This window comes from Procambarus clarkii, chromosome 68 (assembly GCF_040958095.1).
Source record: "Procambarus clarkii isolate CNS0578487 chromosome 68, FALCON_Pclarkii_2.0, whole genome shotgun sequence".
NCBI classification, from domain to species: Eukaryota; Metazoa; Arthropoda; class Malacostraca; order Decapoda; family Cambaridae; genus Procambarus; species Procambarus clarkii.
The window spans coordinates 9,671,344-9,942,318 of NC_091217.1; the positions used below are offsets into that span (position 1 = coordinate 9,671,344).

The following is a 270,975-nucleotide window of genomic DNA, read 5'->3' on the forward strand; positions in this document are numbered from 1 at the left end:
ATATTTAGAAAGGGCAGCTTCCCATCACTCTCCATCTCGTTAGTGAGACTTGACACCGAATTTTGCAGGAATACCTCAACTGCTGCAAACGTCCGACATCAGGTATCTGCATAAATATGTCGTCAACATACCTGCAGTATATGGCAGGTTTTAAGTCCATGTCAACTAAGGCCCTCTGCTCAATGGTACCCATGTAAAAATTCGCGAACAGGACACCTAAGGGAGAACCCATGGCGACCCCATCCACTTGTATATACATGTTCCCATCGGCACATGTATAACTTTGGAGAGTTAATTTTCAACTTCCCTCGACAGTGAAAAAGAATATAAGAAATATAGAAAAAAGTTATGTTCTTAAGGTGAAGTACTTAACGGTAAGAGAGGCATTAGGTGAAAGGAAACGTGCCCAATTATATTCTACCCACAAAACTGATAACCCCGTTAGGACACATGCAGTCTGTGAATTCTAGCCTATGTATAAAATTCATATTATCACGCACATAATAACTGTCCAGTAGCTCTAACACAGTTACAGCCCCGCTCCTGTGCCATGTAAGTCCACTACGGGCTCACCATAGCCCGTGCTACTTGCAACGTTTGGTTCCAAGTAGCTGAATCTAAATAACAAAAGCATCTTGCATCTACTCTGAGAAGCTACATATCAGACGCGTTTGTTTCCTAAATTATTAAATTACTATGGAATATATAATATTAAAGACACCCGCAAGACAGCTACCGTCCAGTAGGGAGAGATCCCTTGCTGGATGATTATTAACCTGAATTTACATGAGGGCCGCAATCTTCCTAGTGGCCTCGACGCAGACAGGAAGCCGGTGGCTACTCAAAGGTTTCTTTCTGTTCCCTAGGATTGTTTCTATCTGAATTTTATTCTGAGATAATGTCTTGGCATTTATAGCTTCGGCGGGAATGTTGTTCCATAGTTATATAACCCTACGGGTGAAAAATTATCTCCCCTGTTTTCTGTCCTACATTGTGGCTTGTTGAGGGTGACGCTGTTGCCACTTGCATGCGTTGCATTGTACATTTTAAAGATGAGGTCTGGATTAATATTCTCTACCTTGTACATCATGCTTACATACAGTGAGTTTAATAACTTCTCCTTCACTTGTATAAATTATGTATTAAAAACAAAACCAAACCATATATGACTTTCCACTCCGATAATTAATAGTCAACATGCAACAAAAAGTTTTGTTGGTTTTATTTTTCGTAGTAGAAAAATCCGTTTAGCACATGAGCCTGGGATAGGTTACTTGGTTTGCTAGGTTTTGTATATATTTTGGCCTAGATTGGGTTAGTTTCAGTATGTACAGAGCGGGATTGTAAGTGAATCACGTCGTCATAGATTGAAACCAATCGGAAATCAAGTTGAAAATAAAATAATGTACCTTTTATTACTAACATGTCAATATGTAACTTACCCATAGTGACGCCAACTAGGATAATGGGGTGAGACTTGCAGGCCTTCCCGGAGGAGCTTGTTTTGGTGTTTTGATCGTTAGCACCACCGGAAGATATCCGTAAATGTTATCCTTGGCCGAGCCTGTTGTTTTTCAAAGCCTATAAATTTGATAGGACACGTATATCCTCCGCGTACTCTAGTTTCTTTCTTTTAACACACTCTTGCCTCCTGGGATAAATCACAAAGGCAATGAAACCGATTTGAGCGAGGCGCCGCGGACGGGCCGGCAAGGTCCGCCATCTTGGTGCTGGTGCCCACCTGCGCGCGCACCTCACTGCTCAGTTCACAACCGGCCAAGACGTCACTCCAAGACGTGTTGCGCTGCTCCCATTCTCAAGTGTATTCTGTTGACCAGACCACACACTAGAAAGTGAGGGGACGACGACGTTTCGGTCCGTCCTAGGACCATTCTCAAGTCGATTGACAATCGACTTGAGAATGGCCCAGGACGGACCGAAACGTCGTCGTCCCTTCACCTTCTAGTGTGTAGTCTGGTCAACATAATTTAGCCACGTTATTGTGACTCATCGCCTGCAAGTGTATGCTGCCCAGTGAAACACCAAGTAGGTTCATATGTTTTGTATTACGGCAAAGATTGAAACTTGACAGCGTGTTCAATCTTATATTGTAATCGTCAATAGCCTAATAGCCTGGAATTAAGGACCGTCTAAGCTTCAAGGTTGTTTAGTTCTGCCTTAAATGAAAAGTAATAAACAGGTGTTCAAGGAAAGAAATCTAAGTCTTATTATCAGCCTCATTTCGACCTGTATTTACAATTCTGAATGTTACCAGACCCCTTTTAACTTACACATTGGCTTCACTTCTCTCATACTTCCAGTGAAAGTCTTGGAGGTTAAATTAAACACAAATATTAAATAGCTATTCTCTTTTTATTTGTAAAACTATCGTTAGGACAGACTGGATTAGGTTAGATTAGGCTACTCTATGTGTGGTTAGGTTATGTTTGATTACAATAAGTATGTTAATTTATTACTACATATTCTGTATATGCAAGAGTACACTATAACCTTTGGGTTTACTGTGTATGTTATCAGATGATATAACAATATTTCATAGGAAATTATATTAATTATGAATAACGTAATGCTTCCCTTGTATACATAAGGCATGCATTCTAATATAATACACAATTCATTAAATAAAATTTTATTTGTATTAATACAAATAAAAGCAACAATTTTATTTATAACAGTAACAATAATAAATGCAATTATAATTATAGTCACTACAATTAATCTAATTACTAACCTAATTTAATCGACACCAATCAAACCTTAGTTTCTACTACTGCCGCCAGGACATGGTAGTTGTGAACCCCTACAACAGTGAAGCACCGGTGGACGTCAGCCTCCTGGCATAGATTTGATTCCGTCAACTTAGGACAACATCAAGGCATTATTGTTAGTAGCAGAGAAGTGTGTATGTGTGTGCATGTGGACAACAGCTCAGCACTTAGGCTGGTGAAGTAAGGAATGTTATTATCTCGTTTATTTCTCCCCCTCTCTCCCTCCCCTACTTGTTTTATTCTTAATATACATTATTCTCGTGGTCAGGCTTACGGTTTACTAAATGTTGCTAAGATATTGGATTTGCATGGCAGCTTGAAATAGACATTTCTTACAGATGACTGTTGCAAAATAGTGATTGTGATCTTGTTTTGAAAGTAAGACGCGGTTACTTAAAAGTTATTTCATAATGTAAAGAATTCTAGTTTTTCTAGTTTCACTCACTCAACAGGTTGGGCGAACCAAATCATAATAATCATGATAATTTTAATAATTGTAATACCAACTTAACTGTAGCATATTCTAGTTTATTTTTCTGATTTTTTTTAATCGTTGATAATAGGCTGCTGGTACAAGCGGTTAATAAATAACTCAAATATACATATTTACAAACGTATTTCAGAAAATAATAAGGTACTTAAGTGAAAGCTTATAATAATTCGTCTTACACTTGATAAAATTTGGGTTTATTTGTATTAGAATCTTTGACAAAAATAATTAAAAATAATAATAATAATAATAGGTAATATTTTGAATATATGTACAGTATTGTCATAATAAGAGAATGGGTTGTAATAATGCTAATAATAATAATAATGTGGTAATAGTGGAGTTAAATAAGGATAACGGTTATACTAGCTAACCTTAATTTTAACAGACGTAAGAGTAAACCACTATACTACATGACACAGGCGTAGTTATCCAACCCGTCATGACCGGTCTGCTGGTGTCAGCTGGGCTCCTAACAATGTTATCGGTGGTAGCTATTGTGAGTTGCACTCCTGTGGTTGCTAGTATCTGCATGCCGGTGACGCCCCCTTCTGTGCCAGCCAGATATCAACCTTCCGGCCACTCTTGCTTATCATCCACCCCCATCATACCCCATGTAGGTATGTATTATACTTTCCCTTTCCATCAACACCATTTCCCCCACGCGATAATGTATCATCTCTCCCCTCACCATCACAATCATACCACACGCGAATATATGTATTATACTTCTATGCCTCAACCATGCTTCACGAGTGTTATCTCCTCCCTTCACCATCCCAACCATGTCTCACGCCAGTATATATCATCCCTCCCTTCTCCACCCACACCGATATATTGATGAAGATTAAGCCACCCAAGAGATGACATGGTCATGAATGTCCCGTAACCTCGTACACCATACCCCCACGCCTTTCTGCCTGAAACGCTTTGCGTAATAGTGGCTTTAGGCATTGTATGTACTAGCTCTATCTATAAATTCATCAATGTTTGTATCACACCTTGTATGTATGTACTTTACCTGAATAAACATTTGAATTTGAGTTTTGAATATATTATCGTTCCATTCAACTCATCACGACCTAAGATCACATTTACTCCAAAAAAATCTACCACTTACGGGCTATTCATGCCTATTTCCACCTCATGAGTGGCTTAATCTTCATCAATCAATCAATCTCCAATTCTCATACTTCACGCTAGTATGTTTCATACCTCCATCCCCTCACCCTCACCATACCCATCGCCATGATGTATCATCCATACCTTCTCCACCCGATCGTGGTTCCTAAACCTTAACCATTTATAATCTTATTACTATCCCTTTTTCTTGTCATTCTTGTCTAGAGTACTGATCTCATACTTCGGGTTTCTCCAGCTCTTCCAACATTTTTTATGCACTTCGGTCGAAAACTATTCGTCTAAAACATTTCACTTGGCCTGATCCAAGTTTGTCTTGAGCCGTCTACCGCAAATTTATAACCGAAGTTCTTTTTATTTGTTGGTTTTTATATACTATCCACCTTGTACATTGTGTTGTAAGTTATAATAAAATGTTTCAAAGTAGGAGAGTGAATATCTTTTTGTAAACGGAGCTATGAACTTAATTAATAAAACATCATATGGATAGAGTCACAGCGATGCTATGTGCCAATAAACATTATTGAAGGTTCGGAGCTTCCGTTTCGATATAATCTAACCTGCAGGTTCCCGAAGCACATTGAGATCAAAACAATTAAAAAAAAGTACATCTGGTGAGTAGAATTTTGTTTTACACAAATGTGGATGCTGATATCCTTATTACACTTAACAAAACACCCGTCAGAGCTCATCCGAAGTATGCAAACAGAATTTTGATTTGCCCAGGGAAACAATTTATGACGTCACTGAATTTTAAGTATTTTTTTAAATTAAATATTTTGCAGGTGTTTTCGAGGAGAATGTACAGGTTAGGTTAGGTTTTATCGTTATGTTACCCTTTATCCAAATAGCACCTAGTTACAGTCGGATTACAGCTTATGAATATCATTACTGCTTTTTATATTACTCTGTGTACTCTATGCAACCCATCCTCCTGATGTGATAGTACTTATAGTAACTATTTGGTCGAAAGTACTGATATGTAATAATATACCACCAGTAAACCACTTTTCGTAATATTAATTTAATTAGGTTCGGAAAAATAAAGGTAAAATACAAACTTAAATATTCCTAGGCCTAGCATAGCATATATATGTACTATATTAGGCCTAAGATATCGTGTATTAGGCCTGGGATTGCTAGGCGAGAGGTTAGTTTTGGTTAGGTTAAGTCTTATATTTATTTATGTTGCGGTTAAAGTGTTTCTGGTTTGACCAAATTCAATAATACAAAAGTCAACTTTCTCGTAGTCTATCGCTACATATTGATACTTTAACAAACTAGTTACTATAAATTTCTAATTTTAGGAGGATGGGCTGACTTTATGTCCATACTGTTTGCAGGCGCCATATATATTCACACTCCATGTCAGTTATTTCATCAAAGTTTCTACTGGTAAACGAAATTAGGCAATAAGCTACGGGTAAGTGTCACCTTGATTGATTGATTGATGAAGATTAAGCCATCTAAGAGGTGGTTCGGGAGTGTCACTTTGCCCTCAATGTATTTATTGTACTGTACACAAACCAAATACAAATTCCAATTTATATAACCCTTTATTTTATAATTACTGGATCTCCAAAGACCACTACCCATATAGCCCAACGTATTATATGGTTTAATCTAAATAGGCTGTGATTCGTACGTCAGGCTGAGAGCAGCCGCGTCCAACAGCCTGGTTGATCAGTCCAGCAACCAGGAGGCCTGGCCGACGACCGGGCCGCGGGGACGCTAAGCCCCGGAAGCACCTCAAGGTAATCTCAAGGTAACACATGTACGCTGCCAGGACATTACATAAACAATTGTGATTCTCCTACTGTGGCAGGTGAGCCTGCCTCTTCTGGTTTGGCTGAAGACCATTGTCAAGCTTGTGAAATGTATTGCAAGTTGACAAGGTTATATGAAATGACATAGTATAGATAACCTTAATATTAATCGATGATAAACATAAAGCTATAATATGTATGATGCCGTAGACCTGGATTGGCGTTTATGGTATAATAATATTCCCGTAGATATGGGGGTCATATATCTATGTTGTCTATTAAAAATGCGGTTTAACAAGACATGGTTGTCATGGTAACCGAATTTACAAGAATGAAATTCCTCGTCACATCCTCGAAAAACTAATAAATCAATATTTCGCGATATAGATTTTATTTGGTTTAAGCATAACATTTTTGTACGTAGAGATATTTGTCCCAGCTGAACAATGGCGTGTTACCCGAGTCGTGAGAGATGCATCCTTTTCAGTGATGCGTAGGGTCATCCAAGGGCAAGAGCAGCAATGTTGGCTCACAGTTTCAAGAAACCATTGGTCTGTGACCTAAGCTGTAAGCCAAAACGTCTGGCTCGTCGTGGTTGGGGGCTAATTATTGGTATTTTACTGTAAGTCGTTTAAATCCAATATATGTGCAGGATGTCTTTTCTCTCATACTTCTAATGATGAGAATAATATACCAGTATTAGCCTAGTTTCTTAAAAATTACAGTTCATATGTGTGATAATTTTCGCATTTAGTGTTATCTTGATCACAGTTGAAATTGCCTATCTGAAGTTAACAATATAGCTGACAAACGGATGCTTATTATTTTGTATTTAATTGAAAACTCAATAAATACGATATGCTGTATAGGATTATTTGGCTGACTGAAGATATTCCTTTGTTGTGCGTCCCAATTAGGTTGCAGACACGCAACTGCTAGATGGACATTAAAATAAAAATTGCCCTGTGTAATAAAATTTCATAGATTGCTTTTACTATTTTATTTTGAAGGACGACCTGCGTCCTCAATACCTCCTGCTTTGAAGGATGGTATTGTTGGTATTGAGCATTATGTCTTCCGAGGTCCTTGGAGTAAGAATTGTGTTCGACTTTGAAATACAACTAAACAAAATACTGTATCGACAACAAAAAGTGACACAAGATGCTTACAACAGGGGCTGCCATGTGACTGCTCAATGAGTAATAATAATATAATCGTCATCCTTATCATTTTCCATATGTTTGAAACTTATTGAAAATTGAAGGTGAAACTGTTTCACGTCAATTTAAGGTCAAGCCTCGGTTTTTTGGTTATCATAACAAACGTGTTTGGCTTAAGAAACATCTCAAAAATTAGATTAGAATTTGATAGGCGGTAAGGAATACTCAATTATAGCAGATTATATTTCCTGACGATATACAAAATTGTAAGAGTGAATGGAATGCTAGGATTTGTACTATTGAACATTAGTAGGGGGGAGAAGTTTGTCGTTTGTAATATGCCAATCGTACATAATTGCGAAGTCCTTTCTTGATTTGCCACACTGTAAAAATCAACAAAAATCACACTGTAAATCAAATCAACAACGATGTATAATGTCTGTTTCATTTGGGCACTTAGTTACGACCTATGACCCCTTGCGAATTTTGTATGTGGTATTCATATCCCATCTAATCTCTTTTTGTCTTTCAGTTACGAGGCTCCTTTAATAAGACATTTCCTAATACTCATACCTTTCATCTCTGATACTATTCTAGTGGCATATAAAGCTTCGTTTTGAGTTTAACGAGATAAGGACTTTGTGCTTCATATTCCTGAGATGATCTATCTGACTTATGTGGTATACAAGATTCAAATTTCTAAAAGCACTTCTTATATTGATCACTCTTGCATATTCAGCTGATGATATCCGTTTGATGTGGGATCTTTTTTAGAATTTTTGCTCTACCTGCCAACATTGAAAGGAAGAGATTTATTCCTTCTGGGAGATCATTTACATAGAGCAGGAATAAAATGGTTCCTAGTTCTGTTTTGTATTGAACCCCACTGGTAATATCTCGCCACCCTGAACTCTCATCTCCCTGTCATTCTGGATTTGGTTTCTTAGCTGTTCCATTAGCCACTGAAGTACCTTCGCTGTCACTCCTGCCGTTTCTCCAACTTGTGCACTAACCTCATGTGGGGTCTTATGCTGAAGGCTTTCTGACAGTCCAAAAATTGAAGACGGCTCACCCTTTTATGTGTTGTTTGATCTCTGCATTGCCTGGTCAACAAATTTTAGCTAGTAAGGAAATATTCCTTATTTTCGTAAGGTGATGTAGTGTGGGAGATCCTGTCCCAGTACCTGCTCACAGAGTTTGCACCTGGAATGCTCAGGATTGAGAAATCCGTCACCTACCTTGAGGTGTTTTCGGGGCTGAGGGTCCCCGCGGCCCGGTCGTCGACCAGGCCTCCTGGTTGCTGGACTGGTTGACCAGGCTGTTGGACGAGGCTGTCGCAGCTTGACGTATGAGTCACAGCCTGGTTGATCAGGTATCCTTTGAAGGTGCTTGTCAAGTTCTCTCTTAAACACTGTGAGGGGTCGGCCAGTTATGCCCCTTATGTGTAGTGGAAGCTTGTTGAACAGTCTCGGGCCTTTGATGTTGATAGAGTTTTCTCTCAGAGTACCTATTGCCCCTTTGCTTTTCAACAGGGGTATTCTGCACATCCTGCCATGCCTCCTGGTCTCATGTGGTGTTATTTCTATGTGCAGATTTGGGACCAGCCCTTCTACCATTTTCCACGTGCAAATTATTATGTATCTCTCCCGCCTGCGCTCAAGAGAATACAGCTTTAGGCATTTCAGTCGGTCCCAATAGTTTAGATGTTATACCGAGTGGATTCTAGCAGTAAAGGATCTCTGCACGCTCTCCAGATCAGCAATTTATCCAGTTTTGAAAGGGACTGGCATTGTGCAGCAGTATTCCACTCTAGAGAGCACTAGCGTCTTGAAGAGTATCATCATTGGTATAGCATCTCTAGTTTGAAAAGTTTTTGTTATCCAACCTGTCATTTTTCTTGCCATTTCTTGTCACTACAATGACATTGTCACTACAAATGACAATCTAGTCATTTTTCTTCACCTGTAGCCACCTGCCACAGGTAACGGTAACCCAACCTGATCCTGGCAACCACTGTGTCGCACAGTCTGGTGGACGTTTTGTGCTGCCCATAAACATGGGTTTCAGACCTGAACAAATCATAGCTTTTCATACTGGTGTTTACAGATAGTTGGAAGTCAGTAATTTCGTTCCTATCAGACCTGAGTGTTTGGAACAAAATAGTTTTCACAGCAGAGATGGGGATACCTAGGTCTAATTCAACTTTATCTTTGTTACATGCTAATTTGGCTGCAATGTCTGTGTCATTATGATACATTGTATGTGTGATGGTATCCATACAAATGAGATTCGAAACCCTTTACTCTGTGCAGCAATTAGGTTATTTATAATTGGTAGTATGAGGTTCTTGCTGTCGATTTTCCAGGAGATGTTTTCGATTGCTTGAAGAGCAGACTTTGAATCACAAAATATTATGCCTCCTCCTATGGCTTTTAATGTACTGGTAACTAGTTGTAGTGTTGTTGGGCGCCTCCAGCGCTAGCAGATGCCTCCATACTTCATCTCTGGTAATCTTAAAACTCCCCAGTGTTGTTTTGCTTAACACCATCTCTCTAATTTTGTTGGTGATATGAGTGTTTAAAGGTGTTGGAGGTGTCATTGGTATTGATAATATCGGAATGTAAGTGGTGTTGGTAGTATCAGTATAGTAGTGGTGGTATTAGTATACTAGTGGTGGTATCAGTTATACTGGTTGTGGTGTCAGTAATACTAGTGGTGGTATCGGCATATTAGTGCTGTTGACAGTCAGTGGTATTGATGATAACAGTGTAATAATAGCGTGTCATTGCCGTTAGTGGTGTCAGTATGTCAGTGGCGTTGGTAGTGTCAGTCACCACCAACAGACAATGCTTTCCTGTCTCTGATTACCTATCGTGTGAGATAGGTGCGGAAGGGTGAATGAAATCTAGCTCTTCGAGCTCTGCCTTCTACCTACTTGCGCCCGGCTGCGTTAAATTCTCTTGGCATTTGAGTTCCGTGTTGTATTTGCTCTTGAAGCTGTGGATTGAGGTGGCCTCCACGACTTCTTTCAAAGCATTCCCCTTGTAGGCCACCCGTGCCGCGTACGAGTACTGCATTACGTTTCTCATTTCACTGATGCGTTTCCAGCTTTCCAGACTTTTCAGATTCATTTGCGTTTCCAGCTTTCACTGATGGCGTTTTGTTTCTGTTTTTGATTGAAAGTGGGTTTCCTTGTCCACTTTGTCTATCCCGTCAGTATTTGGTACGTTGTGATTATATCACCTCTGGTCCTTCTTTGCAATTGAGTTGTTAGATTGACCTTACCTGTCACTGTAGCTTAGACTCTTAATTCCAGCATTAGCTGCGTTGAAAATATCTGAACTTGGGCTTCACACCAACCACCAACAACCAATTTTTTTTCATCCATCGCCACATGTTTTTACCAACCCTGGTTGAGGTTCTCTTTAGTAACTTTGCTTTCATTATTTGGACTGTTTCTTCCACTCCCTGTAGAAATAATCTAGTACAGCTTCATGTATTGTGGGTACTGGCAAGTACGTAGCCACTAGCCAGTAAAGTGTACAGGAGCCCTAAGTCCAGGGATTCTCCTTCTTGGGTCATATGATGATCTGCAGTAGTTGTATGTAACAACCTACACTAAGTTTCCACCTTCTCGTGAAATTATTCTTCAGACATGATCAGTGCAATTTTATTTTGTTCAAAGTTAACCTACAGTGACACTACTTCGCCACTCCTCTTGGTTCTTTCTCTAACTATTGCTTTAATCCACAAATTAGGTGTTAAGTATTAGCTAGTTAAATCAGGCACTACAACACTTTAGAAATTAAATTTTAAAAAGTATGGAAGAAAGTACATGAGTGAAGATCATTCAGGTGTTCGCCCCTTTATCAAGGTAGATGGAGAAACAAGACACGCCCAAATGCTGAAGTGCTGAGTGCATGAAGAGGGTCACCTAAACGTGAGTCAACACACCACTTACTTCCGTGTAAAGTTGCCATGGTCGCAGGCTGGGTGACTGGCCCACACACAGACTCTACTGGTTTATCTGAAGTGACCCATGGATCTATGGAGAGTGGCCTCGGGCGCTTACTAGAGTCAATTACCTAGGCTTTGAGCGGAGAAGGAGGCATTCAGCTCCCAGCAGTAAATGTACCATGACCTCCTGCTGGGAGTGAACAGCAGGGTTAGCCATGGTAGGTGTGACTTGTTGACACAAAGTAGCGATGCTAAACCAAATCAGTCCTAGAGAATGTGAGTAGTTAGAGTGAGACTAATCAGGTGGAATTGTTGTAGTGATGGTTGTATTGTAGATTTCAGGTATGGACTTGACAAGTTAGATCATGGTGTTGTCTAGCCATAACTGTATGGCTAGACAACATCACGGGTTTCTTTGATGTGACGTCAAAGCCATGAAATACCCATTTGTAAGCCATGGGTCTCTTTGATGTGATGTTATCAAGGTCAATTGTGGGTACTGGCAAGTACGTAGCCACTAGCCAGTAAAGTGTGCAGGAGCCTCAGGTCCAGGGATTTGGTGGGTATGTAGAGTTACAAAAGTGAATCTTAGATGTAACGATATTTTTCTAAAGCAGGAAAGGATATTTGATCTTTTCTTGTACCATCCTTGTATTTCTTTGTGGTGTGTCCCAGTCGAATATCATGTCTCGGAGATGACTCAGCTAGGTGAATATAATGACAGTAGGTCTAGAGGCCATTTGGAATACAAAAATTCGTGAAGCATATAAACGAAGAAGTGACCATATGTGTGCAATGTTTACCATTATAAGAGTACAAGTGTGTTGCAACTTAGTTACAGCTCATTAATATACAACACTCATTGTGACACTTTTTGGTACTCCTTTTGAAATATTAAATTTTATATAATTCTATTCTTACTCAATTATAAATGTACAACCATTTTTTGAACAACGTTTTAGATTTGATTATATTTCAGTTAATTATCTGCACGTGAAATTATATCAGGGTCAATTCCTCGAACCTTTTCACTTATTTCATGTCTTGGGGACTTTCGTTAATATTGATACAGTATCAGATTTTAGACTCTTCACATTCACTCTGCCTCACCACTTCCCTCCATCGGCACCTCTGGACTACAGCGATCCCAGTTGGTCTCAGTAGATTCAGGATTGGTTTGGGCTGGATGTTGGTGGGATCGTTGGTTAATCGGGTTTACATAAAGGCTCATATTCTGGGTGGATTGTGAGAGGGGAGCGCTGCTGAGAGCGCTGCTGGGGATCTGGGTGGAGGGCTAGGCTTGGGTTAATGGGTGGAGAAAACGTTGAGAGTTAGAATATGGGAAGGGAGAGAATCAGAAAGCTGTGAAGAATAAACGTCTGGTGGTGGTAGAGGGGTCTTGAGATGGGGGAAAAGTAATTTGACGAATGGTCGGAGACGGAACTGAGGAGTGAATTAAGTTGTAGACCGAGCATGTGTGCGTTGGAGCTGTCCGGGTTATTGTTGGGGAAGATTGGGGTGCTTAAGCGATAGAGATCAAAAGTGGATGAGGAGTAGGAGGGAGATGAACAAATCCACAAGGGCCGTGACGAGGATTCGAATCTACGTCCGGGAGCATCCCAGACGCTGCCTTAATCGACTGAGCTACGACATGGTCAATCAATCAATTAGGGAGATCCATCTTTACTGTGAGCATCAATGGTCATAAACAGGGACAGGCAGCCTGTTTATACATACAGTACATGTTAGCTTTTATGAAGGATCCCCCCCCCCCAAGGGGTCGAATTACTGACCCCGACCAGGATGCAACCCCACAACAAGCTGACTAACTCCTGGGTAACTATTTACTGCTAGGTAGACAGAGGCATGAGGTGATAGGTAACGCGCCCAATCATTTCTGCGCCGCCTGGGATTCGAACCCGGAATTTTTTTTATTGTGAGTCCAAAACGAACCTGACTGTGCTCCCAGGACCCTCTCAAATTTATTTAGTTTCCCATTTTTAAAGGTAATGTTTTCAATTTGTCTTGTAATTGATTTTTGTGTTAATTATTTTTCTTGCGGTTGTTGATTATGAAAACTGGTTTTAAATCATTTATTTTTAGTATTTGAAATTGAACTATTAAATTTTAGTTTAAAGTTTTTATATATTTACATTGAATGATTTTTTGTATATATTCCTACAATCGTTGTAATTTGTATTTGTACTTTTGAGTAATTGATTTTAATTTCTGAATATTTATATTATATTCATTATTAATTAAAGACAACGTAAGAAGAGTTCGGTTGAACGTTTTATAGGTTGGTATTAGTTCGTTATTCTTTAAATTTGTAATATATATTTAAGTGTGTATGTAATCAATTTGTATGTGCTTGATTAATTGTATATGTAATTGTGTACTTTTAATTTATTGTTTAGGAAATTTTAATTTGTTTTGCTGTATGACAAATCCACAATCCACACCCACTATGCAAGGCCCGATTAGCCTAATAGGCCGTGTGATTTTCTTTATTTTCAATAAATTGTTTCCATTTGGATTATTTTCAATATTTTTATTATATTATATTAAGAACATAAATTATTGATTTAGTTATGTTAGTTTAGGTTAGGTTAAGATAGGTTAGGTTAGGTTAGGTAGGGTAGGTTGGGCTCAGTCATATATCTCCGTTAGTTGTAACTAAAATTTAAACAAAAAACTCATACATAATGAAATGAATAGCTTTATCATTTCATAAGAAAAAAATAGGAAAATTTTGAAATCTAGGAAAACTTGGCCTATTAGGCAAATCGGACCCTGCATAGTAGGCCAAGAACTGCGTTCTGGCTACTAGGCACAACACATATATATATTTATATATATTTATATTCTCCCACTTATTACCAAAGGGCAAACTTGCTATTAACTGTATGGGTATGGCTTCGGATATGTCAGGATATCTCTGACGATGATCTGATTGTGTGTAGTAATGATGTGATCTTTAATAGAGCCTTGTTGTTTGTGCACTGTCAGACACCTTGCAAAATAAATGCTGCCGTCGTGCCTATATATTGACACCGTTTGGGTTTGGTAGTCTCAAGTGGGCGAGTCAAATTATAGACGACGCTCTGTTTGGAGATGGGAGAGTTCATGATCAAGTTGTCGGTCGTATTACACTTGTAGCATATGGTGACCTGTATCTTCTCTTCACAAACAGTGAAGAGAAGTTTATGTCGATCTATACATGTTCAGAAAAGCTTTTTAATACTTTTATATTAGTGTTTCAATAAAAGTCTGCCCCATTGTTGCCATAGAGCGTATGAGCTGCCACCAGGACCAGCAGGGAGTGTGGATGAGGCAGCAGAGGTCTGTGTTTAACGTGAAAGGCATCGTCGTTTTTCATGACTTTATATTCGAAGCGGTCGTGTTTCAGCCCTCACCACTCTATTTTCTCACCTGTCTGCACACGAGGCCACTTCTGACAACTCCTCCTTCCTCCCACACACCCACAACATCCACTCGCTCTTTAAGAAAAATTCGTGCAGGCAGTGCTCCTTTTTTCGACTTTATCTTAGGATCAGCGTGTTATTCTGGGTGTGTGGTGGGGGGGGGGGGGGGCGAAGCGGAGAGGCGCCCACTCCACTACTACAGTCTTGGATGTGTAATAGGAGTGGAGTAAGGGGATGAGAGGCGCCCACTCCAGATCAGGGTATGTGAAAAGGGAGAAGGTGGGGGGTGGAGCGGGGTGAAACGTCCACTCCAATCCTCGGTGTATGAGACGGGGTGTGGAAGAGGTGGCCACTCCACTACTCTCCAGTCCTGGGTATATAATAGGGGTAGGATAGATGAGAGAGGCGCACACTCCAGTTCAAGGTGTGTGACAGGGTGGAGAGGGTGAAACAAACGGCCATTCCACCACTCCAGTCCTGGGTGTTTGATAGAAGTGTGGGAGGGGAGAGAGACGCCCACCCCAGTCCAGGGTGTGGGAGGGGAGAGAGAGACGCCCACCCCAGACCAGGGTGTGGGAGGGGAGAGAGACGCCCACCCCAGTCCAGGGTGTAGGAGGGGAGAGAGAGATGCCCACCCCAGTCCAGGGTGTGGGAGGGGAGAGAGACGCTCACCCCAGTCCGGGGTGTAGGAGGGGAGAGAGATGCCCACCCCAGTCCAGGGTGTAGGAGGGGAGAGAGAGATGCCCACCGCTCTCCTCAAGTGTTGTTACTGGCAATTTTTAATCGAAGGTGCAATATAAAAAGGTGAGGAACTCGCCTTGCTTGACTTGACGTAGCTTACTCTGCAGATAAAGGCACTTTTATCACCGATAACATACTGATAATTCTTTTTCTGTTTAACTGGCAGGAGCCCGATTTATGCTTAATAAGATGTCTGTTAGTATTGATATTATTACTCTTATTACTATTGTTTTTTTATTAGTAGTAGTATTACCGTAATTATCAGACTATTCAATTACGGTTTCGATGTGTTTCTTGAATGTAACAAATTTGATTTCGAAACTTTATAGGCTATCATGGAATTTCAACTCTCGTTTGGGAAGGCAGCAATGTGTGGTGCACTGAGCCGGAAAAGCCAGCTGTGGTATTTAACAGTGAGAGAGGAGATAGTCACTGTGCCAGAGGTACTCACTCAACACTCAGGTACTCCGTCCCACAACACAAGAGAGACCACAACTGTTTATTCTAGTGTTCAGAAATAGTCGGTGGTGGCGCAGTGGTAACACCCGTCTCGTGATAGATTTGTTTAAGTTCAAGTCCAGGCCGGGGAGGATTGTCTGAACGTCAATCCTTATCAGTCTGCTTCTGTTCACCCAGCAGCAATTGAGTACCTGGCTGCTAACCGATTGGCGGGTCGTATTCCAGGGAAAGACTACCATGAGGGGGAAAGCTCTCAGTCTGCTAACAGGAGTCAAGAGCCGTCTGCTCTTCTACTGACCTGTGTGAAAAAAGGACCGTTTTTATTCTAGTGTTCAGGGAATCACATTATTTTGTTCTAGTTCTCAGAACAAGTTCTCAGAGTTGTAGAGCTGGAAAAAAAGTCTGAGCACACACTGATATATAATATTCTTCAGCGTGATCTTCCTTATGTTAAGGCCCATTTAGTATACCCAGTTCATTTTTGGCCAATATATCATAGAATGGATGCAAATTCATAAGTATATAGAGATGGATGAAAACTTTCCCTTACGAATTAGGAACTTCTTATTTGAAGAGATTAAAAAGCGTAATTTGTACCTGAAAGGCGACGATTAAGGATGAACAAGAGTGATGCATACTCGTGGATGAAAGAGTATGACAAGGATGAGATTAACGAAGTGCTAAATATAGCACCACATAATAGAACACGAAATAATGGATACAAGTTGGAGAAGTTTAGATTTAGAAAAATATAAGGTAAATATTGGCTTAGAAATAAGGCTGTTGATTTATTGATCACGGCGCCAGGGAACACAATGGACGTGGAGGTCACTGGAGTGTTCCAGGAGTAGGTTCGACAAATATACGAGTGGTTGAGGCCGGACCTGTCGGCGCATTCTTAGCGGTGTCAACCCCCCCGCCCCCCCTCAGGTAACTGTCACGCCTATCTTTGAAGCTATATACCCTGTGCCTCTATGATGTTGGTCGGTAACCAATTCCACTCCTCTACCACCATATTGCCAGACCAAAACGTTCAGATATCGGTCCTGAATCTGAACTTCAGAGTTCAGATTCAGGGAATTCAGGGATTCAGGGATTCACTTCTTCAGGGAATGTAGGCCGAGCTCCCTACCTCCTCGCAAGGGAGGTCCCAAATACAAGGAATCAGTCTGTTCATCTTACGTTGGATTTTCTCAAGAGAATGTAAGTGGGGCGTCATCAGGGCCAAATATATATCTGTAATATAGAATGTGTGTCTGTCCAAGGTTGAACGCCAGACGCTTGGGGGTAGCCTCACGTAACTTTGCATGATGGCGCGTGAGTGTACGGTTAGTGGCATAGGTGGGTTGGGGTCGGACCCCTTGCCCAAAGTGGAAGGGGGTCGGCCTCTATGCTACCCCCACCCTCACGGAATCGGTGGATATGAAATGTTCAGCCCCGAGTCAGTAGATTTTAGCGTTTGTTCAAATATTAATCTATTCAGATACTGATATGCAAAATGTATGTTTAGATGATAGACATGCATTCTGGATGGAACCTTTTCGTTTCAGTAATGGAGATTGTGGGTAGTGGAAATTTCAGCGTTGTTCATTACTATTAATTTTGCCCTGGCAACTAGAAAATAGATTGATTTGTCGTAACTTATTGAAAACACCACTGATTCTATCTTAACATCTAGAAAATACCACTATTTTTGTCCTAGCAGCTAGAACATAACACTATTTTTGTCCTAACAGCTAAAAAATACCACTGCTTTTATTGTAACACGTACATACAAAAAAAAACTTTATTTTGTCCTAATATCCAAAGATCACTATTGTTTGTGTTCTACCTCTTAGAGAACACCAATATTGTAGCATTCAGAAAACGTCAATTATTTGGTTCTTGCAATCAGTAGAATATGACTGTTCTAATGTTCAAAGAGAACAAATTTGTTCCTAAGGGAGAACACGAGCGCGCTCAACAGGCATGACGGGGATGGGGGAATGAGGCTTGCATAGTACACACTGCCACAACGGTCAGTTTGATCCTCACACATGCATTATCTCTCTCTCTCTCTCTCTCTCTCTCTCTCTCTCTCTCTCTCTCTCTCTCTCTCTCTCTCTCTCTCTCTCTCTCTCTCTCTTGTGCAAATGAATGCACATTGAGCTGTATTTGAGACCAAAGAACCCAAAATTCACATTAATGAAACCTTTTACTGCAAGCTGTTGACCATTTTGCCAAGTTATTTTTGTTCGAGAACAAATTCAGATGTTTCATATATAAATAGCAGATATTTATGGAAATGTGTGTATAGGGTCACACATACATTTCGAGGCTTGTGTCACCGAAATACACAAAATCATAAAACTTGTTTTAGCATGAGGCTGGCGACGAATGTATAAGATCACTTTAGCCATTCAAACACCTTGTAATTAATGACTAATGCCATTAGATGGTATTTATAAAGTATAAAGTATTGTAACTTCACCTCGTCATAGCAAGTTATGTAAGGTGAAGGCAAGATCCGCATAGCTCCAGGCAGCTATATGGGAAAAGAAACAATTGACGAGTAAACAATGTTATAATGACGCTGATATTATTACTAACAGTAATGACAACCGGGATGGTGTTTTGCCACATATTAGCAGTCAGACTGAACATTGTACATGTTAGTACATAAACCCCAGAATGCACGTATTGTCAAAGGGGTTTACCAGTACAAGGCAGCTGACCCGTCCTGTTGTGGGTCTCAGTGTGTAAATGCTGCCGATGACAAATTTAGGACCTAAAATCGTTGCCCCATACAATTATTATTTCCTCAGATAAAACTCAAATGATGACTCTCTCAAGAAGGCGCTGTGTCTCGTCCTGTCGTAAGATGAGACCGGAAAACACTTGTATACAACCCATAACCCATAAATTACCTTCACAAGACATTTAAAATGTTTCACCCAAATGCTCTAAAAAACTAACTTGTTTAAGGAGCGCTGCGCATCACCTAGACGCTAGAGGATGCATTACCTGAGTTTACCCGAGGACCGCATTAGTGGTGTCGATGGGGGTTAGGAAGCCAGCGGCTTGTCGAAGTCCCCCTCGTTATTCTTGAGGATTTTTCAAATATGTTTTTTAACTAAAGTATTAAACTTGGCATTTACGGCTTCGATGGGTAGGGTAGTCGATTCTATGGCTTTAAAACGCTCTACAACTCCCGAATCATATCTACGATGGAGTACTCACTACTAGTAAGTTAATGTACCTGAGCCAATACCGTCCATGCAGACTCCGACCCAGAAGAGACGGGGCTGGGTGGTATTCTACATGGTTCACAAAATACAGTCTCGACCATTTAGCTTTTCTACAAGTCCCTCCCTCAAGAACCGGACAGGAACTAACGAGACAGAAGGCGTTGTCCCTCTGGATCAGCACACTAAGGCGCTGAAACAGGAAACTGGTAGTGTCAATAGTACCGAATTCCTTGAGAAAGCTCATGGCACCCTTGTCCCAGGAGGCAAGATTCTGGTTAGATTCTGAATGTTATTTTGCCTAAGTTGTAAGGGGGTGGGAGGAGGGGGGGGGGGTTATTGATGTATTGTATTGTTGGAACACTGCAACGTTTTGTGTGAGAGAACTGTATCCACCCACCGTCACTACCACCATTTCACCGCATAGCCAGCGCAACGATGACCACTACCACCGCTACAGTCACTGCCACCTTCTCCACGACCTCCACTATTGCACTCACCTCCACCTTCCTTACCACCACCGTTACAGTCACCGCTGCCTTCCCCACTATCACCACCATTACAGTCACCACCATCACCACCGCTGTATTCCCCACCCTCACCACCGCTACAGTCACTGCTGTATTCCCCCACCATCACCACCGCTGCCTTCCCCACCATCACCACAGCTAGTCACTACCGCCCTTTGTCTTAACGGTGGGCTGGTATATCGCTGCCAGCAAAGCGCTACGTGGAAACTTCTGAGGAACAACTAGTTTAGAATACTCAACATAAACCTCTAGAATCACCCAGCACTTGCCCCAGCCCGTCCCTTAGCCCGCCCTTCCAACCCACTGAACCCTCTGTGGGTTGGAAGGCGCACCAAACACACACAGTCCACCGCACGAGGTTCCTCTGTTGCAACATGGTATTAAACAGATCAACAGAGGAGCCTAGGAAGGACATATAACACTACTAATCTCGACATGGCGACGGGGGAGGGGGAGGGGTGGGTGCTCGCTCTGTAAGTCTGACAAACAAAAGAGGAGAAATCAAAGTCTGGACCCTGTCGGAGTGTGTACCCGTCGAAACAAATGAACTGAAAACTGTCCACAATCCTTGTTGGTTTTCCCGCCAGCGAGACACCGAGACAAAGAAGGCTAATTGCTCTAAAAACACCGCAAAATTCATTACATCTTGGCGCGTATGTTGTTAGACGGAGGTTAGTCCTAGGAGTGTTGTGATGTGATGGTTGTGATGGTGATAGTGGTAGTGGTGGTGATAGTGGCAGTGGTGGTGATGACTGCAGTAATGGTCGTAGAGGTGGTGTTGATGCTGGTAGCTGTAATGATGACGATTGTCGTAGTGTTGGTGGCAGTAATGGTTGTAGTGGTGGTGATAATGATGGTGATAGTGACAAAAGATGATGACAACGGACTGTGTTGATGGTGTAGATGGCTGTGGTAGACGATGTTGACTTTACACGGTGATGTTAATGGCGCGGCTCTCGTGAAATATTGATGTGGTTGAGGTGTCATTACTGTGATGGTTCTTACCTAAGAACGATTTCAGGAACGAGCTTTAGCTCCTGGGCACCGCCTACGGTCATCTCATGCAATGACTCCCGGCCTGTTGCCTTCTTGTCATGCCAGCTCTTATAATTACCCCAGTACTTCACATCCCTGTGGCTCACCCCAGTACCTTACATCCCAGTACCTCACATCCCTGTGGCTCACCCCAGTACCTTACATCCCAGTACCTCACATCCCTGTGGCTCACCCCAGTACCTGACATCCCAGTACCTCACATCCCTGTGGCTCACCCCAGTACCTGACATCCCAGTACCTCACATCCCTGTGGCTCACCCCAGTACCTGACATCCCAGTATCTAACATCCCTGTGGCTCACCCCAGTACCTGACATCCCAGTACCTCACATCCCTGTGGCTCACCCCAGTACCTGACATCCCAGTATCTCACATCCCTGTGGCTCACCCCAGTACCTGACATCCCTGTGGCTCACCGCAGTACCTCACGTCCCTGTGGCTCACCCCAGTACCTCACATCACAGTGTCTGAGATTCAACGTTTCTCCTCTTGTTACTTTGCTACGCACCTTAAACAGTATGTCTTTATATATTGTATCTCCTCCCTCCATTTCTCTTTATCTTAAGGTGTTATTAAGTTCGCCTCGCTCGCTTTATTTCCGTAGCTCGGGTCCCTCTATTCTGGGTCTAGTCGTCTAGTAAAATTATATACTTTATCGATCTTAGATTCGTGCATTTTGAGGTTGGGACTCCACGCTGGTCCTGCATACTCTAACGCTGGTCAGACATTTAGTGTATATAGATATTCTGAAAGTGTCCCAGTTAAGGTTCCTGGAGATTGTTCAGATGTTCACCACTTTTGTGTATGACGCTGATGTGATTACATTTATGTGTTCTTCCAGAGATAGGTTGGGTATTGTGTAAAGCCCCCGATCTTTGTATCTCACTGATTTTGTTAAGTTCGGTCCTGTGCTCCTTTCTTCATCCTTATCGCCTTGTATTTATTGAGTGAAGTGGAGAGATGGTAAGTGGTGAGCTGGTGGTGTTGTGAATGATGTGGTGTGTTTGGTGGTGTGTGGTGTTGAAGGTGGTGTGTTTGGTGGTGTGTGGTGTTGAAGGTGGTGTGTTTGGTGGTGTTAATGGGTACAATTTTGACGTAAGACATTAGAAGGAAAATCGTGAGAGTGAGAGCCGAATGATATAAAAAAAACATAATAATATCAACACAAAGATGATAACGAGTGATGGAAGCTGTAATAAGAACGGTAATAATAGAGGTCAAGAAGTCGACGAAGAAGACTACAGAGTTGGAAGAGGGAAGGACGAGAAATGATGATGAAAGGAAAGAAGAAAATCCAGGAGTGTTGACACAAGCTGGTCAGACCCTAAATATAAACCAGCAACCGAGCCTAAAACTATTTTATCCCGAACGCTCTACCAATCCATTCTCACCAGATATAAAAAAAGACGAGAATCACCACCGCTGAGCCGCACGCACACGCAAAATAAGAATAACAAAGACAAATACTTTATCTTCCGTGGGAGGATTTTTTGAGAGGGTTTTTGTAACATGTTGGTGCGGGTGGCTGTCTCCGGCCCGTCACTAGGCTTTGTCCGCGCTGCCCGAGTCAACAGGCTTGCGGTATAAATATGGAGACAACGTTACATGGGTCCAGCACAAGAGCAGGACGAGTGCCTCATCCATCACCGGGGGGTTAATTTGGTGCCCCGATATTTTTCTCTCTCCCTAGACAATGTTGGCGGTCAAAACATATTCCCGTGGGCTGAAGGCTTTATAGTTTCGTTTGTTGGAGCGCTCCAGAGTCTTGCTGCCGTCTAGTGATACACTCACCTTACTTTTTCCTTCCAGGAATTGTCACGACAAGACTGTCTAAATAGCCTTTCTGGAATTCATTTCGCGAGGAAAAACCCCATTGGAAGTTTAAGTTTAATATATATAGTTAAATCGTTAAAAGTAAACTGGTATACTATTGCCGGAGACAGTACTGGCCAGACCTGGGGTTAAATGTCCAGGATATACTCACACAATGTTTAATTGTTGATATTATTGTCAGTAGCAAGCTTTTCCTTCATATAGCAACTTGGGCAAATATATATTATAGCAGAGTCTCCAAGATTGACCAGTGTAGTTGCCGGGTGTGTGATCAGCAGGAGATGGTTGTCAGGTGGTGGTGGTGGTCAGCAGGTAGGGATGGTAGTCAGCAGGTGGTGGTGGTAGTCAGCAGGTAGGGATGGTAGTCAGCAGGTAGTGGTGGTAGTGGTCAGCAGGTGATAGTAGAGTGTATAGAGAGTGATCAGCAGGTCCGCACCAAGTGGCTGAACGGATGAATGTGTGTTCGCTGGCGTTCTGCTGCTACCTTATGATCAGTTGTTCCCTGGTGTTTCACTGTTCCCTGGCGTTCCGCTGTTCCCTGAGGTTCCACGGTTACCTGGTGTTGTGTGTTGTTCCCTGGTACAGTTTGTGACCATTATGCTATTGTTAAGCAGACGATGAGGCACAATAACGTGGCTGAAGAAATGATGACCAAACCACAACTCAGACGATGGAGAAGCTACGACGTATCGGTCCGTCCTGGACCAGTATGAAGGCGTGTGATAATGGTCATATAACACACGACTTGCTAATGGTCCACGACGGACCGAAACGTCGTCGTCGTCTCCTCATCTTCTGGTGTTTGGTTTAGTTCTCATATCTTCAAGCCACGTTATTGTCTGACTTATCGCCTGCATTAAACTAATAATATTTCCCTTGCTGCACATTACAGCGGACTTGTAATGCATAGCATAATACGACAGTTGCAAGGCCGTTGAGCAATACCATTTTATCTTACAATACTCCCGACAATTGTAGCTAAACTACCTGTAGGATACAGCCTGCAACAAGTGACCTATGAGTATCGCAACCTGTCATCCGCAAATAACTGTATCTATTGTTACAATGGATGACAGTACAAAATCTGGCCTGGTTCACCCATATCAAAGTTTACATAGTGCATTATTGGTTGTCTAGAGTCACACTAGAAGGCTACACCCAAGTCTAGCTCTTCCTGAACTTAGTACAGTATACATGTGTACTATTTGAGGCATAGGCTGTTTTTTTGCCTTAAGCCAGTGACGCCAAACATCATTCAGCGTCTAACCAACGACGCCAAACATCATACAGCGTCTAACCAACGACGCCAAACATCATACAGCGTCTAACCAACGACGCCAAACATCATACAGCGTCTAACCAACGACGCCAAACATCATTCAGCGTCTAACCAACGACGCCAAACATCATACAGCGTCTAACCAACGACGCCAAACATCATACAGCGTCTAACCAACGACGCCAAACATCATTCAGCGTCTAACCAACGACGCCAAACATCATACAGCGTCTAACCAACGACGCCAAACATCATACAGCGTCTAACCAACGACGCCAAACATCATTCAGCGTCTAACCAACCACGCCAAACATCATACAGCGTCTAACCAACGACGCCAAACATCATACAGCGTCTAACCAACGACGCCAAACATCATACAGCGTCTAACCAACGACGCCAAACATCATACAGCGTCTAACCAACGACACCAAACATCACACAGCGTCTAACCAACGACGCCAAACATCACACAGCGTCTAACCAACGACGCCAAACATCATACAGCGTCTAACCAACGACGCCAAACATCATACAGCGTCTAACCAACGACGCCAAACATCATACAGCGTCTAACCAACGACGCCAAACATCATACAGCGTCTAACCAACGACGCCAAACATCATACAGCGTCTAACCAACGACGCCAAACATCATACAGCGTCTAACCAACGACGCCAAACATCATACAGCGTCTAACCAACGACGCCAAACATCATACAGCGTCTAACCAACGACGCCAAACATCATACAGCGTCTAACCAACGACGCCAAACATCATACAGCGTCTAACCAACCACGCCAAACATCATACAGCGTCTAACCAACGACGCCAAACATCATACAGCGTCTAACCAACGACGCCAAACATCATACAGCGTCTAACCAACGACGCCAAACATCATACAGCGTCTAACCAACGACGCCAAACATCATACAGCGTCTAACCAACGACGCCAAACATCATACAGCGTCTAACCAACGACGCCAAACATCATACAGCGTCTAACCAACCACGCCAAACATCATACAGCGTCTAACCAACGACGCCAAACATCATACAGCGTCTAACCAACCACGCCAAACATCATACAGCGTCTAACCCACCACGCCAAACAAAGTATTTATGTTTTAAAAGATCTGCACATTTATATGAAGAAAAATACATCGACAAATAAACCGTCTAACTGAAACAACTGCCAGAAAGGCAGAGATGGAGATAGACAGGAAGACATGCAAATAGATAGACAAGTTGCAGACAGGGAGACCTCCGCGCCTCCCGGTCGGTTTGGTCTGGGTTCGAGTCTCAATCGGGGAGGATTGACTGGGCACCAATTCTTATCTTTCGCCTCTGTCCACCGAACCAAACAGTTTAATTAGGTACATTAAAATTAGGTACATGATATTTAACAGAATGTTGGGCCGCGTTCCCGGGAAACTAGTGTGTGTAAGGCTTACCATGAGCTATGGGAAGGGAACACTCTCAGCGTGCTAACAGGAGTCAGCAGTCGTCTGTTCCTGTACCCGCCTGTGTGAAAAATACAAAATAAAAAAGACGCACATATAACAAATCTGCTTTACTTCGTGAATAAACTTTTACTGTATAAATATTCGCACATTTTTTTTCTTTCATTAACATTTGTTTAAAAGTCTGTGAATCGTGAGAGTTTCTTGCCGGTAGTTATGATATGCCTGAGGGGTGGAGTGGAGGAGCCACGGGTGGAGGAGCCACGGGTGGAGGAGCCACGGGTGGAGGAGCCACGGGTGGAGGAGCCACGAGTGGAGGGTCCACGGGTGGAGGAGCCACGAGTGGAGGGTCCACGGGTGGAGGGGCCAAGAGTGGAGTAGATTGGCTGGTGTCATAATTAGTGGTGGGCATTAGACAAGTGTGCGGTGAAGCGTAAAAGAGTCAACTTAGGCAGGCCGCCATTGGGGTCCTGCGGGCCGTCCTCCACCCTACCCCCTCCCCGGAGAGACCCATCCCCTCCCATGACCCCAGGCCCGTTCCGCAGTACCCCTTGCCCTGTTCCGCAGTACCTCCCCCCCCCCCTCTCTCTCCCGTTCCGCAGTACCCGGGTAGGCTTGCGGCAGGCCGGGGTACAAATGTGTGTCATGGGGTGTTGAAGAGGTCGGAACTTGTCTCTCTTTGTGAGGCAAAACGGATTTCGACAACTCACTCCACTTTTATTTGCCGATGTTTGCTTAATTCAGGCTCTTGATATGAGATCACATCCCGCCCTGGTTACCTTGCACAAATACCACATTCAGAATAATATTGCAAAACTTCGGAGTAAAATAATAGTTCGCGCCATATCTTCACACGACGGACGGCTGTGTTCTGTATAAATATGTGCTTTTCATTCTCTATGGCTCAGGCCTCTGGCTAGCTAATGTGTATATATATATATATATATATATGCCAAAATTTCAATTACTGTACGTACAATTCTACTCTATAGTTCAGCCTGACTGTGATCAATATTCATACTCACGTCAATAATACGGTAGAGTTGTGTGGTTATGTATGGATGTGTATGGCTGCGTGTGGTTGACACAGCCTGGGGAGCTGTGGGGGTTGACACAGCCTGGGGAGCTGTGGGGGTTGACACAGCCTGGGGAGCTGTGGGGGTTGACACAGCCTGGGGAGCTGTGGGGGTTGTCACAGCCTGGGGCCGGAGCTGTGGGGGTGACGGGCTGGTACTGCAGAAGTCGGGTAACACAAAGACTTGTGTCCACGACCCGTTCACGATAAATACAGCACTAGCTAAAGCTCTTGTCATTCTGGCAATGGCCGCTACGGCTTCTTCTGCGATAGAAGCAATGGGAATAACAGTGAGATATATTTGGGCCAGACCAGCGGTTTGTGTCCGTGAGTGTACATCTATCAGCGGGTGTGTCATTTAGAAAATCAATGTTAACGAATCTATTAAAGATTTATTTTTATTCTTTAGTAAGATGAAGGTTATCAGGTTCTTGAAGGGGTCAAGTGGGTGAGTGTTGCTGGTGTGGGGAAGACTACAGCAGGTGTGTCAGTCTTGCTGGTGTAGGGAAGACTACAGCAGGTGTGTCAGTGTTGCTGGTGTAGGTACAGAGTCAGCTTCAGCAGGAGTGTCAGTGTTATCCATCAGGTAACTTGTAGTATCACCAACAAAGGAAGCTTGTCTTTGCAGCTGGAGTCAGAGAACTCACCAAATAACATTTCATTACTAACTAGACGGTCCTTTCATATAAAAAAGGAGATAAATCTGTCATAATTTAATTAAAAACAGCACCAGTAATTCTTTCATTGTATTATTATTATCATTTTGATTTGCAATTGAGCTTCCCCTAAACTTTACTGAAGGAATTCTCTACAATTTATATTTTTTACAATGAACAAATAAGTGACATCATTACCACAAGCAGACTTATTTTATAACTAAGTCACTGCTTCTTCAGCTGGATATCTGGCCATTGCTTTTTAATTTTAATAACAGTCAGTTGTTATCGAAGGTCCCTCACTATCTTCATAAAGCTCCTTCACCTTATACAAGGAAGCGCCTATCATCTCTCTTCTATAAAACTCATTTAAACACTAATAATATAATTCAGACTTCTGATCTACCTCACCATTCTCCGTCGTCTCTGTACTCTGAACCAAACTGCAAACGTTCCGCTGATCATAATTTTAGTCCAGTCAATGTTTCGCAGGAGTTTGACTTTGTACATCTTCCTTGCTTCGTGTTTTTGCCTTTACAAATTACTGTTTAGCCGCCTCTCTAAGACGCCTCAGGAAGAGATTCCTCTCCCTCTCAAATGAATCTAGTTCAGTACATCTGCATCCGACGCCAGATGTGTGTCGTGTGTTTCACCGACACGTCCGAGGTCATGGTTGTCGGGTGTGCCCGAGGGCGGGTGTCCCAGTGATCTTCTCTCAAATACTCTCATAATATAGAATGATTTTTGATTTGCAATCAGAATTTAAGAACTTAACAAAAACCCGCTTTCGCATATGTATTCCTTCCGTCTCTGTTTCTGTCTTTTATACAATCTCTATCCCTTCAATCTCTCTCTCCCTATAATCTCTATACCTTTCTTCTTTCTCTCTTCCTTCCCTCTCTCTCTCTTCTTTCTCTCTTCCTTCCCTCTCTCTTCCTTCTTTCTCTCTTCCTTCCCTCTCCCTTCCTCCTTCACAATATGCCAATGTCGTCTAAACTCAGACTAGTTCATAATTCTGGTACCAAAAGAGCATTACTTTTGTATTTTGTATTTAACTAAGAGCGTCGCTCCTGGTTGACCAGGAGGCAGAGTCGCCCGGGGGGGGGGGGGGGGGAGGAAGAAGAAAGGAAGGAACTATGAGAAGAAAGCGCCAAGCCATTACGTCTATATAGCACTTGGAAGAGGCCAGGATATTGATTTGGAATGGGACGGGAGGGAAGGAATGGTCCACCCGGCTCCCAGACGTTACCATCACTCACCACTAGTTCCCATTCTGATCACATATCATTATATTTACAAACAATCAAATACAAAAATAACGTGATGTAATTTAGGACAAAAAATATTATGTCAGTATGTGATATGTGGCCATCATGGTACAGTCGGTAATGCGTATGTTGGGGGAGTTCACCCATTATATATTTTCTCATTATATATATGTATACCACCTCAGAGGTGCTTATTTAAGGAGCTGGTGCCCCGCCACTATGGCCAGCGTGATGCCAAGACGTCCCACAGTCTCCAGGGGGCACAGAGCCTCCCCTGGAAGAGCGTGAGTTGGGTTGAGACAGCGGAGTGTGTGAAGGGCCGCGCCTCTAGTGTTTGGTGAGTGGCCCCCTGGAGCCTCGTGATGTAACCGACTGACAGCCATGGTCACGCCGCCTCCCTCCCATACTATATATATATATATATATATATATATATATATATATATATATATATATATATATATATATATATATATATATATATATATATATATATATATATATATATATATATATATATATATATATATATATATATATATATATATATATATATAATTACATGTAGGCTCTTAACATTAGGTCAGCAACAGCAAAGGTGAGAAAACCTATGGGAAAAGTGGCTGATATGGCTACTTATATTTATAGTTAATGTCTAGGATATGGTTCAAATAACCAAGAAGGTTCGCTGGTGTTTGCCCAAGAAATCTGTGATGTTGGTCTTATTCAACAGACGACGTGTGTTTTAGCGTCGGCCGTAACAATACACTATATTTCTCTCGCAGCAAGGTCAATATTTTGTCTATTCACGTTAACAAACCTCATATATTATTAGCATGCCACAGTAAACACCCACTTTGACAGCTGAAACCATTGTAAATAGATTTTATCCTGTTCGCCATCTCAGACGATGAATATGTATTTTTGTCAGTAGTAGACTATGGCAATGTGACCAAGGTGCATACCTTCTTGTCTCTTGCTTCTCTCCTCACTTGTTTCCCTTGATTATAACCAACTTAATTGTTTCTTAGCCATTTTGCTGCACTAAATACACGCTAGCTTACATGTCTCCGTTTATACCTTTTTGAAAGGTTTAAAAATGTACTTTATATATATATATATATATATTAAAATGTAGCCTGAGTACTATTCTGGTTGATCATTTAGATATACACACACACATAATGTACTTTTGCTGTACTAAAACAATTATTGTAAAGTTCTTTCACCCCAGAAACTCCAGAATTTTTAACCTTTTCACCACCTAACAGTAAATGTATTTCACGCGCTCAGTACTTGAACCCTGAAGGCTTCCAGCTGAGTCATTTTCAATTAAGATATGGAAAGTTTTCTCTGTCTCTCTCTCCTTCTTCTTCTCTTCGTCTGCCTCCTCCTCCTCTTCCTCCTCCTTTTCCTGGAATATGTTGGAGGAAATATTGGCAACATATTTTCCTTTAATTTTAAACATTTGAAGTTACATCTGACTTTATGAAGTATCCAGGAAATCATGTATGGTTGACTAAAGTAACCTTAATTCACTATAAGAAAATGATCTTACGTGGTAACATAACATGAAATTCGCATTTAAATGCAAGTTCGTGTCATACCGAATAATTCTATCATAGAACTGAGAAAATATCAGTGTTAGCTATATACTACTTTACTTCTAAAGATCCTTTATTACCCGGTAACGCGCGCCCTCTCCGCTATCACACGCATATATATGATTAGAACTAAATACAAAACCGTAATTTGTAATATTATAATTAAGTTTTGAGTTTGGCATAAGGACTGGTTATTGTTACAGGCTGTCTTCCTACAAAATTTCTGACAACTAATTACCCCTCGAAGGTCTTGCGATACGCGTGTCAGTTGCTTACAACGACGGATGCGCGCCTCGCAATATGGTTCACCAGCGCATTTTAAATTTAAATATCAAACGACTGCTAGCCATCAAAATAATGCATTGTTCTTCATTTATATATGAAAACATTATTTCTGTACATGAGGTGTTTAGGGAGAGCAACAGCATGCCAAGCTAGGCTTACTATAGGTCGAAGATTATTCACAGTGAATACTGCACATAACAGTCATGAACAGTCATGAATAAATAGTCTCATACCTGCTATGCCACATCACACTTACACACAGACTCGTGTGTGTGTGTGTGTGTGTATATATATATATATATATATATATATATATATATATATATATATATATATATATATATATATATATATATATGTATATATATACATATATATATATATATATATATATATATATATATATATATATGTATATATATATATATATATATATATATATATATATATATATATATATATATATATATATATATATATATATATATATATATATAGCGTACCAGCAACACTTGTCAAAAAGTGTTCTCTGTGCCCAGTTCTACCGACTCATTATTTTATCTGTGCCAGTTATATTTACAGTCAATGTATTTTGTCAGTGTAGTAACAAAGAGTGAGCATATTTTATATATCCAACACAAAATAAATATACTTTCTCCCACCACCAATACCATTCCGTATAAGTTTGTAGTGCAGTAATGTATGTGACACGCACCGTGATATTCAGTATTTTCTGCAGGGTTCAGTTTGGCCGCAGCCTCACTACCTTCCGTCTTGCAGGCGTCCAACACACTCTAGTGCCGCAGCAGTCCTTATTATGGACCAGACTAACACACTCTTATGCTCTTATGCTACATATATCGTCATGGACGAATATGGTGAAATAGAGCGTGTGGTGCCGCAAGTTTATATGGTGAGGACATTGGCACTCTGAATCTTCCTCATCCTGAGCACTCAAGGTGTGAACTCTGTGAGCAGGAACTGGGTCATGATCTCACACGCTACATTACTGAATGTCCAGTCATTATAGGCCCCCCCCCCCTTCTCCTCACACTTGCCGGCGTGAGCTACCTTGAGTTTTGCAATCACTTTATTCCCTCGTGTTCTTGAGGATATCTTCATAATGTATCGACAATTTGTCAGTGCAGACTACTGATCACATGGCCCTGTATGACCAACCATCCTGCCATATGGGGATTTGTTAGCACCACACACCTAGCTCTTGGCATGCACTACGCAACCCTTCATATAGCCTAGGGTAGCTGCAGAAATACAGATGTACCTGAATATGTTAATAAAAAAAAAACACGGCCTACATCTTTGTATCTAGGGGCCATCAAGACGTCTCCTCACAGGCGAAATGGGTGGTATATAATTCCTTGACGCTGACTCTCCTCTCCCCATGGCACAAACTCATTTAAAGAGTTCCTCGTCACATCATATCACCATTTGGTCACCACTTGGTCCGGGAGACATCTCCCGTCACGCAGGGTGCAGTTGCGCCTCCACAGATCTCCAGTATCATCTTTTGATACTGGTAATGGCTCGAAAGGGCCACCACTTACGGGCTATTCATGCCCGTGCCACCTCTTGGGTGGCTTAATCTTCATTAATCAATCAATCACATCATATCTCCGTGATTTGACTGCTTATGCAGCGGAAGTACCTACTGTCAACAGCGCATAACGGCCGAACACAATCCACTAAACACGATTGTTATCACCTGGAAAGATGACACACCGCTCCAAAGTTCCTATTAATTCTTTGCACCCTACCTACCGGCATGGTGCAAAGAATTGCACCCTGCCAGTAACTGTCTTGGAATTCTTGCCTACAATGTGGTATAGATGCCAAGGATTCGGCCATGTTGCTAAATATTGTAACCATGAAACTACTTGTTCCATCTGGCCCAAAACGCACACAGAGAACACCCTTTCTACCAATGTAGTTGAAACAGTACCTATACATTCTTAGAATACGAGTTGAAGATGCCTTACAAAGGGGGTGACAGTTTGGCACAAAGATTGCGCCTGCGGCCTCCTCCACACCGCACTGTGGAGGAATATTATGAACCTGTCAGTCTTAAACTCCAACATATAATGAAACAAAACTATCCGGTGACGCGCTCTTCATATGCTGCAAGACTCAGTATACTCAGTATACTTCCTTGTCAGTGTCAGTCTTTGTACTGGATTCATTAATAATATTTTATGTGTGCATAAGTATGCGTATTATTATACATGAATACATATTGATTTATGCATGCACTGAGGCCCACAGGCATAGTCAGGCGACACTGACGCGAACACGAACACACACACGAACACTGCACACAGATACGAACGCACATGTTTAAACACCATTATACACGCAGAGCAAAGTGTAAATAGATTTTTCTGGATTCCTTACACCGTAAAAACAAGATTCTGCCTCTAGTGAAAATTTGCATTTTTAATTACTTCTTTCTTAACTCTTGTGGTAAGTTGATCATTGATAAACACCTCTGCAAGTTCTACACCAACTCAAGATTTAATGTATAAACACAGTTCGAGTATATCTCAATACTGGTATTTGTTTACACTAAACTCCATGTTTATCCCCAGGCTCAAGAATTACGCCAGTACTCGGATTGAAATGTGTTAAGTAATAACAATAAACTCTTACCGGACCAGTGTATATTCATAATTGTAATAAATTTGTCGTCGAACTTAATATACCATATATGTAGACATGTTCAAATTATCACACCTGTGACCACGGACTCACGTGATATCCATAGTTCCTGCAACCTGTCGTCAGGCTAGGCTCGTTAAAGGGGCTGGCGACCCTCAAAGACGCATTCAGAAGTGTTCAGCTACTGCGTATTAAAAATGTTTATTTTCTCAAAAATATGGGAATATTATTATAAACCAAATGTGTTGAATAATTAGGTCTAACTTACGTTCGGTTAGATAGATTCTATTGGTAGTAATTGTATTTGCAATAGATGGATGAAGCATTTTAGAGGTGTGATTCGAAAAATACATACACGATAGGTTGTGAGTCATGTGAATAAGATACTTTCACACGACTCACAATAAAGAAGGGTTTCGGTGGTTGGCTTAATGAGCATTTGGAGCTTGTTGATGATGCAGCCCGTCCTCTCGATTTGCTACAATGGACAGAAAAATGGTGTACTAAAACGCTCGAACTTATCGACCACATAAACGTGAATATTTGTGAGCCGCAATGGTTTGTAGTGCCCTTCTATTTGTCCGTTGGGAATTTTGACGTCATAAAGCGGTGTATTAAAGCACAAATCCACAAACGCTGTGATGAGGGTTCGAACCTATTCGCTGGGTCTTTGTGGCGCAGTCGACTAGAGCGTGCTTGGGAACACCTGGCACACAGGTTCGAATCCTCATCACGGCTCCTGTAGATTTATTAATTGATATATCACCATAATGTGATTTCTCTGTGTGGTGTATTATTGTAGAGGACGGCCTGGATGAGGACGGCCTGGATGAGGACGGGCTGGATGAGGACGGGCTGGATGAGGACGGGCTGGATGAGGACGGGTTGGGTGAGGACGGGCTGGGTGAGGACGGGCTGGGTGAGGAGGGGCTGGGTGAGGACGGGCTGTGTGAGGAAGGGCTGGATGAGGACGGGCTGGATGAGGACGGGTTGGGTGAGGACGGGCTGGGTGAGGACGGGCTGGGTGAGGACGGGCTGGGTGAGGACGGGCTGGGTGAGGACGGGCTGGATGAGGACGGGCTGGGTGAGGACGGGCTGGGTGAGGACGGGCTGGATGAGGACGGGCTGGGTGAGGACGGGCTGGATGAGGACGGGCTGGATGAGGACGGGGTGGGGGAGGACGGGCTGGATGAGGACGGGCTGGATGAGGACGGGCTGGGTGAGGACGGGCTGGATGAGGACGGGGTGGGGTGAGGACGGGCTAGGTGAGGACGGGCTGGATGAGGACGGGCTGGATGAGGACGGGTTGGGTGAGGACGGGCTGGGTGAGGACGGGCTGGATGAGGACGGGCTGGATGAGGACGGGCTGGGTGAGGACGGGCTGGGTGAGGACGGGCTGGGTGAGGACGGGCTGGGTGAGGACGGGCTGGATGAGGACGGGCTGGATGAGAACGGGTTGGGTGAGGACGGGCTGGATGAGGACGGGCTGGGTGAGGACGGGCTAGGTGAGGACGGGCTGGGTGAGGACGGGCTGGGTGAGGACGGGCTGGATGAGGACGGGCTGGATGAGGACGGGCTGGATGAGGACGGGCTGGGTGAGGACGGGCTGGATGAGGACGGGCTGGATGAGGACGGGCTGGATGAGGACGGGCTGGATGAGGACGGGCTGGATGAGGACGGGCTGGATGAGGACGGGCTGGGTGAGGACGTGCTGTGTGAGGACGGGCTGGATGAGGACGGGCTGGATGAGAACGGGTTGGGTGAGGACGGGCTGGATGAGGACGGGCTGGATGAGGACGGGCTGGGATGAGGACAGGGCTGGATGAGGACGGGTTGGTGATAATTGTTTATTTTTGATCGGGTGTATTACTAGGCTTCGACTACATGTAACAGAGAATGAATGATGCTTCAGCAGTCTCATTCGTACACTCTACACCACACACCAGTGTACACAACTAATTATCTACACCACATACCTGTGTATAGCCTGTACATTTATACTACATACCTGTGCATACAGCTCTACCTGTACACCACACTAGTGTACACCCCTGCACATTTATACCACACACACAAGTATGTAGATCTTGTACATGTACACCACTCACCTATGTGCACTCTGTACACCTACACCACACACACATGTGTACACCCTGCACACCAACACCATACATACGAGTACACCCTGCACACCTACACCACACACATCTGTAGACCCTCACTGGTCCTCTACATCACGCCTCCTGTAGCCGTACTCTGCTCAGACATACACCGGTCCACAGAGGTGTCCCAGGTGGAGCAGTGGAGGGTGAGAGTAGTGGAGGGTGAGAGCAGTGGAGGGTGAGAGCAGTGGAGGGTGAGAGCAGTGGAGGGTGAGAGCAGTGGAGGGTGAGAGCAGTGGAGGGTGAGGGCAGTGGAGGGTGAGAGCAGTGAAGGGTGAGAGCAGTGGAGGGTGAGGGCAGTGGAGGGTGAGAGCAGTGGAGGGTGAGGGCAGTGGAGGGTGAGAGCAGTGGAGGGTGAGAGCAGTGGAGGGTGAGAGCAGTGGAGGGTGAGGGCAGTGGAGGGTGAGAGCAGTGGAGGGTGAGAGCAGTGGAGGGTGAGAGCAGTGGAGGGTGAGAGCAGTGGAGGGTGAGGGCAGTGGAGGGTGAGAGCAGTGGAGGGTGAGGGCAGTGGAGGGTGAGGGCAGTGGAGGGTGAGAGCAGTGGAGGGTGAGAGCAGTGGAGGGTGAGAGCAGTGGAGGGTGAGAGCAGTGGAGGGTGAGGGCAGTGGAGGGTGAGAGCAGTGGAGGGTGAGGGCAGTGGAGGGTGAGGGCAGTGGAGGGTGAGGGCAGTGGAGGGTGAGGGCAGTGGAGGGTGAGAGCAGTGGAGGGTGAGAGCAGTGGAGGGTGAGGGCAGTGGAGGGTGAGAGCAGTGGAGGGTGAGAGCAGTGGAGGGTGAGGGCAGTGGAGGGTGAGAGCAGTGGAGGGTGAGGGCAGTGGAGGGTGAGGGCAGTGGAGGGTGAGAGCAGTGGAGGGTGAGAGCAGTGGAGGGTGAGGGCAGTGGAGGGTGAGAGCAGTGGAGGGTGAGGGCAGTGGAGGGTGAGAGCAGTGGAGGGTGAGAGCAGTGGAGGGTGAGGGCAGTGGAGGGTGAGAGCAGTGGAGGGTGAGGGCAGTGGAGGGTGAGGGCAGGTTACCAGGCAGGTTCTCCATACCACACAGTCCTCCCGCCATCTTTGGTCTGAGTGCGGCCCCACGTTCTCTTTCAACCTTATTTTGACTCCAGATATTTCTTGATCCTCCGCCAGCTGGCACAGGCTCCTGCGGGGCGCAGGTTGTACTAGTATTACTATTATTACCTATTACCAGTAGTGCCACTACTAGGAGTAGCCTACTAGCACGAGGGCTAGGACAGTCGACGACGCAAGGTATAGTTTAGCTACGTGTTTTATTTGTGTTAAAACATGAGACTTAGTTATCTGGGGGTGTGTTAATGCAGTCCATTAACAGCAACATTTTGGGACTCTTTGTGTGTGTGTGTGTGTGTGTGTGTGTGTGTGTGTGTGTGTGTGTGTGTGTGTGTGTGTGTGTGTGCGTGCGTGCGTGCGTGCGTGTGTGTGTGTATGCGAAGCTTGTCAGCGGCGACTTGGAGGGCCCTTGGTGTCAGCACGGGGCCCCTGACGACCTCTCCACCCCGACCGCCTGACGCCGGGTACACACATTGACAGCCGCTAACTGGCCAGCCAACCCCGCCACGCTGGACCCTCCCGGCGAACCCCCTCTACCCCCCCCCCCTCCCCCATCCCCCCACACACAGGTGGGGGGGGGGAGGGCTGTGTGTGTGTCAGGGGGGGCCGGTGGCTGAGTGGACAGCACGCTGGACACGTAATCCTGTGGTCCGGGGTTCGATTCCCGGACTCACATGTTTCATGTGAGAAACAATGGGCAGAGTTTCTGTTACCCTGATGCCCCAGTTACCTAGCAGTAAATAGATACCTGCTACGGGCTGCTTCCTGGGTGTGTGTGTGTGTGTTGTGTGTGTGTGTGTGTGTGTGTGTATTTGCTATTTGCACCCCCATGTCACACACACACACACACACACACACACACACACACACACACACACACACACACACACACACACACACACACACACACACACACACCCATACACACACACCCATACACACACACACACACACACACACACACACACACACACACACACACACACACACACACACACACACACACACACACACACTCACACACACACACTACCTGTTGATTGACGGTCGAGAGGCGGGACCAAAGAGCCAGAGCTCAACCCCTGCAAGCACAATTAGGTGAGTACAATTAGGTGAGTACACACACACACACACACACACACACACACACACACACACACACACACACACACACACACACACACACACACACACACACACACACACACAGTTGCTAGCAGGAATGTATCTGAACTACTAATCATGGGAGACTCTCTCAATCAGAGAGAGAGTGTTCACAGTGTATTGATCTTTGAGTACCTGGTAGAACTAGGAAACAAAAGCTGGCATATCGAAAGGGGAATTATGAGATGAGAAGTTTCCTAAGGGAAATACCATGGGACACGGAACTCAGAGCTAAGTCTGCACAAGATATGATGGACTATGTCATCCAAAAGGGCCAGGAGGCAGTAAATAGGTGTATCCCGGCCCAAAAGGAAAAATCCGAGAAGCAAAAGAAGAATCCATGGTTTAATAGAGCATGTATGGAAGCAAAGGAACTGAACAAAAGGGCCACTATTACGCTTTGCGTAATAGTGGCTTTATGTATTGTATGTACTAGCTCTATCTATAAATTCATCAATAGTTGTATCACCCCTTGTATGTATGTACTTTACCTAAATAAACATTTGAATTTGATTTTTTTTTTTGAAAAGGGTGTGGAGGAACTTCTGGAATAACAGAACACCAGAAAGCAGAGAGAGAGATACCAGAGAACCAGGAATGAGTATGTTAGTGTGAGAAGAGAAGTAGAGAAAAATTATGATAATGATATAGGCAAACAAAGCCAAGACTGAACCAAAGCTACTCCACAGTCACATCAGGAGGAAAACAACAGTGAAAGAACAGGTAATGAAACTTCAGAATAGGCGAGGACAGGTATACAGAGAATGACAAAGAGGTGTGTGAAGAACTCAACAAGTGGGTCCAGATGGTCTTCACAATAGAACAAGGTGAGGTCACTGTGCTAGGAGAGGGGGAAGTTAACCAGGCGGCCTTGGAAGGGTTCGAAATTACGAGAGATGAGGTCAAGAGACACCTGTTGGATCTGGATGTGAGAAAGGCTGTTGATCCAGACGGGATATCACCATGGGTATTGAAAGAGTGTGCAGAGGCACTTTGCTTGCCACTCTCCATAGTGTATAGTAGGTCACTGGAGACGGGAGACCTACCAGAAATATGAAAGACGGCGAATGTGTTCCCAATATACAAAAAGAGGTGAGAGACAAGAGGCACTGAACTACAGGCCAGTGTCCTTGACTTGTATACCATGCAAGGTGATGGAGAAGATCATGAGAAAAAAACTAGCAACACATAGTTTACACAACTCAAGATAACCTCAAGATAACATCTGGAGAGAAGGGACTTCGTGACAAATCGCCAACATGCGTTCAGGGAGGGTAAATTTTACCTGACTGGCTTAATAGAATTCTACGACCAGGTGACAAAGAATAAGCAAGAAAGAGAAGGCTGGGCGGACTGCATTTTCTTGGATTGTCGGAAAGCCTTTGACATAGTACCCCATAAGAGGCTGGTACATAAGCTGGAGAGACAGGCAGGTGTAGCTGGTAAGGTACTCCAGTGGATAAGGGAGTACAGTCAGAGTTGTTTAGAAAGAATCTCAATTTAATTTGAATAGAGCGGAGGAAGGGGGTTCATTATTTTTCAAAATGTTGGCACAAAACATAGTATTAAATAGAACTATTCTGTCATAAATTGAAGGTAGTCTTACTTTCTTTCTCATGTTAACAAATCTGTCATTTTTGGGACAACCCAGGATTATGCGCATGGCATCATTGTGCACCACATCTAGGCCTTGTAGTTGTTTAGGAAAATAATTAACAAGGTTTAAGGCATAATAATCAATAACAGATCATATAAAGTCAATACAAAAGCTACGAGCATATTTAAGTTAATGCCAGATCCTTTGTTCATCAGAGTTTTGTGAGGCCAACAAGTTTTTTGTGAAGCTTGCTGATAACATTTGTATCACTGACCTCAACTCCAAGATATTTATAAGACTCGTACGTTTTACGAAGAATTACTTAGCTCAGGCAGACAAGAAAGGGAAAGGTGGCAGACTGTATATTAATTGATTGTAAGGAGGTATTTGACACTGCCCTGTACAAGAAGGTATACAACCAGGCTAAGGTATATAACACAAGCTATACAACCAGGCTAGAGTAACTGGCAGAGTACACAAATGAGTGATAAATTAAAGAAGAGCATAAGAATAGTAAACAGAGTAAGAGAGGAAATATCAGTTTGAGGGAACGCCATAAATGGAGTACCACAAAGTTCAGCGACGAGAAACAGTTCTTGTATCCGTAAATGACACAACTGATGCACTAAACTCTGTGCTGATAATGCAGATCTGATAAGGAAATCCAGGACAAGCATCGATGACTGCAAGAGACTCCAGGAAACATTTGATAAGCAGCAGACGATTTAACAAATGGCTACTGGACCTAAATCCAAATTTAAACAAAGTAATGATAATAGGCAGAATACCAAGTCTATCTCCGAAGACACACATCGGTAGAATCACTCCAGCAGCAAGTGGTAAGCTGGTGGTCATCAGGAGAGCCTTCAGAAACCTAAACATTTATGTGTAAAAATGTTTGGCATAGCATATGTCCGACCAGTGCTTGAATATGCAGCGCCAGCGTGGAACCCACACGTCATAAACCATAATGGAAGATTGAGAACAGAAGCTCGCTACACGACTAGTCCCATAATTGAGGGAATTGAGCTACCATGATAGACTAGGGGAGCTAAGCTTCACAAGCCTGGAAGAAAGAAGAAATAGAGGAGACTTGATCCAGACATTAAATACTCAGGGGAATAGATTAAAGGGAGACAATATGTTGAGTAGTGACGTAACAAGAGGGCGTGCATGAAAACTGGCCGCGGGGTTGCAAGAGCACACTTTCTTCATCCATAGTTTAACAAGCCAGTGTAACGAGACACAAAGCGATCGGGAGTCACTGAATTAGACAACCGGCAGATGTTAAGGTGGGACCCATTAAATACACACACATACACAGCACAGCCCCACAGTGACCAGGGTGTGTGGTGCACGTCCCTCCCCCACAGTGACCAGGGTGTAGTGCACGCCCCTCCCCACAGTGACCAGGGTGTGTAGTGCACGCCCCTCCCCACAGTGACCAGGGTGTAGTGCACGTCCCTCCCCACAGTGACCAGGGTGTGTAGTGCACGCCCCTCCCCACAGTGACCAGGGTGTAGTGCACGTCCCTCCCCACAGTGACCAGGGTGTAGTGCACGTCCCTCCCCACAGTGACCAGGGTGTAGTGCACGCCCCTTCCCACAGTGACCAGGGTGTAGTGCACGCCCCTCCCCACAGTGACCAGGGTGTGTGGTGCACGTCCCTCCCCACAGCGACCTCGGTGACCCAGGCAGGTCATAAGTGACCCATCAGATCATTCAGGGACCCAGGAGGAGTGCAAGTGACCCAACACGATCTTGAGTGAACAAGTGTGTGAGTGACCCATCAGAGATGTGAGTAGCTCACATAGAGCATGAATTACCGTGAATAACACAGTAAAGGTGATCCAGCAGGGTCGTAAGAGACCTTGTAGGACCCTGAGTGACTCAGCAATGGCTTGAGTGGTCCAACATGACCATGACCAACATACCAGGGTCACCAGAGATCCAGTTGGATCTTAAGTAATCCAACAGAGTCTATACTGAGCCAGTAAGGTCCACGATGAGCCATTAACTCTGGTGATCCAGTAATGCTCTTGTTAGACCCGTACGTTTCTGTGTGGTCCAGTGTTTTTCTGAGTGAGTATAGAACCCAGAGTGGTCTCGTGGCGTCATGTTGTCTACAGGGGCCTGAGCGGTCTACCAGGGAATTGGGGATCCACAAAGGCTCTCTGTGATCCACAAAGGCTCTCTGTGATCCACATGGGGTTTAGGTTATGCAATAGGATATCAAGTGCTCTGATAACCATTTGAGTGGTCCAGTAGAGCACTTCTACTACTCTATCTATCCTGTAGGTCTAGGATAAAATAGATCCCTAATAAATCCAGTAATGACTGGATATATATAGTCATATGACTGTTCAGTAGAGTCATACTTGTGTCCAGAGTGGTTCAATTTAGTCCTGAGTGAGGGAATATGTCCATGGTGATCCAGTAAGCCTGTAAGGGTTCCAGTTAAGGCACTTGATAATCATTAGTCTTCTGTTGGGTCCTGAGCGGTCCAGTGATGCTATGAGTGATGTGGTACAGTCCTGTAGGTTATTATACTTCTGGATGATCCAGTAGGTTGTTGCTTGATTCAGAGGAGTCGAGATATATCCAATAGCACTAGAACAACCAGCATTGTCCTGATTGATCCAGTAGAATCACGAGTATTCTAATGAAGTTCCCTAGTGACTTAGTCCCAAATAATTCAGTTTTGTGTGACCCCGTGGAATCTTTAGTAATCCGGTACAGTTGTTAGGGATCCGGTATATTTCCCTGTGATCCAGTCAGACCTTGAGTGAAGCAGTACAGGCGTGAGGGAGTTCTGCCAGCCGCCGTCATCATGCAAATGTTGTTTTGTCTCAGTGTCTTATTGGCTACATTATGGAGGTGGGAGGAGGCTTCAACTTCCACCTCTCCCGCGGCCACTGTCCTCCCCTCCCTTCTCAACCCCTCTATCAACCCCTCCCTTATTCCTGCTCTGTCACTACTTGATATCTCACTACCTGATCTGTCACTACCAGCCCTGTCACTACCAGCCCTGTCACTACCAGTCCTGTCACTACCAGCCCTGTCACTACCAGCCCTGTCACTACCAGCCCTGTCACTACCAGCCCTGTCACTACCAGTCCTGTCACTACCAGCCCTGTCACTACCAGTCCTGTCACTACCAGCCCTGTCACTACCAGTCCTGTCACTACCAGCCCTGTCACTACCAGTCCTGTCACTACCAGCCCTGTCACTACCAGTCCTGTCACTACCAGCCCTGTCACTACCAGTCCTGTCACTACCAGCCCTGTCACTACCAGTCCTGTCACTACCAGTCCTGTCACTACCAGTCCTGTCACTACCAGTCCTGTCACTACCTGCCCTGTCACTGTTCATGACAGGGCTGGTAGTGGCAGTGTTTGCATTCATAAAGATTATTTTATATGAAAAGTTTACGACTGTTTTAATTATTAAAATGGTATTGATAGTTGGTGCGAGAGAGACGTAGAGAACCAAGAAGACCCCGACTAGGACGAGAAGGTACTGAGAGTGAGTGAAGCCCGAGGCGGTGGTTGAGTGAAGCTCGAGGCGGTGCTTGAGTGAAGCCCGAGGCGGTGGATGAGTGAAGCCCGAGGCGGTGCTTGAGTGAAGCCCGAGGCGGTGGATGAGTGAAGCCCGAGGCGGTGCTTGAGTGAAGCCCGAGGCGGTGGATGAGTGAAGCCCAAGGCGGTGCTTGAGCGAAGCCTCCCGACACCAGGCTTCACACCTCAAGTGATGGGTTTGGCTGGCTCTGCCAAGCTGCCACCTTTACCGCACTCACGAATTAAAAGTATTTTCGAGAGGCTCCAGAATTTATAATGGAATAAAGAAGAAGGATTGAGAATGTTTTGGTTAGGAGAGTGGAGCGCGGGTGCCGTGACAGGCAGAGGCCGGGGCGGGGGGGTACCGAACCCTGCCCCCACCACACCTCTCTACCCCACCACCAAACTCTCAATACCCTCTTCATGTATATGTGAGCAAACTCTGCAGCTTGCTTACCTCTACGAATATTGAGGAAGGGGGAGGGTTGGGGTCTCGTATAGCTATTATAATTAGTATTAATTTGGAACCCATTTTATATAGTTCGTTTATAATGAGTTCCTGAGCCCATTATATTCCCCCCCTAAACTTTTTTACTGCCACTCACAGCGATAGGTAAGGGGTCCGCTACTAATATGATGGGTGTGTGGTGCAAAATAAACGAGCTAAAAACACCACTCTATCCCAGGTATGAACCCATTCAATATCTCGACGTGTTCAAGGTAAACTTAACAATAAATACACCAGTGAGAACAATCCCGGCTCGTTATTAAATATATATCACTTAGTGCTTATTAACACCCATAATAAAGCTGCATGAATAAGTAATAAAGAACAACGCAGGGGGTTGTTAATGTGGCCTGGTCCTGTAGGTACACGAACGCGGGTTATAACTTCAGGCATCAAGTGCGTACATTGCAATGATTGGTGCTGGAAGTGCTACTGCTCATTAGTTAGCGCCATGGGCATCGTGTTATAAATTAGCAGTGATGCAAGCTTTGGCTGGGAGCGTGGCAGTTGCCCGCCTCCCTGTGGGTGGGAGCGAGGCAGCCGCCTACAGCGCTGTGGGTGGGAGGAGTCAGCCGGCCAGCGCGCTGTGGGTGGGAGCGAGGCAGCCGCCTGCAGCGCTGTGGGTGGGAGGAGTCAGCCAGCCAACGCACTGTGGGTGGGAGCGAGGCAGCCGCCTGCAGCGCTGTGGGTGGGAGCGAGGCAACCGCCAGCTGCGCTGTGGGTGGGAGGAGTCAGCCGGCCGGAGCGCTGTGGGTGGGAGGAGTCAGCCGCCTGCAGCTCTGTGGGTGGGAGCGAGGCAGCCGCCTGCAGCGCTGTGGGTGGGAGGAGTCAGCCAGCCAACGCACTGTGGGTGGGAGCGAGGCAGCCGCCTGCAGCGCTGTGGGTGGGAGCGAGGCAACCGCCAGCTGCGCTGTGGGTGGGAGGAGTCAGCCGGCCGGAGCGCTGTGGGTGGGAGGAGTCAGCCGCCTGCAGCGCTGTGGGTGGGAGCGAGGCAGCCGCCCGCAGCGCTGTGGGTGTGGGAGAATCACTCACCGACTCTGTGGGTAGGAGCGAGGCGCCGCGCTGTGATATATCAGTAATCAGCCGATGACAAACATTGGCCTCACGAGGACCTGTTGAAGGAACTTGAGGACGACATGAAACAACCCAACAAGACATACAAGACAGGAGAGGGAAGTCATTGACAAAGTAGCACTCGAGACCTGAGAGGAGCAGTCCAGCCGAAGCCAGGGCGTCCAGAAGGCCGGTTTCCAGACTCCTGGACCTAGGGTTGCCGTCTTTATTAACCCCCTGGAAGTCGGACCGACGCCATTGACGGCCCTGCGCTCGAGTGCCCATGGAGACTCATCACTTTCAATTACTTCACCAGGGCTTTTATCCAGGAATGAAAACAAATGGAAGAATTTAAGCCCCTAGCGAAATATCCAATGAATCACGTCGCCTGGGTTGGCGGTGATGGACAGATCTAGCAGCAAGAGCCCAACAAACAAACGGACGGTGGCCAGGGAGCGGAACACCGCCGAGTGACAGCTTAACGGACAGGTAAGCTCAAACTCTCAGAGAAAAAGAACATCGAGATTATTGACACACTAAACACACCCGTTGCGAGTTGTGGAACGCGGCGAGGAAACTGGCAGGGGAAACATTACCAGCCCTCCAGAGCCCACACAGGTAACACAGACCCAAGGAGACCATGGCGGTAACGGAGACCAAAGGAGACCACGGCGGTAACGGAGACCCAAGGAGTCCACGGCGGTAACGGAGACCAAAGGAGACCACGGCGGTAACGGTGACCCAAGGAGACCACTCCGGTAACGGAGACCAAAGGAGACCACTCCGGTAACGGTGACCCAAGGAGACCACGGCGGTAACGGAGGCCCAAGGAGACCACAGGCGGTAACGGAGACCTAAGATGACCATGGAAGTAACGATCATAAGAAGACCAAGCTAAACCCAAAGCTCTCATGGCTATTGTGGAGACCAGTGGTATGAGGAGAACATGACATTGCTCACAAGGAAGGTATATTAGCTTTGATGCAGTTTAGCATCAACGACAAGTCAGCAGGACGGAAAGACTGGTACACCCGAGTAGATGAAGACCCGGGAAATGCAGATCGCAGCACCGCCTAGTGCTGGCCCAGAGTAAAGGGAAATGTCAGTATGTTTGTGTCTGTTATTACGACTTTAGCTTTTCCTACTGTTGGTACTACTTCAACTACTATTACCACGGCTACTAACACTAACAGTACTACTTCCATCACTACCTCTACTGATATTGCTGCTGTTAGTAATAATAATATAGGTTTTTACTGGGTAATGCACACAGCAACCTTATAAGGGTATGTATTGACGCACAAAATGCTCCCGTGGAGGAATGCGAGTTGGTAAATATTCCTCAAGTTTGATGTGTAAAATGTACTGGCTGTGTGCGAAACCAAAATCTCATAATAAAACTCACTCTTCCTGTAGAAACTGGCCCAGTCTAAAATTCATACTTATAGGCGAGGGATTTTGTTTGTCTTAATCTGCATCAGGGATAGTTCAGTAGTTGTGTATGTGTGTACGCACCTAATTGTGCCGGCGGGGGTTGAGCGTCGACTCTTTGGTCCGGCTTTGCAACTATCAATCAAGTGGTGTATAGGTCCCTGAGCCTATTGGGCCCTATTATAGCTACATTTAAAACTATGCATGGCGTCTGTCTCCACCACCTTAAGTCCTATTATTCAAATTCCATTTGTTCACTACTGAGCAAATTGCTTCTAATCACTATTTGGCTCATCTGGGTACTCAGTCTCCACCTGTATCCTCTTTTACAAGTACTACCTGTGTTAGTCTGTCATTCTCTACCCCTATCAATTCCCATTAGAATTTTGTAAGTGCAAATCATGTCTCCCCTAACTCTTCTGTCTTTCTACGATGTGAAATTTAATTCCAGTAGCAGTTCCTCCTAACTCATACCTCTCAATTCTGGGACCAGTCTGGTGGCATACCTTTGAATTTTCTCCAACTTCGTCTTGTGTTTTACTAGATGTGGACTCCCCGCTAGAGCCGCATACTATAGGATTGGTCTGACATATGTGATATACAATATTCTGAATAATTTTATACATAGGTTTCTAAAAGCAACTCTTATGTTGGCCAGCATCGCATATTCCGCAGAGGATATCCTTTTGATATTGAGGGCTTGAGGAGACAAGTTTGGTGTGATATCAACCCCAAGATCTCTGTCCGATTCTTGAAGGATTTAATATCCCATTTGGTACCGTTCTGGTTATGGTCAAGTTGAACTCGTAATCTACTATAAGACCAAAACGACAGCAGACTTAATTTTTATTTATTTATATTTATAAGAGTTCTTACATTCTTGCAAAGCCACTAACACGCATAGCGTTTCGGCCAAGTCCTAAATCCTAATTTTCCCTGGAATACGACCCGCCAAACCGTTTAACAACCAGATACACATTCACTCCTGGGTGAACAGTGGTTACAGTTAAGGATTGGATAATACATCATATACATTCTTGTTGTGTTTTATTCTCCTAAAACCCAGACTGACCATAAATTTCGGTAACCTAATCACCCAACTTGGCGCTCATGCTAAGAAGATTGTTAGACGCATCGAATGCTTGAATAGCAAATTCATCAGCGCCAGCACTGTAGTCTCTTCCAAACAAATATATATGCAAAGATAGATCAATAATCGCAGATCTATTAAATGCGGAATAACCACTAATTAAATAATTAATTTGCAAGAGAGTTTTCAACTTTCTTGGATCATTGTCAAAAACTTGACCTGAGAAGGTCGAAAGTGCTTCAGCAATTATTCTTATTTCATACATTATTTCATTACATATATATATATATATATATATATATATATATATATATATATATATATATATATATATATATATATATATATATATATATATATATATATATGTCGTACCTAATAGCCAGAACGCACTTCTCAGCCTACTATTCAACGCCCGATTTGCCTAATAAGCCAAGTTTTCATGAATTAATGTTTTTTCGTCTACCTAACCTACCTAACCTAACCTAACCTAGCTTTTTTTGGCTACCTAACCTAACCTTACCTATAAATATAGGTTAGGTTAGGTTAGGTAGGGTTGGTTAGGTTCGGTCATATATCTACGTTAATTTTAACTCCAATAAAAAAAAATTGACCTCATACATAGAGAAAAGGGTTGCTTTATCATTTCATAAGAAAAAAATTATAGTAAATATATTAATTCAGGAAAACTTGGCTTATTAGGCAAATCGGGCCTTGAATAGTAGGCTGAGAAGTGAGTTCTGGCTACTAGGTACGACATATATATATATATACTGTATATATATATATATATATATATATATATATATATATATATATATATATATACTGTATATATATATATATATATATATATATAACGTATATATATTATTTAATTATAATATGTATATTCTTATTAAAATAAAGGTATAATTATTACAATAATTTCATTATCATCAGCACGCACTAGCTTGCCTCAATAATATCAGGAAATCACTTCCGCCTTTTACATGGAAAAAGCTTTTCTTTTTCCCATTACTATTGTGTATTATGATTGTCTTTCATAGTATACATTGTTTACTTTTCTCCCGATATGGATTTAGTATTTATTCAATCAAATTATATCAAATTAACATCATATTTTTATTAATAACCAGCATATTGAATTAAATCTCCAGATTCTCCAGATAGTGAATTAAATACCTTGTTTTATTATATAACAGTTACGATAATAAATAAAGCAGAATTATAACTTATTCTGGAATGTATTAATTGGGTAAAATAAACGTAGATGCGTGGAGAGTGACGGCACATGATGGGAGGTGTGTGGATATCAGTACACCGTGCTGGGCCCCATTGTTTCCTTATCATTCACACCTCTCGTCCTCATTACCATACCGCTTCTGTTATCTCACCCACTAACTGTTAACTAAAATGTAAACAATATATGAACATGTTCACAACAACAACAATAACCAGAGATAAGACGAGTACCTGGATGGGTCCGTCCCCTGGGAGAGCCATTGTTCACCCGCCGATGACTGGGACATCAACGCTCTCAGCAGCTCAGTCGTCGCTAACTCATTTACTTCTGAACAGTGATTGTATTTTTCAAGTTCTAGTGAATACTGACCAAGAGGAAGTCAAGTTTTTCTGTGATATATAGAGATATTATGAGGTTATTTAGGCCTCTCTTCGTCACCATGAGTTCGAAGCGAAAAAAGACGACATTTGGGCTGATTATCGTGCTGCTGGTAGCCGCCTTGAAAGGTATGAAAGGCCTTCACTTGCTTTATGTGAAATGTAAAATGTATATTCTTCCACATTTTTTTTCTGTCAATGTAACCTTTATACTCTATATTTGAGGAATAATTTTTGCTTTTAAGGCTAAAGTAATACGCATTTATTTTGAGTCTTGGTAACCATCTTCTGTTTTCAAAACTGAAACTCGATTCCAAAGACTCAGCGATTCTTTGGGAACCTACCAACGGTAATCTTAATATCCCAAGAAATTCGGGTTCTTGGGTTACCTCGGGAGTGTTGACAATAATAATGAGTGTTACAATGACATGTGTATGTAACGAAGATAAAATCTGACTGGAAAAAATGTGATAATGAGGTTGCTTACTGTCCATGGTGTATTTACTATTTGTGTGTACTATTGTATCTGTATAATCGAGCTATTAGCTCTTGGTCCCCGCCTTTCTAGCCAATTTATTTTTCCTCTATTATGTCTACTACATATATTTCTCTTACACACGCGCACATACACACATGCCCAGGAAGCAACCCGTAGCATCTGTCTAATTCCCAGGTACCTATTTACTGCTAGGTGAACAGGGGCACCAGCGTGAAATAAATTCTGTCCATTTGCTTCTGCCTATGCCGGGGATCGAACCCGGGCCCTTAGGACTACGACCCCAGAGCGCTGTCCACTCAGCCGCGAGGCCCCTAGTACTCACCTAGTTGTGCTTGCAGGGAGTTGAGCTTCGGCTCTTTGGTCCCGTCTCTCAACCGTCAATCTACTGGTGTACAGATTCCTGAGCTTCTCGAGCTCTATTGTATTTGGGTACTGAGCCTCCACCTGTGTCCCCTTGTGCGTGTACCACCCGTGTTAAATAATCCATCCTTGTCTACCCTTTTCAATTCCCCTGAGAATTTTGTATGTGGTGATCATGATTCTCCAGCTCTTCTGGTCTTCCAGCGACGTGAGGTCTTTCACGCAGCCTTTCCTTATAACTCATGTCTCTTAGTTCTGGGACTAGCCTAGTGGCCTCTGAACTTTTTTCCAGCTTCCTCTTGTGCTTGACAAGGTACGGGGTCCATGCTGGGGCCGCATACTCCAGGGTGGGTCCAGGGGTGTGTGTGTGGGTGTGTTCTGGGGAAGCACAAGTTAGCAGTGAAGATGTTGCAAGGATAGAGATGGTGTGACTGACTGTGACGCCTGTGCTACACACGGACACCTCACTGGTCTGAGAAATAAATTATCATTATGTTTCTCGATGAATTCATACATCATTAATGTATAAATAGATCTATGCATAGTAAACACATACAAGTTTTATACAAAAAATCTGTTTGCACTGATTGAAATTTACATTATACGGAATACATAAAAAATTTTTTTTTAGTATTAGTTTTACCTGTTAGAATTAAAGAAAAATAAGAAAATTTATGTCAGGTCAGGTTTCTAGTTTTTTTGTAGATTATATAAAAGTCTGTTTATCATGTTAATTATAACGAATATACTTTTAATACATAACATACGGCTTTCGAGAAGCTATAACTTTTTACAGAGACTCAGCTTATTTGCCATCTACGGCTTAATTAGCTTCTTTACAATTATGTAATTAATTTTTAATTATTTGACTACAAACATCGCAGTTTACATGAGGGTAACATAATATTGGAATACAATTCTTTATTCTTAACAGCGCGGGAGGTCGAAAGTCTCCAGGAGCCATCCACTGATGACTTGGCTTCCAGGCGACTAAGGCAGGTGAAGAGTGGGCCCGCTGCTTCCAGGTCCACGGCGTCCCCCGTCCTCTGGCACTGCTACTTCGACAGTGACATGTGTGGCCTGGTGCTGACGGGACGAGCCACGTGGTTGCTCACCACCTGGGCTAACACCACGCAACATAACCATGGTATTCAATACCCTCGTGTTGTGTACTTTAGTCAACACATGTTAGAGTTTAAGTATGAAAGAAATCCTGTGTTCGTGGTGGATTTAAAATTAATTGTCTTAGTGACTGGGGGATATTGAAAGACCATATTATCAAAATCATTCATTTGAGTATTTGACGTGTCCACAAGTGAAGAGAAAAGTAAACGAAAATGTGCTAGAGAACAGAGCCAAATGAACAAACATGCAATTAGTAACTATTTGAACAGTTCTTGTTGATTTGGCTCTGTACCTCGGTACATTAGATTTGTAATGTAACTATATCCACGAGGTTAAAGTACAAACCTTTAGTTTTAATTTTAGGAAATTTACACTAATTTCAGGTGAACCGTGATGAAATTACTGACCCTTTATGTAATATGTCCCGCCATTTTAGAGGATTACAAGTAATTAAACATTCGGCTGCTCAGCTGTTTCTTGGCCAATTGTGTGTCACTGCATCGTTAGTTCATGCACAGGAGTTATCTTGAGTTATCTTCAGATGATTTCGTGGCTTAGCGTCCCCGCGGCCCGGTCCTCGACCAGGCCTCCTTTTTGTCACACCCCCACCCCAGGAAGCAGCCCGTAGCAGCTGTCTAACTCCCAGGTACCTATTTACTACTAGATGAACAGGTGCTAGGCGTCAGGGTGAAAGAAACTCTGTCCAATTATTTCCGCCTCCACAGGGGATCGAACCCGAACCTCAGGACTACGAATCCCGAGCGCTGTCCACTCAGCTGTCAGGCCCCTTAGGAGGGGTAACACAAGGTCTTGCGTTGATTTTTGGTGTGGTATTTGTATATGGAGTCTTTTGCTGTCGTCTCTCAACAGGAGGAACAAAGAAGTGTCAATACCAGTAAGCAGGCCATCGTGAAACTGAAAAGTCAGAATATGTCGATCAGAAATATTACCTAAACATAAAGTGTACCAAAATCACCTGTTTGGTAAAGTGTCATGAGGCAAGAGCATAGTGGTGAGCGCGGCATTAACAAGCGACCTGGCAGACTACGAAGACCGAAGACCGAAGACCGTATATGCTATACGACATATATAACATAAGAATAGTGAAAATTAGAGAAGGCCTATTGGCTCTTGCGAGGCAGCTCCTATTTATTCCCAGCTAAATTCATTCATATACATGTCCAGCCTACGGATGAAAACATCCAGCGATACAAGGCCTATTTTGATTACCAGGTAATTTATTCGTAGGCTTCTCACAGGTGACAACACTGATGGAAACAATGTCTAGGTGGATGAGTACAAGTGTACCGTGGACTAACTCTGCGTACTCCTGTTTATACTCAAAACCTTTAATTATCTTCACATTTATACGTTAAACATCCAAAAACGGAAGTTAATTAATTGGTTAAATTTTTACGATGAACTTTGTAGATACCACTAAATTATTGGTTCTGTTTGTTTGCTGTCTGTTTGCTTCTGAGCGACTGGCTGGCTGGCTGGCTGGCTGACTGGCTGGTTGGTTGGCTGGCTGGCTGGCTGGTTGGCAGGCTGTCTGGCTGGCTCTCTCTCTTTCTTTCAAAGCATAGTATGCAGTATTATGAACAGCTGAAGAACTATAGAAAAACCTCATGGAAAACAAAACCAACATTTAATACTTCCAAACACACATACAGACAAACACACTGACATATTTTATTTTATATATATATAGATAAGAACATGACGATTCATAATTTTTGGCCATAGGTAGTAAATAAAAAAATCGATTCTATGTGGTGTTTGAGCAGTCTTCTCAAGAATTGTGTTTCAGTAAATTCCATATATATTTATTTAAATCTAAAGAGATGGGATGCCCATCACCATTCAGAATCATTGACTACAGCATTCGTTATTATAATTTTGTTTTAACCATTATCACACAATTGGTAAGTTCAGTTCCAGTAGACACAAAATGGTTAATCATATTTCGTTTAATATATAAATTTTAGTATATGAATAATATCTAATTTCTGTTTTGTATATGTGACCAGACTTGTCGTGCCTGTCGATACAAGGACTAAGTGGGTGGAGCGGGAGGGCGGCGCTGCCCCAGCTGCCCGCCCGCGGCGCCCTCTGCTGCCTCTCCTTCTGGTACATGATAGAGTCCGCAGGCCGGGGCGACCTCTCCGTCCTCGTCACGTGAGTGCTCACCACAGTCGTTCTCTCTTACCACCTCCATCCATGTGTCATGTTTTTAAGATTCTATACCACGAGCAACAAGCAGCATTCATAACAGTATTATGATTGCACTTTCAGATTTGCCTTTTGATCTCATACTTTATAATATCAATATTTTGACGATTATTTTCAGGGATATGTATTTTTTACACTAGTTTACCTCTTTATATAGCTAACATAATCTCCGCCCCTAACATAATTACTGAGTAATTATAATATTCAGCTGAAACACTTGCTTGAATCACTAATGTTATATACGACTTTGTTATTACCTCAGAAATTTTACCGATGCCTTTTATTATAAATGGCTTATTACTGCATTTAGTTTTGAGTTTATTTTTGTAATTTTGTTACTTAATTCTTGTTTAAATGTAACGGAAATATTTTTCCATTAAATAATCATTTACCTTATTGCTTAGCATATATTTTAAGATTTTAAACTGATGTGATTTTGTATCGCATTAATATATTTATATTACTATATATTGAGTATTTGATTGCGAAATAGATTTCCTATTTTGTTATATTATCATCATGAATCATGTAAAATCCCCATCACACAGGATGGTTAGTCATACAGAGGCATGTGATAAGTAGTCTGCACTGGCAGACTTTGGGTGCACTATGAGGATATCATCAACACAAGAGGGAATAAGGTAGCAGTGGTAATAAAAGTCCCCATCTCGCAGGATGGTTAGTCATTCAGGGTCATATGTTTAGTAGCCTGCACTGGTAAATTTTGGGTGCAATATGAGGATATCTTCAAGAACACGAGAGTGAATAAAGTAATAGCAAAGCTCCAGGTACCCCATGCCAACTGGTCTGAATGGTCTAATAACTGGACATTCGGTGATGTAGTGTGGGAGATCATGCCACAGTAATCAAGTAATCACCAAAAATCAGTGATCAATAAATACCAAAACTCTACGGTAAACTCAACCCCAGATTTTATATCGGATCATGAAAATCGCCTGGGTTGGTATAGAGGCCAATATTTATTAAAACATGAGACTGAGGCCGACACCGACTGACCTATAACACTTACGTAGCTCCCACCCATGTTTCATGTGAAAATAAGCTTCGCTAAATAGTCCATACCAAATAAATATTGGTATATTATCCTTTATATTGTGTTCAGGAGGAGTGACGGAGGGGAGGAAAGCGTGTGGACTCGCAGCCAGCCCGGAGGCCTCACTTGGATCTTTGCCACTGTCAACGTCCCCGTCGACGGCTCCACAATGGTAAGATCTGTCATGGATGATGCACTCCTCGTAGACTCCTCGTAGCTGCAAGAAATGGGATTCATAAATTAGCATTTAAAAGCCTTATTTTCCATCCACTCAGTCTTTTTCCGTATCACTGCTGCCCCTTTGTTAAATTTTATCATTACTCTCCACCAGTGTGCATGACGTTTGATTTCAACACGATAACCACCAAACTATTAGCGTAAATGAATACTTTAAAATCAAGTATGGAAGATTTATTTTTATATATGATAACTTATGTTCTGGGGGTGTACTTGGTGATAATTATGAGGGTGCTGCTAGGTGGAGTTCGTGGGTGTACTTGGTGATAACAGCGAGGGCGTCATGGCTGTGGACGATGTCTTTATGCTGGCTGAGTCGTGCGACAGCGTCTTGCCAACCCTCGACCCCAACAGTAATGGTAAGTGTAGAGTTCTAGTCTCATAGTAACTTCTCCATAGCTGTTAACCAAAAATCAGTTATTCAGCACCATGAAAAAATAATTAGTATCTGGATATACTGGGTCAAAGATTTACTGCTCAATTAATTTTGTCATTTCTTGGTAAGGTTGCGACTTTGAGGAGAGTGAGGCTTGCGGGTTCACCACCACAGGGAGCTGGGCTCGGGTCTTCCCTCGCCATGACAACAACACGCACCACGTCCCCGTAGACCACACTTACAACACTGGTTATGGTTCGTACTTCTCCACTTATAAGCATTCGCAAATTAAATAACACTCTTAAATTGTATGTAGCTTCTTGAAATTTGGAGTAATACAAACCTGCCATTTCCTGCAGGTCACTACATGGAGGCGGCACTGGACCCGTCTAACACAGAAGGCGTCGTGGGCCACCTCATCTCCCCAAATATCTATCATTCCGAAGGTGTGCAGCAGTGCGCTTCCTTCTGGTACGTCCACAATGGCGCCACCAACATGGACTTGCTCTCTGTGTTAGTTAACATATCCGGAAGCCTAGACAACACGCTCTGGTATGAAAGAGGTGAGAATTAGGCTCAGTTTCCTGCTTGCAGTATTGCATTGTATGCCATCTATACATTTTGCTATAAACTGTGGTAATTCGGAGGACTTTCGCGCGAGTCACTGGCTTGTGTCTTAATTAGGTGATAACAACATCTTTCAGTGGCTTACTAGATGCTCAGAAAATATATATCAATCAGCCGACAGCATTTTTATAGCTCGGCTATCAGTCACACAAGAAATACTGAGTGGGATAGTATAGGTATATCTTATTATGGATCGACAAGATAGTAGTTTGTTGGGTTTTATGACGACAAACATCTTGTGCCATGAACGTTCACCCATATTTTCCCTATTACTTATGGTCGTCAGTCTTTTAGGAACCATCTTTGGAGCTTTATTTTGATCTTAGATTTACATATTTCTTTCTCTAACGTTATTATCCTGCGACTCTGATGGTGCTACATAGTCTCCCTGGCTTGGTGCCTTCTTTTAATAATTGCTTACTTTCTCTAACGTTATACTCGGTTGCGGGCCAAACTATAATTTGCCTACGGCCTATTATAACAAAAACAATGAATGACTTTTATGCATCTTTGATTAATACTACTACAAAGAACAGCAATAAAACTGAGTTTGATAACGGTAACAAGTGTTATATAGAGAAGCGTAAAGCAGAGGCACCACCTTACACCCGCAGCCAGCTACGTTGACACATGGTTGAGTGCCTGGGTGCCTGTTCCTGCTGCTGCTGCTACGAAGGAGCTCCATCTGGTGTGGGAGGCGTGGCAGAGCGCCAGGGAGGATCATGCCACTTTTGCAGTAGACGACATCACTATCGTTCCTCAGCCCTGTGATGGTATTGGTGAGTACCGCACACCATATAGTACCATTCTTACATTTACTATATCACTTAAATTTCAAGTTATTACATCACCATAACATTTCCATTTATACTCTCACCTTAACTATATTACTAATCTTCATTGATCATTAAATTGTCAACATATTTTAGTGAAAATACAATATTAGTCACCTGTCCTCGCCTTCCCAGGAACTTGCGACTTCTCGAGAGGTTCGTGCGGGTGGCAGAACGTGGTGGGTGTCGGCAACAGGTCGGACGACGCCGACTGGATCATCGGGTGCGGCGTCGACGGCCAGGACCTCGCCACTCCCGACGCCGACCACACCGGAGACGCTGAAGGTAAAGACGACCACAGAGGAAAGACCCGCTCTTTCTTTATGCTTTTGCTCTTTCCTCCTTGTTTTCTTCTTTATTACCCGTTTCCTTAATGTTTTTTGTTCGCCCGTTTGCTTAGTAACTCTTCATTTTTTAACACTATAATCGCATATGCAACCCGTATTCCCATATTTTTTCTAAGCATATATCATACTTATCATTCATAATCATATTTCGCGAGAAAGTATATATTTACCGTATTCCGAGCGCCATTGCTGCTTCGTGGAGTAAACTGTGCGTCCCTCCCTACAGGGAAGTTCCTCTATGCGGACACTGCCTTCACCCAGAAGGGCCTGGCCATCCTCCAGAGCCAGATGTTAATCCCTGAACAGCACGACAACTTCTGCTTCCACTTCTGGTACTTCCTCCAGGTGAGTCAGAGTTTGTAGAGTACTTCCTCCAGATGAGTCCGAGCTTGTAGAGTACTTCCTCCAGGTGAGTCAGAGTTTGTAGAGTACTTCCTCCAGGTGAGTCCGAGCTTGTAGAGTACTTCCTCCAGATGAGTCCGAGCTTGTAGAGTACTTCCTCCAGGTGAGTCAGAGTTTGTAGAGTACTTCCTCCAGGTGAGTCAGAGTTTGTAGAGTACTTCCTCCAGGTGAGTCAGAGTTTGTAGAGTACTTCCTCCAGGTGAGTCAGAGTTTGTAGAGTACTTCCTCCAGGTGAGTCCGAGCTTGTAGAGTACTTCCTCCAGGTGAGTCAGAGTTTGTAGAGTACTTCCTCCAGATGAGTCCGAGCTTGTAGAGTACTTCCTCCAGGTGAGTCCGAGCTTGTAGAGTACTTCCTCCAGGTGAGTCAGAGTTTGTAGAGTACTTCCTCCAGGTGAGTCCGAGCTTGTAGAGTACTTCCTCCAGGTGAGTCCGAGCTTGTAGAGTACTTCCTCCAGGTGAGTCCGAGCTTGTAGAGTACTTCCTCCAGATGAGTCAGAACCTACTGCAGTGTACTTCCTCCTAGAGAGTACAGCATTTATGTTACTTCCTACTGTTGAATTTATATCACATGGTATTTAATTCAGAAGAATCCCGCATTGTCAGTACTTCCAGATGGGTCGAGAACCCCTGGTACTTCCTCCAGGTTCGCCCCTTGTTCGTGGTACTTCCTCCAGAATAGTTCAGCGAGATGTGGAGCAGAGAAATAAGAATAGTATTTACATCATTTAGATAGGAGACGTTATAATTTAAGAAGACTGAAAAAATGGTTGCATAGCTCATGTATATTTATATAATTGTTGTACTATAAAATATTATAAAGGTATCGACTAAGTTTATTTAGAAGAGTCACTGACAGTGGGAGGTACAGTTCCAAAAATAAGACTGAATTCTCTTGTGATTACTTATGACTTGTATGTAAATAAGCCCTCGTCATATATTTCAAAATAGAGTATAAAATTGCAGTATGGAAATATAATAATGTTGACACTAAATGCCCTTTTGTAATGTGCAGGGAACGGTGGATGACGCCCTGTGGATAAAGGTGGGAGACGGTAGCCAGGAGAGTGAGGTGTGGCTGGACACCGCCTCCGAGGGTCAGTGGATGGAGGGACAGGTTCACATCAATACTGACCAAGCTCTTCATTTCAACATCCTATCAGGTAATATAGCCGAGCCCAAAGCTCATAAATAACGGCAACTCTTTAAATAAATTATTTAAACATAAATTTTGTTCAAGAATATAAGTGCACTAAGGGAATCAAGGATCAGGGGGCAGCCTGTCCTCCTACTAAGAACATCGCATTTCGCGCGTATGCAGTTACCCAAGGCCAAAATTAGTCGTATTTGAAAATGGAAGCGGCTCGCGAAAGTGACGTACTGTCCCGTTTTCTGTTTTGGGTCCTCTGGTAGGTTAGAAGAGGACACTTTACATTGATCGTTTTCTTGGTGTTGGAACCCCTTAAGAGGACGGGCTGCAAGGGACGTAACTCCTGTTTTTATGTCAGTTATTGTATTGGTAACACGATGACCATCCCTTTGCCTGCCTACTTACTCAGACTTTCGCTGTCACAACCATGCAATTTCATATATGGATTTTTTTTTCTAATCTGCACACAGATCTTACTAGGCGCGATGCGAAACTCGGATTATGCCAAAATATCTGTGGACGACTTCACCTTCACTCGCTTCTCAGGGGAGTGCCCGCACCTGCCCACAGCCGCCACCGCAGCCCCCTCATCCTCCACCCTCACTCCACCTGGGGTAGGTCTATGCACTTTATTATGGGCCTACACACTTTATTGCTATGTTATCTTCAGTTTTCATCACAAGTGTCAGTATAGAGCTGTGTATTGTTGCTTTTCCGAACGCCAAAGTAATCATTTTAGTCTTGTAAACATTGTTATCTTCACATTAGTGTTTACTTACACAGCTACAGTTATCCATCCTCGCGTGGTGAACAGGTAGAGAGTAGATATATTATTATGAGTATCTAAAATAAAGTTTCTGTAGCTTAAATATGTATGACAAATTGTTTTTGATACACACTTCATATTACGTTAGTTTTGAGTTGTTTGATGTTTTGATATCTTACTACAAATAACAAGATCTTTAAATTCGTGGTTGACTATATGTGTACATGAAGCTGTGAGTAGGTTCCTTGACTAAGTGTACATGTGTGTGTCCGGCAGAGTGTGACGTGCGACTTCAGCGAGGACGAGTGCGGGTGGGTGAACGTGGACGCCCGAGGCATTCACTGGCAACACAACAGTGAGTTGACCATCCTCTTATAACCAAGTCATCTGAAGGATACTATACACACACACACGTTAAATTAACATATTCCTTGTTTTGCGTTAAGTAGCGTCCTGCCGCACCAGCGCCTCGCTCAGTGTTTACCTATCTCTGACACAGATGAAGCAGGCGACATGGAGCTGGTGCTGGAGGGGACAGAGTCGAATCAGTACTACCTGGGAGTGATGAGAAGTCCGGTCTTCACCATAGCAGAGAGCACGAGCAGCTGCCTCTCACTCATCTGGTTCATGGTCACCCAATACGAAGCTCATTTCTCAGTCGTTATCCAAGAGTTAGTTCTGCTGCCTCTTGTCCCGCATCATATTCTGCAGTCATTATTATTATTTAATTATTATTAATCGTTAGTGTGATTAATTTCTGTGTATTATTATTATTATGAGCAGTAGTAGTAGTTGTTGTAGCCAAGCCACAAGAATATAAACTTCAAACTGTATTGACGGCTCTTGATAATACTTCCAGTTTGCCTTTAATGTTATTTTCTGGCTTTGTTGGTACTAGCGGGCTATTAATGGAGTACTCGGCTTTTCATATAATTCGTAAAATATTAATTACCAAGTTATTCATGTCAGTTTCGCTGCTACTTATTAAGACAAATAATGTTGCTATTATTTACCACTGAACCGTTTTTATAAACTTTTCGGGACACTTTCAGTGAGTTTGGGCAAGATCTTGACTTTCTCATGAACGTCAACGATGGCTCAAATGACCAGTGGAAGTCGACCAACATGGACCTCTCTAAGGCTGGCTCCTTCAGGATAGCCATCAAGGGCACGGTCACCAGCCAGTGGCAGGGCTCCATGGCCTTCACCAGTGTGGAGCTGCTCGACAAGCCTTGCTCCGAAGGTACGCTGTACACACACACACGCACGCACACACGCACACACACACACACACACACACACACACACACACACACACACACACACACACACACACACACACACACACACACACACACACACACACACACACACACACAATATATATATATAACTGGGTACCTATTTGCTGCTAGGTGAACAGGTATATTAGGTGACAGGAAACTCGCCCAACCATTTCTATGAAAGTTATTATCTAAGACGCCAACATCTTGATGATTAACTGTTTTAATATTTACAACTATTTTTAGTAATATTATTATTATTATTATGTTTTAGAGGTGAAGGGTGGCGGGCTGTGGTGTGACTTCGAGACCCCGGAGGAGTGTGGCTTCCGCAACTCCCTGCCAGGGGACACCACCGTCTGGACGTGGGGCTCCAGCTCTCCTAACCTCGACCACACTCTCGACAGCCACTTGGGTGAGCCCACAGCAGGAGGCGCACATTACATGCGGTACAGTGCGTGCATATACGTATACACTCATTTCAGGCAATACTTAATTATTACCCGCTGTAGGGACACACGCGCGTGTGTGTGTGTACAGTTGTAGAGCCAGTAGTAGCAGTGGTTCCCATCCAGGTATCTTTAGTCTCAGTCTCCCTTTTCCAACAACTTTCTCACCTGTGGACACTTGTAGCCAGGTTCTCACCTGTGGACACTTGTAGCCAGGTTCTCACCTATGGACACTTGTAGCCAGGTTCTCACCTGTGGGCACTTGTAGCCAGGTTCTCACCTGTGGACACTTGTAGCCAGGTTCTTACCTGTGGACACTTGTAGCCAGGTTCTCACCTGTGGGCACTTGTAGCCAGGTTCTCACCTGTGGACACTTGTAGCCAGGTTCTCACCTGTGGGCACTTGTAGCCAGGTTCTCACCTGTGGACACTTGTAGCCAGGTTCTTACCTGTGGACACTTGTAGCCAGGTTCTCACCTATGGACACTTGTAGCCAGGTTCTCACCTGTGGGCACTTGTAGCCAGGTTCTCACCTGTGGACACTTGTAGCCAGGTTCTCACCTGTGGACACTTGTAGCCAGGTTCTTACCTGTGGACACTTTTTTTTTTTGAGATATATACAAGAGTTGTTACATTCTTGTACAGCCACTAGTACGCGTAGCGTTTCGGGCAGGTCCTTAATCCTAAGGTCCCTGGAATACGATCCCCTGCCGCAAAGAATCGTTTTTTCATCCAAGTACACATTTTACTGTTGCGTTAAACAGAGGCTACAGTTAAGGAATTGCGCCCAGTAAATCCTCCCCGGCCAGGATACGAACCCATGACATAGCGCTGTAGCCACATGACACTTGTAGCCAGGTTCTCACCTGTGGACACATGTAGCCAGGTTCTCACCTGTGAACCTCTACAGCAAACTAAATCGAGCAAGTAAAACTGACAGTAGCCATTGTTGCAACAAATACATACATTCGTGTCACAGGTCCTGCATTGCTATTCTCAGTTAAAACTGCACGTAAATAATAACAAGAGAAATTCAGTTCAACACCCCACCAATAAATGCTTCTTATTTTGTTGGAAAACAGTACGTAGTATTAGTCCTATGGACCCTTTGAAATTGTTCCATAGGCCGGTTGAGAACTACTGGCCTATAGTCACACACTCGCTTGCACAATTATATAGCTTATAGAGACACTTGCATACATCTTATTTGCTCAGTTATAGCCTACAGTATAGGAACACACCTGTTACACACAGATAGGGAACACAGAATTGACAGAATCAGTAAGACACACAGCTATAATCAACATCCACTGCTGACAGAGACCAATAAACTGTGTTTCCATTTCCATATTATCCCCCTCCATTCCAAACCTAGCATGCACTCCAAAATTATCTACACTATCAAACATTAACATCCCTACATCCTTCCTCCGATACAGCAGGTCCTGACCCTGCAAATACTTCCAGCGCCTGACAGCTGAGTGGATTCGTAGTCCTGAGGTTCCGGGTTCGATCCCCGGTGGAGGCGGAGACAAATGGGCAAAATATTTCTTTCACCCTGATGCTCCTGTTACCTAGCAGTAAATAGGTACCTGGGAGTTAGACAGCTGCTACGGGCTGCTTCCTGGGGGTGTAACAAAAAGGAGGCCTAGTCGAGGACCGGGCCTTGGGGACGCTAAGCTCCGAAATCATCTCAAGATAACCTCAAGATAGATCCATGCATCCTCCTCCAGCAAGTTCTGGAGGAGGATGCCTACACCTTAATCCACTCACTACCCTATACCCTGGCTGAATATACATTGGGTGTTATGGGCTCCGACGATACCTTAAGAATGTCGCTAATATTCATGATCTATACGATAACCCTTATAGCTGTGTCTGTGTTTATATAGCCTAGTGAGAGGGAACTTTACACAAACAACTCTGACCCAGGTCACACGATGTACTTGGACGTGTCGACGGTGGGTAAAGGCAAGCTGGCCCACCTGGTGACCCCAGCCATCAGCCCCGAGGACCAGACCTTCTGCCTCACCTTCTGGTTCTACATGTTGGGCCAGGACGTGGCCACCCTCACGGTAAGGCCTCTCACCATGACCTTATACCTCTCTTCAATATATTTAATGAGTATATTTACTTTAAAAAAAGGTTTAAATTTAAAATTCGTTTAGCCTACAGATATTTTTTGTTAACAGATATACGCAGTACAGAACAAGACGCAAAGTCTGCCACTGTGGACTCAACACCAGTCCTTCCGGGAGGAGTGGCGAGGCGCCTCCGTCTCCACCTTCGTCAACCTTGACGCCAACTTTTCGGTGGGTTAATTGTCCTCACCCTTAATACAAATGGTGGGTTGTCCTCACCCCTCACATTTCTTAATACAAGACGGTGGGTTGTCCTCACCCCAAATTGTCCTCAGTTTACTCTATAATCAAGATAAATAACATATGAAATACACACAAGACCTCCGACTTTAAACACTTGGCTAACACACTAAAGCAAAAATACTTATACACACACTCACGTTAACACAAAAATAAGGGTGTCACTGAATATCTACACTAAACATTACAACCTGTACACGAAGCATCTGAAGGCAGGCGTCGCGTTGAGGCCGTAAGATGTAATCCCTGAGCACCTGAGAGAGACTGATGAGATGACCTGTTGTTGTTGTTAGAGATTCAGCTACTCGGAACAAGTTCCAAGTAGCACGGGCTATGGTGAGCCCGTAACTTATCTGGCACAGGAGCTATGGTCAACGGCGTTTCGAGATCAATATATAGTCCTTTAGGTGCAAATTTTTGTCAAGAGCTGTATCAAATCAAGCATATTTGTTACAGCATCGATGGTGCTTTACATTCCATGAGCTCTAGTTCCCCATATAAGTCTAACTGCCAGATAATTATAGCGAAGTTATATTCCAATTGAGACATCATTTATATGTGTGCTTTTTCTTCCCGTTTTCTATGATTGCCTTGTGTCTTTGACAAAGATTAGTAGGCACATTAAAGTCCATTGAAAGCTTTGATAGCTTGATTGATAATTTGATGAGCGACCGATGACCCAAAATTTCTTGTAAGTCATACGTGACACAAACAGGACTCCAGGTTCGACCTTGACGACGGGTGGACGTCTGGACGTCCTGTAACATCTGCCTGGGAGCCGCCGGATCTTGGTTCTATTTCGGGATTTTGGATTATGATACTGTTGTTTGGCATTCCAAACAGCAGTATCATATTGTAAATCATCATTTGCAGTCCCCGTGGTGTAGTTAGATACTCGCCTGGCGTTTCGCGAGCGCTTTGTCCTGGGTTCTGTAGCGAGTAGATTATCCCAATAATATGCATAGGTGATATACTAAACATAATAGATACCCTTAAAAAGCTTCATAGAAAACACCGACCTTATCTAACTTTGTTAGTATGTTAAGATAAGCATCTTATTGCTTCGTAATTACAATTATTACTTAACCTATACCTATAATAGGTTAAGTAACAATTGTAATTACGAAGCTATAAGATGGGTTCTGTAGCGAGTAGATTATCCCAATAATATGCATAGGTGATATACTAAACATAATAGATACCCTTAAAAAGCTTCATAGAAAACACCGACCTTATCTAACTTTGTTAGTATGTTAAGATAAGCATCTTATTGCTTCGTAATTACAATTATTACTTAACCTATACCTATAATAGGTTAAGTAACAATTGTAATTACGAAGCTATAAGATGCTTATCTTAACATACTAACAAGGTTAGGTAAGGTCGGTGTTTTCTATGAAGCTTTTTAAGGGTATCTATTATGTTTAATATGTCACCTATGCACTTATTTAATAAGTCAATATTGACTTTACGAATTTGCGAGAACGGGTTGCAACATACTAGCTTCAAATGCATTGTTAATATTCCTGTCAACTTTTGGAGATGAATGAGGTGAGGTGTTGCCCGAGAATATAAGCAGCAGAATAGCAAATATTAACCAAATATTAACCGGATCTAAATGCTCCACCAGCGACCCAAGGACGCAACAATCATGCACATTCTTCTCGCCTGCTACATGGAGCTTGTCCACACACTGCCTGCATCTTTTGGTACTGGACTAGTAGCCTCCTTTGGACCAGGGAACAGTAGCCTAGTATTTTTTGTTGTATTGATTTTCTTTCATTCCCTGGCAGGGGGAGTCCTGTAGTCTTAAAGCGAGTCTTAAAAATGTATAGGGATATACATTAGTAGATTTCATAAATACTCTTTGGTAAGTTGGAGGAAACAATCATTTACTGTTTGTTATAAAAAATAATGATTTATATTTTACTTATTATACTATGAACTCTCAGGTGGTGTTTGAGGCATTCACTGGAAAGGACACGTGGGGATCCCTTGCTATTGATGATGTAATGATAACACCGGGATTCTGTCCTGACCCTGCCACTTGCACCTTCGATGATGGCCTCTGTCTTTGGACTCAGTCTTATAGTGATGATTTGGATTGGGAAGTTGTCAATGTGGCAGGAGACCTTCATGATCATACCAATGGTCAGTATTTGCTACTAGTGCTCACTGAAAAACAATAATTGTTTTATCTTGAATATATATAATATTCAGTATTTTATATTATTAGGAAACCAAGTTACACAATATTAATACAATCTGGAGTATGATTATCCCATTTTTACGATGATTATGATCTTTATCTTTTGCTAATGTAAGTACTGTATAGTCATGCTTGAGCTCTGGGTTTATTTTGAGGAATCACCTTACTTATCATTCTTGACATATGTATCTTTACATATCACTTTGTTAAAGCTAAATGACTACAGCAATATTACGAATAATGATAATAGTAATAATTAAATGACTGAATTATTTATTATATAACTTGTTCATGAAATTGATGTTCACAGGGACACATTAGCAATTATAGACGTTAGTATTCATGCTTAATACAATAATTCATTCTCCTCAAACAGAATCGGGGAATTTTCTGGCACTTAGGATTGACACATCAGCTTCCCCAGATAAATCAGCAGTACTAGAGTCACAGCCAGTGGAACTGCTGGAGGCAGCTTGCTTCTCCTTCTGGTGAGCCAAGTACCTTATACTGCAAAAAAAAAAAAATATCCAGTATTGCATTATGTTGTAGAAAGTCTTATACAAGTATTATAAATATGCTTAGTAACAACAATTTATTAAATATTGATATATTAAGGCATGTTAACTTATAATTATAAAACTGTTCAATTTGAACACTAAGAGTGCACAATTTTTAATTAACTTATATGTCCACTGATATTTCATTAGATACTCAAATAAATTTGTTATAGTTTAAACTTTTTTCATGCATTTTTAGGGACTTTCTCTTTCTGACCTATTATCTTCAGACTTTATCTGTAAGCATAAATATTAACTTTATTCAGGCATACAGTAAATCTTAGAATTTACTTGTACTTCATGGACTTCATTGTCTGCTATGAATCATTTATTATTATTTACACTGCAGGGTGCAGCCTTTCTCGCTAAAACTTGTATTACACTGCCTGTTGATTTTCTGATATTACTTTCATCTCTATCTGTGCTTAATAAGTCTTTTTCACTTCCCTTTCAATAAGATGGATAAATTTGCACAAAGCGTTCTTTCACATTCATGATTTTAAGTGTGTTGTATGCTATTGGTGTAGTAGTTTGTAAACTGTTACAGACCACATTTCACATTTGAATACTGTACTGGTATATGTCTTAGAAGCAGTCGTAGTCTCACCAACCCATTTCATCCTTCATACACAGTGGCCTTGTTTTGGCTTATATGTTTAATTTTAAGAGTTCAGTTAACTGTTACACTTAATCAAACATGTCTAGTGTAGATTCTGAGAATAATACACTTTCTATCAGTGAGAATAAATTATTTGGTTGTTACTGTTATAAAGTGTTGTGAACCTTTATGTTGTATTAATTAAAAATTACATAGAAAACTGGATATTTTGTACTGTCTGGTTCGGGTGCTGGGACTGCAAGGGCATCCCACTGATTTGAACATTTAATGAAAGTAGGATTGTGTATCCCTACTGAAGACTGTTTATGAATCCTCTCCCTAGTGGTTATAGTAGGATTTCTTTTGCAAGGTCATTGGATGCATGGGAGGAGGAAAGGAAGACTGGTAGAGTAATCTGGGAGGCCATGCAGACACCAAGGCCACCAAGTCTGATGGGAAGGGTCATATTATTTTAATGGCATTATATTTTGTCTTTGCTTCACATCATAGGCTATTGTTATCAATTGTCATATATACTGGTAATTAAAATCACATAGATACGAACACAACATGTGTCTCAATTATAACACATTTTGCTGAACTGTATCTCAAGGTATACAGTATTGCATTGCCAAACCTTCTTCTCTCTTTCAGGTATAATATGTGGGGATCAAATGTAGGACGCTTAAAGGTTGATAATAGTGGCCCTGACTTTACTAAGGTGACATTATGGGAGCTTGCAGGCCCACAGACCGAGGGCTCAGAATGGAAATATGCAGCATTATCTGTCCCTCCTGCTGGTGCATTTAATATGGTAAGCTTATAACAACTGTCAACTTTGTAATCCTTTCAAGAATAGTTACATTAGGAATTTCTACATATTCTAGTATAGTACAGTGTACTTCATTGATTACTGTATATTATTTTCATTTACTTCTCTCTGATTTTAGTGATGACTCCTCATCATCAATAATCTTATTGATTAATAATAATCATCATCAATAATCACCATTGTCAGTAGTTATCAGGAGTCATCAATCAGTCATCAAATAAATGAAGACAGTACAATAAGTCAATTCATATAAGTTATTTTGTCTTTGGAGGGGCTGAATCACGGAAGATGGGTTACCTTCCCAATACTGTACACCACCCTTCATTGCAGGGAATGGGTGGCAGTTTTCAGTATTTTTGTGGATCACTGCATCCATACACCAATGATAATATTTTTTCTGGGCTTGTACTTTGCTGCTCCACAAGGTGTATGATCTAGCAACTATCATACAATCATTAAACAGTCAGGCAAACTTTTTCTGGCACTGATGGCCAGAAAAAAGTCCTCCAGAATTACACCTGGAGGACTTCAAATATAATATGAAGTCCTCCAGGATAATTGTCAGGTGCTTGGAAATTCTGGAGACAGCCAATCCAGCTATAACTAATGATGGTAGCTAATATTGGCTAGGCAGTTAATTGAGCTGTTGAGAAGTGCAACGTAGTGGTCATTTGTGATACCAAGTGTAGATTCGGTAGGTTTTGAGTCTATTGCTATATCTCTGACAGTCATTCTGGGCTGGATTAAGCTTTTCTCTATAATGCTCTCTTCGACCTTATATGGACCTTCAAGGATGTTTGAATAGATTTATGCAGTTTTAGTGCTGACTAGTGTCCTGCCTAACTGTTTATCAATGCTCTTCCTGACATCTGGTTTTTTAATCCAGTCAAACACAAACCAAAGTTCGAGAAAGATCAGAGGCATGCTATGAGACAAGTGTCAGAAGGCTAAGGCTTAGAAGGCTACTAAGAGGTATGAGTGAAGGCTACAGGAATTAATCCTCACATAGCTAGAAGACAGAAGATTTAGGGTAGAGATGATTACCATATACAATATTCTCGAGAATTCATAGGGCAGACAAGGACAAAGTATTTAACAGGGGTGGTACAGATACATTAGAAAGAATTTGTTCAACTTCAAATTAGAGAACAAATTTAATTTCTAAAAAGTGAGGTGGGGAGGCAGACTTCATACACAGTTTCATATGTAGATATGATATACTGTAGCTTAATAGGTGGAGGAACTGTTTACCAGTTGATTTAAAGTTGAGTGGCTGGACCAAAGAACTGAAGCTCGACCCTGTAAACACAATTAGGCAAGTACACCCTTGTAAATCTGCTTGTATTAAATGTGAAAGTTGTTAAATGCAGTAACGATATTGTATAGGCATTGGCCAAATACAATACAAAAATGCAGCACACTTATATTTATGTTAATAATAACTGTTTATTTATTTATTTATTTATTTATTTATTTATGCATATACAAGAATGTACATAAGGAATGTGAGGATACAAATATGGTAATTACAGTCTTGTAAAGCCACTAGCACGCGCAGCGTTTCGGGCAGGCCCTTAATCTAAGAAAATTTTAAGGAGGTACAGGTAAATACTTGCAAAATTTATAGACAAAAAAATGATAACAGATTACATGGAATGAAAAAAAAAGAAGATGAGAGAAAATTATAGGTACAGTATATTAAAGCACATAGGTAGCTATGATTGATTGCAATGACAGCTTAAAATGGTAGTTGACAACAAATTGGTAGGCACAATACAGCAGAAACAATATAAGATTGATTGCAATGACAGCTTGGATGGTAGTTGACAAAAATTGGTAGTCACAGTACAGCATATGGCTAGCACATAAAAGAAGACAGCAATGAACACAATTATAATAATTGTTTTAATTAAACTGTTTTAATTGTTAATTTTTTTGTTTATCTCAGATCACAGTAGAAGGGATAATAGGTAATATTGGAAATGGCACCATTGCTATAGATGGCATTGAACTGAAGAATGTGGAGACTTGTATCTTTGAACCTCCTGAAGCAGAAGTAGGCACACCAGCACCCATGACAACTACTCCTGTCCCAACACCATCTCCTGGATACAGTTTCTTCTGTGATTTTGAAGACTCAACTAATGCATTTTGTGACTGGCAGGATCTTTCTGACCAAGATTTCAAGTGGACCATCGTAAAGGTTAGATCTAAGTTTGTAGTACGTCATATACAGCACTGTACTTTTTAAGGTCACGTTCAATACAAAATTACACACGTTTCTATTAGGATGAATTATGTACTACACTGTCAGTAGTCAATGTCTGAGAAAGATTGAAATTGATTGCAAGGCAAGTACTGCTTCAAATATACAGTACTGTATTTGAAATAAATGAGAATAAAATTGTCAAACATGCTCTCGCATTAATCTGTTCTTTTCAATATGAGTATGAATATTATTTGCTATTACCATCTTAAATCATTTTCCCTCATTAGATGTTAAAATAATTGACCGATTGATACCAGTGATCTATCTCCCTTCTTTAAAATATAAAATTAAATATTCATATCTTACTTATTAAGCTACCTCATATGAAAATAGTTATGAGTAATTATCTAAGTCTAGTTACAGGATAAGAGCTACGCTCGTTGTATCTCATCTTCACAGTACTCTTTGTCATATGATACTTTGAAGCTACTGATGGTTTTAGCATCTACCACTTTCTCACTTAGCGTGTTCCAACCATCTACCACTGTATTAAAGAAACATTCAAATATTTTGTTTGCCCCTTTGTTTCCTTAGCTTGAATCTGTTACCTCGTGTTCTTGAAGTTGCAGGTTTCAGGAATTCCTTTTTATCAATTTTCTCTAGTCTTATTATTGTTTTGTACATAGTGATCATATCACCTCAATTCCTTCTATCTTCAGGCTTTGGTATAGTACAAGAATGTAACAACTCTTGTATATATCTCAAAAAAAAAAAAAAAAAAAAAAAACTATAAACTGCTAGTTTACAGCCTAGAGTGTGTCTTGTTATTCTGGAATAATGATAATTTGTTGTGGTAATTTGTTTCATAATTTTCTGTATTTATAAAGATCTTTTCATTCCTTTAATTTTTCACCAAAACTTTATCATAAACAATTTGTTTTACATTTGAAATTATACTGAATCCTTGTAAGTTGCACAATCAAACATAATATCAAAGACTAAAAAAATTCTACCTGGATAAGGCTCTGGGAATTCTACTTTCCAACCCGGCTCAAGGCCAGGCTTGACTTGAGAGAGCTATGTCCAACAGGCTGTTGCTTGGAGCGGCCCGCAGGCCCACATATCCACCACAGCCCGGTTGGTCCAGCACTTCTTGAAGAAAACTATCCAGTTTTCTCTTGAAGATGTCCATGTTTGTTCTGGCAATATTTCTGACTTGTTGGGAATATGCTGAACAACTGTGGACCTCTGATGTGTATACAGTGTTCTCTGATTCTGCCTATGACACTTTTTATTAAATAACTACATAATAATTGTTTAAAATAGATATTTTTCCTTGGCAGGGTGCTCTGAATATAGAAGGCATAGGTCCAGTGGGAGATCATACCACAGGCTCTGGACACTATTCCACTACTTTCCGGAATGCTGATGCATTGGTTGAAGTTGTGTCTGTCCTGGCGAGCCCTAGCATAGAAAGTACTCAGATTAAGTGCTTTGTCTTCTGGTACTTCCTATGGGGAGACACTGTCACACTCACAGTGAGTAATTAAGCTTCTTTTATTCTAGACCAAGTAACTGTAAGATTGATGAGAAATATGGAGAACCTGCATGAGAAGATGTAGTTGAATACCTGGATTTTACCTGGGGGGGGGGTAGGTTCTGGTAGTTCAACTCACCAAGCCAAGCCTGGCCTGGGGAATTGATATCTGATACCAGTCTCTCACAAGCTTAACTTGTGAGAGATTATTCCAACAGACTGTTGCTTGGAGTGGCCTGTAGGCCATATATCCACTACAAACCTGTTGGTCCAGCATTTCTTGCAGGGAACTGTCTAATTTTTTTTTTTGTTTTTGAAAAACTTTACTTTTGTTCTGACAAAATTTCTTATATTTGCTGGGATGATTATGAACAACCATGACACTCTGATGCTCATACAGTATTCTCTGATTATGCATGTGGCACCTCTACTCTTCACTGGCTCTATTCTGCATTTTCTGCTGTATCGTTCACTCCAGGTAAGGTAAAGCAGTTATCAAGAGAAAGCACTAAGCCATTATGAATATATAGCACTTGGAAGGGATATGAAGACAAGGATCTGAAATGGGAAGGAGGAAAAGAATGGTGCCCAACCACTTGGATGGTCAGGGATTGAATGCCAACCTGCAAGAAGCGAGATTGTCACTCTACCGTACATTCTAAGTGGTTTTATTTTATTAAAATTTTAAGTCTAACATAAGACTTAAAGCTCCCACATAGGTATACAGGGCTCACACCTGCTTCCTCAGGACACCAGTTAACAGACACCATATTGGAAAAAATCGTGGGCATTTCCTCCCGAGTATAAAGGCCTCAGTACTACGATGGCAATGATGGATCGATGAATCGATGTTCTACATGTTTTATTGTAGAAATTTTTGAAACTACTGTACACACTACTGTATAATATAAAAACAAAAAAAAAAAGTAAAAAACAAATCAATGACACTGAAATAAATCACTATAAATATATTTGCGCCGTGAGGCACCATGCGGCCTCCTCAGGGCATCTGATTCACAAATGTTTGTGAATCTCTGATGACATTACTCCATCTTAGTCAAAATAGGTAAAAAGATTTTTAAATGTTTTCCCCTTGATCAGGGAATGCATTTTAACAATACAGTATTAGAAATAATTTTTTTTATCATATTTAGTTTTCTTGCTTAACAAAGGGTTGTCATATAAAACAGGTGTGTCATTCAGGGGTTAATGTAGAGCTAAAGTTAATTGCACTTAGTAAAGTGGTAAAGATAACTTTTCTTCAATATCCATTGTCTTCTCCAACAGATGAAAGTGAATGCAGTCAACAACTGGAGTAGGAAAGGCAGTCAAGGTAACAAGTGGGTGCCAGCTAAGGTGGACATCAATACTAAAAACCAAAGCTTGGAACTAATCCTGGAAGCTGTTCTTGGGGAAGATCATGAAGACTCTTACGTCTCTCTTGATGACACATATTACTACAATGTCACCTGTGAAAATGTAGATGTTAGTAAACTGGACATTTATTGGAATATTAATGTGGATTTTCACAATTATTATGACTCACATTTTTCACCATCATGGGTATAGAAGGCAAAGACCTGTCAAAATTCATAAGAGGTCCAGAAAAATTTGAGTTTATTATATTATACAAAATTTAATAAATAACTTTCCTATTAAAAGAAATACAAAAATGGACTCTGTATCAGTAAAATATTGCTATAAATGTATAATTAGCCCTTTAACATTTCTTATATACTGTACACCTAACCTGCTCAAGTTGATAAAGTGATCTCATTGGTCCCTCTATTTTGAATGTGATTAATATGGTTAGGAAAACCCCCTCTAACTCTTATAATTATTAGAGCACTATGCAAACATACACCAAGCTGTACCAGATAATTTGTTAATGAATCAATGCAGTAAGTATATTTTGATTAATTTGGGTTTTCCCATAAAAAATTAATTCTAAAGCAGCCCTGAAGCTGATTTCTTGAAAAGATGATGAAACGTTTAGGAGGCAGCTTCGATAATTGAGTTTATTCTGCATTTCAGTTGTGTGTCTCATGTGCATTTTAGATCTAAATATTTCAAAGTGCAGAATTGTGGACACAAGTTTTCCAAATTAGTCTTCTATTATAAGTGACTGGCTTCTAGACCTTTTTGACAAACTTATAATTATCAGTAATCATAAAGATTAAGATAAAGCTTTATAAAATCCTCATTGATTAATGTTTACAGGTTGGCACCAGGACTGAGCGCCAGTGTGATTTTGAAGAGGCTGACTTATGTGACTGGGGACAGGTGATTGAGGAAGATAATGCTAATTGGGACTGGGTTAATGGCTCTCAAGGAGGTAAGTAAATAAACAGTTAAATTTAATATAATACAGCATAAGTTTTTTTTAGTTCAGTGTAAAGATGGAGGGGGTTCCTTACAGTTATGTAACTAGCTGTACCCGGCCACGCGTTGCTGCGGCTGAGCAACGCATGTGCATTGCTGAGCCACGACAACCTTCCCCTGTCTCCCAGTCGTCCCCACCATTCCCACCCTTCCCCGTCCCGTCATCCTCCCAACCATTCCTCACTTCCCTGTCCCCTCGTCCTCCCAACCATTCCCCACTCCCCCGTCCCCTCATCCTCCCCACAATTCCCCCCTCCCCCGTTCCTTGGTCCTCCCCAATATTCCCCACTCCAATATCCCCTCGTCCTCCTAACCATTCCCCACTCCACTGACCCTTTGTCCTCCCCACCATCTCCCACTCCCCCGTCCCCTTATCCTCTCTATCTTCTCTCCCCTCCCCCATCCCCTCATTCTCCCCACCATCCCCAACTCCCCTGTTCCCTTGTCCTCCCCACCATTCTCCATTCCCCTGTCCCCTCATCCCTCGTCCTCCCCACGATTCACCCCTCTCTTGTTCTCTTATCCTCTCATCCATTTCCCACTCCCCTATCCCCTCATGTCCCCACCACTTCCCCTCCCCACCATCCACCACTCCACCGTTCCCTCGTCCTCCCAAGCATTCCTCATTCCACCGTCCCCTCGTCCTCCCAAGCATTCCTCATTCCACCGTCCCCTCGTCTTCCCCACTATTACCCCCTCCCCTGTCCCCTCGTCCTCCCCACCATTATCCTCTCCCCTGTCCCCTCGTCCTCCCCACCATCCCCCACTCCCATCCCTTCCTCCTCCCCACCATTACCCACTTCCTCGTTGGATGCATTCCCAAATGATGTGATGTTCCCGTCAGAAAATTGGGAACATCAAATGATCTGATGATCCTATCACTGAAAAATAAGAACAGTTAAAAAAAAGAAAAACAATGAAAAATGAAAAATAAATTATACTCACAAAATGAACGGTATGGTAAACAACACAGCTCAATTCCAAGGCAATGTCACACAAAATAATTAAATCAAAATGAAAATAAATTGAAGTCTATGAAAATTCAATTTATCAATGCAATTGGAAACATTGAAATGGAATCGTAACATATTTAGTATAGCGTGTGTTGCTCTTACATGCAACAGATGATGCCGTTTTTTAAAAAAGAACATGATTTTACCTGTCACAGGTGTGGCATCTATACTTACCCAAACAAAATGAACGGTATGGTAAACAACAAAGCTGAATTCCAACACAATGTCACAAAAAATTAAATCAAAATGAAAATAAATTGAAATCTATGAAAATTCAATTTATCAATGCAATTGGAAACATTGAAATGTATTTTGTAACATATGTAGTATAGCATGTGTTGCTCTTACATGCAACAGATGGCGCTGTTCTTCAAGAATAGCATGTTTTTACCTGTCACAGATGTGGCATCTATATAGTAGATATATAAAAACACGCGCGTATTCGAATGGAACGTTGTGTCAAAATTTCAAAGCTATCGGTGAAGAACTTTCGGAGATTACAATGTGTGTTGATCTTATGTCCAACAGATGGCGCTGTTTTAAAAAAAAAGCATGTTTTTTTCTGTCGCAGGTGAGGTATATATATAGTAGGTATATAGAAACACTCGCCTATTCGAATGCAACGTTGTGTCAAAATTTCAAAGCAATCGGTAAAGAGGTTTCGAAGATTTCCCTCACATGAAAAACAGTTTTTCAAAGGAAGCATGTTTTTTCCTGTCACAGACTTGACATCTATATATTATGTATATAAAAACCCGCTCGGATGCAAATGGAATGTTGTGTGAAAATTTCAAAGCAATTGGTGAAGAACTTTCGGAGATTAGCGATTTTGAACAAACTAACATTTCCATTTTTATTTATAAAGATGTATAGTTAAGGAGCACTTTAAAAGTAAAAGAAACTATTTTGAATTGAAAGATTTAAAGAAGCCATTTAACTGCATGCATTACATGTACATTATTTAGACACATGAGAGGTCATATACAACATATGCACATAGAAATGATTACACAGATCTCCATGGTGAGGAGAGAGGGAATTATCAGGAGACAGTGCCAAGAGAGAAAACTGAGGTAAACCTCTCACAACAATGAGGTTGGCACCACAAACTCTCACTCCTCAAGAACCAGGCCTGGGAAATGGAGTGGAGTGGACATGAGGGGCTCAAGAGGAGCAAAGCTTAGCTACCCGAAAGTGCGGGAAAGTTCCTTTACATTACACTAAAATAAACATGCTCTCTCATACGCACCTTGAGATACTTATAAACAATGACAATAAAATAAAAATAGCAGTAAAATGAAACTAATTAAAATTAATAGCCAGTCATTACATTGGAAAGCATAAAAACAGCAGTATATTGCCTAAAGCCACATATAGTGTTTCGGGCATAATGTGTGAAAATACTTAAAAGACGTAAAACTAAATGAGATAAAAAATAATAATGAATTGAATTAGAGAAAGAGAAAGTTAAATGACAATTATTACACGATGAATGGAACAGCGACAATTTTAGCAGAACAACAGATAGTAATTTAACAGAAAAAAAAAGAATACTATTTTTTATTCAGTTTTTAAATTTTTACACAGCAGATAACAGCAGCAGTACAGGTTTAGTAATTTATGTTCAATAAGAGCAGAACATAGGTTGACATTAAAGTTGACATTTAGGAAGTTAGGACGTAAAAGGGAAACTAAGAAATATTTAATTAATATCATGAAACAAATAGAATTTACATTTAACTCCTCCAAAATAAGCTAATTTTGTGTTTGCTGTTATTGTAAATATTAAATACTATATCTGTACTGTTTCTAAAACTACAGTCTGTTCCTTTCATCATTATCACATATAATTCATTTTGTTGGCTTGTATCAAGGTCCTCCAAGATTGAATTTTTGACATTTCCCAGGATGCAAGCTGACAACAGTTGCTTAGCTCCCAGGTGCCTATTTAGTGCTAGGTAAACAAAGGTATTAGGTGAAAGGAAATATGCCCAACCATTTCTGTCCCAACTGGAAATGGAACCCTGAATTTCCATTGAACAAATCCACAAGGGCCGTGACGAGGGTTCGAACCTACGTCCGAGAGGATCCCAGACACGCCTTGATTTCTGTGTGGCCTGAATTTCCAGTTGTGAGTTGAGAACGAACGCAACTGTACCACGACAATTATACAGTAGATATTTGTGAGACGCAGTGGATTGCCATAATTTTTTTTTAGCTTATGAATGGCTTTTATTCAAAGAGTTGCCATATTTGCCAATCACAATACTGTGCCAAGACAATTATAGATATTTGTGAGATGCAGTGGATTGTCATAATTTTTGTTTAGCTTATGAATGGCTTTTATTCAAAGAGTTGCCAGATTTGCCAGTCACAATACTATATTTATAATGTTTCTTGTGTTATAAGTAACTCATTGGTTGCTTTACCAAGTTCTTTACTCTGAGGACTTAAAGGGAAGATATGGTTAGGAACACACCGGAATCATGTGTAAGATACTGAGTACAAAGTATGTATTATAAGTTTAACATATTTTTTATTTCTGCATTCAATGTATGCAGTTCAGAATTTTATAATACAATAATAAATATTGTATGCAGTAACCTTTAATGTATTACATATGTGAAATATTAACCTCCAAAGTATGCGAATTTTCAGCCAATATTTATCTGAATTTACGTGACATGTACTGTATTATCTTTCAGCTGCAGGAAGTGATCATTCATATAATGCACCCAATGGCCACTACCTGGAATTAACCTCAATCATGCAGGGATCAGGAACACAAAAAAAGGCTATGTTGCAGTTACCACCATTCCAGAATATGCCAGCAGGTGATTATTGCTTTCAGCTCTACTACATTCGCTTCGGTGGGGTCCGCATTGGCAACATCAGCATTTTGGTGAGTTGTTATGCTTTTCAATTATATTTAATTATTTTGTCAATTCAGTAATTATTTTTATGATAGGAATGCATTTCTTTACTCTCAAGTTAAAGGGGATTTCTGAAGTATGTCATAGAGAATCATCATCATCTTTATTTAAATTCTCACTTTCACAGGTAGGAAAGTATTCTCATGTTAAGAATATGCTTTCATAATATATTCATTGCTGTTCTTTTTTGTGTTCATCATCACGTGCATGTGATGATATCCTTTCTAACACTAATGCATCTTATTTAACCATCTCCTTTTTAAACAAACTTTGTGCTTTTTTTTGTCACCTTCTCATCATACATTTACTCCCAGTCTATAATAATTAATAATAATATCTGAAAACAATGCCTATATGCTATGTATTGCACAATATGTAAACTTTTAAGACTTTAAGTAATACTCCTTAAACTGACTTTGCAAAAAAAATTATCCCTGATCAAGGTGCAAGACTTTGGGTGGGTGGTATTCCCAGCCCAACAGGCAGTGTAATGGAGATAGTAGGGATGATTGTTTCCCTGAAGCAGGGGCAATGAACAACCTTTGAATTCTCACAAGGCGAGAGCAGGTTTGGAAGAAGTAACCAATGTACGACTGAGCCCACAGGTGTTTTCCAGGGCCTGTAGGATGAATTAGCCCTACGGGAATCCCAGGCACTGAGGCTAGCTAAGCTGGTAGAACCCTGTCAGGTAGCAGGCAAACTAACCACCAGTAACAGTTATGAAACCTCGAGGGCAACAGAGGACGACTACCAACACATCCTAGGCTTGCCTAATAAGAAGCTAAGCAGACCTCCTCTGTCTAAACAAGGCGAGAATGAAAATATAATGAAAACAAAACCCCCCGAAGATACACAACAAACAAACTGGCAATCAGTGAGAAACATTGGCTACTGCGTTGAAGTAAAGCTAGCTACGCCAGCCACAGTGCACCCCCACCCAGCCAGTAACACACTCCTACCCGGGGCAAAACAGAAAGCCTTAGACCCCCGACATACCCCAAGGGCGAAGATAACATCAAGCGATGAAGTCCTCAAACGAGGAGTGATTCCAGATCACCCCAGGGAAGGTCACCTTATAGGGAAGGTACTGCCCCAGGGAAGGTCACCCTACTAGGGAAGGTACGCCCCAGGGACAGTACTGCCCTGACACGCAAAGGTAGTACTCACAGAGCACCTAGGGAAAATCACCCTAGGCGCATGCTGTGCTCCTGTACTCTAAGACACCTGACAACCACATCATACACTGCTGGAACAGCCACATAGGGCAAATTTCTGGAACAGGATCTTGAGGTCAGAGGTGAGTGATTTGACCACCAGCACATCAGTTCAAGCACTGGAGTGGTGGCTACTGGCTCCCCCTTCCTCCCTAATGGTGGGGGTAGGTGGGTAATGCTAACAAGTAGGAGTGCTTGTTGCATGAAGTATTGCTGTTGGGTTTCTTGCTAGGAGAGTTATTTTGATCTTCTCAGATGTAGATTGCACAAGTTAACCCAGACAGTGGACTGTTTTGATTTGCCTATCTTTCTGGATCCTTTCCCAGTCGATAGCAATTGTGACATACTTTAAAATGTAAAGTTTAAATGTAAATGTAAATGTACTTTTAAATTAAATCATGCCCCCCCCCCCCCTCCCCAGAGAGGCCATTGCTCCCTGCCCCTTTCTGAGGGGGCCAGGTTCTGGCTCGTGGTCCCCGGTAGGAATAAGAACTCCTGTGACTGATGATCTCAAACTAATATAGCACATACCAATTCGGATAGCTTCAGGGAGCCGACAGGGCTCCCCACAGAAAAGTATAAAAATATGAGCATTGACATGCTTAGCCATAGCCATTTATCTGCACATATATCATAGTTTGCATGTATATATCCCCATGGTATGCATTGCATATTTCATAATGTCTTTATTTTCATTTTTAGGTGGAATTTTCAGGAATCATTACACCAATTGTGGAGTTGAATGATAAAGAAGGTACTATGAACTGGACACTTATACAGCAGACTTACAAAAATAATGCACATCTTGCCACTGTTGGATTTGTTGTAAGTGGTGAAGTGGGCGCAGCTTCAGCAGATGCTGGCGAGTCTGTGATAGCAATAGATGACTACTCCTTTACTACCACTGCCTGTCCACAGGTGGGGCCACTTATAAAGCAGATATTTAATTACAAAACTTTATCTCATAATGACCCATTTATATATGATATGGATATTGTGTTAGGCACAGTAACCTGGTTTACTCTAGCTAACTATATGTATTTGAAGGTGCTACACATACAGGGTTTTATATGGTAAAATTACTCCACAGCCAGGATCTTGCACTTTTGAAGATGCTCACATGTGCATGTGGCATGTGGAGATGTCTGAGGATGTTGTATGGCAGCTAACTGATGGACGAGAGAGCCATAGTAATGGTCCAAAAGTTGACCACACCACCAATACCTCTTCAGGTCAGTTCTAGCTATTCTAGCTGCTAGGCTTTGCTGTTTTGTAGTATACTCTCACCAACAATCTTTAATTTATTTATTTCTGATCAGTTTATTAATATTTCTAGTGGCTCAGCAACTCCCCAAGTACTTATCACAGTGAGCAACTGAGGCCTCCACCAGAAAAGGCTGTTTCACTTCATTCAGTGCTTGATTTTTAAATACTATTTAGCAATAAATATTATATAGTATGCACAGTTGGCATCCTCCTCGACTCACAATCAGGGATCCTGGGTTTGATTCCCAGGCAGAAATGTTTCCTTTCACCTAATGCCTCTCTTCACCGAGCAGTAAATATAGGTGCCTGGGAGTTAGGCAACTGTTGTGGGTTGCATCCTGGGGAAAGGTTATTAGTAGTTCAACCTAGGTAGGACCTCAATGCAAGACTTAAGTATATATATACACAGTCTTCCTGTCCCTGACAACAGGAATTATATGAGGCATAAGAGTAGAGTTGACTGCGAGACAATGTGGCATTCTAAAACATAGTTTGCTTCCATGCCAATAAAAGTGAGATAATTAATTTATAACAGTGTCATAATATTTGCTACAACATATTTAGGGCATCATAGCATTATGGAAAAATAATACAGGAGTAAGGTGAAAGGCATAGTCACTGTGTGGTTATTTTTGCATGTTTGCATTTGATCTGCTTTTAGTGTTGCTTTTATCGTGTATTGCTGCTGTACTTTATTGCAGACTGCAAAATAAAACCACAATTCATAAGCAGTGATGTTTTTTCACCGGTAACATTCAGGAGTGCTCTAAAATGGGACTCTGTTTGAATGTACCCCCTGCTGTTACAGGTTTCCAGATGGATTGGATATGAGAGGATGCACTCTGGAACTCTTAGTACAATGGCAGACACATTGGGAATGTGATGCCAAAAAAACTTAAAAAATCAGAAAAATATTTAAATTTACTAATTTCCAGGTTACTTATGTATCAAAATGTGTAGAGAAATACACACAGAAATCACAATAGCATGATATATCAAATGAACAAATTCACAAGGGCCGTGATGAGGGTTTGAACTTATGCCCGGGATGATCCCAGACGCTGCCTTAGTCGGCTATGCCACGACATGGTCAAAAGAATTGCAATCGGGAGTTCTACTGACCTCACTTGGATCCTGCAGCCTCTCCGAGACACAAACCAGAGTTTTACACAATTCCAACAATTTGACCATGTTGTGGTGCAGTCGACTAAGGCAGCGTCTGGGATCATCCTGTGTGTAAGTTCAAACCCTCATCACGGCCCTTGTGGATTTGTTGTAAAGAAATATATTTAGGTGTTTGAAATTATAAAAACATAATAATTATGGCCATAAAATAGTGCAATTACTTAAAGATCTTTTTCTGCAATTATTTTTCATATAATTAGCTGGGATCTGGCACAAACTGATTGGTTTTAATAGATTTGCACTGCACTGCAGTGAACAAACATGATGCATTTATCACATATCTGATTGACAGATATCTCTGCCCACTCTGCTTGTCTGCTTCAGTCCTTCCTTCCCTTTCTCTTGTTAGAAGCCAATTAAATAATTATTTTACAGTAGCTGAGTTTTTATAGATGATGGCCTTTTGTAGCTCAGAGTTTACCTGGACTTCTGCCTAAAAATTGGGTATTGTATTTCATTTCATTCAATAGATTGTAAAGCAGGTTATTCTGTAATATAAAATTTGTGCTTTCTTTTCACTTCCCGTAACTTTTAACATAATTTCTTTCTGCTCAAATAGGTGGTTATGTAATGGTGGAAGATTCTGGTGAGCACGCTAACACAGCTACTGCCTTGGTCAGTTCCCACATACCAAATGATGTGTATGGATTTTGCTTCAGTTTTTTCTATTCTATGAGTGGAGATGATGAAGCTCGCCTGAAGATTTCATCACGAAGTGATGATGGCAAGAATATAATATGGTCTCTTACAGGGCAACAAGGCCCTGACTGGCTCTATGGACAGGTAGATAAGACACAACAAGTTACATAATGATTTAGGCTTTCTTTAAACTCTTCTCTCATGTAGACCTACCTGGAATAAATCAAAGCAAATAACTTTGTAGAACTTCCTTTTGTTTCCTATGGAATAAAATGAATATGATAAAATCAACAAAGCTCTTATGTTTATATTATTTGAAACTGATAGTTTTGCAGGATTATTATTAATTATTACACTAGTCTTAAATTGTAATGAGGTTTGAAAATCTGATTAAGTATTGCAAGTTGGTACAGTGTTGTATAGATACTGCACTAAGTTATTAGATGTTTTGCTATATTAAATGTAGAGATAGATATCAAGATACAAGAATGCTAAAAAGATATACTAAAAAGATAGATACAAGATTGTCAAACTTCCAGCCTCTGTACTCTCATAAACGATATGTACCTTCTTGTATATAAATAAATAAATAAATATAAATATTACTATTTCTATTAACTTCTCATATCGCAGTCTAATATTATTTATTGTAAAATTTAAGTAATCATTATTTATATCCTGATACAGTATATATAATATAATTATATTTATATTACAAACAACTCTTCCAGGTTGGCATTCCTGGCTCTACCAGGGGAGAATTTGAAATTGTTATTGAAGGGGTAACTGGGTCCTACTCCTCTGGCTGGATTGCCCTGGATGACCTGTTTACTTCTACTGGTGACTGTGTCACTCTACCCTCAGCGGCTACACCAACACCGTTACCTTCTACAACACCTAACCCACGTGAGTCTTCTCTTTCATATTATATATTATTGTATATTTCATATCAATTTTATCTGAGATATATATGTATTTATTTTAACGTGTTATGTTGGATTATAACACTAATGTAATATTAACATTTGTTTTCATTATATAGCTAGTGACATTTTCAACTGTGACTTCGAAGAAGATATGTGTTCAATGATCCAGGTTACATCGGACGATTTTGATTGGTTTTACCAACATGAAGAAGATGACTTTGAGCTTCCTCCTGGAGGATACATGCTAATGGATGCCACGGGACATAGCAATAAAGAGAAAGCTGTCATTAAAACCCCTGAGATTACTTATCTTGGCCTCCAGTGTATTAGTTTCAGGTAATTTCCTTAACCTATTTCATAATTACAGTTTTATAATTATTAGTAATACCCAGTGCTATCGTGGAAAAGAAAATATAAACACATTTGATGTTATATAATATGAACTTTGTTTCCTCGGGGTAAAAAAAATAAAAAAAAATTATACAGTAAAGCATGGTATACCATTGATGTTCATTTTTGGTAGTGAAATGAATAGAGAAAGTTAGTTCTGGGAGTGGTTATTTTTACCAGAATTTATCATGGCCACTGTTCTATGCCCCAGACCCTATGCCCCCAGTATGTACAGTAGGCACTGTACTATGCCCTAGAGGGGAGCCGGTCGGCTCTGGACTTGTGATCCTGTGGTCCCGGGTTTGATCCCGGGCGCCGGCGAGAAACAATGGGCAGAGTTTCTTTCACCCTATGCCCCTGTTACCTAGCAGTAAAATAGGTACCTGGGTGTTAGTCAGCTGTCACGGGCTGCTTCCTGGGGTGGAGGCCTGGTTGAGGACCGGGCCGCGGGGACACTAAAGCCCCGAAACCATCTCAAGATAACCCTTCTCTACTGTTCTTCTTCTTCCCGGGGTCAGCCCATTGGAGATCCTCTGGCCTTTTTTATAGTGGCATCACTGTGAATAGATTAAGAAGCCACAGAGAGCTAGCTAGGTCCCTCCCAAAAATCAATGGTTGAATGTAGCGATGCCCTTTCTGGTAGGGCTCTAGGCCTATCAGGAAAATCTGCCCTGTTCCCTTCTTCACTATGGAGTAGTGGAGTTTTGTACTGTGGCTCCAGAGTGAGGGGGTATGCTGGTTGACACCTCAACTGACCTGGGCTGCCATTTGGTGGCAACAATGGCCATCACAGTCAGGTTATTTATTCTGCAAAAATAGTAATTTGCTTCGTTTACCTAAGTGTGCCTATTTTCCTTCAAGCATTCACTTGTTTTATGTGCCTGTGATTTCTGGTGTACTTTCCTAGTTTTATTGTTGAGACACTGCTTCTCTCGCCTCATAGTGAGCCAGATTCTGATCCTGGCCTTGCTATGCAACAGATATTAGGCCTGGTGTGTTGGGGTTAAGGCATTGTGGTACCAGAGATAAGCTTAGGGAGCCACTAGGGGTACATCAGAAGTGAGCGTTTCATCACATTTAATGCTTTATTTATATATACTACAAATAAAGATGTATACTGGTGGTATAAATATTGTTGAGAAAATCCGTAGGAGCTGTGATGATGGTTCGAACCTATGTGATGGGTGTTACCATGCACACGCCCTAGTCAACTAGACCACAACATGGACCATGTTATGACCTAGTTGACTAGAGTGTGTGCGTGGGAACACCCACCGCATAGGTTCAAATCCTCATCACAGCTCCTACAGATTTTGTCATTGATACATCATGTTAGTGTGATTACTCTCTGATTATTATTATTAATTTTACAGTGGAACCTCGGTTTTGGAATGCCCGTTTTCAAATTTTTCGGTTTTCAAGCTCGATTTCTTCAAAAAATGTGACTCGATGCTTGAGTTTCTTGATATACATATGGGCTGACCAAGCACATGGCGCACTTCAGATTACCAGTGTCTACTGCCAAGTGATGACCTTGCTTTAATTCTTTGTGAGGAATTTCATTGTTTTGTGCTTTTTTTGGTTACTGAACATAAAAGTTCTTATTATATATCATGCCATGGGTCCCAAGAAAGTCAGTGGTAAAGTTCAACCTAAGAAAATAGTTGTGAGGATGATGATCCTCACAACAAGAGGGAAAAACAAGTGATCATTCATAGTGAGACAATGTAATGTCTCACTACAGACAAGTGTTAAAACGTAGAGAAAAACAAGTGTCTGTAGACAGATTCTTAGTAAGACAAGCAAGCAGTGAGCTACAACCAGGTCCTAGTGGTATGTCTGCAGAATGTGAGAGAGAGTGTACCCCAGAAATATCATCACTGCTGTTATAATGGAAGGGGATGTCCCTTCCAAAAACTAACAACTCTTCTCCTCCCCCTTCCTCACCATCTTCCATACCCCCAACAAGAATCATCAACAAAGGTAAGATATACTTCTACATACTGTAGTGCAAAAGTATAAATACTGTAGTATTATGTATAAATTGTAGTTTTATTATTATTATTAATATTATATAATAATAATAGTAATAATAACAGTTATAATAATAATTATAACAGTGATGACAAAAACAACAAACCAAGAGTTTAATTATGTCAAAACTACAATGCCACTTTTGACTTGCATTGTGTGTGCAGCGATGATGATTGATGTGGTGATGACTTATGGAGTGGTGGTAATGGTAATACAGTAGTGGCCAGTTTGTGGGGGTGACTATTAAAGGAATGCAAGTGACTTACTCACTTATTTTATGTGAACCTATATTCTGTTAGTACTGAAGAAGTTAAAATAGAAAAGTATTGAATAAACTCAGGCTTCTGTTCTTCACTTTGTGTTTTCTTCACAACTTGCTGTACCTAATTAAAAGAACATTGGCTAAGCTATACAGTATCATGTTAGCCCAGCATTCTCGTACCATTAGGTACAGGATAGGTATCAACAAACCACAGAATTCACTAATCCACAATTTTTTTAGTTCCAGCTGTTTCAGATTAATTAAAGAAGCTCCTCTGTTTTTCATTAATGTAAAGCATTGAATAATAACTAATAAAAGGCCCTTGTATGTCTTTTTGCATGTACTAATAACTTATAAAAACCAACAGGTACCGGTTTATAGGATGTGAGTCTGGTGTGCTACTGATGTTCTTTAGTTTTCGTGAGACCCGTAGTGAGGCATTATGGCAGCGACACACCACCACAATACCTGATTGGATCTCTGCTAATATTGAGTTGAATGCTGGAGATGCCTACTCGGTATGTTATTAGAAATTCTGTACATCTAGATAGTGTCTCAAAAAATTTAAGTATTGTGTCAACAAATAATAAACTCTCTATATTTATGTTCCCACCTTCATGTAATAGTTTGCTGCTCTGTCAAGCTAGACTATGTGTATTACTATTATTTGTTTATTATTATTACTGTATAATTATTTTCATTAATAATTCTCAGCATTATAATTACAGTACTGTATTGTACTATTAAATATTAACATTATAGTTACAATTTTGGTATAATTAGATTTTTAATCAACTGATTTAATTTAATTAACAGCTAGAATGGGAAGCCCAAGTTGTTGGGGAAGATTCCCTCATTCTTTTGGATAACATTGTGATCACAGCAGAAGGATGTCCTGTCGAACGCCAGACTTGTAACTTCGAATACGAGAGTCAAACTGACTTATATTGTGGAGGTATGTTGAGGTTGGTGAACTTTCAGATAACAGCTTTCCACTGAACTGCATCAAGAACTTTGATAGGTGAGGAGCTGCTCCAGATAAAATAACAGTACTCTAGGCAAGGGTAGAGAGGGAGCTAACCAAAATGTAAGAGCAGTACTCTAGGCAAAGATAGAAGGGAAACTATCCAAGATATGAGAGCAGTACCCTAGACAAAGATTGAGGGAAACTAATCAAGATGCGAGACCAGTACTCTAGACAAAAGTAGAGGGGGAGCTAATCAAGATATTAGAGCAGTACTCTAGACAAAGTTAGACGGGGGGGGAGCTAACCAAGGTGTGAGAGCAGTACTCTAGGCCAGGATAGAAGGGGAGCTACCCAAGATGCAAAATTTGTACTCTAAACAAGGATAGCTGACACTTTTGTAAAGCTGAAATAACTAAGAATTTAAATATGCTTTGAATATGGACTTTATGGATGTACAGCTTGGCAGTTGCTGAAATGTATGGCCTCCTTGACAGATTGAATGTGACTTGTGACACCTAAGATATTGATGGAAGGTTTGCAAATGCAGATTTTCTTAAAGGAGCTGGTAATCTGCCAGAATTTGCTCTAATGTAATTGGAAGAATCTGTATTTTATTGCAATAGATTTTTGACTCCATTTCAAGTACTTGAAATGAGATGTGGTGTAAATATAATTGATGAATAATATAGAAAGAGTAGACAATAGACAAGACTTTAGAACAACACAGTTAACAAAAAAGGCTACCTACAGAAGATGGAAGGTTGGAGATTAAAAATTTGTGCCATGCCTTGTATTGTACTAATATGTTCTTCAAAGGACATTGGGACAGAGGCTCTAAATAGATTTAAAAGTGACTAAAAATTGGTGCTTAAATTAGCAAATCTTTAATGTACAGTATTATACACCCTTCAACCCAAATGTTTCTGTTGCGAATATAATTATGCTGGTACTGTATGCCAGTATATGCAGTATATTGTACAACCCTGACCTGATGTCTTTCACTTTACACACAAGAAGGTGACCTATGTCTTGCAAGTGCTACAATGTGACCCACTTCATACTGCCCACCAGAACTGGACCTGCTTTAAGCATCATATTAGATTATGATCCGATTCTTACAATGCAAGGCCCTCAACCACTTCATGCAGCACACTAGAAGCTGACTTGCTTCTTGAAATGGTAGAGCCTGACCCCTTTTATGCAACACTAGAAGCGGGCATGCTTCTTGCAATGCTAGAACAGGACCTGCTTCATGCAGCATATTAGAAGCTTCCCCACTTCTTACAGTGGTAGAACCTGACCTGTTTTATTAAGCATATTAGAAGCTGTCCTGCTTCATATAAAAAACTAAAAGCTGCCCCACTTCTTGCAATACTAGAACTTGATCAGCATCATGCAACATATTAGGAGCTGACCCACTCTATGCAACATTAGAAGATGACCCACTTCTTGCAGTGCTAGATCCTGACTCACTTTATGTAACATTAGGAGCTGACCAACTCTATGCAACATTAGAAGTTGACCCACTCTCTGCAACATTAGAAGCTGGCTGACTTCTTGTAATGCTAGAGTTATCCCACTTAACAGTCTTACAATGCTAGAACTTTACCCACTTCATACAGCATATCAGAAGCTGATTCTCCTCTTGTAACATATACAACCTTTAAATGTATTCAGTTCCTTGAAACAATTGTTCTTCTCTCAGGATACCAGTCGGGTTCACCAACTGACTTCCAGTTCTTCCGCACCTATGCTGCTGAGTCTGCACACAAGTATTCCAGTGATGATCACACATACCAGTCTGCTTATGGTAGGATTTCAGTGTGTTGTCTTCTATTGTAAATGTATTATAGTGATGTTTCATATTGGCAATTTTGAGTCATAATTGATTTATATAAGATAAGTTATTAATGCTCATAATTTTTAATTCCTTATATAGGTTACTATGTTGTTCTTGACTTTGCGAAGGCTTCAACGGGTGGACAGGTAGCTACCATGGATGGCCCAAACATATTAGAAGATTCCAATTGCCTCACCTTTTGGTACCAGTTTAAAACTGTTGATACAACTGCTTTTCGAGCCATAACTAATGACACACAAGATATAATTTTCTCAGTAGAAGGTGAGTCTTGATGATTATTAAGGTATGGGGAAATTAAGTCATATTGGCTTTTACATACTTTTCTTTTAATAAAATTTTGAGAGAAAAAACTTATTGGCTTGGATGATTTATTAAACTCACTTGTAACCTCCCTGCACTACACCCCTGTTTATCGGTGACAACCCTCCTGTGCGCAAGAAAAAACTAATTCTTTTTAATATTGTTAAAATATATTTCCTGATCAGAGGAAAAAATCAATGTTACCATGGCTGTGAATGAGTGAAGAAATCTCACGATGACATCACCAATTCATGTTCACTCCTGCAGTGAGCGCCCCAGCAGTGTCTTCCGGTCCATTCAGTTCACAAGAGTTGCCACGATGATATTGTCGTTGAATTATTTATAATGTCTCTGACCTATTTAGCCATAACTTATTTCACTGATTTTGTTCACTAGGGTGTAACTTGCTGTTCTATATAATAAAATTATAGAACATTGATACATACAAATATATGCGTGTCACAAATACTGTATACACATTAAAATGTTTTATTTCACAATAAATTTCATATATATTCCTGAGGTTTTCTCACTATATAATCTCATTCACTCAATATATACATGTTTATGCTACATTACCTTTAGTTACCTTATGGTGATTTCGAGGAGCAACGTCTCCGTGGCCTGGTCTTAAACCAGGCCTCCTGGTTGGTGGTCTGGTCAACTAGGCTGTTAGATGTGGCTGCTCGCTTGATGTGAAATCTTTGTACTTCGCATTTGGTTCACTGAGGACATGCCTCACCTTCCACAGTCTGTCATCTGCATTCCACTTTTCACTATTTTCAAAATTAATGCACTTGAGAAGTAACAGATACCCGTTGTGAGACAGGTATTTTCTGAAAATAGGTGACGGGACCACAGAGTCTCTGTTCCAATAATCCTGGATAACATGTTTCACTGAATGTTTCATCATCATTCACAGGGCAAGAAACAAATAAAAGTTCAACTACAGTGGTGTCCGTCCAATGCTGCAGTTGTGAATGTGGTAATATGTCCTCAGTTCCAGTGAGTTCGGCAATATATCTGTTAATTTTCAGAACAATGTTCCATGATTGGTTCATGAGTGTATGCCATAAAATAGTCCATTTCACTCATGTCATCACCAGTTAATGGGAAAATTTCAGTAACCCCAACATCTGTATTGTCAAATTTTGGGATTTGTGGAACATAGTCCCCACCATCTCCCTACACAAGTACACCTGCTGTTCTGGAAGAGGCACCACCAACACCCCGGTGGATGTGGTGTTGGCAATTGCAAATGCAACAGGGATCTATTCATATGTCTATTGTCTGGTGAGAGGATGGAGTTTTGTTTGGAGAATTTTTTTTTACAGTAAAGTATTTTAGCACCAACAAAACTATGTTGGCTAGAATAATAATAATAATAATAATAATAATAATTTTTATTTAGGCAAAGGTACATACATAAAGAGATTTTACAAAGTTTGTTGGCTTTATAGATAGAGCTAGTACATACAATGCCTAAAGCCACTATTACGCAAAGCGTTTCGGGCAGGAAAAAACACTACTGACTAAAGCTTAAAACTAATGGGTAAAAAGAAAAAAATGCGTTGAGTACAAAAAAAAATAGTGGTAAAAGAGGGGGGGAACATTGTTGAAAAAACAGCACAAATACAAATATAAATTATTACAGAAAATTACATTAAAACAGCGTAATTCAGAAGATGAAACTTATCTAATATAACAGTCTCCGTGGTGTAATGGTAAGACACTCGCCTGGCGTTCCGCGAGCGCTATGTCATGGGTTCGTTTCCTGGCCGGGGAGGATTTACTGGGCGCAATTCCTTAACTGTAGCCTCTGTTTAACGCAACAGTAAAATGTGTATTTGGATGAAAAAACGATTCTTCACGGCAGGGGATCGTATTCCAGGGACCTGCCCGAAACGCTACGCGTACTAGTGACTGTACAAGAATGTAACAACTCTTGTATATATCTAAAAAAACAAAACAAAAAAAACACACTACAGCTATGAGCAGTTGAAGATGAGGGCATTCATCCCTTAATTTTCCTATGCAACATCACACAACAGAGTTTGGCTATAATTTTGAATGTAATTTCCTCTTGTGTATTATTAATAGTGGGAACTGGCAGCTGGTGGCAGCTCGGTTCAGGAAAAGTGCCTTCCTCTACAAGTACACGCCACGTAGTCTTCCAAGCTTTCTTTGGTGGGACTCCAGATGGCTATGTAGAAATTGATGACATCAAGCTTGACAACTCTGATGTTTGCCCCTACACATGGTAAGAATAGATACTATAAAAACATACATACTGTATTAATATTTATGTGTTTTTACATGAATACCTTTATTACAGTCATTAGTAGCCCTGGTGTGGACAGGAAATTTCCTATTTGTGTGTGCATATATGTGTGCCCATATTATGTTTAATTATGAGTGTACTCTCCAAATAGTGCTTGCAAATATTGATTATCAGCTCTTTGGTCATGCCACTCAACTTACAATTGTCTGGTATACAAGTTCCTGAGCCTGTTGGGCCCTGACACTCAGCAAATTATTTTTAATGAATATGGTTTATATTGGTACTCAAACCAAGTACAGTAGTTTATTCTTATCTACCCTGTCCATCTCCTGGGAATTTTTATGTGGAGATCATGTCTCTCCTCAGTCACCTTTCTTCCAGTGATGTGAGATTTAATTTCTTTAGTCTGTTTCCCATAACTTCTACCTCCCAACATTACTATTAATCTAGCGGCATCTTTTTTGTCACATACGGTAAATGTGCCCAAAGATTTGGCCAACCTTTACTTTTATGGCATTGCCATCACCCATAAGGTTCTTGATTAGTCTTTAGTCCCATTTATTTTGGGTACTGTTTAATACTTAATAATTAATATTAATAAATCTTAAATTTTGTATATACTGTAAATTTAATAATGGTATGACTTTCACTTTTAAAATGTGATGTTGATAGGCACTGTACTGTACTTTATATATTGGACAACATTTTGCTAACTTCTCTTTATATTTAATTGCAGGGAGTTGTAATTTTGAGATTGATACCTGTGGATGGACCAACACTGGTTACCTGGAATGGGTATTCTCAAAACTTGAGGAAGACAAAATTGGACCTCTCACCACCACCTGCCTCATGTTTGTCACACCAACAAGTTATCTTGTGGGCAAGAATGCCTCTCTAAATTCTCCGATTCTTCTGCCCTATTTAAACTGTGTTCAGTTTTGGTAATGCAGTAGTTATTTTGTGTTTTATGTGTGCATATTCCAGAGTTTCTGAGGTATATAACTATGATCAAGTTAGTGACAGTTTATAATTTGATTGTTATTTCAGTATTAAAATTCTGATGCTTATTCTGATGATAAAATGCTGATGATTATTATCAATATGAAATTACTGATGTATCGTACAAGTTAGGGATGTCTGCTTCGAAACACTTAAAGTTGAGGTGTGATTTTGGAGAGAGAGAGAGAAAGTGAAGACGAAGATTACTTTGGGTCAACATAAAGTCAACACAAAGAAGTCTCTGGACTAAGTTCATTATTGCATCAAGAAGGAGTATATAAACAGATAAGAAAGAGTCAGTGGGAGAAGCGCTCACTGTGCAATAGAGTAGTGTTTAAAGGAGGCTACCAGAAGGAAGGGACACTTATTGGCTGCAAAAAGCTGGCAGGCACAAGTACCAGTACCAAGAAGTCTCAATGATAGGAAAGTCTGCTTAGAATCACACACTGATAGCCTAAGCATCTTAGCTGGGGAAATAACCCTGTAGCAAACATGCATTTGGTCCACAAGAAGACCTTAGAACAAGTTTCTTTACTGGACTTGGGTGGGGGGGGGATAAGGCTATGTAGGTGGCAAAGTCCAACAGGGAATGCATCCAACAATACATATGATACATATCATTATTAGCAGATAATACATGGATGGTGAAATATTAAAGAAACTTCATGACTTGTGAGACCAAAATTGGAATGTGCAGCATTTGTATAGTACCAATATCTCAAGACGCACAAAAATAAACTGAAAAAAATGCAACAACATGCCATGAAATGGTTTCCAGAACTAAAAAACAAGAGTTATGAGGAGAGACTAGAGATGTTAAATATGCCAAAGCTAGAAGATAGAAGAAAAAGTGGTGAAGGGATCACTACATACAAAACAGTAACAGGAATCAACAAAATTGACAAAAAGGGATTCTTGAAACATTTAACTTTAAGAACAAGACATTATAAAGGTTGGAATAAGTTAAGTGAGAAGGTATGTAGGCCAAAACTGTCAGTTTCAAAGCATCAATTGATAAAAGAGTACTAGGAAGATGGGACACCACACGCATAGCTCTCATTCCGTAACTACACTTGGGTAATTACATTTAGGTAATTACTAACACTAGTATCAGGAGTGCAGGAAGATGGATGGGTTTTAGAGCCTAGGCAGTAAAATAAGGCAAAACCGTTACATCCATCCGACCTTGAATTGTTTTTTGGCTGATTTTTTTTAGATTTCAAACTCAATTTTCTTTGTCTCTTTGGGTTGTTTTGATGATTAGGAACCAGAGTAGGGCTCTATTACTTATATAAAGTCTTCATATAGATCATTTAAATCATTATAATTATCCCTATATTTTGTTTTTTGGGGAGGTTATTTTTTCTTGACTTCATTTCAGCACATATTGACCTGCAACTATCACATATTTGAGTATGAATGCCAAGCAATATTTATTAAAACATACAAGACTATTCATAAGTTAGAACTACCATATTTGTTGTAGATAACTTGAACCTCAGTTATATCTAAAACTGGAATTTCAACTTTGAGACAATTTGAAAAATCCAGTTTCTGACTGATTCTCACCATTTTTATTTATTATGTGCATAGTTCTTAGTTCTAAGGTTTAATCCATGTCGTTTATTCATAAACCCTTAACTTTGGGAGTTAAAAAAAAATTCTGCTAAAAAATGGTGCATATTTTGACGGCAACAGTGATTATTTTTTACAGTAAACTTTGATCTCAAACATTATTTTCATTGGGGGAAAATTAACTTTGTATGCCATTCTGGGCCAACAATGAATTAAATAAAAATTGGTGAAATTTCCGATCCGTAAAAACAAATTGAATTTTTGCAATTTTCACTTTTAAAACAATTTTTTTCCCTGTTAATTTTTAAGCAATGATTCATTAACAAAAGTTGGAGCATTGACCATGTGGATTATGCACAAATTTGTTTAAAATGTTTGAGGAAGGTTGAGAATGTAAAGGTCCTGGCCCCCTAATGCTTCAGACACTCGGTGTACACTACACAGTAGCTCCAAGCTTGCCAGGGGAGGCAATGGCCGGAGCTATAAACACTTTATATTACTGTACTTACTGAGGGTAAGGGTGTTGTTTCACATATGATCTTGTAAAAATGTGTGGGTATTACTGTTTGGAACATAGTAATTGGTTGTTTTAGCTGTAAAGAAGTTAAGCCGAGATGTTTTAGAGCATTCTATAATGCCCTTTCTATGTATTTTAGTACGCTTATTGTCATAATACCTTAAAATGCTTTATCTATCCATCACTATATTATGCAAACACTTCATTGCTCTTGTCACTTTCACTTTGAGAATACCAGGAAAGCACTTACATTTAGCAATCAACATTTTAAAAACCCTTACCCTCCTCACTGCATTCATTGCATGCAAGATTTAGGAACACCTCTCCCCATGTGCTTAAAATTTATCATAGCATGTTTTCTCTTGTATTTAGTGCTAGTAGAAATCTTCATTAAAACATTTCCTGTATTTTATTGTTAGACTTGAGGTTATGTTTTGTTGTAAACAAAGCAAACTATCTAATGATGAGTCCATAATTTTCAAAGAGCCATCACCAATTTTGAGGAAAATTATATGTTATATGCATTTCTAATATCTGCAAATTAATTTTGACAGGTATAAGAAGTTGATAGATGCCCCAGCATCATTAGTAGTTAATGTAGCTCCAAGATCTGAGTTCTCTGATGATTACATTGAGATCCCAGTTTGGCAGCTGCCTCAAAGTGATGAACAGTGGCATCAAGGACAGTTTCCAATACCTGTTTATTCAGTGGGCAATATGCAGGTGAGATATTACAAAAGTTGAAAAAGGTTATAACATGAAAATAGTTGCATCATCATAAGCAGATATCATGCTTAATTATCTTCCACAGTGACTTTATTTTTTGGATATTTGCTGGTTATGTTTTACTAAATGGCTATCACCATTGTTGTGATCTATCCCCCTTGCCTACTTCTTCACTGTGATCACTAGTTCATCATTTTTGAGCTATTGCATTTAGTTTGCTCTGAGTGCAAGATTCACTCTGTCCTTGAGAAAAGGATTATAACACTTGTACAGAAGATATTCTTAATACACTCTACGCTACAGGGAACTTCTCAAATTGACAGAGGTGCATTTCACAAAATCTAAAAGGAATGTAAGAATTTACCCATATGATGAAATGTGACTGCCAAATGCAGACTCCACCTAACGGGCCAGATTCACGAAACAGTTACGCAAGTACAGTACTTACGAACGTGTACATCTTTCCTCGATCTTTGATGGCTTTGGTTACATTTATTAAACAATTTACAAGCATGAAAACTTCAGTCAAATGTTGTTATTGTTATAAACAGTCTCCTGGTGCTTCGGAGTACATTAACTGTTTAATAATAAGTGTAAACAAAGCAGGCAAAGATTGACAAAAGATGTACAGGTTCATAAGTGCTTGCATAACTGCTTTGTGAATCTGGCTCCAGGTCTCTACTGTGTCTGCTCGGCAACATAGTTTCTTTGCCTGTAATCGGATGGCAGTGAAAAAAGATGAGATTCTAAGGGTGGACTGCTGACCCCTCTTGAGGAAGAGAGGGAATCAGAAGTTAACACTTAGCTAAGAAGTGATGCCCATAGAGCAGTGATGGCACCAAGAAGAAGCCGCATGAGAAAGAAACTACATACCACTGCTTAGAAGGGTGTTTTTCATGTTTACTCAGAGCCATAGTTTTGGGTCAATGCTCTTGTCACTTACCAAGTTAAAAAGATTCTCCTTTAAAATATTTTTTCCATTTTTTCCATTGATAATTTGAAAATTATCTTAAACCTACTGAACATTATTTTAAGTTGTTCTGTTTTAGTAATTTTGTGTTTTATTACTGTACTGTATTTGATTTTTTTAGAAACAGAGCATTCATATTATTTCATTAATTTAAAAGTGTTATGATGTTCCAAAGACAAAATACTGAAAATATTTCATGGAAAATTGATGATGTACATTGATGATGCAGTTGCCACTTTCTGGAAAAAGATTCTTTTTATAAAAATATTCCATCATATTTGCTTTTCTCTAATCAGAATAATATCTGTTTCACCTCCTAATGCAAGCATTAAAGAAAATGAAAGAGGAGATGTTGTTGCTATTATTGATGATGTTCACAAGGATAATGTTACTATTCAGAATTTAAATACACAAAATTATTAACTTTAATTTGATATTGACTTGTGCAGTGCAATGCTGTTTTTTATTTTCAACTCACAAGACGTTTATGGAACCAATTTTTTACTAGACATTATTAAAACCTGCTAGGTATGTGACACAGACCTAGTGAGCAGAGGAATTTGTTGCATTATAGCAACAGGCTGGTGACTAAAACATACTGGCACTTAAACATGTAAAAAATCCTGTAAGTGAATAGTTATTAAGAAACATACAATAGTGTTCAGGAAAAGGGCAGAATTCCTGCAAGACTACAGATAACTAAAAAATATCATGTGTAAAAAGAAAACACACTTCTGTAAGGTGATATTTTCTCAAATATGTATGTATAAGCTGTCAGTATACAGTAGTAACCTTCTATCATATGTATATCATGTTTCAATTTTTTTTTTTTTTAACTTTGCTAATTTTAAAAAGATCTTGTTTCTTTTAGGTTATTTTTGTAGCAGAGCGGCTTGAAGGTGATTGGATCTTGGGCCACAATGATGGTTTGATATTCCTAGATGATGTGGAGATCCTTACCAATGCTGACTGTTCCCTGGTTCCTCCTGATGCCATTCCTACCAGTACCACCATAGCAATGTCCACACCAATACCTACTGGTATATTTTGTCCTACAGTATAACTTTTATTCAGTAATGACAATTTTAATTGTAATATGTAATTATAATAAGAAAACTTTCATTTTATGTACAGTAATTTAGTATTGTCAAATCCAAGTTTTATACATTCATAATTTAAATACTGTATAATAAATTTAATGTACGGTAAACATTTTGACTGTGTTAGTTTTATTTGTTCATTGTTTGAATTTGTGTAAGTTTCCATGTCATTGCAAGTTGCCTTACAATTATAAATATGGAAATTCATGATTGGTTTTAACCTAAAAGCATAGTTTATGTTCTGTTTCACTTAAATACTCCTTATGGCGGTATCATCAAATATCCCGGACTTGATCATGATAATCGGGGCATAGTTACAGTACTTTCTGCACAGGTACAACAGGGATCTATTCATATGTCTTTGTCGGGTGAAACTGGTGAGAGGAGGGAGTTTTGTGTGGAAAAGCTGAACCTCAACTGGGGCTGTCTTCTGAGTGATGGGGGGAAATGATCTTGTAATTGATTTTATTTTAATAAATTTTAACTTTATAAATTAGCTTCATGTGTATATTTTCAGTACCACCCAGTGCAGCATCATGTGACTTCTCAAATGAGGATTTCTGTGATTGGAAAACCCTCTCTGGAAAGGCCAGCTGGAGCATTCAAAGTGGAGCCTCTGATACACATTATGTTGGACCTTTAGCAGATCATAGCACAGGTTGGGTTTTGTTAATTGGTTTTACCTCTTGGACAAATACCTCTTAGGCATTTACTCATATAATGTATTAATAATGTAGGCACTTTCAATATTTCTCTGTAAACATAATTCATGTTTCTCTAGGTGATGGTTACTTCATGAGCCTTACACCAACATTTAACAACTCCAAAGGTGTTGCAATTGTGTCCAGCCCTGAAATAATTCCAGTAAAGGTTTGTTTTGTTTCTTTCTTTACGTTCTCATAAATTATCACTTTAACAATATACTGTATATAATTACATATTTGAATCATTGCCTTCTCTGCAGATTGAACATAACAGAACTGTAAAAGATCACAACTATATATAGTATGTCTTTTTTACTGAGTTTTAATATCTGAGTTTGTTTGGAGGGGTCCATTAATCATGTTGATTTGAAAAGGGGAAAGACATTGCTTTATACAAATTATGTATTGAAAGGCAAGTACCAGATGGGAAAACCTATAGATTTTATGTACATGTTCAGTTGAAAATTAGTCATTTGATTATAAAGATTAATAGATTTAATATAGATTTTGATTTAACATGAAGATTCAGTAACAGGTTTTAATGGGCTAATGAGTAGATCTTTTGGAGTCCCTCTCGGTCAGTGCTTCTTGAGTATGGGATGTGATAGTCAGGAACAGAAATTGTTGTCCTAAATTTTGTTGTATTACTTCATACCCTGATTGTTATTTTTCGACATGTGAACACACACCAAGTTCTCTTTCTGTGGTTATATACAGTCTTTGAAATTGGTTATACATGTTGCATAAAAGTATCTGCTCAGTTATCTTTCTGTCTTGATTCTTACAAGCTTTTGCTGTTTTCAAATATTTCTATAAATATTTTCATAATAGTTATATTTTCCTCCATTGACTGTACTGTAAATGCAGGATTTGTGTATGCGATGGTGGTACCACATGGATGGGTCAGATGTGGGAAAACTTGATGTCCATCTCAAGAACTTTGGCCTTAATACTAAAATATGGACCAGGAGTGGCTTTCAGGTACAGTTGTAAATCTTATTAATATTGTTAGTACAGCATATATATATATGTGTAAAGCAACATTTTATATTCAGATAGTAAAGATGTACATATGTCTTGATAATAAATAGAATAAGGAATGAATTTACAGTACTGTATGTATATTTTTTCTATTATATATAAAAGTCATACAACTGGGTACAAAAGTCATACAAATTGGTACAGGTCGGCGGTGGTCTAGTAGTAGAGCATGCGACTTAGCAATGCCGGGGTTGTAGGTTCTCTACGACCCTGGCATTGCCTACCTCACAACCCTAGTGGATTTTCTCATAAATCACAATAATGTGATTTCTGTGTGATTATTGTTATTGTTAAATTCTTGATCATTTTAACAAATTTCTACTTAAATAACTTAAACGCTGGATGTCTGTGAATGCATCCTCAATATTAGCTGGGAATTGACTATACTTTGTCATATTAATATTTTCAGTGGATCACTCGCTAACTTATTTGTTCACAGACTGCTGGATGGATGGAAGCCTATGTTGGTATCAACACTACCAGAACTTTTCTCATAGAATTCCAGGGTTCTCAGAGTGACAACCCTCTTGCAAACATTGCTGTTGATGACATTGTGTTCACACCAACTAAATGTTTAGGTTAGAAAACATTATGTAAAGTTTGATTTTCACTTCATTGCCAAGCAAAATTTGATTTCCTATTAATGATTGACATTTATATTTTCTCCACTTTATGCTGTAAAAATTTAATTTAACCTTTGCTTTCACTTAGTTTTTCATCTGGACAATTCAGCCATACTGCCATTGGTGGTTTTCTGGTTTGTATTTTGTATCAAGTTCTATTCTGCACAGTACTAGTTAACCATACATGGGGTGCCTTGAACACCAATCTGAGCACCTTGGGGCCAATCCATTCTCAAATAAATTTATGTTTTTCAGCTATCAAAACTCTTCATGGCATATGTACAATTTACTTACCTTTGTAAGCCTTAAATAGCCTATATAATATAATTTCATACCTGGAAACATTATATAGCCTATATAATATAATTTCGTACATGGAATCTGACAGGTTTTAGCTTTTTCATTTTTCTTGTGATTACTTGTTCACTCGTACAGAAATATATACAGTGTGTCCTTGCTTGAACAAACTGTATGGAGTGAGGTCAGATTGTTCCACAATGGAATTTGTTCTGCCCGTCAGCCCCAGGCTATCTCTTCCCTTGATGTGAAAAGAACAGAGGTCCTACAGCCAGGATGAACAACAACAAAATCACAGAAAAATCTATTTCTGTATTTTATCATTTTGAACATGGCACATGATAGAACAATCATTAGTGAACAATTACATATCAAAATCATAGCTATGTGACTATTATTGTAACACTGTACGACTGTTAACATTTTGGCGAATCATAGTTGATGACAGTCACCTCCTGACTCTCGGTCTCGGTGATGTCTCGGACGAACAATTCTCGCTTAATCGAACATTTGTATGTTCTACTCAAGATTTAGTACCAAATGCAATTTGTTCGGACCATCCAGGAATTCGATAGAGCAGGGTTTGTTGTGAGGATGCACTGTAATTCTAGTAATTTTGCATGCTTTCTCCAATCATTTTATCTTTTTTTATATTCTATAAAAGTCCAGAATTAGTTGAAGAGGTTTCTTTTCACTGTACGGTTTCCAATTTCATTTACTTCATAATGTGAACAGCATATGGTAATTTGTTTATATTTCATTTATGTTATTTCTTTCACGTTACCATGCAGTGAAAAATCTGCTTTAGTAAATACTTATTATGTACTCCCCCAGAAAACTCAGGAATACTGGGCAATGACACCATGACATGCTCCTTTGAGCAAGAAGGAACATGTGGTATGCGTGATGACTTTGGTGATGGCTGGGCTTTGATCATGGCTTCCATGTCTGATCACACAACATTCACTGATCAAGGTAAAGCTAGTTTGAATAAATATTGAAAATGAGATTTAGGTTGCACTGTTTTGCAACAGAATTATAGCTTGCATGAATTATAATCTGCAATTGCATTTATATAATTCTGGTCATATGTTTGTATAGCTGTTATTGGAATCAATCAGCTACAATTAACTTATATTTTACTTTTGCCATGTCTTCTATTTTCTTATATCAGAGGAGTTGTTTCTGTATTGACTCAATAGTTTGGAATTATGCTGATTATTTAATACAAGATCTCTTGTAAATTTTAGGCCATGTCTTTGAACTGCGCGGACGTAAGACTTTCTTCGCTGCATCACTTAGAACTCCTTCAATTAAAGTTGAGACTGCTAGCTGTCTCAGATTTTATTACCGTTCACAAGGCAAAGAAGAAGCCACGCTCATAGGCAAGTTTTTTACAATTTTTTTTTTTTTAGCAAATCTGCCTATATTGAAATCTATGCACATTATATATATACAGTATATCTCGTTATTTCCCCCCCCCCAAAAAAAAAATCTAATTAGTTTATGTGAACTAATATTATTATATTATATTACAAACATGAATTACTGACCCAGTAATGTTATGTTAGGTTAGGTTTGGTCATATTTCTATGCTAGTTTTAATTTAAATTAAAAACTAATAAAATCATATTGTAATGTAATGGAAAGGTTTATCATTTCATAAGAAAAAATATTAGGAAAATATATAACTTCAGAAAAACTTGGCTTATTAGGCAAATTGGGTCTTGCATAGTAGGCAAAGTAGTGCATTCTGGCTATTAGGTACAACATGTGTATGTATGTATGCTTGTTGGTTTATTTATATATTTAGCTTTAATTTATTTTATTTATTCATTTTATTTATTTTATTGCAATGAAATACAGTGCATTCATTTTATTCTTAAAGATTAGTTCTTAAATGAAAGATATTCAAATATAGTTGAATCACCTTAACTATAGATCTTTTCTTTGTGCTTCCTCTTAATATTAAGTGTTATTTTTATCTTCCTTAAAACTGTAATGTGTTTAATGTCTTTTACAGTGTTTGTGGAAATGCAAAATGGTACTTTTACCAGTGATCATATGAAGCTTTTAAAGATGGCACAACCAGCATGGAGGGCTGCTCAGATACCTTTCTATAAATACTATGGAGACAGTATAAAGGTATTCATCTAGTATTTATATTGTTAATTTAGATTAAATTTTATGTTTTAATTCCCTTTTGTGTTATTCTTAATGACATCGTTGGAAGTGAAGGTTCTTTTGATTTAATTAATCTATATTCCTGTATACACATTATATACTTAACTATTTTTATTTTCCTGTTTGTCTTTGTGATGAATAAACTTTAGTTCCTAGACTAACCTGTTAACCACTAATCAACTAATGTAATACAGTCCTTACCCCAGTGGCATATTATATTTACGTAGCATTTCACTTATGAAATACTGTATGTATCCACTTCTTCTCTCCTAGTGTATTTTGCTCTCTACTTTCGCAGTTAAGAATTTTTTATTATATATCTGTAATTTGTGTTATTAGATCCCATGTGTGTCATAGCAACCTGGGCTCTACCATTGTGACCCCCTCATCCTGGTCTTGCTCCCTTGTATCTTCCCCTCATTGTGGCATTGTGGTCTCACCCCTTGTGTTCCCTTATCCTGATCTCACCCCTTGTGTCCCCCCTCATTCTGGTCTTGCCCTTTGTGTCACCCCTTTTCTAGTCTCACTCCATGTACCTCATAATATTGAGCCTCAGGCCGGACTTGGGAGTAGAACTCCCAAAACGCTCTCCAGGTATGTTTCGGGTAAGTACCCCCTTCTTCTTGGCCAAACAAAAAACTCCATAAGCTGATTTGGTCATTTAACTGTGAAGTAATCACCATTTGTTTTCTTCTCTGGAAGACAAGGTTTAAAAAAAAGGGAGATGCCACTTCAGTGATATTGCCACCAGCTAACGGATAATGGAAGTGGGTATAAGAAAATGTGAAATGTCATAGGTCTATATGCATTCTTCATTATTGTGGTGTTTAAAATTGATGAACCATGTAATACATTTTCATGTAATTTGGTAAATATTTGTGTTTATACAATTTTCTATTTGCATAAATTGGTCATGTTCTGTAATTTTTGTAAATTTTGAATACAATTAGTGGAACTCAAGGTTTCCCTATAGCTGCTTTGCATCTGTCCTCAAATCTCTCATTTTGATTTGTTATATACTCTGTTCATTTGACATTTCAGGTGGTGTTTACAGGAGAAGTAGGGCCTGGGGAAGATGCTGTCATAGCACTCGATGACTTAAAACTGACAGAGGAAGATTGCTCCTGGGGAAGTTCTGCTGTATGTAACTTCAGTGATAACACTACCTGCTTTTGGACCAACAGCGATACCGGTCTTCAGTGGTTTGTGTCTGATGGGTACAGCAAACATACCTTGAATGGGCCATCGAGTAGTGACAGTTTTAATGGTACAGAAATTATTAATTTTGTTGTACAGTATTATATTTTTTTGACACTGACATAAAATATATTACACAATAAATTCATCATTTCAATTTGACTGAGTCAAGGTAAATCTCTACTTTACTATTAACAGATCTTAAATGTTTATTACCTTCATTTTATATAAATATAAATTGTTGTTAAATTCTTTATCCTCCTGTTAATATAGTATGAGTATAGTATGACTGGTGAGCCCCAGGGTATGTGAGACACTTTCACCTAGTAACAATATATATGGAAAGGCTCATGCAGCACAGCCAATAGTTAATGAGAGCCCCTGATTTTTCGAGTTGCCTATGATCACAAGCTAAAGCTTGTAAAATCAATGAATTCCTAGATTAACTGAGTTTTCTCCAGTGATTCCCTCATTATAATATGGCCCTGTAAGAATGCTTGAAAATTTCCTACATCAGCATTCTGAATATCCAACCCATCCTTTCAATTTTTACATCATTATGGTTTGTTATGGTTACCAACATACCAAATGCCACGTTCTATGAACAGTAGCGGCTCGCAAAAATCCATGTATTCTACGCATCGGTTGGTTAGGTTAGGTGGGGTGGCTCGGGCTCATGCACTTCTGGTTAGGTTAAGATCTTAGATTTGTTATGTTGGGGCAAATCAAGAGAATCCACCAGAATATTGTCCTGTCTGACTGTATGATTCATGTCTAAGGACTCAGTATGATGTTACACAAGGAAGTAGCTACAGGACACTGCTCAGAAAGAAGCTTTCACAAATCTCAAGGCCATATTTTTTCTCTCTTCACCACCAGACCACTATATCATATTTGAAGCTGGGCCCCATCACACTCCTGGATCTGTTGCTCGGCTTACAAGTCCAACTTTACCTAAAAATCTGTATTCAGATATTGTGTGCTTTACGTTTATCTTTTCGGTAAGTAAATATTATACAATAATCATAAATTTGGTAGAAGTACATACAGTCAAGCTGTTTTTCCAATGTATTATACTGTACTATGATAATTTGCATTCTAGTTAAACAAAAAATCCATACTTTGCCTATACTGTATTTTTTGTTTGTGTGAAGGCTTGCTCTGAGCATGGAGGGATACTGTCAGTGATGATCTCAGATATAACCCAAGGCACTGAGTCTGTTGTTTGGCAACTTCCAATCACCCGTCAGCATGCAGACTGTTACTGGCATGAAGCTCAAATTCCTATTAAGGTACAAAATTTTACAGGCTTTGGTTGTTGTTAAGATTGAATAATGTATCAAGATAAATATAAGGAAACATTTATCATTTTTATTCCATAATCTGAAAATATTTAATTTTATTCTACATATTAGGTAATGTAAGATAATTAATGTATTTCAAAAGGACAAAAATATCAGGTGATCATATGAGTTGGAATTAAAATAAAACAAAATTTTGTATTCCTGTTCCTTCTACAGGTATTTTGAGTTTGGTCATGTAAAACTTTTGTTATGAAAGTTAACAAAATTGGGAGGCACTTAACTTAAAATTTATTTTCTTTATATCTTTAACTGTAAAATGCAAAAATGAATTCCATTACAGGATCCTCCAGAGAACTTTCTGCTGGTTATTCAGGCTGAGCCCTGGGATGGAAGAGAAGGTTTCATTGCAGTCAACCATCCTATCCTGCGGGAAGTACAGTCTTGTGGAAGTGAGTTGCAAGGAGAGTGGATAATCTTTTATATCGGAAGAGTGTTCAGAGTTAGTATGGTCATGTAGAATGAATACATGATGATAAAGTAGTGAAAAAGAGTGTATTTGAGTGAACTTGAGGGTAGGAATGGGAGAGAGGAGGGTCAAGGTGATAGGTAGACATGGTGGGTGCATGTGTGACGAGACTTGGATAGAGTGTGAACAATACAAGAAATAGTTAGGTTGTTAAATGGAAAAGTTAGCTAATAGCAAGTGAATGCATGACACCTAATCTTTTGAAGCAGTGGAGTGCTACTGTGGATGAGTGGTTTATGTGGTTTTATCATTTTGGTGGTTTTCTGTGATACTATTTAGAACAAATGACATGGTGAATGGATTAGTGTCTTTTTTTTAGAAAATTTGTTACATATGTTCCCATGTTAGGAGGAAATAGGCTAACGCAGATAAAACTTATTGTTTCATTGTCATTATGATCATTATTATTAGTACCTCACTTTCATAAGATGTAGAGCCATCAGGTCAGAGAAGAGAGGGATCACAAATAAAGAAGCACCATTACACTTCAGCAGTTGTTCACAGTGGCACCCTACCATTTAATAATGCCAGATGTTCATTTGTCACCTTGTGCAGCATAAACAGAAACTTGTGAAATTTCAGAGGTTTGTGACTAGGTTATTACCAGAATTGAGAGGCCTCAGTTACTAGAACAGATTGAGAGAACTCTGCCTCACAACCTTAGAGAAGAGAAGAATAGAGCGGATATGTCAACTTCGTACAAGATATTAAGAGGAATAGATAAAGTGGATAAAGGAAACCTATTTAAATAAAAAAGAGGTAGGACATGGGGACGTCGGTGGAAGCTGGATAAGCAATTGAATCAAAGAGATGTAAGAAGTTCTCATTCCCTGTACAAGTGGTAGGAAAGTGGAATGCATTGAAGGAAGAGGTTGTTGAAGACAATTCCATCACTTTAAATAGAAATATGATAATGTTGATATTGAGAGGGGTAATTAGCGAGCCAGGTTAAAGTGGCCAGGAGGCTGGGCATGATGAGCTGGCCATCTAGCTCACTAATAGTCACTGATTGGCAAGCACTGATAGGTAAGCACAATAGTAAAGTGGTTGGGGGAAATGCTGGAGAATTTGTTTATTCTTAATGGCACTCAATATTAAAAATCAAACAGATCCTCCTCTTCCTTACTTTTAGTATATGTATGTTACTTTATATCAGAAATATAGAACAGGTGTTTATAATAAAGACCTCAAACACGAGAGTAACACAATACATTACAAACAAATATATCCACTCCCTCTTTACACACTTCTGCACCCAATATTCTCCATTACCATATTCCATGTGTAAGTTTACACTCACTCCTTCACTATCACACTTACCAAAACAAAGAGCATGCTAGTTAAATCCATGGATAAGAATAAACAGATGTCATTTTTATTTTTGTTTTTTAGTGGTACCGGAAGATGCTGCACCAGACATTTCACCTACAGTACCACCTGTGTCTACAACACCACCACCCTTCATTGGAGATTTGGTTGTAGGGTGTGACTTTGAAAATGATGGTCACCCAATATGCCAGTTCAAACAGGATGTGGGCGAGGATGTTGGAACATGGGCACGGGTTAATGCTTCTAATCCTCCCTCATCCAATCACCCATTGTCTGACCACACACTTCATAATAGTAGGTTGAAAACAGTGCACAAACTTAATGTATGTGTGAGGGATAGGTTTAAAAGTGTGTGCAGTTTTTCTGGGGAATAAAGATTTATGTGCATATACTGTACATCTTCCATTAATCATTTACTTTTATTCAGCATGATCAACAACTTGGATTGGATGGTAGAGCGACAGTTGCGCTTCCTGCAGGTTGGAGCTCAATCTCCAACCATCCAAGTAGTTAGGCACATTCCTTTCCCTCGTATTATCATAATCCTTGTCCTTAAATCTCTTCCAAGAACTATATACAGTAGTTGTAATGACTTAGTGTTGTCTCCTGATAATTACTTTACCTTTTATTCAACATATTTCACAACATGTACAACTTAATGACTAGCATCTTATTATTACTTATCCTTCTTGATATTCATATATCTTATTGTTTATTTTATCTCTGTATAGTTGTCTTTTAAGTTATACTAATTAAGGATTATTACTAAATAAGTTGAGTTTCCATAAAAAATAGGCTTTGAGTGTACAGTACTGTATATGAAAGTGCCTTTCCGAGCAGAATCACTTGATTGTCCCATCAAATGCATAGGCTCTGACAATACAGTTTTATAGGAAGAAATTGTGTTGGGCATGAAATGCTTCAGAAAAAAGGCAAGTAACAAATTTAAGTAAAGAGCGAGAAAAAAATAAAAAGTTAGTGCAATATAACATAGCCTGGAAGTGTCCCTGTACAAATGGTGGCCAATCCACCTGAGAAGAACAGGGTTGGGACATAAGGCCTTAAGGGCCAGGAAACAGGTTGGAACTGGCTACACGATAATAATGAGAAAGACCTAATGCTCATATTCTGGCTGGATTGAATTGTCACCCTTAACACATTATGACTCTGTAGGGATGCTTGAACATTTCCTGTGGCACCATTCTGTATTGTATTCCTACCCTAATGCATAACCCATGTTGAGGGGCACAATGGAATCTTATATCAGTGAGCAACCAAATTACAGTATATGGCTTAGAAAGGATCTCAAGCATTATATTTACTCTGTTTTAATTCCTGTTACAATGCATGTATGAATATATTCTTCATTGGTACATTATTTTGCCATTAATATTTTAATACTGTAGCAATTATCACAGACAATAAACTACTGAATGATCGAGTAAATAAATAAATAAATAAAGTAATAGGTTATCAGTTTCTCTTAAGAAAATACAACAACCTCATATATACAGTACTGTACTTGCATTATAATGTATATTTTCACTACTAGGTTCTGGCCACTACATTGCAGCACTACAACAAGCAAGTGGTAAAAGCAAGAGCGCTGAAGTAACTGCTCGCCTAATAACACCCGTTCTTGATTCTGAAGTTGACTACTGCCTTACATTCTTTTTGCATCATGTGGGTGACAGCCCTCCACCTGTCATTGTTCATGCTGAGGTAATAGTTAAGGAAATGTCAATTTTTTTTTTTAATCCTATGTATATTTTCTATGCTTTATTATAAAATTATAGTTTTAATTTTCTAATTCCCAGTATACAGTTAATATCTTTTCTTTATGTAACTATAATATTCTAATAGAATTTAAATTTTAAAGTTACAGACAATGTACCTACTGTAGTAGGGAATGTTATTTTACCCCAATGGTAGTACAGTTTGCACATTACAGATCATTAACTTGAAAATAAAAATACTGTTTGTAGTTAAATCAGTTAACACTTAGACTATGCTTTATGTTTAGTCTCTTCTTACCAGACCCAACCTCCCCGAGTCATAGGTAAGTTATTCAGAACTGGTAGTAATAGTTAATCAAACAAGAATGGGGAATAAACAACACTAAAACCATACCATCACCATGTGTACTTCATAAATATACACACACACATGTACAGCACATAACATCACACGTATCCCACATTACGATATGTATATTTGTTTAAACCCTGTAAACCCTTCCAACCTATTTCATCTATAATGATAAAGCAGAAAGTGTATCTGTTCTGTATGCACTCAAACACTGTCAAACTCAATTCCATGAAACTCTGATTTGAAGAAAATGTTAGTACAGTACAACATTCAGAAATATATTTTTATTCCTAAAAGTAAATTCCTAAAATTAATTCCTAAAATTTATTCCTACTTGGTTTGAATAAAGTCGATGCAGATAACAGCATAATCAAAATTTATTCCTTTTACTGTTAACACATATAATTTCGTACTGTACTTATGTCACAGGACCTACAAGGATCATCAGTGGTGGAACTTTTGCGTCGGGATTATCCGTTAGAAGATCTGTGGGCACTTGTTCAGATTGACATCCCAGCTGAGACTATGGAAGTCGAATTTATAATCACCATTGAAGCATTGATTACAGAGAGTCAAAATGGAGATGCTTCTCTTGATGATGTGATGGAAAGTATTATAATTATTATATATGTAAAACTGAAAATATTATTATATAATCTATCCATAAATGTACTAATAATGTAGGTAAAGTTATATCTTTCTTTATAGTTTAAATAACTCTATGGCTAAATTTAACAGGTTACATCATCAAGGTGCCCAAGGAAAGATGATCTGTACTGCACATTCTCTTATGGGTTGTGTGGATTTCGACAAGAAGAAGGGAAAGATGACTTGGACTGGATTTGGCACGATGCTAGCGGTCATGATGATCCTTACCTGCCTCAAGAATCCAAGGCTCATGATTATTACATCTATCTGAATACCTCTGCTCCAAAGGTTTATTTTCTGAGTTTATATTTAATAATTATTCAATATGTTAGGGGACAGGTAGCTAGTATATTTATATATACTTATTAGCCTTAAATCAAGGTCACCCCCCCATCTCCAGGTTGAACTACTGACCCTCCACAGGATGCAACCCCACAACATGCGGGCAAACTCTTGGGTACTTATTTGCTGGTAGGTAAACAGATGCATTAGGTGAGAGGATACGTGCCCAACAATTTCTGTCCCGCCCAGGATTTGAACCCATAATTCCCAATTTTTGAGTTGAGAACAAACCTGACTACTATTGGGATCCTTAATAACTTCTTATACTTTAAATTAAGTTTTATATTCATACAGAAAACTTATTTATTTTGAGGTTGCATTCCTGGAGCTCTTGTGATAACTCAAAACCTAAAATTTCCCTTCTTAGTATCTTATAGGAAGATTTAATTTGGTTCCACATTCAGTTTGTTCAAATTCAAGAACAAGTACCAGTATTTTTATTTATATATATTACTGTATACTCATATATAAATATTTAATTTATTATATAAATATTATCTTCACCTTTTCAAATGTAATTTGTATAATGTATATCAGTATGTACGGTAATACGTTTTCAGCTACAGTACAGTATCGTGAATGGTACTGTATATCTTAAAACATTCTCACTTTCTTGAATGTATCTTTTCTAAGAAGGAGCTCTCAGTGGCTAATCAAGGCTAACTCTTGTACCATCCAGCCTCAGCTTAACACACCAGGCCTCTGTGAACGTTCTTTAGCCTACTGGGAGCCAGGACCAAAATCTGGTTCACTTGCTTGGGTGAACAGGATTCAAAGATCAACCATTAAACTGGGCGCTAGAAGCCAAGGAGGACTTCTAGCTCTCCACTAAGTGGTGTTGGCCTTTCCTGGAACATTTGTTCCACTGGTGGCCATTGGTTTGTTTGTTTTTGTTTCTCTCGATTGTGCTTATATCTCCAATATTGTATGTTCCCAACATTTCATTTTGATACGAATTTAGCCAGGGTTCCCTTTCCTGGGATAGGCTTGTGGTTTCTCTGTACCTCTCTAGATATACCAGCTTTGTCATGCGGGGTTGTGTGCTCCCTGTTCTTCAAGCCGACTCCTCTTGGCTTAAATAACATTGTGTTTGAGACATTCAGACTGTGTGTTAAGAATTGCCTACCATTCTGTTCCTGCTTGTGTGTGTGTTAGGAGCCTTACAATTAAGCTGACATTATGCTTGTGTCTTGTACCTGATATGTTGTAATCCATGGCTGCTTACACTCTCTCACTAACAGTTCATTTTTGGTATTTGCTTCAGCCAGATGCTTCCATTCAGCCCATCCTCCTATTTTGGTAGTACTTATAGTAGCGATGAGGACCATAGTATATATGCTGACGTACAACGAAATTAGAAAGTAGAAATCGGCACTATTGAGCTGGACAAACCGGAAAACTAAGCTGGCTGAGGACCTCAGTTGATATAGGCTGTCATCTGTTGGCAGTCAGGTGCATCACAGTAAAAGTATTTGCATCACAACAATGATTAGTTTGCCTTGTTACCTAACGGTGCCTAATTCCAATTTCCTTCAAGCAGTTGCTTGTTTGGTTGCACCCATAGTTTCTGGTGGGTTTCATAGTTTTGTGGTCAAGCTCTGATTTCCTTGATAGCCTTGCCATGTCGATTGAGCCAGATTCTGACCCTGGCTTCTGGTAAATTATGGAAGGATCTCAGAGGCCTGATGTGTTGGGTTAAAACGTGGTAGTATTTGAGTTAAGCTCAGAAACCCACTGAGACTTACCAATATATGGCATTTAATTACATTTATTTTTTTCCACAGGGGTCCAAAGGAATCATCTATACAAATAAATACCAGCTTGTTGAGCCATACTGCTTAACCTTCCAAAGTCACATGCATTCTGTTAAGGACCAAACTAGTTCTCTGAAAGTTTTTAATGTAGGTGAAGGAGATATTGATGATGGAGAATTGCTTATGCATGTTAGAAAAGATTTTGGTCCAGACTGGGTCACATTACAGGTATGATGACAAAGCAATTATAGTACTGTAATTACTCTTCATTTGAAGTGTGTGACATAGTAATGGTTTAGTTATTAGTAGATTATATATATAATTGTATGTGTAAGTAGCCACTTGGAAAATGAAACAAAAATTCTGAATGTTTTCATGTTCCCCACATTATCAAGGAATACAGACAGAAAAGACAAAGGTTTGGGATCATATACCCCACTACACCTGAGTAGATAAAGATCCTTAAGCCATAATATTGTTTAATGGAAATGACATGAAGGTAGGATGATTATATGGATGATTATATTGGTATCCCATAATTCTTGGAATGTACCATATACACAGTTCTTCTTTACGTAATTTTATACCTATCACAAATTTGAGCAACTTTCCCACAATAGACGTTATGCAAATTGGCTGATAGTTTGACACAAGTGATCTATCGCCTCTGATGTAACACCTGAAGAATAATATCAGATGTTTTATTACTAACGCTTCAAGAAATAAATCCCAGTGTCCTATTTGCCTTATTTCGAACATATATGAATTGATATTTTGGCTTGAAAATCATACTAATCATAACTCCCAGATCCCTTTCACAATCCAATTTCACAATCTCAACACTATTTAATTCATATCTTGTAACTATCATCATTACCTAGTCTCAAAATCTTACAGTTTTCAGCATTAATTAAACTGCATCTACCAATCTTTTTGACCAGAGTAAAAAATTAACAAAATTTTTGAATAATTTAATATATTATTGCAATATATTTGTATTATTATGTTTTGTTAGTACTGTATATGTATAAAATTATTAAAATGTAAATTATTTTGTTTGTCTCTAATTTACAGCTTAATATGGAGCCGGATCTGAAGCCCTTTCGTCTAGCCTTCCAGGGCACCATTGGAGACCACATGAACAGTGTGTACTCTACTTTTGCTCTTGATAATGTGAAACTGAGCCCTGGAATGTGTAACTCTCCTGCATCATGCACATTTGATGATGACCTGTGCTCTTGGTACTCTGATGAGAACTTGGGTAATATAGTCTGGCAAATTGCCGGTCCTGGAGAAGTGTCCCTTGACACCAGACCTTATGCTGATTCTACTCAAAGAGATAACTCTGTAAGTAATTTCGTTATACAGTGTAGCTTTTCTAAATGGAAACTAATAATTTTGATTTTTTATCTTTTGTTACCTTGGTAACTATGTAGCATTTTTAGCTGTGTATTCTTGATCTAGTTATTTTGTGATGCACATGCTCTTGCACATTGCCTAAACAAACATGTTTACCTTACTGATTTTAATTATCTTCAATGGGTTCTACATCCAGGAGAGGTTTAATGTAAACTAAAACAACCAAATATTTTATATATACTATCTAAGCAAATGTTGTTATTTATATCACTCTCAATATTAGTTAGAATTATTGGTCTGCACAGAACTTGTAGCTTGTTTTCACACAAAGAGCACATGTATGTTTACCAAACTTGATCTTTCACTACACTCTTGTATTGAGACACCAGTTTGAAAGTAAACTTTATCAAATTTAATGGAGAAACATATGGCTAGCTGCTTATAAACATAAAAGGAGTTGTTAAGGTGCTGTAAGGTAACAGAGAAGAAGATATTGTAAGATCAGAGAGAGACGAAGGATTTTGAAGTCGTAGAGGTTAAGCTGTTGTGAGGTCAGAGAGGTGTTGTTGTAAAGTCAAAGAGTTGAAGATGTTATGTGATCAAAGTGGTGAAGATGTTGTGAGGTCAAAAGAGTGAAGATGCTGAGGAGATCAAAGGGTGAGGTGTTATAAGATCAGAGTCTGGGGCATTCAAAAAGGTTAAGGTGTTGTGGTGTCGAGTAATTAACACTTGAGTAATAATTTATTGACATTGACTCACTCGGGAAGAGGTAAGTGACAATAAGTCGGACACTAATCAATTGGACAAGGGTCTCATGTGAAATGCTGAAGGTCAGCCCACTAGTTAGTTTGGTGGGTAAGGTTAACACAAAGGAGTCGAGGTTTAAAAATAATAGTTTATTTAATTAATTTAATGAGTTATCCTAACTATGTTTCCTTACTTAAGGCAATACAATTGATGATGTGAAGTGACAGGAACAAGAAAGCAGTGCTTACAGCACCATTAACACCACTCTGCATGTAGCTATGATTTTCAACCCTCTCGCATTGTCCCCCAATGCAACATACCCACTATGCCACACTCATTTCACACCACCATCTTTGTCTATGGTCCAAAGTTTTATATAACTCCTGAGGGCTGTGTGAGGTCCTGTGGTATCTTTTGATCCTGACTAATACTCTCAAGTGGATTAGTAAGGACACAACATATCTGACAACGTTGTTATCTCCAAAGTGTCTGACCTGACCTTCTGGCTGTTCCTGTTAACGCCCATAGGTGGTGTGATTTCACATTCTCCTGATAGATTGGTTGTCGCTGCATCCAGACCTGTTCTACTATTACCTTATTCTATAATTATTATACTGATCTCTTGTCACAAGGTGAAGGTATTGGGGGTCAGAAGTGAGGAATTATGTAAATAACAATTTATATTTGAAAAGTATAGCCTTTATTTGGAAAGTTGGATTGCAATGTATAAATTTATTTTGTTCTGCTTGATGGTATTGTAGTGTTTGATTGCTGAAGATTGTTTTCAAATGTTTTGCCTTTATTAACGAGTTAAGCATCCTTAAAGTTCATGAAGTGTTGTGCAAAGTTCCTTTGCGTAATACATACGTTATTGGTGTTATCAACACCAACATTGCAATTCTATATTACAACCCTACTTAAATATTATAAATTGTTGCTTACATAATCTGTCACCTCTCTGACCTCCCTACAGTTTCACCTCATTTTGCCCTTTATTATCAGCTGGCTCTGTATTTCTCCATTATATTTGATAAAGCATATACGTACAAGCAAACCTTCTTTTCTAATCTTAGGCTGCCCTAAGTCAGCACTTTGCACTCTGTTTAATAAATGTAATAACAATCTTGCTGTCAATATATCACTTTAGATATAAAATAATTTTGCATAAATTTGAATGTGATTTGTAAAGTACTTTTCTGACAGTTCCTCTTTTGCCTTCAAGGGAGGATTTGTGTTTGTGGAAGCAGATGAGGAACTGTTATCTAGCAGAGCCTTGCTTATGAGTGAAAGACTGACACCAATTATATCATCTGAGCGCTGCCTCACATTCTGGTATCATATGTAAGTATTTTGTTTATGGATTTAATGCCTATACTGTACAAATTAAAGTGTTAACATAGGCTTTGTCATAATTGGAAAATATATTTTTGTTTATTTTGCCTAAAATAATGAATAGTATAAATGCTTCTGCATAAGGGATATTTTATTCTTATACTGTATAGTTTTCATTCACAACTGTTAATAGGCACTGTCCCAACTCTCGTAAGTCTGTTGTCCTGTATGTAAATATTAAAGACAAACCTTTTGTTTAACTTTAGATATGGGGCTGAAGGCTCTAAGTTAGTAGCACTGATGTATGGGCCCGAGTCAAGTTCAGTTACCATTCTTTGGAAGTTTGCTCCGTCAACCGCCAGATGGGATCCAGGTTGGCAGTATGCTTCTGCTCCATTCTCTGCTTCATATACTCATCAGGTTAGTCACTGTAATGGGTATCTCATTTATCAGATAATTAGTTATTTATCTAATTTTATTTGATAGAGACAATAATTTAAATTAATAAAATATGTTAAACTTACTAATTCAGGTCAATGCGATTGTCACAGTTTCATAGTAAGACGTCTTCAGATTTTAATTTATAATATCATTAGCAAGATTTATTTCCTTAATAGTATACTGAATAACTAAGTCTCTTTTGCTGCAGATCATTATTGAGACAGTGATGGGAGCAGGTTTCATGGGTGATGTTGCTGTGGATGACATAGTAGTAGCTGCAGGCGGTTGCATTGTCCGACCAAGTGAAGCCAGCAATGGCATCAACTACACTACACCACTCATTCCCACATCTCAACCTCTTACTAGTCAGCCTCCTGGACTCTATGACTGTTCCTTTGATGAAGACCTCTGTATATGGACAAGTGATACTGGAGCTGTAAGAAATACAACACAGTATTTATAAAATGCTATAGTCAAGCATCTGAAATCTAAAATGGTCAGGGCCAAGCCCATTGGCATTCACATTTTGGAATGTTTCCTCATGCTATCCTGATTTATGGCAGAACTTCTTAAATTTTCTTTTTAATTATGGATTTTGGATGGGTTGATTATCTGCATTCAACTGATAATCAAATAAAATTGATTATCAATTTTTTTCATATTTAACTAAAATATAAGATATTATAAATCAATAATATTCAGTAAAAATTAGAGAAATGCAAAAAGCTAATACAGCATGAAATTTTATGCATATATTAATTATTTGTATTTTATATTAATCAGGACACAGGTAATGAGATGAAGTGGGAAGTTCATGAAGCAGATGACACATCTGATGGTAAGTTTCTTTATTCATTATCATCCAGATTATAACTTATGATAATGATAAACTTATCCACTTTGTATCCATTCTTTTGTGTTCTGTTTTGTGTTGATATATTTACCATTGTATTAATATTCCCTTTATGATAAACTTTCATCCATTTACATATGGTATTTCAGTTATACTGCTCCTTACTGTTCACTTTTATAGAAGGTGTAGTTTAATTTAATTAATCTCTTCATATGGGAAATTTTTAATTTCTGGGATTAACTTTGTCATCCTTTTCTGTACATGCTCAAGTGAATTTACGTTCACTCTATAGTATGATGACCAAAACTGAACTGCATAATCTAAATTGAGCCTAACAAGGGCAAGATAAAGCTGAAGAATATCAATAGTTATCTTAGAGCCCAACCCATAGAAGTCATACTCAGCTCTCAAGCTAAAACAACTTTTTCATCCTCAACCTGCTTACAATACTAGGAAACCTGTTTTTTAGCATTTCTTTCACATCTAAACTTAAAAAATCTCACAATACCCTTCATCCTCTTAAAATAAATGTGATTACTCAGTTTTTAGAAAACTGAGTCATCACATTAAAATACAAAATGTTTTAAGGGCAAGGGTTTTTTCTGATGTCCAACTCAGAAAGCACATCTAGATAAATGTGTCTAGGTGAATACATTTTATTTCACAATTAGCGTAAGTGCAGTTTACTGATGCTCGTATTACTTTATCTCTGCAGGCAGGTATGCTTATCTGGACATCACCAAATCTGTTAACCCATTTGCAAGTGGTGCCATGAACTCTACAGACATTTCTGCTACACATGCATCTTGCTTTGCATTCTCTTATGTGCTGGATGGTCCTCACACTCTCAGCATATATCAGCAGGTAAATAAGAAGTATATAATTGCAGACGATGAGTCACAATAACGTGGCTGAAGATATGAGGACCAAACCACACACCAGAAGATGAAGAGACGACGACGTTTCAGTCCGTCCTGGACCATTATCAAGTCGATTGTAATGAGAGCGAGTTCTTGTTGTTTTAGATTCAGCTACTCGGAACAAAAAGTTCCAAATAGCAGGGGCTATGGTGAGCCCATAGTGGACTTAACTGACACAGAAACGGGTCTGTAACTCGTGGGAGCGAGATTGATTGATGAAGATTAGGCCACCCAGTAGGTGGCATGGGCATGAATAGACCATAAGTAGTAGATTTTTTGGAGTGAATGTGATGTGGTAGCAAGAGGGGCATGGGTATTAAGTAAGGCAAGAGTGAGGTACCTACCATTTACCTTGTTCTCTTACCTGCTCCTCACCTCACTCTTGCCTTACTTAATGTCAGTGCCTCCCTCGCACCCCAGAGACATGGCAGTAGCCATACAGACTCAGACTTGGTTAAAAGTGCTGCTGGAAGGTAATAAACCCAATAGTTAAAGAGTGCCATATCTGTGGAACAGATGCAGAGGCGCCACTATTGCATTACTTACTGGAATGCGAAGTAAGTGAAGCCCTGCACATCAAACTCAACATTAATCCAACGACAGCAGCTGCATTAGATGCAAATTCCACAGCAACTACAATAATTAGAAAAGCGGTTGAAGAATGTAACAAACTAGTGAATACTGTGCATCTATATCGCCACCAAGATAATGTTATTAAAACAAGACTAAAACCTGTGTGCTAAAACAGAAGCAAAAATGAAACGGGGGGGAAATGGAGGTAGCCCCCACCTCCATCTAAAACTTTGACCCAAATATCACAGTAACAAGGCTATTGCGAATAACCGAACTCAGTTACGGGCTCACTATAGCCCGTGCTACATGGACATTTCGTTCTGAGTAGCTAAATCTAAAACAACAACCTCCTCCTCGCTCCCATCACAATCGACTTGATAATGGTCCAGGACAGATAAAATGTTGTGATCTCTTCAACTTCTGGTGTGTGGTTTGGTCATCAAGTATATTCAAACTCAAATTCAAATGTTTATTCAGGTAAAAGTACATACATAGAAGATTAGTTACAAACATAATGTTGGATTTATAGAATTTATATATAATTGTTATTATTTGTTCATTATTTCTGTACAGACCAATTTGATATCTAAGTTAATTTGGCTTCCAGTTTGATAAATAAAGCTTTAAGGGTAATTTATATCAAAAACACATTCCTGAGCAAATCATTCTGGTGATTTTTAAAGTGAAATCCCACAATGTCTTTAGTCTGCATCATGTATAGTTATTCAGGGTTACATACTGACACTAGCACTACAGAAACTTTTCAAATGTCCACTTCAGGGTTATTAAAGATGCTCTCACTACTAGTATTTATTAATTGATCTGAAGAGTGACCTATACTGACTACAGTACTATCAGGACCACCAAGCACATCTGAAAACTCTGACCCCCAACTACTTCAAATGCTATTTAACTAAACAGTAATTTTGTGCACAAGGAAAGTAGGGAAAAAAGAAGAGAAGAGAAGCAGCAAAATGATATGTTCAAAATATGCTTTTCCTATACTTAACAGTATATACATTTAAATTTCTGAGCTCTCACATTTGGCTGCTCTCTAAAGTAAGCTTCTTACATGGATGAAGAATGAAAAGAAAAGGGAAACTCAGCTTGGAAAAACATCAGACATAAAAATAGAGAAATATGTATAACAATTATCAGACTAAGGCTGGGACATACCAAACTAGCAGCACATAGCTATAAATACAGGACATAAATGAACATTGCATCCACTGCTATATTCCAGAGGCAATCGTACGTTACCTCTTCCACTGCTTCAGACATCACAGTGCTGGAATGAACACTGAGCAAATATTAGAGGGGTATATGACCTCTCACTGCCTCTCACACCAAGTAGTTAAAGCATGCTGATAAATGCACTTCAACACCTACAAAGTCACTGGAGGGGTTCTTACTCAAATATTTATATAGAGCATTTCATGTCAATTGTGTAAATTATGTTTTTACATTGGTCTCTTAGAATTTATTGTGGCTAAGCTAACTTAGTGCAAAGATTGACGTACTAAGCAATTAGAATGCATACTACAGTATTCACTTTATTGAGTCCAAAAAAATGAAGCTAAAAACAAACTTAAATATTCCTAGGCCTAGTATAGCACACATATGTACTGTATTAGGCCTAGGAAGGTTAGGTTAGGTTAGTTTAATTTGTCTTTGCAACATAAATAGAAAATATTTTCTGGTCTGTCTAAATTCAATAGTACCGATTTATTCTTTCTAATTGCATTGTACATTGGTATATGTATTATAGTCCTCATCATTACTATAAGTACAGTACTACCAAAACAAGAGGATGGGCTGTCATATTATATACAAACTCAGTTTATCTGCAGGATGTTTACAAATAAAATATTTGTACTGTCCCACTGTGATTGTCTCCATATGAACCCTCCCTTAGTCCCACTCTCCCAGGAGGAAGAGTAAGGTGTTGAAGCCATAGAGGCACAGTAGATAGGTGTACTTATTAGATTACATAAATTAAAGAACTATAAACTTAAAAATATGATAAATTTTACCTTCAATAAAGCTTAAATTAGTATTCAAACTGACATAGTGAAAATCAACTAGATATGTGTCTCAGGTTCTACTTTTGGTTTAGAGTCCTGTAAGCACATTATGTGTCATATATATTGAACTTTATGTAAAAAATCAACAACTTGGGTGCTAAATTTTCATCACTACCATCAGCATGGGAGATATTTTGTGCTGGTTTGGCTCCGTGAAGGCCCATACGGAACAGAATGGATGGATGGTCAGGTTACTGTTGGCTCAGATGAAATATTCAACATCCTTGTGGAAGGAATAAGAGCAGACACCCCAGATGGTTGTATTGCCATAGACAGTATTACCTTGACTCCTGGCCCTTGCATAATATCAGGTAAATACTGTAACTTAATACTGCTGCATTCTGCATTATAAATACTGTATATATACATCATCCATATGTATATAAATATATACAGTACTGTATATATACTGTATATACATATGTAAGATTTTTATATTTGTTCTCTAATAACCAGTTTTATAAGTAGTGTAACTACTTAAGTTGTATACTTATTCTAACTGAACCTTAACAGAGGAGTCTTGTGATTTTGAGGATGCTCACATGTGTGGATGGCAGCTTCTTGGAAGCCCAGGCCCCAGTGATCCCACGTGGGTATGGACTAATGGTCAAGATATCTTCGAAGTCGATCACACTACAGGAACTATTTATGGTCATGACCTGAGAGCCAAGAACAACTTGAATAGCAGTGCACTGAACACAGCCAGAATCTCCTCAAAGCTCTATAATTCACAAGGTGTTTCATGTGTGAGGTGAGATATAACATTGTATTTTATTTATTATATGTTATGTGTATTCTTCTTCTTATTCACATTTAGTAAAAAACATATTAATAGATACAGATGAAGATGAATGCATATTTTGTTTCAAATTAGTTGTAATAAAAATAATTCCATCATAGATATGATAGCTCAGTGATCTTAATACCAAGGTAAAAATCTAACAGTTTCAGGATCAAATCTAGACTGTTTGAGCACTGGTTTGACCATGTTCTGATTGACTCTAGTAAAAATTTAGCTTGTCTACAAATCTTTTGATAAAAGAAGGGCAGTTTAATGTGGATAATGCTTGGGTTAACTTGTAAATATGCTCAGTAATCCAAGCTTTCTGGCTGCCTAGTCATCCATATTTCAAAGATATGAGAAAAAATTGCTGTAGTTAGGCCTAGTCTGTATTGATAGGGTACATGATACAAGTCTAAGAAATTAAATAGGCAAGAAGCTCTAAACTATAAGCCAAAACTTCTGATAAATATTAAAAAAATCATTGGATTAAAGACAGAAAATCTTGCCTCATTAACCACTGCGCTGCATTATTTATTTATTTATTTATTTATTTATGCATATACAAGAATGTACATAAGGAATGTGAGGATACAATTATGGTAATTACAGTCTTGTAAAGCCACTAGCACGCGCAGCGTTTCGGGCAGGTCCTTAATCTAAGAAAATTTTAAGGAGGTAAATACTTGCAAAATTTATAGACAAAAAAATGATAACAGATTACATGGAATGAAAAAAAAAAAAAAAGATGAGAGAAAATTATAGGTACAGTATATTAAAGCACATAGGTAGCTATGATTGATTGCAATGACAGCTTAAAATGGTAGTTGACAAAAATTGGTAGTCACAATACAGCATATGGCTAGCACATAAAAGAAGACAGCAATGAACACAATGATAAGGTTGTTTGATATTACATAAAAATTAGGAGATTGGGTACCACTAGGTACAGAGCAAATATGACACTATTTGTCATATTTGTCATATAAATTAAAATATGACACCCCCTTGGTTCGCCAAAAATAAATTCTTTCCCAAAAATTATTTTTCTCTTCTTACATTATTAAAATGCAGTCTCTGATTATGGGGAAACTAAAAAAAAAAAATTGTATGTGACATACTTTAGCTGTGATGGAGCTGGGAAATCGAGCAAATAATGGGTGCTGAGCGATGGAGCGTTCGGGATTACTCTGTCCACCCCATGGGGTGGCAGTTGTCACGAATATAATGTTTCACAACTATTTTGATGTTTCTCATTCGTTTCCTCTCTGCATTTTTTATTATTCAAAAGTGTGTAAATTGTGGAATTTATATAGTTCAATGTGTGGAACATCTATATACTCAAAATTATGGGGCTCATATATGTGACACATATATTCTACAATCAATCTAATGGTGTTTTTGCTGTTATGACACTATATACACACATTGTATATACCTATCTACATATGTGTTCACCATAACGAACCACTAAGTTGGTATGGTGAGCCCAAAAAAACAAAGAGTGGGCTGCCACGCCAGGCCAGCCCTCCCTCACTCCTTCAACACCTAACTCGCCAACATTACTCCTCCCACAATACTGAACTAAGCTGTTATGGTGTTCAAACAACATAGTGGCAACAAAAAACTGCATGACAAGTACAGCAGCCAGCAGACTACGCTAGGAGATAATGCCAACTCTCCCTCCCTCCCTCCTCACCAAGATTACTCCTCCAACCATACTGTGCACATCGCTAATTCTCACCACAATCCTGCTATTATCAGAATCCTGGTCATTAAATCCGGTAAATGAATAATTTTCCACAAGTTTATTTTGTAAAGGAACATGAGAAGTCATTTGAAGATTCTTTGATGGATGAAATAATGGCAGTGTGCTGTGGCTAGTGCTGTGAACATCTTGATCAGCATTGATTCACTGATATCTGAACATTGTATACAGTCTTTATCACAGTCAGGTTCTTCTGTAATACTATCATGGCTAAATAATACCAGTTACATATATATTTATACTTTTTAGGCGATTCTGTGGTCACAAACAGAACAGCAGTGCTGTTAGCTCATGCTGCGTGTGCCAGCCTTGGTTGCTCACTCAGTACTGACGTTCTCACACCCAGGAATGTTGCCTATGATTTAAAAAAAAAATGCCGTCTGTTTACGAGAGCCCTGAGGAAGCTGACAAATAATAAACAATGAATTCCTGAATAAATATAATGGGTATAGGTACAATATATCCTAAAGATAGGCATCCCATGGCTTGCTGAAGTCACTTAAACCAAAGGTAGTGTTGTTTTAATATGATTACCAATCCAGTTACTGGCATTAACCTAACTTGACTGAGTGATGTCACATTATTATGCCATTTAGTTTGCAATAATTATTATTTATTATAAAATTAAGACATCCCAAAATTTTGATTAAAATTATTTTTTCTTTCACCAACAGATTCTTTTACTTTGCACTGCAAGGAACTGCTGCATCACTCAGGGTCTTCTATGTTGAAGATGCCAGTGTTACACCTGAGGAGCTTGTGAGTAGCAACAATGTAGTAGTTGTATAATATATTCTTTCTATATCTTGATTTCAACAGAATAATTGCTGAAGAAAACAGTTTTACTTGTGAAAATATTTGAAAACTTTATTCGTAAATTTATTTGTAAAACATAAATTACTGTATAAGAATGATAATCAGTGTGTTGTAGACACTCATTTCTCTTAATTTCAGACTTGCTTCTTTATATGAGAGTGTATCTGATTCTGAGATGGCCAAACTACTAATATTCTTTACTAATACTCTATATATTTGTCTTTAATAGTACAATAAGTTTTAGCTGTAATACAATAAGTTTTTATTAAATTAGTAAAATTGTTTTCATGAAGTTCATATTATATTAGGCAAGTCTGAAGTTAATGAATATAAAAAGTAGAAGTTATATTATTGAGATGATAGTATAACTAAAGTACGTATATTGTATATTGACTATATGCAAGTACAGTAATATGTAATGTTTTATAAAGGAAATCATAACTTATTTTATGATTTCAGCTAAATAATAATACATTTATGAATGAGAATACTGTATATAAGTACTGTATAGTATATTTTATGCATGTCATATGACAGAGTACTGGGAAGATGGGACACTATGAGCATACATCTCATCTAGTGTAGAAATTAGTAGAAAGAAGCTCACAAGTGTGTGCTTGTTTCTACTCATATAAGAGTACGATTATTGACACTCGTCCTTACTAAATAGTGTTTAGTAAGTAAATAGTAAATACGATCTTCATAAAAAATAGCAAGTCCTCCTTGGAGGTACTGTGATACACACCAATCGTACACCAGGTCACAAATGTCTACCATACAAGGAACTCGTCCTTTTCACTGTAAGTAAAATTTAGTTATACAGAGAAAATGGTATTTTAAATAATAGATTGTAAAATTACAATTGTTTATATGTGCAGAGGTGGCTGCTGAACTGGAGGGAGTTTTAAAAATGTATTTACAAACTCATTACAAAGGTCCCTTTCATACACCAGTAAATGCACTTAGTTAATTAATTACCTGTTACTTTTATAAGATTTTCCTATACTGTATTGGGCTAATAAATAAGCTATGAAACTTGTCCAAAGATAGCACACATATTTTGATTTTGTAAAAAGTCTCTTTCGAAGCTTCAGCATTCTGCTGCTCCTATAAGCATAATGATCCACAGCACCTTAATGGGATCATAGCACAGTCTAGCAGGAAAACATACAACTTAGATGTTACCAGGACTGCAACACCCTTAATTCATAATAATAATTCCTTTTGTCAGAGATAGATAGCTTGTGTATATTGATAAGTTAGGCTGATATTGAGGTTGCCTCAAGGTGAAACTACTGACCTGCACCTGGATGTAACCTCACAGCAGTTGATTAACTCCCAGGTACGTACTTACTGCTAGGTAAACAGAGACATTAGATGAAAAGAAATGTGTCCAGCCATTTCTGTCCTGCCCAGGATTCAACCCTGAATTCTCAATTGTGAGAATGAAACGAACTGTACTACCGAGTCCATTTAAAAGTACTTGGCAGCCACCAGAGCTAAGTATTCATCTGACCAGTGTATCCGGGTCTCTTATTCCCCCTTTTTCTGCCTTATTCCCATCTTTGCCCCATCTCCTCCTCTGCACTCATTTCCTCATTGGCCCTCCACATCATCCCTCACTTTATCCTCCTCCTCTACCCTCTCATCCTTCTTTCAATAAGGATATTATTAAGAAGCATTGGAACAACTCTTATGGGTCTCAGAAAATGTATTATGTATTACAAAGCACTGAAAAACTCTATGGGAAACACCAAATAATTCACACTTGACTATGAAAATCACATGGAGGTCTCTGTAAAGGCTAATATTTTGTAAAGTATTTAACTCAGGATGACCCTGTCCAGCCTATGTCCATCTCATACCACAAACTATCTCTCCTGTAAAGCTGGGTGTCTGGCCCCAAGCATTTGGCCTCCACCCTTGGACAGACAGACTAGCAGACATTCTCTCCTATAGATAGAGATAGTTTTAATTATTTGGCAAAAGACATATTGGGAATTTATTTATTACTTTATACAGTAACAGTGACATAAATGCTGTCACAGTTATAATCAAGAAATGGCTTGATTATCATATTTTATTTGAGTTACATAATTTGACCCTTAAGTTTTGTTTACAGGCTCCAGTAATAGTATGGGAAACATCTGTGGGTAAAGTCTCAGAGTGGATGGAAGGCCGAGTGGACATTACCGTGAGCTTCTTCAAAATACAAGTACAAGCTGTTTTTGAAACTCCAGACAACAGCACTTATTCGTTTGTGGCCTTTGATGATTTTAGTATCCATTATGGCACTTGTGGTAATGCAGGTTTGTTCAATATTAAATCATGTTATTCTTTTATATTTTAATGAAGTTTATATTCTTATGTACAAGTGTTTATTTTTAATTTACAGAATAATTAGTGTCCAAAAGTATAATATTTTGTAGAAAACAATTTTTGTATGCATATGATCAAATAAAATTAACTTCTCTTCAGCTGAGTGCAATTTTGATGGCAAGCATCTTTGTGGATGGACTCATTCGCTAGATGAAAAGGCTTTCTGGGATATCACCATAGGCGAAGACCACACAAATGGCGAACTTGGTAAGCTTTAGTTTTATTTGAAGCAATAAAAGTGATTCATAAAGAATTAGAGCCTGGACTCATGGCATTTTGTCTCGATTTATTTTCTCACCTTTGCTCTAATTGTTTTTTTTAAATTATTACAACCATCAATAAAAATGTTCCTGTAATCTCAATAATTGTTACACAAATTATAGTAAAGCATGAAAATAGTCTAAAATATCATTATATGTAGAAATATTGTGTTTAAAAGTGTATCTTTAAATAATGCAGGTGGTGGAATGCTAGTATTAGAGCCCACAAGATATGAGCTGGGAGATGCTGCAGTACTCAGGAGCCCAATCATGGATCCTGCTGCAGCTATATCTGCTTGTCTTCAGTTCTGGTTCCACATGAATGACACTGCAGAAGGCACAGTTAATTTTTATATTGAGGTATAGTAATACCTTTCTAAATTCATCAGAATTACAAAGGCCACTGTAACAAGGCAATGATAATGACAGTGACAGAGATAATGACATTGAGATAGATTGGAACACTGAGAGTGATGGAGCCAAACAGTGATACAGTATGTATAAAATGTATTTTTAAGTTAATATTTTTGGGGTGTGGAACACATTAATTAAATTTGCATTACAGTATTTCTTATGGGAAAATTCGTTTCGGTTTTCGAATTTTAAGTTTTTGAACCGTATCTGGGAACAGATTATATTTGGAAATGAAGGTACCACTGTATATATATGTGCGTATGTATGTGTGTTATAATATGTATGCTAGGCTTATATCAAGGTCGTCCCAAGGTAGATCTTCCACAGGATGCATCCCCACAACAGTTCTTAACTCCCGAGTACCAATTTACTGCTAGGTGAAAGGTAACGTGCCCGACCATTAATGTTCCATCGCCTAATGTTAAATTCAAGAGTTGCAACAACATTACATACACTTCAATAATGGTTAGTGTAATGGCTTGATGAAATTTGGGATCAGATGATGCATTAATTGATAATGTATTAACATATAAATAATGATGCATTAATATGACATTACAATAATTTAGTGTCTTTTTCTTCAATTTAAGTATAGTCATTTAGTATACTGTATAGTCATTTAGTTGCATTCTTCTTGTCATTGAAAAACTAACAATTTTAGTGAGATTTAGTGAAATAATGTAGAAGGATCCCTCATGCTTCCAAAATAAATTAAATTATTTTACAGATTAGTGCTAAAGTGCACACTGATTTTGTCATCAATAGCTTAAAGTATCATAGCTTTAATTGTCTTGAAGCTTAGCAATATATTTTCCTGTCATCTCTAACTTTGCGACACCAATTCAGATTTCTTTGTTGAGTTAGCTTATGTTTTCTTACATTTTATACATTTAATATGCAATTGTGTAAATTTGCACAGAATAAGGTGAATACTTAACATATATTGCATTATTCCATGCAGCCCGTGGGACAGCAACGCATACTGGTGTGGAGTATGAGCGGCACTCAACCAAGTCCCTGGAATGTGGGCCGTGTTCCACTATATGGAGTAACAGATGGCCATTTCTTTATTAATATGGAAGGCGTTGTGGGAGCTAATCAACTGGAGAAGATATGTCAGTATTGAATGTTTCTTCTTTATATTCACATTATAATTATACTATATAAGAATACAGTAGTGCTCTGGTATGATAATTATTTGGTTATATGGGGAAAGCTCAACCAGGCATCCTGGTTGATGTCCTCATCATACAAACTGTTGGTGTTTGCAGTTTACAGTCTACTTGATCAGGTATACTTGTTAGTTGTTTAGTGAGTTTTCTTTTGTAAAACAAATAAGGGATGCACTGTTAATTTTCCTTATACTTAGAGGAAAGGTATTTAAACTTCTCAGGCCTTTATATTACAGTATAAAGAAAGCATTTAATTTTTTCATATGTCAAATATTAGAGTCAGCTTGCTTATTTAGCACCAGGTTTACAAGAACATGGTCTATCAATTGTTTTATATCCAGGTCCCTAATTATTGCAGGGGGGTACACAGGAGCAAATACTCAAGGAATTGCCTTACTCATGCTCAGGATTTGAATCTGAGTTGTTCCTCACTTGGATGTCAAGAAAGTGAGCATGATAGGCTATACACCAGTACAGAGATGCAGAACTAGAAAGCAAAATTGGTTTAACATAAATTGCAAGAGAGCCAGAGAAAAAAGACAAAAAAATGGAATCAATACAGGAAGAAACCAACCAAACCCTCCAACATACCAGCAATACAGAGAAGGAAGAAACAACTATGCGGCAGTGAGAAGAGAGGCAGAAAGAAATTTTGAGGGATGATATAGAGGACAAATGTAAAATAAAATTAGGCTTATTCTGTAAATTCATTAAATGTAAACTGCAAGTAAAGAATAAATTCAGAGGTTGAAAATGGAGAACAGATTCACGGAGAATGAAAAGAAAATGTGTGAAACACTAAATGAACAGTTCTAATGCGTTTATGCAAAATTAAGTCTTCAGAGAGCCACACACAGTACGAATTTTAGAGAATAAAAGAATACATAAAGGTGTCTTAAGACGAAGTGGAAAAATATGCTCAAGGTACTAAGTAAGAACAGAACAGAACAGTTGGCTCAGATGGAGTTTCATCTTGGGTTCTTAGAGAATGCACATCTAACCTTAGCATTCCACTTCAATTTATTTTTCAGGAGTCTTGGCAGATATATGGAGTAAGGCAATCATAGTTCAAATCTACAAAAATGGGAATAGGGAAGACCCTCCTAATTATAGACCTATGTCATTAACAAGTGTTGTAGTCAAAACATTAATAAAATAATTAAAATAAAATAGGCAGAACACTATGGAGAGAAATAAAATTATAACAGACAGTATGGCTTTTGAACAGGAAGGTCCTGTGTAACAAATCTACGTAGATTCTGTGGTGGAGACAGAGATTGTACAGGAAAGAGGTGGTGGTTGAGTTGAATATATTTATCTAGACCATAAAATGGCTTTTGGCAGAGACCCACATAAAATGATATTCTGGAAATGAGAACATATTGGAGGAGTGAAAGGGAGATGTCTGATATGGGTGAAAAATATTCTGACAGAAAAATGAGTGCAGTAATCAAAGGCAATGTATCAGACTGGAGAAATGTTACTAGTGGAGAACCACAGGATTCAGTTCTAGCACCAGTAATGTTCATTGTCTATATGAACAATCTACAAGAAGAAATACTGAATTATATAAGCTTGTTTGCTGATGATGCCAAGCTACTAGGAAAGATAAGAAACTTGGTCAATTGTCATGTCCTTTAAGAAGATCTGGACAAAATAAGTGTATGGAGTAACACTTGGCAAATGGAATTTAATGTAAATAAATGCCACATTATGAACTGTGGAATAGGAGAAAATAAGCTACACACAACCTACAAATTATGCAAAAAAGCTTTAAAGAATTGTGATACAGAAAGAGAACTAGGGGTTGTTCTAGATAGAAAACTGTCACCTGAAAATCACACAAAGAACATTGTATGAGGAGTCTATGCTACTCTTTCCAACTTCAAAATTACTTTTAAATATGTGGATGGCAAACTATTAAAGAAATTGTTCACAATATTTGTGTGACCAAAATTGGAATATGCAGTGGGTGTATGGTGCCCATATCTCAAGAAGCACATCATTAAACTGGAAAAGGTGCAAAGGCATGTAGCTAAATGGCTTCTGGAACTGAAAAAACAAGAGCTACATGGAGAGGTTATAGGGTTTTAATTATGCCAAAGTTAGAAGATAGAATGAAAAAAGAGGTGGTATGATCACTACATACAAAATAGTTACAGGAATGAACAAAATTGACAAGGAAGAATTCTTCAAACCTGAAACTTCAAAAACAAGGGAACATAGATTCAAACTAAGGAAAAAAAATGCCCCCCCCCCCAAAAAAAAAAAAAAATAGAAAGTTCACTTTTGCAAACAAAGTGATAGACAGTTGGATCAAGTTAAGTAAGAAGTTGGTGGAGGCCTAAACCGTCAGTAGTTTTAAAGTGTCAAATGACGATGAGTACTGGGCAGACAGGACACCACAAGCAGCTCTTATCTTGTAACTACACCTAGGCAATTATTACGATATGCTTTTCTTTGCATACTTATTGCATCTATACTTTTCAGTTGGGCTATTTTTTAATTTTTAAACTTTTTCTTGGTTTCATAAAGGAACCATTTGGTTCCTTAGGAGACTTGGTCTCATATTGAACCACTGCCTCTTAATGGTTTCTAGATGTAGATTATTATGTATAGGACTGCATCTCTCTTACTTGTATTTCTGGGAATTATGGACGCAACACATAAATTTTTTGTATCATCCATAAAGGATGATATCGATATTCCTTGATTTAATTTATCTGAGGGCCACCATATCTAGTTTATTTAACAATACTGGAGTAGATTACAGTTTGGATAAGGAACTTTATTATTATTTTATTCTATGACAGGCTACTTTTTATGCAGATATTGATGACTTGCTGACATTCACTGGTCATTGTAACATCTGGCCTGAAGATGCTCAACCAATTAATAACACGGACTTTACATCCACTACCATTCAGGGAGGATCAACTACTACACCAGGTAAGTCAAAGTTTCTGAAATGCATTTGTTAGAAAGGCCCAGCTGTATTGGGGAAGTTTATAAAAGTTAATAACAGAACAAAGGAACAAACCAAAAATAGTAGGACACCGGAAATGAATGGAGGAAGCATGTGTATAAAGTGAATAGAAGAGAGTTGTTGAGCATATAAGGAATTGGCAGATTGATATTAAATGAGGCAAAGACTTTTACTCAGGAAGAAAACCATGTGTGAGAGTTAATGGTGTAATATATGTAAATTGTTTGATAATTTTGTTGAAGTTTGTCAAGGATATGTAATATCCTCATAGTTGTTCATTGTGTGTATATATGTGATTATGTGTATGTATGTATGTATGTACTGTACATATGTATGTATGTACTGTACATATGTATGTATGTATGTACTGTACATATGTATTATCTCCGAGACGTAATGTATCATCTTAAAGCAAAGCTGTACTAATGCTTAGCTTTTTAGAGCTACTAAAGGCCCATAAAAATGAGCATTTCATTATATTCAATGCGTGATTATTTATCATTAACTTCTGGCTCTGTGGAATGAACTTATCTATGATATTTGTTTCTTATGGGAAAATAGGTTTTGTTATAGCATTGACCTTATAGAATATATCATGCACTAAAGCATTTATTTTTAATTAAAATACTATTTAGCTTCTAATGTCATCACATTAAAATGATCTATGTTAGATTTAAATTTAAACTGCATTTCAAACATTTATTTGCTTTCTTGTAATTACCCAAGTGTAGTTACAGGATGAGAGCTATGCTTGTCGTCCTGTTTTCTCAGTACTCTGTCATATGACGCTTTGAAACTACTGATGGTTTTGGCCTCCAGTCACCCCACTTAACTTGTTCCAACCTTCTACCACTCTGTTTACGAAGGAGAACTTTCTGATATTTTTTTGGCACCTATGTTTCCTTAGCTTGAATCTATGACTTCTTGTTCTTGAAGCTAAAGGTTTCATGAATTCCTCTTAGTCAATTATTTCGATTCATGTTTTTGTTTTGTACATAATGATCATATCACCTCTTTTTCTTCTATATTTTTGCTTTGGCATATTTAACACGGTTAATATTAGCCTATCCTCATAGCTCTCATTTTTTGGTTCCGGTAGTCATTTTGTAACATGTCTTTACAACTTTTCCAGTTTTTTTATGTTCTTTTTGAGATGTGGGCACCAAACAACTGCTGCATATTAAAATTATTTTGATCTCACAAAAGTTATGACCAGTTTCTTTAATATCTCTCCATCCATGTATTTAAAGGCAATTCTGAGGTTGGAATGTGTAGCATATGCTCCTCACAAAATGTCCTTTATGTGTTCCTCTGGTGACAGTCTTCTATCCAGAACCATCTCTAAATCATTCTTTGTTATAGTTCTCTAATGCCTTTCACCTACGTTGTATGTTGTGTATGGCCTATTTTACCTCCATATTTCCTAATGTGGCATTCATTCATATTGAATTCCATTGACAAGTGTTACTCCCTATACTTGTGTAGTTAGTGCCATAAAAATGAGCATATCAGTTGGCTTTATTCAATATTAATTTTCTGTACATTCTAATTAACCACAGGATCATGCTCTTATGTATATTTTTAAATAAAATTATTATTATTAATTGCATTGCCCTATACTTTCAGAACCACTTGGAGAAAACGATTGCGACTTTGAAAACCTGATGATGCCAACATGCATGTGGGAGGTTTCGTCAGCCAATGACACAGTGTCGTGGATTTATTGGCAAGGTCCTCCAGATACTGTGTCTCCTGGCCCTTCCAAAGATCATACTTATGGCACAGGTATGTTTTATGAATATTTGGTTGTTCAGCATAATGTTTGCAGAACAAAAATATTAGCTAATTACTTTGTGAATTTAATATTCATAAAATAATTTTTGAAACCTGGTTGACAACTTGAAAATAGTGAATTTTTTGTGATTCTTAATAAAGGTGACATAAGATCCATTAACTACAGACTAGTATCATTAACCAGTGTAACAGTCAAATCATTAGAAACTGTAGTTAAAATTTAATCATTGGAATATCTTGAATTATATTTTTTATAAAAATCAGTCTTTCGTTTTAAGACTGGACAACCTTGTGCATAAAATTTGCATAGCTTTTATGACATAGCGGCATAAGAAATTGTTTTGGAAATGTGATCATATTGTAGGAGGAAAAAGGAACACTAATAGTGTAGATTAAAAAGTCCTAACAGGTAGAAAGATGAGATCTAATTGGAAGTCATAAATTAGTTTGGAGTGATGTCACTAGTGAAGTAACTCAGTTCGGCTCTAACACCCATAATACTCAATGTACACATCGGTGGTTAACCTACAGGAATACAGAGTAATATTAACAAGCTATGATCTTGGGAGGCATGAATACCCAAAGGATTGCCTCCCTCCAAAATTCTATAAATAAAAGAAGTTAATGGAGTAATACGCGGTTGATTTCATTTAATGTGGATAAATGCTGTTTAATGGGGTTCGTAATAAGTGAGGCAAGGCCACATTCTGTGTAAACTTTATGAAAATCTATTAAAATTATACATACAAGGACAATGGGAGAGGGAACATGTCCCTGAAAATTGTATATACTAACATAGATGGAGTGAGATAAAAAATACTGGAGCTAAACAATGTAATATAGCTTAAGTTGCCAGATATTGTTGAACTAACAGAGACGAAACTTAAAGATCATATTTTACATGAGGTTGTGTTCTCAAGAAGCTACTCAATTTGGAGATGTGACAGAGAAATTAGGAAAGGCGAAGGTGTTGCCATGCTGATAAAAGAAAACCTGAAGCCGACATAATAGCACTGGAGATCTGTAATTAGGATAATAAACTAATACTCATAATGCCTACAGTCCATCAGCAAGCAACACATGGACAAAGGAGCAGCTGGATGACAAACAAGAGTCTCATAAAAACCATGAGAGAGATATAGAAACAGCAGATAAAAATAAATCACAATTGTTAGTACTTGGCGACTTCAACTTGAAATCAATAGACTGGGAGGTCTATAAAGCAGGCCTACGACTAAAAAATCTTAGACAATTATCATGACCTTCAAGAAGATCAGGACAAAATAATTGTATGGAGTAACACTTGGCAAATGGAATTTAATGTAAATAAATGTCATATTATGGAATGTGGAATAGAAGAAAATAGGCCGTGCACAATCTATAAATTATGTGAAAAAGCTTTAAAGAATTCTGATAAAGAAAGAGATCTAGGGATGATTCTGGTTAGAAAATTGTCCCTAGAAGACCACATAAAGAACATTGTGCGAGGAGCATATGCAACGCTTCCCAACTTTAGAAGGTTTGTGACAAAATGAGTGCAGAAATTGTTTTATTTGGCCGCCTAATTTAATGGGATATCCTCTTGCTCACACTAATCAAGATGAAGTAAGTTACACTGTAAATAATTTTTTTTTTTATTTATAACAAATTATTAGATACTGCGTACTAGTACAGTGGAACCTCGGTTGACGACCGTCCCTCTTTACGAATTTTTCGGGTTACGATCTCATTTTCTTTGTAAAATTTGACTCGGTTGATGACCTTTACCTCACTTGGTGACGAGTTTGTTGATACACGTATTGGTCGACTGAACACGTGATTCCTGGTGGCACAGGCAAGGTGTGCTTCAGTTTACCAATGCCTTCCGCCTAGTGACGATCGAACTTGAATTCTTTGTGAAGAATTTCATTGCTTCTGTGCTTTTATGGTTTCTGAACATAAAAGTTCTTATTATATATCATGCCATGGATTCCAAAAAAGTCAGTGGTAAAGCTCAACCTAAGAAAGAAGTTGTGAGGATGAAGATAGAGGAAAAACAAGAGATGTACGTGGTGTCTCACTACAGACAAGTGTTAAAAGCGAAGGGAAAAACAAATGTCTGTAGACAGAGTCTTAGTAAGACAAGCAAGCAGTGAGCCACAACCAGGTCCCAGAGGTATGCCTATGCCTGCAAAATGTAGGAGAGAGAGAGTAGCCTAGAGAAGTCATCACTGTCTGATATTATAATGTAATCCCCTTCCAAACACTAACACATCTTCTCCTCCTCCCCCCCCCCCAACTTCTCACTGTCTTCCATACGCCAACAAGAATCATCAATAAAAGTATAAAAGTAAGATATAACTTGTACATACTGTAGTACAAAATTTTTGTAGTATTATGCATGAAATGTATTTTGAAGTTAATATTTTTGGGAGTATGGAACGGATTAATTCAATTTACATTATTTCTTATGGGAAAATTTGTTTCGGTTTGTAAATTTTGGTTAGCAAATTTCGGTTTACGATGCGTCTCTGGGAATGGATTACATTTGAAAATAAGAGGGGCCACTGTACTGTATCATCCTGATTTGTTGTTGATTTCTATAACATTAACTGTCAATCTGTACCGTATTGGGAATTTTATGTTTTATTATATGCTGTATACCTCAATTATTTCATTTTCTTTTTACTACCTTTTGTATTAGATACTGGTCACTATATGTATGTGGAAGCTCAATGGTCATACCCGCCATCATCTGCACTCATGTACCGAGGACCAATAGAGGATGTTCAGTGTTTCCATTTCTGGTATTACATGTTTGGAGAGAAAACTCCAGACCTCATTGCCTCTACTGAAGAAAATGGTATTTTGAATCATCCAATGTTCTTTAAGACTGGTTCACAAGGAGACTTCTGGCACCTAGCCTCTATGGATGTGCAGATCAGTTCAGCAACATATAATGTATGTACCTAAATGATGCTGATATTGAATTTTGTTGATATATCTGGAGAATATAAAGGCAAATAAATAGTTAGGAATATTAATTAATTTATTCTTATTTCAGGTTGTTATCAGTGCAGTGTGGAATGAGTCTAGTCAGGGTATTATAGCAGTGGATGATCTTCAGCTTCATACAGGTCTTTGTATTCACAGTCCAAATGATCCACATGCTCTCCATGACTTTGAGGAGAATGGTTCTATGTTTGACATAGTTGATGGTGGTCAAGTTGATTGGAGCACCATGAGTACTGGTGAGCAGCCAGACCACACACTTGGCACTCTGCAAGGTGAGGTTTTATATGTTTTAATATAAAGGAAGGTACAGTGGGTTATGTTAATACATGTTTGGGTGTGCCATTTATGCATTCTCACAGCCACTAGGATGTGTTACTTTACTAAAATGGATACAAAATATTATTAAAATCATACAGAATTTTCGTGGAGAGCCCCTTCGGCTTCCCAGAGCTATACTGGGTTGATGTGTATGTTGGTAGGTGTTATAATATATGGTGGGCTTGCTATGGGGAAACTAGTGCTATTCAGGGGTAAGGTCAGTCAGAATAAAGATGTATCTATTTGGGGAGATCAGTAAGGCCCGGCCCCCATGGAAACTAGAAGTAGTGCTGACTACTTGGCTACACAACAAGGTCAGTCTAGGGAATGATCAAGATCTCCTACACAGGAAGAACGATACTCTTATAATTCATGTACTTATTTATTAACCCCCTTAACAGCCCCCCATATACATTCACACCAATAACAATAATAATAATAACTTTACCACACTACCTTACGTTAAAAGCCGTGGTCCACATAAGCAGGATACAAGGTTTTACACTGAACACAAGCTAGGGTAAAGCTCTACTATTGAATTACTTGAAGTTAGAGTCAGCTTAGGGTAGGGGGACCACGTGATTCCAACGGAACCCCCTTTAGAATAACTAGTAATATAACCTCTAAAAACACCTACTACACACAAAGTATACTACTCTACACATAGAACATGAGTATGCCAGAGATTGAATAATGTACTCAGTATACTTATCTTAAACAAGACACAGAAATAAGGAAATGAAGAGGAAAGAGGAGGTAGTTCCTTTCACCACAGCCAGCAACTAGAGAAGACCGCTTCAGCCCAGATCAGCCTCCCACATCGTGTGGTGCCGGGAAGAGCCTAATTGATCGTGCAGCTAAGCACATTAAAAATCTTCCCCTATGCAACATATCGTTACTTTACAAATGATTAAAGTATTAGTAAACATAGTTGGTGCCTATGTTATTATTTAATAATCAACCCCCAGCTCAGTCTTTAAATGCTCTTTGAGAAACAAGAATAGTCTTACGTCTGGCAGGGAAGATACAAACAATATCACATCGAGTTGCGTTTTGCTACTCTAACGTAGCTTATTTAGTTCAATTATGACCTCTGGTTTCCACTGAAGAACCCAGGGTCGTAACAGTAGGCTAGGCTAGAACTTCATCGATTGACTGTTGCCACGGTCTAATATGTACACATCAGCCCGATATAGCCCCGGGAAGCCAGAGGGGCTCTTAACATAAAGTTTAAAGTACTGTACACAAAGTAGAAAGAAAACAACAGATATAAATTAGAAAAGATTAGATTCAGAGGTGACCTTGATAAATATGGGTTTGGCAGTAGGGTTGTAGATTTATAAAACAAATAATCAGGTAAGATAAGACTTGGGATTGCAAGATTGTTTCAAGTTTAGGTTAGACATATATAAATGAGTGTGGTAGATATAAATAGGAGCTTCCTCACATGGCCCAATAGACCTTCTGCAATTTCTTCTATTTTAATGTTCTCATGAATGAAATAGATAATAGAAAGAAATACAGTTATAACCTGTCATGTTTCAGAAGTAATTTTAACCGATTTGTCAGCTTTATAAAAGAGTGAAGACTTATTTATATAAGGGATACAGGGGTGTTAGTGGCTTTGCATGAATGTAAAAATACCAATCTTATGTAATCACACCAACCCATTGTACCTTCTTCCAAATAAATTATTATTATTATTATTATTATTATTATTATTATTATTATTATTATTATTATTATTATTATTATTATTATTATTATTATAGAAGGAATAGTTCAGAACATTGATAGTAAAAATCTAAATTCCTTTTCAAAGGAAACTTTGAAAGGTATACAATAAATGTTTAATTAAAGATGAAATCTGATGTATTATCATGCTCTGTTTGACAGGCCATTTTGCTAGAGCTGATTTATCACAACATAGTGCTGGAGATTGGGGGGAAATTATCTCTCCCATTTACAAGACTGAGGAGCATTTATATAGGTAAGATAAAGAATTTATGTTGCATAATATGTTCTTGTTTTTCTTTATTGAATAGTATTAAATAATATAAATTTGTTTAATTGATGCTGTATATATTTTAATATACAATATGACCTATTACTAAAAAATCTGCATTCTGTGAAGGGATTCATAAGTCTGGTGTTCATAATTCTGAAGCTGAATTTTCCCAGATGCAATGATACAAATGGGGATAAGTTCCCTAACTACCAAAAATGAACATATGAAACCCAAATTTCTGGTACTACTAGTATAAAAAACACTGATTATAATATACTTTGAATGATGGATGTATTCTGCTTGTTTGATTATTATTACATTATTATACATTATTATTATTATTATTATTATTATTATTATTATTATTATTATTATTATTATTATTATTATTATTATTATTATTAAATTATTACACAGAGAAATTATAGTAACGTGATGTATCAATGAGAAAATCCATAGGAGCCATGGTGAAGATTCGAACCTATGCTCTAGGTGTTCCCAAGCACATGCCTTAGACAACTAGGTCACGGCATTGTAAAAGGAAGGCAACCTGGGATTCTACTGAATCCACGGGGATTCATGAGGCTTCCACTGAAGCCAAACCAGGGTTTAACACAATCCCCCTTGCACTTTGGCTCATTGATACAGTACATCACGTTAGTGTGATTTCTCTATGTATTGAAAGATGAAGCATCAGAGACAGAATTTCTGGATGACAGAGTCCAGGAATTCCAAAGAAAAAACCAAGCATGGACTAGTAGTGCAGTTCTACTCTGTCCAACGATCAGGAAAGGGGAAGGGGAACAGCCTTACTCCTATGCCAGGTAAGTCCACTACGGATTCACCATAGCCCATGCTACTGGGAACAGTAATATATATATATATATATATATATATATATATATATATATATATATATATATATATATATATAATATTATATAATCTTAATTTATTTTGTCAGGCACTGGCAGAGTGTGTATGTAGTTATATGTTAGCCTTGTATTGAGGTCCCCTCAAGGTCAAACTACTGACCCCCCTCTAGGATGAACTCCACAACAGTTTACTAACGCCAGGGGTACCCATTTACTACTAGGTGAACAGAGGCATTAGCTGAAAAGAAATGTGCCCAATCATTTTCATCCTTCCTGGGGTTCGAACCTGGGATTCCCAATTGTGAGTCGAGATTGAATCCAACTGTACTACTGAGACCCTACTTGTGTAAAGGAGGAAATGTATATGTTTATCTCTCAGAATGTTCGGTAATATGTTTATTGTTTGTGATGTGTGTATATGTGATGTACTGAACGGGGTGAGAAGAGCTTGAGCTACCTCATCCCTTTGTGTATTTTACCTCAATAAACTTATTTCAATTTAAATTTAAATTTCAAACTGAGACCCTAATAACATACAGTATATATATAATAATAATTTATAATAATAATGTGATATATACTGTTAAAATATATAAACATGAAATGTGTGTGGTCCTCATGGACTGATCAGGGTGGCTAGTCCATGCACTTGGCCCAATAGTTATAGAAAAAGGCACAATGTACCAAACAAACAAACATGTATTTACACACAAGCTGTCTGTCCCTGACAAAATGAATGAATTAATAAAGGAATATATTTTGCACCAAAGTGTTGCCACAATTTTTTGCTAGTTTTAGATGTATTTTACTGTATCTTGAGTTTATTTTTTGTATTATTTTTCACTGATATCAGTGATTCAGGCCCCTTGGGATCATTTTTTTTTAGTTCTGTTGGGGATCAAGGCACATTAAAACTATTTTATTTGAAGTTACAACTTGTTTTCCAGGTGTATCAACTTCTACTATTACCTGTCAGGCTTGTCATGCACAGCCAAACTATCAGCATATATTCAGAGTACTGATGGTGCATTGGATACCTCAAGAGACAAGCCTAGAGAACTTATCTTTGAGCAGTGCGAGAGTCAAGGGAATCGTTGGGTAAAAGCTCAGAGATACATCAATGTGAAAACAAACTTTCAGGTAAGGTGAAAAAATGAAGGACATTGTTAACAGAGAAATACTTTAAGAACATGCTCATTTTGTAGGATTAGCAAAGTTGTTCATTTAAGATTAGTATTATAAATCTATATATTTTTTATGTAAACAAATTTGGTTTGTTTGCACTGTAAATGACAACTCACATTGAGACTCTGTAGATGATATAGTGAATGGACACGTCCTTCATGTATAATATTTATAATCTTCTTGCTCTATATTTTCTCTTTTGTCTCTCTGGGCTGATGCCTCCATACCCCATGCAAGTGAGAAATGAAGTAATGGTGATAATGATGTTGATATTACTTTTGAGTCGTTGATTTAAGCTGAGACACACAAAAAACATTACATATGTGAGATAAACTGGTTTTGATTGGTCAAAAACAAACGTTTGAGTTTACAACAGGTTGTGTATAGTCAATATAGTTATCTATGTTGTTTAGACAACAAAAGATCTGCATATCATAAGTAAATTTGGTTCAATATTCAAGAAAAAATTAATGGGGGAATTTTTAATTTGGAATGCTAAGGAGTGAAGGCATGAAAATATGTAAGCTGAAATAAACTGAGTGATAAAATGTGTAAGTCTTGGTTGCCAAGAGTGAGGCTGTTCATGTGCTCATCCATCCAGTGGCTATCTAAACCTAACTAATTAATAAGTGCATCATCAAATGCCTTGTCAGTGGCATTGAAATGTGAATAAAAGAATAGTGGTTGATTGGTGAGGCAAGTGTAGAGCAATGGTCCCGGGTTCGATTCCCGGATTGATGCATTGATTTGCATCATTTGCAGGCATCTGAGAGCTCAAAAAGGTTAACACAACAGCCTGCTACAGCTTGATTTGGGTGACACTTTCCAGCAGGACTTTGCAATTCTTCCCATACTGCACACATTTTCTTAATAAATGAGGAAGGGACATTCTCTACTCTACGTCAACAACCCTCATACCATTTTCATGTTTACGAATGATCTCTTGTTTTTCCTCTGTGGTCATCCTCACATGTGTTTTCTTAGATTGAACCTTATTACTGACTTTCTTGGGACCCATGGCATGATATATAATAGTTAGTTTTATGTTCAAAAAACAAAAAAGCACCAAAATAATGGAATTCCCTACAAGCGTGATCGTCACTAAGTGGACAGTTCTGGTAAACTGAGGCAGGTTGGCCTGTGCCACCAGGAACCATGCGCTCGGTCGACCCAAATGCGTATCAACGAAGGTCGTTAGTCTAGGGCACGGTCGTAAGTCAAGGCTTATTTTCCGATGAAATTTAAGTTGTAACTCGAAAAATTCATAAGTAGGGGCAGTCGTAAGTTGAGGTGTCACTGTACTATATTAGGCCTAAGATTGCATATGTGTGGCTTGAGGAATGCTGAAATTAGTTCAAGCAGAGGTTAAGTTAGGTTGCTGTATTTTTCATGCCCTTTAAAGTGCCAATAGCACAACATATGACAAATATTATAGTATACTGTTAAATTGTTATCAAATTTCTGCAGTGCATTCCACTCCATTGATAGCAAACCCATGTAAATAAAAATCTTTAATTGTTTTCTATTGCATATGATGTTGCTTGTACAGCTGTAACATAATCCTTCTATTATATCTGGATTTCCACTGGATAGAGTTCTGTCCAAGTAGGACTCCAATGTACTGTATTTTATTTTATCCTGAAATTTAGTAAACTAATTCATTGGAGTTGGAATTATTATGGATAATGTATACAAATATTTAACATCTTTTGTATTTCTCCACCAGCTGATCTTTAAAGCACAAGTTTTGAAGAATAACACAGAGGCTATCATAGGAATAGATGATATATACTCTAACATGGAATTATGTGAGGAAGATTTGTGTAACTTTGAGCATGACCTTTGCTCATGGACAAATTCAATTGACGATTCTGCTGACTGGCTGCTGCAAAGCCCAGAAGATGCTCTGCCAGGACCACCCACTGATCATTCTTCTAACACCATAAGTGGTCAGTTAATCAATGCTACAAATAACACTTGAAAAAATTATTTGATTTGTATTACCTCATGAAGTTATTTTGACTACACTGAAGAGGTGTATCTTCTAATTAAATACAGTATTACATATTTCAGAGGTAATACAGTATTAAAATATAAAATTAACAATTTGTGGTACTGTATTTGTTTTAGTGTCATTGTATTATAAATTAATTTGTTTTATGTTACAGGTCACTACCTAATTGTATCTGGGTACTTGATGCCAAGCCAAGGAGGATATGCTAACCTGGTTTCCCAGCATTATCCTGACACTCACCTTCACGGAGCATGCATGAGCTTCTGGTACAATGCTGCTTTTGCAAGTGGTTCGCTCATGGTAAGTATCACCTTCATTTTAATGGTTGTTGATAATTAATTATATTACAGTATTATGTTTTGCAGCTCTGCACATTTTAAATGATGCTTATTTAACAATTCCATGACATAATATTTAAAAGAGATGCTTTAAGTTTATGGTATTGTTGTTTATATTGACAGTATCAAACAAGAAATCTTTCCCATTGCAGATTTCAGCAGAACGAGGGAACAGCTGGCAAACATTGTGGAGTCTTCTTCATGGCACTGACCCTCACTGGCATTATGCAAAAGTTACTGTTAATCAAAGTGAGCCATTCAGGGTAAGTTTTTGACTAAATAAATATAAAGCATAATATAGCTCTTAAAACATTTTCTTGTATATTCTGAGTGATTTTTGTCACATTCTCTATGGTGTATTTGGTCTTCTAAGGTGTTTAGTGTTTTGGGATGTAAAAAGTTATGTTTATACTGCTTGGCGTTTGACTTTATGCAGCATTGTGTTGCCATGCACCTCATATTTAAGAGATCCACACATATTATTTTGCTAAGGTTCTTATGTGAAGAACTGGATGCATCTCAGAACCAAGAATTTCATTATGAAAATAAGTTTATACTGTACCATAAAATGCAAAGTTTTATTGACACAGTTTAGTACAGTATTTAAGGTGACATGTCCAGATCAACTGAATGATACTTGATATTCTTAAAATTTAAATCAGCCATACAACATTTCTTTCAACATTTTCACAAAACATACAAAAACCAACAACAGGTTTCCGAAGGAGACTGCATGTATTGACCATGCCCAAAACCAAAAATTTTGGTTAATAATTTCTCTGAATTTTTTTTTACTTAAATCAATAGTTGACCACTTGAAATTGGGAACCTGTATATAAAATGATTGGTAGTTCACATTCTAAGAAATAGTGCAGAATGAGCTAGTCTTTTCCAGTGTCAGGCCTAAGGCCTAAGTCCCAACATTTTTTTTTTTACATGTAGCTATACAGCATATCCATTATCAGAATAATATTTCTAGAACATTCAATGAGCAAAACTCTTCAATCTCAAAAATGAAAACCAGCCATATAATATTTTTCATAATAGGCTCATTTACTTTCATGCTTAAAATATATTCTTAAGGTAAAGATTTTCTATGAATTTTTTAACCTATTTAAAAAATATATTTACAAAGATGTTGTTGGATATTCATTCAGAGTGAGTAAAACTTATTATTCTCAAACTGAAGACCAGATATGCAGTCTGTTTTTAAAATAGTTCCATTAACTTTCCTACACCAAAAATAAGGCTTTTAGTATACTGCAGATGAAAAGCTCCTCTCTGCATTGGCAACTCAGTTGCTCCTCTAAGCAATGTCCAGCTCTCACTAGGACATGACAGTCAAGCCGGGTTAGCCTTACTCACCATTGCAATGTGGATTTTTACCTTATTATAATTGTGGAAAAGGAAACCTTGGAGGTTTCTTAATTAAAGTCAGAATGGATTCCAGTACTGTACATTCATCTACACTGAGAAACCTTCTCCAAATGATACTCAGCCTTAAAGAGAGCAGCAATTATCTCGGTGCTAATTACAAACTAGCCACATGAACCCGAATATGAGCTATGGACAAAATGCTAATAGAAAGCAACCAAAGCAGCAACGAGATGCCTAGCCAGTGAGCGAAGATAGACCACTGGCTGGCCAACGCCAAAACCCCAAGACGACAGAATCACACTGGCAGAAGAACCAGGTATGGGGACCAGAAACAACAGCCAGAATGACCAACATGGGACCAAGACCAAAGGCACCAAGCCATACTAGCCCACAGCAAATAAACCTCATGACCCACCACCCAAAGGTCAGTGGGGAAAAAAAAAAAAAAGCTGGAGACCAGGGCAAAGAGCCAAGAAAAACAGGGAAAACACCCAAAAGCTCCATGTACACAATGTTGGCCAAGTCATGAGGGCCAAAGGAACACCATACTCACACGCCCACAAGCAAACAGACATTACCACCACAGCCAAAACAATAACACAGTTGCCAATGCCCAGTAGGTCAAGGCAAACCAAGCCCAAGCTCACATCCACATAGGAACAAAGCAAAACCTTGCATGTCTATGCACACAGCCTATCCAGGCACAATACCTGGGTACCCTTTTGAGACTCGCCTCAGAAACCTGTGGAGACTTAGTCTGAGAGCCTCGTGGGGACTCCCAGGGAACATTGCCCAGGAACTACCAGAAATGCAGTCCTTGACCCACCAGCAACTAAACTAAGAGCATCCTGGCACACAGCCCGATGTCATCTTGTGCTGATATCAGCCCAAGAAATGGTGATAGACAAAGACAGTTTAACTGGATTTGCATCCAAAACAAATAAATGTGGAGAAAATTATTAAGCATATATATATGCTTATTAATTAATAAGCAATTAATTAATAAGCATATATGATATAATTAATATAATTCTTAATTCATTTCTATAAATATTCTGGCTCAAACATTTTCTTATAAATTGTGCAGATTTCCAAAATGCATCAATTAACTGCATAATATATTTATAGATCATCATAGCAGGCATGTTGGACTATGACCAAAATTCCTACATTGCCTTAGATGAGCTAGGATATGATGAGAATAATGAGTGCGGGGAGAACTACATACTGCCCAATTTTGCTGACCCTACTCTTCAAGGTAAGCAGTGGAAGAATTCATTTAATATCAGAACTTTTCATAAGAGTAGTGAAAAAGTTCATTTAATATCAGAACATTTCATTAGAGTATTTTCTGTGGAGAGCCCCTTTGGCTCCCCAGAGCTATACTGGGCTGATGTGTATATATTAGACCGTGGCAACAGTCAATCGATGGAGTTCTAAGCCTACCAGGGACCAACGCCAGAACCTGGCCTCCTCAGAGAGGCACAAGGAGCAATGGTCTATAGACACCCCCGTGTAGTTGGAAGCAGTCTGTATCTCCCATCTACCAGGTCAGGCATCCAGAAAGGTAGGAATTCCAAAACAAACTACAACTGGTGAAAAATTGCTAATTGAAAGCCAAATGAGCAAACAGAACTCCCCAATCAGAAAACAAGCAAACAAGCATGACGTCACCACAGCCATCGCACCACTGTCTGCGCAACTCTCCCCTCCCCATGAGGGGAAAGGGGTATTTTAGACCTCCCACGCCGACTACCCAACCCCAATTCTGAGGTGGGAGCTGCGCGGACAGGCGACACGGCAACAGGATGTGATGTTTGCTTGTTTGGTTGTTTTAGAATTGAGGGAGTTCTTTTCTCTGTTCGGTCTTAGGGTAGCAATAATTATTTTTTACCATGTGGGGTTTGTTTTGCAATTTGGCACCTACCTTCCTGGGTGCCAACCCTGGTCGATGACAGATATGGAGTGCTTCCAATTACATGGGGGGGTTCCATAGGCCATTGCTCCCCCTGACTGATGCCTCGGTCTAATAGCCTGGTAAGCTTCGGGGAGCCTCCGGGGCTCACCTAGAAAATGGCGTATCATTAGATTCAAAGCTGGTTTTGTGTTTGTATTTTATCAGAGCTGAAAGACAACAATAATGAAGCAGTATCTCCTGAAATATTCATTCAATTTATTGTATTAAGCTTTATTTTTTATTTCTACCTTCAACAGCTGAGGATGACATAGCATGTGGATTTGAGACTGATACCTGTAAGTGGACAGGGCCAAATATGCTTAAAGTTGGGATTGAAGATGAAGTACATTCAGACCGAGGCCAAGGAAATTACGTTTATCTAACGGTCAATGAATCCAATCAAGCTCCCTCTCAACTAGCCCTTCAATCCAGGCGTCTGGGAGAGAGTCCATATGGTTTACATGACTATTGCTTCCACTTCTGGTAAATATTGTCTTTTGTCATTTTATTGTTGAGGATTTCAAATAATAATAAGACTGAGAATATATTTTCTGGAGGGAGCTCCTTCAGCTCCTTTGAAGGTTTATATTAGCTTTTGGAAAAGGACCGATATTAAGTTATACAGTATACAGTGGAGTCTCAATTAGCGAATTTAATCCATTCCGGCACTGAGCTCGTCATGTGAAACGCTCATCTTTCCAAACGAATTTCCCCATTTAAAATAATGGAAATAAAATTAATCCGTTCTACCACCCAAAAACATCAATATGATATTCAGTTTTTTAAATAATGGAGCAGCCTACCTGATATACACTGAACAAACCTTTATGACATTTTTTCTTTTTTTCAAATTTTCTCAAATATTTTTTTATTTTTCATTTTTTCTTTTTTTTTAGAAAATGGAGCAGCCTACCTGACATTCACTGAACGAACCTTTGACATTTTTTTCTTTTTTTTCAAATTTTTTCATTTTTTGTATTTTTCATTTTTTTTTTTTTTAGAAAATGGAGCAGCCTACTGACATTCACTGAACAAACCTTTTTGATATTTCTTCTTTTTTTAAATTTTTTCTTTTTTTCTAAAAAAAAAAAAAAAAAAAACAATGCTTTGCAACATTATAGCAGTCACCCCTTTACATCCCAGCTTCATTAGCATCTTTAAAAAAAAAAATATTTGTATCGTCGGAGGTGTCCAAGAATTTGCGAGAACCAGCGGAAACGCTAGGAAGCATCACATGGTTTTCTCGTTAATAGAGCGGAAGCTTATCAATCGAGACAAATTTTTAGCGAGTGGCTTGCTCGTTACTCAAATTGCTCGTAGATGGAGATGCTTGCCACTTGAGGTTCCACTGTATGTGCAAGGAATCTGCATAAGACAGTGCTTGTTGCAACTCTGCTACATAACTATAAAAGCAATTTTCATAAAGGTACATAACTGAAGGCATGATGAGATGATTGGGGTGTATTCACCTAGTTGTTCATGCAGAGTTTGAGCTCTGCTCTTTCAGCCCGCCTCTCAACTGTCAATCAGTCGACTGTAACTAACTATTAAATAATTTGTTTTTTTGCTTGCTTTCTTCCACACACACACACACACCCAGGAAGTAACACCGTAACAGCTGTCTAACTCCCAAGTGCCTATTTACTGCTAGGTAACAAGTGCATCAGGGTGAAAGAAACTTTCCCCATTTGTTTCTGCCTGGTCCGGGAATCGAACCCGGGCCACAGAATTATGAGTCCTGCTCGCTGTCCGCTCAGCTACCAGACCCCCAAGGTTTGTGAGATGTATGTATTGCATTGATGTATGTATTGCGGAGATTGCAGTCTCCGTGGTGTAGTGGTAAGACACTCGCCTGGCGTTCCGCGAGCGCTATGTCATGGGTTCGTATCCTGGCCGGGGAGGATTTACTGGGCGCAATTCCTTAACTGTAGCCTCTGTTTAACGCAACAGTAAAATGTGTACTTGGATGAAAAAACGATTCTTCGCGGCAGGGGATCGTATTCCAGGGACCTTAGGATTAAGGACTTGCCCGAAACGCTACGCGTACTAGTGGCTGTACAAGAATGTAGCAACTCTTGTATATATCTCAAAAAAAAAAAAAAAAAAAAAAAAATATGGTGAAAGATATATTAAATAAAGAGATAAACCGAGACAGTCAGAAAAATTACTTAGTTTAATTCTGTGTTCTTGTCACCTTCATATTATATTTTGTGTGTATGTACAGGACTCAAGTCGGCTTCATGTTTTTCAAGTACTGTACAATTGGGCATCCAGGTATATCAAATGGGCCAATGTGAATTTCTGATATATTTTACTTAGATACTTTTCCTGAAACTATTTCTTCACCCTTCCCACCCCCTCAATTCTAGCTTAACATATGGCATAACATTACCAATGACCGTTTTATTTACCTGTTGTAATTTTTAATTATAGATCCCTGTTAGTATTATCAAGGTCCCGCTGGCCAAGGGTAAGGCTGCCTGTGCGGCCACCCAACTAGATACTGGCCAGGCCCAGCAATGTTTAAGAAACTAAGTGAAGTGCATATCATCCCCCACCCTGATTGGTTTGATCTAGATGGATACTGCCACTGGGCCAACAGGCCTGCCACAGGGACTCCTACATTTTGTTACTATGTCTCATAGGTACTGAAAATATAAAGAAAGGTCACTGATGTCATGTGTCTTTACAGGTACTATATGTTTGGCTTGAACACCCCATGGCTTTCAGTAAAGCAAAACATTTTTAGAACCCAGTGGGATAACCTCTCAGGTACGACTATCCTCTGGCAGCGTCTGACAGGTGTCGTAGACTTATGGTATGAAGCAAGTGTTGTAGTCTCATCTAATGAGGGTGACTATCAGGTACAGTATACTTGATGAGTTTGTTGATTAAAATGCAAATTAATTAACTAGTGTAGCATTCCTTACAGTACTTGTAATCTCTTCTCTTCATAAGATACACATATTTCTCAAATTGTTCATTCTCTAGCTTTTAATCCTTGATTTTTCAAGTTTGTACTACATTATCATTTCACATCTGTACGTAATGGTTTGTACTTCATGCAGCACTCTTGCATATCTGTTCCTAGCCTCAACTTAGTCTCATCTTGCCCGAAACACTATGCGTACTAGTGGCTTTAGGTACTGTATGTACTAGCTCTATCTATAAATCAATCAGAATATTTGTAACTCTGCATCTGTGTATGTACTTTTGCTAAATAAAATATTATTATTATTGTTATTATTGTTATTATCTTTGATTGCACAAGTTACAGATTCTTTTTTTTACCAATTGCACATCCTAGGTATTTCAACAGAGCAGCAGGTTCTTCCTCTTTACCATTCACATTTATTTTGCACGGAATTTACCTGTCTCCATTACCACTACTCAACTTTCGTTAATATTCACTTTATAAGTCTTCTCATATATAAACTTTGTTAAAAGAACTGAATCATCTGCCTACATCACATTTAAAGTACTCTTATAATTACTCCTATTACAGTTTTCTCTAATACTCTCACTTTGACACCTTTCTCATGGCCATAACCAAACAGAGTACTATATGTATATTGAACAACAAAGGGAATATCGAGCAAATCTGGCAATAGTCAACATATTTTAAGATGTATGCCTTACTGTTTCTGACCGTGACCTAAGTACTGTACTCACAAATTCATTATTAGGAAGTTTGCACCTGCTGTGACCTATGATACTTGGCTTCAAGGCAATCACCACATGTAGAATTATGTTAACTTTCAAATTACTTCTATTTCTCATTGTATGCCTCGGTCAATAGTTTTATTTATTGGCTTAAGATTGACTGTTTGACTTATAACATTGAATTCATTGCAAAATTCTGTGTTAACTCTTAAGACTTACAGTTGAAAAAATGTCTTGTAAGTTAGTGGCTTTTCAAGACGGTCATAATTAATCACTGAAATCTATACTAATACAACACATTGTACCTTCTTGTAATTACCTAATTGTAGTTACATACGCTCATGGTGTCCCATCTTTCTAGTACACTTTGCCATATAATGCTTTGAAACTGTTAATGGTTTTGGCCTCCACCACCTTCTCACATAACATATATATAATAATATATATACTTGGTTCAATATGACTACATTGCTGGCATTGTTGATCTCATAAGCTTTTATGCCTCTATTTTTTACGCTCGGGATTAAGAAGTGCAATTAAGTTACCGAAATTCATGGTAAAGGAACTAATGATTATTGAATAGTATATTTTCTACATTATTTCGTTCCACTCTGAAACATCTTTAGGTAAGAAATAAACATACAAGGTGCAAATTTATCTTAAATATACATGTGAAAGAGGTGAAGTTGTGTGGGGAGGGAGCTAAGGTGAAGTAATCACACATAGGTAAAGAAATAGGGGAATAATGGGGATGGATGCCAGTCAAATATTAGGTAAGGCAGTGGGCAGGGAAAACTTGGTAAAGATGTCATTATCTGGTCAGCATTGGGCCCCTCTTGTGCTAATGTACTTTTAATGTAATTCAAAGAAAATGTGGATAGATATTTGTCATGTAGAGTTCAAACCCATTTTTAATCATATGTCATATCATATTAATCATATCATATTATATATGTATAATTTTATATACTCTTTATTTTCTTCTCCGAGGCTATGGGCCCCTACATTTGCACCAAAGGTGGTACCCTCTGTGAGGATAATATTTTTTATTTATATATATATATATATATATATATATATATATATATATATATATATATATATATATATATATATATATATATATATATATATATATATATATATATATATATAATTAATTAATTTTCATAAAAAAATAAATAAATAAATTATATATATTATATATATATATATATATATATATATATATATATATGTATATATATATATATATATATATATATATATATATATAATATATATAATTTATTTATTTATTTTTTTATGAAAATTAATTAATTACAGTATAATGTTGGAACTCATTCTGCTTTTGCAGTTGATGCTGGAGATAACTGTGGGCCCTGATTCAAAGGGAACAGTTGCGATAGATGATGTGAAAGTCATGGTTGGGCCATGTAAGACATCTTTAATTGACTGTGACTTTGAGTCTGATAACTGTGGATGGAAAAATGATGACAACTACACACTGATATGGACCAGAGTCTTAGCAGATGAAGGAGCGGAGTCAATGGGTTATGATCATACCACCAGCACACAGATAGGTGAAACACGAAATTAATTCTTTGCAAAACCACGTATTGTTTTAGATATTACTAAAACATATGTTGTTTTTGGTATCACTAAAACTGTATGTTGTTTTGGGTATTACTAAACCATATGTTGTTTTAGGTATTATATGTTGTTTTGAATTATATGTTGTTTTGGGTATTGCAAAACTGTATGTTGTTTTTGGTAATACTTATCAGTATGATATTTTGGGTATTACTAAACCATATGTTGTTTTAGACATTACTAAACCATATTAATGTATTTTGCACTCTGCTGAGTGCAATATCAGAGTTTGAGTACATGGTCTGGACCAGGCTTACATATCGGTGACTAATTCGATTACCGTGTGGGATCCAGGCCTCATATTCTTCTTGACTTCCTGATAAAGTAAACATTATTGAAATATATAAACACATTCAAGCTTCTTGCCATTCATCATATGAAAGAGATAAGATGAATAAAACACTGATACGATCAAATTTGTCAGCAATACAATATAGTGTATACTAAAAGTACCATATATCTTCTGTATGAGGATTATTCTGCAGATAATACAGTAATATAACAGTCAGTAATTTGACAGTCCCCGTGGTGTAGTGGTAAGACACTTGCCTGGCGTTTCATGAGCGCTTTGTCTTGGGTTCTTATCCTGGTTGGGAAAGATTTAATTGACGTCAATCCTTAACTGTAGCCTCTGTAAAATGGGTACCTAGTTGTTAAACGATTTTGAGGGGTCATATCCCGAGGAACATAGGATTAAGGACTTGCTCGAAACGCTATGCTGTGCTAGTGGCTGTACAAGAATGTAAGAACTCTTGTATATATATAAAAAAAATTAAGTTGGTGTGATATTCCAGTACAGTCCAAACACAGAATTAGAATTCAATTATTAATAAATGAAGACTATTAATATTAATAAATATTATGTTTATTTATATAATATAATAAGAAGAATATTAATAAATATTCAATGGATAACTGTAATTAAAACATTTTTTAAAATTTAATATATAGGATGCCTTATTTGCAAACAACAGCTTAATAATTAGGATGAAGAGATTTAACAATAAGTCTTTATTTTCAGGACACTACATATTTCCTCAGACAACTGGCTTAATACATACAGATATATCTGGCCTATTAGTTGGACCAGATCTAACAGCAGGTGGTGGTGACCAGTGCCTCACCTTTTGGTACAGCATTGAAGGTTAGTTTAATCTATATAGCAAGATGTATAATGCAGATATAATTTGTAGAATGAAGAAATGATGGCAAGTTAGTGTATAAAGGGTTTTCAATGTACCAAGTGTTATTTTATTAACACTGGGCTGTATAAATATGATGTAGTATTTGTTTATGGGTCACAGGTTTCACAAAAGAAAGGGGGGTCACCCATGTGGCTACCCTGTGCTAAATCATTGAGTGTTTGGGATGAAGGGCATTGGGAAATGGGTCTTTTGTCAGTATAGATATTCTTTCATATCATAGGTCTTTCCAGTTTTGGGATCCCTGTGCCAGCTAGCACTCGCTCGCTCATCATATTCTCCAGGTATATATAACCCTACCTTAGAGCCCTTACTGCCTAACAAACACACCAGTCAACTACCAAGACACATGTTACCAAAATAGAACTAACAATCAGTACTGAAAGCAAGATCAAAGACAACACAGCTTCTACTGGAAACAAAAGAAATTGCCCACCTAAGTGCAAGAAAAAAATATAAGGCATTGAGTTAGCATAAACAATTCTTTTTTCTGTGCCATATCACTTGACTGTTTCATAATGTATGACCCCAGTGTGTCTTTGGACATTGGATGTTGAGTCAGGCAGGGTGATACAAGCATCCCTGCTTGGTCATTATGTAAATTCAGATAATTGTTAGCTAAGGGAATCACTGAAAAAATTAATCACTCCAGTCCGGAATGATCATCGGAGGTCAGTTAATAATAAATCAGAGTCCTTCAGATTTCATGCTTGGCATTCAAAGTGACCACAAAATTAGTATTTTCGCTAATTTTTGTATGAGCTACCTGGTCATTCCCACCAGATGTCACTAAGTGTCAACCTCCTCACTAGCCCAGGGTCCACTGACCCATCTGAGCCCACATACAACCCGATATTAAGAAAGAACTGTACACACAGGAGATGGGATAGCATTTAGGTAGGGGGATATTGGGAGCAGCATAGTGAAAAGCCTCAAAAAGGAGCTTTATATACTTTAAACCTTATTTTTATTCTGCTACATGGGCCATCTTTCTTTATCTGTTATTAACATCTCTGGAGCTTTTGTTCTGTAATTATGTTTTTTTCATTTTTACATTTATTAACAAATTATCATTCCCCTTTAATACTCATACATTTTTCAGGTTGACCATATTTACCTTCACTATTCATATCAACATTACTAAATTTTCTTATCTTTCTACCTGAAACCATGCCTTACAATTCTAAACATATTGGTTTGGCTTAAATTAATTTTAACGGCATGATTTATATATTTTTATCCCACGTTTTTAAACTAATAAATTTGTCGTCTCTATCAGGCAACCAACTGTATTTATTTTTTGTTTGGATACTGATAGGTACTAGCACATTAAGCTTACTGGCAATTGGAGAAGGTGATGATGAAAACGAGTTATGGAACCATACTGGAAACTATTTCTATGACTGGACACTGGGTCGAATAGATATCAATATTAATACAACTATGAAGGTTAGTAATGAAAATAAAATTATATTAGTATAGAATTAAATTTCCAAGCTAATGTATTCAATAGGTTTCATTTGTTTTTGTTTTTGAAAATAGGAGTGATAAAAATGTGAAAGAAATTTTAAAATTATTTTAAGAATGCTTTACAAAATTATAATTTTTAGATTGAATGGTTATAAATTAAGTGCTGTACTATGTGGATATGATAACTTCATCGGGTAAAGTTTGGTGTATTATTCCAACTTTACCATGTTTGTTTATCTAACCATACTATAATTCAAGCCAATAAGTGGTAGATTTAATAACATGTACTTAAAATGAAGTCCCTTTCTCTTTCTCTATAGCTTGCATTTAAAGCAAAATATCCAGACGATGTGGGTAATTCTGTTGTCTTGGATGACATCAGCCTTATCCCAGATCACTGTCCCAGCAGTCCTTTATCATGTGATTTCGATGAAAGTCTGTGTAGTTGGAGCAATGTGATTACGAGCAAGATATTATGGGTGGTCGGACGAGGCTTCACCAGTAACCCAGATGTAGTGTCTGGTCCTTTATTTGACCACACAACTCAAGATGGACTCTATGCTTATGTTGACTTCACAGCTGATGAGTACACAAGTATGAGCTCTCTTTCAGGTTTCCCTGTTTTAAGTTGTAGTTTAATTAAACATAAAATTAATAATAGCATAGGATTAAGTAAAAATGTTCAAACTGAATGCTTGAATATCAGACATACTGTAGTTTAAAATAAAATACTATTTACTCAAATAAAAATGTTTGATACTACTGATAATATAAATTACCGGTAAGCCTACATAAAATTAAATAGTACTGTAGTAATATAAAGAGGGAAAATTTTCAGATGATGCATGCCAACTGATGAGTGAAGAAGTACCAGCCCAAGAGGTAGCGTGTCTGACTTTCTGGTACCTCAAATATGGAGAGAGTGGAAGATCAGGAATATTGACAGTGAAGATGGTATGTATCAAGGATATCTTGTTGAACAGCCAATAATTTAGTCTTACTCCTAGTCTGTTAATCGAGGCTGTGAGTACAGTATTTTGCTAGAGTAGATCAATACTGGTGTATTGGGGTTTTACTAAGTTTGAAAAATATGAAAGACTGCTTATCACTGTATATCTTGGATTCTATTCATTAAAAACATTTTCCATTCCTTTATGAGAGTGGCATATGATGGCATGCTAGTTGCTAAACTTTAGCACCTATATTTATGTAAATTTAATTTAAATATCCTCTATACTGATGTGATCAGGACATATGTACACACCAAGCAAATAACAAAATCTCATGAGTACATTTTAAAATAAAGATCACTATGCAAAACTTGCGTTGTTTTTAATTTTATTAGTATCAAACACCTTTTCAGCAGACTTGATTTTTTGTTATTTATCAGCTTGGTGGACAAACTTTAACTCTGGTTCCCAGTGCATTGACTGTCTTGCATAAACATACTAAGCTGCAGTGTGAAGTGGCCCACTCCAAGGCTAAAATGCTAGTAAAACACAACTAATGAGCTTGTGAAAACAACTTTCTGAGTGTTATTTTAATGCTTCCATAGGCTGTGCTTCAAAACACTAATGACCTACCGTCTGGCAAAGAGTGTATGACAAAGGAATCACATAAATTACATTATTTATGCAGGGTTATATATGGTGCATAAAAATCACTGGAATAGTGTCTCATACCAAGACTAGACTTAGATCAGATTTTCTTTTCACATGCACAAGCCCTTCCAGAACTTTGAATGATGTCACTTTTGTGACAACTAATGAGAATTCTGAATTAACCTGGTCCACTAATCAGAAACAAGGTTACTCCACCTCATCATCACCAGGCAGAAAGCAGCAGTTCCTGCAGCACAGGATCCCTCACTTCCTTCTCTCATGGACTGATTAAGAAAGAGCAAAGCCTAGTGAAAAGGAACAAATATTGGGGGAAAGAGACCTTTCGCTACATTATAATACAACAGGTAGTCAAAGCACTGGTAAAATATCACAAATCTACAAAAAAGTCAGGCCACATCGCAGAATATATATAACTTAAATTAACCAGACAGCCATCCATAGAAAAGCTGAACTTTGCAATAAGAGCAACAGGAGTAATCATGCAATACCATGAACACAGCATCCATTCCTCACTACTCTATACTCACATAGTATAACTCCAAGAAGCCTTGTCTAACTGTCAACATTGACGAACCATTGTGAGTGATGCGTCGTCTTCCAACAATACCACTCGTACAGTCATCAGTTGGTAGAAACTTTCACACAAACTGCATGTACTCTAAATAAATGAAGATTGTACATAAAGGGAGGGAGTGAGAACAGCAGAATAATGCCACTGTCATAATTTAGGCTCATTACTGTATTCTACAATAAATCATGCAATCATGGAATAAAGTACACTATTAAATATAGAACATTTGCCAGCTGAGAAAGAGAGGGAAATTGATCGAGTCTTGATCATCTTCCTAGAATCTTCTAGGAATTAGATGATTCTAGCCCTAGCCTAGTCAGGAATAGTCAACTATTCAAGTAAGCAAGAATTTGGATGTCCTTTGAACCAAAGCTTCATGAACACTACCTTAGTTAGCACTTGGAAAATAACAGCAATGCTGGCCAATCACAAACTCAACAGATGCACAACTGTGTAATCATGCACACTATAAAAGCAGCCACTGTTTAACATAACCTGTAATTCTAAGTGCTGTACAGTATAAACACATCACTTAGTTAAATAAAATTGGTATCCATAAGGCTGATTATATCCAGGGAAAAGAGTTGGGAAAATGGGAAGCGAATAGAGTTTGGCTATCCTCTTGATACACAGGTATGTTTTGTACAGTACTTTCATCTGATGGTAGTTGGGAGTAGCGGCCAGATAGACCAACTAGCAGTTAGCAGAGTGTTCCTCAGGGATCTCTTCAATGTTGAGTTGAGCTTAGATGTCTTTAAAATGTAGATGAATGAGCATTTTGAAGGTTCTTTTGGGCCTGATACAGTCCTCTTCATGATCCCATTTGCCCTAGTATGATCCAACAAGGACATTTGTAAAGATCCTGCTGCTCTGGAGCAAAATGTTGCTTTGCCTTAATTAGTCCTGTTGAAGAGAAAGAGCTGGATATTATCTCGGGGAGTAACCAAGAGGCATGAACTCAAACTAGCTTTTCCTCTACACATGAAGCGATATTTTTGTTTACATGAACTGAACTACTAACATGTGACAGTGATTTTAAATTGATAATGTGTATTTCAGACAAATTATGATGATCATTCTCAAAAGGATCTTCAGATCTTGGACAACACTGTCAATGTTAGACAATGGACACGTAGTATGGTAAAAACTTTGAATTGCTTGTTGACTGTAATGATGTCCAATATTGATAAAGATAAATAACAATATAATTACAGTATGCTCAAAACGTATGCTCAAAGCAGAATATCATGAACTAAAATAAGTGTAGTAATAATTAATTTTTACTTGGTTATTTGCAGTTAAATATCAGCAGCACTAAGAACTTCGGCATTACATTTGAGGCAAAGAAAGTGACATCAGACCAGTTCATTGCTATTGATGATGTAAATTTCTTAACTGAAGATTGCACCAGTTTGCCAACAACTACACCAACTCCATCACAGTTTGGTAAGGGTTAAGTGAGATGTGTGTGACTGTATACAGTAGTGAGAGCTGTGTGATTATACACATTAGTGAGAGCTGTGTAATTGTAAGTACCCTAAGTGTAGTTACAGGATGAGAGCTACGCTCATGGTGTCCTGTTTTCCCAGCAGTCTGTGATGTAATGTTTTGAAACTATTGTACTGATGGTTTTGGCCTCCACCACCTTCTCATTTGTTCCAATCGTCTACCACTCTGTGAAATTGAATTTTCTTATATTTCTTTGGCAACTCTGTTTAGTTTAAATCTATGACCTCTTGTTCTTTAAGTTCCAGATCCCAGGAATTCTTCCCTATCATTTTTGTAGATTCCTGTTACTGTTTTGTACGTAGTGATCATATTGCCTCTTTTTCTTCTATTTTCTAGTTTTGGCATATTTAATGCCTCTAACCTCTTATCGTAGCTCTTGTCTTTTAGTTTTAGGAGCCATTTAGTTGCAAGTCTTTGCACCTTTTCCAGTTGATGTGCTTCTTAAGATATGGCCACCATACAATCTTTGCACATTCCAGGTTTGGTCTCACAAAGTTTGTGAATAATTTCTTTAGTATTTCACCTTCCATGTATTTAAAAGCAATTCTGAAATTGGAAAGCATAGCATTGACTCCTTGCACAGTATTATTTATATGGTTGTCAGGTGACAGTTTTCTATCTAGAACCTCCCCTAGATCTCTCTCTCCTTATCAGAATCATTTAAAGCTTTTTCACATAATTTGTAGGTTTTGTGTGACCTATTTTCTCTTATTTCACATTTCATAATGTGGCATTTATTCACATTAAATTTCATTTGCCAAGTGTTACTCCATACACGTATTAAATTTTGGCCAAATTTCCATAGTCTTGTTCTATATCATAACTAACATTTATCTATATTTGCACTTATAATGTTTGATGCTTTATTTTTTTCAGTTACATGTGATTTTGAGGCAGATGATCTGTGTGGTTTTACTCAGAGGCAAGATGACAATTTTGACTGGATTCATGGAACTGGGGAAGATAATGCAGTACTTCCAGCTGATCACACAACAGGCGACATATCTGGTAAATAATTCATGTATTCTCTGAATAAAAGTTATGGGTGATCATTTTATTTCATATTTTCATATTAATTTATGAATATATACTATTTGATTATGCTTTTAATTGCTGTACTATCATCAGCTTTATTGGGGTCTCATTAGCAGAATGAGTTTAGTGAAACATATTAATTCATTGCTGTAGGTTTCTGGGTCTTCTGTGAATTATCTCGCTATAAATTGATAACTTTTTAGAATTTTTTTAAATTGCTTAGACTCCTGCACCTCATCCCTCTTGTAACACAATAAATATTGATAATTGTACTTCTGTGCTATATGAAGGCAGTTCACAAGAGGGGCACTTAACACTAGGCGAGAAGTAATAGCTAAAACCTGTGTGGCAGTTGACTCTTATAGTGGATGTCCTACTGCAGTTTTTCTTTCGACCTGGCTGCCCAAGTATGGCTGCCTAAATATGCCAAACTAACCTTTAGAGGCATAGTATTCATATGTAATGTAAATACCTGGTAGCTTTTTATGAAATTCCTCAGTATTTTTTTCTGATGATTACTGCAGAGAAGAGTATTGATGCTTTTATTGACAGTCTGAGTGAGTCGGTGAAAGGCTTAAGCCCTGCTTAGGTTGCAACCCTATAAATACAAAGTTGGACTTGTAGTTCTTCATTTTTAATAAGTCAGAACTACTATCTCCATTATCAATATTCTCTATTAGCTTGACTTTGTATTTTTCCAAGAAATCATATTTTTATTTACTCCTGTATTGTGTGCAATTTTATTTATATTTTATTCTTTGTGAAGATAATCAAGAACTGTGGCCTAGTAAAAATATTTGAATTAACATAATTACTGTATTAACATTAATAGGGTAAGTTGGTGATAATGAGAAACAATGCTGATGAAGTTACATGTCTAGAGAATAAAGTACCAGGTGATTTCTAGTCACTAGGTGATAAAGTACTACATTTCATCAATACTCATCGCTAGACTCGCACCACTTTCATCGCCAAAGTCAGCCAACAGACTTCTTGTTCTCAGTTGTACGGTACTCGGGGTACTAGAGGATTTACCAGTCTCTTTACCAAACACTTGAATTAGCTGGTTTTTGCATGTCATTCTCTGGCCTGCTGTATCATCAAATGTCTCAACAGTCCTGGTATTTTATCACTATAGTTTGCTGGGCCATTGTGAATATCTAATGGTCTCATTGACATTGAGGGTTAGGGGTCACATTACAACCCTCCACACAAGGTGAGTATTCCTTTGTACAGGTGTAGATGATTGCTACCTTGGCAGAATCTTCAAACTTAATACATATGTTCCCAGACCTGGTTGTTCATTATTCACTTATAACACACACTTGAGTATATATTAGTCTTTAGCATTTTAACATTAGTTAAAAGGAATTGGTATTAGTCTTCAGCACTATTAAAAAAGTTGCATAAAATCCCTTCCTTATTATATATAATGTTGTATATAATTTCTCACCCACAGGGCACTATTTGTATGTTGACTCTACCCACATTGGTTCCGGAGCATATGCAAGCCTAGCGGCCCCTGGTGTGTATGATTTATCTGAAGCTTGTATTGCCGTTGCTTACTTCACCTCCAGCAAGTATGGTGTGCTACAGGTCTGGCTTCATACAGAAGAGGATCCCAAAACCACCTTGCTTGGAAAGTTCTCTGCTGCATTTAGCGCCTGGACAAGTGTGAGGTCAGTTAAGAATTTTTATAGCAAAAACTGAATATTTTCAAATGCAGTTATAGAATTTTATTTTAACAATGTGAGATATTCAGTGACCAAATAGTTTTGTTTCATGCTCAAATTTAATTCTTGAAATATTTATTAAGGACTTTTGCAACTTAGTTCTTTGTCCACCAATGTGTATGAACTGGTTTCTATTTCTATTCAGTAGGATGCTCAGGCACTGGGATCTATGTTGGTGAAAGGCAGAACATTGAACAGTATTGAGAGGTACCGACACATAAGCAACATCAAATCGACTTAGGGTTAAGAATGCTTGGTTCACTATTGGTTACATTACTGGAATTTTAATTTTTTTCCTTTCAGGATGTCAGTGTTTGCTGCAGGGTTTTGGCAAGTGGAGCTTAAGGTTGTTGTTGAATATGATAGTGGATTTGTAGCAATTGATGACTATACTATGGGCCCTGGGGCTTGTCCTGACCCAGTATCTTGTGACTTTGAAGATGGCACTTGTTTATGGCAGAATGTAGAGAGAAGTCGCTGGACTAATGGTAAGTGTTAAAGAAAAAATTATTCCTGCTCATTAATTTAGTAATTCAGATTTATTCAGCAACAAATTAGGTTGTATATTTCAAGTATTATTGTTACAGAATATTTTCATGTTTTCACTGCTGGTATTTAATATACAGTATTCTGAGTTTCTTGATTGCTTACTTAAGATTAGTTACACTGTCTCAGTAAGAACTATAATATGCAGTCATGGCAACATTCTGGTACTGCTTCAGCATAAAAGATTCAAATGGTTCTTGCAGGGCTAGAAGCCATGTTGTTGTGATGGTACATAGTACAGTTGATTTTATTCTTGATTCACAATCGGGGATCCTAGGTTCGATTTCCTATTGGGTAAGAAATGATTGGGCATGTTTCTTTCACTTGATGCCTCTGTTCCTCTAGCAGTAAATAGGTACCTGGGAGTTTTTTTTTTTTTTTTTTTTTTTTTTTTTTTTGAGATATATACAAGAGTTGTTACATTCTTGTACAGCCACTAGTACGCGTAGCATTTCGGGCAAGTCCTTAATCCTATGGTCCCTGGAATACGATCCCCTGCCGCGAAGAATCGTTTTTCATCCAAGTACACATTTTACTGTTGCGTTAAACAGAGGCTACAGTTAAGGAATTGCGCCCAGTAAATCCTCCCCGGCCAGTTAGACAACTGTTGTGGGGCTGCAGCCTGGAAAGGGTCAGTAGTTCAACCTTTGGGGAAGGCGACCTTGATACAAGCCTGAAGTATATATTTATCTACAGGCTTCATGTCACCAACAAAACGAGTTGTTATTAAGTCAGAGTAGTCAGAGCTACCGATGTGCTTTAATATACCTACTAATCTCTCTCATCTCATTTTTTTTCTTGCAATGTACCTGTTATCACTTTATAAATTTTGCTAGAATTTACTGACTTAAAATTAAAATTATATGGTAGATTAAGGACCTGCCCGAAACGCTGCGTGTACTAGTGGTTTTACAAGAATGTTAACACAATGCTATGTATCCTTACAAACCCAATGTACCTTTTTGTATATACAATATATAAATAAATTAATAAATAAATAAAGTATTTGGTGGTGTCTGGAGGTACCGTACTAAGTTGCAAAGCAGGTAGTGGCCTCTTAGATAGAACTCTTGTATGGTGGTCACCTTTAATCACAAAGAACTCTTACACATCTTTGAAATTTCATGAAACACACCTCTGCTGGTCATGTGTGGCTGGCATGTGCTTGTCTTCGGGGACCAACTTATATCTGTACTAGCCCTGAAGGAAACACAAAATATTTGTTGCAGCAGTGATTACTAGACTGTCACCTGCATGACTGTCATGTTTCTTGTCTAGAGTACACAGCAGATAATACTTTAGGGGAAAACCTAGTATAGCATTTCCCTAATAGCATTGCTACTAGGGAAACCCTAGATAAGTACTTTTACAAATTTACTCAGATTCAGGAAAGATTTGGGAAGTACTAGTTTGTCAACAGCATGATAAATGAGTGAAATAGGTTACCAGGCAACATTATAGAGGCAAATGGCACACTTAGCCTTAAAAATAAGATCAATAGATACATGGGGGAAGAGGGCTTGAATCTAGATGGCAACCACCCAAACTGAGCCAACAGGCCCACTGCAGATACTTCTTATGTATTTTTAGGATATTTAGGTCAAAATAATGTGATCATTACCCATTTTCCTATTTTGTAGGGTGTGAAGGCATCAGATCAGAAGGAAATGGGAGATCATTAATGGAAAACAAAGCTAAAGATATTAAAAAAGATGCCCATCCATTCATCACAATATATCCTACATATTTTATGTATAACAAACTATAATTATGTATATTTATTCATAACTACAGTATATAATTTTTGTATCCTGATTATTTACTTTTTCTATTTACTATACTTTCCAAGGTCGTGTAAGAGATGACCCAAATCATGCTCCTGGATTTAACTTTGCACCTCCACATGATCACACAACTGATACACCATATGGACATTACCTGTACTTCTATGATGCAAAAGATAATGCTTCTACTGCCACAATATTATCAGAAACTTTCACCATTGAGAAAGAGTCATGTTTTTCATATTGGGTTTATATGTTTGGTGATAAGGTAAGCTCAAGATAATACAGCATATATTACTGATAAATTGAAATATTTAATGTTCAAATTACAACATAAATGAAATACATGAATACACTACACATAATGCTGTATGGTATACATATAGGATCCTCTTAATTGCATTAGGTGGGTAGACTACAGTTGAAATCTGTCAATGAAGGAGGCACTTCTTTAATGAAGACTGCAGAAGGATCACAGGGCTTTGAGTGGCAGCAAGTTCAGGTTAGTTAATTGGTGTCCCATGTTCACAATAATTAGTTGTTACTTTATACATTGTTAATAATGTGTAATATATGTTAAAAATACTTGTGAAGCCTGTATACTTCATTAGTACTGATTATATAATAATATGTTATTGTTATTTATGTCTAGTATTTATATTATATATTGACTTGCTTTTTTATATATTGCAAGCAAGCACTTTTCACATTTCATTAATAAAGTTGGGCCTCATGTGGGTCTATATTGACCCACATGAGGCCCAAAAGGAAATCATGTACTGTATCTTAACTCTTTCTTGTGCAGCAAAATGCATTCCTCTAAATAAAAACAGGTATGCATTAAGATTGCATTTCTCATCTACTATGTAGCTAACTTGATTATGTGATTAGGTGTGGATTAATCATGTTACAAATAGAGCCTAATGCATTATGTATTTTTAATGTAAATACACTATTTCCTTTGAGTGGTACAGTATTTTTATAATAATTTTACACTTACACTCCAGGTAGCAGTAACAGTGTCTCCTGAACAGTGGTTGGAATTTGCTGTTGAAGGTGTGGCTGGACATGTTAACATAGTGGCATTAGACGACATAGAACTGTATTCTGGTCCTTGCAGAGGCAACTCTAGTGTTCCTGATTTTCGTTGTGATAATGGTGAAACCATTCCTCAACAAGAGGTGGGTAACTTTCTATAGTCAAATGTTAATAAATACTGTATATAAATAATAGCTTACATTAAATTTTTTTATTTATCTATACTAGTAATAGTTTAAATAAAACATATTGTTTTGTTTATATTTTCTATTTTGTGTAATATTTCATAGCCTGTATCACATGAGGGAAATAAAAATTACATGAAAAGTGTGATGGTGGCTTGAGCAGTATATTTATTGGCATTTCTTTAGTATTTCATATTATATTAGTAATTCATATAGACAAAGAAAATTCCTTGACTGTAGAGTACATTCTGTACTTATATTTTGTTGTCAGGTCTGTGACTACATAGCTCAGTGCTCCAATCATGAAGACGAGAAATGGTGTGCTAGTTGCACTTTCTCAGAAGATACTTGTGGCTGGCGCAGCATAGAGTCTCCTCAGGATAATACACGTCTATGGTGGCAGAGACTTCAAGATGGTATGTAATACACTTATGATATTCACGGTCACACACATAATCAGTTAATTCTGTACTGAATTAACTGTAAATTAATTGAATTGAAATACTGTACAGTATCTTATTCATAAATTTTTGTTTTGTACATTTATAGCTGGGTTAGTTTACACAAATTTACAGTAAATTATTTACCTAAGAGAAAGTCATAATAATAACATAACATGTAATATCTGTGATTATAAACTGTATACTCAAGAACTAGATTTAGATTTTGAAGTTATATTTATCAGTGATTTAAAAGACAGTATGAAAGATATTGTCATTAAGAAAATAGGTAATTTCTTACATTGGGCTTTTCAAATGTTAAAATGCCTCTATCTATATTATTTTAAGACACACTCAACGAAGATGACACTCACATGTATCATATGGAGGTTAAAGAGAAAGTTGGCTCTGTAATCAATCAGCCACGCCTCTTGACCAATCTTCTGCAGCCTGCGCACCATACCTGTTACTTAGACATGGACTATAAACTCTTTGCTTCTGTGGCACCAGGTAAAGGTTTATGTATACATTATCAATATATAATTGTCTGTGTGTAACTTTAATCAAGAAAAATATTGTAAATTTTCTTCTTCCCACATCATGCATGGTGCATCAAGGTAACATAAGTGAAAACAAAAATGCTTTATATTTTTTATGTGAGGAGTCTTGAATACTGTTAAAGTTTGTGTAAAAATAGAGGTGTCATGAGCAGATACAGTACTTGAAGTGAATGTTTCTTAAATACAAGGGTTTGAGTGTAGATGAAAAGCTACTTTATAATAATTTTACAGAAAAACCATGATTAGTAAAAATAAATGCAAAGATATAAATAAGATTTGATGGAAATTACTTTACATAATGAACTGACTCACTGATATTTACTGCATCTTCCCCAGAATTCCAATGTTTTTTTATAAGGTTGAATTCCAGGGGGAAAGTTTGATGGATGAATTTTATCCATTATTTAAGGGGATCAGGCAGAGGAAGGTTGGATTTGAAGTGTGCACTATACTCTACTCTTTGAATTAAAGTATTATTTGGAGGAGATATTTTGAGTGTAGATGAATAAGCTTTCTGAAGATCAATCTTGGCTCGATTGAAAATTCTCTAGTACAGTATCTTCCTTCTCCACACATAGCTCAGTGAAAGTGGATTGAAAAGATCCTCGTTGCATCAGGGATGGAAAGTTGTACAGGCCAGGCTGGGTTTCGACTGTCTTGAGAAGAGCATAGTAAAAATATGCTCCAGACAAAATTTATCTCAAGCAATATTGCCATGGTTGTACAATGTTGCAGTATGACAATATGACATTGATTGTTTTTTCTAAGTTAACAAATATAAGTACATTATTTTTTCATCTGTGTTTTATATAATGAATAAATTTCCCAGAAAGCCATTTCTTAGAATATACTGTAAAAAGTAACATTCTGAGTTTGATTATTTGAAGAGAGATTTTATTATATATTGTGTATTATATTCAGTACAGTACTTTATTCTATTATATCATCACTTTGTATCATAGGTCCAAAACTAAGTGTGTACCTGGAACATGGAGGCTCAGACTTGACCTTGCTATTTGAAGCCCAAAGTCACTTGGAAGAGTGGCAGACATTACACCTACTTCTTGGACGGGTTTCCTCTTCATACCACCTTCTAGTTGAGGCTTCTAGCTCAGATGATCCGGCACAGATAATAGCATTTGATGAATTGATGCTATCAAACTGCTTTCCTCCTGGTTTGTGTGAGGATTTGCCAGATGGATTCCAGTGGTGTAAGAACAAGGCATGTTATCCAGAGGAAGCTGCTTGTGACTTCAATGATGATTGTGGGGATTATTCAGATGAGACCAGTTGTGGTAAGTATTAGAAGACATTGATTTTCAAGCTTTTGTTGCTCATTTATTTGACTGTTGTATGTATATAATATCATAAATTTCATTATAATATAATTCACATTTCATTAATATAAAGCAACATTAAATATAAATAATTTTTTTAATACAACAGAGTATTATCATCTAAGATGCAGCTTTGAAGATCAGAGTCTTTGTGGGTGGACAGCATCAGAGTTCTTTAGCTTGGTTCAAGCAGGGATGAGCGGTGGATCGCCCTTCAGGGACCACACCGTAAACAGTGGGGATGGCCATTTCATGTTGTTTACATCACGTGCTCCTCGCTCTGCTACCATCACCAGTTCAGTTATTGCATCCTCTGATAACTGTGAAGTAAATAAATGGAAATCTTCAGTTATGTATTTGTCATACTATAAAGAGTGAAGCTAAAGTTCTTTTAACAAAGATGAATATCCATGGGATAAATATATTTTTATCTATAAAGTGTTTTAAATTGTCTACATTTCCATAAATGTAACCATTTCATATAGTATTTTATAAATACTTTCAGATCCGCTTTTACTATGCTGTTTCTGGGGCAGGATCAACATACTTGAAAGTGCGTGTACGAAACCTCGAAGATGGAACCATACTTTCTGAGGATGCAATTCAGTCTCTTGATGAAGAGATATTCTATTGGAAGCGTTTCTCACAATCATATTCTGTTAAGAAAAGCTTCTATGTAAGTACAAATAATCCACTATCTTAAAATGAACATGTTAATAACAGTATAAACTAAATGAGTATATGTATAAATATATTTATAAGTGTTAAACTAATTGAATTCACATGGAAATAGATAGTGCTGACAAGCATAGTCATATTTCAAACATTTGCATACACACACATGTTCTTTCTCATACACAACTTAACAATTTACAAACACTAGCAAATGAAACATATAAGTTAATATTGACAAAAATAAAAGCTAGGCATTGCATACCAGTCATTACACCTCTTGTAAGGTGGAAGGTAGATTTGAAATTTCCTCCATCTTACTTTGTACAGTTTATGTACATTATTTAAAACTATGAATGCTGAACAAATTTTACATATAATAATGCACTTCAAATATGAAAGGGAACACCAAGTGAATGACATAACTATCTCGAATTTTGGACTCAAAACAAACCACTAAGGTGCATGCATTACATTTATTTAAAAAATACGTAAAATGGGACATATCACACAGAGAATAAATTTACCCACTTACCAGATCGACTACTGCATTCAGTCATACTGAGGAAACTGTGGTAAACAAGCTCACAGTAATGAGATGGACACTTGATGAGCACACTCACAAGCACAACCCAACACACCACCTCAGTCGGTTAAATCTGGCTCCCCTCTGAGAGTGGTGGAGGGCAGTGATGCTACCTCTCACAAAAGGAGCACTAAAGCTACACAATACTAAACTTACATTCTCTCTCATACACAACTCACCAACTTGCAGACCCTACAAATGAAACATAAAAATTAACATTGTCAAACATAAAAATAATAGCCAGACATTACATACTAGTCATTACAACTATAGTTGATAATGATAATATTTATTTAGAGAAAGTACTTACATACAAAATGAGCTACAAGAAGAATGTTGGATTTCTAGATATTTAGGTAATTACATGCTCATGTGCATCCTGTATTGTTACTGGTGGAAAATTTTGCAGTTTGAATTAGAGGGAGACATTCAAGAATGGGGAACTGTTGGACTGGATGATATTTCTCTCACTCCTGCGTGTCAAATAGTTCCAGCAACGGTAACACCACCCCCTTTCGAAACTACAACTAAAGGCCCCTGTGAAGAGGGCTTTATCTCGTGCAAAACAAACTCCAGTTCTATTACATGCATCAGAGCTGACCAGGTTGTTGTTATTAACTTTTTTTATAATAAAAATGTTCCTTGTTTTGTACAAGTATCCCTCACCACCTGTTCCTCCTTTCCTCTCTTCTCCTTTCCTCTTTCTGCACTCTTTCTATTTCTACTCCTTCCTCTCTTCCTTTCTTTCTACTCCATGTCCTCCTCCTCTTTTTCATATCCATGATAAAGATGATCACACTCATAATCATTATTTGTTTTTAATGAAATACTGTAGTGTACAGTAATTACCTTTTTCTTGGAAATACTGTTACTCAAACTCTCATAAAATTGAATGCTTTATTATAGTTTTTTATCTTTCTGGTGCTAATCTTGTAAGTATAACTATCTCTGAAAGGTGTGTGACTTCATCACTGATTGTCCATTGGGCGACGATGAGTATCTTTGCGGTTCAACAACCTTCGAGTATGACTCTGGTGGCTGGCAGGACACAAGTGATACCACTTATGCATGGTCTCGGATCAGAGCGGCTGATGCTGCTTACCCATATTGTACAGCTCCTCCCTTGGATCACTCCATTTCAAATCAAGACGGATACTATATGTGGGCTCCAGCAAAGCTTACAGGTGCAGTTTACAAAAGTTTCCCACATTCAGCCACCACATTGAAATTCATTCGTTATTGCTGCTTCATTATATGATGAAATTAGTCTACTATATTTGCTTGCCAGAAATTCTTCTCCCCCACTTTAATTCCAAGTGAATTAATCGATTGAACGAGTTACCTGTGATTGTGTTACCTCACTGCTAGCTGTCGCTTTGTCCAAACTTTGACCCGATCCTGTGGGATGCAGTGCCAACTTTTTTTTTTTTTTTTAGTCAGTTTCAGTAGTCCTTGAATCATTTAAACATAAAGGAAACATCATTAAACATTAAATATTTATTTTAATTTTATTTTCATTTTAGTGAAATAGATTTTTATGTGTTCTAGATATTCCTGAAGCAACAGCCACCATGGAGACTCGAGCTCTTGGCCCTCCAGGTCTGGCTTGTACCATGAGCCTGTGGTATTACTGTAAAGATGATGAGCCAACGTTAACAGTTATGGCATGGACCACTGATAATGTTCATGAACTAATAAACAGCAAAGATTTACCATGTTATCACAATGATGAATGGCGTCAAAATGAGTTGTTTATTGGAGAACAGAGCATTCCAATCATAGTAAGTATAAAATGTCAAGAGAGTATAAAATATCAGATTAATTAATTTATGGTTTACAGTTTCCATTGTAAAAAAAGACACTTTAATGCATGAATAAAATTTGTTACACATAAAGCCCACATTGGACATTAAAATATTTTCATATACTGTACTGTTCATATCTCAGCCTATCCTTGTAAAATGAAAGTACAGTACTGTATATATATAATATATATATATATATATATATATATATATATATATATATATATATATATATATATATATATATATATTATATATATATATATATATATATATATATATATATATATATATATATATATATATATATATATATTATATATATATATATATATATATATATATATATATATATATATATATATATATATATATATATATATATATATATATATATATATATATATATATATATATATATATATATATATATATATATATATATATATATATATATATTATAACTATTTTCTTAGCATCAGGGCTTAATTGAAATATATATAATATATAATATATATATATATATATATATATATATATATATATATTATATATATATATATATATTATATATATTATATATATATTATATATATATATATATATATATATATATATATATATATATATATATATATATATATATATATATATATATATATATATATATATATATTTATTTATGTAATTATATTCATATTCAAATAAATATTCTTTTGACTTATTTTATGAACAGGCAGAAATGAGAAGCACCAAGTTTTCATCTACATGGACTAACATCCAATATGATATTGCTGTTGATGATGTTACTTTTAACCATTGTTCACCAAATGAGCCACCAACTGAGGTATGTTTCTGTGGGGAGCCTCGTCAGCTCCCTGAAGCTATCTGAACTGATATGTTCTATATTAGTTTGCGGTCATCAGTCACAGGAGTTCTTATGCCTACAGGGAACCACAAGCCAGAACCTGGTTCCCTCAGAGAGGTGCAGGAAGCAATGGTCTATAAGCCCATTACATTAAAATTGTCATAACTGCCATTGACTGGAAAAAGACCCAGAAAGGTAGGCAAATCAAAACAGACTCACTATCTGATTAACCTGTGCAATCTACATCCAAATAGATCAAAATAACTCCCCTAGAAAGAAACCAAGGAAGCAACCCTTAATGCGACTAGCACTTCTGCTCGTTAGTGCTAACCCCCCCTCCCCACCTTCCATTTGGAGGAAGGGGGAGCCGGCAGCCCACCACTCCAGTTCTTGAACAGATGTGCTGGCAGTTCGTTCGGTCACCTCTGGCTTCAAGTTCCTGTTCTGGATTTTGCCCTGTGTGAATGTACCAGCAGTGTGTGGTTGTTGCCCAGGTGTCTTCTTGTACACAAAGCAGCATGCACCTAGGGTGATCTTCCCTAGGTGCTCAGTAAGTACTACCCTTGCGTTTCATGGTTATCTTCCCTGGGGCATTTGGGAATCATTCCCTGCTAGAGGACTTCCTTGCTTGAGGTTGTCTTCGGCCTTGGGGTACATCGGGGGTCTTGGGCTTTCTGTCTTTCCCCAGGTGGGGCAAGTGGTGAGCTGCCGGCTCCAGTGAGCTGGCTCCCCCTCCCCCTCCCCCTATTGTGGGGTAGTGCTAATGAGCGGAATTGCTAGTTACATGAAGGGTTGCTTGTTTGGTTTCTTTCCAGGGGAGTTATTTTGATCTATTTGGGTGTAGATTGCACTGGATAATCAGACAGTGGTCCATTTTGATTCACCTACCTTTCTGGGTCTTTTTCTGGTCGATGGCAATTATGACATAATTTAAATGTAAAGTGCTCATAGGCCATTGCTCCCTGTGCCTCTCTGAGGGGACCAGACTCTGGCTCGTGGATCCTGGTAAGCATAAGAACTCCTGGGACTGATGACCCCTAACTAATATAGCACATCTCAATTCATATAGCTTTAGGGAGCCTCTGGGGCTCATCCACAAAATGGCATTCCATTATATTCAACTCAAATTTTTAGCAAAAATATGTATGAATATGTATACTGTCACAATTCTGATTTCCGAATTCCTTATGGTCGAACCCGGGAAATAGTCTGATTTTTCCAGATTGTTGGGTGTACGTTTGTACCCAGAAAAAAAATATTTTATCCAAAAAATTTCATAATACTGTTCAGTGTCATTAAATACTGTAAACAAAAAAAATTATATTTTACAGGTATAGTAGTAGTAAATTACATAATAAAGGCTCTCACCAAGAGTCCAGGTGTTTTCTACATCCACATACTGTATTACATATTATTGAGTATTACATATACTGTAATAGCTCAGTAATCAGAATACCAGAAATCAAAATCTTTATATAATCCGAATGAATTTGTCATCATCATTTTCAAGTAAATGGTGGGGAGGGATAAACTCTTAAACCATGAAAATGTGTAAATGGTGGGAGTAAGCAGATAAATGATGAAAATGCAAGGGTAAATGGCAGAGTAACCTGGTTGTCATTCAAAACATTTGAATTTGTGCATTTTTGGACATTCTCAGAAAGAAAAGCATTTGAGATTAGGATTGGTAGGCAGCAGCACATACATTCACACAAAATTTTCAGGAGACAGGAAGGCTTATAGGCTTATTGAAGTGCCACTAGCCGAGGAAAATACTGCCTGCACAGTCACTCGGGCAGTTATTGACCATACCTGTTGGTGCTTAACTTGACTGGCCAAGTGATGAGCATATCATCATATATACTTGATACAAATTTATTTTCTATCTACTGATTTACAGGATGAAATAAGATGTACATTCTCAGAGCCTTGCAACCTCTACCAGAGCCACAATGATGACATGGATTGGGATCCTTTAGCGGAGAACTATAGTAAGTTTATTCTTATATTTTGTTATAAATCAAAATAAGATGATACTTGACAAATATATTGATCATATATTTATATGTTTATGTGCCATCATAACCTCAATTTTCTTTAAATGCAGACACTTTCATGGTTGCTCGTGGAAATGGAGAAAACCAGACAGCCATTTTACAAACACAACTACGGAGTGCTTCTGTAGGATTCTGCTTATCATTCAGGTATTTATATGACATCATACATAATGTACTATATTATTATCTCTCCCTCATATCCACCTATGTATCTATATATCTGTATTTGAGTACCTGTAAAACATCTTTTCTATAGGTATCTCATCATGGGATTAGCCAATCTTGAGATTTCAATAATTACTGCCCAAGAAATTAAGACAGTGTGGATTCGTGGAGGAGGAATGAATTTCTTGGATTGGCATACACAACATCTCAGCCTGTTCAGTGATTTTGACTATCAGGTAATGTACTTTATCAGTATTTGTTGTGTTGGTAGTGGCTTGCTTGTTGTGAATGTTATCATATATCTATTTAGCTACAACATTTTCATACAGTACACACAGCTTTTGGATGGGCAAAGACTTTACACATATTCATATCTTTAAAGAACTACATAACCTCAGTAGTGATGCCTGCCTCACAGACATACTCTTATGTTCTGTCATTCCAACTGGTTTTTGCTATAAATAAATAAATAAATAAATAAATGTTTATTTAGGTAAGGTACATACATACAAGAGATTTTACAAAGATTGATGGATTTATAGATAGAGCTAGTACATACAATGCCTAAAGCCACTATTACGCAAAGCGTTTTGGGCATACTATCACTGTACTTTGTTTTTACTTCTCAAATATATGCATTGTTACCTTCCTCTCCACATGTACTATCATGCATGCTGCTCCACATGTATTACTACATGCATGCTGCTACCTTAACATATGTGCAACATGAGCCTATTGTACTGTGAAACCAGAGTTTTTAATAGTGAAATCAAAGCACATACAGTACCTGATTCCAGTTTTGAGCCTGCAAGCTGTCATAGGGATTAGTCAGGAAGAATGTGATAGGCTTGAGACTGGGGACCTGGGATTGACAAGGGTGCTGCTATCTAATATGAGCTCAGTTTGACTGTCCTTGGTGCCTCCCTAGCAACAGACTGACCTAAGGAGGATGTTTGAAAAGATTCCTGTTACACCAGTGCAGACTGTCACCCTGGCCCTGACTGTCATGTTCCTAACAAAGGGACCTCAGATTCTTGCCTAAGGGACCATCCAATTGAAATACAATAGCTCAGAAAATACTATCAGTGTCTTCTAATAAAATACTGTATACTCTATTAATATTATAGTACTGGAATGATATACATCATTATGCATGACTTTCATTGCTTTAGGTATGGATAATTGCCCACACTGGCAGCCCAGAAGATCAGGTGCAGTTGGATGATGTGGATCTCATTAATGGTCCATGTCCAGCACCACTTACCTGCAGCTTTGATGATGAAACAGAAACTTGTGAATGGGAAAATTTCTTCATGGATAATGCTACCCTCCCTTGGTCCATTGGATCTGGTTCTGAAAATATTTCAACTGCACCCTCGTATGTGTCTGTTTTATTAAGTGATTATATTGTAAAATATAATTGTGCTGTATCATTTTTGCATTAAAAAACAGTCTTTCTCTTAGAACTTCTAAATTTTACCACAAGTATAAATAATATATGAATTATATTAATTCTATATAAATGATATGAGTTATAATATATGAATTGGTCATTACTGCTTATTTACATATAAGCTTGTATTATTTACAGTGTGGATCATTCATGGGGAACTCCATATGGCCACTACCAGTACCTTAATCTTCAGATTAACCAAGATAACCAACTGGCTTTCTTAAAGAGTCAAGAAATAAGCACCACTGCTCCTGAGGGCGATTGTTTCCAATTTTGGTTCTATCTCTATTCTGTTATGTGTGTTATTACATGATATTTATCGTTTTCTTTGTCTGTATTTTGATATATCATTGAATTAATTGTTATATTGAATTTCATTAAGTATTTAATTTCAAATTCATGGGTAATTATCAGTTCTTGTCTATATTATTTATAACTGTATTTGAAAGCATTTTCATTGGGCTTTAGTATACTTTCCTCCCCCAGAACTGGAGAAGATGTTGGTGAACTAGGTGTGCGTTTGTTAGCTAACAAAACGGTAATGACGGAACGTATTTGGCAACACACGTACAATGGTCATGATGGGTGGCAGTATGGAGAAACAACCATCAAATATGAGATTAATTTTAGTGTAAGAATTCCATGAAATTGATTTTGCTGATGATATTTAAATTACATTACGTTTTGACAAATAACAAAAATACATAAATTTAACCCATGAAATGAGCATATGATATATCAAGTATTATCTCTGTATGCACAAAAACAAATCAGAACATTTTGTATATCTTCCTTTATTGTTAATAAAAACCATGCCCTGAGCATAGGAAAAATATCAACAAAATTGTAATTTTTTAAAATAGCGAATATTTACTCAAATTCTGACTGGGAACCCTGTACACCCACAGAAGTTACGAATACCGAAAGTTACAAAGTACCTAAAACATTCTAGGATGATATGTGCACGTAGGGCTGAGCCCTTTAAAATGATATGCACATTTCAGGGGTTAACGAATATAGTTGAAAATATTATAAAAATCCATATGGGATTCATTCATATAGGTTGTACTTGAAGGCTTAAGACTTAGTGGATCACAAGGATTTATGGCTTGGGATGATCTGACTGTAAAACGAGGTGCCTGTCAAGCCCCAGGAACATGCAATTTTGAAGATGGTTTGTGTGGGTGGACAAATGTGCCAGACCCCAATAACAATAACTGGGTTTGGCTTAAGGCAGAGGAAGCAAGAGATGGTGTGTTGACAGACCATACGACAGGCACTGGAAATGGTAAGTAATATAACAAAAATATTATTAAATAAGTTTAGATTCTTCCTGAATAAATGTTTAGCCCTTATGATTTTACCTTCTCACTATGGTCTCAGTATGCTGTAGTTTCAAGTCTAATTCAGTTACAGTATATATTTTAGCTTAAAACATTGCAGCATTTTAATAAATACATGGTGGGTATGGTGACAATCAGCTGTTCCTATTAAACAATAGTTGTCTAGTAGGTTCAAGGATACTGCATGTGAGTCCCACAAATGTTAAATGAAAGATTTAAAATACATATTAAGGATTAGATATAAGAGAGTACATAATACCTAGAGGTATAATAGGCTAAATTAATATTCTAAGCTAATATAACCTAACCCTTAACTAATAGAATACTAGTGAAACAAAATAAAGCTAGAGAAGCATCTTTTCATACTTCCACACACTGTTTCCTTCATTTTATCTAGTGCATGTGTGAATATATATTTCGTTAAGCAAAGAGTTTTGGTTTAGATGTTGCAATTTATTTTCAGATTTTTATTCTTAATTGATCCCATTTAAGCAGATTAATGGATATAAAATAGTTTACAGTTAAAGGAAGGTAAATTTATAAGTGCTGTTTACCTATTTATATGCCAGTTAAAAAATTTCATTAACGCTTTCCATTTGCTATAGTATCCCATTGTTAGGGACAGTAAGTGTGATAGGCCTTTTGAGGCCACCTAAGCAAAAGTGATGATGTTTGCATAGTCAAACTTGTCCTCAAATTTGTCCTGGACTAATGTTTGTATATTATAAAACACTTTACCATCTTAAGAAGGATTCTTAGGGATCACTGATAAGTAGTTTTTTTATATTATATGTCACTTAAACGATTACACTCAGATTTCCACTTGACTGGACTAGTGTTGTATGGCTGCCTCACTAATGACGGCAAGCCTGTGAGAAAATGCACCTGTTATGAAAATAATGTATCATAATAATAAATGGTATTTGAAGTTTCTAATAATGGCTGCTTGTGAGAATAAACAAAATCAGCATGAGTTGCAAGCCACCTATTATTTGAAGTGAAATACAGTATTTGTACTATAATTACTAAAGTGTTTTTACAGGATGAGAGCTCAGAATCATATCAACACAATAACCTTTATATACAGCAATATTTTACTTTCCAGGTCACTATGTTTCCTTTGACCGGGCGCACTGTAACTATGGGTCAGTTTGTTATGCCGACCTTGTGAGCACTGATATCACACCTAAAGGCAGCCAGTATTGTTTCTACTTTTATATGAGTAATCTACAGACCAGCTGTAAGTCTAATATTTTTTTTTTATTATGTTAATAATTGCTCTCAGTATATACAATTTTTATTCTTTTACAAACATAATCAAGTAAGTCAATATCTGCTCTAAACAGCCAGCAGAGTATGAATGAAACTCTCCTGGTCCTATCAAGGTTTACTGATGTCTTTGTAAGGAAGAAGGTAATGCAATGTTTTGTGATAAAAAGAGCAGTACCATTAACCCCTGCACTGCACCTGCCAACATATTAAGGGGTGTGCTGGTGTGCTAGCCAACATGGGATTATGTTAGTACAGTGGTACCTCTATTTACAAATTTAATCCGTTCCCAGAGACGGGTCGTAACTCGAAACAAATTTTCCCATAAGAAATAATGTAAATTGAATTAATCCGTTCCACATTCCCAAAAATATTAACTTCAAAATACATTTCATACACAATACACACACATATTTTGTACTATAGTATGTACAAGTTACAGTTTACCTTTATTGATGACTCTTGTTGGCATATGGAAGATGGTGAGGAGTGGGGGGGGGGGGAGGGGAGGAGAGGTGTTACTGTTTGGAAGGGTAGTACCTTTCCATTATAATATCAGGCAGTGATAACTTTTCTGGGGTACTCTCTCTCCTACGTTTTGCCTGCATACCACTAGGACCTGGTTGTGGCTCACTGCTTGTTTTTCTCACTAAGTACCTTTCCATAGAGACTTGTTTTTTTCCCTACGTTTAAACATTTGTCTGTAGTGAGGCCTCACAGTGTCATTGAAAAGGTTAAGGCAACGGCCTACTGCAGCTTGATTTGGGTGAGTCATTTGAAAAACTGTATTTATTCCCATACTGCACACCACTTCTTAAGCGTTGCAGAAGGGACATTCTGTACTGCCTCCTATTCCCCTGAAGAAATTTCCTCAGCTGTCACTTGTTGCTGCTCCTTGTAATGGTTTAGGAGTTCTTTGGTGGTCAGTTCTTTGCTGTGTTCCTCCACCAACTCACAACACACAACATTCACAACTCTCGCAATACTATGAATGCCACAACTTTTTCTAAATTTCTCAAACCATCCCCTGCTCGCCTTAAACACTTTGGTATCTGCATCACTTGTTTCAGGGGTTTTCTTTATAAAATCTTCATGCAAAAGCCTTGCTTTTTCACAAATTATGGCCTCTGTCACCCACTAACTCCTTGTTGTGTATCCAAATTAATAATAACTTTTCAACATCCTCAAGTGTTTGTGTTCTATGTTTCGTGATTATTGATACGCCTTTTGCCATTTTAGCACTCATAATGTCCTTTTTCATAGCAAGTACAGTGGATATCGTTGACATAGATTTGTTGTACTGCCTAACTAGATCAACAACCCGTACACCATCTTCAATTTATGAATAATCTCTTGTTTTCCCTCTATGGTCATCCTCACATGTGTTGTCTTAGGTTGAACCTTACCACTGACTTTCTTGGGACCCATGGCATGATATATAATAATTATTTTTATGGTCAAAACCCCCCAAAAAAAGAAAAAACAATGAAATTCTTTACAAAGAATTCAAGCGAGATCGTCACTAAGCGGGCGGTCTGGTAAACTGAAGCAGGGTCGCCCATGCCATCAGGAACCATGCACTCTGTCGACCCATACGTGTATCAACAAAGTTGCAAGTTGAGGCAAAGGTCATAAGTCGAATCAAATTTTCCAACGAAATTTGGGTCGTAACTCAAAAAATTTGTAAGTAGGGGCATTCATAAGTTGAGGTTCCACTGTATAAGATTTGAAACTCCCATGCATACAAGGGGGGTGTACATTTGCTTCTTCAGGCCCCCAGTAACCATCCCCCATCTTGCATCTTAACTGTGATTACATTAGACAGTGTGATACTAATACCTACATTCGCTTTTCAGACTTGAAACTAACTAGACACTTTTTCTATATTTATGGATATAACCAATTAACCATTTTATGGGCACATGACATATTGAGAATACAATACAATAACTATTTGACTGCCTGCATGTTAAAAACATGCTTTCTTTTATTGGGAGTGCATAACCTGAGTATATTGGTCTGAATCTTTTATTTACTTGAATGCATTAGATAGTATAAAGTCAGTTGAATTAATATTGCATAATTTATGTGACTTGTTCATTTTCTGTATTACTAGATGATAAAAATTCTGTGCAACTTGAAATGGTTAATGTAGAGGAGAACACAGCTCAACTTGTGGCCACGTATGCAAATGAACTTAATGACGTTTGGACCTATTTCCAACAACCTCTTCAAAACTTGCATCATGTCTTCAATCTTCGCATAAGGTCTAAAATGCTTCCAGATTTGCTAGATGCAGAAGGCAAGTATTAACCATCTATTTATACTTATACAGTATTTTTATACCATAAATATTTCTGTAATATTTAGTCTTTTTAGATAATAAGGTCACGTCAAAATATATTTGTCATATACTGTATAGATATTTTACATTTTATATTAAATCATAGTACTGCATGTCCTATAATTATAACATTTTCATTCACTAGCATATAATGCACTGGATGATGTTGAGCTGTCACTTGGAGAATGTACATCATCTGGAACTACTTTAACACCCGTTTCCACACCTACACCCGATTCTCAGCTGACATGTACATTTGAGGAAGGCACTTTGTGTGGTTGGAGTCAGGATCTTGCTGATGGACGAGATTGGATATTAAGCACTGGTGAAATTATCAACTCTCCTCTAGGTCCTCAAGTTGACCACACTACTCACCTTTCAGGAGGTAAGCACAGTTTTCTGCTTAAATAATCTAAATGTATCCAAATTATACATTCATAAATTTGTATTGTAAGGAATCATAAATTTATATCTGCTTCTGAGTTATCATGTGTGGTTACTCCCTGAGGCAAGATCCAACTGTGTTCTTGGACATGATTATTCTGCAGCTAGGCAAAAGTTTTAAGATTTCATCATATATTCCACATTTTTAATGAATAGGTATCATTTTTTCTTAACTACTTCAGCCTAACTAATGGTGCTGCTGCAAGACATGTTTCCTACTAAATTATAGTCCAATCAAATAAAAAGAAAAATAGTAGAAATCCTTTATAGTTCACAGAATCACCCAACAGTATCACATAATGGTAAATAAAGAGTGGTGGGGCAGGGAGGGAAATTATAAATACCACTAAATCTGGCAAGTAATTCTAAACAAAACTAAAACAAATACTTTGGCAAATACTATTTTCTGGCAAATACTTGTGGCGAAGTTTTATCAGAAAATTACCCAAATTTGACTTAGACTCTGTGCCAGTCTGCATTATCTGGCCAAATCTCTTGTTATCCAAATTTTTGTTTGGATACAGTGAATTTTTGCAGATAATTGTCCAAACCCGATTTTGGCCAGATAACCCAAAAATTTCGTTCAATGGGTTTCGGATTACCGAACACATACAGTATAGTCACACTAAATATACCCAACACATTACTTAAATTAATGTGGCCGAGATGCTCTTCAATTCTTTTTTTTTTATTATAATATCTCTGCCATTTGTTTGGTTTGAATGTAAGGTTGTATTCAGTACTTATGTTTAGAAACTTCATGGCTGGCTGTGTAAAGTTACCCTATTTTATGTTTCTATAATTAATTTTTCAGTTTAAGCTACAATTGTGAGAGTGTAATGTGTCCCAGCATAATTTAGAAAAATACAAAAAGAACATAAGTAAATTATTCTATTGTATTACTTCATGTGTGTTTGAATTAGGTTTCATTTCTCTTATTGTAGTGCTTAGTTTTTTTCAGATTATAATTCAGTTTTTCATTTAAATGCATTATATCAACAGGTCATTTCATCTACATCTCATCATCTGGTTCTCTGAGCATTGCCAACCTATTCTCTGAAATTTTGGTATCCAGTGAGAGCGGCAACTGCCTTTCCTTCTCATATTACATGCATGGCACTGCACCACCCTTCTTGAAGATATATATTCTCAAAGGTATTTATTTACTGACTACATGTTAATTCTATTCAGCTGTTCACGGATATTCTTTCAAGGTCATACATGCAACCATTTTGAAAATTTTTATTGCAGTCATGAAATTGTGAGCCTATTTACTTGTTGGTCAATATTTACAGTATGTGCCCAGTTTAACACAGATTCTTTCCTTGAGTTATTGTACAGTATCAAACAGAGTAGAATAATGTAAACAATTGATGAAAAAAATATAGGATACAGGTATGTTCAAAGACAACAAATTTTGTTAAGTAAAATATTAGTGTTATACTATATGCAATATTGTAAAATCAAAGTTTTATTTGTTGCAGTAAAGTTAGTTTGTATTATTAATAAAGATTACCTTGTATAGCTGGTGAGAGGCCTGGACCATCAGATTTTCCTGACTGGGTCCATCTTCGAGAGGTGGGAGAGAATTGGCAGCAGGTTCATCTATTCATACAAAAGCAAGATTATGACCAGTATGTAGCTTTGGTCGCCAATACACAGTATAACAGTGGAGACATGGGACACACTGCAGTTGATGACATCTTGCTGACAGATGGTTCTTGTGATAACCTTAGAGGTATTTACACTCTTGAATGAATGTATATGTGACTCAGAATCATAGTGCCAAGCTGCATCTTACAAGTGTATATTTATTGTATTGGAATTTTTCTTAATGTGATTTTGACCCAAAAATGTTAATGTACTGTACATTATTTTTTTCCAGAAAATTCATGTGACTTTGAAACCTCAGATCTCTGTGAATGGATCCCATCTACTAATCAAGGAGCAGAGTGGATTTGGAATTCAGGTCAAAACCCAGACCACAGCAATGGACCATATATTGATCACACATTTGGTAATATTATTGCATGTTTATATATTGCAATGTTTGTTGCATAGTTAGAGCATAGTGTGTGCATAGTTCATTGCACACATGTATCTCTTGTCCTTAAAATAATGATATTTTTTTTTTTTAAGTTCTAATATAATTTAAAAGAGAATAATTTAAAGGTTAATACTTTTGTAAAGTATTTACAAATTCAGTGGATTATAAGAAGTTAAGTCAAACATCATGTTTACACCTGGCTATTTGTAAGTACAGTACAATGTATCCTTATGTAAAACATTTGTGAGATAACATGGGTTCTAATTTATTGAACAAAAAATTTAAATTGTATGCTATTTTTATATAAAACACACACAATGCATGATCATCTTTTCACTCCAGCAAATGAGATCTAAGGAACTGGCTTCCTTCCCAGTCCCCCCCCCACACACACGCACACACACACACACACACACACACACACACACACATTGACAAGTGTAATAGTGAAAGTATTGGAAAAGCTAATCAAAACTAAATGGGTAGAACACCTGGAGAGAAATGATATAATATCAGACAGACAGTATGGTTTTCGATCAGGAAGATCCTGTGTATCGAATTTACTCAGTTTCTATGATCGGGCCACAGAGATATTACAGGAAAGAGATGGCTGGGTTGACTGCATCTATCTGGACCTAAAAAAGGCTTTCGACAGAGTTCCACATAAGAGGTTGTTCTGGAAACTGGAAAATATTGGAGAGGTGACAGGTAAGCTTCTATCATGGATGAAAAATTTTCTGACTGATAGAAAAATGAGGGCAGTAATCAGAGGCAATGTATCGGAATGGAGAAATGTCACAAGTGGAGTACCACAGGGTTCAGTTCTTGCACCAGTGATGTTTATTGTGTACATAAATGATCTACCAGTTGGTATACAGAATTATATGAACATGTTTGCTGATGATGCTAAGATAATAGGAAGGATAAGAAATTTAGATGATTGTCATGCCCTTCAAGAAGACCTGGACAAAATAAGTATATGGAGCACCACCTGGCAAATGGAATTTAATGTTAATAAATGTCATGTTATGGAATGTGGAATAGGAGAACATAGACCCCATACAACCTATATATTATGTGAGAAATCTTTAAAGAATTCTGATAAAGAAAAAGATCTAGGGGTGGTTCTAGATAGAAAACTATCACCTGAGGACCACATAAAGAATATTGTGCAAGGAGCCTATGCGATGCTTTCTAACTTCAGAATTGCATTTAAATACATGGATGGCGATATACTAAAGAAATTGTTCATGACTTTTGTTAGGCCAAAGCTGGAATATGCAGTTGTTGTGTGGTGCCCATATCTTAAGAAGCACATCAACAAGCTGGAAAAGGTGCAAAGACATGCTACGAAGTGGCTCCCAGAACTGAAGGGCAAGAGCTACGAGGAGAGGTTGGAAGCATTAAACATGCCAAAACTAGAAGACAGAAGAAAAAGAGGTGATATGATCACTACGTACAAAATAGTAACAGGAATTGATAAAATCGACAGGGAAGGATTCCTGAGACCTGGCACTTCAAGAACAAGAGGTCATAGATTTAAACTAGCTAAACACAGATGCCGAAGAAATATAAGAAAATTCACCTTCGCAAATAGAGTGGTAGACGGTTGGAACAAGTTAAGTGAGAAGGTGGTGGAGGCCAAGACCGTCAGTAGTTTCAAAGCGTTATATGACAAAGAGTGCTGGGAAGACGGGACACCACGAGCGTAGCTCTCATCCTGTAACTACACTTAGGTAATTACACACACACACACACACACACACACACACACACACACAAACACAAAAAAAACAAAAAAAAAAACACACACAAAAAAAAACACACAAAAACACATATAAACACACACACACAAACACACACAAAAACACACACACAAAAACACACACACACACAAAAACACACACACAAAAACACACACACATACAAAAAAAAAAACACAGAGACAGACAGAGACAGACAGAAATTCACACACACATTTATCTGGACCTAAAAAGGTTTTTGACAGAATCCCACATGAAAGGTTGTTCTGCAAATTGTAACATACTAGAGGGGTGACAGGGAGACTTCTGACTTGGATGCTATGCATGCTGTATGCAGGGGTGCTTTCTGGGGTTTTCCATTGATGGCTGTCTCTGCTTCCTAGTTCTTGTTTATTCAGTGTCCTTCATATGGTGTAATGGGAGCAACCTGATAAGACCTCTGGTGTATCAGAGTTGGCAGAAGGTTGTACTGATTATAGCAGTGTTTTATGCTTTGACTTTGAGATATCAGGATTATGCCTAAGTTATCTAGTGGCCTTTTATCAGACTCCTCGTGCAGAGAATATCACAATATTGTGGATGAAATCTTATGAATTTTGGAGAGCTATTGCAATATACTTTGAGCATTGCACCATATCAGTCATGATTTGCTTGACTTCAAATGCTAAAATTCTTTTACAGACCGAAAATTGATTTGCATCTTTCTTTTTTAGGTTCATCTGAAGGTCACTATGCCTCCCTAAAGCATTCAAAAGAAAATAAGGATGCAGTTGCTTATCTGACCAGCCCAACACACCAGAGTTCAGAAGCAATGTATGTATATTGCATAGTGTGTGTGTGGAGGGGTAGGGGCAGTAGTGGTGCTGGCAGCAACACCAGCATAAAGCATCATATAAAAAATGAGGAGCAACATGAAAATTTGTGTTACATTAATACATTAATTGTGATTATACTCTACAGTACATTAATGCATATTCATTTAAGATTTTTGACTTATTACATGTGTCCTGGAAGATGTGTATTATAACAGTTGTGAATATTTCTTCAGTATATTAATTCTGTTTTGTTTTTTGTCTTTTAATATATATTGTAGGTGCCTGCGGTTCTACTATTTTATGCAAGGACGTACCAACTGGACAGGGTCCTTGAGTTTGTACGTGAAAAGTCCATCTGTTGATATAAATGATGTAAACCCTGTGTGGATCATAGCAGGACATCAGGGGGATACCTGGAACTTGGGTCGAAAGTCTCTGGACTTTGTCAGTGAATACCATGTAAGTTAAAATTTTGTGTTTGCAAAGCTAATTCTTTTATTACTCTAATAGAAGTAGCTATTTTTAACAAGGCTATGTGTGTTTATTTTGCACCCTAATTTATATGGGAATGAAATTTTTGGGGATGGATAAGGAGATGAAAGGGTAATTTTGAAGTACAAGACACCTATTTTATATCTGAGGTTGGTTTCATTTTCATAGATCCTTTGTTTATAGACCTACAGCTTACAAGAAACTGTTTATGCTTACAACATGAAAAAATACTGTAGTTCATAATTCTAAAATGTTTTAATGCTATTCAACTTATCTGATATAGATAAGCAGTAGACCAGAAGAAAAAATAAATGCAAAAATATGATTTTCCAGTTTATATTAAAATTTACAGTCTAATATTAAATAAATTTTTATCAAGAGTTGTAAGTCAAAACTCATTAAGCTTTTACATGTATACTTATTAATCCTGTTCATCTTACATCAGTCGTGGCAGCTTAGTTTACACTTATAAAAGTTTATGGCTCTGAAGTGCTACGATCGAGATTGTCAACTACAATAATAAGTTTAGGTTGCACAGTTTTACAGCTTGTAAACTGGTTAATAAATACAAGCTTAACTGCCATGATGAAGAAAATATGTACAGGTCTCGCAATTCATCAAATAAATGCATGGTGAATGCTGGCTTTTGTCATTTTGGTTTTGGAGTATGTTTTCTCTCTCATCTGCTAGAATTGAAACTAGAAAATGATAAACCCAAATTAATTTTAATTAAGTTCCTTTTAAGACATTGATGTTTGGGTTGAAATAGGTGTTACTGGTGAATAGGTGATGAACTGGATGTAATAGGAGATATTAAGAGACAAGACAATTTATTTGATGAATCTGAGGCAGAAGGGTCACGTGATGGTTCAGTAGCATTTAATACTATTTAATACTACTGTTTTCATATCTTCTCTCTTCATCTCTAGGCATAAGACTGTCCTGAAACAATAATTAGGAGCTTTATCAAGACACAAGTTATAGATGCAAGTGCCAGCCATGTAATATGTAACATGTGCTGTACCGTTTATAAATAAAAACAGATTTTTATATTGACTGATTGACATTATTTATCTTGTTAAATTCTACAGAGTGTATTTGCGGCAGTTGAAGGCAGCAGCGGCGACAACAGTGTTATAGCTGTAGATGATGTAGCAATGATAGAGAGGGACTGTCCAGGTCCTGCCACCTGTACATTTGAAGATGGTTACTGTGACTGGACCAATGTTAAAGGTTATGATCAAATGGACTGGGTGATGATCAATGGCTACACACCCACAGAAAACACTGGGCCTAATTATGATTACACTCTCCATACAGTGCACGGTATGTTTACAGCATGACTGTAGATAATGGGTAGTTTTCCTAACAATAATTGTGCAAAACCGACTCAAGAAATATCGGAGAAACTAAAGCTCAAGAAAGTCTTTTTTTTTTCTGTGGGGAGCCCCTTTGGCTCCCTGGAGCTATCGGGCTAATATGCAAATCATTAGACCAGGGCATTAGTCTATGGAGTTCAGCCTACTGGGGACCATGAGCCAGGTTTTCCTTATCTGCCATCGACCAGGGTTAGGCACCCAGAAAAATAGGCATAACAAAACAAACTCCACATGGTAAGAAAATTGCACCCAAAAACCAAACAGAGAAGCAGAGCTCCCTCCAATCCCAATGAAACAAGCAAATGTCACACTCCATCGCCACAGTCGCTCGTCCGTGCAGCCTCCTCCCCACCCACCACCACCACCACAAAAAACCAGCATTGAATGTAATGAAATGCCATTTTCTGGGTGAGCCCCAGAGGCTCCCTGGCAACTCTCCCTTCCTCCAGTTGGCAGTTTTTCGTTATTTGATACTTAGCAGCTGAACTGGAGTGGCTGGGTCGCCAGTGCTGGGACCTGATCTGATAGATCTGGGACCTGATCTGATAGATCTGGGACCTCCTTTTCCCCTCCTGAGGGAAGGGGGGCTGTACAGACAAGCGACACAGTGATTGAGTGTAATGTTTGCTTGTTTCCTTGGGATTGGAGGGAGTTCTGCCTCTGTTCCATTTTCGGTTGCAATTTTCTTACTTTGTCAGGTCTGTTTTGTTATGCCTACCTTTGTGGGTGTTTAACCCTGATCGATGGCAAATAAGGAAAACCCCAATCACAGGGTTTTTTTTCAGGGCCATTGCTCCCTGGGCCTTTCTGAGGGGGCCAGGTTCTGCCTCATGGTCCCCAGTATGCTGCGCTCCATAGACTAATGCCCCAGTCTAATTTATTATTTATATATGCAAGAGTTGTTACATCCTTGCACAGCCACTAGTACGCGTAGTGTTTCGGACAAGTCCTTAATCCTGTGTTCCCCAGAATACGACCCCCGCGAAGAATCGTTTAGCAACCAGGTACCCATTTTACTGTTGGATTAAACAGAGGCTACAGTTAAGGACTTGCACCCAGTAAATCCTCCCCGGCCAGGATACGAACCCAGGACAAAGCACTCGCGGAAAGCCATACGAGCGTCTTACCACTACGCCATGATGCTCTAATGATTCGCATATTAGCCCGATAGCTCCAGAGAACCTCCTAGAATAAACCAGAAAATGGTACTTCTTTACATTCACTGCAGGTTTCTTGTAGGATTTTCAGTGCTACACAGAGCTCTTTGCTTTATTACATGCAAGGTGCAGAATTGAAACAAGCTTAAGCAGATATGAAAATTAAACAAATTAAATATTTGCAAACATTATGCCTGTATCTTGGGTTAATACCAAACAATAAATGATATATAAAATATTATTATATACTTATTATTATTATATATTTAATGTTAAATGATGTTGGGCTGAGAAGTTACAGTAAGTTATACGGTAAGTGTTTTCCTCGTTCACAGCTCCACTTATAGAACATCTCAACCATGTCTCAGTTAGGTTCCTGGTGCTACTGTATAAGATCAAAGAAAATGCTGACAATGTCCTTGTGGTTAGGTAATTGTGATAGAATTGGGGGATTCGAAGCAAGATTTGCCCCTCTCTAAAATTGTTATATCTGGCTTACTGATGCCAATCACTAACAAATTATGAATGTTAGTGTTATCAGAAATTAGATTGTAAGCTGTTGTGCCTGGCATAAATGACTATATTAAGATTAATATCTTTCCTCAGGTCACTACTTGTACATGGAGGCAGATGATGGATCAATCCATTCCTCTGCTATTTTAGAATCGGCTATCATACCCCTTGGAACATACTGCTTCGAATTATACTATTCAATGTATGGCAAGGATGTTGGTGGTAAGTACTTTTATAATTTTTTTATATTTTGGATGTTAGTTGAAGAAAGTGCTAAGTGTAAACAACAATGTAGATGAACACTAAGATGAGAGTAGAACATTTGTTGATAACATTCAAGGCAAAAGCTATCTATAAAATAAATCTGCTCTTATCTTCGCATTTCTCTGTACTGTATTTCATATATTCGTTGAAAGAATCTGAATTAACCGATGGATATTTTATTCGTGATTTAAGTGTTTATTTTGAAAATTAAAAGTACTTCGTAACTTCCTACTTCATTAACTAACAGTTAGCCTGCCTAGCTGCATACACTGACCACCACCAGGTGTCAGCATCATGCTCACCTCTGGGTTCCATAATCCCAGCCACCCTACACATTTCCCAATTATATTTATTAGATCTGCACACAGGCAAAGCAGGAATATGTGGGAGCGATCGGGACCAGCCAAGTAATTTTGTCCAGAAATTTGCTTCTTATATTAACTTGAAACCATACTATATTTTGTTATTATTGCTTTTGTCTGCTTCGTAAGGTATAATTAAAAAAAAGTTAACATAAACAGGAAAACTCATCTCTGCAGAATTGCAGTGCCTGAAGACTTTTGAATGGTGAAAACCAAATTGTTCAGTGTCCAGATCACAAAGGTGCCAGCACAGAAGCAATCAGCAAAAAGGATTATAATGACAATTCTGTGCCTAATGTCACACATAGTGGTAACTCAAGCTGGAAACTCGACAAAGAAATGTTCTGCAAACTTGCATTTAGTCTGCTAAAAACTCTGATCGCTAATCTCCATCCGAACTTGATAGAGAACAAAGCTTTATAGGTGGCAAACTTCCTTAAATCATGCTCTTTAGGTTATCTAACACTAACAACCTGCTCAGCAGCTGAGAAATGCTGGCCTTTGTATAAGGTGGCATTTTAGCTACAGTTATATATTTACTCTCTTAGCAACAAATATATTCTCATTACTGTACTGTACTTTACTTATTTGAAACTTATTACACAAAATGAATAAAAATATCAGATTTTGTTGCTAATTTGTTTTGTTGTGTTTAATATTAGTTACAATGAGAGCGAACTGTAGCTCCATTTCTGTTTTCAGGTTTTGCTGTACACACGTTGAAGAACCAGACTCTGAATATAGTGTTTCAGAAATTTGGTAATCAAGGACCTGACTGGAAACTGGTTAGCTATTGTAGTGTAAACTACATATATACATATATATATATATAAAAAAAAAAAAATATATATATATATATATATATATATATATGCAAACAAGCCTGAATGGTCCCCAGGACTATATACAACTGAAAACTCACACCCCAGAAGTGACTCGAACCCATACTCCCACAACTGGTATGTACAGGGACGCCTTAATCCGCTTGACCATCACGACCGGACAAAAAGGAAGTGATAGCCGAGGCTATTTGAACCACTTCCCCGCCGGCACTCGGATGGTAATCTTGGGCATAGCATTTTATCAAATCACCTCATTCTTTGAGGTGATTCTTTGTCCGGTCGTGATGGTCAAGCGGATTAAGGCGTCCCTGTACATACCAGTTGTGGGAGTATGGGTTCGAGTCACTTCTGGGGTGTGAGTTTTCAGTTGTATATAGTCCTGGGGACCATTCAGGCTTGTTTGCATTTGTGTTCCTCACGTGTGCCCCAAAGAATGAGGTGATTTGATAAAATGCTATGCCCAAGATTACCATCCGAGTGCCGGCGGGGAAGTGGTTCAAATAGCCTCGGCTATCACTTCCTTTTTGTCCGGTCGTGATGGTCAAGCGGATTAAGGCGTCCCTGTACATACCAGTTGTGGGAGTATGGGTTCGAGTCACTTCTGGGGTGTGAGTTTTCAGTTGTATATAGTCCTGGGGACCATTCAGGCTTGTTTGCATTTGTGTTCCTCACGTGTGCCCCAAAGAATGAGGTGATTTGATAAAATGCTATGCCCAAGATTACCATCCGAGTGCCGGCGGGGAAGTGGTTCAAATAGCCTCGGCTATCACTTCCTTTTTTGTCCGGTCGTGATGGTCAAGCGGATTAAGGCGTCCCTGTACATACCAGTTGTGGGAGTATGGGTTCGAGTCACTTCTGGGGTGTGAGTTTTCAGTTATATATATATATATATATATATATATATACAGTACCCGTATATATAACTGATGAAAATACTTTGGCATTTGTTCTGAGTTCACTGATATTAACATTATTTAAACATTTGTATTTTGTTTTACCCCTTATTTTATTAGTCAATGAAGTACACAAAGTTCTGAATCTTTTGCCAAATACAGTAATTACATTATATCAGATTGGCAATCTTAATCTTTTTTCAGTTAGCCACTAATTCCATAGATTGAGAGAACAAAAAAGCACTGATTAGCTTCGTATATATTTAAAAGATATAAGCAATATATAATTACATCCACAGGGTAAAGTACAAATAACTGAAGATGCAGATTTCAAACTTGAATTGGTGGCCTTGCGTGGAAATGGCAACGAAGGAGACATTGCTATAGATGATACTTGGACATCTATGGCTCCCTGCAATGATAACCCTGATGAGGCAAGTTAAAATACATATGGAGAAATTGTCATTGGAAGTAATAGTGTTAAAAGTTAATAATGAAATATATTCCTGAACCTAAGCAGATCATAACCTTCGCAGTCCAAATCTGTGCAAAAAATATATTTAAATAAACTGTATTAACATCTTATGTGCAGGCAACATTTTAACCTACACAGATTTGCCTGGCAATGTGAGCATTTGGAGCTAAATGAATTGTAATTACTTTAGTGTATTCATGTTGCTCCATTTGGTAAGGTGCTGCTATTCCCATGAACTATTTCACAATCATGGCTGAAATTTGTGGGCAGTGTGTGATGAAAGGAAGCTTTGCATAAATTAACTTGTAGAGTACAATTATATTCACACTTCCCAGTGTATCAGTTGGCATCAGATGAAGGTTAGAAATTGGTCAGTAATACAATTATATGAGAGGATTTAAATGCATGTACCTATTCTTAGGTTTGCACAGAGTATATATGATAATGCTTGTTATATTCAATTATATGTAATTTTGTTACACTTGATCATATATTTTTTTAGCAATAAAGACAAATATACAGTATAAAAAATACTGTAATGGACTTGCTTTGGTTTAGTTATTTTACAATGGTCTTCTTGTTACCTATTGCAGTTTGTATGTTCTGATGGTACAGTACTCCCACAAGACAAAGTCTGTGATTTCATTGCCAACTGCACCGAGGAGGACGACGAAATGTTTTGTGGAAGCTGTAATTTTGAATTTGGTAAGTTTTTTCTATAACAGTAAATACTATTCTTATGAAAACCATTATGAGATTTTTTCTTAATCATCCTTGATCAGTCTAAAATATATATGTATTGTTTCTTAGTTTATTTATAACGTACCTCATTTGATCTGAATATGTTCATTATCATCAATGTGTATCAACTGGATAATATAACATCTTTATTTCATTATGTATTCTAAAATATTAGTTATTTAATCTTATTTTAATATCAAAAGTTTTTTCTTAAACTAATTATGCATAAATATTTAGGTTTTTGTTAATGTGTTGAGCAGAATAGTGCATAACATTATAAGCACAGTATCAAACTCCAATGAAACAGACTAATGCAGCAGGTAGCATTTTGCTGGTCAGTGTATCACCTCAGTATTTGTCAGTATTCTTCACATTTGCATGTGTCGGTGTTCTTCACATCTGCATGTGTCAGTGTTCTTCACGTCTGCATGTGTCGGTGTTCTTCACATCTGTATGTATCAGTGTTCTTCAACTTTGTATACAGTACATACATATCAAGCAACTGCATTTCAATCTTGTTTTCTAGGTGTTTGCGGATGGAATTTTGTGATAGATAACGATTATGTGTGGACCAGGGGACGGAACCTTAGTAATGATTATGACTACAGTAGCATCTATGACCACACTGTGGGAACAGATGCTGGATACTACATCTACATCACAGAACATTCTAGTCACCAATCTGGCCCTGCTGTTATGGTGACCAGACCACTCCACAATGCATATGTTGACTGTACCATGGATTTCTGGTAAGAAACGCATAAAACTGTGCATTTATACATTTTAAGAATTAGGCTTTAAGTGAATTTGAAAAGCTCCTCTCTGAGTAGAACACTCGTGAGATGATCCCTAAGGCAAGATGCATCCTAGTGTCAAAGGAATGGATTGTAGCACTCATGGCTGGGTGACATTCTGCACCAGCACAACAGGAAACTTTTCAAACATCTTTGTCAGATCATGCTGGTGCTAACAAGGCTCTACAGAAAAGCTCAGTTCACAGAAAGTTAACAAATTAATATTTAGTCTTTTCATGCCAATGTTTGGCATTATCAAAAGGATTGCCAAGTAGCCCCCTGCAAGTTGCCAGTTTATCTTTTTAATGGGGGAGGCAATTTAAAAAGGGTTGTATTCGAGCAAGGAAACACAGGTGGAAACTGAGTATCAGAATCAGCCACAAACGTTTGAATAAATTTGTTCAGATTCAGAGTTGTGAACAAATAGAATGCACTAAGAAGTGAAGTGGTGGAGAAAGACTTCATGTACACTTTCAACTGTAGATATGATAGACTCCAATAGGCTTAGGAAACTGTACACTACTTGATTGAAATTTAAGTGGTGGGACCAATAATTCAATGTCCAACCCCCCCCCCCCAATAATTCAAGGTCCAACCCCCCCCCCCCCCCCCCAAGCACAATTAGGTGAAAACACCTGGTTTGTTCAAGTTCAAGTGAGTTTATTGAGAAAAGGAAGTACATCTCAAATGGATAGAATAGCATCGGCAATTTCCACCCTCATCTATATAAGGTCCCTCAAGGGGCTTACAAACCCATACAATACACAATTACTAATCATATTTTACATTCTAATGGCAATCCACATTGCATACTGTGAGATCTCTTATTAATTATGCTACACCTGTCATATCTTGTTTTGGTAAAGGTCAACTAAATAAGTTGGAGAAGGTACAAAATGAAGCCATGAGAATAATCTTCGAGGCTTTCCGTGCGGTTCATATCCTGGGAGTGTCCATTGTCCTGGCCTGTCTCGGTTCATTCCCCTGTCCACGGAATGGATGGCCAATGCCAACCCCTTCAGTTGGCTTTGCCGGGTCCCCGGACGTGGACCTCTTTGTATTGGCTGGTCTCGGCATCTCCCAGTGTATGTGGTGCCCTTTCCTGACTGCGAAGATGCTTTTTGGCAGGATTGGTCGAGATGGGGGCTCCTTTACCTCTTTCCCCTGGTCCAGCTGTTTTTGGTCCTGGCTCGGCTCGAATTCTTTCAGGGCAGGGTGGTTCTCCTGGCTCCATGGTGGCCAGTCCAGCCTTGGTTTCATTCGCTGCTTGCCCTGTGTCCAAACCCGAGAGTTTTACCGCGGCTGCACCTTTTTCAGCAGGTCGGGCTAGTAAGGTACCTTGCTGGTTTGCCCTACTGCTCGGCTCTTCGCGTTTGGTGTTTTTGATGCGAGTGTATTGCCATTTGTATGGTGATCAGGTGGTTTCTCTGATGGTGCCCCACCTGCAGTCTTCCTCTCAACGACAATATGAAGTTTCTTGGTGTTCTTTTTGCCATTTCCTGTTTCTTCGTAGATTGTCGTCCATTTCTGATCGTGTTGTTTTGTCCTCTCTCTCTTGGCTTTTTCAGGTCTGGCATCTTGTACTGAATACTGTTGCTTCTTCTCATGGAACTGGCGGACCCGCTTCAGCTTGCATTCAGGGTAAATGTCACTTCTGCTCCATTCCGCAAGATCTTTGCATTTTTTCAGAAAAAAAAAAACTCTTTTCCTCAGTTTCTTGTGGCCCCTTCAGTTCGGGATTGCTTCAGGAGGGCATTGTTTTTGTTGACTTTCATTTCTGGGGGTTGGGTTGAGGAGCATTTTGTTCGTTTGCAGCCATCTCCTTCTTTTCTTGCGAAGAATGAGACAGTGGACTTCTGGAGGGGTCTGTGGGTTATTGATGCTTGGTTGGTCAGGCCGGGAATGCATCATGTTTTGTGTCCGGTTGCAGCTCTCCGCCATTCTCTATGCGCATTGGGTTCTGTGTCGAGGTACAAGAGAGAGACCCTTGTACAGGGAGAAATAGAAGTGTTAAATGTTGGAAAGCAGTCTGGAACTCTCTTTTGCAAACAATACTCTCCATCTAAGTTTGTATACAATACTCCCCATTAGAGTCAACAAGTTTGCAGCTCTTGCTGCAGTTTTTGGTAATATGTCTTGGATCGACATTCAGACACAGGAGTTTTGGCGGTCGAACAAGGTCCTGGCCGCCCATTATCTTGTTAACATTCAGGGTCCTTTGTGGCCTTGTGTGACTTTGGGGCGTCTGTCACGGTCAGTTGTCCTGTCTTCGTCATGAGGCATGCTGTGCTGCCGCCGCCCAGGTATGTCCCTTTTCCTTATCTGTGAGTGTATAGCTTCAGGGAGCCGACGGGGCTCATCTCAGAAAACCAGCGTTGAATGTAATGAAACGCTATTTTCTGGGTTGAACCCCAGAGGCTTCCCAACACCCTCCCTCCCTCCGGTCAACTGTTTGTTATAAGTGTGTGGGGGAGGGGGGTCACTAATGTGCTGGTTGAGTGGATATTTGCTTGTTTATTGTTTCCACTTTGGGGAGGGAGTTCTTGGGCTCAGTTCAGTCTTGGGTTGCAATGTTTTACCAATAGGGGTTTATAATGGTTCTCCTACCTTTGTAGGTGATACCCCCGGTCAATGGCAGAGATGACTATACTCTCACAAAGTGGAATGTTCATAAGCCATTGCTCGCTGCACCTTTCTGAGGGAACTAAGTTCTGGCTCTTGGTTCCCAGTAGGCAAAGAACTCCAACTGATGCTCTGGACTAATACAACAGATATCAGTCCATTAGCTTCAGGGAGCCTCCGGGACTCAACCCAGAAAATGGCATTTCATTACATTCAACGCTGGTTTTTTTTTTTACAAATTTGCCTTATTTTCACAAATTTCCAGGGTACGTGAGAACTCAAATAGTAATATGGGTGAACACACGAGAGTGGCAGTAAGTGTTGTGAAGGATGGTCAGGTGAGCCCAGTTTTCTACCTCATTGATCAAGGCAACAATGAATGGCAGCAAGCTAGTGCCAGTCTCATGGGTTTGTAGCCTCTTAAAATGTTATTAAAAACTACTTATTATAATATAGAAATAATATTATATTTAAAGTGTTTAAATGTATGCTCATCATCTTCCAGTGCCCATTATAAGTCATTTGAGTGCTCTTCTTTTTTGTGGAAATTTCCTATAGTTTTTGTAAATACAGTACAGTAAATACATTGCTATGACACAGTGGATAACTGTTCTGAGAGCCTCGCCCTTAACTAGGGGGACCTCAATAAGCCTAACATACATCTTGTCCTTGACACTGGTATACCATTATATCTTAGCAAAAAAAATTGACATTTAGTACCAGATTTTAGGAAATTTGATTTCTATTCAAATACTCTATAATGAGATCATGGTAATTTTGTGCCTTGTATATTTTGCCTCACTCTTAGATATATTTTAGTGTCAAATTTTGCCCTCTTAATTTACCCTTTATGTTTATTTTGTCTTTATGAATTCAGAAAATTTTTGCATTTTAATTTTTGATTTCTGTTCCCTTTAATAATGTAGGTTTCCTCCCTTCGCCTTTGTTGATTTATTAACTTTTATTGACGCCAAGCTTTTTTTTTCTCTCAGACTGGACAGGGGAGTTTACTATTCAAGTTGATGGTGAGAGAAGTGCAGGACCATCAGATCTTACCATTGATGACATTACCTTTACTGGATGTTCCATGCCATCTAATCTTGGAAGCTGCCCAATGTATAATATTAAATGTACACAGACGGGTAAGAATCTCGTCGAGATAAATAATTGTATAATGATTCCATTATTGTATTTTATGCATTCATGTGATAAAAAATAAATATGCATATCCAGTTTTCTACTTCTACAGTTACTTCTTGTATCAGTATTTGTTTATTATATATAAAACATTATTTTCTTTTGGCTTCAGGCTTGTGTGTTCCATTTGAGTTCTTATGTGATAACACTAACGACTGTGGTGACTTCACTGATGAAATGAATTGTGAAGACTTCTTACCGATGTGTACCCTTGAAGAAGATGAGTTGTGTGATTGGAGCCAAGAACCAGATGATGATGATATTGGTTAGTTGAGCCTGTTTTATGGAATTGGACAATCAAAACAAGTATTGTATTCTATATTGACCACATTACTTGCATACAGAACTGGACATTCACTATACAGTAAATACAATAGTACCACCAAAAACTGGACTACATTGTTCCAGATCTGATCCAGATTCACAAATAATCTAAATTAAAGGATATTGTTGCAACTGAATCATACCTGTGAGTGAGTTCAGAGCTCAACTAATGGATGCTTCTTATTTTTCAAGAATGCGGTCTTGACGAGACAGAAGGATATATAATAGAAATTTCAGAACTATTTGTTTATATATTATCAATCAAGCTGAATTCTTTATTCATGTAGTCAGTTTTGTAGTGATGGTAATATTTTTTCAGACTGGGTGTATGGCAGAGGGCACACAGTAGCTGGAGGCACCACCTTCCTGACTGGACCAGCAGTTGACCACACATTGCGGCACTCTGATGGTCATTATATGTATGTTACAAGTCCAGTTTCTAAGGCTTCAAGCAACAGAGAGAGCAAAGTAACCTATCGAGCCTGGTTTGTTAGCCCAGTGATGAGGGCAGATGACGATTCATTTTTCCCCTGTGAGCTACGTTTTCATTACTACATGTATGGGAGCAATATTGAGGAACTCAATGTGTATATTCGAACAGAAATACATGGAGACAAGACGCTTTCCTTTACAAGAAAAGGAGAACAAGGTCAATTTTGGGATCGATCTGTTGTAACCACCACCACACAATTGCCTTTCCAGTTTCTCATTGAGGGAGTTACTAACAATATTGGCTTATCGGACATTGCCATTGATGATTTATCATTCACTGAGTCATGCTTGAAAATAAATGATACACTACCCGGTGGCAATACTCCTGAACCCCCATACAACCCGTGTGCAGATAGTGAGTTTTATTGTAACAATGATGACGAATGTATAGCTAAATACATGATATGTGATTGGAAAAAAGATTGTTCAAATGGTATTGATGAAGATAATTGTGGTGCATGTACTTTTGAATATGACCTGTGCAGTTGGTCTGATGCTAGTGAAGGAATATTCCATTGGAGGCGAATAATTGCTACCGACTTTTCCCAGTATGCTCATCCAAATGTAGATCATACATTCCTTCAGTCAAATGGCCACTTTGTATATGTTGAAGGTTCAGATGGAACTATTGGCAAATCAGCTGTACTAGTCAGTCCACCTCTAATCCATACTACAGGATATTACTGTGAACTCCACTTTTGGCTGTTCCTTGAAAATGGCATGAATGCAGACTTAGCCCTCTATTATCACCATTCATATCAAAGTGATGATCACCTATTATACAACTTGACATATTCAGGAGTTCAAGAACAAATTTGGTATGAAATTCTTGTTTCAGCTAAATTAGTACCCTCCACAGCTTATTTCAAAGTGACAGCTACCCCTTGGTTTAACCAAGCCATCAACTGGGCAGACTCTCATTCTATTGTTGCCATAGATGATATCAGTTTCTTCAACTGTAATGAGCAGTTATTGGATTTGGAATGTAATTTTGATGATGAAGGTATTTGCAACTGGTATCAGGATCATACTGATCAGCAGGACTGGATGAAAAGTAATGCCTATGAATCCCCTCCCGACCATACATCTGGGTCTGGCCATTATATTTTTATTGACTTTCTGCATGAAGATGTCAAGAAGGGTGATAAGGCAAGGCTTATAAGCACAATTCAGTCAAAACCTGTGGGTGTCAAGAATATCTTCACTCTCTGGTACTACCTATATGGTGAAGAAGTTGGCACATTCAGAATTATTGAGAAAAAACAGTATGTAAAGGAAAATATTACTCTTTTTGAAATTGGTAATTCTCAAGAGGACAGATGGATGCTTTTTGAGCAACAGCTAGATACTGATGATGACTACACAATAATACTTGAGGCAGAGTGGAGAGAAGTTGGATCAGGTAAACTAGCTGTAGATGATGTCAAAATTACATCAACGGTACACAATTCATTATGTAATTTTGAGATAGATTTTTGCCAGTGGCAGACTAATGCCAGTGATACAGCAAAATGGATTAGAGGGCGTGGAGAGCAGAATAAGACAGGTACTCCACTGGTGGATCACACGTATAATACTCTGATGGGATATTATGCATATCTAAGTGAAACTGATAACCCTGGAAAAGTTGGAACCCTTACATCACCAGTGTATCAATCTGTAGGTATTCAGTGTCTCAGGTTTTGGTATCATATTTTAGGTGATAGTGTTGGTGATATTTCTGTCCAGGTTGCAGACCAAGTGGGATCTGGAGCATTTAATCCTGTCTGGTCTCATGAGAACAATACTTACGAAATGTGGTCTTTGGCAATGGTAACACTTCCCAACTTACAAAAGTTTGTTGTTCGTTTTGAAGGAAGAACTGGAACAAACAAGCTAAGTGTAATAGCACTTGATGATGTTGAATTTGTACCTGATGTTTGTCCGAGAATTCACGAGTGCGATTTTGAATATGATTTGTGTGACTGGTTCAACTCCGAAGATGACACCTTTGACTGGCAATATTCATCAGGTGCTGAAGGTGGAGGTATTCCAGTAGATCATACCATTAACTTTGAAACTGGTCATTATATGGTTGCAAATCTCCAGGAAAAAAAGAAAGGTGATAAAGCTAAACTCTTTAGTGGTACAGTTCCCGATAATCTCAACTGCATGACTTTTTGGTACTCAATGCAACACATAAAAAATGCCACACTTAAAGTAATATTACTTGGTGATGGCAATCCACTGGTAGAACTTCATAATTCTACTCTGGATTATCTCTGGGAAGAGATAACATTGATTATTGATTATGTACTTGGCACCTTTAAGGTAAAATTTGAGCTTGCTGTAGAAGAAGATATAACATTTTCTGAATATTATTCAGTGGCAATAGATGACACCGCTTTTACGGCAGACTGTAAAATATCCACACTTCCTCCACCTGTTACCACTCCAATACCTACCCATATGCCTTCCATATATGACTGTGATTTTGAACAAGATGATAGTCAGACATGTGATTGGATGCAAGGAACAAATGATGACCTCAACTGGGATCGCTGGCAAGGGAAAGTACCAACAACTGAAACAGGTCCAAAAACTGATCATACTCTTATGACAGAAGATGGACACTACATTTATGTTGGTACCGTAAACAAATTAGAACAAAATGCTACTTTGGTTAGCCCTCCCTTAGACATGGGAGTCCATGGGGCATGTCTGTCCTTCTGGTACCATATGCATGGCTTTGATGTTGGTAAGCTGCAAGTACAGCTGCAGCAGCCACAAACTAATTCTTCTAAATCTGTTTGGCAACGTTCACATGAACAAGGAAATGATTGGATACAAGCTAAAGTTCACCTAATAGAAAAAGAAACCAATCATATAGTGCTTGAAGCTACACCAAATTATTATGGCAAAGGTGCTATTGCTATTGATGATATTACACTTGACTTTGGCTTTTGTAGCACTGGAAAATTATGTGACTTTGAGTCAGATAGTATATGTCAATTTGAACAGTCGATTGAAGATGATCTTGATTGGGAATTAGTAATGGTTTCAAGTTCTCACACAGGTAATGATGTAGATCCTAAAGAAGATCATTCCCAGCAGTCATCACTTGGGCATTACCTGAAGATATCTGGTGAAGGCTCTGCTGTAATTTACACTAATGACATTCACCCACAATATAGTTGTGTTGAGTTCTGGGTATACCTGGATGGATATCCTGGGTATTATTCATCAGACTTGCATGTCTATACACGGATAAATCAAATTTTAGATAACAAAATTAATATTACCGACATTATTGGTCGTTCTTGGAGTCGCTACCTGCTACCTGTAACCACCACTTATTATTATTCTTTGGCTTTTGAAAGCCATGTCCGAGGTAGTGGCTACGTAGTTGGCATTGATGACATACAGCCACTACTATCTTGTGAACCAATGGAAGACTGCAACTTTGAAATTGATTTCTGCATGTGGACAAATTCTGTACATGAAGATCAATTTGACTGGTCAATAACAACAGCTGAAGATCTTGATTCACTTTATTCTCCTGCTGTTGATGTCACATTAAAATCTCCTTATGGAAAATATGCATATATTGACACATATAGGGAAGGTTATTTTGACGGTAAACCCCATGCAACACTTGAGTCTAATGTCATGGAACCTATGGAAAGATGCCTTAGCTTCTGGTTCCATATCAAAAGTCAAGGGCAAACTTCATTGAGTGTTAGTATTAAAGATGTAATGAGTGATGAAATATCAAATATATGGGAACATCCTTCACTACTATATGCAGAATGGAAATATGAGCAAATTTCAGTTGCACAGTTAAATCGTCACATCATCCAGTTTAACGCAATTTCTGACAGTAGTAATGGTACCATTGCACTTGACCAAGTAAGAGTGATATCTGGCAGTTGCTCCAATTCTACAGTACCTGACTGTGTTATTACATGTGATAGGGGCACCACTTGTATAAAAGAAGATCAAATGTGCAACTTCATTCAAGACTGTAATAATGGGGAGGATGAAAAATTCTGTGGCTACAACTGTACCTTTGATGAACATTCTGAAAGCCAGCCACCATGTGGCTGGAACAGCAAGTCAGAAAATAATGAATTAACAGCATGGTTGCGACTCTCAGGCCAGCTTAATAATTCATATGGGCCTCCCTTGGACCATACCTTCCTGACACCCTTGGGTTATTATATGGCTGTGGTTCCAGTAGATGGTAAAATCAAAGATGAGAAAGCAGCTATTTTGCAAAGTCCAACACTGATAAACTCTGCTTCTTATTGCCTTATGACATTCTGGTACGTCATGTATGGAAAACCCGATAACCTTTCCACAGCATTTATAGGCACCTTAACGGCACATTTTCAGGTTAATGACTTATCCACAGAGCTACTGAAAATAAGTGGAAACATACGTGATGAATGGATGCATGGAGTAGCATATATTGGTAGGATTTCATCTCAGTTTTCTGTTAGATTTGAAGGTGCCAGGAACTTAGATATCAATGGCTACATGGCAGTTGATGACATAATGTTTGAAAGCTGTTTCCTTCCCACACCTCACAAGAGGCCTGGGGAATGTACAGAATATCAGTGCAGTAATCTTGCTTGTGTATCACAGTTTGATCGCTGCGATTTTGTTGATGACTGTGGTGACTACTCAGATGAGGAAGACAGCTTGGCAGGATGCAACCGATTTATTGGACGATGCTCATTTGAAGATAATTCCTTCTGTGATTGGACACAGGAAGATCCTAATAATTGGCACTTAGGATCACCAAGTAAAGAAGACATTATACCAAAGAGGGATCACACTCTTAACATAGCTAGTGGTTCCTTCATTTATGTTGCAAATACCGACAGTAACAAAAATGTTACTGTTGCCACTCTACTTAGTCCAGTGATAACATGGAACAGTCAAATGGTAGATCCATGTGTTCTCCACTTTTTCTATTATATAGATGGGTCGGCTGAGCAATATTTAAGTGTTTCATCACGAGATACATCTGATGGACCATTAAACATACATTTGACAATATCAAATGCTGTTGGACCATATTGGGAACGAGCAGAAATCTTTGTGGCACCTCATGATATGTTACATAAGCCAATTCAGTTTATTATCAATGGAAAGAGAGGTGTGTCCGAAGGAGATGCAGTATCAGTTATTGCATTAGATGACTTGTCATTTACTGAATCTTGTGTATTGTCAAATGATGTTTTACCAACAGCTGCACCAAGTTCATCAACTACTACATCAGGATCATGCAACAACCAGTTTCAGTGTAAAAATGGAGAATGCATTCCAATTGACTATGTCTGCAATTTTGTGGATAACTGCATGGATGGAAGTGATGAAGCAATATGTGCAGAATGTACATTTGAAAACAATACTTGTGGATGGCAGGATGAAAGTTATGGCTCCTACTTTTGGAGTCGTGAAGAACCTGGTGTTGAGGGCCGTGATGGTCATGTTATGGTTGTAGAAGAAAAGGTTGGCAGCATTTCCAAAACAGCAAATCTCATCAGTGTCTCTCTTGGTACCTCTGCCACACATTGTGTCATGAGCTTCTTTTACTATCAACATGAGGCTAACAGTGATGGAACAAGTCTAAATGTAAATCTTAAATCCAACAGTGGTGATGAATACACAGTTTGGTATGTACTAAATGATATGAACACCACGTGGCACAAACAAGTAGTTGGCATTGGTGAACATGAAATGGGGTGGAGCCTCAAGTTTCAAGCCAACCAGTATGACACTAATGGATTAATTATGATTGATGATATTCATTTTGAAAATTGTTCTAAGCCAAACTCCACAATATGCAAACCCCAGGAGTACCGATGTGTAAACGGCATTTGTGTTAGTAAAGATGAGTTCTGTGACTTCAGTGATGATTGTGGTGATGGTACTGATGAATTATCAGCATTCTGTAAAGATTATCCAGAGAGATGTAATTTTGAAGATGACATTTGCAATTGGAAATCGGAGAGCAGTGACCTTGAATGGATACGTAAAACAGGTGAAATGATGTCCGAGGATGTTGGGCCAGACTATGATCACACTTATGGAAACAGCACAGGTTATTTCTTATATCTGAATAGCGGAGAAGGAGACAAAGGGAAAATTGGTAGAATATCCAGTGTTGCATTTTATCCGTCTTCATCTGGCTTATGCCTCTTTAGATTCTGGTATATGATAAGAGCTAACCAAAGTGCCACATTAACTGTTTTTGCTCAAGAAACATCTAAATACTCATTAAGATATATTCCATCAGTCAAAATTTTTGAAACGAATGGTTCTGAAGTATATGGATGGAAAAAGGGGAGTGTTCCTGTGATATATACAAGATATTTCAAAATCTTGATAGAAGGCAAGGTGGGTGAGGCATTCCTTGGTGATATAGCTATTGATGATATATCCTTTACAACAGACTGCAAGCCTACTAGCACTCTCCCAACTGTCTCGCCAACTCCTGGCCCATGCCCAGATGGAGAGTATCATTGTCAGTCTGGTGAATGTATTGCTAATTCTAATGTCTGTGACTTCCGATATGACTGCAAGGACTCCAGTGATGAACTGTCCTGTCCTTCTTTCTGCAATTTTGAAAATAATAGCTGTGGTTGGCAAGAAGCTGTTAATGATGAACTTAACTGGGTGGTTGCTAAGGCTGATGATAGCCACTTTGGCACAAATGATAATGGCCCTCTTGTTGATCAAACAGGAAACAAAGATGGCCATTTCTTGTTCCTTTACAAAACAAGTGATCAATTGCTATATGAAGAAGGTCTTTCCTTTACCCACTGGTATCAAAACTCGGCTCCAGACTGTCATTACATTTACTGGTACTATCAAAAAGGTGTCCTGGGATCCAACGTTGTCCTGAGGCTCAATTCAACGCCATATGACTTTACAAATCTGACATTCTTCACTTCTGACATTGGAACAGGTGATGGGCAGTGGCAGTTAGGAGAAGTAGGTATTGGGAGACAAAAATATCCATTCCAACTTTCCCTCTATAAGGAACCAGCTGAAGATTATTTTGGAAGATTTGCTATTGATGAGACTTTATTTGACCAGAGTTGCCACTATCCTGACCCATCAGATGAAGACTGTGCTGGTAATGAATTCCATTGCCTAGTTACAAAGGTAATACATAAATTTAAATAATAATTAATGGTATATCTAGCAAATATCATTAAATCTGAAATTCTCTAAATTTTATAAAAAGTAAAAACAAAGAAATATAATTACAGTATAGTATTACTAAAATTATTACTTTTCTGTGGGGAGCCTTTTTCGACTCCCTGGAGCTATCGGGCTAATGTGTGATATATTAGACCGGGGCATTAGTTTTAAGGAGTTCGACCTACTGGGGACCGCGAGCCAGATCCTGGCCCCCTCAGAGAGGTTTCAGGGAGCAATGGCCCCTGGAAACTCCCCCCCCCTCCTGTGTTTGAGGGTTTTCCTTATCTGCCATTGACCAGGTTTAGGCACCCAGAAAGGTAGGCATAACAAAACAAACCCCACATGGTAAGAAAAGTACATCGAAAAACCGAAAAGAGATAGAACTCCCTCCAATCCCAAGCAAATATCATTCTCCAGTGCCGCACCGCTTGTCCGCGCAGCCCTCCCCTCCCCGTGCCGGCTACCTAGCACTCCAGTTCCTTAGCTAATGTGGTCCGGGGCAAACATCTTCTCTAGCCTCGATTTCCATAGGCGGTGTTTTGCCTTCTTGGCAACCTCTGCAGTGTTGTTGTGTGTGGTGGCCAGGTGTCCTCATCAGTGCGGGGGCTGCATGTGCTTAAGGGCATCCTTCCCTAAGCCCCTTTTGAGTACTACTCTTGCTTGTTAAGGTTCCCTTCCCTGGTGCATTCGGGAAACCATTTCTACAAATGAACATGTAGACATTTTGCTGCTCGACAATATGTTATTTTATTAAATATTTAGCAATATTTTCTCTAGAATAGGGGGGATTGTTTTGGGGTGCCTACCTTTCTGGATGCCTGACCCAGTTGATGGCAGACATAGAATGCTTCCAACCACATGGGGGTTTCTATAGGCCATTGCTCCTCGTGCCTCTCTGATAGGGCCAGGTTCTGGCTCGTGGTCCCCGGTAGGCCTAGAACTCCATGCACATTGACTGATGCCAGGGTCTAATACATTCATGTGAACCCAGACAGCTCTGGGGAGCGTCCAGGTCTCACTCAGAAAATAGCGTTTCATTACATTCAACGCTGTTTTTTTTTTTTTTTTTGTAAAGGTTTGTATCTTGACTGAAAAAATGTGTGACCTAAATGATGACTGTGGAGCTGGTGAGGATGAGTCATCAATTGCTTGCCTTGGCTACCACTTTTTCACTCTTGAAGACAACAAATGGCAGCAGTGGTTCTCTCAGGGCCAAGATGGTCTTGACGACGACTTTGATTGGACAGTGTGGAGTGGCACTACGAACATCTTAGGCAAGTAATAACACAACTTCTCCTTATCTTTAATATTATTTGGATATTTTTGTGTGTAGGTTCATGCTCATCCTGTGATCAATAGTGCAACAGGATGACAGATCACAAAAGGTTTTCATAATTCTACAGTGGTTGATAATTATACCATTGAATATATCAGTTAAACTATCACATTTCTCTATGCAATAGTTGATTTGTATACTTGATGTAGAGTGTGAATACAGTGTCAACATTTTAGCCATTTTTTCATTCTTGTAGAGGTTTTGGATGTACTCTCTCGAAATAACTGAATGCATAAGCATGGCACAGATATTGGATACAATCTGCAGTCTCACCTACAGGTTGTATCCAATATCAACATTGACTATCAACATTAACTATCAGTATGAACATTAACTATCAATATCAACATTGACTATCATCAACAGGAACAGGCCCCAACTTTGATCACACAACCTCAAGCTCTGTTGGCCACTACATGTATCTTGAAACTTCTCATCCTCAGCGATATAATGAAAAAGCCTGGCTAATTAGCTACCCTATGATAGCTGGCCCAGACTGCACTGTTACTTTTTATTCCCATATGTACGGCACAAAGATTGGGTTGCTTTCGGTGTTAGTGCGGTAAGTTCAAGCACATTTTTCAGTAATAAATTTTACAGCTCAAATTAAAACACCTGTGTGTTAGCTTGAGATTCAGAAAATCTTATTGTGCTCTATATCACAGTTCTATAATTCTGTTTGCAGTGAGTCCCAGTCAGATGCTTCAACAATATGGTTTAGTAACACAACATATGGAAATTTCTGGGTGAAGCATACCTTGGCACCATCCATACTGCCACAGGAGAAATCTTTCCAGTTAATCTTTGAAGGCAAGGTTGGAGAAGAGGAACTTGGTGATATTGCTATTGATGATTTTGCCTTTTCTTCAGACTGCAGGTACAGTAATTGATTTAAATGTGATGCTGTGTAAATAATATACGGTATGTTTAACCCTTAATGTGCAGCATTCAATTTAGATCCACACCTGCTTATGCACAAAAATAACAAATAAAAAAAAATCCTCACATTATGAGCCAATAGGCTTTCTGTAGTTTTATATATATATATATATACTGTATACAAGAGTTCTTACATTCTTGTACAGCCACTAGCATGCATAGCATTTCGGGCAAGTCTTTAATCAAAATGCCAGGCGAGTGTCTTACCACTAACTACACCATGAGGACTGCTAGAAGAGGAACTTAGTTCTTATATTGTTATGTTCAAATGAGGATTGGTTGACCTAGTATACCTCATTACAAGTATACAGAGTTTGTGAAATTATATAAATATAATCAGCCTGCATATCATGTAATTATAATGTAGTTATTATTTGTTAATCTATTTGTACTTTAGACTTTCTGGTCAGCCGTCACGTAACTGCACATTGGAAGAACATGAATGCAGTGATGGAACATGTTTGCCTTTGAAGGATCGCTGTAACTTTGCTGTTGACTGTCCAAATGGTGATGACTCGGATGAAGAAGGATGTGGTAGGTTTTCTTCTAACTCTTGAAATATAATATTTATGTACAGTAGTGATGTATTATAACATTGCTCACAAATTATAACTGTTATTTCCAAGTGAGCATTATTTGGCATTGGATTTTACCATTTGTATGTACATCTTATATTTAATTATAGATTTGATAATTATAATACACTGGGTGGAATATTGTTGCATGTACAGTATAATGTTAATGGACTATCACTAACATTACATTTTATTTTAATAGTTTCTCAGAAGTGCACATTTGAGGGCCAGGATCTATGCAACTGGGAAATCAAGGCAAATCAACACAGTCTAATGCAAAATCTTCAAGAAGATACATCATTTACGTATGTATTAATTAATAGCGAGATGTGTTATGAAGAAAATTATGTTTTAACGTTATCACCCTTTGAACTTTACTGCAATTAAATTCTGATAAAGTAGGCATTCGCACTTTAAGAAGTTTATGCAACCTCATTTATGTATACAGTATACATACAGTGGTACCTCAGTTTTCGTAGTTAATCCATTCCTAGAGACGTTACGAAACCCGAAAATTACGAAAACCAAAACAAATTTTCCCACAAGAAATAATGTAAATTGAATTACTCCGTTCCAAATACCCAAAATTATTAACTTAAAAATACATATTATATAGAATACTACTCATATTTTTCATACATAAAACAATCAGGTATAAATATAAACCATAAATAAAATAAGTGAACATTTAACTGCACTTTACCTTTACTTAGGACTCTTGGTGGCATATGGGAGATGGTGAGGAGGGAGATAGGAGCAATGTTGATGTATGGGGAGCATGAGAAGGAGAGAGGAGGTGGTGGGACCGTCCTCCGCTCACCTTAAACGTTTTCATATCTGGATCACTGGTTCCAGATTTTCCTTTCAAACATTTCACTACTTATGTGGCAGTCAGTCAGAACCAATCAGTTAGTCACAAGTCAGTCAAGCATTCACAGTCAAGACTAGTCACAGGCAGTCATAACCAAAAGAAGTCAAGCATTCACAGTTGTCGTAGCAACCGGTTATGCATTTACAGTCAGGTATTTACAATCATTCAACCATTTACAGTCAATCAGGCTTTCACAGTCAATAAACAACAAGAGTTTAATGTCAGGCAGTCTGCCTCCTGATAGCAAGGAAGCCTTCCGTATTAATACCATCCAGATGTGGCTGGGAGGGTACAGCTGGGGGGAGGGGGGGGGGTTCCTGTGTGGGGGATGAGGGGATGGAGGTAGAAGGGAGGGTCCTGTGGCGGGATGGGGGTATGGGGGTAATGGGGAGGGTGCAGTGTAGGGGATGAAGTTCGTAGGGAGGGTCCAGTGGCGTTATGGGGGTAGCGGGGAGGGTGCATTGTGGGGGATGGAGGTTCACCCCACCATCCATCTATCCAATCCCCCCACCATCCATTCAGTCCCCCTCCACCATCCATCCATCCAGTCCCCCTCCACCATCCATCCATCCAGTCCCCCTCCACCATCCATCCAGCCCCCCTCCACCCAGCCCCCCTCCACCATCCATCCAGTCCTCCTCCACCATCTATCCATCCTGATTTTCCCCATCCTGAATTCCCCCCTCTCCCCTCCCGGGGAGGGAGAAGGGGGAAGGGGGGAGGGGGAACACATCTCACTAAGAAACAGAAACAGGGTACTGTATGATAAATATGGGAATAGAGAGCAAATGAGCATAGACCATCAACCCTATCCTCACATCTCCAAGCACCTGCATTAGTAAACCAAGAAGCCTGTTAAGACCGACAGTCAGAAACAGAGGCAAGGAAGTCAGTCACTTAATAGATGAACCAGGAACCAAAATGCTTTCCCCTGGCTGTAACCCCAACTTAAGACCTTCCTGTCTTGTAAAGATGAGACAAAAAGAGAGGCTAGATCCTCTTCAAAGTGAAGAGAGCCCAGTGGTAAGAAATTCTGAGCTAGAAACTGCAAAAGCTAAAACTGAAAATATTTGGCACAAAAGTCCTAAATCTAGCAGTTAACCAAGTAAACTCATGCCACGACTAAAATCTGAACAAAGAATCTGTTGAAACACAACACATGTTGCAGCGTCGTGGATGAAATCAGCCCTGCACACAGCAGAGATAAATTAAGGCATCAACAAGAATGGCCATTGTCATTTTAGAATATCACATGCATGGTTATGATTGAATATCACATCATGCATGGTTATGATTGAATATCACATCATGCATGGATTCAATGATTGTTGTGCTATTATACCAAATAGTATGAAAAAACAACCAAGGGGTACCACAGCCCTTAAATACTGCTATATCTGTGGCATACTTTATATAATGTGTATATAAGAACAACTAATGTTTTAATTCATCTTTGTATCATTAGGTGGAAGTTAATCCGTGGAAAGGATCCTCTAGATAATGAAGAACAGGTGCCATTCAAGCCTTCAATGGATCACACACATGGAGATGACTCCAGTTATTATGCTTTTACTTCAACTTCTGCAGGAGACTTTGAATCTGCAACTGATCTTATCACCTCAGTGGCCATTGGTAAGTTTGTGAATAAACCTGAATGAATCCCATGTTTATTCTCATTATATGGGAGAACATGCCAATTCCACCAAAGGAAATATAAAACTTGCTAATCATTTTTATTAAGGACATGGTTTTGGTAAATTCTGTACAGATAATACTTATGTAGAAACCTCTATCTGATAAACTGAGTACTGTACTGCATTCTTTGTTTGTGTCAGCAAAAGTTATGTAGTACCATACATTATTATTCTTGTCTTATTTAGCAAGTATATGTTTTGTATTAATAAACTTAGTATATTTCTTGTTTTTCTTTGTAATAAAACAAATTGAAACCATTTATGGATTTGCATCAGTATTCATTGTACAGTATTCAGCTTATAACATTCATATTATGATGTCACATGTACAGCATCCACTAAAAATTTATAGAAAATAAATTATTATGCATAGAAGAAAGTTGTAGACTAATATGATCCTGCCAAGCTGTATTGAAGGTTGTTCATTGTCCTTCCTGACCCTATAGTGTCACTAGGAGAGGGAATATTGATTTGTTCCCTAGTACAGTATGTTAAAATGGCTCATTCTGCTCAAGTCATGGCTTGTAAGTGCATACCTGAAAAATCATTTCTAAGTTACAAAATATTTGTTTGCAATGACAGGTGAATCGAGTAGCACGTGTCGACTACGACTGTGGTACTGGATGGCTGGAACTGAACCTGGTTCACTGCACCTTCAACTCATCTCTAGTTCTGATGAGATCACTGAAGTATGGATGGTAGATGGCGATAATGGATTTATATGGAACTTGGTACGAAGCTAATTATTTTACTACAGTATTGTATATATATTTACTATATAAATATATATTTATATTGTATATATGTACTACAGTGGAACCTCGAGTGATGAGCGGTTTATCTACGAGCATTTCAAGTAACGAGCGAACCACTCTGCAAAAAAAAATTCAATTGACGAGCTTCCGCTCCATTAATGAGAAAACCATGTGGTGCTTCCTAGCGTTCCCGCTGATTCTCGCAAATTCTCGGACACCTCTGACGATGCAAATAAATGTATTTTTTTTTAAGATGCTAATGATGCAGGGATGTAAAGGGGTGACTGCTGTGATGTTGCAAAGCATTGAGTTTTTTTTGTAGAATAAAAAAAAAAAGAAAAATTTTGAAAAAAAAACAAATAAAAAACGAATAAAACATTGAATAAATTTGAAAAACAGACAAATGTCATAAAGGTTTGTTCAGTGTGTGTTAGGTAGGCTTCTCCATTATTAATAAATAAATGAAAAATACAAAACAAATCGAACACATTTGAAACAAAGAAAGATTGTCATAACGGAGCATCCTACCCGACAAACACTGAACGAACCTTTATGACATTTCTCCGTTTTTCAATTTTTTTTTTTTTTGTAAGAAACATGGAGCAGCCTACCTGACAAACACCAAACAAACCTTTTGCTATAAAAAATTAAAAAAGTAAACAAATTTGAAAAATGGACAAATGTCACAAAGGTTTGTTCAGTGTGTCAGGTAGGATGCTCCATTGTTCAGATAATCGAATATCATACTGATGTTTTTCAGTGGTGGAACGGATTAATTTTATTTACATTATTTTAAATGTGGAAATTCGTTTCTAAAGACGAGTTTTCCATATGACGAGCTCGGTGCTGGAACCGATTAAACTCGTTAATTAATCGAGGCGCCACTGTATATAAATATATATTTATATTGTACATATTTACTACAGTATTGTATACTGAAGTTTAAACTGAGAGATTAAGAATTAGTTATTATACATTACTGAAAAACCACATCATTTGTTTACATCAAATTATATATATTTCATTCATTCCTATCATACTCTAAATTAATATTCTTTTTTAGTATTCTTATTTTGAACTCCCTCATGACACCATCCAACCATATAATGAATAACCATGAGGGAACATTCACAACTCTGATATACTCCTGCATAATATATGCATATTATTATTATGCATATAGGATATATGCATAATATCAAACCAGTCACGCATATCCTCAACTCTTACATCTGCTTCACTTCCTTTATAAAAGCTCTTCATAGCTTTTATAGCTATGCTATTTTAGCTATTTTTATTTATTATATATTATTTTTTCATAGCATTCATTAACCCTTAAGCTGCTAAGGGGTCCTGAGGAGATTTACACCTCTGTGCGCAAGAAAAAAAATTCTAACAAAATTTTTTTGTCTTTTAAAAATGTTAATTTGTGTTCCCTGAGGATGGGAATAAAAAATCATAAGTGACATATTTTGGGAGCAATAGGCCATGGAAGTCTGGCAAAATGTGAGCGTTGACATAGCAGTTATCAGAGGCGGTCAGCGTCACCCGAGCTGACAGGCGGGAGTTGCCACAAAGATATTATTACCTAATTATTTCAATATCTCTGATTGATTTGTAATTAGTTTTTTGCAGTAATATTATTCAATAGTGTGTAGTGTGATATATTTATATAATAAAAGAGGTGAATCATCGCTATACTCAAAAGTATGGTGTGCATATTAGTAATTCAATTATTATGTTCGTGAAACAATAAACGAATAGTTTTGCTGTTATTACTCTATATACACAGGTTGTATATAAGTATCTGCATGTTTTGTTCACCATAATGAACCACTAAGTTGGTATTGTGAGTTAAAATGAAACGAAGAGTGGCAGCCACACACCAGTCAGCCACTCGCTGCCATTCCTCCCTCAACAACACCTTATTTTCCTCCCACCGTACTGTTTTTTCTTATATTCACTATATACAAACATTATATAGAGAACCACTGAGCTGGTATGGTGAATGCAGGCAATAACAGGTGGCCACACTCCCTCAGCATTACTCCTCCCACACAGTGCTAATTATCACAACAATTCTGCTATTATCACAATCCTGGTCATTGTTATCACAGACAAGAGTCATCTGTATTACTGTCATCGCTAAATAATAGCAGTTACATATTTATTTTGACATTTTTAGGCGATGCTGTGGTCACAAGCTGAACAGCAATGCTGTTAGCTCATGCTGCGTGCGCCAGCCTTGATTGCTCCCACAGTACTGTGGCTCTTACACCAGAGAATATTGCCCATGATTTTTTTTTTAAAACATGGCGTCTGTATACAAGAGCCCTGAGGAAGCTGATGTGAACCCCGTGTAGCCGCAGGCCATTTGAATCGTGCATGGCACCCTATGGTGTATATATACGCCGTGCACGGTGGGACATGTTACTCATGGCATATATATATGCCATGCGCAGTTTAAGGGTTAATGCTATGAATGCTGGGCTCCACACAGTAAACTAGCATTGAATGCAATGAAACACCATTTTCTGGGTGAGCCCTAGAGGCTCCCTGGCATCCTCCCTTCCTCTGGTCGACTGTTTTCGATTTTGACGCTCAGCCTCCAAACTGAGGTGTGAGTTGCCAGCACAGGAGACTCCAAGGCTCCCGCCCTCCCCCTCCCAGGAAGGGCTGCACAGGCAAGCGGCACAGCCACGGTGTATGACGTTTGCTTGTTTCTTTAGGTTTTGGAAAGTTCAGCCTCTCCGTTTGGTCTTCGGTTGCAATTTCTTACCATGTGTGGTCCGTTATGTTATGCTTACCTTTCTGGGTGCCTAACCCCAGTCAATGGCAGACATGGAATGCTCCCAAACACAAAGGGGTTTCCATAGGCCATTGCTCCCTGTGCTTCTGTGAGGGGGAGGTTCTGGCTCGTGGTCCCTGGTAGACTGAACTCAATTGACTGATGCCCCAGACTAATATAGCGTACATCAGTCCAATACATACAGGGAGCCTCCGGGGCTCGCCCAGAAAATGACATTTCATTACATTAAAAAACATTACTGTTTTTTATACTTACCTTCATTATTTTATCATACACTGCACTCATAAGACTAATGCCCCTATAGTTCTTATTCACAGAGTTCACCTTTATTTTTATATAAAAGTTGTCCAAGCTGATTTTCTGATTATTTGTCAGAGCACCACATTCTCATACTTTCCAACAAATTTGCTACACCCATTTAAATTTCTTTTCTTGTTGCACTGAACCATTTTTACATATAGATTACTACCTACATCTTTTATATCTTTACTGATCAACAATTTTCTTCAATGGATATCTTCCTATATTCAGTTTATCATTATTCTCACACCAGAAAACAATCATTGACATTTGTTTTTAATTACAATCGTGTGGTTTACCCTTTTAGGCAGAGATACCATTACGACATGTGTTTAGTCAGAGGGTGTCCCTACGTGTGCAACGAGGTATAAGCTATGAAGGGGCCATTTCCCTTGATGACATAGAATATGTCGACTGTATCCCACCTACAATGCCCCCTGAAGGTGAGTGTTTAGTAGAACTTTATTATTTTGTTTATTTTCCATCGGGAGGTTGAGAGTGAATAATATTCAGTTGAAAAGATCTCTGCTTATATCTGAAATGCTTTCTACAGCCTTTATCAATATGAAAGGTATATTCGTGCATTCCTTTGAAATAGCCTGTGACTATAGGATACTCAGTGGGCTGTTGTTCTTAAGAGAATAGTCAAAAGATTGTGAACTTGTTAAAATTACCTGTTAGAGATAATTTGCCCATCAGATTTTTTTTTTTTTACTGATGTCTGCTGTTCTCTCATCTACAATATTATTCTATGCTCACATTAACTTGCAAGGCAGGTTAATCCAAGCAAAAAAATATGCAGACCTCATTTTCTGCTCACATGGAATCAGTAAAGCACTTAAACTGCTTGTACCTATGCCAAAGCACTGAATATGATTTCTGGAATGGAAACTAGAGGACATCATAATCTGTACAGAATATGGAAAATACTGTCAGGGGTAAAAAAATAGCACTTACCGGAGTTTAAGATATTGGGGGGGGGGTTTGCAGAAACATCCTAGTGAAAAGTAGGGGTACCATAAGCACTATTAAAGAATTGTGTAAATATTAATGATCCACAACTTTTCAACTTTCTATCAGCAAACATAAAATATATTTCCTTGAACAAAGGCTGAACATATTAAATGGGAACTAAACAAGTTTCTGAAAAAGTACTAGATCAACTGGGTTGTGATGGCTGTTTGAGTTTGCAGGCTATGAACAGCAGTATTCTCACTAACCAGGCTATCACTATAGAGTATGGCAAGAACAGAAAGCTCCAAACTGATCCCAAGTATACAGATAAGATCATCCAACTTGCAAGCCGCCCATGCGAATATTATGTGCTAATGTCATTACACTGGTTCAGATGGAAGAGCTTGATGAAATATTACCATGTGGATAAGGGTTTGAGAGACCATGTATCAGCAAATTGTAAGAAAGATTTTTTATCATAATAAAATCATTTCACCTTTATAATTTTCAGGTGAGACTTGCATAGAACTGATGAAGTTTAAGTGCAGGTCTGGTTCCTGTGTTGATGAAGACCGAGTCTGTGACTATTCTAATGACTGCCTTGATTTATCTGATGAGCTTGCATCTCAGTGTTCTGTGTACGTATCCCGATGTAATTTTGAGGATGGTATGTGCAGGAACTGGAAACCAGAAATTGAAAACACTGGAAAGTGGGTACTTTTGCATGCATCATCTGACAGTAATTGGAAGTTTACCTTCCTATGATCATACACTGCTCACTTCACAAGGTTAGTAATTTTAAAATTAGTAAAGTTTTAGTAGAATTTAAAATTTAAATTAGTAATTTTACTCTGTTTAGTGTATATTTTGTATAAATTTATATACAAAAATTATAATATGTATATATTTTCCAAATTTTGGGGGAGATTTTCATTGCAGTTGTGCAGCTTTTATTTCCAATACATTTTAAACTTAATTATTTTTCAGCATTTATTTCTGATATTGTCCATAGTTTTATTTATACATATTATTTTAATCTTCCTCAGTTAACCCTTATACTGCTCCTGTCTTTCTCAAAGGATAGGCTGACAATGCTCTTGTCATTTGTGAATAATTTAATGTGCCACTTAATATTCAAAGTTCCTAACAATTTAAATATTCTGTGTGATTGCCATTTGTTATTAGAGGCCTCTGGCAATTGTTTGCCATATTGGGAAAATATTTGAAAGCCTTAGTTACCTTCCTGGGTATTATTAGAAAAAGCCGCACCATGTCAGGTGCATCACCAGTCCATTTACTGACAACTTTGCTAGGAACCATGGATGACATGCAAAACTTCTAGGACTTTTATGAACCAGAAAGATAGTTGTGATAAGGATTATTCTAGTACAAATAGTTTACTTGAATAATAATTATCAGAATGTGACGTGCTTCACCTCATTATTGCCAAACTAAAATTATTAAAAAAATTCCGCAACATCAGAGATAAATGTTTTATGATATAAAACAAAGAATTTGTTATAATTTTTTATGCACACCAGGAAAGGGACTTAAAAATGGGTTTATAGCTTGAGGATTAAACTGGCAGATGCTGAAAAGCTGTATTTCTCTAGTATTAAGAATTACATTTTTAGATATTATCTTTTATTTCAGTAACTGATATTTAGCAGTTTCTCTATATTCCACATGCAGTCCTTCCCTCAGCTTTTAGCTGGTGGTGAAAATACTTCTCCTACTACATTATTAGTTGTTCATACAGTCTACTTCATTCATTATTATTATTATTTTCATTCTTACTATTTTTAGTGCAAACCTTAAGTGTTGGCTTCTTGTATATGATAACCATAGCAACATTCAATATTTATCTTGTATTTATTCTCAGTATTAGTGTTACATCTCTGAAATGTTCTATATGTGCTATGTTATGATGAACACAGTATAGTGTAGAAAATTTTATTTTTATAGATAAAGATTATAGTTTAAATTAGTACAATTGACATACAGCTACTGTATAAGGATTTCAATGTAGGTGCTCCATGAGATTGTGTACTCATAAGTTTACATCATAAACCATTCCTAGGACATTATCTGAAGTTTTCTGGAGACACAATGAACAATCGATCAGCTGTTGCCCAGATCCGCTCTCCGGTTATGCGTGGCAGTTCTAAAAATTGCTTCTTCAGAATGTGGTACCAGTTTCTTGGTGTTAAACCTGGGATCATCAATATTTACAAGTTAGTATTAATTACTCTTTTATACAAATTATTTTACTCAATTCTTTTTTATGTCATGAATAGTAACTTGTGTCTACCATGCCATATATGTTTTCCTGGAATATTTTTAGCCAATAATCTGATATTGTTCTGTAATTGCTTACTGTGCCACTGAGGTCCATATACTAAGGGCCTATGATTATCATCAAATGGCAATTTGGTCTTTTCTGCTAGTGTGTGAATTCATGCCTTGTACAACATTCCCTAAGAAAATTTTAACAAAAGAGTGGATTGTAAGACACATCCTTTAAGCTATGGCAGGAACAGAGTTGTGTGAATAGGTGTACATATTACATTGTACATAGGGATTTATATGGCACAATACTCAGTTAGTTTTCATCAATTATCAGTATATAAAATTGAATTATTCAGCACAATTTTTTTTGTAAACTAATAAGTGAAGCAACAAACATAAAATATTCAAGGTCAACATGTGAGTCCTCTTCCCTGTACTACTTAGTCAATAATTTTCTCATCTGGCATTGAATGACACAATGACACCACCACCCGGATACCATCTACATCTCACAAAGCCAGAGGAGACTTTGAGAGGCACCCCAAGGTATCACTACCCAAAAAAATGGACCTTTCAGATAGAGTAAGGCATCAAAGATAAAAAGACAAGAAACATAATAATAATAATAATAATAATGTTTATTCAGGTTAAAGTACATACATACAAAATGAGTTACAAACAGAATGTTGTATTTCTAGATAGAGCTAGTATATACTATGCCTAAAGCCACTAGTACACACAGCGTTTTGGGCAAGATGTGGAAAAATACTTAAAAAATAAGACAAACTAATTGAGATTAAAAGAATGAATTGGACAGAAAAAGGAGAAAAGAAGAACAGAATGACAATAGTTATATGTTGGATGGAACAGCAGAAATTACAACAGATCAGCAGAAGTAATTTTAACTAAATAAACAGACTACAATTTTTTTTAAACATGTTTTTGTACAAGTTTATACCTGGAAAATATCAGCAGTTATACAAGTTGGTCAATAATCAGTATTACTTGAAAATAGCAAGACATAGGTTGACATTTAGGAGGTAAGGTAGGTTACTTGGAGTTGATAAGGTAGTACTTAGTATTTCTCTTAAACTGATTGAGAGAGAGATACAGTCTTTGACGTGATTGGGAAGGTCATTCCACATTTTGGGTCCTTGATTTGCAGAGCATTTCTAGATTGGTTAATTCACACTCTTGGAATATCAAATAGATATTTGCCTCTTGTGTGGTGCCCATGTGTTCTGTTACAACCTTCTAAGAAGTGTTTAAGGTCAGGATTGGCATTACAGTTCAGAGTGTTATATAGAGTAAACTTGAGACGATGTCCAATGACTTAATATCTAACATGTTCAAAGATTCAAGATAGGGGGCCGAGTACTGTCTGAGGCCAAAGTTTGTTTTAATAGCAGATTTGTGTTGAGTAATTAGAGGACATAGATGATTTTGGGTAGTAGAACCCCAAACACAGATACCATAACTGAGATAAGGATAGATGAGAGAGTAATAGAGCATTATCAGGGTAGGGTGAGATACATAATATCTGATTTTAGAAAGAATGCCAACTGTTTTAGAAACTTTTTAAACTATATTTTGAATGTAGCCCTGGAAATTCAGCTTATTATCAATGAGAATGCTAAGGAATTTACTGTCTACTTTGTAACTAATTTGGATATTGTTAATTTTTAGGTTAATTAGATCTGAGGATTTATTACCAAACAAAATTTTATTTATTTAATAATTATTTTTGGAAATAATTATTATAAATCCAGTGTATCAAAGAAGTCTTTTCTTTTTTTTCCCTAGGCGATACACGTACTATGAAAATGGGTTAGAACTGCTAATGCAGCTTGATACATCTGTCAAAAATGTGTGGCTCAAAGTCAGTCTTTTACTACACAATAGTAGTAATTTGCAGGACTATGCAGTAAGTAATCAAGGGTTTGTAAATAATCAAGAGTTATACTGTACAAATGTGTGCCAATTTTTTTTAAAGGTCTATTTCAAATTTGTTGACTTTGGTGATAGGCAATCGAGTTACCTTAATGCTCTACTCAATCATCCAGGGGTTTATTGTATTTTTTTTTTTTTTTTGTGGGGACTTTTTGTGCAAATTTCTCCTAACCTTTATTCTTGGCAAAAACTGAGAATCGGGTTTTTAGGTGGGTCTCACTTTTGGTTAGGGTTTGGTTACTGCTATCTTTATTAATCATTCACTGTGTTCTATGTCTTTTTGCAATAGTATTTCCTGGCATTTTAACACTATCTTGTTTTCTCTCTTCTTGAATCTTTGCCCCATGGTTCCCTGCTCTAAGGCCTATTGCTTCCAGCTATTCCACATAGTGGTTATGATGAATCAGTACCAAGTATATCCTGAGGTGAATGAATGATCTCTGCAAGTTTGCCACACTAAATGTGTTCTCAGCAGTGTCCTGTGCTGCCATTAGTGGCTGGACGTTTTATAAGACCACTTGATTGTTTGCCTCCTGGTTCCTATCTGGGGTTTTCCCACCTGTACCATTGATGTCACCTGAGGCAGGCTCTCGTAATGGTCATCTTCTCATTAAGTGGGGTCAGGTATCAAGGACACAACTGCTGTTCCCTTTGTCCTTTTTGTGCATGTGTGTGTGTGTGCCACTCTAGAGGCTAAGTAAGCCTTACCTATTCTGTTCAGTAGTTTGGGTGGCTCACTGAGCCTAGCTCTTTTGGACCTACCAAGCAGTATTGCTCAGAAAGCTAGATTTAAGTTCATGAAAAGCACTATTCTGAGCAGTATGTTTAGTTTCTTTCGCTTCTGCCCGTTTCTCCTTGGCAAACAGTTTGGCACAGTTTTTTCTGTGGAGAACAAAAAATCTTTGTTTCCCTGGAGCTATACTGGGCTGATGTGTATATATTAGACCATGGCAACAGTCAGTCTATGGAATTCTAGGCCTACCGGGGACCAGTGCCAGAACCTGAGCCCCCCTCAGAGAGGTACGAGGAGCAATGGCCAATAGACGTCCGGTACGTGGCTGGTTCGATCTTCTCCTCCAATCTTCACATTTGATCCTTTTGACCCGGGTTTATCACCACTTGTGTGGTGATCAGGTGGCTTCATTGATGGTGACCCACCTGCGAGTTTTGTCTCTGCGGCAGTATGAAGTTTCCTGCAGTCCTTTTTGGCACTTTGTCTCTTCGTAGGTTGTCTTCGATTTCTGATCGGGTTGTTTTGTCCTGTCTCTCTTTGTTGTTTCAGGACCGTTATCTTATGCCGAATACTGTTGCGTCATATCTTGCGGTGCTGGTGGAGCCGCTTCTGCTTGCATTCGGGGGTGGATGTCATTTCTGCTCCGTTCTGCAAACTTTCTCGGGCATTGTTTTACCTCTGGCCTGCTCATGTGCTGCCTGCACCGTCCTGGTCTTTAGACCAGGTGCTCTCTTTTCTCTTCTCCTTGGTTTGTGGTGCCCCCCTTCAGTTCAGGACTGCTTTTCTAAGGCGCTTTTCTTGTTGGCATTGGCCTCATGGGGTCAGGTCGGGGAGCTTCATGCTCTCCTCTGGCGCAGGGGTTTCTGCTCTTTCGGTCCTGGTGGTCAGTTTGTTTGCAGCTGTCTTCTTTTCTGGTGAAGAATGAGTTGATGCTTGGGTTGTTGATGCTTGGTTGGTTTGGCCGGGAATGCATCATATTTTGTCTGGTTGCAGCTCTTCGCCGTTACTTGCGCGTCATGGCCTCCGTGGCAGGGGACATGCTTTGAGTTGACCCCTGTTCCCCTTCTTCCCTGTTTCAGGGCGCGGGTCTCCCAGGTCGTCCGCAGGATTATTCAGTTCAGCCAGCCTGCGGTCTATCCCTGTGCCCACAACGTTCGTAAGTTCACAGCTTTGGTTGCTGTTTTTGGTAATATGTCCTGGGCTGACATTTTGGCACGGAGCTTTTGGAGGTCGAACAGGGTCCTCACAGTACCTCGTTCATGTTCCTGGCCCTTCTCGGGCATGTGTAGCCTTGGGTCGCAGGTTGCAGCCATTTGTCTCAACTTCAAGTTGAGGAGCGAGTGGCAGCCACCTCGCAGGTGAGTCCCTCTTTTCCTTTATCTTTTGTTAGGTAGCTCCGAGGAACAAAAGGGGCTCTCCATAGAAAACCAGTGTTGAATGTAAGGAAATGCCACGTTCTGGGTGAGACCCAGAGGCTCTCCGGCATCCCTTCCTCCCTCTTTTATATGTTTTTTCACGTTTTTGATACTCAGCCTCTGAACTGGGGTTGGGTAGCCGGCGCGGGAGGACTGGGACCTCCCTTCCCCCTCTCGGGGAGGGGGGGGGGAGTTGCACAGACAGCAGCGTGGTGGCTGTGGTGACGTCATGCTTGTTTGCTTATTTTCAGATTGGGGAGTTCTGTTTACTCGTTCAGCTTTCGGTTAGCAATTTTTCACCAGCTGTAGTTTATTTTGGGATTCCTACTTTTCTGGGTGCCTGACCTGGTAGATGGCAGACATAGACTGCTTCCAACTACACAGGGATGTCTATAGGCCACTGCTCCTCATGCCTCTCTAAGGGGTCCAGGTTCTGGCGCTGGTCCCTGGTAGGCCTAGAACTCCATCAATTGACTGTTGCCACGGTCTAATATATACACATCAGCCCGGTATAGCTCTGGGAAGCCTCTGGGTCTTGCCCAGAAAATGGTGTTTTATTACATTCAACGCTGGTTTTTCTACTTCGGTTACAGGAAAAAATGTGGGGAGTTGCAGGGTGAAATGCGAGTGTTGTGTTCTGTTGTAATAACCTAATGATAATTTGGTAGTTTACCAACATGCAGCATAGTGATCTCTGTGTTGCCATGTTGCACCTGGTGTAGACTTTTGGATTTTATGGCAAAAACTTTTCTGTCTTTAGTCTGGACTAGATTTAGTACAGTATTCTCACATGTTTTCCTATCACCAGTATGATCTGACAGAAACGGTCTAAAATGCTCCCTGTTAAGTCAGTGAAACATAATGACCTGCCTGACTGTTTCTGATTCTATCCAGGAGGTCAGTAGGACATTGCCTTAGGGAGTGACCAAGTGTACTGCTCATAAAAGTGCATTATATAAACTCAGAAATAGCACTTTACATTTAATATTATTTTTAAGACTTTGAAAATCATTGAATTCTCAATTCATCTTATGTATTTTGAAACCAGATGTGTGTGAAATATATTTTTATTTTGCAACAGGTTGTTGTGGAAGGCTATGCTACTTCTGGAAATGTAGGGAATATGGTCTTGGATGATTTCTCAATGACAGAGAGTTGCGAGATTTCTGCTAATCAGGAGCTGCCTGGAAGTAATGATTTAACTACACCTACACCCATATGTGAAGAGGGCTTAGAAGCCTGCAACAATGGCAAATGTTATCATCCCACAGAGGCCTGCAACTTTAATGATGACTGTGGAGATGGAACAGATGAACAGGATTGTAGTTAGTATCTCGATGGCACATTTTTTATCTCGGTATTATGTCTTGCTGATTATAATCTTCCCAGAGTCATTTTCATATTTTTTTCTGTAATATTATGTCTTATATTTATATTCTTTACATTATTATACCTGTACCATATAGAGATGAGTTGTTTGCTAATCAGTAGATTTGAAACAAGATATTACATTCACTATCCAGTTTTCTGTCATCACTGAAATAAGTACTTTAACAAGAATGAAATAAGAACCTGTATACTGTTGAAAGAATTTAGAGTACTGTAATTTTGATTGCAGAATAGTAAAAAAAAAAAAAAAAATGTGAATTGAAGTACAGTACTATACACTTGTTTCACCTTGTTAATAATCCATGAATGAAATATAAAAATTGATATATGCAGTTTAAACTTGAAATACAAAATAATATTTATTTTAAGACTTCTGTGCCATTTTGGTTTATTGAGAAGCCTTATGTATTTGAGTTACACTATGTTTGAAAATTATATATTGTTATATATATATATTGTTATATATATATATATATATATATATATATATATATATATATATATATATATATATAAAATTATATATTTATATATATATAAATATATATATATATATATATAAATAAATAAATAAAATTGCATATTTTTTCTACAGCCAAGAGTTGTGACTTTGAAAAAGAAGCTTTGTGTGGCTGGTTTGAGAGTGTTGCCAACTCCATCCCCTGGTTGTGGTCAGGGTTCCCTGCTCCTCCTCCTGGGCCCTCAGCAGATCACACTCAAGCTAATACTACTCATGATCTTGTTACTTCCAAAACTGAGGTTAGTTTATACATAGCTTTCTTTAATTATAGACATTCATAATACAGTACAGTATTTGAAATAAAAATTTATATCTGGTACATACAAAGGTATAAAAAACAGCATTGAATGTAATGAAATGCCATTTTCTGGGTGAGTCCCGGAGGCTCCCCGGAGCTTACCGAGCTGATATGTATGTATTAGACCTTGGCATTAGTCAATTCGATTGGAGTTCTATGCCTCGCAAGGACTACGAGTCAGAGCCTGGGAAAGAACCAAATCCCTAGCGAGCAGACACACGGACCAGCTGGGAGCCCACACCAGCCAGTCTACCTGGGAGCCCGAGGTAGGCCAGAACCCGAATCCCTAGCAGATGCAAGTAGATCACCACGAACTGAGTAAGGTATGTGAAAACGCAAGGTGCCAGATTCAAGCCGAATGGAAGGCAACGAAAGCAGAAAGCCTGATGCCCCATTACAAAACTGAGCCAGTCCCTGAACTCTGGATGAATCGGGATGTACCAATACGCGTCCTGGAGGTCCAGAGACACCATCTAAGCATTCCTGCCCTGACTCTTAAATTCTCAGACATTTGGAAGCCAGCAACAGAGGAAGAGGTGGGGGAAGGGGGGGAGGAAGCAGGACAAAGCGCAGCAGGATAAGGGGGTGCAGACGAAAGCAGAGTCGAAGCGCCTAACGCCCTCAAGTCCGGGTCCCTATAACCAAAACGGGGCAGCCGCAGGGCTTCCAGAAAGGCAACCAACCTAGCGCATTGCGGCAACTGAAACTGTGCATGCAACGCCGATGCTGCCTGCCGCCTATTATCAGTATCAGTGAACTGGGTGAATTGGAGAACTAGCAAGGAACACCACTCGCAGGACTCTGGGTAGAAGATGTCACCGACCCAACAGGCGGCATGATGGAGGCAAAACCGGTGAATGTCATCCTGAGACAAGGGGACAGAGCAACCTTCGAACTTGCACAAGGCGAGATGGGACCCAGAGGACGCATCCATTGAACCAATAAACCCCAACGGGGTTTTCTAGGGCCCTTAGTCTTACTGCTAAGAGAAGCCCAGGCAAGGTACTGCTAACCGGTTGGCCCAACTACCAAGAGGTAATTAAAGCTGAACCCTTACGATGTGTACAATCACAGGGACCTAGCAGGGTACCACCAGACAATAACCAAAGGGCAGACCCACTACCAGGCAACAAACAAAAAGAAAAAGAAAACCCCCGCAAAAGTACGACGTCTCCAGGAGGAACAGAACCGGCCACTGTGTAATAGGTGACAAGCTGCACAGTACGAGCCATGATACTACCTCCTACCCAAGGTCAAACAGCAGAAATAAAAAACCCAGCTGACCCCAAGTGTGGGGCAATCACTGAGCAGCAAAAGACCCCTATGGAGGTAGTTCCCAAATGATTTGTGGAAGGCAATCCCAAGCCGCAAGGGCAGTACTTACAGGACTATTAAATAAAATGTAAATACAATTCTAGGTAAAGTACAGTTTTGCATTTGACATTCTACTGTCTCAGTACTACTGTACTGAATATTCTGGACATGCTCTCTTACTCCGTAGCACCAGTATGACCTCTTGTGTGTACCTGTACTTGAAAACCTAAATGGCCCAACTGTCATGATTCAGTCAGTAGGATCTTCAATGATCAGAGTATAATAGCTTAGAAATAGTATTTGGTTGATTTATAAACACAATTTTTTTAATACAGGATCAAGGTGGACAGGTTGCTGTTTTAGAATCCAACACATTCTCCTCTGTGGGCCGAGACTGTTTTTTTGTGTTCTGGCACTTTTTGGCTAGTGATATCGGTGAAGAATCCACTCTAACTCTCTTAAGAAAAACTGAAGATGATGAGGTAAGGATATATTATGCAGTCTGATTATAATTTAAAATAAATTACAGTAAAGTGTTCTCAGTATAATTTTCAAATTTTTTATATACACTTTGAGTGAATTGGTAGGTATCTAGGTGTGTGATATCCAAATCACACACCAGAAAATGAAGAAATTACAATGTTTCAGTCCATCCTAGACTATTATCAAGTCGTGTAGTCATGAAATGACTTGACAATGCTCCAGGATGGACCGAAACATTAGTCATTTCTTCATTTTCTGATTTGTGGTTTGCATATCATATCTTCAGCCTCATTATTGTGACTCATCGTCTGCTCTAGGTGTGTAATTATCTAAGTGTATTTACCTAAATGTAGTTAGTGTGAGAGCTACACTCGGGGTGTCCTCTCTTCCCAGTATTCTTTGTCATATGATACGTTGATACTATTATCGGTTTTGACATTTACTGCCTTCTCACTGAATTTGTTCCAACCATCTTCCACTCTGCAAAAGAAAACTTTCTAATATTTTTGGGGGCACCTTTATTTCCCGTGCTTGAATCTATGACCTCTTGTTCTTGAAGTTGCTAGTTTCAAGAATTCTTCTGTCAATTCTGTCTATTCCTATTGCTATTTTGTATGTAGTGTTCATATTGCTTCTTTTTTTCTTCTATCTTCTAGATTTTGCATATTTAACACCTCTAGCCTCTCTTCATAGCTCTTATTTTTCAGTTCTGCAAGCCATTTTGTAGCATGCCTTTGCACCTTTTCCAGTTTATTTATATGCTTCTTGAGATATGGGCACCATACAACTGCTGCATATTCCAGTTTTGGTCTCAAAAAATTGTGAACAGTTTCTTTAGTACTCATCTAGTTGTACTCACCTAGTTGTGCTTGCGATGTTGAACTCTGGCTATTTGGTCTCACCTCTCAACCGTCAATCTACTGGTGTACAGATTCCTGAGCTTCTCGAGCTCTATTGTATTGGACAACAGGAGAGTTGGGAAAGAGGGTCAAGCAAATTATTTTGCTCGGAAATGTGTTTTTCATGCTCGCTCAATCCTGATTTCTAAGTTATTACTTTTGGTTGTTTATAAGGTAAGCATATTCAGCAAACACAAAATTAATAATTGGTAAAAACTTGTTAAGCAATACTTAGTGGTACCAAAGCAGAAGGGTGCAGAAAAGTGCCACAGAGAAGAAACCAGGTGTAAAGAAATACTACAATATGCTTGAATCATATATATATTTTTTAGATTCTTGTCATCTACCCTTTTGTTTGCTATTGTTGCATATACCACAGATGTTATCCTGTTAAATGAACAAATCCACAAGGGCCGTGACGAGGATTCGAACCTGCGTCTGAGAGCATCCCAGACGCTGCCTTAATTGATGCTCTCTGACGCAGGTTCGAATCCTCGTCACGGCCCTTGTGGATTTGTTCATTTGATATATCATGCAATTGTGATTTCTGTGTGTTATCCTGTTCATGTGAGCCTCTGGCATTAGGTTCAATGATATCTGCCCCTAGGTCTTTTTCTCTTTCTAGCAATGAGAGCTGCTTACTCTATGGCTCATATGGCACTATGGCACTACCAGTCTCATTTCTATGTACCTTATTTGTTTATGTTGTTCATAAATACTCATTTAAATAAAATTGTATAACTTTATAAGTAATAAACCTATATTAAGTATTATTGCTTCAAAAGTTAACTAATGTTCTTGTTTAATCACTGCTCAGACACATGGACTTCCAGCAGAAACCTTATGGAAGGGAACATCATTATATTCTACTGGTTGGACACGAGTAAATATAAATCTTGCTGGCAAAAGAGACTTCACACTGCATTTCAAAGCCAATCATGGTCCAGGAAGAGTGAGTGGTTTTGCAATATAAGTAATTTTTTAAGAATTATAAGTTTTCACTTCAAGAATAACACCTAAAAGATAATTAGGATTTCCCATTTTAGGTCAGATAAATCTTAGTATTATTCTATTGCACATCTGCTGTGCCTCTTGTTAGGTATGTTTCTCTTTGGTACCTCACTCATTAAGTATATTACACACACATGCTGTATCTTGCTCTTGATGTACTCTCACACCATGTGTTTTGCACTTTATGTACCCCCACACTTTGTAGCTTATATTTTATGAAGACCTCACACTTCATATTTTTCACTTGATATACTCCTGAAATATGTTCAGGACCAAAGTATACTGCTGGTTGGTCGGTAAACTCTTGCAGTGGAGAGTTCTAAAGACCACCACAAAAAATGCCAACTATGTGTTATGGCCTAGTCACCTGATTTTTTGCAGATCCAAACCCAAGAGTATGAGTTGTGGAAGTTATGCCAAGTGCTTAATCTTAGCCAGGGGTATATACTGTAACAAATAATATCATTGTAGGTGAGTGTAATCTTTTGTCATCTCGCAAACATTATTTCCTATGAGGAAAACTACACAGTAGATTCTAAAATGAATGAATCGTTTCAGTCCATTTTCTCATCAGTCAACGCAATCCATATTTTGTTCCAGATGAACATAGGTTTTAAAAACCTAGCTTCATTCTTTACAGATACAGGCAGTCCCTAACTTATTAATGAGATGCATTCCTAAAAAGGCTTTCTTAAGCCAGCCATGTTATGAGGGGATGCGTTTCCAGAACACCATAAATCAAACATAAAAAAAACAAATTTTTGGGACAAATAATATAAGAAACACTGCTCTTTATTTTCCTTGAATGATGGAATTGCCTAGCATGTCTGATTTGAGGCTTTGTGAAGAGCAGTGGCATAGTTGCTGAAGGAGACAGTGATAGGTGGTGATGGAAGGGCATCATCAATAATCTTCCTCTTCTTCTTAGACATTGAGGAGTTTTCTTGATAAACAACTGAAATAGTGCATTAGTAGCACTGTTCATAATGTGGGAAATTTGGAATTGGTTCATATAAAATACAAAGGGTTAAAATGGGGACTTTGAGGTCATTCATGAGAGTGAATGTTCATAAGTCAGGGGACCCCTTGTACTTAGAAAGGCCTCAAGTTTACCTTGTAAACAGAGCAGACTTTGGGAGGCTTATTTAAATTTGAATGCCCTGGAGAATTTTCTATAGTGTCCACCATAAATAGTTTCCAAGGGAATGAAATTCCATATATACATAGTAGTAGTAGGCATCCTTCAGTCTCGGGAGACTATGGAGTCGCGCTCTGGTTGTCAATCCTGGTGCAGCATCTGGAGTGATTGATGAGGCCAATCCGAGAATGAGAGTCCATCCCACACTGAGCACAAACAAAATCTGATTCTGGTATATCTTTCTGGCTACCGGCTATCCTTCTCTGCCTCTGATTTCTTGGCCAGTGATTCCTTGAACATGGAGAGACCTTTCTGAACAGACTGCCTCCAGGCTGATCGGTCTGCGGCCAGTGTTTCCCACGTAGCATGATTGACGTTCATGGCTTTCAGATCCCTCTTGCATACGTCTTTGTACCGCAGCTGGGGTTTCCCTGTTGGACGTTTTCCCTGTGTCAGCTTTTCCTACAGGTACATATACATACACTGTACATACATACATACATGTCATGTATGGAGGGGTCGGTGGTTGAGCGGACAGCACGCTGGATGTGTGATCCTGTGGTCCTGGGTTCGATTCCGGGTGCCGGCGAGAAAAAATGGGCAGAGTTTCTTTCACCCTGATGCCCCTGTTACCTAGCAGTAAATAGGTACCTGGGAGTTAGTCAGCTGTCACAGGCTGCTTCCTGGTGTGTGTGGTGGAAAAAAAATAGTAGTTAGTAACAGTTGATTGACAGTTGAGAGGCGGGCCGAAAGAGCAGAGCTCAACCCCCGCAAGCACAACTGGATGAATACATATTGACCAAACCACACACTAGAAAGTGAATGGACGACGACGTTTTGGTCCATCCTGGACCATTCTCAAGTTGATTGCGATCACAATCGACTTGAGAATGGTCCAGGACAGACCGAAACGGGCCGTCCATTCACTTTCTAGTGTGTGGTTTGGTCAACATTTCAGCCATGTTATTGTGACTCTTCATCTACGTACGTACGTACGTACATACATACTTACATACATACATACATACATACATACATACATACATACATACATACATACATACATACATACATAAATACATACAGTACATACATAAATACATATATGTATGGATTGCATGCTAACATCTAAAATTATTGAATTATTCACAGACTCACTTAGCTGTGGATGACATTCAGTTTAGACGTTGTGCACCATCCATTGGAGAATGTGTGACCAACACAGACTTCCAGTGCAACGATGGCACCTGCATTCCTTATCAATACGCTTGTGATGCCAAATATGATTGCATGGATAAGAGTGATGAATACAATTGTGCATATGTGGAGGTAAGTCTATAAAAATGTAATATTTCTGTGGGGGAGAACTTTCAGCTCCCTGGAGCTATTGGCTAATGTGTAATATATTAGACTGGGTCATTAGTCTATAGAGTTCAGCCTACCAGGGAACATGAGCCAGAACCTGGCCCCCTCAGAGTGGTTTCAGGGAGTAATGGCCCTGGAACACTCCCCCCTGTGGTTGGGGGTTTTCCCTTATCTGCCATCGACAGGGGTTAGGCACCCAGGAAGGAAGGCATAACAAAACAAACCCCACATGGTAAGAAAAGTAGAATGAAAAACTGAAAAGATAGAGGCAGAACGCCCTCCAATCCCAAGGAAACAAGCAAACATCACACTCCACTGTTGCCCCGCTTGTCCATGCAGCCTTCTTCGCGCCGGCTACCCAGTACTCCAGTTCGTTCGCTAATGTGGTAGGGGCAAATGTCTTGTCTGGCCTAAATTTCCAAAGGCAGTGTTTTTACGTCATGGCGACCTCTGCAGTGTTGTTGTGTGTGGTGGCCAGGTGTTCTCGAGAGTACCGGGGCTGCATGCACTTAGGTGCATCCTTCCCTAGGCGCCCTTTGAGTAGTGCCCTTGCATATAGGGTTCCCTTCTCTGGTGTATTCAGGAAACCATTTCCATAGGGGTTTTTGCTGCTTGGCATTTACCTCGTGATTGGGGCCAGCTGGAGTTTCATGGCCCTTGTTTGGCCTCGGGTAGGGAGTGGTATCCTTCTGGTTGGGGCGTCAAGATGTTGTGCAGCCTGCCTACCTACACGGCAGCCGATTCCTGTTTCCTCTGGGGACGTTGTATTTTTGAGGGGTTTTTCTTGTTTTTGTTTTCTTGCCTGATGGGGGTCTGCCTGGTGTGGCTATTGTTCCACTTCTAATATTTTGGTGGCCTAATATTTTTGGTTTGCCTCTGCTAGGCCCCTTTGATTGTACACGTCGCAGGGGTTTCAATGTTTTGAGCTCCCACTTGTTAGCTTTGGGGCTTAACCGGTTAGCAACACCTTGCCCGGGCTTCCCGTAGCAATCAACTTACGGGCCATGGAGAACCCCGTCGGGGCTCGATGGACATATGGATGAGTCTTCCGAGTTCCAGCCTGCATCGTGCAGGTTCGAAGGTTACTGTGTCCCCTTGTCTCAGGGTGACAGTCACCTCTTTTGCCTCCGTCATGCTGTCTGTTGGATCAACAACACGTTTAACCCGAAATCTTGCAAGTCGTGTTCTCTGCTTATTCTCCAGTACTATTTTGATGACATTGCTGTTAGGGTACAGGCAACATCCACGTTCCATGCTAGGTTCAGGTTGCTGCAATGCGCTTGGTTTGTGTCCCACCCAGATGCCCCGCAGTTGACCCTCTTTGGTTATAGGACCCTGGACCTGGGGAGCATTAGACGCTTCAACTTTGGCCCAGTGTATCTTCCCAGGTCCTTCCCTTGTTGTTCGCTCTCCTCCTCCTCCTCCTCCTCCTCCTCCTCCTCCTCCTCCTCCTCCCTCCTCCTCCCTCCTCCTCCCTCCTCCTCCCCCCCCCCGGCCCTGCTTCCAGCTCCCAAACGTCTAAGGGTTTCAGAGTCGTGGCAGGGTATAGTTGGTAATGAGCCTCAGGCAGCTTTGGGGTCTGCCCCATTTGGATTGGGGATGGAGGCATTTGAGCCGGTTCCTTCTACGGAGGCTTCCGGGTCCCACCAGCAGGCCCCCTTCTTTTCAGCCTTTTCCCTGGACTCTGCTTTTTCTTTAGGGGTAGAGGGTATGGAGGACTGCTCTGCCCTGGGTCCCGACTTAGGGGATCCCAAGGCTAGGGATGAGTCGACCTGGGCGCCTTGGGCCCCCTTTGACCCTGCTTGGGTGTTAGTGCCCCCTTTGCGAAGCTTGTTGTTGCAGGGGAAGGGATTTTCTTACCCCCCCCCCCTCCCCCTTCCCTGTATGATTTGGAGTCGACTCCTTCTTGGGTTTGGTTCCGGGCTCTTTTGGGTTCCTCAGCCCCATTCCTACCGGAGGTTTTGTGCCTCTCGTATCTTCCCTAGGGAGGTTCGGAAGGCTCTTGCTGCATACCTCCTGCGAAACCCGGATTCCTCCTCCGTGATGGATCCGTCCTTATTTGAGTTCGGGTTTTCTTCCCCATATTGGGTGCGTTTGGAGGTTCCGGAGTCTTCCTGGCAGTCAGATCAACTGTCCTCTTAAAATAAAGTCGCTTTTCGCTTTTATGTGCACTATGGCCAAAATTGGACATAATTTGAAATGAAATTGGCTCACAAATGTGATATACTGTCCCATTTTCTGTTTGGAGACCTCCGGATTACTCGGTTAGGTTAGGAGAGTAAATTTTCAATTAATGGTTTTCGTGATGTTTTGAAACCTTAGGAGAACTTCTTGCCCTCCTAACCTACCAGAGGACCCTTAACTTGCTGTTTTTTAAAAAATATTCAATTTATTTTCAAATGTTTTTCATTTTCAAATTATGTCCATTTTCAGCCATACGGGCAAACAGCCAAATTCAGACATAATTTGTAAGGGATTGGGCAGATTGCCCATTCTTTTTGTGGAGGGGGGGGGGGCATGGCTTGGGTTCCATCGGTCCTGCACACTTGAGTGGCGAGAAACTTCTACCATTCTGCAGGTTTACCTGGGGCGAGTTGGAACACCCTAATGGTTGCTTGTGCCCCTGTGCTTTCTCGGGATGTTAGCCTTGTGCAGTTGCACGTGCAGGTTCCTACCCTTTCGGCATCCTTGGTTGCTAAGGATTTGCGCGCCCGTGGGCATGTGGCTTTGGTCTTGCTTCTTTTTCCTTCTCGAGCTGTCTTCGACCTGGCTTGAGGAGGATGTGGAGGAGTTGGGTGCCAGGCCTTCGTCAGGTGTGATGTTCTCGGCTGCTGGGGCGTTAGCCTCAATGTTGAAGCTGTTTGTGCCTGTCCTGAAGGTGGTGGTGTTCTGTGGAACCCTAACCCGAACCTGGGTTCGGGTTCCTGGTGAACTGGTGGAAATCTCGTCTGGTTCTGTCCCAGGTTCGGACCTGGCTGGGTCTTGTTTGGGATTCGCGGACTGCTTCCATGTCTCTACCTCCGGAGGCATTGCTGTGGCTGTGGTACCACCTTCGGCTGTTTCTGGGGGGTTCTGGGACACTGGGTGGTTGCTTGAGCAGTTGTGTGGGAGTTTGAACTTCGCTATGCTGGTCTACCTGGTGGGTCGGGTTTGGCTTCGGCTTCTGTTCTGGTTCCTTCAACTTCTCTCGCGATTGCTGGGTTCGTCCTCTGGGGGCCTTGAGTCGGTTGCTGTGTTGCCGGCTTCCTCTTTGGGATTTTCGGGGTTCAGTGCCTTGGTGCCTACCCAAGTGCTCACCAGGCCAGCCAGGGGCAATGGGGTCCATCCTTCCGTCGGGCTCACAGCACGGTGCAAGAGTTCGATGCGGTTTGGCTGTCGCTTCATGGGTTCGGGTCGCTCAGGGTTCGACCATTTGGCTCGATTCGTACTGTTCTCCGGTGGTTCATTGCCTGAACCGCGGGGGTTCCTTTCAGTCCTTGCCTCTTTGAGGCTAGTCGCTTCGAGTGGCTCATCTGCTGGCTTCTCGAGGTTTGGCTCTCAGTGTGGTTCATATCCAGGGAGTGTCCAATGTCCTGGCGGATGGCCTGTCTTGGCTCATTCCCTTGTTCACAGAATGGATGGTTGACGTCGACTCTTTCAGTTTGCTCTGCCGGACGTAAGGACTCCCAGACGTGGACCTCTTCGCATTGGTGTGGTCTCGGCATCTCCCTTTTTATGTGGAACCCTTACTTTCTTGCAAGGCTGTCGTGGTGGATGGGATAACCTGTACCTCTTCCCCCTGGTCCAGCTGTTGCTTCGTTTTCTGGCTCGGTTGGAATCCTATCAGAGGAGAGTTGTCCTCGTGGTCCCTTGATGGCTTTGGCTATGGTGGCTGGGAATGCGTTTTGGGTTGATCCGGTTTCCCACGTTCCCTGTTCCAGGGCTCGGGTCTCCCAGGTCATCCGAAAGGTTATTACATCTAGCCAGCCTGTGTTCTATCCTCGTGCCCATGACGTTAGGAAGTTTGCTGCTTTGGCTGCCATGTTTGGCAACGTGTCCAGGGCTGATATTCGGGCGTAGGGATTTTGGAGGATGAACAGGGTCCTGGCCGCCCTTTATTTGGTTATCATTCCTGCTCCTGGGCGTTCTGTGTTGCTTTGGGTTTGCAGGTTGCAGCCAGTTGTCTCGACTTCGCGTTAAGGAGTATTTGGCAGCCACTTCTCAGATAAGCCTCTTTTCCTAATCTTTGGTTAGGTAGCCCCGGGTAGCCGAAGGGGCTCCCCCACAGAAAACCAGCGTTGAATGTAATGAAACGCCATTTTCTGGGTGAGCCCCGGAGGTTCCCTGGCAACCCTCCATCCCTCCAGTCAGCGGTTTTTCGCGGTGTTTGATGTTTGCTTAGCTTCCAAACTGGAGTGCTGGGTAGCTGGAGTGGGGAGAGGAGGGCTGCAAGGACAAGCGGCGCGGCAGTGGAGTGTGATGTTTGCTTGTTTTTTTGGGATTGGAGGGAGTTCTTCCTCTCTTTTCAGTTTTTCGTTGTACTTTTCTTACCACGTGGGGTTTGTTTTGTTAGGCCCACCTTTCTGGGTGCCTAACCCTGCTCAATGGCAGATAAGGAAAACCCCCAACCACAGGGGGGTTTTCCAGGACCATTGCTCCCTGAAACCTTTCTGACGGGGCCAGGTTCTGGCCCGTGGTCCCCAATAGGCTGAACTCCATAGACTAATGTCCCGGTCTAATATATCACACATTAACCCAATAGCTCCAGGGAGCCTCCGGAGCTCACCCAGAAAATGACCTTTCATTTCTTTCAACACTGGTTTTTTCACAAAATATATACTTTTCAGTTGTGGTAATTATTTGACTTATAGAATACCATATACTGTATACTAATTACACAATATACTAATGTGGTTACATAATTCACTAGTTATATAATCTAAACTTAAACTTATATTTGTATTTTTGTGAAAAACAAATTTAAAAGCTATAGGCATAAAAAACAAAAATTCTTGGCAAAATATTTTTTTAAACAAAATTTCTCTACATATGCATATAATAATTAGAATACATTAGTTTTCTATTGTATACATATTGTTAAAAAATTTATTTTTATAAAATGACTACAGCTTTTATTGGAAAGAAATTATTTGATACAGGGTAACTGCAACTTTGATTCAAAATCATGGCTGCAAGACTGTGGGTTTATCCAGCGTACCGACGAGGACTTGGACTGGAAACAAGCCGATTCCTCGGGTAACCCATCTTTTGGCCCTCAATATGATCACACGCTGGGATCAAATGGTATTAATTTTGCTTATATGATTCATTTACTGTTGTTATTATTATTATTATTATTTTTATTGATATTATTATTATTATTACTATTATTATTATTATTATTATTATTATTATTATTATGTATTATTATTATTATGTATTATTATTATCATTCACACAATGAAATCACATTAATGTGATGTATCAGTGAGAAAACCAGTAGAAGAAATAATGAGAATTTGAACCTGCTTACTTGGTACTACCAAGCACACGCCCTAGACCACGACATGGTCAAAAGCAATATAACCTGACTACCTGTTGAGGATTTTGAGGATCGGTGTTCCGCAACCCGGTCTCTGACCAGGCCTCATAGTTACAGGTCTGATCAACCAGACTATTTGATGTGGTTGTTCACAGCCTAAGGTATGAGTCACAGCCTGGTTGATCATGTATCCTTTAACCACCGTGCTGCGCTGCCTTAAAATATGACACCCATGGTGTGCCAAAACTAAATTCTTTGCAAAAAATTATTTTCTCTTTTATTGTTAAAATGCAGTTTCTGATCACAGGAAACTAAAAAGAAATTGTGACATACTTTGGCTGTGATGAAGCTGAGAAGTTGAGGAAATTATGGGCACTGAGTGATGGAGCCCTCGGGGCCACTCGACCCACCACCCCGTGGGGCACCAGTTGTTGCAAATATAATTTTTCACAATTATTTTGACGTATCTCATTAATTTCTTCTGTTTTTTTTGCTGTAATATTATTTAAGTGTGTAATTTGTGGAATTTATATAGTTCTGCTATGCTCAAAATTATGGGGCTCATATGTACTTTACCTGAATAAACGTTTTTTGTTTTTTTTAATTTGGTATGTGTCATGTATGTTATATTCAACGATCAATAAGTGTTTTTGCTGTTATTATACTATATACACACACACACACGTTGTATATAACTATTTACATTTTTGTGCACCATAATGAACCACAAAGATCGAGTGTTGAGAGTTTATATACACACAACAAGAATCCAAGGCCAGCTTTGCAGCCGACAGCTGAGTGTGGCAGGGGCTGCCCTCCCAATACTTTTTTTACATAATTATTTCAAGTGTATGTGAATGGTTTTATATCTAGTTTTTTCTGCATGTTCCAGCCTTGGCGACTCTCTCGTTACTAAGGCTATCACAGCTAGCATGGATGCTGATGTTGTTCGTTCAATATGGGGTCTGTTTACAGGAATTCTGAGGCACAGGATGTGAGCCCCGTGTACCCGAGGGAGTTTTGAATCTCTCCCTATACCTAAAAATGCCACAGGACACTCTGCACACCCTCATTCCAGCGCCTCAAGGCGCTCTGTGCAGTGCAGTGGTTAAAGGTGCTTGCTGAGGTCCCTTTTGAACACTGCAAGAGGTCAGCCAGTTATGCCCTGTACATGTAAGGGGAAGAGTGTCGAAAAGTCTTGTGCCTCTGATCAACAACAAAGACCCAAGACCTCTCTCTCTCTCTCTCTCTTTTCTCTCAGCGTGTCTTTTGCATCTCTGCTTTTCATTGGGGTTATTTTGCACATCCTGCCATGCCTTCTGGTCTCATGTGGTGTTATTTTTGTGTGCAAATTTGAACCAGTCTTTCTAATATTTTTGAAGTGAAAATTATTATGTATCTCTCCTGTCTGCATTCTAGGGAATAGATTTAAAATTTTTAGGCAGTCCCAATAATATAGATGTTTTATCAAGTGGATTCTAGCGGAAAAAGATCTTTGCACGCTCTCCAGATCAGCAGCCAGCTTTGAATGTTAGTGTGCCACAATATTCCACTCTAGAGAGCACTTGTGTCGTAAAAAAATATCATCATTGGCATGGCATCTCTTATTTGGCAGGTTCTTGTTAACCAACATGTCATTTTTCTTGCAGCTGTAACAGCTACTTTGTTGTGTCTTTTAAAGGGTTTTCCAACATGATTACTCCTAAATCTTTTTATGTTGCTTGTTCATTCAATAGTGTGGTTGACTGTTTTATATATGGTTTCTACTTTAATGCTTTTGTTTTTTACATAGTGCAGTAATTAGAACTTATCCTCACTATACATCATGTTTGATCAGTTGACCTGAGATTCAAATGAATCCTCTAGGAGTGCTGAGGCTTCACTGTAACCCAGTCACATTTCACACACAAAGACTGCATGCACTCTGGTCCAGGAGTTCTACCTTCAACCAGTTCTACCTCCTCGCTTGTTTTCAAATGAACAGTGAAATCGCATTAATGCTTTTTATCAGTGAAAAAATCAGTAGGAGCCATGAGGACGATTCAAACCTTCACACTTGGTATTTCCAAGTGGTCTAGGATATGTGTGCATTATTATACTCCCAATGTTTATTGCAACAGCCTGTAATCATTCATACCATATACTGTTCTCATTATACTACGCTGTTTGTAACCCGAGATATAGATATTTATCTATTTATTACTTATTATTATTATTATTAGTTATTATTTTTATTATTATATATTGTTTAAATAGAAGTTATTGTTAAATACTGTAGTTGTGTTAACCTGTTCCAGCCTAGTAGATACAAGAATACAATACCTTGACTTTTGCATGCAAATGCAGAATTTCATTGTTCTTTTAAATGTATACCAACACATTAGTGGAACTTCATGCTTCAAAGTATAATACTAATAGTGTCAATATTTTAACAGTAATAATTTGAGCAGCTAATTATAAATATATGACTTTTTTCTGTTTAAGGCCCTTTTCTTCAGCCATAAAATATTGTCATACATTTCTTAATAAAATGACAATTTACAGGCTATTACGTGTATGTCGCAAACACAAACGGAGAACCTGGTCAGTTGGCTAGCCTTAAGGTTGACTACTTGTATCCAGCTTCTGAGAATGTGTGTTACATTCGTTTCTGGTACTACATGCATGCTGACTCTAACATTATTGCTTCTAATGTTGATTTGGGAACTCTCAGGGTGAAATTGGAGGGTATGTTCGACGCTTTTTTAATATATCTCCATGTACTACATATATTGCATGCTTCATATGTAAATATTATAGATGATATACATATATAGCTCATACAAAAATTTATTAACACTTCAAAAGGATTTGTAAATTCACATTTAAAGTTTTTTTACTTTACCAGTAAGAAGTGGTCAGCGAATTACTCTAGCATCTATCAGTGGTAACCATGATGAAGTATGGGACGAGAAAGTTTTATCAATAAACATGGACAAATCTTATTCTGTTTTCTTCGAAGCCGAGACTGGGACATCTGAATACACCTACATTGCCTTAGATGATGTATCTTTCACCCCTGTAAGTTTGTTACTGAAAATTTTGTATTGCATAACAGTATGCAATAACAGTCTTTATAATTGACTTTATAACAATTGGCAATTATTGGCAATAATTGACTTTATAACAATTGGCAATTATTGGCAATAATTGACTTAATAACAATTGGCAATTATTGGCAATAATTGACTTTATAACAATTGGCAATTATTGGCAATAATTGACTTAATAACAATTGGCAATTATTGGCAATAATTGACTTATAACAGTCAAGTATTGTACAGTAAGTCTATGAAGATACAGAATATGTAAAATTATACAGTAGTATATATAAACAGCATTTTCTTAATTGTTTAAATACTCTTAGGTTGTTAGTACAGATTTTGGTGATTGTACATTCTTGTAAAGCCACTAACATGCATAGCATTTCAGTTAAGTCTTATAACTAACCAAATTTGCAGTGGGTTCAAGTTGCAAGGTGAACCTTAATAAAAAATTAAACTTGGACTGAGATATACAAAATGAAATTTAACTAAAATTACTAATGTGATTGGTGTATGTGACATTAGTAACAGTGTAAGGGGAGGTAATGAGAAATTATCTTTGAGTCAATTTTTTAGTTAGGTGAGCTATTTTTTTAACTAGGTGAGCTAGTAGCCCCAGGTGGGATGCTACATGAGATTTTGTACTGCATTGTTTTACTGTTGAATGAAGTATAACTTGAACAATTTTGTACTTCATTAGGAAGGGTGTTCCGTGTATTTGGTCCCCTCTAATTGCATGGATTGTTTGCTTTGATTTAGTCAGACTGGGGAATATCAGAGATACTTATTTCTGGTGTGATGTTCATAGGTTCTATTATGCCCATTTTGTTAGAGTTTAAAATCAGAGCTAGTATTGATAAGACTTTGTTAATATAAGTAGCACAAGAGACTGTATGGAATGAGTGTATGTTCAGCATATCAGAAAAAATTTATATATTTCTGATAACTGATTTTTGCAGGGTAATGATGGGTTTGAAGCAGTTTGTGGTGGTTGAGCCTAAAGCTTACTCAATTTTCAGGAATGTAAAACAGGTGTTGGTCCACCACCAATCAATAGTACCTGCGAGCCTGATGAACTACAGTGCAGGACAGGAGAGTGTATTCCTGCAGCTTTCTTCTGTGATTGCTTTGCAGACTGTATTGATGGTTCTGACGAAATTGACTGTAGTGAGTATTTTATAATAAACTATACAGTGTGGTAGCATAATCATTTAAAATAAGGTTATATGATTTTTCTGGGCTATTATTTCACTCAAAATTATATAAAAATATGAATAAATATTAATATTGCTGCAAATATTTGTAATTCATACAGTATCTCATCTCTTAAACCTATCAGCAATTTGACCCTGTACTATATTTGATTTACTTGATTCTGAGAGAATATTTTAAGGCACTAAAAGAAATTAAATCCTCCAGGAATTAATTTGTAAAATCTATATAAAAAATATAAATGTCCATTCAAATTGAAGACTAACATACTGGTATAACATAAAAACATCCACAAACACCACTTCTTACTCACATATATTGTACTTACATACCTTATCATACAAACTAAAGATTTTGTAATTAGTGAATTGCCACCTCATACAAGCTAGTTAATTCCTAGAACTTATAGTAAATTTTTTTTAGGATGTCATTTATTTTGTTTTGATCACCTTTGTTAACATGTGCAGTCATCAATCATTTCTTTGTTAAAAGTATTGTAATTTATTTATTTATTCATTCACTTATTTATTTATGTGTTTGCACCAGGTGACTCTTGTACAACAGTGATGACACGTCCTTCTATAAAGACAACTCAAGGATATACGAGCAGCACCACCACCACTACACCAAACCCCAATGCCTGTCTCGACACCGAGTTTGCATGTGATGACAATTGGTACACCTGTATTCCATCCCTTCTCCTCTGCGATGGGATTGCAGATTGTCCCAATGAGGGCGATGAGAAACATTGTCCAGGTATAAATTATAATAGAAATTCAAGTAGTATGATATGTTTAAAATAATCTGATTTCATCTCACCATACTCGACCCTTTCTCGGTGAATGATGTTCCTCTTCTTTCCCTTACTCTTCCTCTGTCAAGCATCTCTTGAACCCAGAATCTGTCAGCTTTTCGGCTTGCTTTCTGTAGCCTGCAGTAGAGTTGGTCAGTTCCTTTCTTTATGTTTAGGGTCAATCCTTTTGGATCAGGAGTCCTTCCCAGCACTACATTGGGTTATTGCAGGTTGGTTGGATACAGGTATTGTCAAGGTAGCCATGGAACTTCGGGATGCTTATTGGCACATCCCAATACATGCCAGGTTTGAGGACTGGCAAGGTTTTGTTGTGGGATGTCAGGGTACTTCCATTTGCCTTGAACCTTGCCTCCCATGTGTTTACCAGGGTAGTGAGGGTCATTGTAGCCAGCTGCATCTCTTAGGGGTTCATGTGTTGGCCTCCCTTGACGACTGGCTGCTGTGGACCACAGTCAATCTGCGCGACAACTGGCCAGGGATCTGGGGGTTTTCCAGGTCACCAGATTCGGGTTCTGGTAAAATGGAGGAAATTCCATTTGATTCCTTCCCAGTTTCAGACTTGACTGGACCTCATTTGGAACTCTGTCAGCATCTCTTTCCCTGACTCCAGCTGCTATGCTGCACCTGCAACTTCACCGCCGTTTGGTGCTAGATTGGTTCCAAGGTGACTTGCCCAGCTGGTCAAGCAGTTATGCGAGAGCCTGAACTTTCTTCATTGGCTTTTTCCTGGGGAGGGTTTGGCTCCGGGCATTGTGCCAGTTTCTCTGGTTATGCCTGTTCTGCCACTCCCGGGAATGGTGTGTTAAGGTTCTGCCTGCCCTTCGTCAACTCTTGCTTTGCTGACTTCCCCTTCAGGCTTTTTTTGGAAATCAGTTCTGTGGTGCCACCCTCCGCATCTCTTGATGTGTTCATAGATGTCTTGTCACAGGGTTGGGTCTTCATAACCAGTGCTCACGAGGCCAAGCAGGTGGTGGTGGTCAGGCCAGTTCTTTTGGGTGCACATGTTGTGTGAGCCTACAGCTGTGTGGCATGCCCTGAGCAGAATTCAGGCTGGCAGTGTTTACTCATGAGAAATTACAAATGGCTGACCCCCAATGCAGTGCACACATATATTAATTTATTTATTCATGTAATTAGACCTCTTCATTCTTCAAAAACAGTTAACTTTGACAAGCAAGATAACTCCATCATTAAAGGTAAATAATATGCAGTGGTACCTTCATTTTCAAATTCAATCCGTTCCCAGAGATGATTCGAAAACCAAAGTGAATTTTCCCATAAGAGATAATGTAAATTGAAATAATCCGTTCAACACCTCCAAAAATATTAACTTAAAAATAAAATTTATACATACTACTACTTATATTTTGTACTACAGTATGTACAAGTACATCTTACCTTTACTGAGGACTCTTGTTGGAAGATGGTGAGGAAGGGGGGAGGAGGAGAGGTGTTAGTATTTGGAAGGGACGTCCCCCTTCCATTATAACAGCAGTGATGATATTTCTGGGTTACTCTCTCTATCTTACGTTTTGCAGGCATACCACTAGGACCTGGATGTGGCTCACTGCTTGCTTGTCTTACTAAGAATCTGTCTATAGACACTTGTTTTTCCATACATTTTAACACATCAGTCTCTGTGGTGTAGTGGTAAGACACTCGCCTGGCGTTCCGCGAGCGCTATGTCATGGGTTTGTATCCTGGCCGGGGAGGATTTACTGGGCGCAATTCCTTAAATGTAGCCTCTGTTTAACGCAACAGTAAAATGTATACTTGGATGAAAAAACGATTCTTCGCGGCAGGGGATCGTATTCCAGGGACCTGCCCGAAACGCTACGCGTACTAGTGGCTGTACAAGAATGTAACAACTCTTGTATATATCTCAAAAAAAAAAAAAAAAAAAAAAAAAAAAAAAAAAAAAAAAAAAAAAAAACTTGTCTGTAGTGAGACATCACATTGTCTCACTATGAATGATCTCTCATTTTTTCTCTATCGTCATCCTCACAACTATTTTCTTAGGTTGAACTTTATCACTGACTTACTTTCTTTGGAATCCATGGCGTGATATATAATAAGGACTTTCATGTTCAGAAATCAAAAAAAGCACAAAAACAATTAAATTGTTCACAAAGAATTCAAGCGTGGTTGTCACTAGGCAGGAGACACTGGTAAATTGAAATAAATCTGTACAAATTTAAAGGTCAATGGGGTAAACACTTAATAACACAAAGGAAGTAAACTGACTTGAATAGGTAATTTAGAAAATTATATACTGTACAATAAGTAACTTTTCTTATCGTGTAATGATTGAGACCCAAATTTGGCTGTACCTCATCATAAGTAGATTTAAGACAGTCGAGTTTAGCTGGATTCCCAGCTGTATTAGTGTTGCCTCTACAAACATAGCTGCAAAAGTGGTTGTTCATGCTTGTCCCATCTTCGAGAAACAAATCTCTTACTCAGATTTCTACCATGTCTTTCATAATGCAATCTGCAACGATTGGATTGATAGATGGTTAGCTATTACAAATAAACTACTGTATTTGCTGTCAAATGTGTCCTATCCCTGTGGTCTTCCTCCTATCATCAAAACAGCAGGTGGGAAATGTGTCTAAATAGGTTATGTACTGGTCACATTAAATGGAAGAGAGATCTACACCTTACAGAAAGAACTGCTTTGTTGAGTTAATTAACAGTCACACACCTGCTCATAGAATGTCCCAATTTCTGGATTATTGGAAATTTTGCTTTCCCACAGTGCCATTGAGTCATATGTCCCCTGAATCCAATAACTTTGACATCCCTTGTCTTAGGTCTTTCTACTCTCATATTGGCATCCTGAATAATTTGATTAACTCTTGTAATATTATCTAACAAACACTACTACATATAGTATTATAGGCATTGTTTTTTTTATATTTACTCACTTCTGGGACAGAGTTAACACACTCTGGTCTCCTTCAGGGGCTGAGATATCATATTCTGTCTTTTTCATAGGTCGAGTTACAATTAAAGCAATAGCAGGGTTTGTATAAATATATACATAATAATAGGCTGGCAGGCTGTAGGATGTAATTTTATCATATCCGAATGCACATTTTCAAATGTTTACACTTCTGTAATATTTATAATACAGAAAAGACTCCTTGTGACTCCGGATTTTTCTACTGCGCTGACCGTTTCATGGAGGTCCCATGTATGCGGGTATCTAACCTATGTGATGGCAAGGTGCAATGCCAAACTTACAAAGCTGATGAGTCTCTCTGTGGACAGTGTCCTGACAACTACTGTCAAAATAATGGCGAATGTGATGCTGCAAATGGGGGTGCCCCAGTCTGCAAGTATGTATGATCATTTATAATTATTTGTCAAATTTTTTTATAAATAAGGCAGATATGTAAATGACAGTTTCAAATTTAATTTAGTTTATAGTATATATAGTGTCCCATATTGTTTTCATGTAACAGTCATGAGTCAGAAACCAAAAGAAATATATGTATATTCTCTCTTCATTTCCAATGTTTCTCTCATCCATAGAGCTTCAAAATAATTTCATCCACAAGCTTCCTTGAATTTGTGAGCCAGCTCTATTGGTGCTAAATATGTATTATTGATTTGATTTTCGTAATATAATCTGTAAGTATATAACATAACTTTTTAGATGCCCCAGCAAGTACACTGGTAACCGATGTGAGTTGGTGGCTGCTCCGACTACCACTCTCACCCCAGTCTCGACCCTCACCACCACCACCAAACAGCCTCCCAGGGCTGGTCTCGGCCCAGGTGCTATTGTTGGCATTGTGCTTGGTGTTCTCCTCTGTATTATTCTACTAGCACTATTAGCTTATTATTTTATAAAAAAGAGACAGTAAGTACCCTTTTCAATAACTTCTTTATAGATATAGACAAAGTTATTGGTTATTCATTTCTTAACTGAAAAGGTATCAATATACAGTAATTTTTCTTTTAAAGTAGTCAATAAATTTAAAACTTGCTTGTATTTCTAATATAAATTTTTGTTATAGCCCTTTCATTCTGATTTTTGCCAAGAATATTATTATTTTTAGTTATGTTACATTTTAAGTTTCTATATATTAGTACTCTACAACTAAGTGAAAATAATTTCTATACCATTAATACAATTGTTTGTCACACTAATACTGCTATATCAACCCATCCTCTCACATAGTACACCACATTTTGACATCAAAATTCCAAATGGACAAATAAAGGAGTACAGAGGAAGCTCGGTTAACGAATTTAATCCGTTCCATCACCAAGCTCGTCACGTGAAACGCTTGTCTTGCGAAACGAATTTCCCCATTTAAAATAATTGAAATACTATTAATCCATTCACCCTCGAAAAACATCAATATGAAATTTTATAATGTAATTATAATACTGTAGATGTAATTATTATAATTGTTTTGTTTTACCGTTTTCAATTGTACTTTACCTTATGAAGAGTCGTTGCTGGCTTGAGGGAGACTATGGGGAGGTGGGGAGGAGGAGAGGGGTTACGGTGTGGAGGGAGAATCCACCTCTGAGTCAGGCGAGCTCTCTCTTCTTGTGAATTTCACCCCACTGGGACCAGGTTGTGGTTCAATATCACTTGCTCGTTTTTTCTGTACCTTTCCAAAGAACGTATGTATTGACACTTGCTTTTGTCTTTGTGTCTTTTGTATATCTGGGATGGACTGATCAAACAACACTTAATACCAACCAACCACTGGGACTTGTACACAATTTATATACAGTACTGTAATTATATAAATATCCTACACCTAATTATAGAAATAGCACCACAAATATGACAAAGGTTGTCACTGCACTTATCGTATTGTAGAAAACCACAGAGCATCCCACAGAACTTGGGCCGGTCATCATAGTGTGCCCACCTCTAGCTAAGTGAACGAATCATTGGCGCACTTCTCTGTCCAACCGCCAGAGTTCCAATAATATTTCTTTTCAAACCATATCCCCAATTTCTTTCGTTTTTGCCTCATTGAGTTCCAAATTGGTTTCCTTCATTTAACACTGATTTGTCCACATATTTTCAATCTATGAATGTACTTGAGACTTTATTTTCTTTCATTGAATTGATGTTTATATTCTCTTAGAGGGGAACAGCCTCACACTGTGACGATGCACTGCGCATGTGCAAAACCAGCAACTTATCTGGCGGAAATTTAAAATGTCTTTCCCAAACAAACCATCACAGTTATCAACGCTAACACATTCTTCCAAAAAGGGACCCCTTCCTTACAACATGAGCTGTGAGAAGGGATAGCTCTAAAGTTTGCTAGCAGGAGTCACCTATTACCAACCTGTGTAAAATAAAAAAAAAGCTCTCCACCTTGTACTTCTATTCTCTTCTTTAGCATTAAAAATTTTTCCAAGTTTATCCTTAACATTCACATTTGCCCAACCACCAGCCTTGCTGTCAAATTCCTTTCTTCTATGTCAGAGAGCTTCCTATTTTCTTAGTAATTTTCTGAATAATTTTCTCCTTATCTTCTCATTTGCTGTCTTTTTTGTTTAAACTTAAATGGAAAAACTTAAGCTTAAACTTGGATTTCACATACCGTGTACACCACCATTTTCTTTACCCTCTCAGTTCTTCACTTTGATTCTATAAAATCAACATCTTTTATCACCTGCTCTTGCCACCTCATTCCACCATTTCTGCATAAAAGCTTCTTTCCATCTTGGTTACCTGCTTTAAAAAAAACACTGTTTTGTGTAGTACCAGCTTGTATGGTTGAATTTTTCAGTACTGTCATTAGTTGTGAACCTTAATGATCATTCCCGCCTCCAGGTTCCAACCTTTGAGAGAGGAAAGCAATTGGGATGACCCTCGCCATCAGCCTTATTTCGGGCTGGATATGCCACAACCCACAGAAGATGAATATCCCTTGGAAGATATCCACAAATCTAATACTGCAGAAGGAGCTTCTAACCCATCTTTCCTCAAAGATTTTGATGAATCTTCATCAAGTAAACCTGTATCAGACTTGTAAGCTTATTTATATACATATTAGACTTGATATAATGAGTATCTCATTACTGTATTTTCCTATTATAGGTATTTATTTAACTTTCAGGATATGACCTGTATGTTCATGTAATTTCCTGTGGCAAGTATTCCATATAGGTATTTCCAAATACATACCTGTAAAATATGTATAAAGCAAGACAATTGTGATAAAGCATGACATTATATATATGGTATATATATATTCTTAGGGGGATATTTTTAATTGTTCTAGGTTATTAATAGTAAGGTATTTTATCTCAATATATTTCTCTGTAATATTTTAAGCATTGTATGTAGATAAAATTGTAGAGTCCAAATTAAACATTTTGCTAGTCCATATTTTATACTTGCCTTTTCTCTAACCTTTTGGAAGCACAATGTTATTATAAAGCCTTCATAACTTATTAACTATGTACCCACAACCAGGAGGGTAGAAAAAGCCTATACTACTCTATCCCTTTGAGATGTATTTTATTGTCTAGATAAGCATACTTGAATTACCCACAACCTAATGGCCATTGGGTGCCATAAGATGGAAGAAACAGGATGATAAAATCATGTTAGGAACTAAATTGTAGTTCATCTCACCCACCTATTTAGGTCATAGTACATGCACAATCCTGGAAAAAGCAAATGACATCACCAGGCATTATGGTATGGTTCCCCATAATCAGGGACAGGAAGCCAGTTATATTGAGGTTTCACCAGGCCAACTACTGCCCTTCCTAAGAAGGAAACCTACAACAATTGCTAAGCTTTCAGGTAACTATTTAGTGCTAGGTGAAAAAGGCTTGTCCTGTCATGGGAATTAAAACCCAGAACATTTTGGATGTGCTTACCCCTGTGCCACAATTTTGCAAAATAAGCCTGTGGGAAAATATGCTACACTTTATTGAGTTTCCTAAGAGATCACCATAGATATAAAAGTACAAATAGGTGATGAAATATCACTACTAATCCCAATAAATGTGTTCCTCAAGATAGTGTGACTTGCCTCACTGTTGCCATCGAGGTGGATGAAGTTCTCACATCTTCACTATGCATTAATGACTGCAATCACCTGTTTAGGCCCTGATGCCAGCTTGGTGCAGAGATATCCAGAAAGAAGTGAATTTCATCAGTTGTTGGGTACAACAAACAATTTACATTCTCATTCCCAAAAAATGGTTGCTATGCAGTTTAATAGGAAAAGGAAATACTAATTCCTACTTACAGCCTCTGAATGCCTTGTGATTCAGTGGTCCTGAAATTGTTTGTTTTTTAGAGGCCCCACCCCCCCTCAACTGAACTGCCTACCTAGTTCAACAACCCGTGTACCATTTTCCATGTATACAAATGATCTCAGCTTTTTCTCTATGGTCATCCTCACATGTGTTTTCTTAGTTTGAACCTTGCCACTGACTTTCTTGGGACTCATGGCATGATATATAAACTAGTTCCCTAAGCTAAGTAAAGGTACAGCCATGCCTTAAAGATGTACTAGTCCTTCGAGACCCAATCTTGCCTATAGAGAGCCAGGACCAAAATCGGGTTCTCTCCATGAGATAATGAGAGTTTGGAAATCAAACTCAGGTTTGAGATTAATGCTTAAATTTGAGAAAAAGCCCACCAGAAGAGCATTGGTGTGAGGAAAACACCTAGAACATAAGGTGCCTGACCACTAGGTGGCATCCTCAGTCACCCGGGACTCCAGCCAGTACAGTATATAGTAACAACAGTACAGGAAACTTAGAACTGTTAATGGCCCAAACTATACTTAATGCTTTCAACTTAGTGGTGTTTGATATCCATGGAACATTAGTTCTGCTGGGAGCAATTTCTTTTGTTACTGTTTCCTTTTTCTTTCACAATTGTCTTTTAAGCTGCTAGAGACAACCCTAGGGAAGAAGAACAAGAAACTCAATGTTTCAAATAACAGATAAGTATTTCATAAGAGGAATAATACAAAGAAAGCAGCAGCAGCAGAGATAAGGATGAGGTGCAGTAAAGGGAAGGAAGTGGAGAGCCCTTATCAATCAGCTCTACAACCCCAGAGGTGAGTGGGAAACTCGTAATCCTTAGTAAAACAACAAAATAAACCTGTGAAGGAGGTCATTCATCTAGAATCAAGACAGATAAAGTACCTTAGAATGACTTTAAAAAGGCCCATAGCCGAGTCATAGATATGCCTGGCAGTGAATACAGAATCTTACAAAAAGGCAAACCATTAGTTTATCTATAGTTTTTTGCCTCTGATTAAATAAATAAACCACAATGCTCTCCAGACTGGCAACATTACAACATACGGGTTCTCCAGCCCTACAATATTTGAGGAGGTACCATTCAAGATTTGTCTATTGACACCCTTTTCAATTATTAATTAATCCTAGTCCAAGTAATTAAATTACAATACTTAAGAAGATCAATATCCTATATAAACTGCGAAGACACTACCTATTTCCTATTTTATTTCCTGTTAATGTAATACAGTGGCCCCTCCATTTATGAATTTAATCCATTTCCAGAGACAATTCATAACCCAAAATTCACAACCCGAAATTAATTTTCCCATAAGAAATAATGTAAATTAAATTAATCTGTTCCACATTCCCCAAAATATTAACTTCAAAATACATTTTATTCCTAATACTCACAAATATTTAGTACTATAGTATATACAAGTTATAGCTTACCTTTATTGATGACTTCTTGGCATATGAAGACAGTGAGGAGGGGGGGTGGGAGGTGTTAGTGTTTGAAAGGAGAGTCCCATTACATTATAACATCAGGCACTGATGACTTCTCTGGGGTACTCTCTCTCTCCTACATTTATTTATTTATTTATTTTATTTATTTATTTATTTATGCATATACAAGAATGTACATAAGGAATGTGAGGATACAAATATGGTAATTACAGTCTTGTAAAGCCACTAGCACGCGCAGCGTTTCGGGCAGGTCCTTAATCTAAGAAAATTTTAAGGAGGTAAATACAGTACTTGCATTTCCATAAATGTTTATAAAAAAAAAATAGTAACTTGATTCAACACTGCTAGCAGGAATTGTAATTTTATAAATATATTCACAGATAGATTTTAACACCACGTTGAGGAAGAATAAAAAAAACTTGTTTCAAAAATAATAATCCAGACCACCTTTCCTACCCTCAAAGCACCCATTAATGAAAGCCCATCATATGCCATTCAAACTGAACAATGCACAAATCACTCCACCTAAAGTAATAATGATGAGGCAAAAATACAAAGCTGCTGACATTGTCATATATCAAGACAAAGACTAACCCTCTATATTGCTGCTAGCAACACATCCTACAATCTAGAGCAGTGTTTCTCAACCAGGATTCCGTGGAGCCCCAAGATAACTATGGGCCCCACAAGAAAATGATAAACAGGCTAATTCTAATCATATACCAATGTATTTGAGTAATTTTTATATATTTTTCTTGTCTAGCCAATATCGCGAGCAAAGACAAAAATAGTCTCCTTTCAGGCGACAGTCAAATCCCGTGTGTGTGCATCTAAAGTACAACCCGGAATTATTTCAACGGTACAACGGCTGAGAAAAGCTAATCTAGAGTATATGACATTAGAAAAGATGGAATATCCTTTAACTTGAGGGTCCTTCAGGACCTTTCACTCATTGTCATCTGGAGTGAAGTATATATTTTCTAATCAGACTAGAAAGTTAATTTCAGAATCCAGTACAATAATATTTGAAGTTGTATTTACAAACTTATGTAAATATACAGTACATGTATTAATTTTTTCTTAAATATGTGCAATAATTTAATGGTATCAACATTGTTTTAGTATTTATTGACCATGTGCTCAATATACCAGAGATAAAAAGCGTCTATTAATAATATGTGGTATATTTAATATTAATATATTAGTCATGAAAGATGGTCTAGCGTAACACACTTCACACTCGAACACCATGCAACAATAACCTATTATAAGACAAGCGTGCTTATGCAAACTGTCACTGTGAAATTTTAAACTTGTACTGAAAATAGAAGTAAAATTATTTTTGGTGTTAGACACAATATTAATAGAATACCTGAAAACTGAGGTGGTATTATAACTGAGCAATATTAATTTTAATACTGTAGTGGGAAGTGGATTTGATGTGAATCAGTCAAGTTATGTAAGCTATAGAAGTTTATTTTTTTTACAAATGCCTTACCCTAAATACAATGATGCAGTAATTTTTATTTATAATGCAAAAGACAATGACACTGCAATATCTTCCCAAAGGTCTATCATTACTTTTGAACACAGGCATTAGTCTTTTAAAATTTAATAAAAATAATCAACAGTTTTAATTAATGTCCTATCCCATTAATTTTTTTACATTTAATTTTGTATATTTTCATACATAGTGGAGCAAAAACATGATGACCAAGCATATTTTGAAATGCTAAATTATCTGGGGTTCAGATTGTAAGTTTCAATTAAGAAAAATTGAGAAAATCCTTGTACATCCTTGAGAAAATATTTAGGATGTGCAATGCGTTCAAAACTCGATGCAGGTCTGCTCCTGACACACGAAATATTGACAACCATGATGAGCTCAAAAGTACCTCAAACATATACTTTTTAAGCTCATCATGGAGAGAGAGAGCGAGAATGAGAGACAGTGAGAGAGAGAGAGAGAGAGAGAGAGAGAATGAGAGACAGTGAGAGAGAGAGAGAGAATGAGAGACAGTGAGAGAGAGAGAGAGAGAGAGAGAGAGAGAGAGAGAGAGAGAGAGAGAGAGAGAGAGAGAGAGAGAGAGAGAGAGTGCACACACTCACACTAGTGTGTGAGTGACTGTGCGCGTGTGCGATGCAAGTTCGGTCTTATCAGACAGCCTCGATATAGTCTCTCACCTATATTAGTCTTGTGGTTTCACAGTACAGTGTTTCTCGATGTTGGACCACTACTGAAGTTGTCGATGTTACATCAATGTTACTAATGTTGGATCAACATTACTGATGGTGGATTGTTGTTGATCTAGAATAAGATAAACAAATATCACTGGTCCAACTAATTTAACTGTGTTTCTAGAATTTGGGGAGGGGGGGTTCCAGATACACTATTATAATATTTTGAAATTGTTGCAAATACTGTATGAGTAATTTTCAGCTACTGTTTCAGAATTCCACATTCCCTATTGATTTTTATTAAGCAAGCATCCATGGCTTAAAAATCATAGATAATAAATATTATGATAAACATAAAACATTATGTACTTGTGTCTTTGTAATGAGCAAGTACATCAAGACAGGAGTGTGGGACATGTGGGCGGAGAAAATAAAGTCTACTTGTATGTCATGCGTTCCTATTCTCTTGGAAAATAGTGTAACTAACTGGTAGAACTGTATCACTGTTAAATGCATAACAGTAGTATGCAACACCATGACTCAAATATGTGTAACATTTATCTACTCTCAAAAACATCTACAAATAATTGTTTTGTATAAATAATTCAAACATATGTTAATTTCGATACAATGATCATAACTAAGTTTAGGGTTATGACAACAATAATAAGAAAAGGAATTAAATAGCAAATATCCAGAAGATGAGGCACTGAAAGACTGAACGAGTAAGAACCAAGGTTCTTGGAAAACGAGGCTTTTTGGCTGATGTGTCGACTAAGTTGGGTGCTGTTGCACTGAGGTTGCACTATTCTCAACTGCTAACTTACACTGTTTGAACAAGAGCGAACCTCAAGGATATGCTGAAGTGTCTGGGGTAAGAGATGCCACTGCTCTTGAAGCTTCTCTCTGTGCTTACCAACAACCTCAATACCCAATCTGAAATATTAATTTATTGTAATTTCCTGAATAAATAACCTTGCATGCTTAGTACTGTACAGTATAACCTTGAATATACTGTACAGTACAAATAACTGAAGTATATAAATTGCTGTCTCGAATACCACATAAGATGTTTCACGTGTGCTCTACATAATGAGATTTGTGATAAATAACCAAGTGTCTATTATAATGAAATGACCTTTTCTTTTGGGTTACAACAGATTCCTGGAGGCTGTGAAGCACTAAGGAATCGAACCTGGGCTTTGAGGCCAACTCGAGCCTATCAGGAACCAAGACCAGACTGTGCTCCTCTCTGAATCATGGGGGGAGCTTGTGAGTCACAAACTCAAAACCTAGAAAAACCCACCAGAAAGTATAAGCACTTCAAAAGAAGCAACCATGATGAAACCTAAGCAATATAGCCAGGAAGGGGACAACCCAAAGCCTCTGAATGTAGAGGGGAGGGTTCCAAATAGCCACCAAGGACCCACCAGAAAGATATATTTCATTACACTAAAGGCTGGTTTTCTGGGAGGGCTTCTACTGATGGCTTCTACTGATGGCTCCTTGGTGCTATCTCACCACAAAGAAGAAACAAAAGGTATACTCACCCGGAAAAAGAGAACCACAAAAGTAAACCTCGGGAAAGGGGGAGTTAGCGATGAGTAAATCACCTCAAAGCCTCGTGCAGACTAAGAATGTTTACTAAGCAATGAGCCATCAGCACTTATTTGACCACCAAACCCGACCCCAAATACCTGCCCAAGCCTCTCCTGTAAGAGTACTAGTACAATAATTAAATTGTGATCATATTGACTTGCACTCGTGGTGCTTAATTGCAACCCAGTGAGACTGGTTGATACCTGGTTGATGGGGTTCTGGGAGTTCTTCTACTCCCCAAGCCCGGCCCAGGCCAGGCTTGACTTGTGAGAGTTTGGTTCACTAGGCTGTTGCTTGGAGCGGCCCGCAGGCCCACATACCCACCACAGCCCGGTTGGTTCGGCACTCCTTGGAGGAATAAATCTAGTTTCCTCTTGAAGATTGGTGGATGGTCTTTACTACCATCAAGTTGTCAAGTTGGTTGGTGAGCCCACTGGAGCGAGATGCCACTCTTTGCGGGACCAAAGAGCCAGAGCTCAACCCTCCACAAGTACAACTAGGCGAGTACACAGAGTGCCAGTCTGGACCACTCCCATGTGTTGGAACAATCATTCTCAAACATGACAGTATGTTATGGGGCATGTAATTTAATGCCCCGAGCATCAGTTTTGAGCTCAAAATTGTTGCATATGGCAGTGGTGTTAGGCAGCCATTATTGTTGAAGTGGTCATTATGCCACTAACCTGGAAAAAGTGTGTACAGTAAGGCACAAACTAGCAAGAAGGCTACTGCCCGAGAGCCCATTGGGAAAGAGGCAGATTAGCCAGCACAGAAGGCCAGTAATGAGACAAGTTACACACCCTTGGGTGGCAAGATCTCTTTTGACAGAGGCAACAGAAATGACCATTGAAATTGAAAACAATAAAAGATCCTAGAAATATGCAAGCAGCAAAATTTGGTTCTCAAAACGGTGAGAGATCCATCAAGAACCAACTAGCAAACATAATCAAGGTAAACAAAGCTTATAAATGCAAGGGAAACTGGTTGCCTTGGCTGCTAAACAAATTAGTAGATGTGACAGGTACAAGAGAGCACTATCAGTGGACACACACCTATCGGCAACAATGAAACTTCTAAGAATAGCCACCATTGTATGTCTCAAGAAACAGCATACATATATGGATCCCAGCAAAGGTCAGTGGACCAAGGCAAGTGAGGTAGGTAGTGGGCAAGGAACAGATGCACAGGATCACCATCTGGTGGTGGCCAGCTGAGTTAGGCCAGAGTTGTTCACTTGAAGCAAATTATTGTTTACCTTGGTTTCATATTTTCAGTTCTTTTTACTCTGGTTTAATATTTTCAGTTCTTTCTTTCAGAAAGTAGTTTGCTATATTTTGCCTGACTTTCTGGTCGGTTTCCCTCAGTTCTGGGTAAACTCAGATTCTTAAACGCAAGGCTACCCTTGCTTCAATAGAGAAGCACCAGATTCCAGCCCTAGCTCCTGGAAGATCAACATTGGTCTCAAGAGACCTGTCCTTAGGCATAGCAATACTAGTGTCTAAGGACTGTAATCTGGTCCCCAAAAAATAAATTTCCATAAAATTTAGTACGATTATATCAAACATTACAAATATCTAAAATACCTCAGCTAATTAATGACAAGTGTTTTAAACAGACATGTTGTGTGGATAAGTTGTGTGACTTACAAGTTAAAGGAGAATTTTAAATATGTGCTTTTACCTTGATGTGGTTCTAAGGATTAATATCCTGTGTCCCAGTCTCTGTATTGAATAGTCAAGATAAATATAAAATTCAGAAACTTACCTTTGCAGACTGGGTGGACTAAATCTTAATACCAATAAATCTTCAGCATGGTCCTGAAAAAGAATTAATTCCTGTTTACTGTTTATTACATACAAAGACAATACTGTAAACTATTGAAATATTTTCTGGAGAAGTAGCAATGGACAGCATATGATCACTTTGTTAAGAGGTAATTACTAATACTATTTGTTATTTATTATGTGGCTGAGTACTGCTGTGGACTGTGTAAGTGATGCTTCTTGTTCTCTCTTGTTCTCTCTTAAGTGAGCTCAAGAAATCATTATGAAAGGTTTGTTGGCAATGGATATCTTTACAATTCTTTGCTTATGTTAATAATACCAAATATAAAAATGAGTTTATTAAAAATGTTATTTTAACCTCAGAAATTTGAAAAAGTTGTTCCCTATGAAGTGAGTTGTTTTATGAATAAATCCTATAGATTTGTCGAGAATTTTCTTTTTTTTTAATTAGAAAGCCAAATTTTTGCTAAGACTAATTTCTTCCTTGAACATAAAAAATTGAGCATTTTATTAGATTCAGTGGTTGCCTGTGCATCAGCCTCTGGTACCAATACCAGGCCTGCCAGATATCAAGAACACAATCTGGTGTACTTCAACCCAGCCTCCCGTTTAGATACTGTAGTACCTACAGTATTGTGATGATCGTCAATAGTCACGAATTTGTACCTACTTGGCTTTTAGATAGTAGTATACGGACTAGTAAGGAATTCTCTTAAAATACAGTAAATGAAGCTGAAAAACTAACTTAAATATTCCTAGGCCTAATATAGCACACACATGTACTATATCAGGCCTCATATTATGTATTAGGCATAGGAAGGTTAGGTTAGGTTACTTTAGTTTGTCAAAGCAACGTAAGTAAAAGATAGTTTTCTAGTTTGTCCAACTCAATAGTTCAGATTTCTACTTTCTAATTTCGTTGTACACTGTACGTCGTTATATATACTATGGTCCTCATATAAGTACTACCAAAACAGGAGGATGGGCTGTGTACTCAGAGTTAATGGGATAAAGGTCACTTAGAAAATACAGGTGAAGCCAAGTCAACCATGACTCGATAAAAAAAACCCAGCGTTGAATGTAATGAAATGCCATTTTCTGGGTGAGCCCCGGAGGCTTCCTGGAGCTCTCGGACTGATATATACACTATTAGTCTGGGGCATCAGTCAATGAGTTCAGCCTACTGAGGACCAGAGCTGGAACCTGGCCCCCTCAGAGGCACAGGGAGCATGGGCTAAGGAGACCCTAGTATTTGGGGGTATTCCTCATCTGCCATCGACTGGGGTTAGGCACCTAGAAGGGTAGGCATCTGAAAATAAACCCCACATGGTAGGAAATTGCAAAAACCCAAGACCGAACAGAGAAACACAACTCCCCAAGGGAAAACAAAGGAAACAAGCAAACAAGAAATCGTTATTCACCGCCGCCGTGCTGTTTGTCAGTGCAGCTCCCCGGGAGAGGAAGGAGGCATGCCGGACCTACGTGCTGGCTACTCACACCTTAGTTCGGAGGCCAAAATTGAAACCGCCGACCGGAGGAAGGGAGGGTGCCAGGGAGCCTCCAGGGCTCACCCAGAAAATAGCATTTCATTACTGTACATTCAAAGCTGGTTTTCTGTGGGGACCCCTTCAGCTCCCTGGAGCTACATAACCAAAGATAAGTAAAAAGAGGGACTTACCCGAGAAAAGGGTGCACTGCGAGGATCAGAAATAATTTACAGCAGACAAGCAGACTGGCTGGGCGCCCACACCAACTAGTCATTGAGGTAGGCCAAGAGGGTGGCAATGAAAACAAGAAACATGCCGCCCCACTATGAACCCTAACCAGTCCCTTAACCCATGATGAAGCAGGACGTGCCAATACGCATCCCTGAGAGCCATCCAACAACCCGTCAGAAGAAGCCAGATCTGGAATAGAGAGGTCATCCAAAAGGAGGGACAAGGAATCCACGGGTTCAGACGGGACAAGTCCAGAAGAACCAAAGATCCGCACAGTCCCATGATGGCACCGGAACAAGCGGGAAACCCACCTGAGGGACGAGGTTGTTTTCACCACACCCAGGCACACCCACTCCAAGATGACCCAAAGGGGTGCAGGGGGGTACCCCGCCCCGAGTCTCTGGGAGGAGGAGCCACCCAATGCCACCACAGGCCAGAAGACATGACCCAAAATGCCCACAAATCGTAGGACCAAGCGTAGGCAAACAGAGTTAACCTCACCCTATCACCCTGTCAACAGGGCGATCCGCATAGGGCTGGCGCCCCATCCGAGAAGATGACCAGCGAGCAGAGCGAGCACTGCGTCCACCACGGAAAGAGGGGCCCCAGAGGCGGCACCAGCACAGAAGCAGGCAACTAAGGCCCACTTCAACTAGCAGAAGCTGGAGCCCCGGCATGACCACCAAAACCTGTGCCAAGCTCAAAGAAGAAAAGCCATCTGCAAGTCAGGAAGACCCAGGAACCCCTTAACGCACCCAGAATGGGGACGAGGACCTGAACACAAGAGGCCGGGACAGGAGGGGCAAATTTCGGGTCGCACAGGAGGAAAACACCAAGGGCCTCCTGAACTTCCACAGGGAAAACCCAAGTGGAAGAAAATCCTCTGGAACACAACTGAAGAACCCAAAGGAACTTTGAAACAAATCCAGGAGAAGCCCAAACCAGCACATTTCCCGGCGAAAAACGCACCACGGAAAGGAAAGGCCAGACACAGATGGTGATCAAAGGCCAGCTCTGGTGGTGATCAACCACATCAGTTAGTAGAGTAACCATGTGGTAACAATTATATGAAGTGTTTACATGAGGGTATAATTTTCCTTCAAGCAGTTGCCTGTTTTGTTGTACCTAACCTTTCAAGTGCCTTTTTTGGGGGGTTTGAGTACATCTTAGATTCCCAGGCTCCCTCACCTCACACAGTCAGGGTCAAGGTAAGTCTGGCATTTTGTCTCAGAACCATGGTGGGTGCAATTTTCATAGGCTCAGGAAACTACTGAGGGAGCCCTCCTAGAAACACACACATACACACACACACTGTATATAGCATACAAGCAGTGGCAAAAATATCCCAAAAGCCTTGTGGCTTCATCAATTTTAAAAATATTTACAATTAGCATCGCCATAGTGATGTAGTATGGCTGAGTGAGTCCTGAAAGAATGTAGAGTTCCCCAGGAGGTACAACTGCTGCAGTATGCCAGCACCTGGGTACACCATGGTCATAAGCTAGGGGCACCTCTCGCCAAGTTATGCTATAAAGGGCTTGGAAGGGTTCATCGACCTCTACCTTCAGCAACCAGCAATCATCTGTGTAGCCACAGGTAATACCTAATATTAGGAAATGGCAACTTCTAAACTTTCATTACAAATGAGTTATCTATAAGTCACAAAACTATCTTCATTTAAATTAATTCTTCAATTTAAGAAATTTTAAGTACAGCAGCAAAATCTACTCAGCTGTGTTGTAGCACATAAAGAAGAGATGATGATCTTGTTAAATTAATTACAGTATTATGAATAGGTATACAGATAGGTAGAAGAATGTACGTAAAATAATTAACCAAATATGAATAAAATCCTAATGTATAAAATTATACATTTTCTGATATAGTAAACAATTTCCTCTATATGGATCAGTTTCAATAAGAATAATTTGAGAGATGCCAAATCTTGCTATTTTGGTAGATAGCCTAAAATTTCCCATCAGTGATGTAGATGAGAGTAAACATTATTTGCTGTTCCTTCTTGAAGTGTAACAGGTATTGTAAAATGTTTGATGCGAGAAAGTAATCCAGAAAGCATACAACACCTGAAAACCCCACACCAACTTACACTAAGCAAACTATGCCACATCATACAGTACTTTACAAATTATGGTGCTAACTTTCAAGCCATTTAGGATAAAAAAAACACTTGTGTATATATGAAATATATGTAAGGAATTTACATCAAGTCTTTTGCACTCTCCTGATTGCTTTGTCAAGGTCTCATTAGACGTTGAGATGCAAGTCTCGTCCTAATCACATACTCGGACCTTGATGCAGCACTCGGGAGAGTGCAAAAGACGGTGTAAATTTTTTACATTATTTCACATATACACAAGTGTGGGCTTTTATCCTGTTATTATGTCTGCGAGAACACATTACCATTACAGTATTAACTTCAAGCTATTGTTACGGAAATTTTACACATTCCAAACTTGTGAATAGTGACGGTATATGCAGTCTGGTTTAGCAAAGGGTCAAGAAAAGCATCACCATGTAAAGTCACAAGTCTATTATATCTACATAAAGGTACCCATAAAATAGGAGGCCACAACCTCAAATTACTGAAAAATTGGTATAGAGAAGACCAGTAAGAATGGCAGATGGTGGGTATAGCATGTAAGAGAAGGCAGCGTGTGATAACACAACTAGAAATGTTTAAATTGTTTTCTAAAAGATGAGGCACCTCAAGCATGACTACTACTGCAGTCACAAACAGAAACAGGAAATAATATTTTATCTCAAAGTACAAATGCAAGAGCAACACTGGAGAAGTATGTAGGATCAGTATCTCTCAAATGGTGACTTATTAGACTAAAAAACCAGCACTGAATGCAATGAAACACCCCATTTCTGGCATGTCCCTAGTGGCTCCTTGTTGCTTGCAACCTGAATAACTACCCAATTCAGTCCATGCCAGACTCTTTTCAAGTCATTGTAAGCTTACCAGAGACCAGAAGCCAAAACCTGGCCCCCTCTATAGAGGCACAAGGAGCAGGGAATACGAGATCACACTAATCAAGAAAAGGCCACCAGAAAGATGGGCAAACCAAAACAGACAATCAGCAAGGTAAACATATCCTTGAAAATTTTCATATATATTTATGAAAAAATATATATGGGGGGGCATATTTTGGCCTCTGGTCCAGTAGGCTTACAATGACTTGCAAGGGCCTGGCATATATTGAATTAGGTGGAACTGTTCAGGTAGCTAGGAACAAGAAGCAATCATCAGAGCCCTGCCAGAAAGCATATAACACACTGAACAAAGATTCAGCAATCACAAACAATTTTATTTTGAAAATGCTATGAATTATTTCAAGCAAATTATATATCAAAAACATTAACTTGCTCTTTTCCATGAGAATACAGCATGTATTATTTTCTGTATTAATCATGCACATTATTCAATGGTTAGTACAATGCCATGGTACGGAGTACAATATAAACAATATAGAAAATGCTACAATATATTTAAAGTACATACTGTATCTTGAAACCAAGTATCCAAGCAATCCCACTGGTACTTACCTCTCTGCACTCAAAGAATGACAAGAGAGTAACATACTTTTGGTTGTGAATAGTCCAGAAGATTGTTTTTAATTCCTCCATAGAATGTCACTTCTCCAGGGAATCCAACAGCTGAAGTATGCCACAGTACAGGCCCTGCGTGCACATTGTGTGACTGCTGCCATTTTCCATTGTTAACATCTAGCACCCAGATGTCCTCTGTGCCAGAAAGTGAAAAACTAGTAATAACTAAATCAATAATTGAACTATTACACTGATCACAATAATATACTTCTCATAATACAAGTAAAGTATAACTACCAATCTCAGGATATAGTAAAGATAAAAAGATGGGTGTTCTTTCTCAAACTGTTTATTCTTTACCATAGCTGTTCAAAAGAACAATTGATAGTGGAGAACATTTATGTATCTATATCCCTGACATCTTACTTCCTCCTTTGAGCTGGCAATCAGGTGGTGGGCACAGCAGATGTTTCTAGGAAAGACTATTGCAACACAAACCTTTCACTTTTAAGTTCTTTAAACCCTCCAACCACCCACCTTTCTTTCATATATAGTTTAGCTATTCACTACCAACATGCTTGCTATCTACTTCTACCATACGATCTATATTTCTCCCTTGTACACCTTTCTTGTTAAATGATTCTTGGCTAAATGTTTTCCACATACCATTCACATTCTCCATTTATTAACTACTACTGTTTATTTTTTTTTTAATCTAGGTCTATGTGCCTTTTTATCAAATCATGCCAATTCAAATCCAGCAAGCCGAGATATTTATTACAACTGAACAACAATACAAGGAAGCATTGCTACTGCATATCTGAGAAAATCCATCATTATGGTCAGAATAAGGTTTTTATGCCTAAACATGACAGACACAAGAATATATTATTAGAAAATGTTGCCGATAATTGTAAAAACATTTGATAAAACTACAAAATTTTTAAATAAAAATGAAAAAAAAAAAAAACAGTTGAATGTAATGAAACACCATTTTCTGGGTGAAACCCAGAGGCTCCATGGAGCTATACCGGACTGTGTATATATTAGTCCGTGGCAACAGTCAATCGATGCAGTTCTTAGCCTACCTGGGACCACGAGCCAGAACCTGGTCCCTCAGAGAGGCACGAGGACAAAACGGACAAGCCAGACCGAAAGAACCCTTGCACCGGAAGAGAGCATGAAGTTCCCCAACCCTACCCCCAGAGGTCAATGCCAACCAGAAAAGAGCTTTAGAAAAACAGTCCTGAACTAAAGAGGCCACCACAAACTGAGGAGGAGAGAGAAAAGAAAGCACCACGGTCCAATGACCAGGACTGCTCAGGCAATGCATGAGCAGACCAGAGGTGAAACAACACCCGAGAAAGCTTACAGAACAGAGCAGAAGTGACATCCACTCTGAATGCAAACCAAAGTTTTCAACTTTGTTTCCTTAGCTTGAATCTGTGTCCTTTTGTTCTTGAAGATGCTGGTTTCAGGAATTCCTGTCAATTTGGTAAATTTCTGTTATTATTTTGTAAGTGGAGATCATATCACCTTTTTTCTCTATTTTCAAGCTTTGCCATATTTAACACCTCTAGCCTCTCCTTGTAAATCTTGTTTTTCCAGTTCTGGAAGCCATTTTATAGCATACCTTTGCACCTTTTCCAGTTTATTGATGTGTTTCTTGAGATATGGGCACCATACAACTTCTGTATATTCCAATTTTGGTCTCAAAATTCACGAATAGTTTTTTAGTATTTAACCATCCATGTAGTTAAAAACAAAGTCTGAAGTTAGAAAGCAATGCATACGTGTCTCACACAATGTTCTTTTTTGTGTTCCTCTGGTGACAGTTTACTATCCAAAACCACCCCTAGATCTTGTTCTCTGTTAGTTCTTTAATTACTTTCCACATAATGTACAAGATGTGTGTGGTCTATTTTCTCTGATTCCACATTTCATAACATGACGTTTATTCACACAGAATTCCATTTGCCATATTTCGCTCTCTTGTTTGTTCATGCATGTGCATTCATGCATGTATATTGGAATTTATATGAATAAACATGATGCCATATGATGGTATCTGTATTCATACCACTTTATGTAGCCTTTATATTCCAAACAAACAAATTTCACATTAAAATTCTTACCTTGATTTCCCTGACTAACATTATTGCACTACATAAAGTAATTGGATATTAAATTTGAGTTAATTTTAACAAGAAAAACACAAACATGCACAATATGTCAACAATATTAGTCACAAAGAACAACATTCATAGAAAAGAGCAAATGCAAAAAATACCTCAATTGTTCAGCACTACACTACATGATAAAATTAAAATTATAAATGCTGATTCCCAGTCTTATAAGAAGTACAGTACAGATGTATCAAGAAATGCTATCTTATTGATAGTTAATAATGTTTTAACTATTCTAACTGTTATTTGCCTACTTAGAACTTGTTGAGATGTATTGAAGCCACCATATATAACTGCCTTATTTTCAGATACAAAATTGAACGTGTGCCAGGAACGACCCTCAGGAGTTTCTTGAACCGCGCTCTCAGTCAAGCTGGAAAGACAAAACCAAAGTAGTTAATAAATGTATGCACCATGACGAAACATATACTCATTATATAATACTAACATACAGTGGTACCTCCGTTTTTTAATTTAATCCATTCCCTGAGACAGTTCGACAACTGATAATTTGAAAACCGAAATGGATTTTTCCATAATTTTACCACCGACTTCCTTGAAACCCATGGCATGATATAAAGCACAAAAACTTTGAAATTCTTCACAAAGAATTCAAGCACGGTCATCACTAGGCTAGAGACACTGGCAAACTGAAGTGCGCCATGTGCTCGGTCAGCTCATACGTGTAACAACAAATTCGAGCACCGAGGCAAACCTCGAATACAGTGTCAAATTTTTCAAAGAAAAATTGAACTCGAGAACCGAAAAATTTGAAAAGAGGGACATTCGAAAACCGAGGTTCCACTGTTCCAATAGATATTTGTCAATCATGCAAGTGTCTAACGGGGTATCTCGATCCCATTTCCAAAATTATATATCGCCCTCAAGACAAAAGGATCTCTATTAATAATAATAAATACTTCATTAAAGAATTACCTGGACCTTAAATATTTTAGGATCCCAGTAGTGCAGTTAGGTTCATTCTCGACTTGCAATCGAGAATTCCGGGCTCGAATCCCGGGAGGGACAGAAATGGTTGGGCGTATTTCTTATCACCTATGCCCCTGTTCACATTGCGGTAAGTAGATACCCAGGAGTTAGTCAACTTATTGTGGGGTTGCATCCTGGGGAGGGGGTGTTAGTAACTCAACTTAGGGGAGGGGGGAACCTCGATAGAAGCTTGTGTACAAATACACTCTGGCTGCCTGTTCCCCGACAAAATGAATTATGAGGCACTACTTTATTTATATACTGCATCTTCAAAGCTTAAGTACAGTTTTAACAGTATCAAACATACTGTATTACCAGGAAGGTCCAGTACTGCTCTCGTTATTCTATACAGTATAGTAAACCTAAGTATGTAGTTTCAGGATTATTCGAGAGAATGGCCAGGATCATTTTACCATTTATTTATTGCCTACACCCATCCTGGAATGATATTAACATCTGTGTATCCTCACATCTCTCCCTGGTTCCCTGTCCAGTATCTCAGGAGAGTGGCAGCTTTATATGGGTATTATTTATGGGTATTATATACAGTAATAATTAAATTAATACTTCTATCTCCCTCTTTCCCCCCCCCCCTCCCTCTCTCTCCAGTTGTTTACACAGAGGTCAACCTGAGCATTTACATTGATGGGTTATATTTATGACAGCCTAGTGGTATTACAAAAGTGACATTACAAATAGAGGTATTACAGGACAGATAAATGGATAGATGGAGGGAGGGAGAGATAGAGGGACGAATGGTAAACAGAGACACAGACATGGGCAATGCTGGGACTCCCCTAGTATATATATTGGTATATGTCCATCTCCAGGCATGGTAGGTTTTTCATCTGGTCTTGGGTCTGAAATGTCCAGAAAATACAGTCTCCTGAATGTCTAACCTATGCTTCAAACAATTCAGTAATCTAAATATATTATTATTCCTGTTAATTTGCTCCATTATCAATACAATAACTATCTGCAAACCAGCATGAAATTTACCAAGGTCTTTTCTATTACTTTTAACAACAAAAGTTCTATTTAAACCATAAGTGTGCTACCGTCACTCAAAGTATTAACTATGTAACAAAAGACCAACTTCAACAAGAAATTCCCTTCTCAGATTATGCAAACAATAATACAGTTTAAAATATAATAAGGCTGAGGTAATAAAAAAAATTAAAAATGTACAGTACTTCATTAATGAAATATGAAAATACAACTTACTTGCCACTCCATATCATATTGGTAAGATCCAAGCAATGTAAATCATTCATTCTAGCTTCTTTAAACCGACCTCCAAATATGAACACCTTGTCACCAGTTACATCTGCTGTGTGTGCAGCTCGAGGAGACGGCTTGGGACCTTGCGTCTCAGGCCACACCCATTTATTATTTTCTGAAAGTGAAGAACTGTATATTACTCGTGTTGTATTTCTTACTGCATCATAGAATATATAAATGCTAATTAATATTTTAAAAACTTAGTCCACAGATAAAAAAAAAAGCATTGAATGTAATGAAATGCCTCTTTCTGGAAGGGTCTCAGTGGCTCCCTGAAGCTATCCCACAGAGATGATTCCCCCACTGATTCACATCAGCCATAGGAGTCCTGTATGATTTACTGGGGACTAAAGCTAGAACCAGGCACCCCTTCACAGAGGTACAGGGAGCAAGGCTGGGAGTCCAACCAGCCAGTCGTGTGGAAAGAGCAGACACAAACTTTTCTGCACTGCACTTTCATTGGCCGATACACTCGCCATAACTTATAAAAACTGTGAATCAATGATATTCATTGAAATATTTGCATGTAAAATGTGTGTTGTGTAATTGTAAGACCGGGACTCTTATAAATATTGATACTGTATGTATAAATACAGGGTGTGCATATAGTGATGTGCATATATCTGTTCATATGCAAGTTTCACAATACTGTATATGATACATTAAAACCACTAGTGATGTCCCACTATCATTTGAGTATGGAAATAAAGGGAGGAAAAATAATTGAAATGGAGTGAGAAATTGCTGTGCAGCACCTCGCACCAATCACTTGTCACCATGTAAACACAGCCAGCGAGTCCACCCACCAGCAACTAAAACTAGCCAGCTTTACCACTTCACCACAGTTAAACCCCCGAGACAAATAATTTTAAGATATCTGTGCTTCCTGGATGCTAATTACCAATATCATGAGAACAAATAACTTTTGGAGTGTGTTTTTGTGCATATGAGAAACGATGCACTCTTATCCCATACTGTTTGAGGGTTAATCAGCCAGAAAATGACAAAAATTAGTGCAATTCAAAAACAGTAAAAATATTACTTGCCTATATCATAATATACCAGTTGATCTATCCAGCCACTTGGGAAAATATTGTCACGTACAAAAGTGACCTTCACGCCAGACATTGAGTGTAATTCTCTTGCTGGGCCAAAACCTCCAAACACATAGAACCTATAAATGAGAAAAATTTAAGAAAATACTGTATAAAATTAATAGAGTAATCTTGAAGAATGTTTAAAATTTTCATATATGCTATCATTAATCTACATTTATTAATGCAGAAAACACTTTATACTGCAGTATATCTATGAATAACATTAGTTTTCAGAGAGTCATAATTCCAACAGAGTGAAGTATGAAGATGAAATTGGAGTCAATATTTCAAACTAAGATACTGTATGTGCAATCTTTACGAGATGAAGAGGAGCAACTTGGAAATATAAACGAGTACAGGAAATGTAAAGAAATATAGGGCAACCTTATCAGGGACTGGGGACCACTGCACCTCACTTGACCCGGGACCACTGCACCTCACTTGGCCAGGGACTATTGAAACCTACTTGTCCAGGGACTACTGTGGTGTGCTCAGACCATAAGAGGAGAGGAAGGTGAATGAGAGATAGGAATGAAGGAGAGGAAGAGGAATACAGGAGAACTCGCCAGAAAAGACCCCCACCCTCCAGGGCAGGAGCTGAATCAGTAATGCCCACCTAGCGAGTGAACTAACTATTTCACTGGATGGTTAATCTTGGGTGTCTTGTTCTATGTTTTGTTTACTTTTATTTGTTGATTGTCTATATTGCCTCGCTCATCTTTCCAACATTCCCCAAAATTATTTTACTAAATTTGTGTTTATCATACCGTACCTATTTTTGAAGACCCAGCAGGCAGCCTTGTCACAGGGAAATGGTGGTATACCCTCAGGAAACAGCAACTCCCAAGTTAATGAAGGTAGGTGAAGTCGCCACAAGGAATTGGAACTATTTTCATACTCGTCTGATGTATTATTAGTCCAGCCTGCGTGGAAAAAGAATACCGAATGAAAGGAAACAATTCTAAGTAACTCTTAAATGCTTCCTAAGCCAGAGGACTCAATTCACTCAGACTCTAAATGACCTGTTTTCCCACCAAGATAAGTAACTTTTCAATTTATCAACTGCTGACGAAATTGTCACACATTTGGGGAAGAGGAGTGTACCATGATCCCTCACTGTGCGAGTAGTCGCTATATAAGCAACAAATACTTACAAAAATACAAGTAACCACAAAACAATATTGCTTATATACCCCCCCCCTCAAGCAGTTACTGGTACAGTATTACCAAGTTACTCATTATTGCTCTGCAAACTTTAAGTTAGTACCTAAACACATTCCAGAATGCTATAGGTTCTGTCCATGGAGGACAGAAGTAAATGTATACAGTATATGCTAGTTAGCATTATAAATGTATGGCCACGTCTGTGATAGAAAGTAATACTGCAATAAATTAACAACAATCATATATAATAATAATTATAAAATATTTGTTTATTGCTGCTGCTATGGTGCTATGCTGCTTCTGCTGCTATTACTATGCTGCTATGATGATGCTGATGCTATCATGTTGCTGCTATGCTGCTGCAAAGTTATGCTACCATGATGCTGCTCTGATGCTATTACTGCTATGATGCTGCTGCTGCTGCTAATGATGATGATGATGATGATGATGAGAAAATCCGTAGGATCCATGATGAGGGTTCAAACCTATGCGGTGGGTGTTCCCCACACACACACACACTAGTGACTAGACCACGATCCTCATTACGGCTCCTTGGATTTTCTCATTGATGCAGTCACGTTAGTGTGATTACTCTGTGTAATAATAATAATAAAATAGGGGATAGGTTAGGCTTGGAGCTAACCATGTGGGTGACTAGGAGAGCCACCACGGGAGATCCTCACAGAAACAGAGGGGTAATTAAAATGCAAACTCTAAGAACACCCCCCCCATCTTGAGGTTACCTCGAGATGATTTCGGGGCTTAGTGTCCCCGCGACCCGGTCCTCGACCAGGCCTCCACCCCCAGGAAACAACCCGTGACAGCTGACTAACTCCCAGGTACCTATTTACTGCTAGGTAACAGGGGCATCAGGGTAAAAGAAACTCTGCCCATTGTTTCTCGCCGGCGCCCGGGATCGAACCCGGGACCACAGGATCAAATGTCCAGTGTTCTGTCCACTCAGCCACTGGCTCCCTTTCATTATCATCATCCCAAGGAATGCTACACCACTTATCTAGAAAGCAGATGAGGTACCAGGTATGCAAGACAGGGTGTTGGGTGATCCGAACTGTCACCTGGTGGTGCACTGTATGGTGATGCGATGTTTGTTGACCATCGGCAAAATTCTGTTTACTATACATGATTTTCTTTTAATTCTCTTGTGGTTTGCTTTGCTTCTCCTATGGGTAGTTTTCTGTTCTGGGTCGATCTCTGACTTCCATGCTTCCCTTGTCTCTGTGGGCAAATCGCTTTCTAATACAACAGAAAGCTACTGAAGGGCCAGCCCAGAAATCTACCTTAAAATACAACATAACAGATGAATGGCCTACCTCCAAAAAGATACATGTGCTGATGGTGAACTGCCGCACATGATCCCGAGAGCTGTAGTGGAATATGCCCATTACTCATGCGACGGGTCCTGAATATATGTAAATAAAATTAAAGTATTTAAAACAATCTTGTATCATAATTTTTAATAGAAGACAGTAAATATTAAAAATAGTTCTCTGAATGTATATCTAAAAAATCTATAACAGAAGCAATAGAAAATAATTTTTAATTATAATACTATCTCAATCCAGGCCTCTCTGAAGAGGAAAAATGGTGATTTCCCTGTACAGTAGCTAGCCACACTGAGATAGCTTCTCACGTAAGTTACACAAACCCTAGGAGTCTTACCCGAGTCCAGAGGCCAAAACCTGGTCCCCCACTACACAGAAGTGCAAGGAGCAGGGGATTCATGATCAACCTTCTCGAAGAAACAAACACCCAGAATAGAAGCGAAGCAAAATAGGCAACTACAAGGTTCCCAAAAAGTAAACAAAAATGCATTAAATGATCCCCCTCCTCCAATAGTTAGGTCATAACCCAACCCACCCCCTCCCCCTAGTTACAGCTGACAACTGCCAGGTGGTAGTAGAACCATGAGACCTGCCAGCTCCCCCATGTTAACAATCTACAGTTTTTTGTCTGATGTCAGCTCCTGCTGACCACTACTTGAGTCACCAGCTCTACAGGTCCCAGATATTTTACACAAGTGTTGGCCATCCTTAGGACTGTCCTGTGAGTGGCCCATTAGCTTGTGTATTGTTTCAGTGTTTAGTGTTTGCATCATGTGCATGTGTTTACAAGCCTCACGTATTGTGTGGACTTTGGAAACTGTTTATTGCTGCATGTGCTTAGGAATGCCCTTTCCGAGGCACTCATTGATATTGCCCCCTCCCCTGTCATGACAAAGTTGTTTCCCTGGTGGGGTTGGATGTTTATTCAATAGAAGTTGGCCTTCTGTGGAGGGTGCAGTAGGTGATATGCCGACTCACATGAACCTGGTGTGACATAATATTCATCTACAGGGCTATCTAGTTGGTTATCACCAGGGAGCCACCAAGGGGGCCCTCCCAGAAAACAGGCTGATATCACCGATACTGATGAATTGATACACCACTAATTATTTATAATAATCAATGTCAAGCTTAAATTGCAAATCTTAGCATTAAACTTACATACCATGTATTGAGCAGAGGATCATACATAAAAACATCTATGGCACTATGATATAAGCACTTGCTGGGTGTCATAAGGGTGTAGGATTCAGAGTGGGGCAGCTCCTGAAAAAATAATAAAATTCCTTAGAAAATTTAAATGTTTGTTAGTTTTTGTGCTCATTAAAGCAATTTAACTAGAGCAACTATTTTTGCAAACTTGAGATCAATACTATAATATCTTTAGTTCAAATCTAGTGGTTTGAAGCTTTAAACATATAAATTTTACAGCATATTTAAATATATTCATCAAAATATCAAGGGCTGAATGTAATTAAAAGCCCTTTCCTAGTACAGTAGTCCTCTGTTGCTTCCTGGTGCTTAAGCACTGGTAAAGTTAACCCTCAGGATCGTGCTACACTGGAAAATTAACAGAAAGCGATCAAAAAAACACAAACCACAGTTTAAAAGAAAAAAAGAAGAAAGCAAAGAAAATGACAGTTTGCTGCATGTAAACAACCATCTCCCAATTCACACAACTACCACCAGATAGTGACCCAGAACATCCAGGGTCCCGACCAACATCCTACCACACTGATAAACCACCAGTATGCAACTCTTAAAAAAAAAATGCCATGGGGATGAAAGTGCAGGGACAGGTAACAGCTGAAAGCCTACCAAAAAACCTGCGTCGATTGTAATAAAGTGCCATTTTTTTTTGGGTAAGCCCCAGAGGCTCCCTGAAGTTTTCCGAACTGATACAGTGCTTTTGAACAGAGGCGTACAGTTAAGGAGTTATGCCTAGTCAATCCTCCCCTGCCAGGATACGAACCCAGGCCAAATCGCTGGTGAAGCGTGAGGCGAGTGTCGTACCACTGCCATGGGGACTGCAAACATTTCAACAAGTTGTTTTATACCTGTGGATGGAACACACACTAGGATATGTACATTATAAGGTAAAGCCACACACTATTTACAAGTTTCCACCTACTATTTATTTAAGCAGCTATGTTTATTGGATGAATACCAGTCATTTCGTACCCAGGCTGTATTAACTAGCTTGAGAATGGGCTGCAAAATTAATTGGATTTAGAAACTTACCTAACCTTACTCAATAGCCTGTGTTAGGCTTTTATGAGTATTTTAAGTTTAAAAGGAAGTTAGAAATGAGTAGACTTTACCTGAAACAGTACATACGCCTCAAATGAAGCAGTTACGCTCAAGGTTAATTTAATTTGCATTCGTAAGAACGAGGTCAGAGGTGCAACGCAAGAGTTTGGTTAGGCAAAAACCATGGACATTTTTCTCACCCAAGAGAGTAAACCTATCACTAATTATACCTTAATTATACCCATCACACACACACACACACACAGTACCGTACAGTGCCTCAGTGAAAGTGCTCACCATGTAGCCGCCCCATACGAATAAGCGATTATCATAAGCCACCATAACATGGCCAGCTCTCCGGTGAATAAACTGATATTCTTCTGGTTCCTGACGAGGCATTGTATTACTTGTAGAGTGATCTGTGACCAGCACACCTGCACGCCCACACCAGCCCCGTGTGCAGCTGTGTGTACCACCTCCGGCACCCACACTGGTCACTTGGTACACACCACGGATCGAACACACATATTTTCACCATTTCGGACACAAAATTTATACGTTTTGTATACTTTATTTATATATATATATATATATATATATATATATATATATATATATATATATATACATACATACATATATATACAAAAAGGTACATTGGAATTGTGAGGAAACTCAGCATAGTAATTACTTTCTTGTAAAGCCACTATACCCGCAGCGTTTCGGGCAGAATTTATATTTTATTTTATTTTATTTTATTTATGCATATACAAGAATGTACATAAGGAATGTGAGGATACAAATATGGTAATTACAGTCTTGTAAAGCCACTAGCACGCGCAGCGTTTCGGGCAGGTCCTTAATCTAAGAAAATTTTAAGGAGGTAAATACTTGCAAAATTATAGACAAAAAATGATAACAGATTACATGAAATGAAAAAAAAGATGAGAGAAAATTGTAGGTACAGTATATTAAAGCACATAAGTAGCTAAGATTGATTGCAATGACAGCTTGAATGGTAGTTGACAAAAAAAAATTGGTAGGCATAATACAGCAGAAACAATATAAGATTGGTTGCAATGACAGCTTGAATGGTAGTTGACAAAAATTGGTAGTCACAATACAGCATATGGCTAGCACATAAAAGAAGACAGCAATGAACACAATGATAAGGTTGTTTGAAATTACATAAAAATTAGGAGATTGGGTAACACTAGGTACAGAGCAAATTTAAAGCTCAGTGTAGGAAAACTAAGAAGATGAAGTTAGGTACTTTTTGGTTTTGCTTTTAAATAAGGCAAAAGTTCTACAGTTTTTCAATTCACTAGGGAGTGAGTTCCATAAACTAGGTCCCTTAATTTGCATAGAGTGTTTACACAGATTAAGTTTGACCCTGGGGATATATGATTATACTTATATGATTGGTCAATATTAAAAACCAAATATAATGCTATTAACAGTTAAAATCTTCTACTTAACAGGCATATAGTTATTAAATTAAGTAGCGTTATGTAAAAATACAAAAATGTAAAAAAAAAGATTATGCAAAAATGTAAAAATACCGATACTATGTTCTCTTACAAACCCATTGCACCTTGTAAATAAATAAATTAATAAATGAGAATAGCAGGGGACACAAGCCAGTGCATATGTACAGAATGTACGAAAGGATTCATGTATACAAAATTGTCGGTGAACGAAGTTTGTTTTGTACACCGAACCAATGTTATTCTGAACAGTTATGGACGAATCGTCCAATCCCCTCCCCCGCCGCTTCTCTCACAGAGAACGAATAACTGCACACTTTCATGGCTAACTCATCAAATAATAATTTTACCCAATTTTTTTCTTCTTTCATTTCTTTATCAGCTGATTTTAGTATAATCAGACCACACACTAGAAGTTGAAGGGACGACGACGTTTCGGTCCGTCCTGGACCATTCTCAAGTCGATTGTGAATGGTCCAGGACCATTCAAGAGAATGGTCCAGGACGGACCGAAACGTCGTCGTCCCTTCAACTTCTAGTGTGTGGTCTGGTCAACATTATTTTTATTTATTTATATACAAGAAGGTACATGGGTTATAGAGAATACATAGCATAGTATTTACAATCTTGTAAAGCCACTAGTACGCGCAGCGCTTCGGGCAGGTCCTTAATCTAACAGATAATTTAAAAGGGAAAAAAAGATAAAAAGGGACTGGTGGTTAATGAAAACAAAACTAAGTTTGAATGTAGAAGTCGGAGGCCCATTATACTGAAAATAAACGGTAAAAATATAGAGAGAGTTAATATATATAAATATTTAGGCATATATGTTGGATATACCCATGAGAGTTTGGAAGCTGAGATGAACAGACTGTTGGGTCAATGTCGGAAGAGATTACAACCTCTGAAGGCCTTGGCATGCTGTGGAAAGGGAGTGGGAGTCCCTGTGCTACGAATGATATACTTGAGTACTGTAAGATCTCTTATTGATTATGCTGCACCTGTCATTTCTTGTTTTGGTAAAGATAGGATGGGCAAGTTGGAGAAGGTACAAAATGAAGCCATGAGAATTATCTTAGGAGGCCCAAGAAATGCTATGATTGAGATAATGAGGATGGAGTTGAATCTGCAGAGTATTGGGGGATAGAATTTCAGAGATAAATGTAGCCTCTGCCATTAGATTAATGAGAGGTGGGGGAGCTAATGAATTAATCCTCTCGGTTCAAAAGGTGGGAAGTAGTGAACAGTGTATGATGAAGAGAGTATATATGAATAACTTATGTTCTAATGTTATAAAGTATGATGTTATTACAGAGTGTATTGCTGTGCCCAAGAGAAAATTCACACGCCCATGGGAGGATTGTAACGTAGATGTAGTACTTACTCCCTTGCAAAAGAAAAAAAAGTATGTATGAAATAGGAGAGCTGAGGGGCAACATATGATTATATAATTAGAAAACTGCCTACAGAAAACACTCTACATGTATATTGTGATGGGTCAGTAGCTAGGGATGGGAAGGCAGGATGTGGAGTCTTGATCAGGGAGTACACTGACATCGGCACTGTAGATACTGTTATTGGACGCCGCTTAACTGACAATGTCTCTTCAACGCAGGCTGAACTCCAAGGAGTATTAGCAGGATTACAGGAAGTAGTCAAATGTGGTAAAAATGCTTGCTTCTTTATTGACAGCAGAGGAGCGTTAGAGTCTTTAAATAGCAGACGCCCAGTATATCAGAATATTGTGATAGAGTGTAGAGAGAATGTTAAGAAATTAGAAAAAACTGGGTATAAAGTAAGATTCATGTGGATCCCTTCACATGTGGGAATACTGTTGAATGAGGTAGTTGATGACATAGCGAAGAGTGCCACTGAAAAATCTCTTGTTGATATTGTATGTCAGTTAACCTTGAAACAAATAAAAACAAGAACCAAGATGATCCAAGAGGGTGAAGAAATGATAAAGAAAATGGCAATGGTGGACAGTAGTAACACACTTAAGAATTATTCAATAATAAATACAAATTCGTCCTTCACCTATGGTAAAGGAAAGTCTACTTGGAAGGATTCAATATATCTGGCAATATGGTGTTGATGTCAGTGAAAAAGGTAAGGAGTGCAAATTATGTAGTATGCCGCACGCCCACACCTTAGAACATTATGTATTAGAGTGTCAACTTATTGAAAACTATAGAAATAAGGAAATAAATAGTGTACCACATCAAATTGTTTGGATGTGTGATAATGGTATGATAGACAGTATACTTAGGAGCTACAAGAATTTTGCCCCAAGAGTGTAAGAATTATATGCTGTACTTACTATATTAACCTGCAATGTTAAATGGGATTCTTGTAATGTTATTTGTCTATTTGTACTCACTGAATTTGTGCGCCCCTTGAGGGACTTGAAGTAGAGGGGGGGTGGGGGTAGAAATAGCCTAAGCTACTCTATCCCTTTGAGATGTATTTATTGTTTATCTCAATAAACATACTTGAACTAAAAGCATTCATACACCAAGAACTTAAACATAACCTTGTAGATCTGAGGAAAAGTGAAATCATTATGACGAGAAATATAGGTGTTCGTGCAGTCTCTCCCGGGCAGATGGAATGCCAGTCATATAAAGAAACAAAAAGGAAAAAACAAAAGGTTAGACTGCAAGTTGAATCTTCACATTGAGGTAACTGTAGGATAAGACATGCAGAACA

The 270,975-nt window shown here is 38.7% G+C and overlaps 5 protein-coding genes across 7 annotated transcripts; 2 read left to right on the forward strand and 3 right to left on the reverse strand.

Annotated features, from left to right (window-relative positions):
- Window positions 1–35,137: 35,137 nt before the first annotated feature.
- On the reverse strand, window positions 35,138–36,085 carry LOC123774670 (uncharacterized). Its single transcript, XM_045769178.2, has one exon. It carries the CDS (start codon window positions 36,083–36,085, stop codon window positions 35,138–35,140), a length of 948 nt encoding a protein of 315 aa, XP_045625134.2.
- A 5,516-nt stretch (window positions 36,086–41,601) lies between these two features.
- LOC138355639 (protein rtoA-like) lies at window positions 41,602–42,264 on the reverse strand. The gene has a single exon (XM_069310958.1). The coding sequence runs from the start codon at window positions 42,262–42,264 to the stop codon at window positions 41,602–41,604; it is 663 nt and encodes a 220-aa protein (XP_069167059.1).
- Window positions 42,265–57,233: 14,969 nt separating this feature from the next.
- On the forward strand, window positions 57,234–90,579 carry LOC138355640 (MAM and LDL-receptor class A domain-containing protein 1-like). The gene is made up of 27 exons (XM_069310959.1): window positions 57,234–57,373; window positions 57,831–57,974; window positions 58,403–58,481; window positions 58,626–58,797; window positions 59,179–59,369; window positions 59,684–59,824; window positions 61,790–61,932; window positions 62,050–62,169; window positions 64,191–64,389; window positions 64,824–64,935; window positions 66,257–66,416; window positions 68,383–68,637; window positions 69,987–70,181; window positions 71,468–71,665; window positions 72,401–72,515; window positions 76,281–76,477; window positions 78,425–78,640; window positions 78,813–78,954; window positions 80,733–80,956; window positions 81,544–81,718; window positions 81,855–82,074; window positions 84,792–84,942; window positions 85,241–85,379; window positions 87,097–87,201; window positions 87,331–87,513; window positions 89,653–89,812; window positions 90,570–90,579. The coding sequence occupies exons 2-27, from the start codon at window positions 57,846–57,848 to the stop codon at window positions 90,577–90,579; spliced, it is 4,131 nt and encodes a 1,376-aa protein (XP_069167060.1). The 5' UTR covers window positions 57,234–57,373; window positions 57,831–57,845.
- LOC123774758 (MAM and LDL-receptor class A domain-containing protein 1) lies at window positions 90,575–243,273 on the forward strand. The gene is given in 116 exon segments (XM_069310826.1): window positions 90,575–90,774; window positions 93,479–93,647; window positions 95,492–95,660; window positions 96,238–96,378; window positions 96,502–96,590; window positions 97,292–97,405; window positions 97,905–98,043; window positions 99,220–99,360; window positions 99,636–99,770; window positions 100,409–100,530; window positions 101,611–101,836; window positions 102,646–102,767; window positions 102,921–103,058; window positions 103,411–103,519; window positions 104,989–105,219; window positions 106,478–106,647; window positions 107,443–107,618; window positions 107,751–107,949; window positions 109,788–109,985; window positions 110,832–111,104; window positions 113,086–113,204; window positions 113,462–113,615; window positions 113,845–114,072; window positions 114,420–114,474; window positions 115,205–115,353; window positions 118,188–118,377; window positions 118,580–118,817; window positions 121,290–121,374; window positions 123,554–123,740; window positions 123,910–124,017; window positions 124,270–124,430; window positions 125,446–125,599; window positions 128,486–128,605; window positions 130,269–130,427; window positions 133,120–133,376; window positions 133,480–133,702; window positions 135,645–135,738; window positions 137,579–137,771; window positions 139,543–139,765; window positions 139,985–140,130; window positions 140,321–140,431; window positions 142,674–142,803; window positions 143,760–143,985; window positions 146,195–146,366; window positions 148,523–148,748; window positions 149,840–149,962; window positions 151,339–151,469; window positions 151,811–152,084; window positions 152,329–152,444; window positions 154,743–154,823; window positions 154,982–155,129; window positions 156,069–156,200; window positions 157,687–157,906; window positions 158,264–158,448; window positions 160,356–160,558; window positions 160,697–160,792; window positions 161,298–161,471; window positions 161,785–161,929; window positions 162,302–162,463; window positions 163,476–163,808; window positions 163,960–164,177; window positions 164,356–164,526; window positions 165,518–165,712; window positions 166,064–166,292; window positions 166,657–166,889; window positions 167,650–167,760; window positions 169,682–169,772; window positions 169,889–169,985; window positions 170,095–170,239; window positions 171,176–171,381; window positions 171,595–171,753; window positions 171,943–172,087; window positions 172,519–172,744; window positions 173,905–174,039; window positions 176,185–176,370; window positions 176,558–176,797; window positions 177,859–178,011; window positions 178,382–178,594; window positions 178,742–178,873; window positions 181,380–181,479; window positions 181,760–181,940; window positions 183,065–183,299; window positions 185,116–185,244; window positions 186,351–186,433; window positions 187,683–187,817; window positions 188,452–188,563; window positions 189,126–189,348; window positions 192,281–192,423; window positions 193,008–193,157; window positions 193,325–193,477; window positions 193,856–201,186; window positions 202,301–202,499; window positions 202,928–203,123; window positions 203,247–203,438; window positions 203,898–204,034; window positions 204,278–204,380; window positions 206,412–206,578; window positions 207,223–207,371; window positions 210,812–210,947; window positions 211,970–212,196; window positions 212,198–212,246; window positions 213,539–213,692; window positions 215,551–215,671; window positions 218,927–219,170; window positions 219,830–219,993; window positions 221,702–221,848; window positions 223,566–223,700; window positions 226,050–226,226; window positions 231,401–231,545; window positions 234,328–234,510; window positions 234,671–234,843; window positions 235,886–236,033; window positions 236,625–236,834; window positions 240,029–240,233; window positions 240,554–240,760; window positions 242,711–243,273. Coding segments are annotated over 116 exon segments (26,214 nt in total). The 5' UTR covers window positions 90,575–90,682; the 3' UTR covers window positions 242,913–243,273.
- Window positions 243,274–247,071: 3,798 nt separating this feature from the next.
- On the reverse strand, window positions 247,072–267,293 carry LOC123774757 (kelch domain-containing protein 1). Of its 3 annotated transcripts, none has more exons than XM_069310827.1 (11): window positions 267,077–267,293; window positions 265,695–265,795; window positions 264,518–264,606; window positions 262,795–262,945; window positions 261,972–262,099; window positions 260,869–261,040; window positions 258,909–259,027; window positions 254,281–254,477; window positions 251,158–251,210; window positions 248,622–248,730; window positions 247,072–247,924 (listed from the first exon to the last, which is right to left on the reverse strand). In XM_069310827.1, the coding sequence occupies exons 1-11, from the start codon at window positions 267,176–267,178 to the stop codon at window positions 247,883–247,885; spliced, it is 1,263 nt and encodes a 420-aa protein (XP_069166928.1). In that variant the 5' UTR covers window positions 267,179–267,293; the 3' UTR covers window positions 247,072–247,882. The 3 variants fall into 3 exon arrangements, with proteins under 3 accessions (XP_069166928.1, XP_045625287.2, XP_069166930.1); XM_045769331.2 differs by lacking the exon at window positions 254,281–254,477 and adding an exon at window positions 256,503–256,663 and having other exon boundaries at window positions 267,077–267,292; XM_069310829.1 differs by lacking the exons at window positions 247,072–247,924; window positions 248,622–248,730; window positions 251,158–251,210 and adding an exon at window positions 256,503–256,663 and having other exon boundaries at window positions 254,327–254,477; window positions 267,077–267,292.
- Window positions 267,294–270,975: the final 3,682 nt, after the last annotated feature.

Bases quoted from the DNA above. Each gene is read 5' to 3' on its own strand.
- LOC123774670 (XM_045769178.2), bottom strand. From the start codon at position 36,085: ATGGCGGGAGGACTGTGTGGTATGGAGAACCTGCCTGGTAACCTGCCC.
- LOC138355639 (XM_069310958.1), bottom strand. From the start codon at position 42,264: ATGAATGCAAACACTGCCACTACCAGCCCTGTCATGAACAGTGACAGG.
- LOC138355640 (XM_069310959.1), top strand. From the start codon at position 57,846: ATGCGAAACTCGGATTATGCCAAAATATCTGTGGACGACTTCACCTTC. The intron at 58,798-59,178 runs GTTAGTTCTGCT...GGACACTTTCAG, and splicing joins TTCTCAGTCGTTATCCAAGA to TGAGTTTGGGCAAGATCTTG. The intron at 87,202-87,330 runs GTAGGATTTCAG...TTCCTTATATAG, and splicing joins CACATACCAGTCTGCTTATG to GTTACTATGTTGTTCTTGAC.
- LOC123774757 (XM_069310827.1), bottom strand. From the start codon at position 267,178: ATGCCTCGTCAGGAACCAGAAGAATATCAGTTTATTCACCGGAGAGCT. The intron at 259,028-260,868 runs GTAAGTTGTATT...TTGTCTTTCCAG, and splicing joins AATATGATATGGAGTGGCAA to CTTGACTGAGAGCGCGGTTC. The intron at 251,211-254,280 runs GTAAATATTTTT...ATTCTTTTTCAG, and splicing joins TCACTATGGCGATGCTAATT to GACCATGCTGAAGATTTATT.